We start from the raw sequence: 246,065 nt of genomic DNA on the forward strand, positions 1-246,065 counted from the left end.
TCTCATTTGTCAAGAGATGATACAATCCAGTGGAATGAAATGTGTATCCATACAGATGGCTTTTGCTTCTACTAATTTATCTTTTATAAAACCCTAGTAAAACTTAAAAAATCATATTTCATTTCAGTATCTTATTTTTTAAAAAACCAACATTTTGGTAGAGGGCGAATTTATATAATTAAAAACTTTAAAACAATATGGCACATATTATTTTCTCACAGAGCAACAGATATTGTATATGTTTCATCTTGTTAAAAATAACAAAAATCATCTGAAAATCAGCATAATACTTCATTTATTTATTGTATAAGTTTGGCAAACAGCACAAAAATCCAGCAACATTTTAAACATGTAAAAAAGTCAAATGCTAAACAGTACTTTTTTTTTTTTTACATAATTAGAAATAATGAATACACATTTAAGATTCTGCAAAGCTAGCAAAATGAAGGTGCCTGGCTTCTGAACATATACCACAAAAACACACATAAAAAACCAATATAATTTATCTTTACAAAAATTACAGCCAAGCAATAGAAAAGAAGGATGTTAATGAAGATACCAACACGTATATTTACTACATATATCTTATACATTGAAATGCTACATCTTGTACCCTGAAATGCCATGTGTAGAGAGCCAAGCAGAGTAAATTTAGGCTCATCACTGAGGTTAAGAATTATTTGAGAAGAATTTAATTCTTATATGTAACACACTCAGAACTTTCTATAGAGCAATTGCTAGATCATAACAATGTATTCTACTACATTCCCTATCTGAGAAGTTGAGTCTTCTTTGTTGGCAGTATAAAATTTCTGACCAGTATCAAAATTCTGGTAAAACACAAATTGAAGGCATTTTCTAGTGTATGCAAATGTTATAAGGGGCTTCAATGAATGTGGAAGAAGATCTTAGATTTTTCACACTAAGTCTCTGCTGAGCCTTGTCAAACCAAACAGCTCAACTATAAGGCAAGAGAAAAACAACCCCCTATAACAGATTAGTGAATCTATAAGGAAAATAAAGGAATTCAATCTTAGGGAAAAATTCCCTACATTAATAGATCTGAAACAGTTGGCACTGAAACAAACATCTAGAAATTAACTAACATCTTGACATTCAGTCATTGGTTCAGAAGCCTGACAAATAATCTGTTGGTATATATTATTAAAAAATTAACTTTTTGGAATCAGCACCAGTCCCCAAAACCTCAAATTATAATATTTAATCATCATTAAAATACATCCTTTTTGTGCTATATTAACACAACTATAATTAGGTTAAAGAAAGCTGAATTTACTCAACTTACTGTATATTTTTATGTATACTGGATAGCAACTTAAATTTCTTTTATTTACTTGTGCTTCTGTTTTGGGGCACTTTGATTGAAGAGAAATTCATTTCACAGGATTACATCTTGCTAAAGCATTCTTTAGCATTGGTCCAAATTTGAATTCCCTAGAAACGAAAATAAGTTTAAAATGTGATTCTGGAAGGAAATCTGAAAACCTAAATATTTGGCTTAGTGGAATGCTAAGTTTTGCTTTTTAGAATAACTAACAAGCCCAGCAAGTATGACACTATTTCAGAAAATGGCTAATATAAGCGAATGTCTAATGCTTCTGAAAAGAGTAAGAGAATCTCTTGTATGAGCTTATCTTTAAAATGGAGAAAGAACAGGACAATTTGTTGGAAAATTGAGTTTTCAAGGTTCATATCATAAACTCATTTACTCATGTCACATACTCATATAATGTCTATTTGTAAACTAAACAAGTTTTCAGTTTTTCAATGTAATATTTGAAACAAAAACTTCATTAGTCTAACAATATAAATTGAGTTATTAAATTATTGGTCTAATAACTAAAGTTTTGATAAAAAAGTCATTATGTACTAAATTATCAAATCCCTCTTAGCAGGTCTAGCAGTCTACTTAGCGCAAAGCTATAGATGGCCTAATATGCTTAGACAAAAACACATGTTTGTAAAGATGTAACACTAAAACCTAAGGAAGTGGCAGAAATAAAGGCATTTTTTCAATAAACAAGGTACATATTCTCCAATAATAGCTAAGTTATGAGAAAGGAAAATTTTCTTTAATATTTAAGCATTAAAATGTATAAATATTTATCGAGGCTCTAAACAATTAAAAAAAAATCAAGAATCTTTTTAGTTTCCTTTCTCCCTGATGGGATACACAAAGCAGATAAATAAAAAACAAAAATCCTTTAAAATGTCTCTGATCGATCAGCTGGGTAAAGTATATTTAAATGGAAGGTTCAGTGTTAGAAAGGATAAGGTCTTATGTACTGTCATAGTAAGGTGTTCATGAGACATCAAATGAAAAAGCAAAAACTACACACTGGCACACAAAATGCAGTCCTGTTCTTGTAGGGAGGAGAAAAGTGTCTATTTTCTAAATGACTATATATACAAAAAGTCTGAAAGGATACACATGAAGGTGTAACACCTGCGAGCTTTTAAAAAGGGATTTTGGGGAAGAGAGGGAGAATTTTAACTTAATACAGTTCTGGATTATTTGAAATTTTAGCAATGAGTATATTTGTTATTTTTATATTAGTAACTAATTTTTAAAATCTACAAAGATAAAGCAGCATAAAGAGGCTTTAGCCTATTTGATTCAAAAATTTAGACAATTCACTATCAAAAAGGTTGAGGAAAAAATAATACAGAAGTGCTATTTGCTTTTTAAAATGCCAACTTTTTCATTTTGGTTTATAACTACTATAATTTAGTCATCTGATTATATCTAATTAACACTTTGATTATATTCAATTAATACTTTGAATAGCTGACATTATAACAAAGCATGATATAGTTTAAAAGTTAATATATATGTAAATTATACAAAATATAGACATCCATATTTATCCAAGAAAAACTGAGATGTTACTCTTAATTTCTGGCACTTAAGTATCTAAAGAAAAGCACACTGTAGATTTTCAAATAGAAAAATCCACTCTACTTACGCAAGAAAATAAAACATGATGAAATTTTATACTATTGTTCTTAGGAAATAAGGTGAAAATACACTCTTATCAAATTCTTGTTTACTACAGTTTTTATCTTAGGGCACATGAGCAAACACACAAGATAACCCAATAGTATATCCAAATACATCTACTATAAATATCTTTTTAAAATCAGAGATTAAATTTCTAGCACCCTCAACCATTCTACCCTAGACAAAGTGGAGGGGAAAGTCCTTTGAGCCATAATATAAAAGGTTTTGCATGTTTCTTTGGAAAAGAAGTCAATGAGAGATCACAAAGAGTTTATTCAGTCTTTCATAGGAAAAGGAAAAACAAAAACAAAACACTAACTCTAAAAACCTTTCTTATCTGATCTTTCAGAATTCCTGAGGTTAAAAGAGTTAGATTAGAAAAAGGACTAGAAATGTCCCGCACCCAAAAGCAGGCAAGAAGGAGCTGACAGGATGACAGCAACAGAGACAGAGATGCTACCAAACTACAACATACTCAACACCTTTAGCACCAGCAGACTAACCAGGCATGATTTTAACTTCTTTAAAGTGACCCCAAAGATCCACATATAATGTAACTTATAATTCACTGAGGCACAAATATGAATTTACCCAAGTCAAAAGGAGCACACTTAACTACTGAGTGGGTCTGGTGTTTACGTCTCAAAATATCTTTGTTTTCTACTGCAAATGTTGGTGATACAAATGAAGGTGAAGGAAAAGTGATGGCTCTTAGCCAAAAGCAAAACTTTTGGATAAATTAAAGCATAAGAATTATATATGTATTTATAGGAGTATGATTTTTCTCTCTAAGAAGGTCTTCACAAATACAGGAATTCATCTTATTATATGATTTACTGAGGTAATGCATGTGAAACTGCTTGACAAGTTAGGACTTGCTAGACAAGTGGAAAGCACTGTTACTAGTAGTCACATCAGCAGGTCTCAACGGTTAAGGGATGTTTTCTATTTATTTTTACTTATTACTTTTTTTATATTTATTTGTTTATCTATTTTATTTCTTTCCAGCAATTAGGACAATGATAGAATACTTTTTTTAAAGGGGCAGTGTCTTACTCTGTCACTCAGGCTAGAGAGCAGTAGTGCAATCATAGCTGACAGTAACACTGAATTCCTGGGCTCAAGTGATTCTCCCATCTCAGCCTTCCAAGTAGCTAGGACTATAGATGCACGCCACCACACCTGGCTAATTTTTTTGTTTTTTTTTGTAGAGATGGGTCTTGCTATCTTGCCCAGGCTAGTCTCAAACTCCTGCCTCCACCTCCCATATTTTGTTCTTAAAGCAACATTTTAGAAAGACTTCCACCAGTTTCAAATCTTTTTTTAAAACTAGAATAAGCTTTAATGTTCATATCTTTCATTATAGATTATCAGCAACATGAAGAATTTACTTTACCAACAAACCACAGCATAACCATATTTTCCCCAAATAATGTTTAAGTTATTTTCCATATGTTAGGGATGCTCTGTTCCTATCTAAGAACATCACATAGTCCAAATGATGTTGTTGGCATAGATTGTCAAATACAAGTTATAAATGAGGGATACAAATTTGGAACTTTAGATGAGTGGAGATTCAGTAATTGACATTTTGGTTGTAATACTTCTTTCAAAAGTAAGTAAAGAAATTGGGAAATGTTTTAGAATGGAAGAGAATGAAAAGGAAAATGAAAAACTTTTTGGTCCAAATAAGAGAGTTCAAAAAATTTGTAAGCACTCTGAGTATACCTGCTATCTTCATTGAAACCAAAGCCTACCTTTTTGCACATACTGATCTGCATGACTGCATAGCTTATGAGGGCCTCCTTTAAATCACGGTTCTTTTGTTCTTTGAAGCGTTCAATATCAGCCCAAGCATTTTTCACAAATTCTCTGAAATAAAAGGTATAGTCTTTATTATAAAATTAAATTAACTATATATTATAAATTTAAGCAACCGTTCTTGTTTGAGTTCATTTTTAATTGTCAATATAGAATAAAAAGGTACTGCTTATATAAGACAGTTCTGTTTTTTTCTTTTCCTGAAAATTATAGTGAGGAGAAAAGCAAAGTGTCATACATTCTTCTACATTTTAATAATCAACATTTTGCCACAAGGATTCTACCTTTGAATTATTCCTATAAACCAGATGTAGATGACTCCCAGATCTAGCTCATAAGCCTAACAGATGCCAAAATGAAGTGTTTTCCTGGGATCACTGGGAAACACACACTCTTTTGACAAGATAGATGACAAATCACATTTACCATGTTCTTGCTTTAAATGACGAGAGTTTTAAAAATTCTGAAAGGGGGCCGGGCGCTGTGGCTCACGCCTGTAATCCTAGCTCTTGGGAGGCCGAGGCGGGCGGATTGCTCAAGGTCAGGAGTTCAAAACCAGCCTGAGCAAGAGCGAGACCCCGTCTCTACTATAAATAGAAAGAAATTAATTGGCCAACTGATATATATATATAAAAAAATTAGCCGGGCATGGTGGCACATGCCTGTAGTCCCAGCTACCCGGGAGGCTGAGGCAGAAGGATCACTCGAGCCCAGGAGTTTGAGGTTGCTGTGAGCTAGGCTGACGCCACGGCACTCACTCTAGCCTGGGCAACAAAGCGAGACTCTGTCTCAAAAAAAAAAAAAAAAAAAAAAAAAAAAAAAAAAAATTCTGAAAGGCATTTGTTTCTTAAAACTCTATTCATGAAAGTTTACTTTGCCTTATTTGGTGCCAGTGGTTCTAAAAATTAACAAAACAACCTCAAAACCAAGAACACACTCTTGGTCTACTCACTGTCAGATGAAAACAACAATAAGGAAAATGAGCTAAATAGTGATAGGAGGTCACTGATAAATGAATTTATAGAAATATACATTCCAAGTTCTATACAAGGCACTGGGACATTAAGATGCAAAAGACACAGTCACTGACTTTGAAGGGCTATTAGCCAGGAAAGAGTCCTATAGAACAACCAATCACCTAACACACAACTGCCATGCTGTAGTGGGATGAACTGAGTGCTGTGATGGCCTGAGAGGATAAGGGGGGCTTCATAATGAAGTTAACACTTGAGCTGGGTGCTGAAGGATGGACTGGCTTTTGTTAAATGAAGGAGAAGAACAGAGGAAATGTGCAAAGGATAGAAATCATGAAAAGAGCAGGAAAACAATATCACAAAGCTGAAACTCTACCTTTTCTTCCTTTCCTCCACACTAAAATAATTGTTTCTATGATTTTTGATAACTCAAATTTCTTAGGATTGCAATCACTGCATTTTACAGGAACAGGCTATCCAGGAATGTGCTAATGAAGCTGGGAATTGTTATAAATAAATAAAAATAATCCACTATGTAGTCTGCAAGTCTAACCCTGTTAAACATTTTAGCACTTTTACCTGCCTTCCAGATTTTTAGACTTTAGCTGTTGCTCTCCTTCATTTATTTGTTCTTCTAGCACCTTTATTCTGGCCTCTCTCTGTTCTGGAGTTTCTTGACCGAAAAGCTTGGTAGTCATTCCCTTCAAAGAGAATGTTCTCACGGTCTAAAAGGAAATATATAAACAGATGAATGCATGAACAAAATGTGCCATATACATACAGTAGAATGTTACTCTTCCCTAAAAAGGAAGGAAATTCTGGTATATGCTACAACATGGATGAAGCTTGAGGACATTATACTAAGTGAAATAATCCAGTAACAAAAAGACAAATACTATATGATTCCACTTATATGAGGTACTAGGAGTAGTTAAAATCAATGACAGAAAGTAGAATAGTGATTGCCAGGAGCTAGGGAGAGGGGAGGATGGGTAGTTGTTTAGTGGGAACAGAGTTTGAGTTCTAGAGACTGGATGCTCAATATTGTGAATGTACTTAATATAGTCAGCCCTCCATATCTGAAGGTTCCACATCCATGGATTCAACCAATCACAGATCAAAAATATTTGGGAAAATAAATAACAATAAAATAAAAAATAATATAAATTTTAAAAGTGCAGTATATCAACTATTAACATAGCATTTATATTGTATTAGGTACTATAAGTCTGTGTCCCAACCCCCCTGTTACATACAAATACTACACCATTTTATATAAGGGACTTGAGCATCTATGGATTTTGGTATCCACAGGGGTCCTGGGAACAATCTCCAGTGGATATTAATGGATGACTGTACTATGAACTGTACACTTGAAAATGGTAAATTTTATTCATGTACATTTTACCAGACATACACAAAAAGGAAACAGAGCTCAGACAAAACCACCACAAGGCTCACAATTAGAGTATACCTAATATGATTCTAACACTGGAATAATATGGAATAGTCAAAAAAGGAAAAATTCTAACTGAATTTCTTTATCAACTAGAAAACTTCCAGGTGAAATATTAGACAAGGTTTTTCTTATCTTGTATGAGTGGTCATATTTTTAAAAATTACTCTATGATATAAAAAATAGATAAAATTCAACAGACCAAAGAGTCATATTTAAAATCTGCAGAATTCACACTGAAACTTGGGTATATATGAATAAAACAGGATGCTTATACCCAAGCATTGCAAGGCAGCCTCAAGTTTCACCCTCTAACATTTCCTCCCTATTTGCAGTTTACTGAGGGAAATACTTTCCCTTTCATATGTAGGAGTAGAAAACCAAGCTCCCTGAAAATGGTCTTGGAACTTCCCCTGAATTTTAAAAATAAATCAAGGACCTAGTCTAATCATGTCTCATGGTCACAGGTTTTCCCTCCACATATATCTATGATTTTTCATAAATGTAGCAAGTGAATAATCTATGTGAAAAGCACTTTAAAGGCCGGGCGCTGTGGCTCACGCCTGTAATCCTAGCTCTTGGGAGGCCGAGGCGGGCGGATTGCTCAAGGTCAGGAGTTCAAAACCAGCCTGAGCAAGAGCGAGACCCCGTCTCTACTATAAATAGAAAGAAATTAATTGGCCAACTGATATATATATAAAAAAATTAGCCGGGCATGGTGGCGCATGCCTGTAGTCCCAGCTACCCGGGAGGCTGAGGCAGAAGGATCACTTGAGCCCAGGAGTTTGAGGTTGCTGTGAGCCAGGCTGACGCCACGGCACTCACTCTAGCCTGGGCAACAAAGCGAGACTCTGTCTCAAAAAAAAAAAAAGCACTTTAAAACTATAGTGCTTGTTAACTATGAAGTGACTGATAAATGGTGACACAGTCTCTGCTTTACTATTACCAGAGTGTCTCCCTCACCATGACAGCTAATTTATTTCAGTGAAATAGTTGGACAGCAGTAGAAAGCTGAGCATAAAAATGACCTAAGTCTAATGCAATCAGATAGGCAATTTTCTTCACAAGTACTCACTAAGCATTAAAGAATAAAGTGTATAAAAAGCCCTTTGTTAGGAGAGATGCACTGATTCTAACTGGGTAAGGTTTTTCTCTCTCTGTTTTTTTTTTGGTTTTATTTTGTGTTTTTTTGAGACAGGATCTTGTTCTTTTGCCAGGGCTAGAGTGCAGTGGTGTCATTCTAGCCACTGGAACCTTCACCTCCTGGGCTCAAGCAATCTTCCTGCCTCAGTCTCTCAACTAGCTGGGACTACAGGCTTGTGCTATCACAGTTGGCTAATTTTCTATTTTTTGCAGAGACAGGGTCTCACTATGTTGCCTAGGCTGGTCTAAAACTCCTGGCCTCAAGCAATTCACCCACCTCAGTCTCCAAAAGTACTAATATTACAGGTGTGAACCACCATTCCTGGCTAGATTTTTAAAGGAAACTAAAATTTCTATAATATAACATACCTTATAAAATTAAACATAACAAATATCATTATTTTAATCTCAAAGAATAATGTTTTTTCACTTGGACCGTAGAAATTGGATGATACTTGTTAAAGACAACAATGTCAGCAAAATTTCTTACAGTATATTATATAGCACATGGTTTTAATGGCTTACATCTTTTTATATCAAGATAACAACCAAAGAATTATAAAGCCATTCACAAATTATTCCCCTGTAAAAAGAACAGACATAATGAATATTATTACTATAACTGCAACTGATTCCACATAAAGCCTGCTACGATAATACCAGAGACCTAAAGAAAAATACTCACCCCAGTTGCCAGTTCCTCACACTGCTGCTTCTTGGATGCTAAGTCCTGAGCAGCCATCTCCAAATCATACTGCATAAGTTCATGTTTCCTGCACACAGCCCTAGGGATGAAAAAATGAGCTGACATTTAACTTTTCTAGCCTCTCTTTATACATGTCAAGACATTTTTTCAGGGGTAGAGAAAAGGCATTCACAATGTCTTACTAGAGCCAAAACTTGTGTGCCCAGAATTTTCAAGTTTAAAATGTAGTAGCCTAACATTAAAATTAAATCTAGCAGAACCTAAGCATAAAAACTTTATATAATTAAAACAAAAAGGTTATGTTTTATATAGTTGCTACATTTCTTTCAATAAACATATTATCACATACATATGAAATGTTTTCTCATGTAACATAAGAACTAATGCTATAATCTTACATAGTAACTGAGTATTCTTAAAAAGGGTAATATTTCAAAGTTTACGTCTTTGTTATTTAGAAATGTCTATTAGTTTTTATTATCATAAAAGTAATCTGTGTTCACTATAAAAAAAGAAAATAAAAAGAAAGTTTCAAGAACCCTCTCTTGGCCAGGCGCGGTGGCTCATGCCTGTAATCCTAGCACTCTGGGAGGCCGAGGCGGGTGGATTGTTCAAGGTCAGGAGTTCAAAACCAGCCTGAGCAAGACCCCGTCTCTACTAAAAATAGAAAGAAATTAATTGGACAACTAAAAATATATATACAAAAAAGAAAAAAAAATTAGCCGGGCATGGTAGCACATGCCTGTAGTCCCAGCTACTCGGGAGGCTGAGACAGAAGGATCGCCTGAGCCCAGGAGTTTGAGGTTGCTGTGAGCTAGGCTGACGCCATGGCACTCACTCTAGCCTGGGCAACAAAGTGAGACTCTGTCTCAAAAAAACAAAAACAAAAACAAAAACAAACAAACAAAAAAAAAAGAACTCTCTCTTTCTGCCAATCCTACTATCCAGACATAATCCATGTGTCTAGATAGTGCATATCCTTCCAGAATTTAGCTGGGCATTTATAAATACACATATCCACACACCCCAAATGGTTCTACATCTTTTCTCACTTAGCTATATACCATGGACATCTTTCCATGTTAACACACATTAATCATTTTTTATAGTTTTTAAGAGCTGCACAGAGTTCCACTGTATTCACCAACTGTGCTTGGTGACTTGAAAATACCCTGATGAAATTTCCTACTACTCAAAGGTCTAGAAGGAAAAAAGCTAACAACGTGCAGATTTTTTCACACTAGTTACTGGACAGCTAAAGGAATACTGCTCTTCTGTTTTCCAAACTGAATTCTAATACTGCTTTCACAAGTGACAGGAAAACTGACAAAATGCCACCTGTTCTGGGAAAATGATTGATTTTTCTAAATTGATCAGAAAAATACATATTAACTTTTTCTTAATCAAATAGGACTATCTAGCAGAGAATTCTATTTGGCCCTGTAGGAGATGCCATAAAAACAGAATACAAAGTCCTTAACAACCTACTTATAAAACATGCAGACGTGGCAAAAAATTACAGAAAAAAAATGGTAATATACAACCTACGGACAGATATTGAGATACACACTAAATCTGTATTTGGCTTCCAATCTTCAAACTGGAAAAAGCAGAAAGAACAACAGACAGACCTGATGCCTGAAACTGGCAGGTTTTATCAATATAACATTTAAAGGGTAGTCCTCATCTTAAATTTTTATGCCTAGCAATATGCAACACAGAGGTATACAAGGAGACTTCATTCAATATCTGAGAGGATGGATTCACTTAAAAAAACACCTTACTATCTATTTTACAGTGGTATATGAAGAGAGTGGTGATCAGCCACCTGGCTGCATATGGAACTTTTATTATACTTACCGCAGTGCTTCTGCATAAAAAAGATACTCCTTTAACTGATCTGCATAATGTTCTTCATCTTCCAAAATATCATCAATAGAAGATGCATACCTATTTAAAAAACACTGCATAAATAGAGTGCTTTCATTGGTTCACAAACATTCTAAAGAAGTGCTATTCAAAGTGTAGTCCACTGATAATTTGCTATGCAGCAGAGATAAAGCACAGAAAGTGAAAATCAGCATTTAGAATCATTTATAGCAATTTGTAATTACATGATGATTTTACTGAATTTTACCAAAATGTTTCAGTTAGCAATAGCTTAGAAATAAAAAAGAAAACAAAGAAAAATATGGTCCTTCTTATAGGTAGCTTAAGAAGCACTATAAAACTATAGTATCTTTTATTCAAAGATATTATAAAAAGGCTACTAAATCTGCAGAAGAGGTAAGTTAGGTATAATCAGTACACACATGTTCTTGGTAACAACTAGTTATAGTAATGCCAAAAATCTACAAAGGAAAGTAGAGTAAATAAAGATTACAGAATATTTTAGAAGCTTATTTTATAGTAATTCTTAACAGCAACCTCTGCTTTGAGACACCCTGTCATTCCAGTCTCATTCCTACACCTGAATCTTCACGTATACAGAGATGTGATGGTGCTCTGCATCTCTCCACCTCCATGAAATTTTCCCAGACTATATTAGTCTTTATCCACCATCCTACTTCTGATCTCTTATCAACAATTTAGAACTTAAATTTTATCAAAATAACGTCTTGTGCTTTGGTTTTACTTCTCTGATCGCATTGTAAATTCCATAAGGACACGCATATGTACTACTTCTGTGTGGTATAATAGGTGTCTTCTTTCAAATTAATTCTGATTCCTCAGCATGAAAATTAAAAAAATATATATTTATGTCTCTGAGCCTGCTTCATCCATACAAGTAAACAAAATTTACTAAAGTTGTAAGATCAAATAAATAAAACTACAGTAAGATTCATTTGAAAAGCAATGTGCTTTCTTACAGAACTTATAAAAGTAGTCAAAGTACACATTCTATAATTACAAACTTATGTTTATTAAAGAATTTCTTATAAGTGACTAAAAAAATGTCTTGAGAATTACTCGTAAGAGAAGGAAAATCTGCCTTTAGTTCTTTAAGTCCGTGATTCTGAAAGAGTTAATGTTAAGAAAATAAGCAAAAATAGAGGAGCCACAAGGGGCTGGTGGTCTGAAGATAAGAAACACAGTACAGGGATAAACTGGCACATCTTTAGGTAGAGAAGTACAAATGATAAGGATTTTTATTTTTATTAGAGAGAAGGTCTCTCTCTGTTACCCAAGCCGGAGTGCAGCGGTGTGACCAAAGCTCCCTGTGGCCTTGAAATCCTCGGCTCAAGCAGTCCTCCTGTGTCAGTCTCTCACGTAGCTGGGACTATAGGCACACACCACCACGCCTGGATAGTTTTCCCTACTTTTTTAGAGACAGAGTCTTTTTTTCTTTTTTGAGACAGTCTCACTTTGTTGCCCAGGCTAGAGTGAGTGCCGTGGCATCAGCCTAGCTCACAGCAACCTCAAACTCCTGGGCTCAAGCAATCCTGCTGTCTCAGCCTCCCGAGTAGCTGGGACTACAGGCATGCGCCACCATGCCTGGCTAATTTTTTTCTATGTATATTAGTTGGCCAATTAATTTCTTTCCATTTACAGTAGAGGACGGGGTCTCACTCTTGCTCAGGCTGGTTTTGAACTCCTGACCTTGAGCAATCCACCCACCTCAGCCTCCCAGAGAGCTAGGATTATAGGCGTGAGCCACCGCGCCTGGCCTAGAGACAGAGTCTTGCTATGTTGCCCAGGCTGGCCTCAAACTCCTGGCCTCAAATAATCCTCCCACTTCAGCCTCTAAGTCACTGAGATTATAGGTGTGAGCCACCGCAACTGGCTATAATAAAGATGTTTGAATATAAGTACTGAGAGTAATTTTATTTAACACTTTAATAAACTGAAAGACTGATAATCCTAAATTCTTACAACTACTGATGTGCTAAATCAAGTGAATGCAAGAAGACTTAAGGTTAAACAAATTGTTTGAAAAAACAGCCAGTTAGCCTGAATATGGCCTAAAGAAAAGTAATATTTAGAAGAAACAAATATTTTTTCTCCTCCAGCTTTATTAAGGTATAACTGAGAAATAAAAATTGTATATATTTACAGTATGCAACATGGTGTTTTGATATATGCATATATTATGAAATGAATAATAACATACCTATCACCTGACATACTTATTTTTTTGTGGTGAGAGTATTTAAGATCTATTTTTTGGGCAGGGCACAGTGGCTCACACCTATAATCCTAACACTCTGGGAGGCAGAGGTGGTAGGAACGCTTGAGCTCAGGAGCAGCCTGAGCAAGAGTGAGACCCCACCTCTACCAAAAATAAGAAAAATTAGCTGGGGGTGGTGGCACATGCCTGTAGTCCCAGCTACTCAGGAGGCTGAGGCAGGAGGATCACTTGAGCCCAGGAGTTTGAGGTTGCTGTGAGCTAGGCTGATGCCACGGCACTCTAGCCTGGACAATAGAGCGAGAGACTGTCTCAAAAAAAATCTATTTTTTGTCTTTTTATTATTGAATTGTAGGAATTCTTTATACTTACACTTTTATCTTTCTATATATCTTTATATTTATACTTATACTATGGTTAGAAATGTTTGCTCCCAGTCTGTGGCTTACCTCTTCATTATCTTAATGGTGTCTTTTTCGTTAATAGTAAAATATACATAATATAAAATTTACCTTTTAAACAATTTTTAGGTGTACAGTTCAATGGCATTAAGTACATTCACAATGTTGTACAACCATTACCGCCATCCATCTCCAGAATTTTCTCATCTTCTCCAACTGAAACTCTGTATCCCATTTAACATTAACTCCCCATTCTTCTTCCCTCACCCAATGGTATCTCTTTTGAGAAACAAAAATTTTTTAATTTTGCTAAAGACCAATGTATTATTTAAAAAATTTTTTTCTTTTCAGATCCTCTTTAAGAAATCTTTGCTTATCCCAAGGTTGTGGCAATGGTCTCCTATGTTTTCTACTAAAAGCTATTAATTTCAACTTTTACAATTATGTACATGATACAAATTGAATTAATTTTTATATAAAATGTGAGATATGGCTCAAAAGTTCATTTTTTTCTCACATAGATATCCAGTTACTCAGCACCATTTGTTGAAACTGGACTATAGAAGTGTAGGTCCTATTTCTGAACACTACTCTGTTCCATTGATCTTTATGCTAATATCGCTCACTATCTTTATAACTATAGCTTTCCAGTAAATCTTAAAAGTAGGTAATATATTCCAGCTTTGTTCTTTGTCAAGATCCTTTGAATTTCCATATAAATTTACAATCAGCTTATTAATTTCCATTAAAAAGTCAGTGGACTTTTGATTGGGACTCTAATTTGGGGAGAATGAACATCTTAATAATATCAAGTGTTCCAATCCATGAACATGGTTTATCTTGCCACTTATTTATGTCATTTTAAATTTCTTTTAGTAATGTTTCATAGGATTTTCAGTGTAGAGGTCTTTTAAATCTTTTATTAAATTAATACCTAAGTATTATGTTTTGATGCTACTGTAAATAGTATTGTCAAAATTTTTATTTTCCATTTTTTGTTACTAATATGTAAAAATAATTGATTTTTAGATATTAATCTTGTATACTGCAACCTCATTAAATTCAATTGTCAGTTTTACAATATTTCTAGTTGATTCCTTATGATTTTCTATGTAAAAGATCTTGTCAAATGCAGATAAAGACAGTTTTGCTTCTTACTAATATTTATGCCTCTTATTTAGTTTTCTTGCCTTACTGCACTGAATAGGATTCTCCAATACAATGTTTACTAGAAGTAGTAAGAGCGAACTTGTCTTGCTCTTGACCTTAGGAGAAAGCATTAATATTTCACTATTGAGTACAATATTAGCTGTAAATTTTAGGCTGCAAAAATTCCCTTTTGTTCCTAGTTTGATGAAAATTTTTACTAAAAATGGGTGTTAAAATTCATCAAATGCTTGCTTTTTCTACATATATTGAAATGAACATGCAGGTTTTCACCTTTATTCTGTTAATATATGAATTAGACTGATTTTCGAATGTTAAACTAACCCTGCATTCCTAATATAAATTTAAGTCAGATCTGTACACACAAAACATACTATATAAATGCCAGTAACTTGATAAAAACAGAAGAACACAAGAGTCACTAACACTTTGCCATGGGACGTCACCTCAGGCTTCACATTAAGTTCTCTAGGTACTTACACATCCATATGATGACCAGCACTCTGCAGTCCATCACCCATTTCTTTTTCTATGGCACTCCATTCACTAGGAAGAAAAAGATAAAACTAAAAGCATTATGAATTAGAGCTATGGAATATTATTATTATTTTTAGAAACAGGGTCTCACTCTGTCACACAGGCTGCAGTGCAGTGGCACAATCATAGCTCACTGCAGCCTTTAACTCCTGGGCTCAATCAAAGTGATCCTCCTGCCTTAGCAACCACCAGAGCTGGGTTTATTTGTTTTTTTCTGTAGAGACAGGGTCTTGCTATATTGCCCAGGCTGGTCTTGAACTCCTGACCTCAATGATCCTCCTGCCTCAGCTTCCCAAAGTGCTGGGATTACAGGTGTGAGCCACAGTGCCGAGCTTGGAATATTAAATGGACTCTTCTCAAGATTCTTTTCTAGCTAGCTTTTAAATAATGTACTCATATTTGGATTTATTTTCTGTGATTCAAATTTGCTGTTTTCCCCTTAAGTTTAACAACTAAATGTAAGTAAGTTGATACCTGTTGTTGCTAAGTGTAAGATAAGTATAATACAAAACAGCTTCTGCTTATAGATAACACTCTCAGCTAGGATGTCTATTTAAATCAATTGCAGAGCTTTTAAAAAAAAAATATGGAAGCTGGCCCTACTCTTGATCTACTTAGTCAGAATCTGTGGGGATAGAGCTAAGGCATGTATATTTTTAAATAATCTATGGATGGTTCTGATGAACACAACTGACTACATGCTGCTGTTCTAACAGCTAACAGAAAAAGACAATTGTACAAAAACAGTACAGGAGCCAGTAAAATTTTAATAATAATTTGCACGTTGCATGAGAAAGCCTACTAGAAATATAGATCATTTTGTTGTCATTTCTGTGAAATGCTTCTCAAAAAATTGTTAGTGGAAATTACATATGCTTATTATAGTAAACTGAGAAAATAAATCCATAATTCCAAATACAATGACATGACATAATTTGATATATCTCCTTCTAGATTTGCTCAATTGCAGCTGAGATCATATGATATATGCAATTTTATATCATGCTTTTTTAAATAGGATTTTCCCATATTATTAAAATAATTTGTTCTAAATATCATTTTATATGGCAACTTATAATCTTTTTAACCATTTTCCTGGCCATACAGGTTGTTGCCAATTTTTCTATCTTCAATTGGAACGTATCGTAAGAGAAAAAAATTAAAAACAGTAGTTATATTCTCTTAATATATGACTTTTTGTTTTTTTGGGTTTTTTTCTTCTTTTTTTTGGAGACAGTGTCTCTCTGTTGCCCTGGGTAGAGTGCAGTGGCATCAGCCTAGTTCATAGCAACCTCAAACTCCTGGGCTCAAGCTATCCTTCTGCCTCAGCCTCCCCAGTAGCTGGGACTATAAGCACACGCCACCACACCCGGCTAATTTTTCTATTTTTTAGTAGAGACAGGGTCTTGGTCTTGCTCAGGCTGGTCTCAAACTCCCAAGCTCAAGCAATCCTCCTGCGCTCGGCCTTAAAATGTGATTTTTATAAACTGTTCTTGAAATAGATCATATGCTTACAGTACTAGAATAAAAAATACCTCATGTGGTTTCTAATGTCATGTAAGCAAAACATAAATCACCTATATAAAACTGTATAGTTATGATTAGAAGACAAAATAGGTAAGGCTCCTTCCAATAATTTTATTTCATTATATGTTTACTCTCAAAATAGTAGCAGCAGTTAACCTTTTTTTAGTGCTTTGCTATTTACAAAATGGCTTTCTAGCATCTCTAGCTCAAAAGCCACATTTTTGAACCTACAAGGCAATTCTGCTTTTATGCACCTCTCTCATTTCAAATCCAACATATCTAAAGCCCAGTTCTTCACATGGGAAATAAAATTCTGGTGTTCTGGCAGATTACAAACATAACTAACCAAATGTATGATACAGTGAACACAGTTAATGTAACTGTAGATCATGTTAATATAATTACCGACAATATGACCCACAGGTCCTTCACTCATCTAATTTTTGAGCATTTTATTATGTGTACCATCTCAAGATCAACATAAGACGACTCATATTCTTACTAGCTTCTTAAATTCCTGATCCAACTTTCCAACTGCTTAATAGAAATATTTAATTCAAATGCAATCTATCCACAACAGAACCCTTTAACTCATCCCTCAAACCTGCTATTTCACCTACAATCTCTATCACAATCCTCCTAGTAACTCTGCCCTCAAATTAAATCTTGGTATTCTTAGGCTGGGTGCAGTGGCTCACATCTATAATCCTAGCACTTTGGGAGGCTGAGGCAGGAGAGTCACTTGAGGCCAGGAGTTTGAGACCAGCCTGAGCAACATAGCAAGACCCTGACTCTACAAAAAATAGATAAATTAGCCAGGTGTGGTAGCATGTGCCTATAGTCCTAGCTACTTGGGAGCCAGGATGATTGCCTGAGCCCAGGAATTTGAGGTTGCAGTGAGCTATAATGATGTGATTACACTCTATCCTAGGCAATAGAGACCCTGACTCAACTCAAAAAAAAAAAAAAATTCTTGGTATTCTTAGTATTCTTAGCCACCTACCATAGTAGCAGGAGCTCAGTAACTGTGTGCTGAATGACTGAAAGAAGCCATTGGTAAGTCTTACCATTTATGCCTCATTAATAGTCTTCACTGGCAATTGCTCTGGTCTACCAGATTGATTAAATGACCTCAACTATCTATGGTCTCCCTGATTCACTTTTTGTGATGTTTTTAGATGCAAAGCGGTTTTCTATTAATTTACTGAGTTGGCAAAGAAGACAGATCTGTACAATATTTATCATGTTACATTAATGCAAATAAGTTTTCTTTAAAATTTGATTCAACCAATTGACTTTTTGTCTACTTGCCTCTTAAATTAATAGAATTTCATTTGCTGATTATAATTAATGTGCTACCTTTGACAGTGTTTGCTTTACACTAATTTTCCCCCCATGTCTCCTATGGGATAATGATTTATGTTAATTTTTAAATGAGCAATGTTCCCAAGCTTAATTGGAGTTCCAATTTGGGTAATATTCTAAAAATCAGAACTGACTCATGTGCATAAATCTAAAAGCAATTAAAGGTAAGTCAAACAGCATGTGGTAGACTTCAAAAAGTTTAATATTATTTGCCTTTCTTCTCATTATACTATTCCTTTATGTTTGGCCATATATTTTCATATATCCCTAATCTTAGCAATGAGTTTACATTTTTACAATATCAATAAGCTTCTCTTCATTAGAAAATGTCATATAATCCTGATCTGTCCCAACCTACATTTAATTTTAATGTATTGATCAAACAAAGACATATGGATAACCTATTACTCTACAAATGAATTTAATAAGTTTGGGTCCAAACTTGACATCTAATATTCAAATGAATTTCAGATGAATCAAAAATGTATGAAACTGAGGAGAAGTAGGGATATATAAAACCACAAAAATGTATAAGAAATGAGAAAATTTTTTATAATCCAAGGTGGCGGAAGGCCTTGCTAAGATATATACAAAAATCACAGACTATTATTATTAAAAGGAAAAAACCTAATCATTTATATGCAATTGAATTTAATAAACAGAATATTCTGTATGTCAAAGCCACCATAAGAAAAGTCAAAAGACACATGACAAACTGAAAAAAAATTTGCAATTCATTTCACAAAGACCTAATTTTACTAAAAGATAAAGCACTCCTGCAAATCAATAAGCAGCAAGCTATCCGCTCTACAGATAAAAAGGCAAAAAGATACAGAGAATTCATGAAATAGGGGGAAAAAATGGCTATTAATCATAAGAAAATGTTTGACTTTATTCATAATTAGAGAAATACAAATTACAACTACAGGTGCTCCCTGACTTATGATGGGATCACATTTCCAATAAACCCATCATAAGTGGAACCATTGTAAATCCAGGACCATCTGTACAATGAGAAACCACTCTTCACCATACGACCAACCGGTAAAGGTAAGTTTACTAATACAGTGTTTGGGCAAAGGTGTGGGGAAACAGGTATTAACACTTTGCTGGTGGGAATTTAACATCTTCAGTACAGGGTAATATAGTTTCTATATCTATCAAAACTATAACTGTAACTATCCTTAGACTCAGTAATTTCACTCTTAGAATTTTATCCTACATATATACTCATATATGTGTGAAATGACATGAATATATATTGCAGCTTTGAATGCAATTACAAAAGACTGGAAATAATTACCAAGACTGATTAAATACATCATGATATTTCTGTTCAATAAAACCCAATACAGTTATTATATTTACTGATAACACTATATCTTGGAGAACAGTTCTTTAAGTGAAAAAAGCAAGCTAAAGCAAATGAACAAAAAAATGCATACAACATGCTCCTTTTTTGTGTTAAAAAATGGAAAAACGCATTTGTTTGTATGCTAATATATTATGTTTATAGTACTATATGTCACTAGAAGGATATACTAGAAACTAAGAAAATGATATTAGTTGTCTTAGGCAGAAGACTTGGGTAGTTGGCTGACAGGGGGAAAGAGACTTTTCATTGAATAGCTTTTGTTCTTTTTGAATTTTGTTCTATTTGAATGCATTAACTTTTTAAAAATGTAAAATGAACCATATTTTTAAATTAATTCAATCAAAAAACTTATAATGGAACATTTGCAAGGACATTTTTCTTATAAAAAGATCTGGATAATAACTTTTAAAACATCACAACCAAAATACTGAACACATGAAAATTCACAAAAGAAAACTATTTAAAAATAATTAAAATATGCAAGTTATATACACAAATATTCTAATTATCATTAAAATTATCCCAAGACTGAAAAAAACTCACCTTGCAAAAATCTTTTTTTTTTAGAGTCTCGCTTTGTTGCCCAGGCTAGAGTGAGTGCCGTGGCGTCACGCCTAGCTCACAGCAACCTCAAACTCCTGGCTCAAGCAATCCTCCTGCCTCAGCCTCCCGAGTAGCTGAGACTACAGGCATTCGCCACCATGCCCGGCTAATTTTTTATATATTAGTTGGCCGATTAATTTCTTTCTATTTATAGTAGAGACGGGGGTCTCGCTCTTGCTCGCTCAGGCTGGTTTCGAACTCCTGACCTCGAGCAATCCGCCCGCCTCGGCCTCCCAGAGAGCTAGGATTACAGGCGTGAGCCACCGCGCCCGGCGGCAAAAATCTTTATAAATTATAAAACAATAAAAAGAAATAAGAGAAAGAGAAAATCACTAATTCTCTATGACAATAATTTCCAGGGGAATCTTCCTAGGCATTCTGCTTCAATCAGAGTAGTTTCATTTTATTTGCTCAATATATGGAATTTCCTCCCTGTTTCTTATTTAAAGGAAGGCTTTAAAACGAAAAGCAGATACCTGAAAGCAGGAAAACCACTACTATGGAACATCATTTTAAAAAAATAGTTTTCTCTCCAGACTTATAAATTTCCAAGAATTACTGCTTTTAGTAATTACTGCTTTGTTCATAAATTTCCAAGAATTACTGCTTTTAGGCAAAGAGCTAACTAGAGCTAACTGTTATTTATTTTAAAAGTTTGTATAATGCTTACCTGAAAACTCGCCCATAATTCCCATGCACTTTATATACACCATAGAGTCTATCTGCTACTCTCTGAAATAAACAGTTAACAGAAATTGCTATTAGGTAAAAATTATACACAGATTACTTAAAAAAATTTCCAACCCCATCAACAAAACAAAGAAACAAAGAAACAAGATAAACAAAACAACACAAAAATGCTTAGTACAATAAACTTGGAAAATATGTAAAAGAAAAAAAAAGTTAATCTCCAATAACCCCATCCCTCCCAAAAAAACAAAACTAGTACTCTGATCGTATTTATTATATCGTATGCTTCCATACATCTTTTTATGCATAGTTTTTAATTATTGTTTTAAAATTTACCTTAGCAAGAGTATGTTTATATAGCAGATCAATATTACCTTTAATAAATACCGTTTAAAATAGTTGCATGAAATTCCACTGAGTAGTGTATAAAATACACAAGCATTCCTTGTTGGATAACTTTGTTGGATATTTAGTTATTCCTAATTTTTTAGTATCATAATGTAATAAGCATATCTAAAAGTAAGGCTTCTTCCTTCAGATTGACTCCTTATGTAAAGTCCCCAAATTGGAATTTACAAAGGGAAAGAATCCAAGCATTTTCAATTCTACTGATATATAGTTTTACATTTAAATGCTGCATATATACAATATACTTCTATGCTACTTGTCAAGAGATAACTTTTTCTAACATATTAAATATTTTAATAACAGAATTACCATTTAGATCACTGAGATGAAATGTCTACTGCCAAGCCATTCACACAAATTTTACAAAAATTACAACAAAATACCACATACAGTAATTAATTTGCTTTACTTTCCCCCAAAGTTCATATGGCTATGAACTGGAAGACCAAAAGCTAACCCCACATAAAACCCTAAAAAAATTTCCGATATACAGTTTCTAAATGTAAGCTCTGAGAATAAATTACTTCCCTGATTCCTCAAACATGAGTAACTTGAGGAATTAGGCATTAACCCTACAGTGCGTCTTAACCCTTTCAAGACTTCAGCTTAAAGTGAAAGAATTATCTCTGGAAATACCTGGAACAGGTCTCAGAAGATCATAAAATGTTTTCCACCTAGCCTTGGTCTGCTCTGAGGGAACACACACCCACTAAAGTAGGGGCAGCACACTACAGGCCTGCTGCTTGTTTTTGTAAATACAGTCTTACCAGAGCACTGTCATGCTCATTCACGTTAGTACTGTCTATCCGTCACAGCAGAGCTGAATAGATGTGACAGGGACCACAGAGGCAACAAAGCTGGAACATTTATTATCTAGCCTTCAGAAAAAGTTTGCCGGACCCTACACTGGACTCAGCTTTCAGGACAAAGCTCATAACCCTATTTCTGCTTGAAACTCTTCAGGGTTATCACCAGACCTCTAAACTAATTTCTCTAGGATGTCACTTCTCAGTTTTTTGAGTATTCTATAGAGTGTTAAATTTTAAGTGGTTCCCTCATCAAGTTAGTTTGGAAAACACTGAGGTATTATAATAAAGTTTAACAGGCTTTTTTTCTGTAGACTTTTTGAAAGATGGGGGTCTTGCTATGTTGTCCAGGCTGGCCTGGGACTCCTAGGATCAAGCAATTCTCCCACCTCAGCCTCCTGAGTATCCAGGACTACAGGTACACAGAACCATGCCCAGCTTTCTACAGGACTTAAGTAAGAATTAAGTAAGAAATGTATGATATGTTTGAGTAGCATGGATGATACAGAGTGGTAATGAATGTTAGAGATCAGTATAACTTTCCATTTGTTTTAGCTTACTAAACATAAATAATCTCATCCGAGTCTTGTAACTGTGAGTAAATCACCCATTAATATAGTGAAAATGTATTCAGTACCTACTATGTGCAAGGCAGACATTATTCTCATTTTCTAGCGAAGAAAACAAACTCTGAAAGGTTACTGGATTTGTCTGATGGACCCAGTAATGGCAGAGACAAGCCCCAAACTCAGCTCTTGTTACTCTAAGGCCACCTGCCCTTTCTGGTCGCTCTGTTTTGACTTCTTAAATATTTAACTCTTTAACCTACCTGTAACTTACTAGAATTTTTTATCTTTTCTAGTTTCAAAAGAATTCTCGACAGAAAAGATAGTCAAATAATTCTACATAGTCTTCATCTGTTAACAATTCATCGTGTCTCCAACAGTGTCCAAGCCATCTTCCAGTCCTGACACTCTGTATGTTATGCAAAGGCCCTTCCTGTGGTGCTTTCTGTGGTATTTGCAGGCCTCAGTCAACATGGGGCTTGAACTTTCCATTTTTACTTCACATCGTTCCCGTTACTGTCCATGACTAACTGAATGGACTTTCTCCCAGTTTCACAGTGCTTTAAAACATAAGCTAATCAGAAGTCATTATGTGTTTTTCACTGGCATTTTTCTCACTTACACAGTCAGAATTTCAATGGGACTCACAGATCGAGTGCTGCATTTCCTTTGAAGACCTCAAGGTGTCTTCTATGTCAATAAAGTTTCTGAAGCCTATTTTCAAAAAGCTTAGGATAGGCCGGGCGTGGTGGCTCACGCCTGTAATCCTAGCACTCTGGGAGGCCAAGGCGGGTGGATTGCTCGAGGTCAGGAGTTCGAAACCAGCCTGAGCAAGAGCGAGACCCCGTCTCTACTATAAATAGAAAGAAATTAATTGGCCAACTAATATATATAGAAAAAATTAGCCGGGCATGGCGGCGCATGCCTGTAGTCCCAGCTACTCGGGAGGCTGAGGCAGCAGGATTGCTTGAGCCCAGGAGTTTGAGGTTGCTGTGAGCTAGGCTGACGCCACGGCACTCACTCTAGCCTGGGCAACAAAGCGAGACTCTGTCTCAAAAAAAAAAAAAAAAAAAAAGCTTAGGATAAACATCTATACTACCCAGAATTCTCTTACTTGGCTATTACAAACTCTTTGATGACAAGGTCATTTTTTTAGATAATTTATCTATCTCTTTCCCCACAACAGCAGTGGTAAAAGGGTCACCTTCTTTAAAGTTACTTGTTACATATATATTACCAACCAGTTCCCTCTTGTTGGTTACAATTAAATGCAAGAAACAATTTACTGCTTTTTCAGATCTTTTTAAACATAAAACTGTGAGCATATATATTATTCATTCATTCAATAAATATTCAAGTGAGTACCTACTATGTGTCAGGCACTATTGCAGGGTTTTAGAAGTAAGAAAACGAAGTACTCGCACTTATGGAACTCACATATACTAGCAGGGGAGATAACTAACAAATGAGTACACAATACAATGTCAGAGAGTATTGCTACAAAAACAATATCAATAATGGGAAATGATGGAAAATGATAAACAATGACATCTTATTTTATGTAAAATGCCCAGAAAAGATCTCTCTGAAGAGGCACTTGAGCCAAAAACTGAAAGTAAGAACACACCAAGAGAGGATTTTGAAGGTGAGGAGTGAGTAAAAAATGGTACAGGCATAGGAAAGAGCAAATAAAAGTCCCAGGGCAGAAACAAGTTTGGCATGGTTGAGAATAGTTAGAAGGATAACAGAGCTAAAGTGGAGTGGGCACAGAGCAAAAAAGAATGTAAAAAGAGTGTGTGAGAGAATCTTTTTAAATTTTGCTTTAACATATGGTTTTGTCATCATCTTTAAAGGTTAAGTATTAATTACATTTTAAAATATGCTTTCAGCACAAAAGCAAACATAATCACTCCCATGCCTTGTTTTGTGATAGCTTTCTTATTTTATAAAAGCAATCACCATCTCTTCTTTCAGTCTGAGTACAGTATAGTCTCACGATGACAATCCCTTCTGCCTCCTTTTTTTCTATTTATTTTCTTTTAATTAAAATAGAGACGTGGTCTCACTAAGTTGCTCAGCCTGGACTCAAACTCCTGAGCTCAAGCAATCCTGCTGGCTCAGCCTCCCAAGTAGCTGGGATTACAGGTGTCTGCCACCACACCACGTTCTTTCTCCTTCAGATCTCTAGATCTCATTTAGATTCATTCCCTTTGCTTCATGGATTTTCTGAGTGTTTAACTGCATACTTTGTTTAATTCTCCATTCTATGTGAGATTCCTAATAAATCTGATTCTGCCCAGGTATTTCTGTTTTGTCCCTCCTTCTAAGCATGAAAGACTATTTGAGAATCTTTCAATATTTTGAGTTAGTCATGTAACTGCTTAATATTAATAATTTATCTCTGTCTACTCTTGACTCCTCAACTGTTACCTTCCTGCTAAATGATGCATTCTAATTCTACAGTGTTCCTCTTCCCTTTGGTTGAAGGCCTTTAAGAAGGGACATAGCTTTCATAATCAGCCAGACTTCTAAATTAAACAGATTCTCCAAGTGTTCTGGCATAGAAGACAAAGCAGTGTGAATTGCTCTTCCAGCATTCTGGGGTGTCTCTGCACCCCCCCTTCCCCACTTTCCACAAGAACTGTTGCCTAATTTATCTGGGTGATTTCAAGGCAACCACAGGCCTAGAAATTTAACATCATTAAACTATAGCTCTTTCCAATACCCAGATCTTGACTCTAGCCTAATAATTCTCACAGGTGCCTTTTCTTTTCCTACAAAGTATTATATCTCAAAATTTATTTAAGGAGCCCAATAATATTCTGAACAGTAAAACTAGAATTTGGGTCAATATGAGGATCTTCAGAAGAATTTTCTTCCTTTATTCTATTTTTCTATCCTATCAAGGAAATCTTTAAACATACAAAAAGTATACAGAACAAAAGGATGTATCTCTATTTCCTAACACCCAGATTCAAAAGTTATATGGCCAATCTAGTTTCATCTACAATTGCCCCCACTTTTCATTCCTCATCAGTGGACTCTTTTATTAAAGCAAATCCCAAACAATATATCTCATTTCAAGAGGATTCCAATCAGCATAAAATGTAATCTTGGACTTAGTAACCCAGTCTCTTTTGCAGCCTTTAGCACAGGCAAGTTCTAAGGTTCCCTCAACATTACCCCAAAGGACCAGAGTGGGTTACCAACTTTTCCCAGGTACATTAATTTACTGAAAAGTACTTTTCTCCAAGTCTATATGGCTAAGGACAATGATTACTCCTCAATTTCTAGTTCATTTTTCATGGCAGACTATTATCCCAAATTAATTTAGTAGAACTTAAGAGCACAGATACAAGATGGCCTAACATCCATAAACTATTTCACAGACCTTAAAAAAAAAATTGAAAGAATATTATACGCAGATATAAAATCCTACACTTATTTACATTTCAAGACTGAAATGGTTGGCCTTTTGGTAAGATTCAAAACAACTATGCTATTACATAATAACCATGGAAAACAATATGCTAAAATTCTTCGAGTTGTTTATGACAGAAAATATTTCACTTTTTCAAAAAAAAAATACAGTTTGGATGATGAACATACTAAATTTGAATGTAAAAATCAGTTATTCTCATAAATACCACCCATTACTTAAACACATATAATGAGAAGCACTTCCTTATAAATGTGTGTCAAAAAGCTCTTGGGAAACACTTACAGCTCTGACTCGAAGAAGATGGGATATGACAGACTGTAGTTCATCACTGTAGTGTTTTAGTTCAGTAAATCTCCTAAAACAGGAAGTAAAACATCATTTTTCTCATGAAAACAAGCAGTTAAAAACTCAAAGACAAAACAGTCGTTTCTGAGAATAATAAAATTGATTCTATTTAACCATATGCTGGCCTTAAACATTTATACAACAATATAAATTTTAAAAATTATAAAATACTTTTTTTTGCTATCTTAAAAGCCAAAATGTTATATACTTCATAAGGTATATCATGTGGCAGAGATAGAAAAAATAATCTGTTGGTATAAAAAATTATTTTGGAAAAAAAAGAGGAAAAAATTTATAGTGCTAAAAAAATTTTATGGTATAACTGTAAACTCAGTCTAACCTCAATCTTAATTCTGCTCAGTAATCTTGTTTCTCTAATCTGTTAACTGCCATTCTCCATGAAGACCAAAAACTTCTAATATAACACCTGTCGCTCTCCAAACAACCAATCTTCATAGATAAAACAGAAGCCATCACACAGGAGTAACCCCCACCTGAAACTCCTGCCAAGTAATTTGCAAACTTCCCCATATATACACAATTTTCTTCCCTCCCTCTAGGATTTCTTCACATCCAGCTACACTTCATTTTTCTATTTCCTAACTCCCTCTCTCTACAAGCTTCTTCTCACCAGCATACCAATTAACTCAGGTCTCTCTGAGATTAATACACACACACACTCCCTTGACATGTCTCACTATTAACACCTTCTCAATACTCACCCCTTTTGCAGCCAAGCTTTCTCAAGCCATCATCTCCCTAACAATAACCACTGCTTCCCTTTCCACTCACTGTGTACTCTTTCAGAATCCAGCTTCTGCCTCCAGCACTATATTGTATGTATATAGTGGAAAAATATTCCTGACAAAGTCATCAACTATTCTCATGTTGCTAAAATCTAATGATACATTTTAGTTTCCCTCTTACTTGATCTTCCTGGGAGTGTAAGAGCTGACATCACCCTGCTCAAAAATGTGCTCCTTTGCCAGTATTATTTTCTCATGGTACTCTCTGGTCACTGCTGAAGTTTCTTTTGCAGTACTTCCTTCTTTTGCAGTACTTCCCCATCTCTTACATCTCCCAACTGTGGTGTGCAAAGAATTCCTGAAATGTTTGTTGAAAACACTACTAAGGGTCTGGTCTCTCAGTACGAGAGGAGTGTGAATAACCACAACAACTATATACAGAGGCCCTAGTGGGCTCAGGAATCTGAATTTATATTTATGATAACAAGCTCACCCAGAGGATGCTCATAATCTTCAGGTTATACTTTGAAAATACCCTAAAAGTGTTTGCATTCTTCAGGGTTCAGTGCTAAATCTTTAGCCATCTTCCAATCAGTCTTCCAATATATATTCTTTATGTGACTTATCATTCACAAAGTTTCACAATTATGATCTATATGCTACTGAATTCCAAATTTCTACCATTAGCCAAAAATTATCTTCTAAACTGCAGAGCTATGAAGCTAACTGATTTAGCAGACATTAGTACTTGCTTTTATATCCAAAGCTCAGCCTACCTTCCACTACCCCTCAAAATTTCTTTCCTCTGTGTTTCCTAACACTCTAAAGAATGAAATCTGAGTGCCATTTGTATTTTCTTCTCCTCTCCTTCACCCCATACACTCTACTAATCACCTAGTCTATTGATTCTACCTTCTAAATATTGCCCCAATCCATTCACTTTTCTCTGGTGTCTGCCAATGCTCTAAATTCAGATTAGGATCATTACTTCTCACCTGGAATTCTCATAGCATCCTGACTAGCCTCCTGCCCACTCCCACACCACTCTAATCTACTGTCCATTCTGCTTCCATGATCTTCTTAAAGTCCAAATCTACATCACACTCCTGCTTGTAAGCAGGTTTCTTTCTGCTGCAAAGGTTATCCACTGATCCTGAGTCAAAGTCCAAACTACTAAATGTGGCTTATAAAACTTTTCAGACCCCATATATGCAATAATGGTAGGTCATCTAAATAAAGAGGCAGCTAGCAAGGTTGAGGCATCAAATCACTAGATAAAATACTTAACCTCTACCATTCTTACTCCTCTAAAGGCAGTATTTTTCACCTAAGAAAATAATTCAGGGATAAAAGGGCTGCCAAGATTGACTTGCAATTAAATGAAGTGCACATCCACGTTTGATCATCCTTTTTATATCCTGGATGGAAGGTGGAAAACGTACTCTTCAATTTTGCCTGCATTTTTTAGGATAAAACTCTGGAGGGATATAAACCTAAAAAGTAATAAAGTCTTAACCTTTGGGGAGAGGGAATGTGAATGGATAAACAGGGACAGGAGTGAGACTTTTCACTGTATAGCTTTTCTGTATCTATCAATCTACATATATATCTGGTTAACCATGAGAATATGTTACCTCGTTAAAAATTTTTATTAAGTACAATTAAATTTTTAAAAATATATATTACCGCAGGTAACTATGACCTGCTTTCTTTAAGAAGAGCCAATCAGAATTGAGCCGGTATAATTTTCCCTTAGAAGGTAAGATTTGAATTTGAGTTTCAAGAGGGAAGTAGTTCGTTAAACTCTATCCTTGATCAGATTTTCTTGTGCTGGAGGCCAGGAGCCAGAAATTCTACAAGATTAGGTCTTCTGGAGCTTCTCCGGCTTGATCAGATCCCCTAAGGACCTTTCTTTTCCAGCTTCCCAACTATGGAGCTCGCATGACTATAAAATTCTTAGTTGTCATATATGGTTATGAAAAAGTTATAAGAACATAAATAGTAAGCCTTAGAAGATTTAAATTAGGCAAACCAGAGGTTTCTGGAGTTGAAGAGATTCTGACATCTTTGGTCATAGAAAGTATAAAGCACACGATAATTTGCTATCTGATCAACAGAGGGGTACTATCTCCTCTGAAAGGCTGGGGGATAGGGAGTGGTGACAATACAGAAACAATTCCCAGCTGACCACATCACCAGGAAGTCAGGGCTAAAAGATTCTAAACACTTAGCTGACCTGGACAAAATGCCTATCTTTGGAAAAAATCAGTTACTGGGAAATCAGAAGACTTAAAGGTGAAGTTTGAAAAATCCATCAAGCTTTATAATGTGTATTTAAGAAATGAAGGAATGAATTTTGTTTGCCCAAGTCAAAATCTAGTAATGTCTGCATATTAAAATGAGGAATTTAGGCCAGGTACAGTGTCTCATGCCTGTAATCCTAGCACTCTGGGAGGCTGAGGCCAGAGGATCGCTTGAGCTCAGGAGTTCGAGACTAACCTGAACAAAAAAGCAAGACCACGTCTTTACTAAAAATAGAAAAATTAGCCAGGTGTCTTGGTGTGCATCTGTAGTCTCATCTACTTGGGAGGCTGAAGCAGGAGGATCTGTTGACAATGCCACTGTACTCTAGCCAGGGAAACAGAGCAAGACTCTTGTCTCCAAAAAAACAAAGAGGTATCATACCCTAAATAATTACATATTCTCATAAAGAGAGATTAAATACTAAAAATCATATATAATAATGTAAAAATGCTGTAGTTTCACACAAAAGGAGAGTTTAAAAAGACAGTCCAAACTAGTGAGATGGAGATATAAAACTTCCCTCCCGAAACACTAAATATCTAAAATTCCTATGAGGCATGTAAAAATAAACATGCAAATGCAGATTCTGATAAGACTAAGTTTGAGGTTGTCTATATCTAATATATCCCATGGCCTCAACCAATTTTATTTTCTATTGTCCTAACAACATTCCTATTACCACTATAGGCTCCATGTTTCCCTTAATTTTTCAGATTCTACTTTTACTTATTTTAGTCATTTTCACTAAACCTCGACAGGTTCCTCGCTTAATCAAATCCCATCAATTATTCAAGACTCATGTTAAAAATAAACTCTTACCAAGGCCTTTTCTGAATGCTTCTCTCCAATTTGAAAGTTCAATGGCACAAACACAGTTTGGGAGCTGTTATCTACTTCATATGGCTTTCACATTTTCATATAGCTGTAGTTTTCTCTACCCTACTACATTGAAAGTATTTCAAGCCATACAGACTCTCTTATGCTTCTTTACAACTTATACAACCAACTATTACCTAAGATAAAGCCCTGAAAGAAAAGAAACTCAATGAATCTGGTATTCTGAGTGACTGTCAGAGATAATAAATGTATCAGTCCACTTCCCACCTCCTCCTCTTCTTTCATTTTCTACACTTCCAGTTCTTGCTTCCCTGCCTGTAAGAGTTGTTAATATGGTGCACCTTGAGCTCCCTGAAATAAACTTATTTTGTATATAACTTCTTCTCTCTACCCATACATCCTGACCCCAAACTCAGCATAAGAAAGGTATATATGGCTGGCCAAGGTGGCTCATGCCTGTAATCCTAGCACTTTGGGAGGCCAAGGTAGGAAGACTGCTTGAGGCCAGAAGCTCAAGACCAGCCAAGGCAACAGAGAAAGACCTGTTCTCTACAAAAAATTTTTTAAAAAAAGAAGAAGAAGGTGATATAACCTGATAGTTTGGAAACTCAAGGAATAACCCAAGCAAATCATAATCTTAATAATCTGTGTGGCCTCGCTTTTTTTTAAAAGAAGAAAACTATGATTTTATACATGAATTAACTGAAGTCATATGCATTTTTTTTTTTTTTTGGCCAAGAAAAACTGGCAATTAAAGCCACAGTAGATGAAACTTCTACTATGTAAGGTAGCACAGCACATGAGTGATTTGTATTGTTTATTTCCACTAGAAACAGATTTAAAAATAACTATGGTAAATAATGTTACTTATATAAACTGGTCAGTTTACCACCTAGATTTTGTCTTATTAGGTTTAGTTTATTTGCAACTACAATATAAGGAGCTCAATAAATGGAGATAAACCTTGGGCACATCTCTTTTAAGAAAAACATTCAGCTAATGCAATATAAAAAGCATTTACAGGCCGGGCATGGTGGCTTACACCTGTAATCCTGGCACTCTGGGAGGCCAAGGCAGGAGGATCACTTGAGCTCAGGAGTTCGAGACCAGCTTGAGCAAGAGTGAGACCCCATCTCCACTAAAAATAGAAAAAATTAGCTTGGCGTGGTGGCATGCACCTGTAGTCCCAGCTACCTGGGAGGCTGAGGCAGGAGGATCACTTGAGCCCAGGAATTTAAGGTTACTGTGAGCAAGGCTGACACCATGGCACTCTAGCCTGGGCACAGAGCGAGACTCTGTCTCAGGAAAAAAAAAAAACAACACGGAAACAACAACAAAAAAAGAGCATGTACAGAGCACCTAAGGCCACATAAAAGTAGCAGATTTCAGGTCTTCCTCCTCACTGCTCTGAATAGTCTAATTTAGGGAAAGATAAACATGAATGAATCAAGTATTAGAAGAATCATTTTGGTTATCCCTCTGAGAAAACCTTTCTGGTTTTCTGAATTTTAGGAAATGATAGGGTAAAACTATTTTAGAGATGTGAATTATTTGAATAATGATATGAATAATAATCTATTGGGCCAGCCAGACTTAGAACAGAGATTTATATATTAAGAATCTGTTATAATAATGAACAATGTACACAATTCTCTTATCTAGAATACAAGACAAGCAAATTCTACTACTAAATATACACTTTAACAAGAACATAAGAGCAAAAACCTGCCTTGGTAATATTATTGGTCATATGATATTTAAAATTCTATATACAGTATGATGGTAAATAAAATTTAGCAATTCAGAAAACCTGGTTAGGTCAGAAAAGAAAAAACATTCAATTGACAAAATATTTTTCATTAAGGTAAAAAATATTCAATAGAAAATGATGAAAAAATGTTAATACTAAAGTAGTAATAAAAATAGTTCCTGAGACAGAAAAAGGAGAAATATTTAAAAATGAAAATTTAAATTTAAATTAAAAGAAATAAAAGAAAAAAAATAGTTCCTACATGATTCTATAATGAAGGAACTGCCACCAACCAAGGTCATGAACTTAGCTTGTTAAGTCTTCCACTTTGTAAAGTTATTATTTGTGTGAATGTGACTTATAATTCTTGTTCTTCATTTAGAGAACACCTCTCATGCATATTATAATAACACTTATAAACTAAAACTCAATGGAATTTTTTATTTATATTAAGTAAAAGAAGCTAATCTGAAAGGCTATGTACTGTATGATAAGACATTCTGAAAAAGAAAAAACTATGAAGACAGTAAACAGATCAGTAGTTGCCAGGGGTTAGGGAAAGAGAGGGATGAATAGGTAGAGCACAGAGGATTTTTAGGAAAGTAAAACTCTCCTATCTGATATACTATAATGGTGGACACATGTCATTATCCATTTGTCCAAACCTATAGAATGTCCCACATCAAGAGTGAACCCTAAGGTGAACGATGGACTTTGGGTAATAATGCTGTGTCAATGTGGGTTTATCAACTGTAACAAATATAGCATTCTGGTGTGGGATGTTGATAGTGGGGAGGGCTGTGTGCATGGGGAGACGGTATATGGGAACGTTGTGCTTTTGTACTTTCTGCTCTATTTTGCAAAAACTACTAAACCTAAAATTACTCTAAAAAATAAAGTATATTTTAAAAAGATAAAAAAACCCTCAATGGTTACCATCACAATCTCCAAACTGTCAAAATTTGAAAATATTCATTTATATTTTATATTCAAAATTTATATTAAAAATCAGAGGCATTACTGTTAATATGTTATGGTTTATAAATCAGGCATGAAAGTCATCAAAATATGCAAACCTGGCCTTTGATAAGAATTTACACTGCACAGGAGTTAATGCTGAAGGACTCACTAGAAAAATTCTAACAGATCTTATAAATGTGGTCTCCCAAAACAGAAAAGCCTCATCTGCTTAAGCACTTACCTAACTGAAAATCTCCTCTAGTGGAACCAAACTGCCAGGGAAAGGTCCATATGATTAAGAGCCTGAATTATTCACCAAATTTAGAGACCTCAGCAAAACCAAATCTTAAACATCTAGGCCCCATCCTAAGGACAGTCATTTCTGAACACCAGTTTCCACTGACATAGAAATACTCTCACAAACATCTGCTGACATTAACAAAGTCAAGTACCTACCATATAAATATATTTCCATGATCTTATTATGCTAATATACATATATCTTTTCTTTTGAGACAGAGTCTCACTCTGTTGCTCCACATAGAGTGCCGTGGCATCAGCCTAGCTCACAGTAACCTCAAACTCCTGGGATCAAGTGATTCTCCTGCCTCAGCCTCCCAAGTACCTGGGACTACAGGCACATGCCACCATGCCCAGCTAATTTTTTCTATTTTTAATAGAAAAAATTCTATTATTTCTATTTCACTCTTGCTCAGGCTGGTCTTTAACTCCTGAGCTTGAGTGACCCTCCTGCCTCAGCCTCCCAGAGTGCTAGGATTATAGGTGTGAGCCACAATGCATAGCTCATATGCATTTATCTATCAAGTTTTCTTGGTATACAAAGTAGACAAATTATTAAATATATATATAATTTTATCTTGAACTCTGCATATTTGACAAGCAAAGTCTTAAAAGAAAACTATATAAAATCAAAATTACTTTTCTCATTTTTCTGATATCTTCAACAACATTACTAAATCCTCCTAGAAAAAAGCAGTGGTTTAAATTTCTAAAACTTCAGTTACTCACAACTTTAAATCCAATTAAGTTACCAAATTTCAAGATCAGTTTTAGACTTTAAAACTCTTTCACTAAATGTGAATTACTATTTTAAATATTTAGCAAATAAAGTGCATACATTCAGAAATGAAAAATTAAATAGATTGAGAGGCATCATTCAAAACAACATTGTAACTATTATTAAAACAAAACCTTACTTGTCTGGGTTTTTCACTCTGAATGTTGCATTAAGCGCTTTTAACCTGGAGTCTGCCTGGAAAAAATAATTTGTTCACTTAATACAATTACATTTCAGGGTATAAAATTCAAACAATTTTACTTTCCCTTTAGAATTACGATGCTCAAGTACAGTTTTCTTCATATTAATTGTTGTAAACACATTAAACATGCCTTAAAAAACAGCTTAGTAGTTATTTTTGAAAGTTCTACAAAAACATATTATATATTAGACTGAATACACAGCATTCACCAATACCAAAGTAAAACAACTGTAAACAACAACCAATACACTAACAGGCATATAGGTCTGTATTATTAGAATTCCAAATAGGTCATTTGAAAAAAGTAGTTTACCTTTTCTCTGAGCCAAAAAAAGCAATGATCCATATATATAAACTAAATAAAACTACTGTTTTAGGGCCTGTGCACTACTGAGGGTAGTTCTCAGTTGGAATCCAAAACCAACGTATGTTGGTTTTTCTTACTTCCATAATCTTTATTTAAAAAAAAAAAGAAAAATATGGAAACACATGTATTAAAGTAATACTGTACTAAATGAAACAAGCTAGACAGCATCAATTATCTCTACCAGAAAATGTTATAAGACAACACAACTTTTTAACTATCTTTACTTATTCCTATATAATGGCTCTCAAAGGAGGGACAGAGGGATAGATACTAAATCATAATAAATAATAATTGCATAAAATATATACTTAACATATCCAAATCCTACCCTAAATTCTCATTAAAAAAAAAAAGACTACCAAGTAACTTTTCTAACCTAGGTACAAGAACTATAGGGCTCATAAAAAGGTAGCTCAATCAGGAATCAATTTCAAAATGGAGTTTGGCTTGCAAAACCCCAATCAGCTTGAAAATTTTACATTACTCTAGCTTCTGATCCACAATTACAAATATTTTCAGCTAATAAAACAAAAACAACAAAAATATTACTAGGGCTTCCCAGATTTCTTGTTTAAGAAAATAAAAACAAATGTAACAGGCGGGGCGCGGTGGCTCACGCCTGTAATCCTAGCTCTCTGGGAGGCCGAGGCGGGCGGATTGCTCAAGGTCAGGAGTTCGAAACCAGCCTGAGCAAGAGCGAGACCCCGTCTCTACTATAAATAGAAAGAAACTAATTGGCCAACTAATATATACAAAAAATTAGCCGGTCATGGTGGCGCATGCCTGTAGTCCCAGCTACTCGGGAGGCTGAGACAGAAGGATCGCTTGAGCCCAGGAGTTTGAGGTTGCTGTGAGCTAGGCTGACGCCACGGCACTCACTCTAGCCTGGGCAACAAAGTGAGACTCTGTCTCAAAAAAAAAAAAAAAAAAAAAAAACAAAAACAAAAACAAATGTAACAAATGCTACTCCACACTCAGCCTCCTACACCTATAGATCAAAAAAGATTCAAAGAACTATCTAAAGAATATCTTTAAAAGCTTAATTTATCACTGATTTCAGGGAATTATCTCATTTCTAAAATCAGTATTTCACCAATTCTTGACCTTTCTTACATCTCAAGGACAAGTAAGCTTAATACATACTAAAGTCTTTACAAAATAAAAGCACCTATGAATTTAAGGTATATGTTAAAAATTACTAAACACCAAAGGATCTTGTAAGTGTTAATGACTTTAGTCACATACAAGTGTGCTTCTTTTTAAATGTACATTTTTTTTTTGGAGACGGAATCTTGCTTTTTCACCCCTGCTAGAGTGTAGTGACATCATCACAGCTCACTGCAACCTCAAACTACTGGGCTCAAGTGATCCTCCTGCCTAAGCCAACACCACACCCAGCTAATTTTTCTATTTTTTGTAGAGACTGGGTTTCACTCTTGCTCAGGCTGGTCTCCAGCTCCTGGCCTCAAGCAATCCTCCCATCTCAGCCTCCCAGAGTGCTAGGATTATAGGTGTGAGCCACTGCACAGGCCATAAATGTGCTTATTTACATGAGGATGACATTACATGAAAACCATAAGAAGAAAACTTTCATTTGTATCTTTTCTTTGTTTTTAATTTTAAAATTTTTAATTTATGCTAATCTTCTCTGTATCCTTCCAATTTTAGTATATGTGCTGCTGAAGCAAGCACTCATTTGTATCTTTTCTTGCATATCACACTTTTTAATACCACCAATTAATTTTAACACCTTCAATTTACCAATTTAGAAGTCATTAAATATAAAAGGTCACCACTCTAACCTTTGCTTACCAAACATTCTGCCAGATCAGATCTATCGCCACACCCAACTCTCAAGATTCTATAAAAGGGAAGCTGCCTAAAAAGTCACCAAACCAGAAACTTCTCCCACAAACTAGATCTCTGAAAACCTACCGGGACTATTCCAAATCTGACAGTTTACCATCTACCTAGTCAGATTCCCCATTCAACATCTAAAGATGCCCCTTAATCCTGCAGTTCCCAACCCACAGGCCTTGGACTGACACAGGTCCACACAGAGGAGGTGAGCAGCGGGCAAGCAAGCAAAGCTTCACCTGTATTTACAGCTGCTCCACATCACTCATATCACAGCATAAGCTCCGCCTCCTGTCAGTTCAGTAGCAGCAGCATTAGATTCTCATAGGAGTTTGGACCCTACTGTAAACTGCGCATTCGAGGGATCTAGGTTGTGCACTCTTTATGAAAATCTAATACCTGATGATCTGAGGTGGTGATGCTAGCACTAGGAAGCGGCTGCAAATACACATTATCATTAGCAGAAAGGTTTCACTGCACACAGACCATCATAAATCAGTATCACAACCCTATCAGTGACTGGCAAGTGACAATGTAATAACAAAAATAAAGTGCACAATAAAGGTAATGTGCTTGAATCATCTCAAAACCATATCCCCCCACCTCCACCATTGGTGGAAAAATTGTCTTCCACGAAACCAGTCCCTGGTGCAAAAAGGTTGGGGACCACTGCCTTAATTCAACATTGTTTTTTACTATCCTATTTCTTAAAACAGCATTATCTGAAATCATCTTGTTTACTTGATTCTTGGCTGCCCACTAAGAATATGAGAGCCATAAAAAAGCACAATGTGAATGGCGGCCCTGGAGTTGTACGAAGGCTGCTATGGCAACACTTCTATCTGCTTTGTCCTATGGGCCTTTCTTCTCAAGGAACATTCCTCTTTCTTGGCATCCACTCCAGCTTTATCATTCATTTCTCAGCTCAAATATTATCTGTTAAAGAGAGGGTGACCATGTGGCCTGGTTTGCCCAGCACAGCCCTAGTTTATGACTATTGTCCTAGTCTTATTATTAATAGTGCTCCTTTTTCCTCTCAAAAGAGTTCCCATTTGTACAATAACTTTATGGTCACCCAACTCAAAGCAATCCCGGAAAAATAATCCCTGCTATTCTTAACAATGATGATACTTTATTTCCTTTATACCACTTATCACTATTTTAAAGTATTTTATTTTTATTTAGATGCTAATTTAATTTCTCTAACCATTAAATATAAGCCCACAAGAACATGGAACTTATAAGTATTTGCAGTTCATTCACTACTGTATCCTAACACTTAGAAGAGAACCTCACACTCTGTAGGGACCCAGTATCTGGAATCTCTACATCCTTCTCTCAGAATTCCTGTGCAATAAAGAGATTAGCGGAGATTCTAGGGGTCTAGACCTTGGCTCTGGCAATCCCTGATCCAAAGAACAGACAGGGTTCCAGATTCTTCTGAATCAGCCTAAATTCATTTAAGGCTTGGGTATTTGGAATGATGTTTATTTTTATGACTGAGTTAATTACGTTAAAACATTACTTTATACTAAAGCAACTAGTTCATAGTTTGTTATTCTAGGATAAACACTTTGATCTCTTTTCAGACTGAATTAAGTAACATGAGTATTTATGTAAATATTAAAAAAAGAACGAATGCCAATAATCAGCAATGATTAACAAATTGGTTATTCATGCTTATGTTAAATAGAACAAGATAAAAAGAAACTACATTTGGAATTATCTTGCTGGGTGTAGTAATCACTCTAAAAAGATGTAAGAAAATATTAATCTAGTAGGCCAAAATTAAAGATTAAATGTGCCTTAGACAAGGAAAATTAAAGTAAGCTGATGATATTTCAATTTGAGAACTATCCAAGATCCAAGATCAAATATTCTTACAAAATATGAAATATGAATATTTCAGCTGGGCACAGTGGCACACACCTGTAGTCTCAGCTACTCAGGAGGCTGAGAAGGGAGGATCACTTGAGCACAGGAGTTTGAGTCCAGCCTGAGCAACACAGTGAGAACCTATCTCCAAAGAAAATTTGGTCTGATTCAGAATGATCTAATTTTCACAGAAATATAGCTTTCAACACTTCCTTTACCAATCATCTTTGCCCACATCAATTACATAATTAATATGCAAAAAGAGAGATAACATGAGATGGTAATTAGAAAGAGCTTTGAGTTAAACAGGTGTAGACTTGGATTCAGCCTCCATCACTTGTAATTATGCGACCTTGGGTAAGTCACTTCTAGAGCTCCTTGTCTAAAAAAAATGGGAATATTGACTAACTTCAAAGGTACTGAGGTAACATTCAGCAAAATAAAATACAGTATAATTATAGTATAGTGCTTAGCCTATAGTAAGAATGTATGATGGTGATTATTCAGATAAGAAACTTACTGCTTTATATTCTAAAAAAGTCCTTTTTTTTTTTTACCGTTTTTAGTAATATTTCTCAAATTATCTTCCTAAAAGTTTTCTCTATCATTTTAGGGCAGTATTTGTCAAGTTTTAGACTAATAGGAATCAGTATGTCTGGGATGAATTCAGTATTCTGAACAAATGATGCCAACACAATTGAGATGCATTCGGTCCACTGATGACACACTTAACTGAGAGAACACAAAAGCATAATTCTACTCTTTCTTGAGGCCTACAGGTAACCACTATAAACAACAAATAATGAACCCGGCCTCAAGCCAAATGCACCTATACTGCAGCGTCTCTCATACCATTGCTACCTCCTTTTTTACTATCAGGCAGAGCTGTCGATTGTCACTACTGTCACAGCATATCTGTCTCCAGTAGTACCCACTTTTGGAACTTTAAAATTTTCTACTAAATACGTAACAGAGAGTCAAGTTTGTCCAAATAACTGTAATAAAACTCCATGGATCTTATCTGAGAATAGCAAAGTATTTCTTTAAGTATAGCAGTAAGCCACATTACATCCATTTGAACATCTCAGAAGTCAATTTTACTTAAATCCCAACTTTGCAACTGTGATCAGGTTAGTTGTAACTGCCAAATACATGACCTCCAGGTAAGTGAAATGTGACACTATATATAAATACACACATACATATATTTTTATATAAATGTGCGTGTGGACAACCTCATGTGTGTATGTATGTGTGCTTGTACATATGTATGTGAAGTTGTCCAAAAAGGTCCCATTTCCTTGATAGAAGGACTTAAAACAAGAAACAGCCACAACAAAATAAGGGCTACAGAGAGACACATGGGTTTCTGAAATCTCTCCATTTACTTTTATTCCTGGTCCACATCATGAAAGTCTGATGTTTTGAATTATTAATACTGTACATTAAGCATTACCTTTCAAATACTTTATAAAAGTGAAACCCAAAGTTTTTACCATAAGGCTACCCAAATGTGAAACATTTTATCTAAACACTTAAATAGCACCTACGTGTAAGATTGAAGGCACTCTATAAACAGCATATTCTATTAGGTCATTAAATATGAAATGTCTGATTTTGAATCAAAAGTTTATTACATCTCAAACAAGAAGCAGTACGATTAATCAAAGTATGTGCCTAAACTATCAACACAGTTTTGCCATCTTAGTAGCTTGTTTATGCCAGCAGCAAAGAAGCCTAAAGAGCAAATGGTGATGAAATCTCCAAAGGTGTTTTCCAGCTTGTTGAGAATTGAATATTTTTCCGTGTAAGAAGTGGTTCAAAGCCTGGAAAAAGTGGCAGTCAGTTGGTGCATCCACTGAATACAGTGGATGACAGAGAGTTTCCAAGTCCAGCTTCTATAATTTGAGCAGCATTGTTTTTTGCAACATATGGTCTTGCAAGAGGATTGGCCTGTCTCTATCGATCAACCTCGGCTGCTTAATCGCAAGCATCCTCATCATTTCATCCAACTGGCTGCAGTAGACATCCACTGTAACTGACTGACCAGGTTTCATGAAGCTGAATACCAGGGCTGGACCACACCGAACAGACACCATTAGCTTTTTTGGATGAATATTTGGTTTTAGACTATGTTTCAGAACTTAATCTTTATTCTAACTATTGTGCTGAACACTTGAGACTGTCAAAAAGAACCCATTTTTCATTACACGTAACCATACGGTATAGAAATGGTTCCCCTGTATGTGGTGACAGCAAAGAAAGGCAAGCTTTTTAGACGATTTCTCTTCTGATGCAGATTTAATTCATGTGGAACCCATCTACCCAGCTTCTTTACCTTGTCCATTTGTTGCAAATGGTCCAGTATTAGAATAGTATTGTCAAACCTTACTGCTAATTCACAGGTAGGTTGAGATGGATTTGCTTCCACTACAGCTTTCAGCTCATCATTATCCACCTTGGTCTCAGGCCACACATGTGGCTTATTTTCCAAATTAAAATCACCAGAATGGAACTTCTCAAGACATCAACATATTGTGCATTCATTAGCCACATTCTTCCTAAACACTTCATTGCTATTTCAAGCTGTGCTGCATTGGTTCCATGACAGAACTCATATTCAAAAATAACACAAATTTTAGACTTATCCATCGTTTCATAAAAATTACTCTAAAAAAAAATTTGAAAGATAATCACAAGCCAAAACATGAGTTTGCAAGAATGAGGATGTACCTTCACAATTAAAAAAAATAATAAGAAGAAATTTCAAAGTGAAATGTCAAGAAATATTAACTGTCAAACTTAGTACTTAAAGAAATTTAAGACATTTCATACTTCATAACCTAATATGATGGAGAAACTCAAGTATTCTCAGAGTCACCAAAGTTATGGCCAAAACTGGGTTCAAGGACAAACAATTGATAACTAGTGACTAATGACTAAATCAATGACTAAAAAGTTTTTATTTTCTATTATATAAACAAAATTCACCAGAACAATTATATTTTAGCTTTATCTTGTTCTTATTATTTGCTTCTAAAATATCTGGAACTATTTCTCAGAAAATCCTATCAAAACATAAATCAGTTTTATAAAATTTCAAGTTATTTCAAATCTATCCCTAAACTAAAATGCCATTCTTCCCTCTGAACGCCATAAAGCAATGAACTACAGTCAAGAAAATTTTAATTTTTTTATGTATATCTTCCAAAAAATTATTTATAAATTAGAATCAGTTTATGAGAGAATTACTTTACTAAATTTGCTTTGCAGAACAAAAATGTTCTCTTTCTAGTTTACTTTGTGCTAAATTTCAAATACCTACATACCAATGCATAAAGCTCTAGGTGTTTTTACTGTAAAGATATTTTGTTCCTCTTGTCTAGATATATTAAACCTTTAGCACTGTATTATCATGTGAGTCATTTATCAATTTATGTTACATTTGTCTACTTACCTATTCTGTTTACACCAGAGATGAAAACTTTAAAAAGTTTGCAATAATTATGTCATATTTCTTGGTAGCCAGCTCACTACCATCATGCTCTTCAATTTTCAGATAACAATCTCATTCCCAAACACTAATCCTAAAGACTAAATTTGAAAAGCTGTACAAAAACTAAATAAGCCAGTATCACTAACAGATGAAACAAATGATTTCAATATGACTCCTGTGCCCATTTGGAACTGGCCACCATGTCTCAACAGACAGAAGCAGCATGACCAAGGGCTTTTTAGTCTACTAAAACTGGCTAACCCAAGCCTGACTCTTCAGAAGTGTCCTTCATATCTGATACAGAGTGAGCAATTGCTGGGGCAAGGATATGAGTGGAAAGGTCAGGTCAGAAGGAAGAAAAAAAGATGCAAAGCATAATATGAGTATGCTGTGGAAATAATCAACAGCTTGTATTTAAATTACTGTCTCAAAATGCTCTTTCCCAGTAGAATAAATCAGTAAATTTGCTTGTTATACTCTTGCTAGTAATTAAAAGTGAATTACAGTCTCACTATCAACCAAGGTAAAATTTGAATTACACATATCACAAGTTAAATGCAGTGTTTCTTTGAAAACCACACTAATGACATTAGATGTAAAGCCAATTTTCAACATTCACTCATTCAGTAAATACCAAGTACCCACTAAGTGCATGGCACCATGCTGGGCAGTGGAAAGGGGCACGGCAAATTATTTCACACAAATATTCTTACCTTTAACTGAAACCCAGTTTCATTCACAGTCTCCTTCCAGTTACCTTCCTAAAAATTGAAGTTAATTTTAGAAATCATCAGTGTAAAGCAAAACAATCCATAAAGAATATTCCAAGTTAAATAAATTACATACCTATCATTCAGTTCTTATTTCAGGGGAGACAGAGGAGAGAGGTTAAAAAAAAATTCTTTTCACTTCAAAACTAAACATATACTCCAGATTCCAAAAGATTACTAAAAAATGGACCCAAGATTTTATAGATCAGTTCAAAAAACTGAAGACTAATTTTGACATCATTTAAGTGATACCAAAATGTACTATCTTTAGTATCTTTAAGTGTAAATTTGTTAACCAGAAGAGTGATATAATCCAATAATTTGAAATCAGGACAAAAATACAATAAATTGAATATAAATTAACAAAAAGATCCTTAAGATAAGCATTCTACAGTTAAAAAAAAATCAAGTCAAATGAATATTTTAAAAAGACCGAATAAAAGAAAAATACCTGTGTTAAAAACAAATAGAAGATTTTATCTCTACACAGGATGGGATGTGAAGCAATCCTCAATAGAAAGTTTTCTAAACCAATCCGTCGTCTCTCCACAAAATCTGGATCCATGTTGTCAGCAGAGAGTTTATGCCAAACAAATTCTGCCTAGGAAACAAAATAACCATTAAGAATAGTCTCAATGCTTAACATTTCTAAACTACTACTATCATTTTACTTCTTACCCGCTTTTCTGGCAAAGGTGGCACAACAATATGTGGATAGTAAACTAAAAGGTAGTTTCTCAACAACTCAAATTCACTATATCGTCTCCACAATGAGTCTGTTAGGACACTCTGACCGTCAGTATGTTCAATAGACCTGAAAGGAATAGAAGAACATTTATTTTATTATTATTATTATTTTATTATTTTTTGGAGACAGAGTCTCACTCTTGTTGCCCAGGCTAGAGTGCGGTGGCATCAGCCTAGCTCACAGCAACCTCAAACTCCTGGACTCAAGTGATCCTCCTGCCTCAGCCTCCCGAGTAGCTGGGACTACAGGCATGCACCACCATGCCCAGCTAATTTTTTCTATATATTTTTAGTTGGCCAATTAATTTCTTTCCATTTTTAGCAGAAGCGGGGTCTTGTTGTTGTTCAGGCTGGTCTTGAACTCCTGAGCTCAAATGATCCGCCTGCCTCGGCCTCCCAGAGTGCTAGGATTATTGGCGTGATCCACCGCGCCTGGCCTTTATTTTTTAAAACTAAAAATACATACACATAATCACAACCTCCTTTAAAATTTATAACTCTATTTACTGAATGCTTACGAACCAGGTACTGAGTAAAGAACTTTTCACGTATTTTCTTACTGAATCCTTACCACAACCCTGTGAAGCAGAGATTTATTACTACCTTTTTACAGATGAGGAAGCAAATGTACAGTATATGCTCTGCCACAATCACAAAGATCTGTGTCGAGCAGATCCATCAGATCCATCTGACTGAAAAGTCCTCACTCCTAACTGCTTTCCTTCCCTTATAGGAAACCTATTTGAATTCAAGAGAAATAGATGTATTAGGAACATTCTAAAAGCCTCAATGTATAATAATTGATATTACAATATGATAAAATCTGGTTTAGCTAGTGCTTCATTAAATAAAAAGTATTTTTAACTTTACTTCTGCCACGAGAAAATGACTTCCATGACAAAGAGGAAGACACCACAGAACCTCAATTCAGGTTATAAATAAAGCACATTAATCCAAGTATCAGGAAATAACCCACAAGAGCAAAACATTAATTAGCTCTGAAAGAGTGAGAAAGAGGGGTCATAAAAATTCATCGCTAGTCTTACTGTTAATTATAAAGACCTGGCAGGCAATACCATGTCTCATCCATATAAAAGTTCAACTTACGGTTGGGGAAAAGTTAAGGTAAAATCATATATGGGATATTTAAAACTATCTTGACTATTTAAGATTTCTTGTTAGCATAAGCACTGTTTAAAAGCATCAGTCTTCTAAACGTTAGTAGGACCTTCCTATTTTCTAATTGTTTGTTTGACAATAACTTATTTGCCCTCTATATACAACCATGGTGTGCATCTGTACATTAGGACATAAAGATATAGAAGCTAAATCAGTCTTAGAATAAAACCAAGTCTTCAGAAAGTATTTATATCATGTCATGCTTAGCACAACAGATATGTTTTTATTATTTATATATTAAGTTTGCCAGTAAATTTACTCATTGCATATTAATAAGAAGGAAACAAAATACGAAATACAAAATGTCAAAATGGCTCCCATGGCAAAAATATAGGAATTAAATCATAATTTGTGGCCAGGTGGGGTGGCTCACACCTGTAATCCTAGCATTCTGGGAGGCCAAGGTGGAAGGATTGCTTGAGGTCAGGAGTTTGAGACCAGCCTGACCAAGAGCAAGACCTCGTCTCTACTAAACATAGAAAAATTAGCCAAGCATGGTGGTGCATGTCTGTAGGCCCAGCTACTCGTGAGGCTGAGCCAGGAGTTTGAGGTTGCTGTGAACTAGGCTGACGCCACAGAACTCTAGCCCAGACAACAGAGTGAGACTCTGTCCCAACAACAACAACAAAAAAAATCATAATTCGTTTTAAAAAGTTGACCAAAACATTAGCTATGACTAATACTACTCCAATCCAGACTCCCAACTTCAACTGAAAAAATATCTGTGTTAATCTTAAATTTCAAATTATTCAAAATCACTACCAACAAAACCCTTATCTTGCTAATGAGTAAATAAAGCCAATAAGCAGTATTCTTGCAAGGCTGGTAGAAGACCTGCTTAAGTGTTTTGTTTTTAAAAAACCATTAAGGCAGGATGTAGTCATTAGAAACTGACTAAAAGCACACAGAAGACTTTCACTGGACCTCAAAACCACCCCATTTTCTAATTACTCAACAAACATTGAGTAGCACATAATTGGTTTTACATGCAACACTTAAGCCCCACAATAAAGCAAATATTATCATTAACTTTGTTTTATAAGTTAGAAGAATTAAGTAATGACATCATATTGCCTCTCAAAAGCCATCAAGACATTCCAACCTATTCTAAAAAAGACATGTTTTTATACGTATTTTAAAAGAGTTCGTAATCTATGAACAGGAACACACACAAAAAAAATCTCTTGGGGAATTAAAAACCAATGACTTTAGCCTTATTCAATCTTAGTCTACCAAACTAAAAACCAATGACTTTAGCCTTATTCAGTCTTAGTCTACTAAACTATAACACTATAGTAAGAGGATCAAACTAAAAATATCATTTTTAATTTTAAACTTAGAATTTATTTAGAAAGCTATGGCCGGGCGCCGTGGCTCACGCCTGTAATCCTAGCACTCTGAAAGGCCGAGGCGGGTGGATTGCTCCAGGTCAGGAGTTTGAAACCAGCCTGAGCAAGAGCGAGACCCCATCTCTACTATAAATAGAAAGAAATCAATTGGCCAACTAATATATATAGAAAATATTAGCCAGGCATGGTGGCGCATGCCTGTAGTCCCAGCTACTCAGGAGGCTGAGGCAGCAGGATTGCTTGAGCCCAAGAGTTTGAGGTTGCTGTGAGCTAGGCTGATGCCACAGCACTCACTCTAGCCTGGGCAATAAAGCGAGACTCTGTCACAAAAAAAAAAAAAAAAATTTATTTAGAAAGCTAGAGCTAACACTAATTTCTAAAGTGTTATTTTTTAAATGCCTAATTTTAAAAATAAAAACCCTCTCATGTGACTATAGACAATTGCTAAATGGGCTTTCTACTTTTATCCAAAGGGAAGGCAGGTAAGCTACATGAGAAAACTTCAACTTTTAGTTACTATGAAGGCTCAATAATATTCATATTGCCTGTGTAACACTGAATTACAGAAAGAATACTACATGATTAAATGAAGAAATCTGATGGTTGTGGTTGCTGAAGGTCAGTAAACCTTAGGAATACTCACATACTCACACAATTAGTATTTCTCAAATTCAATGTCTATATCATATTGGATAGGCAGGAATTTCTTTAGAGAAAATACAAATCATAAAGAGAAAACAGATAAATCTGACTATCTTAAAATTTAAAGCCTTTGTACTTTAAAAGATAATCAAAATCATGGTCCATGGCCCCTATGTATCAAAAACACCTGGAGCTTTATATAAAAATGGCCTAATTCCAAAAAGAACCACCTTATCTCCCTCTTCCCAAAGTCCCTATTGTATCTAAATTTTTCTTGTTTTTAGAAGATTCTTTTCTTTCTTGTTTTTTTTCTTTTGGTGGAAATAGGAAAACTATACTTATAAAGAAGGTTTTCAGAATTGTCTCGAGACAACCTTCACCAAGAATTTATCTTTCATTTTGGGTGGAACCACAGACCTGGAAAAAGACTTGAAAAGTTATGGTTAAGCATTTAAGGTAAGCTCAGAGACTTTCAGTAAAGCCTATGAAAATGGTGGGTTAAAAACTTTTTTCAGGCTGGGCGCAGTGGTTCACGCCTGTAACCCTAGCACTCTGGGAAGCTGAGGCAGGAGGATCACTCAAGGTCAGGAGTTCGAAACCAGCCTGAGCAAGAGCGAGACCCCGTCTCTACTATAAATAGAAATAAATTAATTGGCCAACTAAAAATATATATAGAAAAAATTAGCTGGGCATGGTGGCACATGCCTGTAGTCTCAGCTACTCGGGAGGCTGAGGCAGAAGGATTGCTTGAGCCCAGGAGTTTGAGGTTGCTTTGAGTTAGGCTGACGCCACAGCACTCTAGCCTGGGCCACAGAGTGAGATTCTGACTCAAAAGAAACAAAACAAAACAAAACAAAACAACCAACTTTTTTTCTTGAAAGAGTATTAATATTAAAACATGGTTAACACTTAATCAAATGGGTTTGATAGTTCTATTATTTCATTGATTATCAAAAATTCTTTCATATCTGTTTTAATTTGAAAGTATTTTTGCTCAGTCTCTGCAAACAGAAAAGAAATAAGACAGTCTTTATACAAACTGTTTATAATTGGCAACAAGAAATTCAGTCGTCCCTTTCCCTTCTCTAGGCAAAACAAATCTAATTCCTTTAACTTTTTCCTTATGAGGTTAAAAGACAATTTTTCTGGTGAGTTTGATTTCCTACTCCATATTTACTTCGTGTTTTCTATTTTATCCCAAGTTCTAAAGCACAAATCTCAATTTTTCTTTCTGTTAATTTCTCTGTAACTCCCATCTGTCCTAAGATGACCCAGGCCATATTCTCTACTCCTAGAATTCTCTGTTAAGCATCTCCATCTACTTAAGTTTACTTCACACAATCCCAGGAACCCAGTATTCTTTTGCAAAACTGCACAGGGATTCTAAAACCAAGAACACCACTAAAGCATGTGTCAAGTAACATCCCACATCCCAAAAGTATTCCACTAACCTTCCCTCTCCTCTCAAAACAAATACATTAAAATACAGCTAGAGTTACCAAGACTACCACAGCAAAAGACAGCTGTTTAACCAGTTAATAAGTAAAGAAACAAAATCAATCCATCCGTAAAAAAGACAATGCCCTATAAAAAATTCTGTTACACAACAGAGTTTGCATCAATAGCTATTAGAAAAAGCTTTCTATCTAAACCTTTCTATCTAAACCTAGCTGCAATTTTCATCACCCACCTTGTTTCAATGAGGTAAGCAGTATATGTTTCTTGCATGTTCATGGCATTTCTTCCAGTTCGCTTTTCTGCTTCTGAAACACTGATTTCTATCTTCTTCAATCCAAAATTATTTTCTGTCATCTGGATAAAAACAAACAAATAACAAAAACAACCTTTTATAATAGATGGTAATGAAAAAAACCCAAGCTATTTAAATAAAACCCATTATTGTACATATTTCAAGATAATTTCTTATATTTCTTTTTTTTTCCTCTCTCTTTTTTTTTTTGAGACAGAGTCTCAACTCTGTTGCCCAGGCTAAAGTGCAGTGGCATCAGCCTAGCTCACAGCAACCTCAGACTCCTGAGCTCAAGCGATCCTCCTGCCTCAGCCTTCCAAGTAGCAGGGACTATAGGCATGTGCCACCATGCCCAGCTAATTTTTTCTATTTTTAGTAGAGCTCAGGCTGGTCTGGAACTTCTGAGCTCAAACAATCCTCCAGCCTCGGCCTCCCAGAGTGCTAGGATTACAGCCGTGAGCCACCACGCCTGGCCCCTTTTTCTTTCTTTTTGAGACAGAGTCTTGCTTTGTCACCCTGGCTAGAGTACAATGGCATCATCATAGCTCGCTGCAATCTCCAACTCCTGGGCTCAAGCAACCCTGCTGCCTCAGCCTCCCGAGTAGCTGGGACTATTGGCATGCACCACCATGCCCTGCTAATTTTTCCTATTTTTAGTAGAAACGGGGTCTCACTCTTGCTCAGGCTGGTCTTGAACTCTTGAGCTCAAGTGATCCGCCCACCTCAGCCTCCCGGAATGCTAAGATTACAGGTATGAGCCACTGCACCCAGCCAATTGCTTATATTTCTTGAATGCTAGGGGTTGCTAACTGACAGCAGCAAATAATAGTCTCTCTTTATCAACACCAACTTTTCCAGAGTTATTTTAACAGGTACATTTGATTATTAAAATTTAGACATTTCACATAAGTGACCAAGAATAAATCTATGTAGAAATGCATATGAAAAAAATCTTAAAAACACATTCTATGCAAAGATGATCCTCAACATTGATATCTAATTTTTGGCTTAACCAAAATCAAATCTCTCTCTCAAAACTAAGATTTTCAACAGGCAGCTTAATTAAAAAGAAAAAAATCAGGAGTCATCTTATGTTCAACTTTACATTTGCCTAAACTTTTTTGCAGTGATTAATAAGCTTCTTCCTTGAAAGAGCAGCGGGGTTTAAGAGCAGGCTTCTTTCTTTTCCCTGTGACTAGAACATCCCCAGGTCTATACCAAAGGACCAAAAAGAACAATACACACACCACTGGTGGTTCATAGGCTGTATGTTTGGGAAGCGCACCAATGAGGAAAAGTCTTAAACAGACCCAAAGTAATTCTAAGTCTAAACGAGGAAGAGAAAGTGAGACCATGTGATAACTGCTGTGCTTGGCTTTTTTTCTCCCTTGCTCATGGTCAAAATTCAGAGGTGAGTTTTAATTTAAAACACTGTATTATATTATAACTGGGACAGTTTATGAAGGAGAGATATAAAAAGAAACACGGATGCAGCAAAAGGTACAAGAAAAAGCTATGGTAATGACCATGGTTATACACAGAAAATTAAACCCAAGCACTATGAGGCCAGAAAGAGACATGTGACAGTGCAAAACACTGAATCAGTGATGAGAAAAGATGACACACTTAGGAGCTCTCCCAAAATATACAGGAAAAATGCAGAAGAAGGTAAAACTGCTAAAAGAAGACAAAGGACAAAGCACTAAGAGCCAACCCAATGGGACGGATTGTTACTAACCAGGAAAAACAAGTCACTCAGTCCTCAAACAAGGCATTTTTATAAAGTCTAAGTTGTTATACTTTAAGCATAAGATAAGTAGAAGGAAATCATTCAACAAAAAGAAAGCTTGAGAAATTATATAAGCACAAACTACTAACATCAGGATTACAAAGCCCCCATTGGTTAAGATATACATACAGGCCGGCGCGGTGGCTCACGCCTGTAATCCTAGCTCTCTGGGAGGCCGAGCGAGGCGGGCGGATTGCTCAAGGTCAGGAGTTCAAAACCAGCCTGAGCAAGAGCAAGACCCCGTCTCTACTATAAATAGAAAGAAATTAATTGGCCAACTGACATATATATAAAATTAGCCGGGCATGGTGGCACATGCCTGTAGTCCCAGCTACTCGGGAGGCTGAGGCAGTAGGATCGCTTGAGCCCAGGAGTTTGAGGTTGCTGTGAGCTAGACTGACGCCACGGGACTCACTCTAGCCTGGACAACAAAGCAAGACTCTGTCTCAAAAAAAAAAAAAAAAAAAAAAAAAAAAAAAAAAGATATACATACATATATATATGAGATACCTTTTGGCCCACAGCCAAGCATTTTGATTTACCACCATATGTTCCAGTAAAAAATTCCCTGAATTCTAAAAGCACACACTGATGAAGCAAATTATCTCTTCAGCCAAAGAGATAAGGCACAGGAGTTATAAATTTACCCTGTCATACCATCCAGTTACAAAGAAGGAAAAAAAAAATAAAAGCATAAAATCAGCTATCATAAAAGCTAAAGAATGCAAACGGGCACACGACAATACTACCAGTAAGGTTGACAGATGATATAAAATTGCTTATACTGGGCCAGGTGAGGTGGCTCATGCATGTAACCTGAGTACTTTGGGTGGCTGAGGCTGCAGGTTTGCCTGAGACCAGAAGTTCAAGACCAACTTGGGCAACTTAGGGAGATCCTGTTTCTACAAAAAGTTAAAAATTATCCAGGTATGGTAGCGCATGCCTGTAGTCCTAGCTACTTGGGAGGCTGAGGCAGGAGGATCCCTTGAGGCCAGGAGTTTAAGTCTAGCCTGGGTAATATGGCAAGACTCCATCTCTAAAAAAATAAAAAATAAAAAAGTTAAATATAAATTTACCATATGGCCCAGTAATTGCACTCCTACAAATCTACCCTAGAAAAACAAAAACATTGGGTGGTTATAACCACCCAAAGACTTGCATGGGAATGTTAAAAGCAGCACTATCACAATAGCTACCAGCTCAAAACAAGCCTAACATCCATCAAATGATGAATAGATAAAATGTGACATATCCATACAATCAAATATTACTCAGCAACAAAAAGGAACTACTAATGTGTGGTATAACACAGATGAACCTCAAAAACATTATACTAAGTATAAGAAGCCAGACTCAAATGATAACAGATTGTAACAGACTGAATGACTCCACTTATATGACATACCCAACATGACAAATTTATATAGAAAGCAGACAATAGTTGCCTAGGGTTGAGGACAAAAAGTGGATTAACTACCAAGGGGAAGAAGGGAATTTTTTAGGATGATGGAAATGTCCTAAAATTGGATGGTAGTAATGGTTGCACAACTCTGTAAATTTACTAAAAAATCATTAAATTATACATTTACAATGGGTGAATTTTATGGTATATAAATTAAGCCTCAATAATGTTGTTAAAAAACAAAATAAAATCCATGAATCCCTATTACCATAAGTAAGTGATTTGATGGGGAACAAGATATTTTAACAGTTTCAAAGCACATCCCCACAAAATTCATTGCCAAGGGAAAAAGAATAACTTTATATTGGAGAAGCCTGACAGATACCAGTGATCAAAGTGATCAAAATACTGGGGTAAATCAAAATCATGTGCAAAGTGAAAAAATGCAATTAGAACAGCATCACATCAGTGGCAAATTCTGCCGAAGATGCATAAACTGAATCTAATCATAAGGAAACATCAGGCAAATCCATTCTGGGGGAAGTTCTACAAAATAACTGGTCTCCAATCTTCAAGAGGGTGAAGGTCACAAAAGTAAAAACTGAGAAACTCTTCCAGCTTGGAGGAGACTAAAGAGACAATACAATGAAGTGCAAAAGGAGAGTCTGGACTGGACCCGTTTGCTCTGAAGAACACTATTGGTACAACTGGTAAAACTTAAACAGAGACTGAGGATTAGATAGTAGTCATTTATCGATGTTATTTTACTGACTTTGCTGGTAGTATTGTGGTAATATAGGATAATGTCCTTGCTTCTCAAAATACACACTTAAAGTTTTTGGGTATGAGATAAGAAAACATCATGTTGGCAACTTATTCTCAAGTAGTTCAGGAAATAGGTCATTGAACTGTACTTATAAATTTCTATTTCTAAATTTTATTTCTATAAATATGTGATTATTTCAAAATGTTAAAAAATGGTCACAATGTTACATAAATAATTTTTGTCTCTGTTATGTTTGGGGAAGAAAAAAGCAAAGATAGATGCCTTCCATATCATTATAGAGAACAAAACCAAAGAAATTATGCTCTATAAAGGAAAACCTAAAAACAAACCAAAATAAGACAGTATAAAATATAACAGAATAAAGTCAATTAAAAATGCTAAATAAATGCAAATGTTTTAAATTCTCTAAGTTAAATAAGAGAAAGACTTATATTACAAGGCATAAAAATTAGAAAAATGGACCAGTACACAAATCAGGCGAACTGAAATTAAAAGAAACCACTATGGCATCAGTCCAAGCAGAGAACGGTAATCAGGAAAAAATGTTTAAAATTACAAAAGTCTCAGATCAATTCTCCCTCAGATTAGCATCCAGCTTGCCAGAATTTGAATCCCATCTCCACCACAGATTAGATGTATAACTCAGGGCAAGTAACTGCACCACAGTTTCCTCAAATGTAAAATGAGGATAACAGTACCTGCAATTAATTGAATGTTTATGTCCCCCCAAAATTCATATGTTAAAATCCACACTCAAGGTGATGGTATTAGGAGGTAGGCTTTTGGGAGGTGATTAGGTCATGAGGGTAGATCCCTCATCATGAGTGGGATGAACGCCCTTATGAAAGAGACCTCACGGAGCTCCTTTCTTCCTTCTGCCATGTGAGGACCCAGTGAAAAGGCAGACTACAATGAGCCAAGAAGCAGGCCTTCAACAGTCACCAAATTCACCAGTGCCTTCATCTTAGACTTCCCAGCCTCCAGGACCGTGAGCAACAAATTTCTACTGTTTATAAGTCACCCAGACTATGGTATTATATACTTTGTTATAGAAGCCTGAATGGACAATACCTAATTCACAAAGTCATTGGGAATATTAAATAAGTTAATGTGTGTAAAGAGTTTTAAAAATTGCCTGGTACATAGCAAGAGCTCAAGTATTACTTATCACCCATTATTGTAGGTTTAAGATTTTCTGATGATAAAAACACATGCTTAATGTACAAAAATTGAAAGGTGGGAAAAAAATAAATAAAATCATTTATATCCCACAACCCAGAGTTAACTACTGTCAATATAATGGTGTACTTTCTTACAATTTTTCTAGGTGTGATGCTTCTTTGTTACTAAAATAAGTCAGAGAGCTAAAAATTAATAACCACCTATTGAATTTAGTTTCTTTCGGGGCTATGTATACACTGATCAGAGGTAGCTGGTTCTAGGTTAACAATGATGGCCAGGCACAGTGGTCATGCCTGTAATCCTACCACTCTGGGAGGCTGACACAAGACTGAAACAGGATCCGCACTTTTCACGCTCGTCTTCAGAAGATTTGCTTCATCAGCTCGGAATGGAAAACGGTTCTGGCAAACAAATCTATGTTCAGGCCCAGGCAACTGGGTATTTCCACGGAGTAGGTAGCAGAAGTTTTGAAATAATAATTATTTTAAGAATTATTTCAGCCGGGCACGGTGGCTCACGCCTGTAATCCTACCTCTCTGGGAGGCCAAGGCAGGCGGATAGCTCGAGGGCAGGAGTTCGAAACTAACCTGAGCAAGAGCGAGACCCCGTCTCTGCTATAAAATAGAAAGAAATTAATTGGCCAACTAATATATATAGAAAAAATGAGCCAGGCATGGTGGCACATGCCTGTAGTCCCAGCTACTCAGGAGGCTGAGGCAGCAGGATTGCTTGAGCCCAAGAGTTTGAGGTTGCTGTGAGCTAGGCTGATGCCTCGGCACTCACTGTAGCCTGGGCAACAAAGTGAGCCTCTGTCTCAAAAAAAAAAAAAAAAAAAAATTATTTCACCATCTTTAAAGGACTGCAGCACTTTTACCAGCATTTTAAGATAATTGGTTTCATCAGCTCAGAACCTAAAATGATTCTGGCAGACAAATCTATGTTGAGGCCCACCTAACTGAATATTTCCAAGAAGTCAGAACTAGAGCCTTTAAAATAACCATTCTTTTAAGAATTATCTCATCATCAATTCACCATTATTTCAAGAACAGTAGCCCTTTTCATCATTATTTCCAGAATCATTTGTTGGAGCTGGCTTTTGTGAGAGGTGGAAAGTGCAAATCCTGTGTCAGTCTTTCATTCGAATTGATTGCACTCAATTCGAAGGGGGGGGGGGCTCTCCCTTCATGACTTAATCACCTCCCAAAGGTCCCACCACCAAACATCATCATCTTGGGGATTAGGTTTCAACATATGAATTCTGGGGTAAGAAACATTTCATTCACTCCATAGCAATAACTAAGAAAAATAGAGTTATAATACATGACCTATTCTCTTGTGCTTTTTTTCCCTATAAAAATACTTTAAAAATAGCACAGTTATTCAGAAAACATCAATTTTTCTTTAAAATAAAATAATATGTAATTTGAATAGGCTTCCAAACTGAGTAACAACACATTCATAGTTTATGAAATTAATTTGGCGGGTTGTGACCAACATTTCTTTTTAATGAAAAAGAGAAAAGTATCAGAGGGTCTTGCGTGAAGTCATGATTAAGTACTGTTTCCCAAAACACTTATATATGTAATTACATATACATACGTATGCCAATTATGATGTAAAAGTGTAAATATTTTGTACTGTGAATCACCTTCAAAAACAATCTGAAAGCCACTGAGGTAGAAAATGACTTTATTTATTTATTTCTTTTTTGAGACAGAGTCAGACTCTTTTGCCCAAGCTAGAGTGCCGTGACATCAGCCTAGCTCACAGCAACCTCAAAACTTCTGGGCTCAAGTGATGTTCCTGCTTCAGCCTCTCGTGTGCACACCACCACACCCTGCTAATTATTTCTGTTTTTTGTGGTTTTTTTCTGAGACAGAGTCTCACTTTGTTGCCCAGGCTAGAGTGAGTGGCATGGCATCAGCCTAGCTCACAGCAACCTCACACTCATGGGCTCAAGCGATCCTCATGCCTCAGCCTCTCGAGTAGCTGGGACTACAGGCATGTGCCACCATGCCCGGCTAATTTTTTTTTCTATATATATATTGGTTGGCTAATTAATTTCTTTCTGTTTTTAGTAGAGACGGGGTCTCGCTCAGGCTGGTTTCGAACTCCTGACCTTGATCAATCCACCCGCGTCAGCCTCCCAGAGTGCTACGATTACAGGCATGAGCCACCGTGCCTGGCCTATTTCTGTTTTTTAGTAGTGATCTCACTCTTACTCAGGCTGGTCTCAAACTCCTGAGCTCAAGCAATCCTCCCACCTCAGCTAAAAAAAATTCTTGTGCATGACTTTATCATTTGCTGCTAAACTGATAATTCTGTAACTATGCCTATAAATTTTCTTTTTTTAATGCTATCCTCACCCACGGAATGCCCTAAACCTTACTCATAATTCTGGTCTACTCCACTTAGTTTCTCTGCTGCCCATCAGTGAAAGTGTTCATTGTGCAATGGAATTTTTAACCACCAGTTGCTCAAGCACTCTTTGACCCATCAGCATTCCCAGGCCTGGAGTATTCCCCCTTCAAAATCACTTATGAATTCCTCAGGTAATGGTTTTTCTCTGGCAAATACTATAAGTCCCTACCCCTGTTAACTGCCAACTCAATGGACTCTTTCAGCCTAAAGAAGTATTCTTTCCTCCATTCCCTTGCTATTTCCTCTCCCTTCTGCTAGGACTAATTACTACTTTCTTAGAGACTGGATTCCCCTCTCATTTTTTCCATTTTCCAAATTATTTTAAACAGAACTGACTATAGCTTTAAAAAAATGAATGCACTCTTTCTCACAGGGAAAAAGTACAAAAGAAAAAGACAAGGGACTTCTAATTGGACAATGGAAAAGAAGAGGATTCAAAAATCACAGAAAGAAAAACAAGAGACTATATAAAACAAGAGCTTACAGATTCCTGATGAGGTAGTGCTGTTTCCACTACCTCTTGGGTAGTAATCAGTACAAATTATTCTCCCTCCTAAATTTTGCAGAGTTAAAAATAAGGCTGATTTTGCCATGTCTGAACATGATTTGCATAGATATTTTGTAGTAAAAAATTGTTTGCTAAATCAACACATCTTTTATACCTTTTGTTCCTTCTCAAAATTACAACTTAATCTTAACTAAAACTTTAAAATACAGTATTGGAACAATTTCCAAGACTATCTTAAACTTTTTTTTTTTCAATGAAGCAGAATGGCTTAACGGAAAGAACACTGATTTCAATACCAGGTGGACCTGGACTCGAATCCCAGCCAGCACGTGTGACCTTGGCCAGATTACTTCTCTCTGAGCCTCTGACTCCCATCTTTACCTATCTGTTGGAAGTAATTTTGAGAATTAAATGAAAAGTAGCGCCCCACTGTGCATAGCATACACAAATCTAACTTAACTTTCTGCCCGGACCACAGTCCTCTATCAATACAGAAGCAATGAAGCTACAAAGCTATTACAATTCTCAGCTGGAGATGGACTGAGTGGAAGGGAGGACAAAAAGAGGGGTAAGGAATTAAATGACCCTTTGTCTGGTTTTCTTTTTGAGGGAGACAAGAGAGAGGAGCAGGAGTGTACTGAATGTATGTGTGTTTAAATTCCTAGTGATTCTGAAATACCTGCCCAAATGGCTTGCGTCTCTTTATGAATCACTAGATTAGGGAGTTGTTTTAGGAAACCTCATAACTTTTGGTCATTAACTGATGGCCTCTTATAACACATATTTACAAACATTTTCCAAAAACATCAGGTAATAGTATATAACTACAAATTCTATGTATAGATAGCATCTCTGGGTTTTCAAGTATCTTAAACTAAACATACATAGGGTTTTTTTAAAATCAATGAGGCATTATAATCACTTTTAAATTAACATAAGTGGATTTTATATTCTAGTTTTGACTTCATTAATCAAATACATAATGGCTCTCACAAAATTACCAAAATTTAATCATCACATTCAAAATTAAAGTTCTCATGCTTATTTCAGCAGCACAAGTCCTAACACTGCAACAATACAGAGAAGATAAGCATGGTTCAAACAAAAAAAGGGAAAAAACTTAAAGTCTTCATGACACAGCCAACAAAAGATGAGTCTTACATTTTGAAACAATCTAGAGCCACCTGAACACAAAAAGAGAGGGATACCACAGACTGGCAAATATTTTAAAGTCTAAAAATATTAAGTATTGGTAAAGATATAGAACATCAGGCACTTCTGATGAGGGTATAAACTGGTATAGCTACCTTGGAAAAACAATTTGGCACCATTCACTAGGGTTGACCACATTATTACCTTACAATCCTGCAACTGTACTCCTAAATTTATATTAGACTCTTGGACATATGCAAAAGAAGTTCATGGTAGTATAATAGTAACTTTTTAAAATAGTAAAAATGGGCCAGGTACAGTGGCTCACACCTGTAATTCTAGTATTTTGGGAAGCCACGGATAAGGGTAGGAGTTTGAGACCAGCCTGAGCCTTGTAAAGACCCCATCTCTACAAAAAATAGAAAAAATTAGGCAGGCATGGTGTCAGTAGTCCCAGCTAATCAGGAGGCTAAGGCAGGAGGATCACTTAAGCCTAGGAGTTTGAGGCTGCAGTGAACTATGATCGCACCACTGCACTCTATCCAGGGTGACAGAGCAGGACTCTGTCTCAAAAAAAAAAAAAAAAAGAATAAGTGAAATGGAAACTTAAAGTTAAAACTCAACAAAAGGAAAACAAACAACCCAATTTATAAAACAGGCAAAGATCTTAATAGATACGAAAGAAGATACAAAGATATACAGATAGCAAATATTCATATGAAAAGATGCTCCATATCATTTGTCATCAGGGAAATGCACATTAAAGCAATATACCAGCTGGGCGCTGTGGCTCACACCTGTAATCCTAGCACTCTGGGAGGCCAAGGCGGGAGGATCGCTCTCAAGGTCAGGAGTTCGAAACTAGCCTGAGCAAGAGCAAGACCCTCATCTCCACTAAAAATAGAAAGAAATTAGCTGAACAACTAAAAATATATAGAAAAAATTAGCTGGGCATGGTGGCGCATGCCTGTAGTCCCAGCTACTCAGGAGGCTGAGGCAGGAAGATCACTTGAGCCCAGGAGTTTGAGGTTGCTCTGAGCGAGGCTGACGCCATGGCACTGTAGCCCAGGCAACAGAGTGAGACTCTGTCTCAAAAAAAAAGATACCACTGGCCGGGCGCTGTGGCTCACGCCTGTAATCCTAGCTCTTGGGAGGCCGAGGCGGGCGGATTGCTCGAGGTCAGGAGTTCAAAACCAGCCTGAGCGAGACCCCGTCTCTACTATAAATAGAAATAAATTAATTGGCCAACTGATATATATATATAAAAAATTAGCCGGGCATGGTGGCGCATGCCTGTAGTCCCAGCTACCCGGGAGGCTGAGGCAGAAGGATCACTCGAGCCCAGGAGTTTGAGGTTGCTGTGAGCTAGGCTGACGCCACGGCACTCACTCTAGCCCGGGCAACAAAGCGAGACTCTGTCTCAAAAAAAAAAAAAAAAAAAAAAAAAAAAAAAAGATACCACTACACACCACTGATAACATCAAATGCTGGTTGAGGATGAGGAACAACAAGAACTCTCATTCACTGCAGGTGGCAAGGCAAAATGGTACAGCCACTTTGGAAGACAGTGTGGCAGTTTCTTACAAAACTAAACATACTTTCACCATATGATCCAGAAATTATACTTCTTGGTATTTGCCAAAAGAGTTGAAAACTTACATCCACATGAAAATCTGTACATGGATATTCCTAGCAGCATTATTCATAATTGCCAAAACTTGGAAATGACCCAGATGTCCTTCAGTGGGTTAAGGGATAAACTGTAGTACATCCAGACATTGGAAAATTACTGAGTATTAAAAAGAAATGAGCTGTCACACTGTGAAAGGACATGGAGGAACCTTAAAACATATTACCAAGAGAAAGAAGCCAATCTCAAACGACTACACATTGTATGATTCTAACTATATGATATTCTGGAAAGGGCAAAACTATGGAGACAGTAAAAAGATGAGTGCTGCCAAGGATTAAAGGGGAGGGAAGGATGACTAAGTAGAACACAGAGGAATTTCAGCACAGTGAAAAATACTTTGTATGATATTATAATGGTGGATATATGTCATCATACATGTCCAACACCAAGAGTGAACCCTAATGGACTTCGGGTGATAACAATGTGTCAATGTAGGCATCATTTATAACAAATGTACCCCTCTGGTAGGAGACATTGATAATGACAGAGAGCCCAGAGTATACAGGATATTTCTCTGTACCTTCCTTTCAATTTTGCTGTGAACCTAAAATTGCTCTAAAAAAATTAAGTTTTTAGGCCGGGCGCGGTGGCTCACGCCTGTAATCCTAGCTCTCTGGGAGGCCGAGGCGGGCGGATTGCTCGAGGTCAGGAGTTTGAAACCAGCCTGAGTAAGAGCGAGACCCCGTCTCTACTATAAATAGAAAGAAATTAATTGGCCAACTAATATATATACAAAAAATTAGCCGGGCATGGTGGCGCATGCCTGTAGTCCCAGCTACTTGGGAGGCTGAGGCAGGAGGATTGCTTGAGCCAGGAGTTTGAGGTTGCTGTGAGCTAGGCTGACGCCACGGCACTCACTCTAGCCTGGGCAACAAAGCGAGACTCTGTCTCAAAAAAAAAAAAAAAAATTAAGTTTTTAACTTATAAAAAAAAAACCTTCAAAGTAAACCCAAAAAAGTCTTCATTCTGCCCTATTTACCTTGATATTTTACTACATAGCGAAAATCCTCAACTCCTGTGTTGAAGCCCCTGGTTAGCTGATCTCTAAACTTAAGGTCAAGAGTCTTTCTAGCTCCATTCAGCAAACAACTTGCACTTTTCTTTATCCATATAGCATAAGGATGGGCAAGTTAATACTACTGAATTTTGCTCCTATCACCTGTTCCAGAAAAAAAAAAAAAAAGGAGCAAAATGACTGGAGGAACAATACACACAGAGGGAGACTTTGGGCAGGTGGTCCAACCTGGAACACTACACTGAGTTTGTGAAATGCTTCCATTTAACCTGGTCTACAAACCTTGCATTATACACAAAAACACTTTAAAATCAAAGCACTTACGAATATAAGATGATGCATTTTTCTCCTTCTCCTCAAGCAAATGAAAATCCTAATTACCAAAGGGGCTTCACGAAGTAAGTACAAAGGATACACAAAGCCTCCAATAAGGAACATGGCACTTCTCCCCAAATAAGAAAATGACAGCCAAATAAAGAGTTTTTAAAAATGGTTTTTCATTTGAACCTGTCACTTTCTTCAATTTCCTGATGGCAGCACCAGGCCAAGCATCCCATTGTCCCAGACTTGTTCCTCATTCTAGCCCCCCATCTCTTCGTTGTCAAACGCTGCTACCTCCCCACCCGACGGTATCCCCTTTAAAACATCTCCCCAGCAAACCCCCTTGCTGCCAGAAACATCAGCGTTCCTCTTCTGCTCCAGCTCTCCCACTTACGCGACCTCTGAAAACTGCCCCTCCTGCAGCCTCGCGGGTCAGGGCCCGCACCCCCGCGCCCGCGGGACCGCTCCCACGCCTCCCACCCACTCCCCGGCCGCCGCCCTCTCGCCCTAGCCTGGGCCAACCGCAGCGCTTGGCGCTCGCCCCCCGACCCGGGACCCGCTTTCTCCACTGAGCCTCCAGCCACCCCCATTCCCACTGCACCTGCGGCCCCCGCCTTTCCTCCTCGCTCCCCTCGCACCACTGGGCCTCCCCGGCCAAGCGCACCGGCCCCCGCCAGCCAGCGCAGGCCAGCTCCGCCCGGCCCGGCCCGCTAGGCCCGACACAGGCCCCGAGGGCTCTGCTGCCACTTCTCCTCACCGTGTCGACCCCAGAACCCGCGTCCCGGGCCCCCTCCGCTTCCTCACCGACCGCAGCCTCCAGCCCAGAGTTGGGGAGGCCCAGCGGCTCAATGGGCGCAGGCTGCAGCTGCCGCTCAGGGTCCACAGGCGCCGGCTCCATGGCTGCAGATCGGCGCGACGAACCCAGTGCGCCTGCGCCGCCGGGCCGCGCCGCCCCGCCCCTCCACCCCGCCCACCCCCCCGCCTGAGCTCGGCTGGTCCCCGCGCCAGCCGCGGCCGCGGAGACCTAGAGGCTCCGGGAGCGGGAACTGAGGTTTGGGGGAAAGGCGGCTCTGCGGAGGAACTAGTCAGCAACTCCTAAGCCCGGAGACCCAGAAACCTGGGAGAATTGGTGGAGGGAAAGACGAAGAGAAAGGCAAGGGGAAGGTGAACACCCAGAAGTAGGTATGGGAACTATTCAGGTTGATCATCTAAAAAAAATTGAAACTCCAAAGAAATTGTAGACTCCCTCTACGCCTCTGCTTTGCCTGCCATTATTGGTTCCATTTTCTCTCGGAAATATCAGAGCTGCATAAATGATTAACTTTCAGCAGGTTGAGTAACACATTTAGCAAAAAGTAACACATGCAAGGTTTTCAGGAAAGTGAAGCATTTGGTTGAAGCAGGGCTTGAGTTCTTTTGTAAATGTTTCATGAAGCCCTGGATCTCTGATAATTTTCTACAAACCGGCTTCCTTGACAACTTTCACCATGGTAACCTGATGGGAAATGCTCAATGCCTGTAACAGGCTGTGGTACCTTGAAGTTTTTTCTATGCAAAGTCTGGTCTCAATTTTGCAAGGACAGAAATTGATCTTTCTGCCCACTGAGCTATTTCAAGTTGTGACGTACAATTTCCTCTTCCTGGAATGCTGTCTGGTCAGGGAGCAAATTTCCATTCATCCCTAAAACTCAACTAACTCAGTTACCCATCTCCAAGTGCTAGTATCACTTTGTTCATAAATCTATTATGAGCTTTCTCATATAATTTTATAATTATTTATTTATGTGTCCATCTTCCCCAGCTAGACTTTGGACTCTTTTATGGCAAGGACTCTATCTTTTTTTCCCCTCTCTCTCTACTAAACCTAGGACATTTACTCACTGGTTAAAGGCTTTTTATCAGTTTATCAGGGACTATTCATGCCAGGCAAACTCTCAGAAACATTTTTAAATCAGAAAATTATTTTATTTTGTCACAGGAGAGATATGTTTCCAGGAACTGATCTGCATCCATTATCCTGTGCCCTTTTCCCAGTTTTGAGGTACACAGGAAACTAGATCTTAAAGCCATTAGGATAATTGCAATGGGCAGATGACTTGAGTGTCTCACCTTGCAGTGAGTGAGAACAAGGAAAAGGACTGGGTACTTTAAAAAGCAGTTACTGGTTGGGCATAGTGGTTCATGCCTGTAATCCTAGCACTCTGGAAGGCAAGGTCAGGAGTTCAAGATTAGCCTGAGCAAGAATGAGACCCCGTCTCTACTGAAAATAGAAAGAAATTAACTGACAACTAAAAATATATACAAAAAATTAGCCAGGCATGGTGGCGCATTCCTGTAGTCGCAGCTATTCGGGAGGCTGAGGCAGAAGGATTGCTTAAGGCCAGGAGTTTGAGGTTGCTGTGAAGTAGCCCGATGCCATGGCACTCTAGCCCAGGCAACAGAGCAAGACTTTGTCTCAAAAAAAAAAAAAAAAAAAAATCAATTACTGAGGGAGGCCTCAGTACTGTCAGCTGTTACTAAAAAAAAGAAAAATACTAAAACAAACCAAGTGGGCTGTTTCCTATTCATTCACAGCTCTCTTTTTGCAGAGGAAAAAATCTTTCAAGACTGCTTTTGATAGCTATTTTAAGTTGTTCAGCTGGCTTTAACTTTGCCCCTATATCTTCTTAAGAGGTAGACTTAAACTAAATTTGAAAAATCAAAAGAGTGCTTGAAGATTTTAAAATGAAGGTAAAAATGATCAGATGATTATTTCTCCCTATTTTATATACATACAATACATCTTCATTGTGCGGAAATTGGAAAATAGTTACATATTTAAAAAAAGCCATAGATATACTCACAACCCAAAGGTAAGTACTGTTAACATTTATCATATATCCCTTCAACTATTATATATATATATTTCATATGTACACATAATAAAATGTGATTATACTATTATGCTATTTTATAATTTATTTTATTTAATACATTAAGAACCTTTTTATGTGAAAAAAAATTCTTACAGAATCTGCTTAATGGCTACATAGAGTTCTATTATAAAAAATTAATTTATTTAATCCTATAATCCTGCAGTTATAATTTAATTACAGGATTTAATTTTACAAACAGCTCTGCAGTGACTATCCCTCTACATGTGAATATTGCCAGAACCAAAATGGAATAATTGTGTTTAAAAAAAAAGTTATTGACAGAGCTGGGGAAGGCTATGAAAAAGAAAGTTCTCATGCATAATGCCTGATAACAAAAATATCACAAAAGACTCTGGAAAAACTGCAGTCTTACCCAAACCTTGTAAGGCCATCACAATCTTACACAAAAAATACTTCTTTGAGGACATCTGCCCAGCAACTGCCTGTCCAATGTCAGACTGTCATAATCCTTATTATTGATCCTTGTAGCCAAGGATAATTATCTCAAAAATGAAGTAATCCTAATTTTCTAGAAAATTATTATTTGTATTCACTAGACAATATGCCTTACTCTTGAGGCTGCCTATAAGCTAATAACATTTTTTTGATAGAGAAGGAACTAGTGTTTATGTAAAAAGCCAAGAGTGGGAGGGGAGATGGTGCCTTGACATTTTTATTTTCTTGTTTTTTCTTCTTTTCTTTTTTCTTCCTTCCTCCCTCCCTCCCTTCCTTTCCTTTCCCTCTCTCTCTCTCTTTCTTTCTTTCCTTTCTTTCTGGAGTGGGAGGGGAGGTAGTGCCTTGACATTTTTATTTTATTTTTTTCTTTTCTTCCCTCCCTCACTCCCTCCCTTCCTTCCAACAGAGTCTCATTCTGTCACCCTAGCTAGAGTACAGTGGCATCATCATGGCTCACTACAATCTAAAACTCCTGGGCTCGAGTGATCCTCCTGCTTCAGCCTTCTGAGTAGCTGGAATTATTGTCGCACACTGCCACATCCAGCTAATTTTTTCTGTTTTTAGTAGAGATAGGGTCTTGCTCTCACTCAGGCTGGTCTCGAACTCCTGGCCTCAAGCAGTCCTCCCACCTTGGCCTCCCAAAGTGCTAGGATTACAGGCATGAGCCACATTGTAGGGTCTGTCTTGACATTTTTAATAGGTCCATCTTTTGGACACCCTAGCCAATGGTTAGCATCATAGCTGCAGTTTTTTATATGTATGGTACTTTACATGTGTTTTCATGCAATGCCCCAGGAAGACAGGCATTATTTTCCCATTTCACAGAGGAAGAAGTAGGCTCAGGTAATATTTGACAAGGTCGCACAGCCATTAAATAAGGGAAAAACCTGAGATTCAAACCCAGATTTGTAGGATACCCCAAACCCAAGCAAGCTATTGGGCCATGCTGCTTTTCTGCATGAGGGAGAGGAAGAAGAGAGATTCTTCTAGCAAAGAGGCAAATAACTGGCAGAACCAAGGATTTATTCCTTACCTGAACACTCAGAAAGAGAAGCACATTTCCTTGGAGTATGAAGACAAAGTCAATCCAGTCTGCCTGAAATTTGGGAAAGCCCAAGGCTAACTCCATGGAAATTATGGATATAACTGTTTCCCCTTCTTCTAATTCAGAAATGGATAGGATACTCCATCGTACCCCCAACTGGAGGAGAGCCTGCAGTTACTTGCTCTAGAGTGAATGAGAAAAGTCTCAGGAGCAGGGGTGACTAGCCAGGCAGAAGGAACTTCCGCCACTTGTATATGAAAATTAAGTTTTTACATTTCCATTTGTTGTTAATTTACCAAATATTTATTGAGCTTCTGCATTAGTCTGGGAACACCATGAAACACCTGTTGTCTGCTTCTCGTCGTCCAAGTTCTATTCTTCTCCCTCCACACCCCAGGATTTTCCTCCCAGTGTATGGCTGGCCACCCAGGAACTGTGAAGGCCACCTTTTCCCCCTTCCTCTGAAACTATCTCCTTTCTCTCCCTCCTTTACCAGCAACCAAACCCAACCCCACCCAATCTTTCCTTTGAGTGTCAGGGTGAATGCCATTTGCCCTTGTCCACAGCACAAGATGTAATTTGCTGCCTTCCTATTATCTCCATATTCTTTTGGGGCAAATTCCCCATTGTGTGAGGCCTTGATTCCAGAGCAATTGTTACTATATGTCTCTGCTGCACCCTCCAGTCACAGGAGTTGAGGAGCTCAGATCCTTCTTTCACTACCTTTGGGAAAAATATTCCAACTCAGCAACTCAGACCCTTAAACTCCCAGGAGTTTGAATCTTAGGTCAGACAGTATGCTGGAGGTTGGGCCAGTGGCAGTGCTAGGGCCACATTTTTTCCTAAGTCGTGAATTTCCTGTGGGTTCTGTGCCAAGTCTCTGGAGCTACCTCGATTCTGCAACTTTCTGCAGAATTACCAGCCTTAATTCTGTGAACTGATATCCTTATATTTCTCTATTTGCTTCACATGACTACAGTTGGTCTCTGTTCTATGCAACCCAGAGCGTAACTGATGCAGTGAAACTTCCATCTATTCACCTAAACATGCAATAAGCATATTAAACATCTACCATGTCCCTGGCAATCTCAATGTCTGCCTAAGTGATTATGCAAACTGACTGGTGGCTGTATGCCTTTGTTTGGAGAAGACTAGAATATACACCCAGAATTAGCAGAACCACATTCTAAACTGCTTGAGAAACTTCTCCCAAAGTCCTACAGCTAGCCACTAGAATTTTCAGCAGCTAAAAATCATTAAAGCCATTGCAAGATAGAAATATTTCTCCCCTGCCAGATACTTAAATACACTTTGATAGAGGCTCTCTGAGGCATATAGTGGTTTATGGCTAGGAAACTTAAACCAGGTACGTTGGAAGGAAGCAAAGATTGGCCAAGGTATTTAGGACAAGTGCATCTTGTAGCACCTCTCAACTAATATTGTACCTATGAGTAATAACAACTTACCTGTAAGGGCACTTTGCAAACTCAGAAAAGCCTGGCAACTGAGGTTCTAGAAATGGAGAGTTTTCTTTGGTATTAAGAAGCTATCAGACCACCTGATTTTTGTTTAAAAACTAGGATTGCCTAAAAGTTACTAAGCATTTGGGCATTTTGTTTTGGGGATTCTTTTAGGAGTTCATCAAAGGAGGTCATAATTATTCCCAATTCCTCGACCTTCACTAGTAACCAACCCCAACTCCATCCAATCTCTCAAAATTCCTGCTATGCTCTGAATGTGCATGTCCCCCACCCATATCCCTGCCCCAATTACATGTTGAAATCCTAACCCTCAAGGTGATAGTATAAAGAGGTTTGTTCTTTATGAGCTACCCAGTGTATGGTATTTTGTTACAGCTGCCTGGACATACTAAGGCAATCTCTAAACATATATGTAGAGAATCTGAGAATGATAAAACATTCATCCTTGAGAGAAACAGACAATAGGTTATAGCATTGGTGTCAGAACAAAATCTCATTCAATTATGTTTCTTTATACTGAATGAAACTAGCAAGTAGTAGGGGAGATCTATATATGCATATATATTCACTCTTTTAAGGGTACCTAAGATTTGTTTTAATCAGGTATGGTAAGACAAGACACACAGATAAAGAAATGACTGTCATGACAGGATAAGTTTTTTATACTCTCAGATCCTTAGAAACAGGTGGCACCTCATGCCACGAAGGGGTTCAGGAGGGCACACAGGGAAACACCAGGGTCAGTCAGGGGACAGAAAGATAGAGGGGGAAACATGAACAAGAGACTTTACTGTGGTCTCCACGGGAAAGAACAGGCAAGGCAGGGTAAAATTAATATGGAAATGTAAAGGACCTAGCATAACCAAAACAACTTTGAAAAAGAAAAACAAAGTTGCAGTACTTACACTACCTGACTTTAAGGTTTTATTATTAAACCTTAAAATAAAGCTACCATAATTAAGACTGTGTAGTTTTGTCATAAAGATAGTCATATAGATCTATGTAACAAAACAGAGTCCATAGCAGAGCCACACATGAATAAATTTTAGACAAAGGTGAAAAGGCAATTCAACAGAAAAATGATAGTCTTTTAAACAAATGGCACTGGAAGAATTGGATATCCATTTGCAAAAACAGAGAAAAAAAACCAAACACCTTGATATATACTTAGTACTAATTCAAACAAAACTTAACTCAAAATATAGACCTAAATGGAAGAACTAAAAGTATAAAACTTTTAGGATAAAACACAGAGGAAAATAATAGTGGCCTTTGGTTAGGAAAGCTCTTAGATATGACACCAAAAGCATGATCCATAAAAGAAAAATTTGATAAACTGAACTTCATCAAAATTAAGAACATCTATCATTCAAAAGATACTGTTAAAAGAATGAAAAGAGAAGCTACAGACTCAGAGAAATTATTTACAAAGCATATAAGAAAACAATATATGAAAAAGATTTGAACAGATATTTCACCAACTTATAAAGATGGCATATAAGCACATGAAAAGATGTTCTTCATCAATAATCACTGGAGTTATGCAAATTAACACCATAATGACATACCACTATACACCCATTCATATAGTAAAAATTAAAAAGACTGACCATACTATGGTTGCCAATGATATGAAGCACCTGGAACTCTCATGCACTGCTAGTGGGAATGTAAAATTGTACTTTTTTTTTTTTTTAATAGGGTCTCACTCCGTCACCCAGGCTGAGGTGCAGTGGCACAATCATAGCTCACTCCAGCCTCTAACTCCTAGGCTCAAGAAATCCTCCTGCCTCAACCTCCTAAATAGCTGGGACTACAGGTGTGCACTACCACAACTAGCTACTTTTTCTATTTTTTGTAGAGATAAGCTCTCCCTATGTTGTTCAGACTGGTCTTAAACTCCTGGTCTCAAACTCCTGGCTTCAAGCAATGGTCCTGCCTTAGCCTCCCAAAGCGCTGGAATTACAGGCACAAGCCACTATGCCCAGCTATATTTCAATAATCCTTAAAATGGCTCAATAGTCAAAAGAAATACATGGGCACTCAAATGGTTCAAACAAAACAAAAATCCTTGGTTTCATTTTATATTCTTGCTCTATCTCCAGTATATTTAAAAGTTAAACATTTTGATTTTTTTAAAACTCTCATTAAATTTACTCTGTGAGTTGAAGATTTCCTGAAGATAAGGATTTAAAGAGAAAACCAATGACCCTCCTAGATGAACAAAGCTATAACCCTCTGATTATAAACTTTCCATTTCTCTCCATGAAACAGACAAAGGCATCATTGTTCTCTAGTTTTATTATTTTTTAATTTTCCCAACACATGAACTATAACTCATTTTGAGATTTTCAGTGCATTTCACAGCAAAAATGAACAAGGGAATCATTAAAATGGTTGTACACAAACCAACCCTTTTTCTTATAATTTACAATTTGTTGAAAAAAATTTTTTTGCTGTTTTCATCCTATTAACCTCTCTAACAAAACACAATTTATCAGAGCACAAAGCTTGAAACTTCTTATGATGATGCAACAGACACAGCCATCTACAATGGCTGATGAATAACAGGTATATGTTACACACACTGATTGGAAGACCATGTCGGGAGAAACAGAGTAAGGCACCACTTTTGGAAAATTAAGGTAGCTTGCAGTAACAAGTGTTGAGCACCATAAGTAGGTGCTCAATAAATACTTGAATGAATGATGAAAGCCATAATTAGCACTATTCTTTTAATTGCCAGCAATTCTTCAACCTCAATAAAATATTTATTTAAAAAGATTTATACCTGAATACAACTTCCTGATATCTTTTTATTTCATACTTTCTTTAGCATTTAAGTTTCCTTGAAAAGAAAACCATATCTTACATGCACTCGGTTACATATATACCTTCTGAATTACTGACAAATATGAATAGTCATTAGTTTTAATTTTTGAATGAACAGAGGTAAGATAAAGCATACTTATCCAGAGGGATAACACATAATACTGGATTGAACCTAGAGGTGAAAAAAGATAAGGAAAAAAGTAACAGTTTTATTTTTTAATATTTGCTATTTTCTGTAATGCCTTAGTTCTTGAGAAAGGCCAAAATCTCATCATATTGACATGAATAATTTTTAAAAATTGTCTCTCAAGCGTAATATTTAATAAAACTAGGTATTGAAAAATGTTCTGAAATTTTTCAAGTCAATGTTGTTTTCAAGTATATTAAAATGCTCAGAAGAAAAAATTCTCCATGGTTATAATTCTAATCAATTTATAAATATACTTTTTAAAAGAGAGTTCCAACAGAGGTGGATAATGGATAAGTTCCTCAGACACAGGCACAAAGTCTTTTTGGAGAAATAGAATGCCTTGTTACCACAACCTGGTTGATTTTTTTTTTTTTAACACTGATTTCAGGCACAATGGCTGAATCCACTTCTGGGTCATCTTCCTCTTCTTCTTGGTTGGTTTGTAAGAGTAGTGAATACTTCAGTTACGAACAGAAAGCAAAACACAAACTCTGAAACAGAGACATCACTTTTCACTATAAAGAAATCAAAGTCACTGAGTTCTCACTGTTGTGTATAACTGCTGCCCCTGTGCAAAAATAGGGGATTCAAACTTAGCTTTAGGAGCAAGAACTAGATAAAAGATTAATCATCTAATAATTCAGATAAAAGATTTTAAGATGGTATTGCTCACATCACATGAACAGGTTGGTGAGAGGTCCATCGTGTTTCTTTAACACTTTGGTCTTGTTGTAGTATCATAGTGCCCTAGTAGGTACATTCATGTTTAGCTAGTTTCAGTCTGCGCAATCAGGAAGCAGGTCACTCAGTGCAGTAACTCCATTGTGGGAGGATTTACGGTAAAACAGAGAAGAATCTCATTTGGTTGAGTCCTAAATAGCACATGTCACTCTGCTGGTTGTGCTGTTGGAATTATTTTCCAAAGGGGTTTGTGATAAATCCAGCCATCTCCCTGAAACAAGTAGAAAAATAAATTAAAGAACTATTCCTCTAATATTTTCAAAATCAGTAACCCAAACCAGAAGCAACACCTTCACTGAAATGGAATTCTACTTTCACACTTAAAAAAGAGAGTTTTTGTGAAGGAATAAAATCTCTGTGCTTAAGACATCAAACGATGCTTGTCGTTTAGCTAGGATTAGGTAAGAAGGTCTGATATAGGGGGACCTGGTTTGTGACCCACGAACATCTTATTTTGTAGAAGTCATTTTTAGCAATTCTGCCCAATTTTGCCAAGATGCTACAGACTAAGCCTCACTCATAGACTTATGGGCAGCGGGTGAATCACATAGAAATGGTCATGAAGGTACCGGCTGTTCTCCCTATCTCTACTGGTGTCTCTAATATCTAAGTGCTGTTTTTTAGTTCTTTTCAGACTTTACCACTATTAGTTTCTCCTAGTTCCTATAATAGATAGGATACCACAAGGAGACAAAGCAAGAGTCAAAGAGAAAACCAAAGACAGGAGAAGAGCACAGTAAGGAAAAAAAGAACTGTGGCAAAAGTAAAAAGCAGCATCCTGGGGCTGGAACTTGGTAGTTAAGGTCTGGAGAGCAAAGACTGGATGGAGTTCAGTATTTATAGGACTAGGCAAAGTTAGTCAGATTTGAACCTCTGTCCTTAACTCTCTTGTCTCTTTCAATTTATTTATATTTAAAATTTTCTTTAAATATTTATTATACCTTGTTCGAAAAGTGATTTGAAGCCAGCAATTATTTGACTCACTGTGATGAGGACTTTCGCCTTCACCAAACTATCAGGTTCCTTTGAACTGTCTTTTTGAGCAGGCTTTGGCCTTGGCCTGCTGGGTCCAATTTTAGCAAAGAATCCTGACCAGCCAGTTTATTGAGAATCCCACAACTCTGATATCCAATTAACCTTCTCTCCCCCAACCCTTAATAACTAACCAAGTTCCTCTTAGTAATTTTTCATCCACTTCCTCAGTTTACCAATTGGCTACAAATCCCCACTTGTTACCACTGTATTCAGAATGAGTTCAATCTCTCTCCTCTACTGCAACATTCCTAAATAAAGTGTTCCTTCACATAAGAATAATTTCTTGGCCAGGTATGGTGACATACTCCTATAATCCTAGCACTATGGGAAGTTCTGACAGGAGGATTGCTTGAAGAGTTTGAGAGCAGCCTGAGGAAGAGCAAGACCCCATCTCTACTAAAAATAGAAAAATCAGCTGGGTGTGGTAGTGTGGGCCTGTATTTCCCAGCCACTCGGGAGGCTGAGGCAGGAAGGAGAGTCTCTTGAGCCTAGAAGTTTGACGCTGCAGTGAGCTAAGATGACGCCACTGCACTCTACCGAGGGTGACAGAATGAGACTCTGGCTTGAAAAAAAAAATAGGAAATTGAGCCTCACTTGCTGTATAATAAAATAATAATTTATTCTTTATATTTATTCTTTATTTAAAAGAATTTCTATTTAACAATAGCAACCACCAGGTTGTTCATATTAAATCACCTGGTCAATAATTCTCAACACTTAAGCTGTTTTTTGAAAAACATGCCAGCTAACTACATTATAGAATATTAGATTTAGGAGTTAAAGTATGCCATCAACAGATGAGGAAGCTTAGGTTAGAAGTGGTAAATAAACTATCCAAGGTAAGAGCTGGGGCTCAAACTTAGTACATCTGACTCCAGTGTGGTCCACTATACCATAAAAGCCATCCTGCTTATATATATTACAAGAAGCAATCTTAAACATTCACTTAGGAGGATATAACCAACAGATCCTAATGGATATGTATAATAACAAACAGGAGGAAATGGAAGATGTATATAATTTAAGTGTCAGTGACAAATGGTCAGGAAAAGGAGGTGGGTGTCATTAAACAATACCAGGAACACTTTCAGTTAGTTCATTTATACTTCCTCAGGTTACTTTACATCCCTTTTTTTTTTTTACACTAAAAGTGACTCTAGGGCCGGGCGTGGTGGCTCACGCCTGTAATCCTAGCACTTTGGGAGGCTGAGGCGGGCAGATAGCTCAAGGTCAGGAGTTCGAAACCAGCCTGAGCAAGAGCAAGACCCCGTCTCTACCAAAAAATAGAAAAAAATTAACTGACCAACTAAAAATATATATACAAAAAATCAGCCAAGCATGGTGGCGCATGCCTGTAGTCCCAGCTACTCGGGAAGCTGAGGCAATAGGATTGCTTGAGCCCAGGAGATTGAGGTTGCTGTGAGCTAGGCTGATGCCATGGCACTCACTCTAGCCTGGGCAACAAAGTGAGACTCTGTCTCAAAAGATAAAATAAAATAAAAATAAAAGTGACTCTATTCTTTATTCCTCCATCTAACTAATGACAACTCTAACTGGTCTATAATCGGAAAGCAATAATGAAAGTACCAAACAAATGAGCCCTTGTTACTCAAACAATATTTATGAAACATTTATTATGTGCTCAGCACTTTGTTTAGGACAAGTAGGGGAGATAAAATTGACTTTTCAATAACATGATTCTTTTTTTTTTTTTGAGACAGAGTCTCACTTTGTTGCCCAGGCTACAGTGAGTGCCGTGGCATCAGCCTAGCTCACAGCAACCTCAAACTCCTGGACTCAAGCAATCCTACTGCCTCAGCCTCCTGAGGAGCTGGGAATACAGGCATGTGCCACCATGCCCGACCAATTTTTTGTATATATATTAGTTGGCCAATTAATTTCTTTCTATTTATAGTAGAGACGGGGTCTCGCTCTTGCTCAGGCTGGTTTTGAACTCTTGACCTCAAGCAATCCACCCGCCTCGGCCTCCCAGAGTGCTAAGAATACAGGCGTGAGCCACCGCGCCCAGCCAATAACATGATTCTTTTTAGCAAAAAGCCATACAGAATGACAGTACCGCCAAATTTATTATGAACTTGGCTGCCACCCTTATACCCTGCAGTTCTTCTCATATATGACGGCACACATCATGGTCCAGCCACACACAGGACACAACTTGGCTGCCCCATAGCCTTAGGGAATTTATATCATGACACAACTCAAACCACTGTGCCACAGCACACCATTCAGGAAATTCTGCTTACATCTTACCACCCAAATGTGCCCAAATCTGGGTGTGCATCTCCAATCTATTGTTCCATCAGGCAGTTACTTAAGACCATCTAGGTTGAAAGAAATTCACTATTTTATTGGTCAATCACCATATCATGCTACCACTTTCTTCATCGGTGTGTCTAACATCACAAAGTGTGATAAAAAAAAATTAAGAGGTAGGTTCTTTTTTTTTTTTTTTTTTTTTTTTTTTTTTGAGACAGAGTCTCGCTTTGTTGCCTAGGCTAGAGTGAGTGCCGTGGCGTCAGCCTGGCTCACAGCAACCTCAAACTCCTGGGCTCAAGCAATCCTTCTGTCTCAGCCTCCCAAGTAGCTGGGACTACAGGCATGAGCCACCATGCCCGGCTCATTTTTTCTATATATATTAGTTGGCCAATTAGTTTCTTTCTATTTATAGTAGAGACGGGGTCTCGCTCTTGCTCAGGCTGGTTTCGAACTCCCGACCTCGAGCAATCCGCCCGCCTCGGCCTCCCAGAGAGCTAGGATTAAAGAGGTAGGTTCTTAGTATCAATCATATAAAGAATAAATGAGGGCCGGGCGTGGTGGCTCACGCCTATAATCCTGGCACTCTGGGAGGCAGAGGATTGATCAAGGTCAGGAGTTCAAAACCAGCCTGAGCAAGAGACCCTATCTCTACTAAAAAAATAGAAAGAAATTAATTGGCCAATTAAAAAAAAAATTAGCCGGGCATGGTGGCGCATGCCTGTGGTCCCGGCTGCTAGGGAGGCTGAGGCAGAAGGATTGCTTAAGTCCAGGAGTTTGAGGCTACCATGAGCTAGGCTGATACCATGGCACTCTAGCCCTGGCAACAGAGTGAGACTCTGTCTCAAAAATAATAATAATAATAATAATTAAAATTAAAGAAAGAAATAAAAAAAATTTTAAAAAAAGAATAAATGAGAAGTAGAAAGTTTACATGTCATGTCAGTAGCAAAAATCAGGGTCACTATCCTGTAAAATCCCATCGATTTTACAAATATAGCTACCTGCACTCAGCCCTCTGAGTTCATTTTAAATGATATATAGAGGTCCTCACTTAGAAACTCTCCTCTCTAGAACTGTTCCTGGTAAATCTGCTTTCTAAATAAGCTTGGGGAAAAAAAAATCCAAGGTTGGCAGAATATGATTCTGAACAGTAATTATAAACATTAATTTTTTCATATAAAAGTATAGAGATGTAAAATAATTTCCCTTTGTTATTCCCTTCCATTAAATAGTTGGAATTTATATTAGATACCCAAAGATTACTATAGGTTCTTTTTTTTTCCCCAGGCAGGGTCATGTTCTGTTGCCCTAGCCACTAGTGTCATCATAACTCACTGCAACCTCAAACTTCTGGGTTCAAACAATCTTCCTGCTTCAGCCTCCAAAGTAGCTGGGACTACAAGTGTGAGCCACAATGCCCAGATAATTTTTCTATTTTTTGTAGAGATGAGGTCTTGCTCTTGCTCAGGCTGGCCTCAAACGATACTCCCTCCCGCCTCAGCCTCCCAGAGTGCTAAGATTACAGGGATGAGCCATTGCATCTGGCCTAAACTATGGATTCTTAAGGCAATAAATCTGCAAAAATCACATCAGATTACTTTTTTCCAATTCCTTTCTGATGGGCTAATATTAAAATTCAATGGGTTTCCTTAGTCTTGGCTATAGATAAGAAAATTTTTTTAATATCAGCTCTGGTTCTACTCTGAGTTCTACCAGAAAGTAATAAACTATAAAAAAATTTTTTTAAATCTTTAAATTTAGAAAAAACTTCAGAAGTCATTTAGTTCAACTGCAAAAATTGGTGCATCAAACTATTCTATGTATGTCATGGTCTTTCACATACTCACACACTGATGGGAACTACATAAGATGTACTTATTAAATAATGTCTTTGATTGTTATAACATAAAAAAAAGTGATTGTTATAACATATGTTAATCCCAAAATATACTTCCTCGTAGTTTGGGCCTATGTTAAATGTATGTTAATCCCAAAATATAAAAATAAAAAAAATTTTGATTGTTATAACATATGTTAATCCCAAAATATACTTCCTGGTAGCTTGGGCCTATCTCTCAGCTATTTGAACAGATAAAAAATTTCCATGTGATAAGCCTACAAATTTTTTAAGAAACTTATAATAAATGGCCTCAATTTTCTGTTTTTCAAGCTAAACACCACCACTTCTAGCCACTTCACTAACCTCTGTACAGCCAATTAAGTTTTTCATATCTCTCTTAAAATGTGGTCCCCCGTAAGTGAACAAAGAGTTTCAGATGTGGTACAAAAGGCAGTAAATGGTAAACTACATTTTCTATTATTGTGATTGAAGGTTATATTAGCATTTTCATTTGTGGCCAATTTAAATCCCCAAATATATTTCATCTGAACTGCTGGTAAACCATTGTACTTTGACAAATTATGAAAAGTACGTGAGAAAGTTCATGGTTAAGCTGGACTACTTTTAAAAGTAAAGATATATAAATGATAGCAATTCAACAAAGCCTAGTAAGCCAAAGTTCTCATTAAGTAGATGATAGTTTTAAGCTGAACACATGGATGACATACCTCTTTAATAAAATATTTGGTTTTCCAGGGTGTGCCTGTTTCAGTACGATGTCGTTCTTCAGTCCTCTGGCGTTCTTCCAGGGTACGTTTATGCTCTGTGGCCTTATCAATCTCAGATTCCCTTAGAGAGTCCGTCACATTTTTCCACAATCTCCTGAATTCCAAAAACCTCATATTTTACATTCTTAAAAAAAGATAACTAAATAGAATTTACACACTTAAAATTACAGTAAATTTTAAAAATTACATTTTCTAAATCAGAACTATAATTTCATGCCTATGAATTACAAGAACACTGATACTATGCTGCAGATATTTATGTCCAGCATGCCATTGCTTCTGCTTCTTTTTAAATTAAAATTAATTTGTCACTCTGGGAGGCCAAGACAGACAGATTGCTTGAGTTCAAGAGTTCAAAACCAGCATGAGCAAGAGCAAGACCTCGTCTCTACTATAAATAGAAAGAAATTAATTGGCCAACTAATATATATAGAAAAAATGAGCCGGGCATGGTGGCGCATGCCTGTAGTCCCAGCTACTTGGGAGGTTGAGGCAGTAGGATTGCTTGAGCCCAGGAGTTTGAGGTTGCTGTGAGCTAGGCTGAGGCCACAGCACTCACTCTAGCCTGGGCAACAAAGTGAAACTCTGTCTCAAAAAAAAAAAAAAAAAAAAAGAGGCCGGGCGTGGTGGCTCACGCCTGTAATCCTAGCACTTTGGGAGGCCGAGGCGGGCGGATTGCTCAAGGTCAGGAGTTTGAAACCAGCCTGAGCGAGACCCCGTCTCTACCAAAAATAGAAATAAATTAATTGACCAACTAAAAATATATATACAAAAAATTAGCCGGGCATGGTGGTGCATGCCTGTAGTCCCAGGTACTCGGGAGGCTGAGGTAGTAGGATCACTGAGCCCCGGAGACTGAGGTTGCTGTGAGCCAGGCTGACGCCACGGCACTCACTCTAGCCTGGGCAACAAAGTGAGACTCTGTCTCAAAAAAAAAAAAAGAAATTAATTTGTATCTTTCCAAGTTATAAAAGATAGATTTTTATTTTTAGGAAACCTAGGAATTAATAGGTAAAAAGAGAAATACATTTTTCAAAAGTTGAAATGTAAGTGAGATCACCTGTGCTTCTAGAGCTGATGAAATAATAGAGACCAGATTTACTTTCTTGCCTCAATCAACTGGGAAACGAGACAAAATAGAATGAAACAATGGTTTTCAGATATTGAGCAAAAGGCAATGCAGGACAGTGATACTTGAGAAAAGCAAACAGATGAGGGGAGTTTTGAGTGCTCTAACTCACTGCCTAGACAGCTTACAGGGCATGGCACAGAGAAGGGGAAGCTTAACAAACCTCAAACAAAAGAAAACTGCCAAGACAATTCTTTGGAAAGAAAAGTTTGCTGGACAACTGAATATACACATGCAAAATGATGAACTCAGATGCTCACTTCACACCATACCCAGAAATTAACTCATAAATGGATCATAAACTTAAATGTAAAAGCTAAAATAATAAAACTTTTACAAAAAGATATAGGAGAAAAACTTTGAGACTTTGGGTTAGGCAAAGATTTCTTAGACAACACCAAAACCACAATCCATAAAAGAAAACACTGATAATCCCACCTCCTCAAAATTAAAAACCTTTTATAATACAAAAACACCATTTAGAAAAAGAAAAGAAGAGCAACAGACTATAAGAAAATATTTGTAAGACACATACCCAACAAAAGATTTATGTCCAGAATTTACAAAGAACTTCTATAAACCAGTAAGAAGAAAAATGATACAATAAAAAAAAAAATTGGGTAAAAGATATAAAAACAGGCCGGGCGCGGTGGCTCACGCCTGTAATCCTAGCTCTTGGGAGGCCGAGGCGGGCGGATTGCTCAAGGTCAGGAGTTCAAAACCAGCCTGAGCAAGAGTGAGACCCCGTCTCTACTATAAATAGAAAGAAATTAATTGGCCAACTGATATATATATAAAAAATTAGCCGGGCATGGTGGCGCATGCCTGTAGTCCCAGCTACTTGGGAGGCTGAGGCAGAAGGATCGCTCGAGCCTAGGAGTTTGAGGTTGCTGTGAGCTAGGCTGACGCCACGGCACTCACTCTAGCCTGGGCAACAAAGCGAGACTCTGTCAAAAAAAAAAAAAAAAAAAAAAAGATATAAAAACAAAGTTCACCAAAGAAGATAGACAAATAGCTAATAAGCACATTAAAACATGCTTAACATCATTAATCCTTAGGGAAAGATATCAAAAACACAAGGAGATATCAAAAACACAATATTACTTCACACCAACTAGAATTGAGTAAAATAAGTAAGACAGAATAGCAAATGTTGAGCATGTGAAGAAATTGGAACACTAATACTTTGTTGGTGGGAATGTAAAATGGTGCAGCTATTATGGAAAATAGTTTGACATATTTTAAAAAAGTTAAACATAAAACCGCCATATAACCCAGCAATTCCATTCCTAGATTTGTTACCCAAGAAAAATGAAAAGATGTATCCACACAAGGATTTGAAGGACAATGTTCACAGCAGTATTATTCAACATAGCCCAAAACTGGAAATGTCCACCAACTGGTGAATGGATAGGCAAAATGTGATATATTCATACAATACCATTCAGCAATAAAAATGAATGAACAACTGATATATGCTACTTGATGGATGAACCTCAAAAACATTATGATAAGGAAAGAAGACAGGCATAAGAGATCACATACTGTATGATCTGTGTATGAAATGTCCAGAAAGGGCAAATTTACAGACACAGAAAGTACAATAATTTATAGAGACAGAAAGTTCCCTGGGCTGGGGTGGGAATGACAATCAACTGTAAATGAGCATGAGGGATTCTATGATAGAATGAAAAGATTCTAAAACTGATTTATGATAATAATTGCACCAACTCAGGAAAGTTACTAAAAATCTTTGAACTGTACACTTAAAACAGGTGAATTTTATGATATAAAAAATATACCTTGATATAAAATATACCAAGTTTTTTTAAGTGGCAATTTTAATATCAAAGCAGAATTTAAAGAAAGGACTACTACCAGGGATAAAGAGGAGCATTTCATAATGATCAAAGGTCAATACATCAAGACACAACAATCCTAAATGTGTATGCTTCTAATAAAAGAGCTTTTAATAAAATGAAGTAAAAACTTATGAAACTGCAAGGTGAAATATTTAGTTATTAATGTAATTGGTATTTTTAATAACCAATCTCAAGTGAACTCAATTGATAGATTATATATACAAAAAAATCACTAAGGATACATAGGACTAGAAAAATACTGTCAATTCACTTCACTTAATTGTTGACATTTATAGAACACTCTTGCCTACCATCAACAGAATTTACTTTTTTTTTTTTTTAAGAGATAAGGTCTTGCTATCACCTGGGCTAGAACACAGTAGCCTGATCATAGCTTACTGCAACCTCAAATTTCCTGGCTTAAGTGACTCTCCTGTCTCAGCCTCCTGAGGAGCCGGGATCATAAATGCCTGCCACCACAACCAGCTAATTTTTCTATTTTTTGTAGAGACAGGATCTCGCTATGTTGCCCAGGCTGGTCTCAAACTCCTGGGTTCCAGAGATCCTCCTGCTTCAGCCTCACAAAGTTCTGGGATTACAGGTGTGAACTACTGTGCCTGGCCCAACAGAATATATATTCTTGTCAACTACACAGGAAACATTTACCAAGACAGAACATATTTAGGGCCATAAAAAATTTAAATAAATTTAAAGGATTAATACCATACAAAGTACATTCTTTGACCAAAATGAAATTAAGTTAGAAATGAATAATGGAAAGATATCTGGAAAATCTCCAAATATTTGGTAATTATCAACACATTTCTAAATAACTTCATGAGTTAAAACCAAAAACTAATCACACGGGAAAGTAGAAAATATTGTGAAATGAAAACATATCAAAAATTGTGGGATATTAATAAAACAGTCCTAAAAGGGAAATACATAGCATTAAATGTTTAGGAAGCTAGATACAGTGGCTCACACCTCTAATCTCAACACTTTGGGAGGCCAAGGTGGGAGGAATGCTTGAAGCCAGAAGTTCAAGACCAGCCTAGGCAACATAGCGAAACCCAGTTTCTATAAAAAATTTAAAAACCAGCCAGGCATGGTGTTGTGCACCTGTAGTCCCAACTAGTTGGGAGGCTGAGGTGTTAAGATTGCTTGAGCTAGGAATTCAAGGTTACAGTGAACTATGATCTGGCCACTGTATTCCAGCTGGATGACAGAGTGAGACCTTGTCTCTCTAAAAAGATAAATAAACAAAAATAAAGTATATAAAGAAAATCTGGCCTCACACATAGTTAGGAAAAAAAATAATATTTTAACAGATTTTCACATAATTCAACTATTCCATACTATATCAAAACTTGGCAAGTGGTAGATTTTTAAAGGTTAGTTGGAATATAGGAAAGTAAGAAATGTCAATTTTTCAATTAATTTACATGAAAACTGATTGTTCTAACTTGAATCCTGAATGGATGATTTACTCATGCATGGTTTTATTATCTCATGCATTAGTCATATGAAAAATACTGGTTCACATATACTGCCTGTGCCCTCCCCCTCCTCCTCAAGTCAGAGCTTCAAGTGTGACCATCCCCCCAGACGGTGCACATCTCACTCATTATGTATGTATTAACATTTGTTAATATGCTGAAATAAAGAAAAGAAAAATACTAGTTCATTGAGTTATGCCGATCTTCCAGATATTGACAAATTTCAATTTTTCATATTTTAAAAAAATCACATTCATTAATATTACCACAATTTCATCAGGAAACTCTTTAATTGGGAAGCTTTCAAATTCATGGTGGCAGTTATACATTTTTCAAAATTCTGATTTGCCTTGTAGTTCAAATTTTATTATTAGAAACAAATATTATCAATTGTTTTTCTTGAAGTGTCACATTCACCTTTCATTTACAAGAAAAATGTCTGCCCATTATTGAAATTAGAATATCCATAGTATGTCTGTTAATCATTCTTTTAAGTAAAAAGAGTGTTTCATGAGAAAGAATGATTAGTTCCACTTGTGACTCAAACAATTGAACAAGTGCTTTTTCTCCAGATAATCACTACACTTCTTTAGTATCCAGCACAAGTGTTTTATAGATGTGCCCAATCTGTCATACAGAATACTAAAACGACATATCCTCAGAGGTCCATATTTAATAAAACTAATAATCTATACAGCTTTTTAAAAGGATACTAAATGTGAGTACATGGCAGTGAAGAACACAATGACTACTAGCACAGTTTGGTGCCACTACCCTGATTAGTCTAAGGCTACCCACCATTGCTTTGGCACCATCAATGTAAGTGCCAACAGAGTAAAACATGCAAATAACATCTTAGTATTATTATGAAAACATTTTAACCTTGAAGACCCCCTGAAAGGGTCTCAGAGATCTCTTTTCCAGAGGCAATCACTGTCAACACATTTTAGAGACTGTACCTTATCAATACATATAGGTTTATTGTACTTATTTTTAAAGGCCTATGACACACATTGCCAAAATACTCTCTAGGAACATTATACTGATTTAACTTCTAACCAGGAGTATGACAATGCCTTTTCATTTTCTTGGTGGGCATTTAAGATTTTTCTATTTTTGTGAACTACCTCTTTATATCCTTTGCCTATTTTTTTATTGGGGTGCCTGCCTTCTGTTAATAATTTGTAACAAGACTGGGTGCGGTGGCTCACACCTGTAATCCTAGGTGGGCGGATTGCTTGAGGTCAGGAGTTCAAAACCAGCCTGAGCAAGAGCAAGACCCCATCTCTACTAAAAATAGAAACAAATTAATTGCACAACTAATATATATAGAAAAAATTAGCCGGGCATGGTGGTGCGTGCCTGTAGTCCCAGCTACTTGGGAGGCTGAGGCAGAAGGATCACTTGAGCCCAGGAGTTTGAGGTTGCTGTGAGCTAGGCTGACGCCATAGCACTAACTCTAGCCTGGGCAACAAAGTGAGACTCTGTCTCAAAAAACAATAATAATAATAATTTGTAACAGCTTTCATGATAAGGATAGAAATCCTTTGCTATGTTTTTAAATGTTTTTAATATTTCTGCTCAGTTTACAATGTTTGATTTTTCCTAAAATGTGACTGTATATTATATAATCTCATAGCTGATAAGGGGTTTAAGGGCATCAGACCAGACCAACCCTTTCAATTTATAGATGAGGAAGCTAATACAAACTGGCAAAGTGAATTGCCCATGGTCACAAAGGCTTAGATTAAGACCCAGAGTTTCTGACACTTTCCTCAATGCATGGAAGGATGACATACCTGGATTCAAATGGATCCTGCTTCTCCAGAGGTCTTACTCTCTTCTTTGTCACTGCCAATTTAGTCAAATCCACATACTTCGTCTCTCCATTGCTGTAAGTGAACTCAAGAACACTATTCCATTCCCCTTGCACTCTGCATACCACAGTGTTGGTGAAGTTGTGCTTTACTTCAGCTGTAACCCTAGAAGAACATGGAAAATAAATATATGCTCTAATAAGTGATACCAGGTTTGTTTCTTAGGATGAAAAACCCAAGGACATACTCTGTGAATCCTATTTAAATTAGTTACACAGTTCACTTCAGTATGTCAGATCATAGTCAGATTCTTGGTAAATCTCGTAACAGCTTCCTTGAAAATTTTTTCAAATAATATAAATTTTAATCTTTACAAAGAATACTAGGAATCAAATTAGAGACTTCATTATCACAAATGATCAAAGTGTGATTTTTAAAATGCCTGTTACCAGCCCGTTAAAGTGGCTCACGCCTGTTATCCTACCACTCTGGGAAGCTGAGGCAGGTGGATGGATTCTTTGAGCTCAGGAGATTAAGACCAGCCTGAGCAAAGGCAAGACCCCGACTCTACTAAAAAAAAAGAAAGAAATTAGCTGGACAACTAAAAATATACAGAAAACATTAGCCGGGCATGCTGGCACATGCCTGTAGTCCCAGCTACTTGGGAGGCTGAGGCAGGATTGTTTGAGCCCAGGAGTTTGAGGTTGCTGTGAGCCAGGCTGATGCCACAGCACTCTAGCCAGGGCAACAGAATGAGACTTTGTCTCAAAAAAAAAAAAAACAAAAAACAAAAAACTAAACAAATAAATAAAATGCCTGCTATCAATAAAACTATCATAAAAATAGAAATATCAAAAATATTAATCTTCTTTTTTATTATAGTCTAAAAATGTTATAACATTATAATCTATTTAACTTGGTTTTTTACTAGTTAGTTCTATTTATTGTAAAATTTGGAGTCCTTATATTTTAAGGACATATAACAGATATGTCAATTCTGTATTAAACTACATAAGCCTAATTTAAAATTAAATATAGAAACCAGAAAAACCAATGAGAAGTAGAAAAATACGAAAGAATGTATTAAAAAATTTAAAATTCTCTACCAAAATAGAAAAATACAAACATTATCATTATCACCACAGAGCTCAGAGAAACTCAAATACTACTGTTGCTGAAGTTTAATGAAGAGTTATCCGGCTGCTTATCAACAGACAGCTGCACTGATGTAGCTCAAATATACCAAAAGGAACAGGCTGGAACAGGAACAGGCCTAATTATTTTTAATGAAGTATTTTATGCTCACTGTAGGACACGATAACAGGGTCAGATTAGATAGAGGTTCAGAACTCAGGGAATGGTGTTCAAAGGTTATGGTCTAATCAGTGTGCCAGAGATTATGGCACAGAGGTTCAGGTGACAGTTCAGGAATCCTAAGTAGCATTTGTCAGGTATAAGCTAAGGGAATGAAAAGGATAAAAGAGAATTCAGGGAGTCCACAATTTTTAGTCAGGAGAGTAAAAGGTTTGCAAACTCAGAGCTCAATGTAGAGATGTAAGGAGCCCAATAAGCAATTGATTTATGAGCCAGATGTTAGAGATGAAGGTGTACAAGGGTTTGGAATACAAAAGCAAACTACACATTCAAAATCAAAAGTCAGGAGTAATTGTAGCTCACTGGACATATAGAACACCATGACTATAAGTAGGCTTGATTGCAGTAGGGGTGAGAACTCTGGGTTCTACTTCAAAGCATATGAACTTAAATAATTGCCCTGCTAAGCTCTCTGGCCAGAATGAATATTTCTCATGATGGCAGTCCACATTTCTTCTCTGATCTCACTTGTCAACCTCTTTCCCTTCCTTAAAAATTTATCTCTATCACACAAGACATGAGGAGATGACACTAAACACTTACCTCATCCTTTCTCCATCCACATACACCCAGAACTATATGCTGAGAACTCAGGAATGACAACGTGTTCCTCATTTGATCCTTCTTTTACTGCCACAGAACAATCTCAAGTTATGATCTCCTGCAAATCTTTCTACTCAACAAATAACAACCCTACAGCCCTGCTCATGATTGCTGGGTTATACAGGGTCCCAACTGCTTAGAGCAGCTGCTCAGCAAGAGCAGCATGAAGAGAACTGGGGCAGGAGACAGGAATCACACATAAAAGGGGTGAGCCATAAGGAACTTGCAAAGGAACACAAGGAAGAAGGGCCTCTCCTCACTTTGCTTATAACAATTCACAACAGTCTATTGGGGAGCTGGCAAACTTCTTCTATAAAGGACCAGAAATTTAACATCAGGATTCTTAACCAGACTGTCTCTGTCACAACTACTTAACTTTGTCACTATAGTATGAAACCAGCCAGAGATGAGTAAATGAATTGACATAGCAGTGTTCCAAAAAAATTCATTTACAAAAACATGTGTCACTAATGGCCTGAGCTACATGCTTCCATTGTATGGACCGTATGATCACATAGTAATGTTATTACTGGCTTTCCATGTCCCCAACTAAGCTCTTTAAGAAGCATGGAATGGGTCTCATCTCTATATCTCCAGTTAGTACTTAGGAGAATAACTGATCAATTGCAGGCGCTTAATAAATGTTGCTTGAATTGAATGAGAAAACTAAGCTTTAAAGAGCTTAAATAAATTAATATCACTACCTACAATGAGTAAGTGTGAGCAAAAGCAAACACAAGAGAATGCCAGTGTGTGTAGGGAGGGCAAGTTAACATTTGTTGAACACTTAACCTATACTGGGCATTTTACATAAATTAACTTTGTCAAGCCTTTCGACTATCCCATTTCTACAGATGAAGAAACTGAGGCTCAAAAATATAGTGGCAGGGCATGCCTATAGTCCTAGCTACTTGGGAGGCTAAGACAAGAGGATCACTTGAACCTAGGAGTTTGAGGTTGCACTGAGCTATGATAACATCACCGCACTCTAACTGGGGTGACAGAATGGGACTCTGACTCCAAAACAAAACAAAATTTAGGTAAAGTACCCCAAATCACATAGCTAGTAAATAGTATAGTCAGGATTTGAACACAAATCTAATGCACTCCAAAATCCAAGTTCTTGCCAATACTTCTAGGTACAAATTTCCTTAAAACAATTTGACCTCAGGTCTGACAGTACCCATTTTTCCCCCCACTAAAAGCAGTCATTCAGGAAGATGACATCACGATCAATTTGTAGCTATGACATAGAGATAAAAATTAGATAGTTTAGAAAAATATTTTACAGGAGAGAGGGAAACTGGGGAAATAACCCAAAGAAATGAAGCTCTACTCAGAGCCAACTCTGTCATTCTGTTTCCATGCAGCAGCACGGACTTCCTGACAAAACAGAAAGTAAAAAGGCTGAGTTTAGGAATTTAGGAAGTAAAAGCTGTACCAAATGTTAAAGCTGTCAAAGCTGTACTTTGAAAACCACTATAGGAAAGGTGTATTAAAAAGTTATGCCGGCCGGGCGCTGTGGCTCACGCCTGTAATCCTAGCTCTTGGGAGGCCGAGGCGGGCGGATTGCTCAAGGTCAGGAGTTCAAAACCAGCCTGAGCAAGAGCGAGACCCCATCTCTACTATAAACAGAAAGAAATTAATTGGCCAACTGATATATATATATATATATATATATATAAAAAATTAGCCGGGCATAGTTGCGCATGCCTGTAGTCCCAGCTACTCGGGAGGCTGAGGCAGAAGGATCACTCGAGCCCAGGAGTTTGAGGTTGCTGTGAGCTAGGCTGACGCCACGGCACTCACTCTAGCCTGGACAACAAAGTGAGACTCTGTCTCAAAAAAAAAAAAAAAAAAGTTATGCCAATGATTAACAGGAGGCAAAAGAAGTTATAGTAAGTGATTCCTAATCTTAGCAAAATTCTCATAGACTTGATAATTCTTTAAAAACAGTCTAGTAAAAGGAGAGAGAACATGGTTTTTAAATCAGATAGACCAGTCCTGCTGAGGGCCTTAAAGAATCTCAATTTCATCATCTATCATTATAAAACCAATACTTCTCCCTCATAGACAGATTTTAGACAATGTTTATTAAAAAAAAACAAAAACCTCCTTACTTGTTTTACATAAATTTTTCTATGTGGCCACCATAGGAAACAAAAAGTTAAAGCTGTGATCAAAGTGATGTATCCTCTTTCTCTAAGCTCTGTGTCTCAGAGCAACTATTTCTCCATCTCTCCTGACTACAATAATTGGGTTATTAGTTTGTCTTTCAATTGTGTAAACATATTTGGGACTATCATTGATTGAGATGATGAAAATACTTCAAATAAATTATACTCATCATCTAACCATTGCTTTTAATGAGTATCTTTATGAACCAAGAATGGTTTTAAAAAGTAATTTTACCAAATAGTTAATTATATTCTATAAAAAAATTATAAAAACCCTGCTAACCAGGAGTTTGAGGTTGCTGTGAGCTAGGCTGACGCCACAGCACTCACTCTAACCTGGGCAACAAATCAAGACTCTGTCTCAAAAAAAAAACAAAAAACAAAAAACCTGCTGAAACCAAAGTTAGATGTTCAAATATAAGACATTAAATAACTCCCTCTCACAGGTTAAGTAAGACATTGGCCATGGTTGCTATCTAGATGCTAATATCTTAACATTCACTATGAAGGCAAGTTCTCAAAATTCAAGTTAAATTCTGGTTCCTTTATGGCTGAGGAAATTGACAGGCCTTCTTAAAATTATAAATATTAAAACTATTTCTAACATAGAAATTTAAGATTTCAACAAAGCACTTGCCCAGGCCTTTGAGCAGGTCAGAATTTTCTCTTTGACAAAAATTCTGCCTCTCTCCACATCTCAGGCTTATGGAAATAAGATGGTGCTATACCTGGGTGAGAATGTAAGTTAAAATTTTATTTTTAAAGGACAAAAACAGGTTTTTTGAACAAATTCACAATAGCTAAAGCATGTAGAACTTTTGTCGATAAATCACAAAGAATATACAATATGCTGTCCTTAAGATACTTAACAAAGAGCCAAATCTTAAATTTGTTATGCCACTGATCTCTCAAGTGAAAATAATTAATAACTGGTAAAACATCTGCTTTCTCACTTTCTAAAAACTTAACAAGTCAGCCTTTTAAATTTTCTAGATCCTGTCTCTATAGCTATTTGTGATAACAGAAAACCACTAGATATATTAACTTAGCTTCAAATAGAAAGGATTTTATTGATACAAAGTTGAGAATTTAGCTTTGAGTTTCATTGATGGTATATATAAGAAATACATGAAGGGTAATTGTGTTTTATGCAGAACTACTGAAGAAGACATTGTCTATTATGTTACTTAATTCCACTATGTAAGGATATATGCAATAAATCCCTTTAGCATTTAGTGCCAGGAAAATAGTTTGTCCCTCTTGAAAGAGTGATATGCTTCTTTATCAGACAAAGAGAAGGAAGTATGTTGAGCATCAAGTTTCTTGTTTTACTTTAACAGATGAGTCAGAACTAATTTTTTCCCCTTCCAATGTGCCTTGAAGGGAAAAAAGAACTACTTTTTTTTTCAGTTATAGCAATCACCTAATCCTAGCTTCACAGTATTGTTTTCCTTTTCCATCTTTATAGTTATTATGACAGACTTTATTTTTAACTGTTTATTATTATACAAGAGATTTTCCTAAAAGTCTTCCTAAATGCTTTCCAAAAGTAGTATCCTGAATCCTAATACTAGACTGAAAGCTTCTTGAAGACAAATACACTCTTTGTTTTTATTTCTCTGTATCTCCAGTATGCAGAAAAGTATGTATATACACACACACACATAATTATCATAAAATCTTGATGGTATTATACTACACACAAACTATATACATAAGCATCCTAAAGTGAGTGTGGAAAATGAGACCAGGAGAAGGAAAGGGAATGGAGAAGAGTTAAGTAGGCTCACTTGACTGCATCAGAAATAGATGTGGAAAACGAGGAAGTAAGGGAAGACAGCTGAAATATAATATATTTATACCAAAGGCAGACAGCAGATAATGTGTCTGCTCCAATTGCAGATAGCAGTAAAAAAAAAAAAACTAGCCTATGTCTGAGGAAGGAGGCATGGCCATTAAATAATGGCATGCAAGATCTTAGTTATAATAGTCTATAAAATCAAAGAAGAAAAGGTGCTGAGAACAGGAAAGTCTGTTTCTAATATCAATCTCCTAAATGAGAAATTAGGTGAAACCACTGGTATTAAGGAAGATCAGAATGGAAAAAAAGAGGGAACTCTGGAATAGCCAAAATGACCCTTTAAGAGTTAGGCAAAGAATATGTATATGATTGCAAATGTGGGTGGGGAAGGGGGGGTGGGACAGATACCACAGATACCAGAATAGTGTTATACCTCCAAGTGACAAGAAAACCCAATTAGTGTGGTAGACTTGCAGATAGGTAAAAAGTAGGAAGTAGTAAAGAAGTCAACTTAAGTAAGAAATGTACAGAAATGAGATGGTGAATATAATCATTGATCATTAACAAAAATGAGGATATCTACCTGAAATTATTAGGAGTGTTAAAAAATATGAAAACTAGGTATCGAAAGCCAGAAAGGCTTTGGAATGCTTGTTTTTGGATGATGCCTCTAGATACGTAGCTGCCAAGATAAGAGAAACCCAAATCACATGGGAATGTCACAAGTAGGTCTTCTGGATGACAGCCCCACCTGACCCCTGGCCTACAGCAAGATCAGCTACCATACCACGTGAGTGAACTTATCTTGGGTGTCCAGTCAGGTTGAGCCCTTAGATGAATGAAGTGCCAGTCAGTATCTGCTACAGACGCATGAAAGATGCCACATGAGAATCACCCAGCAGAGCCTAGCCAATCCATAGAATTGTGACAGATAATTGTTTTAAGCACTAAGTTTTAGAGAGGTCTATTACCAGTAGTAGATAACCAGGACATCAACCAAAGTTATCTTGGATGCCCCTTCACTCCTCCACATTCTGTCAGTTACTCATTCATTCATTCATTGAGATAGAGTCTTGCTCTGTTGCCTAGGCTGTCAGCCTAGCTCACAGCAACCTCCAACTCCTGGGCTCAAGCAATCCTCCTGCCTCAGCCTCCCGAGTAGCTGTGACTACAGGCATGCACCACCATGCCCGGCTAATTTTTTCTATATATTTTTAGTTGGCCAATTAATTTGTTTCTATTTTTAGTAGAGATGGGGTCTCGCTCTTGCTCAGGCTGGTTTCGGAACTCTTGACCTCAAGCGATCCGCCCACCTCCCAGAGTGCTAGGATTACAGGCGTGAGCCACTGTGCCCGGCCACAATTTTTTTTTTCTATGTTTAGTAGAGATGAGGTCTCACTCTTGCTCACGCTGATCTTGAACTCCTGACCTCAAGAGATCTACCTGCCTTGACCTCCCAAAGTACTAAGATTACAGACATGAGCCACCGTGCCTGGGCTCAGTTTCTCCTTTAAAAAAAGAAAGAAAAAAAAGATGGGGCCTCGCTATGTTGCCTAGGCTGGTTGTGAACTTCTGAGCTCCAGCAGTCCTCTCACCTCAGTCTCCCAAGGAGCTGGGATTACAGGTACGGGGCACTATGCCTGGCTGTCAACTACTCCTTTAAGTGTGTGAACTGTAAACCCCTAACTAGTCTCCCAACTCCTAATCCAACCTCACCATCCACCCCCTTCCCATTCTTTATCTGCCACTGAAGAGGGACTTGAAAACCAAGAGAAAATTTCTATGCAGGATATTTGCAGGAAGCAACTATCTAATGTCATGTAATAGTAAGACTTGGGGGGTGAATTATGATTCTCCACATTTAGGTAGTCCTAGAAAAATGATAAATTCTTAGCATTTATATTTATTATTATTTAAAGCAAGATAAAGCACTGCCTCAAGAATAAAGTTTGGATATTTTACATTTGGGGAAAAAATAAACCTGAGCTCAAAACTATAACCTGAGCTCTTATAAAAGGATATTTGTATAAATGTGATTAATTTATCAAGTATTTGAAAAATAATTAAGGCTTAAAAATTAATTAGAATAGCTATGTTGTTGAACTGTTACAAAAGAAGAAAATTCTGAACATGCAAGAGAGGTAATACTATGTGTATTAAATGTGGAATAAGGCTTTACCTGAAGAATATCAGAAAATCCTTATGTATAAATACAAATGAATATGTGCAGGCAAGCCTTTAGTAGCCTATTTCCTTCTTAGCAGAGATTTAATATTGGAAAGGAAATCTTTGAATTGTAATGAATAAAGGAGTTTCCACTGACAGCTCAACATTAGCTCAACACATGATAATGCATCTGGATGGAATAAATGTGGGAAACCCTTAAAAAGGATCTTCTCTCTTCATTGACCCAAGAAAGTTCACAGAGGAGAGAAATCTTATGATGAATACTAATGATTATGAAAAATTCTACAGTCATCATTTGCCCCTTATACATGGGAGAACTCACACTGGAGAAAAATCCTATAGAAAAGCCTTTATTAAACACTCATATCTTAAACAGCATAAGAGAAAACTTACTGGAAAAAAGCCGTATGAAGGCAAACACATGAGGCAACTCTCCATAATCATTCATTCCTTAAACAACATGAAACAATTCATACTGGCCAGAAACTATACAAATGTGATCTATGTGGCTATTAGTCAATATCTGACCCTTAGATAACATAAGAGAATTCACACTGGGGGAAAAAACCCTGTAAATATAGTAAGTGTGACCATGCAGTTTGGGTGATCTGGGCTAGTGCTGACGAGACTAACAAGCCAACAAAGGAGTATAATACCTGGCCAATTTCTAGATGAAATTAGAACAAAGCTACCATTTGATATTGGTACCTAACGATACCTAAAGCCTTCAATCATTGTGCTTCTTAAACTTTTTAAAATATAGAATTGGATATATTTCCATCCTAACCTGCAGCAATAGATACCTTCACTGAGGTCCAGATCCAAATCTGAATCCCTTATAGGCAAAACTGGGCCAGAGACTATATTTGTTAGAAATTCTATTCTACATCTCATTACCTACATCATCAAGAATTTTTTTAATGAAAGTAGATATTTTAATAATGTTACTGCTGTTAAAAACAGATCATGATTTTCAGTATGCCTTAAAAGATGAAATATAATAAACAAAAAATAAACAGGAATAAGACCCAACTTCAACCACATAAAACAAAGCAGAAAAATAAGGAGCTATGATACAAGGTCAAAGTGGAAGAATAAGAGCCAGATATCATTAAAATGTTCTTACCGGTGCAGTTTGCCACCATAAAATGGCTTAGTATGAAAAGTGATGCTAGCTGAATATCCAGTTTTTGCACAGTTAACGCTGACTTTGCCACCCAGTTCTACCCAAGGAACAGTCAAAATTGATCGGGCATATGCACAAGGTAGAGAAAATGTATACTCTTCTCCATGTTCCAGTAGACTCAGGATACCTGAATTTGAAAACATGAGGGTGGTTAACATCCTTTTAAGAAACAGACAATTATAAAATAATCTGTATTATATTTTTTCCTGTCTAGTAAATAAATATTATGATTTTGCCTAATCTTCATTTAACTTTGGATGAAACTGATTTCATTTACAATTATATTTGACATTTCCTGATAATATTGAATCAGGGTTACGTTCACTATGATTTTACTGTCCCTTTGTGGTTCATGGGTCCAGTAAATGTTACAGTACAAACAGAGTTCTCTCTAATGTTCCTAAAAACAAAATAAAGCCTTTAGACAGAGTTTAAGGCCATGCTATATTATATCATGTCAGATCATTAGTTAGTACTAGTAACTTTAGCAGTTTAGGAATAACTACTAATAGATGTCCAATGTTATAAAGGCATAGACATTATAATCTCAGTATGATGGACAAAGTATTCCATGTACTATTCTATTCCATGTATATTAAGAAAAAGAAAAAGAAGTCTATTATAAAAACTATAGTCATAATAATTTTGTTTACCAAATTCTGAAATATTTAGATTGAAACTACAGGATATATTAGTGTTGGTTTTCAAACAAATATTATTCTAATGGAGCTCGTTGCATATTAAGTGATGCTATATTAAAGATGGTTTAAAAACATATACAAAAAGGGGATTACATTAATGCATAATTGCTCTATACTAGATAATTAAGAAACACTAAGGATACCTGAGCTACATTACTAACCTTCTGAGCTCATTGCCTGTGTCACCATCAGACCAAATACTGAATTGGATACGTACTACCAGTCTGAACTTTTACGGCATCTCTCTCTTAATAAATGCTCATTAAATACTCCGTTCTTTTTTTTTATCCCCTTCCGCTCTCCCCTCTCCCAAGTCCTCTGTTCTTAATGTTCACAAATATGAACATGAGTTATGACAAATATATTTTAATACAGTTAATTTTTAGAATAAGCAAATAGACAAAATGAGATCCTAAAGTAGACAACACAAAGCAACATCAACTATTTTTTGTATTGTCCTTAATATTCTTCATGAAGAGCAAAAATAAATCAAGAATTACTGAGCCTCTGGATTCACAAAAGGTCACAGAAAAAAAAATTACTGAGCCATTTCATAAGAGACATGGTTCTGACTATAATATATTTATATATAATGTGAGCTCTCAGAAGACAGCCAATATACTGGGATGTATTTTAAATGTTACTAATAACTGTTGATTGATTCTAAGTTAGAAAAGATACTGTATTTTTATTACTCTTGTAAACACATGTGTTTTTTTGTTTTCCTTAGAGACAGTGTCTCACTCTGTTGTCCAGGCTGAAGTGCAATGGCATCATCATAGCTAACTTCAGCCTCCAACTCCTGGGCTCAAGCAATCCTCCTGCCTCAGCCACCCAAGTAGGTAGGATTATAGGTGCACGCCAACACGCCTGGCGTGCACCTATAATAATAAAAATTTGGAAACAACCTCAATGTCCAAATGGTTAAATAAAAGATGGCAAATGCATTTCATAGATTATGCAGTCATTAAAATATTTTATCAATAACCTGGGAAAATGAATATATTTAGTAAAAAAAGGATATAAAACTTTATATATATAATTAATCCTAATTTTATAAAACTAAAAGTATGAACATATATAACACACACAGAAAAGACATAAATTACTAAGTAAAATTATCTACCTCTGCATGGAGGGATTAGAGATGCTTTTATTTTCTCCTTTATACCTTTCTAGTTTTCTAAATTTTCAACAAATTTTAAAATCAGAAAAAAATAATTTAAAAAGAGAATTTACATTAGTTCATAGATATACTCCTCTGCTCACAGAAAGCATTCTGGAACACACTGGGAATTGGAACAAGAAAGTAGTCCTCATAGCATTTCAAACTTACAATTAATATTTATCTAGGTTCCCAAAATTTAAGATTATAGTTTGATATTAAAAATCGGAGAACAATTTTGCTACTTACCTTCTCCAACCATTGTCACGCCTATCGACATGCCTAAGAACTTGCTCTTAGTCCAGACATGCGCATTTACACACATCTTCCTCTCTGCACATTCTGCATAAAATCCTGAGACTGGAGGATGATGGGAAACCTGCTCAGCAACAAATCTGACTGTGTAACAGTCTGATCCCACCTGGTTCAAAGACTCCTCTGATAGAGGAGCATGATTTGTGACTGCCTGGGTGGAAGAGCTGCTAATAACACTGGATGCTACCTCGCTTTTTGGCATCCTCCAGGAACAGTGAAACGTTTCTCCAATGATAGGATTGTATGGTTTCTTAGCAATGGCTCCCTTGCGGCCTTCATGAAATGAGGTAAGGTAGTACTCAACAAAGCGAATCATTCTGTCCTCAGCTGTGGCTCCATTAGTGATGGCTATAAATAGGTCTGGATGAGACATAAAATCTGCGTACATTTCCAGCAAGGAACGTTTCTCTAGGATAAATGTAGGAAGCACCACCTAAAATAACAACAACAACAACCAATCAACCAAAGAGGGAACATTTAATCCTAGTGTATATCTGTAGACAACTATACTTATCTCTCAGAAAACATTTCATTCTAGATGAGTATTAAAAACAAAGTCACAAAGAAAAAGTATTTGATCTCATTAACAAATAAGCATGCTTAAAAAGAAATGAAAGCCTACCCTAGTGGTTAAGATTAAACACAAATTCAATAGGGTCAAGTAGAAGGAATTTTTTTTTAAAAAGCCCTCAAACTCATAGACTGGATAAAAGTATCATCAGGAAAATGGTATTAAGAGTCAAAGTAAGGACAGGCGAGATGGCTCATGCCTGTAATCCCAGCATTCTGGGAGGCCGAGGCAGGAAGATTGTTTGAGTTTAGGATTTGAGACCAGCCTGACCAAGAACTAGACCCCATTTCTACTAAAAATAGAAAAAATTAGCCTGGCGTAGTTGAGTGCACCTGTACTCCTAGCTATTTGGGAGGCTGAGGCAGGAGGATCACTTGAACCTAGGAGTTTTAGGTTGCAGTGAGCTATGATAATGCCATTGCACTTTAGCCTGGGTGACAGAGCAAGACTCTGTTTACAAAAAAAAAAAGTCAAAGTAAATGTTAGCTATGCCTAGTCTCCTTTCCTAAGTTAAAAATAAATTATGGATGAATGATCAAGACATGAGACTCTTCTAAGAACAGACTGAAGAGATCACAGACCAAAGGAAAATTTGTAATGTATATTTAATTTTAAGTACAAGACAAGTATTTCCAAGAAGAGAAATTTTGATACCTAAAACCAGGTAAGTGTAAGGAAGATTAAATATTTTACGTAAAGCAGAGTTAGACACTGCAAAATATTAATAGTTTACTGTTTGAGAAAGCAGACTGGCAGTATGTTTCAAGAGCCCTAAGGTGTTCATACCCATTAGCCTAGTACTTTTATCCAGGAACCTAGCCTTAGGAAACAAATAATATGAATAAAGGAAAAGGAATGTGAAAAAATAATTAAAACAACCTACATTTTATTTTTTTTTAATTTTACATTTTATTTTTTGACTTTTTTCCCCCCCCATGGCAAGGCAAAAGGTAGAAATCAACCTACATTTTAAACTACGGTCCTACCTACTTAAATATGGAAATTTCACTTAATGGACTATTATGGGCACTTAAAAGATGGTTCTGAATATGACACAACATAAAAGGCTTTGGATGATGCAGGTTCAGATGGTGAATTGAACACATGCATCTTAATTCACTTCTAATGAAATTCCATTAAAATTATTAAAAATTTCAAATAAAGACAAACCCAGAAATTCCAGGAAAGTAGACAGAAGCAATAAAATTTTGGGAGCTGTTATATAGAAAGCTGAATCTTAAGCGATAGTTTACACTGTGTACAAATTCCTGAAGGCTCATGATCTGGGGGTTTAGAGGGATCCTAAAATAAGAACAACTGAGTGAAATCTGTATGCAAAGCAATTAGATGCCTAAATCTCCTCCCCAACTCCACACTGTTAGTAACTGCCCCTCCTGCACATCAAAGTCTAGAGGTTTAGTCTCTGGGGAGAGAAACAAAGTGGTTTATTCTCTAGATTGGAGAACATCAGGGATTTCTAAGAGAATGGATACCATAATGATAAAAAGAGTATTAAATAACCCCCATATAAATTAAGTTTTTGCTACTGACACCCTCTTCCACTCAGTCCTCTTTTCTTCTTCAACTCCTAGTTACTTTACTCACCAAGTAGGAGATGAGAAAAATTTCCTTCAGGGAAATCTGACTAACACTGGAAGAAAAACCTAATGATTTTGACACCAAGTTCCCCAACAAATGGCCCAACCAGATCACTGGACAATAAAAGACATAGGCCCCACCCACATGCTCAAAATTTAAAATCAGGTTTTTAGTTTCTCTAAACTTAATTATGAGCGGAAATCCAAGAAATACCATATCTCTGAGAAAACTTCTAATTAGGAATATAAAGATTTAAAAAAAGAAATAGACTTGGAGGAAACAGAAACCTGATAGGAGGAAAAGAAATCTTTTAAAAAATCTTAAAAACTCTTCAGAGAGTTGAGAAGATATACATACAGGGATGAAACAGGGATCCTTTTTCTTAAATCAGAAAATTAAAAAACATGATAGAAAAAATTAAAATTTGAAAAGAGTTAGAAGCTAAAGGTGAGGAAATCTCTCAAAATATAGGAGAGAAAAAGACAGGGAAAGAAAGATAAAAAAAAAGAAGAGAGAAAAATAGAAGACAAAGTCCAATGACTATCTCTAAGGGTTTCAGAGAAAACAGAAAAAAATGGAAGAGAGGAAAACAATCAATGAAATAATTCAAGAAATTTTCAGAGAACTGAAAAACATGAGTTATGATACTGAAAAGACCTGCCACATTTTACAATGGATGAAAAGAAACCTACACCAAGATATGTCACAATACCAAGCTGTGACAAAGAGACAACTGCCAACAATTTCAGAGAGAAAAACAAAACAGGTCACAAACACAAGATGAGGAATCCCAATGACTTCAATCTTTTTACCAGAATCCTGTAACAAGGGGGCAATATACTAAAGGAAATTATTTACAAGTTACAAATTCTATCCAAACTAGTAATCAAACATGAGAGCAAAACAAATACATTTCAGACACACACTTTTACATTTGCTTTCCACAGCACTTTCTTAGAAATTAGAGGACGTGCTCCAACAAAATGAGAGGCAACCAAGAAAGAATGGAATACAGTAAACAGATCTAGCACAGAAGAATGGTGAAGGAAATCCTGGTCCAGATTAGAGTGATGTGAGTCAGAAGACAGACATACTGAAGACTGTCATCTACATATCTCCATTGTGTCTTTTCAAATCTGAGGACAGAAAGCCTTGGTGAAATTGTTCCCAATATATCTGTATTTGACTTGTGTTGACCATCTGCTGATGAATTTCTTAGTTTGCTTAGAAGCAAAAAATACTGAGCAGCTCACTCCCCCTGCCCATATTCCTGCTGGATATCCAGTGGCTGGCTCACACCAAATGCTCTGAGAGATATATATCTCACAGGACTCACTCACAACTTTGCCTTTTGATTTCTTCAGAAAGAGATCTTCTAAACTTTCTCAATAATTTATAAAGCACCGGACAGGCACAGTGGCTCAAGCCTTTAATCCTGGTAATTTGGGAGGCTGAGGCGGGAGGATGGTTTGAGGACAGAAGTTCGAGACCAGCCTGGGCAACATAGTGAGACCCTGTCTCTACAAAAAGTTTTTTAAAAATTAGCTGGGCATTACAGGGCAAAAATTACAGGGCATGGTGGCATGCACCTGTAGTGTCAGCTACTCACGAGGCTGAGGCAAGAAGATCACTTTAGCGCAGGAGTTTGAGGTTGCAGTGAGCTATGATGATGCCACTGCACTTTAGCCTGAGAAACAGAGCAAGACTTCGTCTCAAAAAAAAAAAAAAAAAAAAGGAAGCAGCAGTAGCGGCAGAATCCAGAGACCCAAATGTTTAGTTTATCTTCTGGGAGCTGCCTTTTATGAATAGCAATACAGTCCTTTCCTTATATTAAGTTTGCATTGGCTATTCACTTTTTCCTAAACTAAACATTGTTATAGGCTACAAATATAGGTAGTAAAACTATATAGAAAAGTAGAGGGATGATTAATACAAAAGTCAAGTATGTTGTTACATCTAGGAAAAAGGAGGGGACTACAACATGAGGGGCACTCACAGCTTCTAAGTACTGGCAATCTTCTACAATTCAATGTCAGAGGTAGGTACATGGGTATCCATTGACTTTTGTCCTTTGACTGTTTATATGTATTCTACTTAGTCTTCTGTGTATATAATACATCTATCAAAAGATATATTAACTGAAAAAGGAAATAAAACTGCATATAAACTATGATTACATGATGTAAGATTAGACAGAAATACCAAAGTGAGAGTGTGTTATGTTAGGGTGGTACAATGATAGATTTTTTTTCTTTTATTTTCTAAAATTTTCTGTGAAGTGTTTAATTATACTACCTTCATAATATTATTTAAAAAGAAACAAAATGAACAGTGGGGAAAATGTATACTACTTATTCATAGCATGAAGGCTAGAACCATGGTTATTTTCTTTGTTGCTATCCTAGCACCTAGCACAGTATCTAGAATTTAGAATATAACAGAGGCTCACTAAATCAGTTAAGTCAGTGTTACTGTAAGAGGTAGTTATAACTGCAGTTTGATCATCAGATTCTTTAACATTGCTTGAAAATCATCATATCTTTAAATGTGTGAATATTCAAATTTGTAGTTGGTTAATACTAGTGTGTGTGTGTGTGTGTGTGTGTGTGTGTAACATAGCTTTTTAATTAACAAGGTACAAAAATGGGGAAAAGTATATTATACACAGTTATTTATGCCAAGAGAGAACTTTATCATGTGGATTACTATTATAGCACATTCTTATCAAATGTTCTTATGCCTCATAAACCCCTGCACTATTCTTAGGCCTTATAAACCTAATCTATTTAGGGACTACAGACACCATACTAAAACCAAACAACCTCTCATAAGACTACTGCCAATAGCAGAAAGTTTTTTCTAAACCACTAATATGAAAATATTTCTAGAACAGAAATTATTCTCAGGTGAAGTATTGAAGTTAGATGAAAGAGGAAAGGTTAATGGGTTTCTTTATTAATTCCTAAAATGTCTGCTTCTTAGTAGGCTTTTAATTCAATCCATTTATTATTAAAGCCTCCTTTAAAACACAGTAAGTCCAAGTAGAGAAAGAAATGTGCTTTTGATTTTTAAATGCTTCAAAGTGAATGCTAAAGGCAAAATGCTTTCTATTTTAAAATACATTATTAGTGTTTCCAATTCACTAGAAACAATCTTTTAACTTATACTTTTACTACCTTCAATGGCATCAAACATCTCAATTTGAAATCTACCTTCTCTCAAGTCAATTTTGAAATTCCATTCTACTGCAAAACTGTGTCAATAGTAATTCAAAGTAAATAATCTCACAGTAATAAATATTTGATATATATAGGTCCTGAATCTGATGTGTTCATTTTTTTTTTTTTTTTTTTTTTTTTTGAGACAGAGAGTCTCACTCTGTTGCCCAGGCTAGAGTGAGTGGTGAGTGCTGTGGTGTCAGACTAGCTCACAGCAACCTCAAACTCCTTGGCTCAAGCAATCCTACTGCCTCAGCCTCCCAAGTAGCTGGGACTACAGGCATGCGCCACCATGCCCAGCTAATTTTTTCTATATATATTAGTTGGCCAATTAATTTGTTTCTATTTTTAGTAGAGGCTCTCGCTTTGCTCAGGCTGGTTGGTTTCGAACTCCTGCCCTCAAGCTATCCGCCCGCCTCGGCCTCCCAGAGTGCTAGGATTACAGGCGTGAGCCACCGTGCCTGGCCTGATTTGTTCTTTAAATTGTCATGGATTAATTATCAAAACAAATTAAGGCACACTAGTAAGATAAATTGGGAACAAAGAAGACTGGCCTAAAATTTAAAACTATAGATCAATGCTTCTCGAACTTTAATGTAAATATGAATCACTTGGAGATCTTATTAAAATGCAGATTCTGTTCCACTAAGTCGGGGACTGGGGTCTTAGATTCTACATTTCTAAAAAGTCCCCAGGGGATGGTGATGCTACTGGTCTTCAGAATACACTTAAAGTAGCAAAGCTATAGGCCAACAGTCTGCAAACTATAGTCTTTGAGCCAAATATGGCCTCCTGTTTTGATAAATGAAGTTTTGTTGAAATGCAGCCATGCCCAACCCAGCATACTGTCTATGGCTACTTTCATACTAAAGAGTCAGAGTTGAGTAGCTACAATAGAAACAAATATTTCCCCCTAGATGGAAATATTTACTATCTGGCCCTTTACAGAAAAAGTCTGCTGACTCCTGTTATAGGTAATATCCCAATTGTACTCTCCACACATGGGAAGTAAGAGTAAAGTGGAAGTGTCAATGCCTTTCATAGTTTTGTAGGACTATGTATTTTTCTTTACATTTTCTAGTACAGTATACCAATGGATCCCTTTTATTTTGTACAGAAACACAAAGACTGTAAGTCTTTATTTGCCAGGCAACTTCCTGCAATGCAAGTAAACCATTACATTTTTTATGAAAATAAGAAATGCTGATCAAGAGACTAAGAAACCAAATCATAAAGAATAAAAACCCCTGGCCGGGCGCTGTGGCTCACGCCTGTAATCCTAGCTCTTGGGAGGCCGAGGCGGGCGGATTGCTCAAGGTCAGGAGTTCAAAACCAGCCTGAGCAAGAGCGAGACCCCGTCTCTACTATAAATAGAAAGAAATTAATTGGCCAACTGATATATATATAAAAAAAAAAAAAAATTAGCCGGGCATGGTGGTGCATGCCTGTAGTCCCAGCTACCCGGGAGGCTGAGGCAGAAGGATCACTGGAGCCCAGGAGTTTGAGGTTGCTGTGAGCTAGGCTGACGCCACGGCACTCACTCTAGCCTGGGCAACAAAGCGAGACTCTGTCTCAAAAAAAAAAAAAAAAAAAAGAATAAAAAGCCCTGACAACATTAACAAGTACAGGTATAGTCCTGACCTAACACTCTCCATAGTCAGATTATCCCATTACTTACTCTCGTTAAATCCATGCCCAGCTTGAGCTGTGACAAAAGATGTAGGATAACACTGCGTTGCTCTTCTACAGCTCCCAAGTCATCCTCCTTGTTGTCACATGTGTCTTCTATCTCATCATCCGCATTTATTTCTTCAGGTTCCTTGATGTAGTAAATGAAAGCAAAAATTTGATGTCATAATTACTTATTAACATCCATTGAGAATAACAGTATAAACATCAGATTTGAAGACATTTATGTTGGACCTAAATGAATCTGAATATGGCCAGAGATCTTTCCGAAAATTTAACTTCCATCATTTGGCCATCAAATAAATTTCCTTCAAAGAACCAGTTATTGGGCCAGGCGCAGTGGCTCACACCTGTAATCCTAGCACTCTGGGAGGCCGAGGCGGGCGGATTGCTCAAGGTCAGGAGTTCAAAACCAACCTGAGCAAGAGCGAGACCCCATCTCTACTATAAATAGAAAGAAATTAATTGGCCAACTAAACATATATAGAAAAAGTTAGCTGGGCATCATGGAGTATGCCTGTAGTCCCAGCTTCTCGGGAGGCTGAGGCAGTAGGATCGCTTGAGCCCAGGAGTTTGAGGTTGCTGTGAGCTAGGCTGACGCCATGGCACTCTAGCCTGGGCAACAGAGTGAGACTCTGTCTCAAAAAAAAAAAAAAAAAAAAAAAAGAGCCAGTTATTGCTGATATTGAACATATTGTGGTTTTGCCATACGTATCACATATAAAATACATTTTTTAAGGGAAAAACAGGATTTTTCAAAAGGAATAAAGAATGTCTAATCTGAATCTCAGGCCTTGCAGCCTTTGACTGCCCTGCCTGAAGATACCACCTATAATTAAAGTTCAAGATATTTTGAGGAATAAATATTTGCCTTTTCTGAAGCTAAAACTATAAAAGTAAATTTTTAAATTTACTGAATATGTCAAGTCTAACTATTGTAACCTACATTTTACTATTCACTCATTCTTGAAGTTGCCAGGAAGAAAACTTTGTGTTAAAGAGAATACAGGTATGGAAAACCTTGCACTTGCTCATGTAGTCATAATACCACAAAATCTCCCTGTATAGCTCTTTAGTCAACCAATCAATAAAACAAACCTATGTAAAACCAAAAATGTTTGCTTTCATCTTAATAGGCTCCTAGCTCCTAATAACTCTTTAAGAGAAACTTAATTTCATATCTATCATTATTTATTTAGTTTTTTTTATTTAAACCACATGAGAACAGTCCATTTGAATCTATCACTATTTAAACAACAAATAACAGTTTCAAATCACTTTCCATGTTTATATGTGGGGAGTATACCATCCCTCCCAATGGAATGGCTTGTTAGAATCTTTGTGCAAGAGAATTTTATATAAGTATTTTATCTTTTGGTATTCTATTCAATTTTGAGTTATGAGGATTTAAAAAAAAAGAAATGATTGTGTTAATATCTCTGCCTTTGATTTTCTCCTCGAACATCAAATCCTATCAAACAAGAAGCCCACCTGCTCTGTGTAGCTAGACAAAGAAAACCAATTCTGATCAAGTACAAAATCAAGAACTTAGGCTGGGCGCGGTGGCTCACGCCTGTAATCGTAGCTCTCTGGGAGGCCGAGGCGAGTGGATTGCTCAAGGTCAGGAGTTCAAAACCAACCTGAGCAAGAGCGAGACCCCGTCTCTACTATAAATAGAAAGAAATTAATTGGCCAACTGATATATATATAAAAAATTAGCCGGGCATGGTGGCGCATGCCTGTAGTCCCAGCTACTCGGGAGGCTGAGGCAGAAGGATTGCTCGAGCCCAGGAGTTTGAGGTTGCTGTGAGCTAGGCTGACACCACGGCACTCACTCTAGCCTAGACAACAAAGCGAGACTCTGTCTCAAAAAAAAAAAAAAGAACTTGATATTCTAAAATTATTAAAAACAAAATATAAAATAGGCCAGGCATGATGGCTCATGCCTATAACCCTAGCACTCTGGGAGGCCAAGGCAGGAGGACTCCTTGAACTTAGGAGTTCAAGACCAGCATAAGCAAGAGCAAGACTCCACCTATAGTAAAAACAAAAAAATTAGCCAGGCATCATGGCACATGCCTGTACTAAGGAGGCTGAGGCAGGAGGATTGCTTAAGCCCAGGAATTTGAGGTTGTAGTGAGGTATGATGATGCCACTGCACTCCATCCAGGGCAACAGAGCAAGACTCTGTCTCAAAAAAAATTAAAAAAAAAAAAATAATTAATATATATATATATATATATATATATATATATATAAAATAACAAAGTTAAAGGATAATGGGTTGCTGGTCTTCCTTTTGCCTTTATCTTTCTCCTTTTTCCTTCTCCTTTATATCAAGGAAATCTATACCAGTTCACATTCTGATAAACCAATTAAAGGCCTAGTTCATTTTCTTACATTCAGATCACACAGACAACTAATGCTTGTATATATCAGAATTACTTCTGTTTTTATGTCCTTAAGAAGAGATCCCAAAGGCTTTCTTGATTCCCCTTTCCAATGGCTAGTAAGTCTGTCAGAAATATTTCCTGCTATAGAACCTAAATCAGCTGTACAGTATAGTTTCAGTATACTTGTTATGTCTACTCATTATAAAACAGAGAAAAGCTGATCATCCTCTTCTCTGTATGTAGATACCAAACGTAATAATTACATGAAATTAAATGTTTAGAAAAAACTCTGCTAGGTACTGATAAATAATGTTCAGGCCGGGGGCGGTGGCTCACGTCTGTAATCCTAGCACTCTGGGAGGCCGAGGCGGGTGGATTGCTCGAGGTCAGGAGTTCGAAACCAGCCTGAGCAAGAGCAAGACCCCGTCTCTACTATAAATAGAAAGAAATTAATTGGCCAACTAATATGTATAGAAAAAATTAGCCGGGCATGGTGGCGCATCCCTATAGTCCCAGCTACTCAGGAGGCTGAGGCAGCAGGATCGCTTGAGCCCAAGAGTTTGAAGTTGCTGTGAGGTAGGCTGCCGCCATGGCACTCACTCTAGCCTGGGCAACAAAGTGAGACTCTGTCTCAAAAAAAAAAAATAAATAAATAATGTTCAGTCCTCTGAAAAGGTACCATTACATCTGAAGTCAAAGCCTAGGATACAGATTAATAATACAAATACAGCTTTAACATTTATTTTTAATTATTATGGGTACATAATAGTTGTAGCAAATATAAGTTTTTTGTGGTTTTTTTTGAGACAGGGTCTCGCTCTGTTGTCTGGGATAGAGTGCAGTGGCATCAATGACAGCTCACTGCAACCTCACACTCCTGAGTTCAAGCAGTCCTCTTGTCTCAGCCTCCCAATTAGCTGGGACTACAGGTGCATGCCACCACACCCAGCTAATTTTTCTACTTTTTTGTAGAGATGGGTCTTGCTCTTGCTCAGGTTGGTCTTTAACCTGACCTGAAGTGATCCTCCCACTTTAGTTTCCCAAAGTGCTAGGGTTATCATGCCCGGCTGCAAATATAGCCGTAACACTATATATAGTTCATACTTTAGAACTTCTTCCAGTGAAAATAATATTAAGGAAATAAAACTTGGCTGCACACAGTGGCTCACTGTGCCTGTAATTCTAGCACTCTGGGAGGCTAAGGCGGGAGGATCATTTGAGCTCAGGAGTTTGAGACCAGCCTGAGCAAGAGCGAGACCCCGTCTCTACTAAAAAAAATAGAAAGAAGTTAGTTGGACAACTAAAAATATATAGAAAAAATTATCTGGGCATGGTGGCGCATGCCTGTAGTCCCAGTTACCAGGGAGGCTGAGGCAGGAGGATCACCTGATCTCAGGAGTTTGAGGTTGCTGTGAGCTAGGCTGACACCACAGCACTCTAGCTGGGACAACAGAGTGAGATTCTGTCTCAAAAAAAAAAAAAAAAAAAGGAAATAAAACTTAACCTGGTAGAAAAGCTATTTAAAAGAATACAGTTTTGTTGTTTTTATAAAAATAGTTAAATCACTTATTATTAATAGAATTTAAAGAGAAATTATATTAACAAGTAGATACTAATTCTAAATCTTGGTGTCAATGAAAGAATTTAGAAGCTCTGCTTTCTTTTTGAAACACCTCTTATTAGTCATCATGTCTTTCTTAAAGAAAAGCTTGTGGTAAAAATATACTATTTAAATTTAGGAGGGATGGTGAAGATAAAAAATTTAACAAAATTCAAATTAAAAATTAAATTACATTAAAGTAGAAAAATAAATTCAAATAAACATGCTCAAATGTATAAAATCCTAACAAACCCAGAATGGTTAGCAAATACAGCATCAAAAGCTGATGAATTTCTAGGAATTCATACTATTTAGAGGTTGCATGGTAAAGGGAAACCATGACATTCCACAAAACTCATACTAATCCCACTTTTGTCTTTCTAATTTCTGACTTAGGGCATGGAGGAACTATGGGCTTCATTCTAGTCTCACAGGGATTTATCTTTTCCCTCACCTGGCAGCAAAATGTCCACTACTATCATAGAGGTCTCTAGCTTGCATTAACATGTTTCAAAGAAGGCAGCTAAGAAACTTTTGGAAAATTCAGGTCTATTCTGGTGTACTTGAGTGGAGTCTAACGTACTGAAATTTTAAATATCTATGTGCTTAATTGTTTTCCACTTAAACTAGGTGATGAACTTGGTCTACTCATCATTTCACAAGATTTGGAAATACAGCAATCATCTCCCCCATAACCCTGTGCCCCATCTCTAACATATGCCTCTATCCTGACTTCCCACATATTCTGTGTTCTCTTTTAGAAGAGTGAAGATGTTGGAGTATCTGACTTTTAATTTATCATTTTTCCCTTACAAATTATATTTCTAGCCCTGATTTCTCTCCAAAGCTTTGGCTCCATTATCTTAATTGCTTTTTATATACATCATAATCATATATCCTCCTCTCATGTTAAATTTAACATTAACTATACTAAACCTTTTCTCTCAAAGGTTCTTTCTTCCTAATTTTCCTAGCTTTGTGAATGCCACCACAATCTTTTCTAGTCATTTAGGTTCAAAAACTTGGGAGTCATCTTTAATCCAACCCTATATCCAGTGAATCACAAGTCCAATTGAGTTTTCATTTGTTTTTTTCCCCTGTCTTTTACCACTGAATGATTTTTCATTTGAAATGTACTTACCTATTAATTTGTTTTCATTTCTACTTCCATAGCCTTCTATTCACAGGTTTTTTGTTTGTTTGTTTGTTTGTTTTTGAGACAGGATCTTGCTCTGTCACTCAGGCTACAGAGCAGTGGCATCATCATAGCTCACTGAAACCTCAAACTCCTGGGCTCAAGCAATCCTTCTGCCTCAGCCTCTTGAATAGCTGGGCTTTACAGGTGTGTACTACCACACCCAGCTAATTTTTCTATTTTTTATAGAGATGGAGGTCTTGCTATGTTGATCAGGGTGGTCTCAAACTCCTGGGGACAAGCAATCCTCCCATCTCTGCTGCCATTACAGGTATGAGGCACCATGCCCAGCCCTATTCACATTTTAATTCTAAGTCATTTCATATACCAATCTCCTTAAACATATTATATCTTTCCCTATGCTCATGGCACTGTTGTCATTAAGACTAAATTCTTCTGCAAAATTTTTATGTTCTTTGGGGGTACAATTTACACAGTATTCTATGGAGTGGTGCTCCAGGGAGTATCTATGGAATACAGAGAGTGCAACATGAATAGTGCCAGATGCTCTGGTTAATTCATTTTAGCATAACATAATAATCTTACGAAGTATTATTAGCCTGAATTTACAGATGAGGACATTGAAGCTGAGAGTGGTTAACTGGCTGACATGTTGGCAAATGGTACATCCTAGGTTCCCAACCACCAGACAAGCTTTCTCCTCAATAAATATATATGCCTTAGTATCCCTGCTCATGTTACTCCTCTACCTTAAGACCCCCCCCCAATTACTCTTCCTCCTCTCTTCAAATCCTGTCTCCTTTCAAAGCCCAATTCCAATACCACTTTCTCTTCAAAGCATTTCTCATCCACTCAACTCAGTCTTCCTATTCTCTGAATGTCCACATCCCAATAGCCTAAACCATATCAATTAAGAAAAATATATTGCTTTATATTATTATCTTATTGTTTCAGTACATATGTTTGTGACTCCAAACAGAGTGTAAGTCTCTTCAGTGGAAGCACTGTGTCTTACATTTTTTGCTTCTCTTGCAATCCCTAACATTGGACTTGCCATATACTAGATAACTTAATAAACACTTGCTGTTTGTCTATAAAAATGAGCAAGTCAAAAAGCTAGTAATATATGAAAAAAACAGTAAACAAGATAATAAAGTGCTGTTTATAATAACAAAAAATAAACAACCTAGATACTCAACCATAGAGACATTAACTCAATAGCCTATTTTAACCTTTAAAACTTTAATTACATGGGCCAGAACAACATAGAAAAATACTTATGAGAGTATCAAGTAAAAATAGCTTAAAATAAAACTATTCATATAATTATGGCCATAAAAATAATAGACATTAACACAAAAGGCAAAAAAACAGTAAAATTTGCTACAGTGGCAGATCTGTAATACTGTTCAGCTTCTATGAAATTTGGAATGAATAATGATTTATAACAATGTTAAACCCTGGCATCATGTGCTATTTTAAATAGAGTAATACTTAAAACAACTGGTTTGGTAAAATGCTTACTATCAAAAAGACTTAATAACAAACTTTTAAGCTTATAAACTTAATAGTAAACAATGTTAAATTAAGATAATGGGGTAAGAAATGTAAGAGGTAAACACTGTACAAATCTTATTAGATAAGTTACTTTTTAGAATAAGAAAAATATGCAAATGTCAATTTTTAAAATATATTCTTATCAAGCAAAAGTAAACCAAAACTAAAAAGGGCACATAATTTAACCTAGAAAATACCACATGTACAAGAGACATCTTCCAAAACAAATGCAGTTTAAAGTAGAACAACAAAGTTTAGAATCTGCAAGACTGTTGCTTTGGTGTTAACTTGCATGCTCTGATAATGAAAAGATAACTGATCCTTTTCAGTGATTCCTAATTTTTTACATCAAAACCATATTTTCATATTACCTTACCCTTGCTAATAGTCCAGATTCTGCAACAGACTGCTCTTCTGGGACTGCCACTGGCTTACTCTGCTCAGTTGTGAAGGGCTGGTCAGCTTCATTTTTATAGTGATTTGATAAAGGTATCTTTGGTTCTAACCACTCGATTGTCGTTCCTGATGAAGTAAGAGAAAACTTTCGCTGAAACTTGCTCATAATCTGGAAAGTTCAGCAGATGTGGATTTTATTAAACAATTTTGTTTTCAGCCTACAAGACTAAAAGCAATTCAACCTGTAAAGAGACCCTGCAAGACAGCCACTTGTATCTCATTAGCATGAGCACCATGATTGGATATTTAACAACTGAGCAACTTGCGACTTGCAATCAGATACTATTTAAAAGAAATCAACTCTTACTAGAACTGAATTCACTTCTTGGGCAAGTCTGTGAATCCTGAAGTGTACTCCCAACCTAACAGTTGATTTGCTGTCCTCTTTGTATGAACCCTATCCCTCTAATCAAAAAGTATGCAAATTAGGCTTTAGAGGGTTCACAACTACAGTAGGAGTCTGGGACTGTAAAACAGTACAATCTGCTTCAATTTAGGATTAAAGCTTATTCTCAGCAGCAATCTTCTAAACAATCAAAATAATCCCCTGGATCTATCAAGAGCTGCACATATATGTCCTTCTTTTTTTGCAATCACAAAAAAGCACCATGTAACTTTAAAACTGAAAGACTCTTCTACTGAATAAATAATAACTGACCTAGCGAAGACAGTGGTCACATTTGCAAACCTGTCATCTTCTCAGTTAATGATTCAAATGTCTCTTGTTACCCTCAACTAGTTTAACAAAGTGGATTCTATGCCTAATCAATAATGGAAAATGTTCCATTTGATTTCAAAGGCTGATCTAGGTTTCACAGAAGCTTGGTTATAAAGGGCTATCATAAAGGATACTCAGACTACTACAGCAGAAATTTAAAAGAGTAATGAATTTACTCAGTCTATAACAAAATCCCAGATTTCACTGTAGGAATAAATTAAAAAGTGCCAGGCTACCAGAGCACCTTCCCTTGTTCAGTCTTATTTGGTACTGGGGAAATTCATGACTGGGAGAATGTCTTGGATATGGGTAAGTTCATGGGTACTGTTTTAAAATTTCAAAGAAATGAAAATATTTTGTTCCTACATCAAAATGTTTATTTTTAATATCAACATCCAGATTTCAGACAGGCTCAGTGGCTCACTCCTGTAAGCCTAGCACTCTAGGAGGCTTAGGCAGGAGGATTGCTTAAGGACAGGAGTTTGAGGTTGCAATAAGCTATGATGACACCACTGCACTCTAGCACAGGGGGGTGACAGAGCGAGACTGCCTAAAAAAAAAAAAATCCAGATTTCCTTACTTCCAAAAATAAAATGCACACAAACATTAAATTTAACAGATCTGTTTTAAGTGATTGCTCATCTGACTGGAAATCATAACAAAACTCTTTTCAAACCCATCATGAGTCTCAGGTCCCCTCTAAATCTGTGATCTCTAATCAGCGTTTGGATAACAGACATTAAGACCTTATTAAAGACTAATTTGAATTTAGGTTTCATTTTATTTTTTTGTCATCTCAAAACTTGAGTGGGAAAGCAATTCAGTTTTTCTTTCCACAGTTACATTTTCATTCTCAAGTGACTTAAAGAATAAATTTCTACAGACCTAATCTGGGAAATATAGCTATTTACACTGAGAAATACCAATGACAGTAATTCAGTTCTCCCAAAAACCCACAGATCTGTGCTCCAAAAAATAATGATACAATAGAACAACTTTCACTTTAAACACTTTTGTAAAGTTTACAATGTGCTTCACTTTTGTAATTAAAAAATGCAAATTTATACTATGCATGCTTCCTTAATCATGAAGCAAACATTTAAGAATAAGACTGTTTAATTTAAACCATATAAATGAAATTTCTAAGAATTTTAAAAATTACATAGTAGTTAATCAAGTGTTTTTTGAGCATCTAATATCTAGCACTGTGCTACTTGATGTACTTTCAAAAACTAAGTAGTATAAACTGGAAACAAACTGTTTCATTTTACTAACAAAATTATTATTACCAACACTAGAATTAACCCAAATTTCATAGCTCAGAGTAACTCTATTTTCCTATTTAACATAGGAAAATAATTAAGTAAACCAAAGTACATCTGTCTCCTCAAAGGAATATAATGCAGCTAATAAAAATTGTGTTTAAATTGTCCATATAAGGGGGGGGAAGGGTATTTATTGAAACCTTAAAATCTGTACCCCCATAATAGGCCAAAATAAAAAAGAAAGAAAGAAAGAAAGAAAGAAAGAAAGAAAGAAAGAAAGAAAGAAAGAAAGAAAGAAAGAAAGAAAGAAAATTGTCCATATAATCAGAAAATATTTTTGATAGGGTAAAATAAACAAAAATTAAGAATATAAAAGAAAAAACTGTGGGGGGGGAGCACACTAATAACATATTAACAGAGGTGCTTTCTGGTTGGTAGGACAATGCATGCTTTTGTTTCTTCTTTCAACTCTATGGTATTTTCTAAATTTTCTATAATGGGTGTGTTGCTTTATCACAGGAGAAAATTTATATTGGACTACTTACAATTCCTACATGGCACCAACAAAAGTCTGTAAAACACAATCAGGCTCTTCTCTTTGGAATAGCCTCTTTTCTACCTCTCACTCTTAAACTAATTGGTCTTCATAGCTTTTCTAGAAAGCTTTCCCAGACCTTTTCCTAGGCAGGCATATATTCTCCCATAGTACTTTGTTCCTATTGTTAGTAGCACCTTACATGTTATTTTATAGTTATTATTTATTTACGTTTCCTCCTCAAGTGAGCTATGAGTTCTTTAAGGAGAACATATATAACTTATTATCCTCTTTCAATATTGTCCTGATCTATATCCATAACAGCCAATGAAAATAGTTTATTGGCTTAAAATGTTGAATTTGGGCACAGATGAGGATGAGATCCATACCATATCCATCTAAGGGAAACTTTTTCCTGAGCAAAGACTCATAGATCTTGCTAAAATATCTTTCTTTTATAAGTAAGGGACGTCAGCTGCATAAGAGAAAAATGAATTGTTGCAAAATACTAAATTACTACCATTAATACAATGTGGTAATCTTATGAATCTGATTTATAGAAAGATTCATTTTTGTACTCCCATACAACATTCTTTTCCCCAGTACAATGTCAACAAATAGGCATTCTCCATTACTAGATACACACATTATTTTTTAAACTGAAAAGTGACTGATTGTTATGTATATTTGTATATTTATACACACACACATATGGAATAATGATGAATAGCAGACTAAACTGACTCTCAAAACATAATCCCAACATTTCTACTCTGGTCAATTGGATAGATAGATGGATAGTGATGCCACTAATTTTAACAGAAATCCAAGAGATGTGGGTTTTGAGTTCAGTTTTTGACATGTTCAGTTTGAAGTATCTAAGGAAACATTCAATGATATTAGATATGAGTCCTAAAATCATTTTAGAATCAAAAAAGGACATAATTAGAAAGAATTTGTGCATTAATGTGATTATTAAACCAAGAGGCTCACTGGTTTTCTATTTTTTTTTTTTTTTTTAACTAAGATTTTTCAGAAGTTAGAGTTACAACATATGCAGTCCTTTCCATGTTTTGGCCCTCATGTTAAGTCCTACCTTTAATCTATGACTCACCTGAAGGCAATGAGCCCTTCTGATGTGACGCATGCTGCAACTGGAGAATATGAAAGCAGTCATTTAAGCAGTTCATAGTTGCCATGGAAGTAGCTTTGAGCATTAAGAGATCCTGGTCCAAGGAACTAAGATGGCCAGAAGTAGGAAGGCATTCGATTCGTCTAATTAAGTCTCTTTGTTGTCCTTCAGCATGAGACATCATCTAAGAAAAACAACAATTCTGTGGGTCCCACTCATGATTTCTACATACATACAGTTGTGATTTTAATTATCATTTCAGCTTCTGGAGGCATTTTAAAAGACATATTAGGCTTAGAAATCTATCTTAAGTTTGGCTATTTTCAATTAGTGAGCATTTAATGGGGCTTATCAACTGAGCAAAAGACTGTGACCTTAGGCAGCTACAATTTTTCTCTAGAAGCAACAAAGCTCAAAAGATTTGCCACTTTTTATTAACAGTATTAAACAGTATTATATTCATAAAAGTCATCATTAATAAACATTCCAAAACATCTTTTAACAGCAGCATTAAATATTTCATTCTAAAGTAAAATTAATTTCCAGTGTAGGCTCTCAACCACTTTATTTTCACATCTCTTATCAGGCTCAATTTGAACCTACATTGAGAACAGGATGGTTTACCTGCTTCTCTTTCCTAACCTAACTTCCTGGTCCTGTCAGGCTGATTTTGGAGCAAATACTGGATATAAGCTTTTCAGGTTAAAATAATTTAATATACTCTGATTTGTTTAGGATCCCTGTCTACTTTTCCTAACAGAGCCAATGGAATAACAGTCATTGATGATCTACCCAATTTTTTAGATGAAAACTGTATGTATGATGCTTAATTACTTTCAGTTGTGAGCAGAAGGGTCTTAAATTGCCCATCCTTTGAACATTAGTTAAACTCACATAGAAACTAGCAAGGCTGGTGCGGTGGCTCATGCCTATAATCCTAGCACTCCAGAAGGCTGAACTGGGTAGACTGCTTGAGCTCAGGAGTTCAAGACCAGCCTGAGCGACAGCGAGACCCCCATCTCTACTAAAAATAGAAAAAAATTAGCCAGGCATGGTAGCAAGCACCCGTAGTCCCAGCTACTCAGGAGGCTGAGATAGGAGGATTGCTTGAGCCCAGTAGTTTGAGGTTGCTGTGAATTAGACTGATGCCACAGCACACTAGCCTGAGTGGCTTTCTGTCTCAAAAAAAAAAAAAAAAAAGAAAGAAAGGAAAGAGAGAAAGAAAGAAAGAAAGAAAGAAAGAAAGAAAGAAAGAAAGAAAGAAACAAACAAACAAACAAACAAACTATAGTGGACAGACTTAGCTTTCAGAGGCTCTGTTGCAGGTGATTTTTAATACAGTTCATCAGAGGGCTAGTGAAAGAGAGATGCAAAATGATCCCACCAAGCAAATGAAGTATATCATACATAAAACAGCCCCTGAAAATATGTACCATAGATAAGGAACATTTACCTTTCCCAGAAAAAAAAAGGTTTTAAAAGAGAAGTGTGGATATGAAGGTATATATAGATGCGTATGTGTACTTTGTATTTGTGTACCCCAAAGGAATACATAATATATGATTCCAGTTTTAGAAATTTCAAAAATAGGCAAAACATGCCTATTGGGTTAGAAGTCAGGATACAGAGGAAGGGTGTGGTGACGGAGAGGCATAAAATTATCTTCTAGGTTATTGGTAACATTTAATTTCTTGATCCAGGAGAAATTACATAAAGAAGTACACTTAGGATTTGTGTGCTTTTTTATGTGTTATAAGCCCATAAAAGTTTAATAAAGGAAAAAATCTTACCTAAGATATTTACAGAGTAATCAGAAATCACAATGTAACACTTGAAAAGATAAAGTGTGTTTCTTTGTGCAAAAGGCCCCAAAAAAGCCACCTGCTAGCACTGATGCTACAAATGAAGAGGTCTATGAAAGTGATATTCTTGGCTAGAAAAAATAAACTTTATAATTATAGTATAAATGTTAAAATTTAGTAATGGCTTTCTCCAAAACAAAATAAATGAGTTGATCACATATATTCAAAGAAATGGAAAAGTGATTTGTGAAACTGTTTAGTGATTGTTCCTGACACTATAAAACCAGTTCCTTGGCTGGGCGCAGTGGCTCAAGCCTGTAATCCTAGCACTCTGGGTGGCCGAGGTGGGAGGATCGTTTGAGGCCAGGACTTCTCAGTTCTTGCCTGAGCAAGAGTAAGAACCCGACTCTACTAAAAAATAGAAAAAAATTAGACGGGCAACTAAAAATGAAAAAATTAGCTGGGTGTGGGGGCACATGCCTGTAGTCCCAGCTACTTGGGAGGCTGAGACAGGAGGACTGCTTGAGCCCAGGAGTTTGAGGTTGCTGTGAGCTAGGCTGATGCCACCACGGCACTCTAGGGCAACAGAACAAGATTCTGTCTCAAAAAAACAAAAACAAAAAACATTTCCTTAAGAAAAAGAAAACTTCAGGAAATCTGAAAACTTGGTCAACCAATGTTTTGTAGCTAAGATATGGCAATTATGGTAACAGTAGTGGATCATTCAGGTAGCATCTAGTTTGTTTAAAAATCAGATTAGAACCATGATTTTAATCACTTGTGTTTTAAATTGTCTATCTTACTTACTGGACTGGTCATTTGAGCCCAGGAGCTCAGACACAGTACCAGCACGAAACATGCACTGAAAATGGAGGGAACTGATAAGCAGCGCTAGTAATAAACAGTAAATATTAAAATAGATAATTTTAATTAGGTAAAACTTTTGTAATATGTGTTCAAGCACAATATGACACTATTCCCAAGAGTCAATTGCTTTTGCCAACTGTTCCTTAATCTAACTAGATTTACCCATGGACTTTGACTAAAATGTCCCTTTCAAACTCACTGTGAATTATACCTGTGCATCGCAACCTCCTGGAGCTGGTTAATTATAGAATAGTAATTCTCAAAGTGTGCTCTGCAGACTTCTCAGGATTCCTTTCGGAGGGTCTTTTAAGTCAAAATAATTTCATAATAATTCTAAAAAGTTATTTGCCTTTTTCACTGTAATGACATTTGTGTTGATGGTACAAAAGCAATAGTGGGTAAAACTCCTAGGATGTTAGTGAGAACAACCCTACTAGTGGTCACGGTATTCTTCACCTGCCACGAACACACAGAAGAAAAACAGCCAGTTTTATTTAAGAATGTCCTTGAAAAAGCAGCAAGAATAATTAGGTTTACTGTATCTTGACTCTTGAGTACATGTTCTTTAAAATTCTCTAAGAGAAAAATGGAAGTACACACAAAGCACTTCTGCTTCATACTGAAGTACAGACCTTGCCTAGAGGAAAAACACTTGTGTGACTGAGCTGCAAGCTGAACTGCCCCATTTTTTTCACAGATTACCATTCTGATGTGAAAGAATGACTGACAGAAACTATGCATATTCAGGGTTAGGAGTATGTGGTAGACATTTTCTAAAAATTGAACAAAATGGGCCTATCACTTCAAAAAAAAAAACAAAACAAAACAAAACAACTGACAATATGACAGTATTTGTTACCAATATAAAATTTGAGCTTTAACTTTGGGAGGCCGGGGCAGGAGGATCACTTGAGGCCAGGATTCGAGAGCAACCTGGGCAATATAGAGAGACCCCAACTCTACAAAGAAAAAAAAATTAGCTAGGCGTGTAGTGCGCACTTGTATAGCCCTAGCCAGTCCTAGCCACTTGAGAGGCTGAGACAAGAACACCTGAGTCCAGGAATTTGAAGCTACAAGAGTGAGCTATGATCGCACCACTGCACTCCAGCCTGAGTAACAGAGTGAGACCCAGAGTCACCAAAAAAGTCACCAAAAAAGAAAAAAAATTAAGCTTTAAAATGAAAATGACAATTTTGGAAAGCCTTTATCTGCCACCATAGGTTTGACAGCTTTCTAACACTAAAAGCCTTTTCTGATGAGATTCAGAGAATGTTAATAAACATGAATTTTAGATACTGTATAATAAAATGAATTAATATGTGTAAGACCTGCATAACTCTATGAACTAATATCTCCCAAATGACTAACAAACTCATGGTGTTACAAAATCATGTAGAGGTTAAAGACCCATTCAAAGTGAAGGACCAACCAATGGATTTTCATGTAACGAAATACAAAAAAGTTCACTGATAAGTATTTGGATCTCACATTGCACTTAACATTTAGGAAACTACCAGTTGTCAAGTTTTAGTGCAGTATCAAAGAACAGCCATAATTATCTGACAAGGCTATTAAAATGTTCCTCTTTCTTCTGAGCACGTATCTGTGTGAGGCCAAATTTTCATCATACATTTCAACCAAAACAACATATTGTAATAAATTGAATAATACACAGAAGCAGATATGAGCAACATGCTGCATTCTATGAAGCCTGACATTGAAGAGATTGCAAAAATGTAAAGACAATCCACTCTTTTCAATAATTATTCTGGAAAAGATCATTTATGATAAAAACATTTATGTTAACATGTAATAGGTTTACTAATTTTTATTTTATTGAATATTTTATAAAATACTTAATTTTAATTTCTTAGTTTTCATTTATAATAAGGTAAATATCAATAAACTTAACCCATATAAAACAAAAGCTCTTTGAAGTCCTCAATAATTTCTAAAAGTCCTCAATAATTTCTAATGAAAGGGGTCCCACGACCAGAAATTTTGAGAACTGCTACCAGACTGACTTTGAGAACCATAAGTCAGTCTGGTATCAAAAATTTTCTCAATATCTTGGAAGAGAAACAGGGTTTGTACAGTCTCAAAGTATCTCCCCAAAGATATATATTAACTACAAAGGGAATATAGCAACTTTACAGTGGATAAATCCAGTAGAGGGCACCTTAACCACCTTACTAGGCCAGCATCACTAGTAATAAGACATAGTGACATCATAAACTACTTGATATGATGTACTGAGGATACAACATCTTCCCAAAAATGTATAATCTCATTCAAACCATGAGAAAGCATCAGACAAACCCAAATTTAGGAGCATTAAAAATAATAAATGATCTGGCCAGACGTGGTGGCTCACATCTGTAATCCTAGCACTCTGGGAGGAAGAGGTAGAAGGATCTCGCTTGAGCTCAGGAGTTCGAAACCAGCCTGAGCAAGAGCGAGAAGCAGCCTCTACTAAAAACAGAAAAATTAGCCAGGTGTCGTGGTGCCTGCCTATAGTCCCAGCTACTCAGGAGGCCAAGGCAGAAGGATGCCTTGAGCCCAGGAGTTTGAGGTTGCTGTGAGCTAGGCTTATGCCATAGCACTCTAGCTAGCCCAGGCAACAGAACCAGACTCTATCTCAATCAATCAGTCAACAAAATAATCTATAATTTTCATAAATGTCAAGTCATGAAAGGCAAAGAAAGACTGAAGAACAATTACAGACTGGAGGAGACTAACTAGAAATAATTAAATGCAATGTAGGTTCTTGAACACGATCCAAAACCAGAAAAAGAACATTAATGGAAAAGCTGCTGAAATTTGAATAATGACTATAGTTACTAGTATTTTTTCAATACAACTTCCTGATTTTGATAATCATATACTCTGGTTATATAAGATCATGGAAAACTGGGTGAGGGATACAGAGAAACCCTGTGCTGTTTTTCCAACTTTTCTGTAAATTTTAAATTAGTTCAAAATAAGAAGCTTTCTAAAAGTTTTCTCAGCTAGTGAAAACTGTTAATTATGGTTTTAGCTTAACACAAATATTTTTAGTCTTTGGCCTCAATAAAAACTGCTTTGGAAAGGCTTAGAAATTTTCCCAAAGGCTTTTACTTATTCATAAACTGCTTGTCACTCCCACAAGGAAATACATTTAAGCCACAAATTGAAACCAGATTCTTAATCAGGTGGCATGATAAACAAGACTAGGAAACAATATGCCCCCCAGGGACTAGATTATGATGATTTTAAATAATCAGCAATAAGCTAAATTTTAAAGGGAAAAGTGGTTCTGAAGTATTTTTTTAATATTTGTCTGGGCAACAAAAAAATGGTCTAAACACTCCAAAAGGATTCTCAGAAATAGAATTATTCCATTGGAACACAGAAATATTCCTAATGTAGTCATAATCTTATAGTTTGACATAATATGGCCTGAAATGCAAAAATACGAACATAGTAAAGACACAGACACACAGCTAAGACATTTTTTTAATGCACACGTGAGAGGGGTGGCAGTAGCACAGGGACTGCTAAACAACAGTCACCACCCAAACCTTAGAATTATTACTAGAGCCATAATTCAAGGAGACACTGCCATTGAACTGGTCAATTCTGTAAATTAATACCTGTCCTTCCCAAAGAGGTAGCTATGAAAATTTGGAGGCACACTTGCTCTATACACAAGAGCCAGAGTTACAGTAAATATTAATATGCTATATATGAAAAGTATATTTAAAAAACACAGGCTTGGCGCGCTGGCTCACACCTGTAATCCTAGCACTCTGGGAGGCCGAGGCGGGCGGATTGCTCAAGATCAGGAGTTCGAAATCAGCCTGAGCAAAAGTGAAACCCCGTCTCTACTATTAATAGAAAGAAATTAATTGGCCAACTAATATATATACAGAAAAAAATAGCCGGGCACAGTGGCACATGCCTGTAGTCCCAGCTACTCGGGAGGCTGAGGCAGGAGGATTGCCTGAGCCAAGGAGTTTGAGGTTGCTGTGACCTAGGCTGACGCCACGGCACTCACTCTAGCTTGGGCAACAAAGCGAGACTTTGTCTCAAAAAAAAAACCCATAAAAACACAGAACATGAGAATAAGAATATTGTAAGAAATTACTGATGGACCAGTGAGAACACCAAAATACTCATTAGAGATGGAAAAAAAAGAAAAGGTTGATCAAAGCCTTCACAACTGAAGAGAAGCTTACAGAGATATGACAATGGTCTCAGTACATCAGGTCACAAAAACTCAAGTACAACCAAACAGAAGGCCTCTACAGAGGATAGAGTCTCAAACACAAAAAGATCCCTTTTTCCTGAAAAATGTGTTGTAATACATGACAACTTCAACTATATGCTTTTTGCTTGTTTATAATTTTTAACTAAAAGCTACTGGCATACAGTGTACAACCATACATATCACAAGTGTATGGGCTTAATCAATTTTCATAAACCAAACACACCCAGACTTAAAAACAGAAAATTACCAGCATCCCAGAAGCCTCCTTTGAACTCCCATCACTAGCCATGATTGAAGAGTTCCAAGAATTTCATGGCTGCTTTGTTTTTTTAAGGGTTAAGGAACATGGCAAGGCGTGGTGGCTCATACCTGTATCCTAGCACTCTGGGAGGCCGAGGTGGGCAGATAACTCAAGGTTAGGAGTTCGAAACCAGCCTGAGCAAGAGTGAGACTCCGTCTCTACTAAAACTAGAAAGATTAATTGGCCAGATTTAGTTTGAGGCCAGATTTAGTTTGAGTTTGAGGTTGCTGTGAGCTAGGCTGACGCCATGGCACTGTAGCCTGGGCAACATAGTCACAAGGAAGGGAGGGAGGGAGGGAGGGACACACTTATGACACAAGGCTGCCCCTAAATGTTTTTACTTATTCTACCCTTTGTATCTTAACCACTTTCAATGTTTCCTTTTAGATTAAGATATAAGCACCTTGGTTTCTTTTTTCTTTTCTTTTTTTTTTTTTGAGACAGAGTCTCTCTTTGTTGCCTGGGCTAGAGTGCTATGGCATCAGCCTAGCTCACAGCAACCTCAGTCACCTGGGGGCAAGCGATCCTCCTGCCTCAGCCTCCCGAGTAGCTGGGACTACAGGCATGTGCCACCATGCCCGGCTAATTTTTTCTATATATATTAGTTGGCCAATTAATTTCTTTCTATTTATAGTAGAGACGGGGTCTCGCTCTTGCTCAGGCTGGTTTCAAACTCCTGACCTCGAGCAATCCGCCCACCCCGGCCTCCCAGAGTGCTAGGATTACAGGCGTGAGCCACCGCTCCCGGCGAGCACCTTGGTTTCCTTAAAAGACAAACACTGACATTTATCTACAAATTGAATATCATTACCATGGCCATTAAAAGTATACTGTTGGCCGGGCGCTGTGGCTCACGCCTGTAATCCTAGCTCTTGGGAGGCCGAGGCGGGTGGATTGCTCAAGGTCAGGAGTTCAAAACCAGCCTGAGCAAGAGCGAGACCCCGTCTCTACTATAAATAGAAAGAAATTAATTGGCCAACTGATATATATATAAAAAATTAGCCGGGCATGGTGGCGCATGCCTGTAGTCCCAGCTACTCGGGAGGATGAGGCAGGAGGATCGCTTGAGCCCAGGAGTTTGAGGTTGCTGTGAGCTAGGCTGACGCCACAGCACTCACTCTAGCCTGGACAACAAAGTGAGACTCTGTCTCAAAAAAAAAAAAAAAAAAAAAAAAAAGTATACTGTTAACTATAACTTGTGTATAAACAGGACTAGAAAGTGAATCAAGAGCTATTGTCTGTATATCTCAAGCATGCTTACTTTATCTCTCTAAACCTCAATTTCTTCATCTATAAACACAATCCAAAATAACTGGATAGGCCGGGTGCTGTGGCTCACGCCTATAATCCTAAATTAATTGGCCAACTACTATATATAGAAAAAATTAGCCGGGCATGGTGGCACATGCCTGTAGTCCCAGTTGCTCAGCAGGCTGAGGCAGCAGGATTGCTTGAGCCCAGGAGTTTGAGGTTGCTGTGAGCTAGGCTGACGCCACGGTACTCGCTCTAGCCTGGGCAACAAAGTGAGACTCTGTCTCAAAAAAATAAATAAATAAAAATAAAAATAACTGGATAGGGGATACAGTCTCCCTAGCCTCATGCCTTAATTCATTTGGGTGTCATGTTTTATATTTTCACCAATCCACTACATAGATATCTATGAATTCTACCAAATTAAACTCAGTAAACAATGCTTGGAATATTTAGAACTTAAACTATATCCTCTGTTAACTAGCATTATTCACTAGACATTAAAAGAGAAGAAGAGAGAAATGGTGATATAAGGCAACATCAAGGATTTAACTATTCTATTTTTGTGTAGCTTTGAAATTTTCTATATATATCAATTTTTTAAAAATCACTTATTTGGTTATATAGCTTTCCCACTAGGCTTAATAACCATTTTGATAATAAATTTTACATCAAAGAAATCTATACTTTTACTTGTGAACTGAAAGATGGAAACAGACTTTTGAAAACTGACAGTGGTACCTAGTTGACAGACATAATGAAACTTAGGAAACTATACATTGTCGGTGAATCTTTATGATTTAAAAAGTATCGCAGTATACTAGAAGGGAAACAATGAGGGACGCCAAAGACACACACAATACTTAGAAAATCTTAGTGACAAAACCAAGCATGTAAGATATCACTTTGTGCATTTTAACTTGACTTCAATTTATACTTACTTCTCTGACTTCCACAAGATGGTCTGGAGGTAAGTGAGCTCTTTTGCTCACTGATTGCAGTTTGGAATGTCCAACATTAAAAAAAGAAATAGCATTCTGACTTGGTCTCCTCTGGGATATAGGAGAATTACCACTAGATGCAAGTGAGAAGCTTCGTGACTTCAGGGGAGGATTATTCTGTTCGACAAAGAAAATCATTCTTTTTTTAAAATTTAGGTTCCCTAACCATCAAACTATTAAACACTGAGGCTTACACACAGTTTTTAAAATTAAATTAACTTCCGAATTGATTATAAGAGCATTTCTGATGATGAGATTTGAGATAATCAAAGTTTAAGTATTGACACATTCCAACGTAAACTAATAATATATTTAGAAAAATAATTTCATGTTTTGTGCTGTAGAAAAAATTTCACATTTTACAATTAGAATAACAAAAACCTGGTAATTTCAGTTTCTTAAATACCATGATTAAAGCAAAATATGTACTCAGCAATATGCACTATAATACACTTCCTAATGTAACATGCAAGTATTTGTTAGAACAAACTAGTACTTTTTGATCACTGCCACTGACTATGAGAAAAAGCTATTGTGCTGGATTTCCTGTAGACTAGTCTATATATAGGCCTAAATTACAAATAATTTTTAGAAATTTACTTGGGGAAAACCACCAGGAAGAATGAAAAAATAGTAAAAGTTAGCACCTATGTATAAAATCCTTTAAATATGCTGCCCAAATATTACTTTTTAGATATCTCTAACCTCAGATTTCAAGTACTCAGACTCCCTTTTTCACCTTAAAAAATAAAAAACAGTCCAAAGAATATATACAAATGACTGACCAATTATGCACATGAAAAGATGTTCCACATGTAAAGACTCTACTTCACATCCACTAAGATGGCCATAATAACTTATTTAAAAAAAAGGACAATAACAAGTGTTGGCAATGATAAAGAGAAACTGGAACCCTCATACATTATTGACAGGAATGTATAATGGTGTGGCCACTTTGGAAAACAGTTTGGCAACTCCTCAAAAAATTAAACATAAAACTATCATATGACATAGCAATTTGACTCCGAGATATATACCCTAGATAACTTGAGATGTTCACACAAAAAATATCAAACACAAATGTTCATGGCAGCATTACTCATAATATCTATAAAATGGAAACAAGCTAAATGTCCATCAACTAATAAATGGATAAAAAAGTAGTATATCTATATAATGGAATATTATTCAGCCTTTAAAAAGGAAAAATCTTGATACATGCAACAACAGGGATGAACCCTGAAAAAATTATGCTAAATCAAAGAAGCCATACACAAGACACCATATGGTTTCATTTATATTCCATATTAAATGCTCAGAATAGACAAATCCATAGAAATGGAAAATTGATTAGTATTCTCCAGGGGCTTGGGAAGGGGAGAACAGGGAGTGACTGCTGGTGGGTATGGGTTTGAGCATAGGGGTTAATGAAAATGTTCTGGAATTAAACAGTTGCAATGGTTGTACAATCTTATAAATACATTAAAAATCATATGGCCGGGCACGGTGGCTCACGCCTATAATCCTAGCTCTCTGGGAGGCTGAGGCGGTTGGATCGTTTGAGCTCAGGAGTTCGAAACCAACCTGAGCAAGAGTGAGACGCCGTCTCTACTATAAATAGAAAGAAATTAATTGGCCAACTAATATATATAGAAAAAATTAGCCGGGCATGTTGGCGCATGCCTGTAGTCCCAGCTACTTGGGAGGCTGAGGCAGCAGGATTGCTTGAGCCCAGGAGTTTGAGGTTGCTGTGAGCTAGGCTGACGCCACGGCACTCACTCTAGCCTGGGCAACAAAGTGAGACTCTGTCTCAGAAAAAAAAAAAAAATCATAAAATTATAGACTTTAAAAAAGGTGACTTTTTTTTTTTTTTTTTTTTTTGAGACAGAGTCTCACTTTGTTGCCCGGGCTAGAGTGAGTGCCGTGGCGTCAGCCTAGCTCACAGCAACCTCAATCTCCTGGGCTCGAGTGATCCTTCTGCCTCAGCCTCCCGGGTAGCTGGGACTACAGGCATGCGCCACCATGCCCGGCTAATTTTTTATATATATATCAGTTGGCCAATTAATTCCTTTCTATTTATAGTAGAGACGGGGTCTCGCTCAGGCTGGTTTTGAACTCCTGACCTTGAGCAATCCGCCCGCCTCGGCCTCCCAAGAGCTAGGATTACAGGCGTGAGCCACAGCGCCCGGCCAAAAAAGGTGACTTTTATGGTAAGTGGATTCTCAATTTTAAAATTTAAAAAACAAAAATAAAATTTAAAAATTCCTCTCTCACTTTGTACATTAATATCATATAGAAATCCACATACCTTTCCAATAGCTTCAGTGTGATGTTGTGTACATATCTGAAGTCTGCTAACCCAATGTTGTCGCTCTTTAGCATCTGTGGCTGATAAAAAGAATGTAAAAGTTATTTTATATTTATTTATTTTAGAATACAATTAATTGTGTAGGGCATGAAGAATAGATCACTGGCCCTACCCTCACGAGAGCAAATGTCCCTGACCTGAAGGCAGGAAAGAGGACAAAGCATCAACTTTGTCAGGGAACACAGTAGCTGCATGTAGATATTTCTTAAAAGGATAAATTACACGCAGCAAGGTGAGGATATGAGACTGACATGTCTGATGTTTCTCATAAAAATATGTTCTTAAAGAAATAACTGATAATAACTGACATATAATCAACATTTTCAGGTCTGTAGGAGCATGTTCAGTTAGGATTAATATTATACTCTGTGTATTTATTAAATAAAAAACAAAAACTTCTACACAAATTAAATTTCTCTAAACAAAAGTTAGACTTTAATGAATATGGACATTTTAATAAATCCCAATAATGTACACTAGTCACTGGAAACTGCAAAAAGGGCATACAAACCAAACCAAGTAAATGGGCAAAATACATCTCCATGACAGTCATAAAAAATATCATTTAAAGAAGTCTGTGTTTTTAGATTTTCAGTAACCAGAGTTTATCCTACACAAATTTTTTAGAGGGGCCAATCTGAAACAGACTTGCTCATTGGTCTTTTTGAAAAAAGTTATTCATTAAAACAAAATAGATTTGAAAACAGTCCCAAGATTTAGGATATTGTATCTACACCATTGATGATAGTAGTTTCTATTTCCAAAACCAAAATAAAAGTAGGTAAGTACACCAACTTCTCAAAGCAAGAAGAAAATCACAGTATTAATTCTCATATCTCCATCATACCTCTGAGTTTATACTGTTCCCCACTGGCAGCATTTACAGTGAAAGTGTGAGAGTCCTCATCACTGGGTGATATCACGGCTCCTGCAAGCTGCAAAGTACCTCTAGGTTTTTGATTTCTAGACTGTTCATTCACAAAGTACTCCAATAGCCCAGCTTCATTGTTTAAAACAAAAAACCTGTAATGATTTAAAAAATGTAATTTTTAAACATTTTTCCCTAGACAAACTAAAGCTAAGCAAAATTTAATAACTTTTATCAGGGGTCCTCAAACTTTTCAAATGGGGGGCCAGTTCACTGTCCCTCAGACCGTTAGAGAGTGTGCACTGTGGGCCAGGACGTGCCAGCTGCTAAGCAGGACAGGCAGTGGCAGCAAAAATACCCAGAGAGCCAGATAAATGTGCTAGGTGGCCCACATGTGGCCAGTGGGCCGTAGTTTGAGGACGCCTGACTTATACACTTCAAGTTTTTGCTATTAAAAAAATAAAGCTTAAAAGCATTTCAAAAGTACTTGGAAACACTAGACTGTCCTGGCAGTAAAGATGATGGAAAAATTGAATGAGTTTAATAAAAGACACAAAATCTTCAGGTGAGGCATTTAATTAAGTGGCATGCGGTTCATGCACAAAAGGAAGCAAAGGTACAGTATCTTTTCACAGGAAGATTTATATACAGAATTCATTAACAGCAGGGGTAAACTGCCCAAAGATAAATGGTACTGAGAACTTGTATTTAAAATTCACTGGAAATAAATTAAAACATGAGCCCTGAGGTTAATTCAATGCTAGGTAAGATATGAATCTGATTTAAGATTTAATTAGTAGGCCGGGTGTGGTGGCTTACGCCTATAATCCTAGCACTCTGGGAGGCCAAGGCAGGAGGATCACTCAAGGTCAGGAGTTCGAAACCAGCCTGAGCAAGAGCAAGACCCCGTCTCTACTAAAAACAGAAATAAATTAATTGGCCAACTAAAAATATATAGAAAAAATTAGCTGGGCATGGTGGCATATACTTGTAGTCTCCGCTACCTGGGAGGCTGAGGCAGGAGGATCGCCTGAGCCCAAGAGTTTAGGGTTGCTGTGAGCTAGGATGACGCCACAGCACTCTAGCCCAGGCAACACAGTGAGACTCTGTCTCAAAAAAAATAAAAAATAAAAAAATAAATCAAAGAACACAGTAAGACACAAGGCTGCCCCTAAATGTTTTTACTTATTCTACCCCTTGTATCTTAGCCACTTTCAATGTTTCCTTTTCCTCCACCCTAGATTAAGATATAAGCATCTGGATTTCCTTAAAAGACAAACACTGACATTTATCTACAAATTGAATATCATTATCATGAACATTAAAAGTATACTGTTTTATGAATAGGGTCTTTTGTAATTATAACTTGTTTATAAACAGGACTAGAAAGTGAATCAAGAACTATTGTCTGTATATCTCAAGCATGCTTACTTTATCTCTCTAAACCTCAATTTCTTCATCTACAAACGCAATCCAAAATAACTGGATAGAGGATACAGTCTCCCTAGCCTCATGCCTTAATTCATTTGGGTGTCATGTTTTATATTTTCACCAATCCACTACATAGATATCTATGAGCTCTACCAAATTTAACTCAGTAAACAATGCTTGGAATATTTAGAACTTAACAAACTATATCCTTTGTTAACTAGCATTATTCACTACACATTAAAAGAGAAGAGAGAAATGGTGATATAAGGCAACATCAAGGATTTAACTATTCTATTTTTGTGTAGCTTGGAAATTTTCTATATATATCAAAAGAAACACCCAAGGCAGGTGAACAAGTGATTTTAATCCTCAGGGTAACTTCTGAGGCAGTTAGAGGCTGCCACTTGGACAGATGTCAACTCTTTCCACCCTCTAAGTACAAAGGCACCAAAGTTTTAGAAAATGTGGTAAATACTTCTCTAAAAGGTTTCCCAGCCATGTTTGTCTGAAGTAATATCAGAATATAAAATTATCAGCCCTTGTTTTCTGATCTCTTAGGAGAGATAGATGTGGCATAAATAATCACACTTACCTGTACTGCCATCCAGTGACAAGGTTGGTGTACTTCATTAAATAACCATAGACATTTTCCATGTGGTCACTGTTTCAAAAAGAACAGAAAGAGCCAAAGTCAGTGAAAATTAAAAGAAATCCCAGGAAGATAACCACGCACTTTGGAAAGTAGATATAGACACATATATTTTCTATAAATGCCTCAAATTTCTTCTGAAATAAAATTTATAAGTTAACAGAGACATTCAATCCCCAAAATTCCATATCTATAGGATTTTATTTTACCAGATTTTTTCAAAACAAGCATAATATACCATAAATCATTATATATTATAAACTCCAAATATAAAATCATTATGCAAATATAAAATTGCATAAATATAAAAGAAATGTGCTATAAGTATATTATATCATAAATAAAAGCATATTATATATAATTCTTTCAATACTTAAACAATAGAAACCAGTTTTATGACATGAGAATAAACCAAAAAAGGCCTCTAGATTAAATAGTGCCTCCTCACCAGGGCACATAAGAAGCCAATCTGGGCCGGGCGCGGTGGCTCACGCCTGTAATCCTAGCACTCTGGGAGGCCGAGGCGGGCGGATTGCTCGAGGTCAGGAGTTCGAAACCAGCCTGAGCAAGAGCGAGACCCCGTCTCTACTATAAATAGAAAGAAATTAATTGGCCAACTGATATATATATATAAAAAAATTAGCTGGGCATGGTGGCACATGCCTGTAGTCCCAGCTACTCGGGAGGCTGAGGCAGAAGGATCGCTCGAGCCCAGGAGTTTGAGGTTGCTGTGAGCCAGGCTGACGCCACGGCACTCACTCTAGCCTGGACAACAAAGCGAGACTCTGTCTCAAAAAAAAAAGAAGCCAATCTGTCATGTCTCTGATTCCTTGGTTTCTAAAATGAATATCCTGCTTTTGATGAGTGTGACAGCTCACTCCCACCCCATCCCAAATAGGATGAGGCAAAGTGCTCATTACAAGTCTTGCCACTGGAAAGACTTTATTCCGGACCTGTATCATTAGCCTTACTACAACTGAGTTTCTTTACTTCCTGTCCCCTTTTTTCATTTATTACAGGTATGTTCTGTTCAAGTGGTTCGTAGGAAATGCAGTATCTCACTGATATTTCTTTTCTAATATATTTTTTTTTTTTTGAGACAGAGTCTCACTCTGTTGCCCAGGCTAGAGTGAGTGCCGTGGCGTCAGCCTAGCTCACAGCAACCTCAAACTCCTGGCTCAAGCAATCCTCCTGCCTCAGCCTCCCAAGTAGCTGGGACTACAGGCATTTGCCACCATGCCCGGCTAATTTTTTGTATATATTAGTTGGCCAATTAATTTCTTTCTATTTATAGTAGAGACGGGGTCTCGCTCTTGCTCAGGCTGGTTTCAAACTCCTGACCTCGAGCAATCCGCCCGCCTCGGCCTCCCAGAGAGCTAGGATTACAGGCGTGAGCCACCTCGCCCGGCCTCTTTTCTAATATTTTAAGGTTCCTTTTACTTACGAAAAGACAGCAAAGCTAAACTTACACTGCTGTATTGTTCTTATATGTAGGCTTCAGTTTTTCGTTTTGTCATTTAAATTAAGAATTCCTGGCCAGACGGTGGCTCACGCCTGTAATCCTAACTCTCTGGGAGGCTGAGGCAAGCAGATTGCTCAAGGTCAGGAGTTCGAAACCAACCTGAGCAAGAGCGAGACCCCATCTCTATTGTAAATAGAAAGAAATTAATTGGCCAACTAATATATATAGAAAAAATTAGCCAGGCATGGTGGCACATGCCTGTAGTCCCAGCTACTCGGGAGGCTGAGGCAGCAGGATTGCTTGAGCTCAGGAGTTTGAGGTTGCTGTGAGCTAGGCTGACATCATGGCACTCACTCTAGCCTGGGCAACAAAGCGAGACTCTGTCTCAAAAAAGAATTGATCCTAGCCAGGTTACAGTGGCTCATGCCTGTAATCCTAGCACTGTGGGAGGCCAAGGCAGGAAGATTGCTTGAGCTCAGGAGTTTTGAGACCAGCTTGAGCAAGAGCAAGACCCCGTCTTTCCCAAAAATAGAAAAATAAGCCAGGCCTCGTGGCGAGAGCCTGTAGGCCCAGCTACTTGGGAGGCTGAGGCAAGATGATCACTTGAGCCCAGAAGTTTGAGGTTTTGCAAACATGACACCACTGCACTCTACCCAGGTTGACAGAGTGAGACTCTGTCTCAAAAAACACAACGAAACAAAATTTTGATCCCATGACTGAATATACATTATTTAATTTTTTTCTGCATTTTTCTTTTATTGCATGGTTAGCAAGCAAACTGTTTATTAAGTGAAGTTGTTCAAGTCCTTTTGGTTTCATTAGGCCACTGATCTCAGGAAGACAAAGGTTGTCAATTTCTAGAATGCTAACCCAAAGTTCTGATAATCAAATATATTATGTTGTGTTCAAACTATAGCACCAGTTAAATTCTCATTTCAGTATTTCCTAAAGCTCACAAATAGAGGATTTGTGAGGATTCTTCTCCAGAAACAAAGCCTCTTGAGTTTTTGATACAGTTCCTATAGGCCCAGCCTCAGGTCGCAACCAAATCATTTCTTTCAGTGCCTATGGTACTTGGAAAAATAGAGAAGAACTTTTCTTGTCTTTCTCTTACATCTTTCCCAAGCTTAAGGTTTTTGTTGTTCTTTTGAGAGACAGTCTCACTTTGTCGCCTGGGCTAGAGTGCCATGGCATCAGCCTAGCTCACAGCAACCTCAAACTCCTGGACTCAGGTGATCCCCCTGCCTCAGCCTTCAGAGCTGCTGAGATTACAGGTGTTCACCATGATGCCTAGCTAATTTTTCTATTTTTAGTAGAGACAGGGTCTTGTTCTTGCTCACCTGGTCTCGAATTCCTGACCTTAAGCGATCCTTCCACCTAGGCCTCACAGAGTGCTAGGATTACAGGGGTGAGCCACCCCGCCCAGCCCAGGCTTAAGTCTTAAACAGTCCTTTGGGACCATAGGAATCCCAATGCCCCTGAACTCTGCCCTGAAGAATTCCTCCTCTGCTTTAGGTATTTAACACACAGCTCAGCTTCTCTGAATAGCTCTTACCTAAAAAACTTATTCTTTGTCCATTCTGTCCTACAGCTCTAAAATCTGAATATTTATTTACATTCTGCATCAGCCCACAAAAGGCCTGAGGTGGCACACAACCTAAATTAAATACTTTTTCAAAGTACCAAGATAGTTCATAATTCATCATTTTGAGAATTCCTCCTTTATCTAGGTTCTCTATACCAAGCCTTCATTACTATTAATAGATAAGTGTCAAGTCACAGCCATTAACATATACTAAAACATCACAACTCAATTATAGTTCAGTCCTCTGGTTCTAAAACTATACATATGTTTCAAATGCATGTGAATTGTGACAAAAAACTTTCTTATATACTATTTATATACTTGAGAAAAACAACAAAATTTTCTTTTCAAAGCCATCAAAGAAAATGCATCATCTCCTTTACTTTTATTCAGTCACTATTCTCATATTAAAAAAGGTATTTCTCATTTTGCTCATATCTGTTACTTATATCAGTTATTTAATAACTACCAATGAATTTTTAAAAGCAGATGATTTCAGTAGCATCATTCAGTAAAAAAAGGCAAAGTGTGGCCAGGCGTAGTGGCTCACGCCTGTAATCCTAGCTCTCTGGGAGGCCGAGGTGGGCGGATCGTTTGAGCTTAGGAGTTCGAAACTAACCTGAGCAAGAGCGAGACCCCGTCTCTACTATAAATAGAAAGAAATTAATTGGCCAACTAATATATATAGAAAAAATTAGCCGGGCATGGTGGCGCATGCCTGTAGTCCCAGCTACTCGGGAGGCTGAGGCAGTAGGATCGCTTGAGCTCAGGAGTTTGAGGTTGCTGTGAGCTAGGCTGACGCCACGGCACTCACTCTAGGCTGGGCAATAAAGTGAGACTCTGTCTCAAAAAAAAAAAAAAAAAAAAAGGCAAAGTGGGCCAGACACAGTGGCTCACACCTGTAATACTAGTAACTTGGGGAGGCCAAGGTAGGAAGAATGCTTGAGGCCAGGAGTTTGAGACCAGCCTGGGCAACAGCAAGACCTCAACTCTATAAAAAAGTTTTAGGCCGGGCACCATGGCTCATGCCTGTAATCCTAGCACTCTGGGAGGCCAAGGTGGGTAGATCATTTGAGCTCAGGAGTTCGACCAGTCTAAGCAAGACCAAGATCCCATCTCTACTAAAAAAAAAAAAAAAAAAAAAAATAGAAAGAAATTAGCTGGACAACTAAAAACATATAGAAAAAAATTAACTGGGCATAGTGGCACATGCCTGTAGTCCCAGCTCCTTGGGAAGCTGAGGCAAAATTGCTTGAGCCCAGGAGTTTGAGGTTGCTGTGAGCTAGGCTGACACCATGGCACTCACTCTAACCCAGGCAACAGAGTGAGACTGTCTTAAAAAAAAAAGTTTTAAAAATTAGTCAAGTTTGGTAGCATGTGCCTATAGTCCCAGCAACTCAGAAGGCTGAGGCAGGAGGATATCACTTGAGCCCAGGAGTTTGAGGTTGTAGTGAGCTATTATGATGCCACTGCACTCTAGCATGGGCAATAGAGAAAGAACCTGTTCCCACCACTCCCCCCCAAAAAACCCAAGGAATATCTTCATATTTCATAATATTGTAATGCTTTGTGTTCAATTTTCTAATGTTATTAGTATTTTGTTGATTCACATATTTAAAAAGAGTTAACTTTATGAAAAAATTATAAGAGGGATAATGAATGACGTGGATTTGATAGTATTATAGCATAAAGCCAGTCTCAAAAGAACTAGAAACTTAAATAAGCAAGTATAGACTGCTGGCCTGTTTTTACCATATAAAACAGGTGTCTCCAGGTTATAAGAACTAACTTAAGAACATCCTATTCTTTGGAACAGCTGACTGCATCCCTCATCCTTTTCCACATATCGAAAGAATTAGCCACAACTCAATGCAACCAGCTGATGTGGAGCAACTGTGCCACCTGGTGGTCAGCATAAAGAGCTTTGTGACTGAGCATCTTTTGTTCATGAGTTACCATGTAGTACCTCTAACCCTCATGCTTTACTTCCATTTAAAATGTGTGAATGTCGGCTGGGCGCCGGTGGGTCACGCCTGTAATCCTAGCACTCTGGGAGGCCAAGGAGGGAGGATTGCTCGAGGTCAGGAGTTCGAAACCAGCCTGAGCAAGAACGAGACCCCGTTTCTACTATAAATAGAAAGAAATTAATTGGCCAACTAATATATATACAAAAAATTAGCCGGGCATGGTGGTGCATGCCTGTAGTCCCAGCTACTCGGGAGGTTGAGGCAGTAGGATCGCTTGAGCCCAGGAGTTTGAGGTTGCTGTGAGCTAGGACGCCACGGCACTCACTCTAGCCTGGGCAACAAAATGAGACTCTGTCTCCCCAAAAAAAAAAAAAAAACATGGTCAAAACGGTAAATTTTGTTGAGTCTATTTTACCACAATGTAAAAAACTGACAATTTGATTGTATCCTGTCTGATATTTGTGTTCTCTCAACTGGTCCTGAACTTAGGATATTATTTATTAGCCTCTTGAAAACCCAGTAACATATATTACAGAGTAGAATATAAAATTCTTTTGAATTTTAAAGATAATATAGAAAGCTTCCAAGAATGGTATGAGTCATGGGCTGCTTTAAACCACAAACTAGATCTGAGGGTATTGTCTTATGCTTTTAGAGATATTTCACAAAGTTTGAGAAACAGAACTATAAAATGTTTGCCTATGCCCATCAAAAAAAAGAAAGATCTTATACATAATTTGATTTTTGCAGACAACTAACCCACCACTTGGCCACAAAGCCTGAATGAAGATAAGATGGAAGAAACTCTTCCATGGAAAAGTAGAAAGTCATCTCTAACATCTCCACAAAGTTAGGAAGCTGTTAACTACAATGAAAAGAGCATTGGTTTAACAGCAGATAGATAAAGGTTTGAATTCCACAGTGACCTTAAAACACCTGAACCTAAGTTTCCTCATCTATAAATGGTGGTAAGTATATCTATCTTGCAGATTTATCATAGAGAAAGAATAAGAGATAATATATTCCAACCCCTATATATTTAAAGTATATTGCAACATGGTAAGCGCTCAACAAATATTGGTTCTCTCCCACCCCAAGAAGTCAATGCCTCTGCAGGCAAAGGGCTCATTTTCTAGATCAGTGGTCTCTCTATACCTTGTTAGCCTGACACTTTCAAATAAGAACAGGACCTAAAAAGCCCAGAGATTTCCACTACTTTTATTTTTAAAAAATAACTATTTTATTTTTTCAGTAGATATTTGTCAGCAACTATAAAGGGTCTGAGGGTTACCCTACAAATGAGCCTGCCATAGTTTCACAGATGCTGGCAGAAGACACGAAACTACTGAGTCAAAGGCAAAGACTCACAGCAACAGCAGTAGATAGATCATCAGCCCAATCACACAGGGCAACTCAGAGGAGCTGGTGATGCCTACATATGTAGTGGGTCATGTTACAAGAAAGGAACTTCAAGTTTAGGGAACCCAAATATTATAATAAACACAGTCTGCCTGGCCTGTGAAAGGGAGATATTATCTTTATCATACGGGACAGTAAATAAACCTGACCTTGGCTCAGTAGGGAGATACTATCTTTAACTTTGAAGAGATACAAGAAATTGAGGGAAGTCCTTGCCTCTGTCTAATATAAACTCACCCAGACATTAGGTAAAATGATAAAAACAGATTTTTTTTCTTTATACTGTATTTTTTTTTATTTCGGCATATTATGGGGGTACAGATTTTAAGGTTTCAATAAATGCCCATTTCCCCCTGTAAAAACAGATTTTATTCAGTAACTACTCACAGTAGGGGAAAGAGCTGAGCCTTGGTTCAAGAGAGAGATACTATAACTTCCAAAGCTGTCTGCTATACAAACATTCTTAAAAAAATATTATGGAACAAACAGCAGCCAGCACCTCTGCTAATAAAACATGCAGGAATGGCTGGGCATGGTGGCTCACGCCTGTAATACTAGCACTCTGGGAGGCTGAGGCAGGCTCAAGGTCAGGAGTTCAAAACAGCCTGAGCAAGAGCTAGACCCCCGTCTCTACTAAAAAACAGAAAGAAATTAATTGGCCAACTAACAATATATACCAAAAAAAAAAAAAAATTAGCCGGGTATGGTGGTGCATGCCTGTGGTCCCAGCTACTCAGAGGCTGAGGCAAAAGGATCACTTGAGCCTAGGAGTTTGAGGTTGCTGTGAGCTAGGTTGATGCCACGGCACTCTAGCCCAGGCAACAGAGTGAGACTCTGTCAGAAAAAAAAGAAGAGGAAAGGAAAGAGGAAAGGAAAGAAAGAGGAAAGGAAAGAAAGAGGAAAGGAAAGAAAGAGGAAAGGAGAGGGAAGGAAAGAGGAAAGGAGAGGAAAGGAAAGAGGAAAGGAAAGAGGAAAGGAAAGAGGAAAGGAAAGAGGAAAGGAAAGAGGAAAGGAGAGGAAAGGAGAGGAAAGGAGAGGAAAGGAGAGGAAAGGAGAGGAAAGGAGAGGAAAGGAGAGGAAAGGAGAGGAAAGGAGAGGAAAGGAGAGGAAAGGAGAGGAAAGGAAAGGAAAGGAAAGGAAAGGAAAGGAAAGGAAAGGAAAGGAAAGGAAAGGAAAGGAAAGGAAAGGAAAGGAAAGGAAAGATGCAGGAATATGAGAGAGCCATGAAGAATTGTCTCTCAACACGTATTACAAGCATATTCCAGTGAAAAGTCTCTTATCCAATGTTGTGCTCCAGCCATCTGTTCTCCTCTTCAGAGGTAAGACCTGCAGAACTCTTGGCATATAACAACTCCATCCAAACCCCTGCAGTAAGAGACTTCACCAAAACTCTCCAATGGCTTCTACCAACATAAGGCCGCGTCCTGGGGAGACCCCAGCCTCCCACTAAAATGCCTGCCTGAGAAAGCTCAATGCTGCCAGGAGAATTTACTGGGTGCTCAAGCCAACACCTGACCATAGGCCCCTAACATGCCTTAGAGCTGTCATCCCCAATGCCCCTGGCCATGGACTGGTACCAACCTGTGGCCTGTTAGAAACTGGACCACACAGCAGGAGGTGAGTGGCCGGCAAGTAAGCAAAGCTTCATCTGTATTTACAGCCACTCCCCATCTTTTGTATAACCCACATAAACTCTGCCTCCTGTCAGATCAGCAGTGGCATTAGATTCTCAGGAACACGAACCCTACTGTAAACTGCACATGCGAGGGATCTAGGCTGTGTGCTCCTTATGAGAATCTAATGCCTGATGATCTGAGGTGGAGCTGAGGAGGTGATGCTAGTGCTGCAGCGCAACTGCAGATACAAATTACCATTAGCAGAGAGGTTTGACTGCACAATAAATGAAATGCGCTTGAATCATCCTGAAACCATCCCTACCGCACCAACAATCTGTGGAAAAATTGTCTTCCATGAAACCCGCCCCTGATGCCAAAAAGGCTGGGGACTGCTGCCTTAGAGTATTTATTAAAAAGGGCTTACAATCATGACTATACATCTCTTAAAACTCAGAAGTGTCTTTCTCAAGGATCTGAAAACTATTCTTTTGAAATATAATCATCAGGAAGGATAGGGCCTCTATTTCCCAATCTCTACAAGAGGATAGAATCCTAACTTCAGTAACCACCAGCCAGCAAACACAGCTGGGCTAATCACATTTACACTGACCAGCCATCTATAATTTTCACTTCTCTGACTCTATCGAGCTCCTGCTCTTCCTTCTCCCACATACTCCCTTCCAAACACCCAATTGCCTCTGCACAAACTGGAATGGAGCTCGGCTCTTTCCCCTGCTGTCAGTGTTACTGAATAAAGTCTGTTTTCACCACTTTGCCTAATGTCTGGCTGAGTTTATATTAAAGGCAAGGAATTCCCTCAATTTCTTGTGTATCTCTTTAAAGATACTCTATGAATTTAATAAAAAAATAAAAAAAAATAAAGATACTCTATGTACCACAAGCATATAAAACACACACATATTTTGGTTTTTAAACAAATGGTTCCAATTATAAATACTGTTCTACACCTTGTTCTTCTTAAGGCTTCTTAAGAAACAGTTTTCCTTTCATGAGTACACTTGAAATAAAAAAAATAAATAAATAAAAAATAAAAGAAACAGTTTTCTTAAGGATGGTTTCATTTCAACACATAAGGATCTAACTCATCTTTAACATGTGCACAGCAATCCACTGTATAGCAGTTATATATTTAACCAGTCCTTACTGATGGACATTTGTTTCCAGGCTTTTGTTATTACAAACAATGCTGTAACAAACCTAGTTGTACAGATTTTTGTGTACATTTGCTAAAAGTGAATTGCTAGGTGAAAGGTATACACGTTTTTAGTTTTTACAGATGTTGCTAACCTACTTTCCAAAGAGGGTGGCACTAATTTAACTCTCACCCTTCATTTTAAAAGAGACCTGTTTCCTCACACCAGCATTGTTTGCCAACAAAACAGGGTGTAGTTTTTACCTACCAAAAAAAAACTTTTAGACATTACTAGTAGGGTTTTCAACATCCCATATGTTCAAAATTAAGTTTCTAAAATTTAAGTGTGAGGCAGTATTACTAGAATGAGTTCCTAAGCAGGACAGAGGATCTAGTTCTGACTTTCTCACTGACTGGCTCCATGAGTGACCTTGGCCAAATCATTTAATATTTCTGGGCCTTGGTTTTCTCTTGTGTTAATTAGATGCCCCTTTCCTAAACACAACCCTTTTACACACAACCTAAAATGTGTGTATAAAGCTGTCAAAATTCTAAAGGTTTTCTTAAATAGAAAACTGTTATCTCAAAAGTTAAGTCTGAAAATAAGAGCAACATATTTCACATTAAAAATTTTTAGAGAAAAGTAGAAAACATTTTTCTAGTAAAATATCTCAATGGCATAATATTTACTTATGCCCCACATACTTTTAAAACATCCTTCCAGTAGTCATTTCAACGAGACCAAGACACCACAGACAAAGGGCAGATCACTAAAATTCCCACTGCCACCTTCCTCATCTGAATGTCTATTTTACCTTTGCATATACCTCTCTGGCTCTAAACCATACTTAGTTCCAAAATACATTTACAGTAACACTTAATTTTTGTTTATAATAGCATAATGCAAGAAATGAATACAAAGAATGCCTTATTCCTTTGGACCAAATCCTTCTAAATTCAAAGTAAAAAGAAAAAGTAGAAAAGCATTTCCTTTCCCCCATATTTGAATAAACAGGAAAAAAAGGGGTAAGACCACATAAGAAGCACTAGACAATGTTCATTTTCACACATTTATTATCTGACTAAAGAGTTAATTCGTCTATTGAAAATTTCATATTTATGCTGTAAGTAACAACATATTCCAACATACAAATTTTTTCTTAAAATGCCTATAAATACCAATTATTGGCCGGGCACGGTGGCTCACACCTGTAATCCCAGCACTCTGGAAGGCTGACGCAGGTGGATTGCTCAAGGTCAGGAGTTCAAAACCACTCTGAGCAAGAGCGAGACCCCGTCTCTACTATAAATAGAAAGAAATTAATTGGCCAACTAATATATATAGAAGAAATTAGCCAGGCATAGTGGTGCATGCCTGTAGTCCCAGCTACTCGGGAGGCTGAGGCAGTAGGATTGCTTGAGCCCAGGAGTTTGAGGTTGCTGTGAGCTAGGCTGATGCCACGGCATTCACTCTAGCCTGGGCAACAAAGCGAGACTCTGTCTCAAAAAAAAAAACAAAAAAAAAAAACAAATTATTTAAAAAAACACAGAAAATACAAAAGGCTCATTTTATTATTTAAATAAAAGAAATAAATCTCTGAAGCTTTCTTTTTAAGAGGACAGGGTCTTACTGCTTCCCAGGCTGCATCCAAACTCCAAGGCTCAAGCGATCCTCCCACCTCAGCCTCTTGAGTTGGATTTTTTTTTTTGAAACAGAGTCTCGCTTTGTTGCCCAGGCATAGTGGTGGCACATGCCTATAGTCCCAGCTACTTGGGAGGCTGAGGCAGGAGGATCGCTTAAGCCCAGGAGTTTGAGGTTACTGCTAGGCTGACGCCATGGCACTCTAGCCTGGGCAACAGAGCAAGACTCTATCTCAAAAAAAAAAAAAATTATTTTTAAATTGTCTATCCCTTCTTTTTACTAACATCTACAAACATATTTCAGATAGGGAAAATAAAAACTAGGGTACAGAAATATATATTCAACTTCCCTTTAACCCCTGCAGAGAACAAAAGCAAACACTGATGACTTTTTCTTCAAATCAACCTCAAGACAAGAGATGAAACCTCTAAGACAGTAAATATTAGGTTATATTTAGGACGATCTCCCTTTCCCGTTTGCAAACATGTGCTTTTCCTTGTAACAGTATTTACAGTGAAAGATACCAGGCCTGACCACACAAATTATTTCTATACTACACATCTGCAGACTTCTACCTATTTATTGAAAGAATAACTATTTGCTAATGAGGAAAAGAGATGTGCCTGTTTGTTAATAATGGTTAACCAGTGTAGAGCTCAAAATAAGAAAAAGCAGGCCCATCACACACCCTGGTTTGTCTTCCAGTTCCTCTTTTGTATAGTTCTCTTGTGCCCATTTTAATAAACAGGTGGCATATTTGCAGATTTGTATATTTCCCTGGAAACTGACATGAAGAATATAAAAATAATGGAAGCATGCATATTTTATAAACCATGAACATTCACTGTGAAAAAGGAAGGAAAGATCCAGAATTAAGAAATCTATCTTCGCTATTAATGGTAAAGAAAGCCCACACCATATGAATATAAATTATTCTGGAAAGAAGAAAATTTAAGGCTAATCTAATAAATTCAATTCTTTTTTTTTTTTTTTGAGACAGAGTCTCGCTTTATTGCCCAGGCTAGAGTGAGTGCCATGGCATCAGCCTAGCTCACAGCAACCTCAAACTCCTGGGCTCAAGCAATCCTACTGCCTCAGCCTCCCAAGTAGCTGGGACTACAGGCATGCGCCACCATGCCCGGCTAATTTTTTTTCTGTATATATTAGTTGGCCAATTAATTTCTTTCTATTTATAGTAGAGACGGGGTCTCGCTCTTGCTCAGGTTGGTTTCGAACTCCTGAACTCAAACGATCCGCCCGGCTCGGCCTCCCAGAGAGCTAGGATTACAGGCGTGAGCCACCGCGCCCGGCCAAATTCAATTCTTAACTTTAATTTTTTAAAAGGTTGTCATGACTTATTTTGCAAATACAGCTGTAGCACTTCCTTTTCCTGATTCTTTTGATAATCCTCCCAAACTAAGCCTTGGAGTTCCTACTTTCATGGTTCTGGGTGTGCACACTGACTTGGAAATTAACTGAATGCATTATACATAGAAGCTCAAAAATTTACTTCATGGCCGGGCGCGGTGGCTCACGCCTGTAATCCTAGCTCTCTGGGAGGCCAAGGCGGGCGGATTGCTTGAGGTCAGGAGTTCAAAACCAGCCTGAGCAAGAGCTTGAGACCCCGTCTCTACTATAAATAGAAAGAAATTAATTGGCCAACTAATATATATAGAGAAAATTAGCCGGGCATGGTGGCGCATGCCTGTAGTCCCAGCTACTCAGGAGGCTGAGGCAGTAGGATCGCTTGAGCCCAGGACTTTGAGGTTGCTGTGAGCTAGGCTGACGCCACGCCACGGCTCTCACTCTAGCCAGGGCAACAAAGCGAAACTCTGTCTCAAAAAAAAAAAAAAAAAAAAAATTTACTTCATGAGTTAGAACACTATGAAACCAACCACATACTAAAGTATTATAGTTATCAATAATTATTCATTCCTTTAGAGAGCTTATATACTTTTAATACCACTATGCAAATAATACCTAGAAATTAAAAAAGTTCATCCACTTACTAGCTATGTAACCTTGGCCAACTCATATTAACTTAGGTTTTCTTCACTGCAAAATAGGGATAATGATGCCCCATCTTCTTCCAAGAGTTATGAAGATTAAATGTGACAACAGAAGTGAAAACATTCTGATACTATATAGACAATTATCTACTTTTCCAATACGTGTATCTCTAAGGGATGACTAGATATGACACTTAAACATTCTGGCAACTTAAGCGGAACATACCTACAACCAAATATATAATTTGATTCTCAAAATCTGTTTCTCCTCTAGGCTTTTCAGAATTTCAAATCTAGACAACTAGTGTCACTCTTTATTTGCTTTCCTCACTACCACCCTCCATCCGTTCACCAAGTTCTGTCAATCTTCCTTTAATGGTTTCCTTCTTTTCTCTTTATTATCTTATCTCTAGGTCATTGCAACTGATCTCCTAGTAGCTGCCTCTCTGATTCTGCAGCAATCAAATCAAATTTGTTTGATTGGAGCCAGACATGGTAATTTGAATCTGTAATCCCAGCTACTCAGGAGGCTGAGGTGGGAGGATCGCTTGAGGCCAGGGGTTCAAGACCAGCCTGCGTGAAATAGTGAGACTCCGTCTCAAAAAAAAATTTTTTTTTGTTGTTTGATCAAATCCAATAAGTCTCAACCGCTCTGCTTTGGAAACAAATTTCCAATTGCATAATAGTTAAATCTATCTCAATAGTAGATGACAATCTTGAGTGCATTATATTAACAACTGTCTAGGCACTTTCTGAAATGGCTCCCAATGATCCCTACCTGCTCGTATTCAACCCTTGTGTAGGACTTGCTTAATGAATAGTAAAAAGTGATGTGACTTCACTTCAGTGCGTAGGTTACAAAAGACAGTGATGTCTCTCTAGCTAAAGTTATAAGATGCTGTGTGGAGGAACTCATGTGACCAGGAACCAAAGGAGGCCTCCAGCCATCAGTTCATGAGCAACTGAGGTCTTTGTCCAATGGGTCAAAGAACTGAATTGTGCCAAGAGTCTCATGAATGAGCTAAGAAGTAGATCCTTCCCAGTCAAGCCCTGAGAAAGATCCAGCGCCAGAAGACTCAGTTAAGCTACACTGAGATTCCTGACACACAGGTAGTATGAAATAATAAATGTTGCGGTTTTAATATATTAAATGTGGGGATAATTTGTAATGCAGTAATATATAACACAATAGCTCACATCATATTTCAAAATAAATTCCAGGTTAGGCATGGTGGCTCACATCTGTAACCCTAGAACTCTGGAAGGTCAAAGCAGGATGATCACTTGAGGTTAGGAGTTCAAGATCAGCCTGAGAAAGAGTGAGACCCCTTTTCTACAAAAAAAAAAAACAGAAAATTAGCTGGGCTCTACAAAAAAAACAGAAAATTAGTGGCAAGAGCCTATAGTCTCAGCTACTTTGGAGACTGAGGCAGAAGGATTGCTTAAGCCTAGGAGTTTGAGGCTGTAGTGAGCTATGATGACACCACTGCACTCTAGCCCAGATGACAAAGCAAGGCTCTGTCTCAAAAATAAATAAATAAATTCCAGTTAGATTAAAAAATTAAATACAAAACTACCAACTCATTTTAAAACTGCATGAAAATAAGGATTTATAAAAATAACTTTATAATTAGAAGGAAAATGAAAAAACAAGAAAGAGCAAGAATTCTGAAATAAAATTTTTCTATACATCAGAAAAAAATGTATTAAATTAAAATACAAGACTAGGAAAATCTTTATAGCAAGAAGAGCAAAGAATTTAATCATACAAAATTAAGATATATTACATGTAGTTACATGTTTATTAAAAAACTAACAAACTGTTCTGGAACTATAGTCAAGAAACCAATAAATGTGCCTTCAGGGTGGAAACTAAGTGGCTAGAGAAAGAAGGAAAGAGAAATATTTCACTGTACATACATACTTCTTTTACCTATTCAAAAAAAAATCAACAAAATATTTTTAAAGTAATATCAATTAATATATATTTTAAAAAGAGATCTCAAGCATTTTAACAAGAAAATTATTAAGACCCAATGGGAAAACAAATAAAATGTGCAAGCAAATATTTCACAAAAGAAAAAAATACAGCTAATCATTTAGAAAAATAAACTCAAACTGAACCAGAGAACTAAATGTAAGCACTAAAATATAAAACTCTTTTTTTGCTTTGTTTTGTTTTTGAAACAGAGTCTCACTTTCTTGCCCAGGCTAGAGTGAGTGCTATGGCGTCAGCCTAGCTCACAGCAACCTCAAACTCCTGGGCTCAAGCGATCCTCCTGCCTCAGCCTCTGGAGTAGCTGGGACTACAGGCATGCACCACCATGCCCGGCTAATTTTCTGTATATATATTTTTAGTTGGTCAATTAATTTCTTTCTATTTTTGGTAGAGAAGGGGTCTCGCTCAGGCTGGTTTCAAACTCCTGACCTCCAGCAATCCGCCCGCCTTGGCCTCCCAGAGTGCTAGGATTACAGGCGTGAGCCACCACGCCTGGCCTAAAATATAAAACTCTTTAGACAAAAACATAGACATAAATCTTTGTCGCCTTGGACCTGGCAAAGGTTTCTTAGATGGGACACAAAAGTATAAGCAACAAAAGAAAAAACTGATTGGACTTCATGAAAATTAAAAACTTTTTTGCTACAAACAAAAGCATCAAAAAAGTGAAAAGATGGCCGGGCATGCTAGCTCATGCCTGTAATCCTAGCACTCTGGAGGCCAAGGTGGGTAGATAATTTGAGCTCAGGTGTTCAAGACCGGCCTGAGCAAGAGCAAGACCCTTTCTCTACTAAAAAAACAGAAAGAAATTAGCTGGACAACTAAAAAAAAATTTATATATATATTAGCTGGGCATGGTGGCACATGCCTATAGTCCCAGCTACTCAGGAGGCTGAGGCAGGAGGATCACTTCAGCCCAGGAGTTTGAGGTTGCTATGAGCTAGGCTGACACCATGGCACTGTAGCCCGGGTAACAGAGTGAGACTCTGTCTCAAAAAAAACAAACAAAAAAGAAAGAAAGAAAGAAAGTGAAAAGACAATCCATAGTATGGGAAAAAATATTTACAAATCATTTATTTGATAAGAGAATTATATCCAAAATATATAAAGAACTCTTACAACTCAGTAAATAAAGATAAATAACCCAATTCAAAAATGAGCAAAGGGGCCAGGCAAGGTGGCTCACACTTGTGTAATCCTAGCACTCTGGGAGGCTGAGGTAGGAGGATTGCTTGAAGCCAGGAGATCAAGACCAGCCTGAGCCAGAGTGAAACCTCGTCTCTACAAAAAATAATCAGCCAGAAAAATTAGCCAGGTGTAAAATGATGCACACCTGTAGTCCCAGCTACTCAGGAGGCTAAGGCAGGAGGATCCCTTAAGCCTAGGAGTTTAAGGTTGCAGTGAGCTTATGATGATGCCACGGCATTCTAGCCCCAGCAACAGAGTAAGAGTCTGTCTCAAAAAAAAAAAAAAAAAAGCAAAGGATTTAATAAACATTTCTCCAAAGAGATGATATATAAATGGCCAGTAAGCAGTAAGTACATGAAAAGATTCTCAACATCATTAGTCATCAGAGGAATGCAAATCAAAAACCACAATGAGATAACATTTCACACCAAATATGGGACAGCTGAAACCAAAAAGATGGACAATAACAAGTGATGGTGAGGATGTGGAGAAATTGCAACCCTTCAACATTACTGGTGAGAATGTAAAATGTTGCCTCTACTTTGTAAAACTGTTTGGCAGTTCCTCAAAAAGTTAAACATAAAGTTATTAATATTATATCACCCAGTAATTCCATTTCTAAGTATATACCCCCAAAAATGAAAATATATGTCCATACAAAAACTTGAATACAAATGTTCATAGCATTATTCACGATAGCCACAAAATGGAAACAACCCACATGTCCATTACCTGATGAATGGATAAATAAAATGTGGTATATTCATATAATAGAATATTATTTGGCCATAAAAAGGAAAAAAGTAATGATATATACAATATTAATGAACCTTGAAAACATTATGTTAATTTAATTTCTAAGTCTGCAAAGCCAAAGCCAAGGTTCTGAACCACAAGGTTTTCACTAAATTTGAACCACTCTCTAAGACATAACCTGAAATCTCCATTTCAAGTAGTAAATTGCAGCAGAGATTAAAGGTACTGATATGGGATATCTAATAGAAATGTTCAGATGGGCATTTGGATATATGGCTCTGGAGTTCCGAAAAGAAGTTTCCTGACTTGAGAACCTATTAGCTCAGGCTCTAGAAGAGAATGAGACAAAAGCACAGAGCCTGAGAAGACAGTGAAGTATCACACCAGCCTTTACAGAAAAGAGCCAACCACTGAAACTGAGAATACTAGTAGTTAAGGGGAAACCAAGAGAAAGCAGTGTCTGTCAACACTGTATGTCCTGAAAAAATTTATTTAAAAAAAGGAAAAACAAAAATAAAGAGAAAGCAGTGTCAAAAAAGTTGACAAAAGAATTAACAGCATATACTTATAGATAAATCAACTGGATTAAGAATCTATCAAGGCCGGGCGCAGTGGCTCACGCCTGTAATCCTAGCACTCTGGGAGGCAGAGGAGGGTGGACTGCTCGAGGTCAGGAGTTCCAAACCAGCCTGAGCGAGACCCTGTCTCTACCATAAATACAAAGAAATTAATTGGCCAACTAACATATATAGAAAAAAATTAGCCAGGCACGGTGGCACATTCCTGTAGTCCCAGCTACTTGGGAGGCTGAGGCAGTAGGATTGCTTGAGCCCAGGAGATTGAGATTGCTGTGAGCTAGGCCGACTCCACGGCACTCACTCTAGCCTGGGCAACAAAGTGAGACTCTGTTTCAAAAAAAAAAAAAAAAGAATCTATCAATATCCATTGTTTTTCACTCATATCCTTGGTGAGGACAAAGCCAACTGCTATGGTTGGGCAATAATAAAAAGTAAGGAAATGGAGGCAGTGCATGTAAACTGCTTTCAAGAAAAAAGGATTATGTTGGGTTTTGTCATTACTGTTTTGTTTTTAAAGGTCTAGAGACTTTGGCTGGTATGGTGACTAATGCCTATCATCCCAGAGCTTTGAGAGGGCAAGGTGAGGATTGCTTGAGGCCAGAAGTTCAAGACCAGCCTGGGTAATATACTGAGGCCCTGTCTCTACAAAAAAATTTTTTTTAATTAGCTGGGTGTGGTGTCACATGCCTGTAGGGAAGCTATGGCAGGAGTATTGCTTGATCTCAGAAGTTTGAGGCTGCAGTGAGCTATGATCCTGCCACTGCACTCCAGCCTGGGCAACAAAATGAGACTTTGTCTCAAAAAAAAAAAAAAAAAATCAAGAGACTGAGCCTCATAGGAAGAAGCCAAGAAGAGGGAGATACACAGGGCAATAGGGGAAATTGGCCTGATCAATGTCCTAGAGGACAAACGGATAAATTAGAGAGAGAACTAGGTTGCAGGATTAACCTTACACAAACCACATTAAAAATCAAAATATATGTCAAGATGTTAATGTAGTAATGTCTTATTTACCTTCATCTTTGGGGAAGAGTTCTACATAACTGAATTTTCCAAACACTTGAATTTTTTTTTTTTTTTAATTTTAGTTATTCCCTTTGAACTTGTCCACCACTGTAATCACACAGTTCTCTGCCTTTGTAAAAGAGTACGCTTTCCTGGATTACTTGAGGTTATTGTGACTATGATTACTGTACTAGGAAGTAATATAGCTGAGTCTGCATGTTAATTTTTCAAATCTTTGAATGCCCTACTGTTGTGAGCTGCCATTTCCTCTGTTACATTTCCCCTGATAACCTTTTTCATTTGTGCTTCCAAGAGATTCCAGTTTGAAAATTATATAATCATTAAATACCCTAAATAAGGGATCACTGGGCTCTGAATGAAAGCACGGAAGTGCATGATTTATGACAACTTTCCCCAGTGCTAAGAAGTCTGTTTTCACTTTTCAATTTGAGACTAGGTTTCAAAGAGCTGAGGATATTAGAAGACTGATCTCTGACTACCTGGAATTTTACTTTATCTTGCTTCTATAAATTATATCAAAATATCCCTGCCAAGTAACTGATAATCTTATATGGTTACTCTAATACCACACACACACACACACACACAAAAAGATAATGCTGATTCCAAAAGTGAGCCTAGACATCTCACAGAAACCAAATATACTTTCCTGTCCTACAGGAATACTAGCAATAAAAAGTTATAATCTTCTACACTTTGTTTCACATATATGAATATTATTCATGATAAATATATATCCTTCACAAAATCTTGGCTATAATCCCTTCCAAGTTTCACGTAAATTTCACAAGTACAAACAGTGCAAGGGCTAAAAAGGACTACAATTAGGCACAGAGTCAACTAAAACTTAAAAATTCATCCCTTTACTTCCAATACCACAGGATGTCCTTATTTCATTCATTCTTAAGATTCTGAATAGTTATTACCGCCCCTATACTTTACATATCCAAAAACAAAAACAAAACTTTTGTTGCTTCTCCAGGACTGCCTTCTTGTCCCTTAAGTTTTTCATTCATATTAATGGAAATCAACAAATGTAGATTATCTTGTCAAGACAGAGAGCACTGCAGTGGCTTCATAAACTCAAACTGAAACATCCGAGGGGCGCCGTGGCTCACGCCAGTAATTCTAGCACTCTGGGAGGCTGAGGGTGGATCGTTTGAGCTCAGGAGTTTGAGACCAGCCTGAGCAAGAGCGAGACCCCGTCTCTACTAAAATAGAAAGAAATTAGCTAGACAACTAAAAATATATAGAAAAAATTAGCCGGGCATAGTGGCGCATGCCTGTAGCCCGAGATACTCAGGAGGCTGAGGCAGAGGATCGCTTGAACCCAGGAGTTTGAGGTTGCTGTGAGCTAGGCTGATGCCACAGCACTCTAGCCCAGGCAACAGAGACTGTGTCAAAAAAAAAAAAAAAAAAAAACTGAAACATCTCCAAGCTCAGGTTTACTACAGTATAAGAGGCAATAGTAGGCAATAGTATCTGTACCTTTGCCCTGCTATTCAAATTACTTACTTACATCCCCATTTCTAAGTCACAAACACCCTGAGGGCAAGAATCTTTACTGATTCAGTTTCTCCTATCTCTCCACGAATAAGTGTTGAGCACCTCGCATTTGCTAGCTTCTGGAGAGAGCTGAGTTAAACAGCTCCTGCCCTCATAGTCTATCAGAGAAGACAGGCTTGTAAACAAATTATGAAACTACAACACAGGCAAAAACAGAAGTGACTACAGAATTAAATCAGAGGAAGAACTAACTCTCCAACTGTAGAGGAAGTTCAGGGATACCTTTCTTGTATTCCCTCAATAAATACCTGTTGAATGAACAAATGAATGAATTAAATGTTGGGTAGGGTCCCAGGTTCAAGTGAGATGTATCAGTTGCTTCTGCAAGCCAGTGGATAAACTTTACCTTTCAACAACTGCAGGAATGCAGTCTCCAGAGACTCACCCCTAGCTCAACCCCAAGAAATCACCTTGGAGAAAATACCTTACCTGTACTGCCAGCCTTTTGCGCCGCCACCGCGGCCACTGCTGCTGCTGCTGCTGCTGATTCCGGCCCTACAGCTGCTGTTGCTGCTGTTCTTGTTGTTCGGGGTCACAGCTGTGGCCAGGCCCTCCAGCTTTCCTTCGCTTTCGGAGACTTTCATTGTTGACACTGGTTCACCCCCCTGCATCTTAACTCCAAAGTCCATTTGCCCTTCTTGGGCGGGAGAGAACAACTCTGTAGCTTTGTAGGTGATTTTTTTTTTTTTAAGATTTGATCTGAATGTGATCCCAGTTGCTAAATCAGACGGCGGCTGGAGTGGGAAACGTCAAATGGTCCAAGAAAGAAATGCATTCCCACTGAAGTTAAACTTTTAAGAGGGCAGGGGTAGCGAGAAGGACAGGTATCGTTTAGATATAGGTTTCGCCTTCCTGGCAAAAGGAAGGAGGAAAAATCATCCGGTTAGAGGGCTTGGTGACATCTCAAAGGAGAAGCAGAAGAAGCGTGGGGAGGTCGTACATTCTCTAACCAGGAGGGCTGGGCGAAGGACGGAGGACCACGGACAGGGAACCCGCGGCCGGACCTCGGGGCTGAGGTACTGACCCGCCGCGTTCCCTCTTCTTTTCCTCCCGCTGATGCTCAGGGGGAGGGTCGCGTCCAGCCCGCTCAGCGGTTCCCGCCGCAGCCCCCGAGACAGAGCCAGGGCCGGCGCACGCAACCCGGGAGAAGGATCGGGGAAGGAGGCCGCCGGGGGCGGGACGCCGGCTCCCAGGGCCGCCTCTCCTTGGGCCAGAGGCGAGCCGCTCGGGGCGACTTCCTCCAGCGCCCCCGGCCCTGGGCCCTCGACTGGGTTCCCAGGAGCAGGCTCTCTTCCTCTCTCCAGACTCAAGAGTGAATGCCAGGCCCGCGGCCGCCGCCCCACCCACAGCTACACAGCGGGTCACCCACCGCCTGTTCTTTCCCCACCTTCCCTTCCGGAGTAGCGTGAGCTCACTTCCCCCAAGCCGAAGCGCCTGGCGCCATCTTGGATTAGGGCAGGTGGGCCCTGAAGCGGGCGGAGCCTTCGAGGGTGGCGGTAACCGGCTGGTAACCCGGCGGCAGACGAGGAAAGAAAGGGAGCGGGAGGCGGGGCGGGAGCTCGAAGAACAGGGATGGCGCCGGAGGGAGAGACAAAGGAGCGAGCTGCCCGAGATAGTGCCCTTGGGGTGTGTGACTTCCGGCAGTTCCTAACCAGGTCCTTGCTTTCCATTTTAGGGCCCATTCCACGCATTTTAGGAAGTAAGCTTAGAATAATAAGAAACTATAAAAGCAAAACACACCTCTTCGTTTTAGTCACTTTACCAAAAAAATACATGACACTGGAGTAAGGCAAAGCATTGTTATAAATGAAAAAGAAGCTGTCATGGACATTAGAGAGCTCTCAAAATCAGAGCTAGGTACTCTTTCTAACCTCAAACTTTCACCCTGCCTTAGACCTTGGTTTTGCATTTGTAAAATAAGTGTGGTTGCCTAGGAGATTTCTCAAGTCCCTTCTAATTGTAAATTCTACTTTCTAAAAACATGACATGTGAATTGAATGTATACTCTATGCAAAACATTAGGACATGACAAGGAAGTATTACTCAAAACTGAAAAAGTAAACAAAGTAGTGAAATAAATACAGACATACATATAATTAAGGCTATGAAGAAAATAAAAGGGGATAACATAGAAAATAAATGGGATGTGTGGAGAATCTACTTTAGGAAAACAATCTAGAAGAGCCATATAAGAGGAAATGACATTTAAAGTGAGACATGAAGAAAGATGAAGGAGCTAAGGAAAAGCAATTTTTACTTATTCTAGTGTTCAGGTTCATAAAACAATTCCCCAAAGTATGGTGCTTTGGCATGCTGAGTACTTTGAACTAAAGGATGTTGGACGAACTCAGAAGCAGTCTCAGAACCTCCTGTCTCTCACACCTCATTCTCCCCTGCAGCGAGCCATAGAAACCTGAATTCCTCTTTCTCAGGGTGAGTCATAGAAACCCTTTTTTCCCAATGTCAGGTATAAAAACTAGAATTATTACTCTAACTTCCCCCTGCCTTTCCATCTGGGAGCTGGCTATAAAGTTCCCTGACCTAATAGTAGGTCATAAGACCAACATTCCAGAGGGGCCTTGCCTCAGACTGGGAGGAAGGAATGCTTCAAGAGTCTAAGAAGAATGAACAGACAGGCCTTCCTAGTATCCCCACCTCAGCCTACCAGCATTAGATTTCCCTTTGTTGGCTGCACGAGTAGCACTCCAGGAGGCCAAGGTGGGAGGATCACTTGAGCTCAGGAATTTGAGACCAGTCTGAGCAAGAGTGAGACCCTATCTCTACTAAAAATAGAAAAATCAGCCAGGCATGGTGGCATGCACCTGTAGTCCCAGCTACTCTGAGGCTGAGGCAGGAGGATTGCTTGAGCCCGGGAGTTTGTCAGCCTAGTTGCTGTGAACTAGGCTGACACGATGGCACTCAACTCAGGACAACGGAGTGAGACTCTGTCTCAAAAGAAAAAAAAAAAAGGAACAAAGAGCCTTGGCCTCCCCAAAGTACTGGTATGACAGGCATGAGCCACCATGCCCAGCCTGAAAATATTATTCTATTACAAGAAGTTTACATGATGCTGGATTCAGAGCCAAGGGAATTGGTTGGATAGATGTTTTGTTTTTTAAAGCAAAAACCTTTCCAAAGCTATTTTTCTTGGACTAAAATAAAAATATAAAGCCAAAACTTTGTTGTTGTTGTTGTTGTTGTGCAATGGAGTCTGAATCTGATTTGAATTAGAAAGATAAAGAAAGGCACATTTCTGAATGCCTTCAAAGAAGGACATGCCCCTCATCTTTGTGGAGAGTTTCAGGTGCCTTTCCTGGCAGTCCAGCTGGGTGACAGATCAGTGTATCCTTCCCCATGGAGAGAAGCTGCATAGCATCAAGGTCAAGATCATAGGCTCTAGTGTCAGACTGACATGCAGATTCCACTCCATGTGACCAAGTTACCTAACCTCTTTGTGCCTATGTTTCCTCACCTACAAAATCAGAGTCATTATGTTCCCCCCAAATTCATATGATGAAGCCCTACCTTCCAATGTGATGGTGTATGGAGATGGGGACTTTGTAAATAATTAGGTTTAGATGAGGTCCTGATGATTGGATTAGTGCCCTTATAGAGACACTAAGAGACATAAGAGAGCGAGCATGCAGTCCCCTACCCCGTCTCTCTGCCACGTGAGGACACATTAACAAAGTGGTTATCTGCAACCTAGGGAGAGAGGCCTCTCCAGAAATTGACTATGCTGACTTCCTGATCTTGGACTTCTAGCCTCCAGACTGTGAGAAAATAAATTGCTGTTATTTAAGCCACCTAGTCTATGGTATTTTGTTATGGCAGCCAGAACTAACTAAGACAATCTCCCTTTCTGAGTGGTTATTAGCAATAAATGAAATGACTCACGTCATTAAAAGCATTTAGTCTCATGCCTGACACATAATATGGTAAGTGCTTAGCAACTGTTAGCCATTGTTATTAGAAGGGTAGGGTTTAGGCTGGGCATGGTGGCTCATGCCTGTAATCCTAGCACTCAGGGAGGCTGACACAGGACAATTGCATGAGGCCAGGAGTTCAAGACCAGCCTGAGCAAGCAAAATGCCATCTCTACAAAAATATAAAAATTAGCCGGGCGAGGCCGGGTGCTGTGGCTCACGCCTGTAATCCTAGCTCTCTGGGAGGCCGAGACGGGTGGATTGCTCAAGGTCAGGAGTTCAAAACCAGCCTGAGCAAGAGCAAGACCTCGTCTCTACTATAAATAGAAAGAAATTAATTGGCCAACTAATACATATAGAAAAAATTAGCCGGGCATGGTGGCACATGCCTGTAGTCCCAGCTATTTGGGAGGCTGAAGCAGAATGATCGCTTGAGCCCAGGAGTTTGAGGTTGCTGTGAGCTAGGCTGACGCCACGGCACTCACTCTAGCCTGGGCAACAAGTGAGACTCTGTCTCAAAAAAAAAATTAGCCGGGCGTGGTGGTGTATGCCTGTAATCCCAGCTACTCAGGAGGCTGAGGCATGAGGATCGCTTGAGCCCAGGAGTTTTGAGGTTGCAGTGAGCTATGATGAAACCACTCTAGCCTGGGCAACAGAGTGAAACTCTGTCTCAAAAAAGAAAAAAAATGAAGAAGAAGAAGGGTGGGGTTTACCTGCCAAGTAAAATGCATGTGTTTGGTGAGGGCACCCTTCTACAGGTGAGTTCTGAAGACACACCACCCAACATCTTTCTGAAGACATTCAACATATTTCTGTGGGAGAATGCCAGCTTTGTCTGCCATATAAAATGGAGTATTCTATCAGTACCCTGATCAAGAGAGACCTGTCAGGGTATCTCTGTGAATGTAGAGGCCTAGGAATGTTACCTGGAACCACAAGCTTATGGGTGTCAGTCAGTTCAGGTGCCTAGGGCCATCCCTTCTTCAACGTCATCTCCTCCTAGAGGCCTTCCCTGACCACTGTATACAGAGCAGCAGTCCCTCCCCTCTCTCTCTCCCTTTTGTCCTGCTTTAGTTTTCTTCTAGCATGTTGACATCAGAAGCTTTGTTGTACACTGCCTCCTTACTAGAATGTAAGCTCCCTGAGGAAAGAGTGGATTCTTTTTTTCCACTTCAGTATCCTCAATATTTGCACATTGCTTGATACATTTGTTAAATGAGTGAATGAATTTACTACAGTGGTAAAGAACATGAACTTTGGAATTAGCCTTCAAAATCCTGGCTCTATCACTTAGTGTGTGGGCAAGTTACTTACCTTGGTGAGCCTCAGTTTTCTCATCTGTAAAATGGAAATAGGATGAAATAACAAAACGTGTAGACAGTGTTTAGCACAGTGCCTTGTGTCTAGGAAACACTGAACAAATGGTGGCTATTTTTATTTTCTCTTTCTAACCCTGATGTGCAGGGAAGTGAAGGGTGATTTGTTTCCCAGAGGTATGGGAGATCTGCTTTTTTTTGAGAGCTGCGGCAGCTGCAATGAAGACGAGGACAGACCACAGAGAAACTGGGGACAAGGGTATGGGGGAATAGTACTGATCCATGAGAGAGCAACAACCAGGAAAAAAAAAAAAAATATATATATATATATATATGTTCCCACTGTCTATGAGAATAAGGCTGTGAACTCACAATTTTTTTTAAAAAAAAAGGAGGAGTGGAAAAATTCTGAGAAGACAAAATGTTCACACTCACAATAGATGTTATGACTTTGGTGAAACAAAGTTTCAATTAATCCGGAGTCCCTCTACCCCCATGGCTCACCCCTGCCTCCCATTTAGGCAGAAATCCTGTAGCAATTTCGCACTGTAATGGGGCGATTCAGCTAAAGCGCTCCAAGAGAGTAGTATTTTGCTGCTCCCCTGCCAAGCTCAAAGCTTGTTGTGGGAGTAAAAAAATAGACACAGTTGGTGCTTTTATTTGAGAAGAGGAAGGAAGGATGGGGAAGGAAGAAAAGGAGTAGATGTTTTGCTCAAATTTTTACAAAATGAAATGTTTTCCTCCCGTTGTTTGCTTTTCCCAACACCTTTCTCCTGAATCCCTAGTGAACTTAAAAATATTTTGCTTAAGGCTAGGTGCGGGAGTTCACGCCATGAGTCCTTGTACTTTTGGAGGCCGTCAAGAGGATCACTTGAGACCAGGAGATCACTTCGAGACCAGGCTGAGCAAGAGCGAGACGTGTGTCTACAAAAAATACAAAAAATTGCTGGGTGTGGTAGTGAGCACCTGTAGTCCCAGTTATATGGGAGGCTGAAGTAAGAGGATCCCTTGAGGAGTTTCAGGTTTCTGTAAGCTATGATAATGCCACTGCACTCTACACTCTAGCCCAAACAACAGAGCTCTTAAAACTGCATTTTAAAATGAGAACACATGACCCTTCAATGTGATGTGTTTATCTTGTTCATTTTTAGACTCATTTGGCTAATGCAGGTTGTATTTTGCTCACAGAACCCCATAAACATGCACATTCAACTGAAGTCACATGACCTTTCCAGCATAAGTGGCGAATGCCAGTGGTTGCCATGGGAAAGGAGAGAAAGAAAAGGCAACTGATGCTTATTAGCATACAATCTCAGGGGTATGGATTCTGGGGAGCACTCCTGTGGAACAGCTTCCCAAATGGCATGTGAATGTATTGTTCCATGAAACGAGTCAGCTGACAGGAGAACATTGATTTACTTGAGAAGACATGTGCCGATATCTCTTGAAAACACTACATCCCCTCCCAAGAAAAGCAAATACCATGGTGGCACTTTTCAATATATGTTCCATGTAATATTGTGGACATTAAGAGGTGTTATTTGATTTAAAATCTTTCCTGCTGTGATTAGTTACATTAGATACACTGATTTTTTTTTTTTTTTTGAGACCGAATTTCACTGTGTTGGCCCAGCTAAAGTGCAGTGGCGTCATCATAGCTCACAGCAACCTCAAACTCCTGGCCTCAAGCAATCATCCTGCCTCAGTCTCCCAAGTAGCTGAGACTATAGGTGCTGAGACTACAGGTGCGAACCACCACGCCCAGCTATTTTTTTTATTTTTTGTAGAGATGGGGTCTTGCTCTTGCTCAGGCTGGTCTCTAAATGATTTTTTTAAAGTTAGACTTGTTCCTTTATTGCAAAACTTCTCGGAGGATTAAATATGCAAATGTGCATCATGACTCTTCATAAGTGAGATCGGGGAATGTGCCCATAAAACCCCTGGCAGGGATGGAGTTGCACCTTGGAAGGCTAGAAACAATGAAAAGATGTTATTTCTCATATGTAATTCCAAATAAAAATAGCACCAACCTGTGAAAAATTAAAGGGAGCCCAAAAAATTTCTGATTTCTCCCATGAGAGACTGTTTTGAAATGTCATATGTCAAACTTAAGGTATTTGGAAGGAGTGTGCTTTACGGATGTGCTGAGCAGCCCATATTAGGGTTAAAGAATTCACCCTCCCCCAGCTTCCATCCAAACCTCCTGTAAAGCCCACCGCTCTCCCCTTTTCTCTTGTGGACGCCTTTTTTGGCCTCCACCCATCTGCACCCAGATGCTCACGAGGCTTCCTGTGTCTCTCTCGGCTCCAGACCTAACAGTGCCTATTCTGCTCCTTGGATAGAGAAATGCCTTCCTGCCTGGGGCTTTAGGAACCCACTGCTATTCTACTCTGGTACAACTGAACTTACTTCGATTTGTTTTGCATTTGTGAGAGGAGATAAGGGATGGTGGCATGGTGGAAAATTTGCAGTAGGAAGGGAACTAGGGGTACCAGCCATTGAGGAAGGCTCAAGGCAAACGGGAATTGAATAGGTTGGCCACTTGGTTGGTGGGTTGCCTGTAAGGTAGCTTGTCTCTGATTAACAGTCTTCCTTATCTTAAAACATTACAAACCTTTAGACAAAGCTTCATTTCTTTAACCAATTACTTTGCAAAAATAACAGGAAAATACCTATTCCCACAATTTTCCCGGTAACAGTTAAAGATTAACCCTATGAGTTCTCTCACTAACATGTACCCTGCAGGAGTTCTGTCTTGCACAACTTCGGAAAAGAGCTTAATGGAGGGAAAAGAGGTGTAAATCTCTCTCTTGCAAAATGTTTTGTTTTTGTTTTTGTTTTGTTTTTGAGAAATTGCTTTTACATATTTCCTGAGTAAACAGCAGAAGACTGAGCTCTGGGCCTCAACTATATCTTAAGGACAAAGTCACTCCTATGATAATCCCTTCTCCAAGGAAAGGCAGGAAACCAACTCCTGACCTCTGACATCCTTGCAGTGTTTTTGTTATCTACCTGCTGCGCTTCTGTTGTCAACTGACTTTACAGCCATCACTATTTTTTTCTCTTTATCTCCCTTAAAATCAGTGAGCCACTTGGCCTCATGCTGGCACCCCCTTTTTCTCCTTGGGATGCCACACCATCTCCCTGCTGTCTTCCCCCACTTCCCTTCTCTCTTTCTCTTTCACTCTCTTTCTCTCTTTTTTGTCTCTCTCTGCCTCCTCTAAAAGGATAAAATAAACTTTTTTTACTTTTATATCTTAATCTCTGCATAAGAAATCTTTCTCTACCTGTGCCATGAGCACCCACCAGCCTTTCCACCCTAACATTGAGTATTTGATGGTTTTCCCTGGGACTCTCTTTTTGTCTTTCTATTCCCCAGGATGCTGAATATCTTCTCTTATGGGTGCTATGCTTAATGTCTCTGTTTCATGTGGAGCTATGTTTGCATTCACATGAAATGTCAAATTTTGATAACACAAGAACAGGAATTACAGTATCTCTTTCATATAAGAACTTCTCTCTCCCTGCCCCCATGCCAAGGCTGTGAGCTCCTCCAGGGCAGATCACTAGATCTATGTGCTGTGAACTAAAGTCACATCTTAAGGCTCCCCCCAGCAAGCTGACTGAATGGAAGTCCTCTTGGCCAATGGGATACCCTAAAATAAGTTGCCAGCCAGGAGAAGGGAGATCAGACACGCCTCATCATGTCCCCTCCCTTCTTGGAGATATCCTTTGTAACTCATTAATAGGCCTAAGACTATGAAAGACAAACCTGCAGGTCCTCAATTTATACAACAAATACATCCCCAGTACCTTGTCTCTGATTAACAGTCTTCCTTATCTTAAAACATTACAAACCTTTAGACAAAGCTTCATTTCTTTAACCAATTACTTACAAGTCAAAGAGTCTTTAAACCCACCTATAACCTATAAGCCCCCTCACCCTTAGAGATGCCCTGCCTTTCTGGGTCAGATTAATGTATGCCTTCCATTTACTGATTTATGACTTTACCTGTAACTCCTGTCTCCCTGAAATATATAAAACCAAATTGTAATTCAACCATAGCAGGTCCACTTGCTCAAGGCTTCTAGGGCTTGGCTCCAGGCCATGGTTCTCAAATTTGGCTCAGGATAAACCTCTCTAAATCATTTTATAGAGTTTGGCTTCTTTTCCATTGACGGTGCTATGTTAGCACTCTCATATAGCCTGGTGCAGAGTGGGCCTCTGTCAATGTTTGTGGAATGAAGGGATGGTGGGATCTTTCAGAGAGAAAATATGCCTTTCCCATCTCTGGCCTGGTGTCTCCCCCCAGCATTGGGGCAGGACTCTGCATTCACCGTGCCCTCAGCTATGTGTCATTTTCTAGGCTGGCCCTGAATATATTGAGCCCAAACTATCAACAAAGCTATGGTTTCTCCCTTTCTAGGGGAGTTTAGGATACAGAAAGATCCCCATCTTCTTGAACTGAAATGAGGTCTGCCCAGAAGAAAAAGATAAGATGGTCTCAGAATTTCAAAACCCATAAATGTTATTTTTTATTTCTTCTCTGAAAATCTTCTCTGTGGTCATTAATTGAATAAATATTTATTGTACCTGGATTACATGCCAGGTGCTCTGCTAGGTGCAAAGGATACAACTGTAAACAAGACACGGTCTCTGCTCACAAAGTCTACGGATAGAGCCCAGAAGTCAGATATTAAACAAGAAATTAAAAATAAAAGGGAAAAGTGTCAAGAGACATGTAGTGTGGAGCCTATGGAGAAAGGAGTGGGTGAGGGGGAGATTGTTTACCTGATGTAGTGAACAGGGAAGCCCTTCTTCAGAAAAATGATATCTAAGCTGATAACTGAAAGGATGGCTAAAGGCAGAGCAAGGCAATGTTCTGCGTAGAGGGAACAACATGTCCAAAGTGTTAGATGGAAAGGCTAGTAGATGCTCATGGCGCAGGTGGAGAAAGATTTCTCTGCGGAGATTAAGATATATAAAAGTAAAACAAAGTTTATTTTATCTTCTCAGAAGGATAGAGAGAATGAGAGAGTGAAGAGAGAGAGAAAGAAAGAGAAAGAAACGGGGAGAAAGAGAGAGAAGGGAAGGGGGGGAAGAGAGCAGGGAGATGGCGTGGCATCCCAAAGAAAGACAAGGGAGATGCCAGCAGCGAGGCCAGTGGCTCACTGATTTTAAAGGGGACAAAGAGAAAATAGTGATGGCTGTCAGTTGATAACAAAAGTTGCAAGAATGTCAAAGTCCAAAAGTTAGTTTCCTGCCTTCCTTGGAGAATGGATTATCATAGGAGATATGACTCTGTCCTATGGAGGCTGTAGCTCATTCTTCTGCTGTTTACTCAGGAACTCTGTAAAAGCAGATTCTCAGAAAAGAATTCTGAAAGGAAGAGATTTACATCTCTTTTCCATTTATTCAGCTCTTTTCAGAAGTTGTGTAAGACAGAACTCCTGTAAGGTACCTGTTAGTTGTTGAGGTCAGCTAAAATAAGGTTCTGGTTGTAGAAGAAAGCAAAGCAATCCACTTGTAACTGAATGCATATTCTGCCAGCCGCATGTTGTAACATTTTACTGTACCCAGACTAACTGACGCTATCTGCTTCTGTAAACAGCTTGCTTAGATAGTTCTCCGGTGCAGGCGCTCAAGGCTCCTGCCATCTGGAGAGAACATGATAAAGTGTAGAAAACAATACCCTCACTTATGTGCCTCTAGTTACGTAGGCCCTGACCCCATTATGTGCCTCTAGTCACGTAGCCCCCAACCCAAAATAGTATAAAAGATTTCTGCCGTCATGGCCTGGGGCTGTTCTCTGCCATTGCAATTGCAGTTGCCTCTGGAAAGACAGGAACAGTCGCTGGCCAGCTAATACAGGCTCGCAAACTCAATTTAATTTGGACTCGGTGGTCTTTTCTTGCACTCAGGACCATAACATTAGTGAGAGAACTCAAAGGATTGATCTTTAACTGCTACTGGGGAAATTGTAGGCTTAGGTATTTTCCTGTTATTTTTTGCAAGGCCGCCCCTTTCACAAAGATAAGAGAGAAACAGTATAAGGGGCACTTAAAGAAGAGTAGGGTGGTCACAGCACAGAATTCAAAAGATGGGTTCAGGAAAGTAGCCAATGGTTAGATGCCAGGGCAAGAAATTGTACTTTTTTTCTAAGTGCAAGAGGAGCCATTGAATGATTCTAAGTAAATTCTAATTCTTGTATATCAAACAGCCCTAATCTCGTCATGGGAAATGATTACATTACAAGATTTAGGTTGAATTAGGTTCTCGAGAAGACTTACTTTTCTTTTCACATTGCTGAATTTCGAGTAGAACCATGATATCTGGTTCTGCTGCCAGGTCTTGCAAATCATAAGATAAAAACAGAAAGTTCCAGTAAGAAAATCTTCCTCCTTGGATCACTGTAAGAGAGCTAAGGATTTCTTCAGGGCCTGTATTCTCGATTGCCTGACTTCTCCTTTGACCAGAAAGGAGCACATGGATTCTCTCCTGGTTGATTCTTTCTTCTCCTACCACTGCTACAGCATTTGAAGTGGAATTAGACCACCATACTCCCTTGTGAAAAGTTGCTCAATACAATGGACACAGTGTAAAGGGACATTCTGCTCTTTCCTTCCATCTTTTGAGGTGATTTTGGCTTCCTTGTAAGCTCGTAAATTCCTTTTATGGTAATTAAGGTTGTTCATGTCTCAGGGAGCACAGCCCTTTCACCTGCAACGAAGACTGTTTCAGCTCTTCTGAGCCATTCCTAATGTTTTAGAATTTGACTGAGCAGATCTTAAATCAGTTTTTTTGCGTGTTCTACAAAGAGAATAGATGAAGGCATTTCATGCAGCCCGCAGCCTAATAGTGTCAGTTCATCTCAGAGAAGCATGACAGAGAGACAGTGTCCTTAGCCATGCCCTATGTCTGATTCTACTGCTTTCAATCCTGGAGAGCTTCAGGAAACATTTCCTTGTTGGTTTTGGCAATTTAAATTATCCTTTGCAAATGCAGTACTTGCATACCAAGTTGCTAATTGCTTGGAACCTCTGGCCTGGCTGCCAGAAGCCAAGTTCAGCTAGTCCTCTGATTTCCAGCCTTTAGTCTTCCCTAAACCTTAGCTCTCCGTGCTTCAATGACCCTTTCTTATGGTATCACACTCTTAGTTTTGCTCAGCTTTTTTCTTTTCTTTTTTTTTTTTGAGACAGAATCTCACTCTGTTGCCAGGGCTAGAGTGCCATGGCGTCAGCCTAGCTCACAGCAGTCTCAAACTCCTAGGCTCAAGTGATCCTCCTGCCTCAGCCTCCCGAGTGGCTGGGACTACAGGCATGTGCCACCATGCCTGGCTAATTTTTTCTATATATTTTTAGTTGGTCGATTAATTTCTTTCTATTTTTAGTAGAGATGGGGTCTTGCTCTTGCTCAGGCTGGTCCCAAACTCCTGACCTCGAGCGATCCACCCGCCTCGGCCTCCTAGAGTGCTAGGATTACAGACGTGAGCCACCGTGCCCGGCCTGTGCCCAGGTTTTAATTGAGAACCAAGAAATCAAATGTAGTATAGGCGTTGCTAGTTGAATAAAATACAAAGTTAATATCACAATCATAGTTGCCATATCTCTTGCTATTAAGACATTCTGTGATGATCTTCTAAAGTGTGGAGGAGAACAATTTTTGGCCTTTTTAGTCAACAAGAGTCACAGATACAAATACTGAACAGGCCAGGTAAACAAATGCAGTGGGCTGGGGGGGCCTGTAGGTTAGGGGCGAGTGCAGGCCCCTTCTGAAGAAGGGACCATTGCTTCATTCCCACAGACTGTTGCCAGGAAGGCCTGGTGAAGACAGATCTTGTTTTCTAAGAGAAGCCAGAAATCTGGGTGTTAATCTGAAAGCTCCTCAAGTTTTAAATGGTCACCACTATTTCAAAAGAATATTAAGTATTTGTAGGGACCAAAAAAAAAAAAAAACTATTTGTGAACCAGATTCAAACCATGGATGAGTGCTAGTCTGGAATCTCTGGTCTAGAGTCTGTTCTAATTGCAAAATCTGTAACCAGAGGAAAATGCATCATATTTCTGAGAGGGACTGGTAACATCTACATGTAAACCTTAGAAGTGTCTTTATAGTTGGGTACTTTTAGAAGAGGGTTTCATGATGAAAACCTTCCCATTCCTATTCTCCCAAACACATGTAGGGGCAAAGAGAGGTGAAAATAGCAGGTGTATTTTCCTAGGGCTGTTATGACAAAGTACCACAGACTGGGAGGCTCAAGCAACAGAAATTTATTTTCACACAATTGTGGAGCTAGAAGTCCAAGATCAAGGTGTTGGCAGGGTTGGTTTCTTCTGAGGCCTCTCTCCTTGGCTTATAGATGACCATCTTCTCCCTGTGTCTTCACATAGTCTTCCCTCTGCACCTGCCTGGGCCCTAATTTCCTCTTCTTATAAGGTGTCAAAAGACAAAATTATAACAAATTTAGTTATAGATCTAATAGCTTTAATTTGCAATTCATAAATCAGGGCAGCCTCCATTTCACAAAATAGAATAAAGCTGGGCATGGTGGCTCACTCCTGTAATCCTAGCACTCTGGGAGGCAGAGGCAAGAGGATCACTTGACATCAGGAGTTCGAGACCAGCCTGAGCCAGAGCAAGACTCCCCCCTCTACTAAAAATAGAAAAATTAGCTGGGCAATGTGGTGTGCACCTGTAGTCCAGCTACTTGGAAGGTCGAGGCAACAGGATCACTTGAGCCCAGGAGTTTGAAGTTGCTGTGATCCAGGCTGATGCCACAGCACTCTAGCCCAGGCAACAGAACAAGACTCTGTCTCAAAAAAAACCAAAACAACAACAACAACAATAAAAAAATAGAATGAGAGCTCCCACTGGGCAGTGTCAGAACAGCAGGTTTTGTAAGTTGGGAACAAGGTAACAGAACTGATTGGTTAACATCAGATTACTTCAGGTTACTTTTTTGTAAAGGTTAAAGCATCATGCTGACTCAGATAGACTAGAATCTCCTGTTTTCAGGAAAAGTCTGTTTTGAGGCCTATCTGCTTCCTCAAAGTTTCAGTTTGATCATGTGACATTTAGCATGACTGACTCCATTTTGGTTTAATCTGGTCTGTTGAGGCCTAGTACAGGGGCTCAGTTCAAAACAATGCCTCCCCCCTATAATTTTTGTTTAACAAGGGCCACCATTCTTATTGGATTAGAGCCCACCCTAATGACCTATTTTATTTTATTTATTTATTTTTTTTAGAGTATCCAGAAACAGTAAAAATGACTTATTTTAACTTAATTACTTGTTTTAAAGACTCTATCCAAATAAAGTCACATTCTGAAGCATGGGCAACATTATCTCTTTCTTGAAACATTTGCAGAGCTGACATGGAATGAAGTTGGCAGAAATATTATAGAGGGATGTCATCCTTTGTAGAATGCTAGAATAGATGGCTCAGGCTCCTTCCAGTTCAGAGGCTGAACTTATCCCTCTGGCATGTCACAGGGACCCTCTGTGTCTTAGTTTCAACATATGAATTTTGGAGGGACACAGTTTGACCCATAACAGCAGGTTGTCCATCTTCATATAGCATCTCCAAGAACAGCATGCACTCTTTCCGTTCCTCTCGTTTAACAGAACTAGGTAGCCTGGCAACAAGTATTTATTAATGTCCATATGTACCCAAACCTGTGGATGAATCCAAAGAAAAAGAGCTACAGAAACAGATTGTCAGAGCAGAAAAAGGGCTTTGAGATCAGAGTTCTGCTTAGAGATCATTTTATAATAAGGAAACTAAGACACAGAGGGTCCGTGTGACATGTCAGAGGGATAAGTTCAGCCTCTGAACTGGAAAGGGCCTCAGCCACCTATCCTAGCATTCTATAAGAAATGCCTTAACTCTGTAATGTTCTTGCCAAATGGTGTCACTTCATTCCATGTCCGCCTGTCAAGTCTGCAAATGTTTCAAGAAAGAGATAATGTTCCCATAAATATTTTTGTCTTTTAATCCTCAATTCTAGGTAAAATCCTCGATTCCTTCAACTATTCTTTTTAAAACATGATTGCAAGTCCTTTCACTGTCCTATACACACCTCTATGTCTTTTCTTTCTTTCTTTTCTTTTTTTTTTTTTTTTTAAGGCAGGGTCTCACTCTGTCACCCAGGCTGGAGTGCAGTGGCACAATCATAGCTCACTGCAGCCTTAAACTCCTGGACTCCAGTGATCCTCCTGCCTCAGTCTCCCTAGTAGCTAGGACTACAGGGACATGCCATCATGTCTGGCTAATTTTTTTTTTCCTTTCTTTCTTTCCTTTTTTTTTTAGAGACAAGGTCTCACTATGTTGCTCAGGCTGGTCTTGAACTCTTGGCCTCAAGTAATCCTCCTGCCTTAGTCTCCTAAAGTGCTCATATTACAGGCATGAGCCATGCCTAGCCATATGTTTGCTCTCTTAATGGTGTGCCTATCTTTCAATAAGAACTGGATTGTTGCAAAAAAAAAAAAAATGGTGTGCCTAGCATAGGAAATCTTCAGATGTGGCCAGACTGGCATAAAGTGGCTCAGATCAGTCACCTCTCTTACTCTCAACATCATTATGCTTCTGTAAGTATGGCCTGTAATCATCTCAGCACATCTCTGTCCTCACACATTAACCTAGTCGTAAGTCCTTTGCACGTGTGCTCTGAAAAGCCCACTTCGTGCCTGTGCACTATACTTGCCTTTTATTTCCTGTTAACTTTTATCTTGCAGGATTCTCCCCATTACTCTGGCCTGTCAGGCTCTTTTTGGATTCTGATACTGACATCCTCTCTATTTGCTGTCTCCTTTGGCTTCCTGTCAGCTGCAGAGTCCTCAGCTTGTCATTGTACTCAGCCAAGTCATGGGCAAAATGTTGACCAACAGCCTGTGTAAAGTCTTGCCTCTGGGTTCCCATGGATCCAATCAATGAGAACACTAAGGTGGGTGGATTGGTTCTGTTCTCACCCAGCTGACATTTCTCCACCTAATTTGAAAGGATGTAATAAAAGATTTGGCTGAACTCCTGTGGCTACAGCATTTCCCTTACCCTACCATCCAGTGGCCTAGATTTTAAAAGATCACCCAACAAGTTAGTGGCTGAGCTGAATCGCTGTGATCTCTGCTGTCCAAGATCTCCCAGTCTATTTGGAGACATGAGAAATATCCACCTGATATACAGTCAAGAGCACTGGTTCTAAGGAAGTTTTCTATTAAAAAAAAAAAAAAAAAAAAAAAGCACTGGGCTCTGGGATACGAGAAGAGAGGGCTTTAGAGTGACCAGTTGGTGATCCAAACTTAAGAACAGAGCTGCAGGTGAATTAAAACCTCCTTAGCTGAATCTGCTTGGAGTATGACATCTCCTTTCCATGATTTTTCTCTTCTGAAAATTGCAGAAAGTATATTTTCTTTAAGTATGGGCTGATAATCATTTCAAACAGTTTTACTCAGACTCCATGAAATCTCCTTCCCAGAAAGGTTGTTATAGTTGGCACGGACTGGCTTTAAGGCAGATCTGGCAGGAGACTGGGCGAGATGGCTATTATAGTTCCTATGGCCACATTCCTTTAGCAGTGAGGGCCAAGAAGAAAGGCATTTGTTTCACGTATCCGTGAAGAAGTTTCTTACATTAGTGCTGCTTGGTGAAGGAGATTCCAGCCATATCTTCCCACCTGTGCCTGTGACATGCTTTCATATTACTTGTGTATAGCCTAAGAAGGGAGGAAAAGAGAAGTTGAAAATGGATCTACCACTATGGTTTTAAGACTTTTCTTATGAATTCTCTCTTCTCTCAAGTAAAGGGATTTTCTTTTTTTACATGACTAGTGAAGAATACTAAACATCTTGTTAGCCATGCCAAGAAGATGGTCATCTAGCATTTTAAAGACCATTTTAAGAAGTCATCTTTTAGTCCCTGCTACTTGGGAGGCTGAGGCAGGAGGATTGCTTGAGGCCAGGAGTTCAAAGCTGCAGTGAGCTGTGATCATGCCTGTCAATAGCCACTGTACTCCAGCCTGGCAACAGAGTAAGACCCCCTTGCGAAAAAAATAAAATAAAAACAAAAAGTCATCTTTTGGCTGGGTGTGGTGGCTCACGCCTATAATCCTAGCACTCTGGGAGGCCGAGGCAGGTGGATTGCTCCACGTTAGCAGTTCGAGACCAGCCTGAACAAGAGTAAGACCCCGTCTCTACTAAAAATAGAAAAATTAGCTGGGCAATGTGGTGTACACCTGTAGTCCCATCTACTTGGGAGCCCGAGGCAACAGGATCACTTGAGCCCAGGAGTTTGAGGTTGCTGTGAGCTAAGCTGACACCACGGCACTCTAGCCTGGGTAACAGAGTGAGACTGTCTCAAAAAAAAAAAAGAAGTCATCTTTTTTCAAAAGCAATTTATTGAGCATCTATAAAAGCATGTTCATAGTTTATAATTAAAAAACTAGAAAAAAAAACTAAATATTCATTCGTAGGCTAATGTGTTACTTCTGTAATAGCTTCTATACTATTGAAATTTTTGATAACAAAAATGTGTTCATATTACTTGTGCCAAGTTATTGCTGTAGCTGTCTAAGTAGTCCCCCCCAACTGTTGTTTTTGCCTTTTATAATCGTTCTCACTGCTTTCTCAGTGATCTATTAAAATGCAAATATGATGGCGGCATTTCTAGGCCTAAAGCTTTTTATGGTTTGTTCCTCATTGTTTATTCATCACCTTCCAGGCTCCTCAGTGTGAGCAACAGCCCTTCGGTATCTGTCCCTGCTCTCCTTTGCAGCCTCATCTCCCACGCCAGGGAATCTGCTTTCCAACCACACATTGCTTTCTCCATCCTCAACCTGTCAGCTTCTTTCCAGCTACATGGCTTTGCACTTGCCTTGCTCTCTGCTTTCAGTACCTTCTTCCTCTTCTTCTAAAATCAAACTCAAGCATTACTGTCCCTCTCCACCCCCAGCAGAGTTAAGCCCACCCTAATATATTCCAGCAGCCCCTCTGGGCTCTGCTCACCTGCATGAACCTGTCTGTATTCATGCCTAATCCACCTGTCAGCCCACTAGGACATGTGTTCTTTGGAGCTGAGAGGTGTATTCATCTCTGTATGCCCCACTCAAGCAAGGACCCTATTGGAGGTTAAATGTTGAAGGAATAAATAAATTAATAAATGAATCTATGTACAATTTTTCTAATGCTTATGTCTACTAGTTCCTTCTGTTTGCTTTAGCCTGTACTCAATCCTTTAAACCATATTTCACACATATAAAAATTTGGGGCTGGCAGAACAGAGATCCCATGCAAAATGTTCACTCTTAGGCTCAAACCCTCCTAGGGATGGCCTAGCCCTGTGCATAGTAGTAAAACCCATCTGTGATCCTCAGCTCCAGGAGGTCTTCTGCCTTGGAGGACTTCGGCTGGGATATCCTATGTCTTTGGGGGATTGGAACCATCTCGGGATTTGATCCCATACTCAGTCCACTTCGCTCTTCTCATTTTTTTTTTTTTTTTTTTTTTTTGAGACAGAGTCTTGCTTTGTTGCCCAGGCTAGAGTGAGTGCCATCACCAGTGAGTGTCAGCCTAGCTCACAGCAACCTCAAACTTCTGGGCTCAAGCGATCCTGCTGCCTCAGCCTCCTGAGTAGCTAAGACTGCAGGCATGCGCCACCATGCCCAGTTAGTTTTTTCTATATATATTAGTTAGCCAATTAATTTCTTTCTATTTATAGTAGAGACAGGGTCTCGCTCTTGCTCAGGCTTGTTTCGAATTCCTGACCTCAAGCGATCCGCCCACCTCGGCCTCCCAGAGTGCTAGGATTACAGGCGTGAGCCACCGCGCCCGGCCTTCTCATTTGGTTTTACCCCTGGCTGGCACAGGTCTCTATTGTATAAATCTGTTGCCAAAACAATTTCGAAATATGAAAATATTACAAATCGTGAAAATGATTTCCTCTAGGATGCTTTATCTGCAAATGGATGTGAATTTGCCTCGGGAGTAATTGCACAAGCTCATCAAAGCCCTGACCACTCTGTGAACCCCAGCACTTCTCATTCAGTCCCTATAGTGCTTCCCATTAGTCCTCTACAGCCCAGCTGGAAACAAAGCCCCAGAGCAGGTAGGCTTCTTTAGTCTATAATTGATACATAGAAAAGAAGATATATAACATGCATGTAAGTTTTGGAACATAGCAGTGTTTCTTGTCTTTCTATACCTATCACCTAGAAAAATTCATAGTACAATAAATATAATATATGTGAATAAATGAATGATTTTTCTATAAATAAGTGAGCCAGAAAGACCAGCATCTGCCAGATAAAACATCCATCAGTTGTCAGACAGCTTAAGGTGTCATTCCAAGGTGAACTGAACTTCCCTTCTAAATGCATAAGAACCAAATGTTATTCTACTTTCCAAACTGATTCTTTCCCTTCTGGTCTACCTTTCAGTTTAGCAGTGTGGCTCTTTCACAGGGGTATGTAGTGGAGACAACACGGTGTGGTGGAAAGACCACAGACTAGAGTCAAATGACTCTAAAATGGCTTCACCAATTTATAGTTGCATGAACTTGGGCAAACTACACAACATCCCAAAGACTCAGTTCTCTTATCTATTAAATGGAGATAATAATACCCACCTGCTGGAGTTATAGGGAATGAAAATGAAATAACATCTGATGTTAGTTACTTTCTCACATTATTACAGATAAAGAAACCGATTCTAAATACTTCTAGATAGAATTAATCCGAGCCCTGCTATTGACGACATACAGAAAGGTTGCTTAAAAGCTGCATTTGCAAAGGGTTGCCATCTACCTGCAGGTGTCTGCTCTCCTCTTGAACTCACGTTCCCTTTCAGCGGCATCTCTCCTTGATTGCTTTATAATGCTTTTTACCTTCTGTGGCAGCTAATTCCTACACATGGCTTCCTGGAGTTTTGTCTTTCACATATTTTTGCTGAGTCACTTTCGTTTTCAGCTTTGATTTAATCCTAGAGACAAATCAATAAGTAACTATGACTCTCTCCCAGAAAGAAAAAAATAAAAGGGTGAAAAGAAAAAGGAACGCTTTGTGGGTAGTTCTAGCAGTTCTATTTGGTCTGTACACGCAGTCCTGACTTCTGGAATAGCCTCTGTATTCTGAGGTGTATTTACAAAGCCAGACTTTTAAAACTCACAATGCCAGTTCCCACAGAAATGAGGTTACCTTCGGTCATTGGGTCCTCAGGGCAGTCCATGAGTCTGTCTAATCCAGAATGTTGCCAGTCTGATGCTTGGGGTGTATTGTTCTGCTCTTGCCAGTAACTCTTCAACCCTGATTCTGAAAGCGAGAAAGGGAACTTTGTGTTCCAACGCCCGGTGCCAGGGACACAGCTCTAGCCTGCTCCCTGCTTGGCGGGGCCGTGGCTAGGGTTAGGGCTGTGCCAGGAAGGGCGCAGGGGAGAAGGGCAGATAATCCTGGGCAGCAGGACCAGGACTTCAACTCTCTGTCTCAGGACATGTCTCCAGTCCTGTCACTCCCCACATTCCCAATAAGGACTAATAGGAATAGTTACGACATTTTTCATCCTTAGTGTCTTGCTAGTCTCATTTGGAACTCATAACAACACACTCAGGTTAGTCATTGTTATAATTTTCATTTAACAGGCAAGAAAAATGAGGCTCAGAAATTAATAATTTTTCTAAGGCCAGTTGGGGGAATGGGTGTGAAAATACACTCAACTGTCACCTGATCATGGATGTGTTTCATGAGGTCACCTCCCACATTTGCTAGTTCATACAGTTGTTTCCAGGCAATATAACTTTGTTAATAAATAAACAGTCATCCCTCAGCATCGATGGGCATTGGTTTGAGGACCCTCCTCCCTGGTGGATACCCAAATTCATGGATCTGCAAGTTCCTAATATAAAATGGCATAGTATTTGCATAACTAACCTACACACATCTCCCATATTCTTTAAATCACCTCTAGATTATTTATACCACCTTTTTTTTTTTGAGACAGGGTCTTGCTCTGTGTCCTTAGCTAGAGTGTAATAGTGTTGGCCTAGCTCACAGCAATCTCAAACTCCTGGGCTCAAGCAATCCTCCTGCCTCAGCCTCCCAAGTAGCTGGGACTACAGGCCCACACCACCGCGCCCGGCTAATTTTTCTATTTTTTGCAGAGATGGGGTCTTGCTGTTGCTCAGGCTGCTCTTGAATTCCCAGCCTCAAGCAATCCTCCCACCTTGGCCTTCCAAAGTGCTAGGATTACAGTCATGAACCACCCTGCCTAGCCTTAGTTATAATACCTAATATAATGTAAATAGTTGTTATACTGTATTGTTTTTAAATTTGTATTATTTTTTATTGTCATATTGTTATTTTTATTATTTGGGTTTTATTTTTTGAAGACTCTATTTTTAATCTGCAGTCGTTTGAATTTGTGGATACATATAGAATGCCAAGAGTATTTATTTATTTAATGAACACTTCATAGTGCTTCTAGGTGCCAGGCAACTAGAGTGTTACTAATGTTAGACCATTTAATATGGCTCATTTATAAGTCAAGGTTTGATTTCTTTTCTTTCAAAAATTTTAAACCTGTGCCCCAATCTCTGTGGAATCATCTTGGAAATGGACGGTGACTTTAATGTCCCCTACAGTACTTGTTTAGTCAGATATACTTGAGCTTAGTCAAGTGATCTCTGGCTCTTGTATTTCTGGTATCTGATGAGTTGCTTTCAAGAGTCAGATTCTTTGCCAAATAGTTTACATGTGATGTCAGCCTTTATATTTGCAAACCCAGCAGGTCTTTCCACCATAGCCTTTCTTGTTTGAAGACAAAAATATAAACTGTCTCTAGCCAAACCTAAAGTGTGAGCCAGTGGAATCTGTCTCTGAATGAACCCTCTATTCTGAGTCCAGCAGTTCTGTGCTTGTTAGCGCCTAGAGAGTATTTGACCAGCCTCTCGAGGCAGTGTAGCCTAGTGGTTACCAGGCTGGGCTCTGCAAGAGGACCTCTCCTGGCTTTGAATCCTGGCTCTCCCGCTTTCTACTGTGTGATCTTTGGCAAGTTACTTGCCTGTCTGTGCCTCAGTTTTCTCACCTGTTAAATGAGGGTGGTAGTAGAGCAGACAGACACAATGTCTTGCTGGTATTGGTGTCCCCAGCTCTTAGCACAGTACCTGGCCCCAAGTAGGCAGAAAATGTATGTTGAACCAGATTGAACGAGCTCTCCAGAGATATGCCTCTTGAGGATGGGCCCTGCGTGCTCTGGATTTGGGCAGCTTCCTTGGTTTACAAACCTCTAGACCTAAATGGGACTTTTTTCTTTTTCTTTTTCTTTTCTTTTTTCTTTTTTGAGCTGACATGCTCAATAGCCCCAGACTTGAGGAAGCTCAGGTGCCCAGATGTTAAAGTCTTCTTTGGCTTACATTACGGTAACAAAGACACTAATATATGTTGATTTTATTTTACTAGAGTCATTACAATGAAAAAACAGCCAGTTTATCCCGCCTATCCCCTTTTGCTCTGTGGTACCTTCACCCTTCCTTGTGCTCAATTACAAAAGCAAATGGATATTATACTTTTATTTTACTTTTTTAATTTCAGCATATTACAGGGGTACTAATGTTTAGGTTACATATATTGCCTTTGCCCCACCCAAGTCAGAACTTCAAGCATGTCCATCCCCCAGACAGTGTGCACCACACCCATTAGGTGTGAATATACCCATCCCCTCCGCCCCCTCCCACCTGCCCAACACCCGATGAATGTTACAAAAATATGGAACGCTTCAGGAATTTACATGCCATCCTCGTGGGGGGGGCCATGCTAATCTCCTCTGTATCGTTCCACTTTAAGTATATGTGCAGCCGAAGCGAGCACAGCAAATGGATATTATCTTGGAGGTGGAAAGTAAAAAGGATTGATGGGTGAGAATTTAGAAATAACATCCTAACTTTGGAACATAATCAGTCTGGGACCATTGATTCCATTTCATTTTTATTTCCTGATTTAGAGAGTGGTGGAAGTCTGGAGTGTTTATTGTTTTGGGAGAGTCTTAAAAGGATCATTTGACTTGGTTTCTTATGCAAACTCTGCTCACCTGCTTAGGTGTGGCCCAGGCAGAATGCATTCTGGAGACCTTGTGCTTGAGAGAGTTGTTCTTAGGGCTGAAACCCAGTCTAATCTACAGCCCTAAATGGAGGCACCTCGTGGTCACCATCTTTTTCCTTTAAAGAGGTATTTAGAGTTTGGACATTGAGGAGACTGGGAGCTTTTTTTTTTTTTTTTATGATGATGATAAAAGCAGGAGGCTGGCACAGATAACTTCTTGAATCCTCTTTTAGCTCTTAAAAAAGTTATTGAACACCTTCTATTAGCCAAGTGCCAAGCTAAATGCTTTTATGTACATTATCTCATTTAGTTCTCACAACAGTCTTAGGGAGGAGGTATTATTACCTTATTGTGCAGATAAGGAGAGCTTAGACTCCAAAAGGTTAAGTGATTTGCCAAGGTTACATAGTTCCCAGGCAGTTAAACCTCACTCATTCAATAAGTATTTATTGGCGGGGCGTGGTGGCTCATGCCTGTAATCCCGACACTTAGGGAGGTTCGGGCAGGAAGATTGCTGAAGCCCAGGAGTTTGAGGTTACAGCGAGCTATGATCACGCCACTGCAACTCTAGCCCAGGTGACAGAGCAAGACCTTGTATCAAAAACAAAAAAGCATTTATTTAGCCCCTGGCATGTGCTAGGCACTGGAATAAGCTCTGGCAATACTGACATGAATGAGAAGTGGCCAGGCACTCAAGCGTTCACAGTCTAAAGACAAAGATGGACCTCTAAACAATTCCACAATCTGGTGTGGCCACTGTGAGAAAAGGACAGCCTGAGAGAATGGGTAAGAGCACCCCGGAGGGCAGGACCCCCTAAATGAAGCTTAGAGGACCAGTGAGCACTAAGTTGTGGGAGGGATGGAGAGAGCAGGAGAGAGCATCCCAGCAGGGGAGACAGGTCAGCACAGGCAAAGGCCTGGCGCTGATAGCAGCACTGTGAGCTGTGGTGATAGCAGCACAGTCTGCAGTGGTCAAGGACGCAGAATCAGCACAGGTGGGGGACGAGGCTGGCCTGGTCCGCAGGGGCCACGTCGTGACAGACCTTGTAGTCATGCTTCTCCTAAGATCCACACGCTCTTCCCCTTGAAGCCTGTGCTCTATCAAGAAGAGAGTCGGGCCGGCGCGGTGGCTCATCCATATAATTCTAGCACTCTGGGAGGCTGAGGAGGGAGGATCACTCAAGGTCAGGAAAACCAGCCTGACCAAGAGCAAGACTCGTCTCTCCTAAAAATAGAAAGAAATTAATTGGCCAACTAAATATATATAGAAAAAACAGGCCGGGCGCGGTGGCTCACGCCTGTAATCCTAGCTCTCTGGGAGGCCGAGGCGGGCGGATTGCTCAAGGTCAGGAGTTCAAAACCAGCCTGAGCAAGAGTGAGACCCCGTCTCTACTATAAATAGAAAGAAAATTAATTGGCCAACTAATACATACAGAAAAAATTAGCCAGGCATGGTGGCGCATGCCTGTAGTCCCAGCTACTCAGGAGGCTGAGGCAGTAGGATCGCTTGAGCCCAGGAGTCTGAGGTTGCTGTGAGCTAGGCTGCCGCCATGGCACTCACTCTAGCCTGGGCAACAAAGTGAGACTCTGTCTCAAAAAAAAAAAAAAAATATATATATATATAAAAAAATATATATATAGAAAAAATGAGCCGGGCATGGTGGCGCATGCCTGTAGTCCCAGCTACTCAGGAGGCTGAGGCAGGAGAATTGCTTGAGCCCAGGAGTTTGAGGTTGCTGTGAGCTAGACTGACGCCACGGTACTCTAGCCTGGGCAACAGAGTGAGACTTTGTCTCAAAAAAAAAAAAAAAAAAAAGAGAGTCAATGACAATCCAAAGATTGCATGGAATAGTTATTCTTATGTGAAAGTTTAAAGCAGGTAAACTTCTAGGGAGGGAAGAGGACATGTTGCAATCCAAAGAATTATTTTCCCTCTAATAGGCCCCTGGGCCATCTCCTAGAGGAGCAAGTATCTGCCTAGACCAGCAGTTGAAGAGCTAGAACAACACAGCGTGTGATCCTTGGGGATCCCTCTGAAGCCCACCCCTGTGGCCAGGCTGTGATGCAGCAGTTGTTAACTCTAGCCTCCCAAGAGCCCCCACCCTCCCACTCTGGCTCTGTCTCTGCCTCTATTCTCTCCTCCTCCCCCAACTATCTGTGCAGCTCTGCCCTCTGTCTTTGCTCTTCCTTCTCAAACCTTGCCTAGGGTGCCTTTTTTTTTTTTTTAGGGACAGGGTCTCGCTGTCTTCCAGGGTAGAGTGCAGTGGCGTCATGATAGCTCAATGCAGCCTCAAACTTCTGGGCTCAAGTGATCCTCCTGCCTCAGCCTCCCAAGAGGCTGGGACTACAGGCATGCACCACCATGTCCTGCTAATTCTTTTATTTTAGGTACAGATAGGGTCTCCTCTTGCTCTCAGGCTGGTCTCAACCTCCTGGCCTCAAGCAATCCTCCCGCCTCAGCCTCCCAGAGTGCTAGGATTACAGGCGAGAGCCACAGCGCGTGGTCCCACCTCTGCCTTTGGACATGCTGTTCCCTCTTCCTCACCCCATTCAGCTGTCTGGTAGTGTCCTACTAGGCCTTTCATACTGGATGGAAGAGGACCCTCTGGATGTTGCTCTAGCCCTGTCACCCCTTCTCCAGGGCTAACTTTCACCCTCTCCCTCCTCAGTACCTCTACCTTGCCTTGTACCTGTCACTGTCATCACATCTATCACAGAGCATTGCTCCCCTATATGCCTGGCTCCCCTAATGGGCTGATCTTGAGGGCAGAGGTCTGGGCCATCTCATGGAAGCACAGTAAATGCATGTTGAGTGAAGGCCGACCAGCCTCAAACCCCGGACCTGCTGAGATGACTGCATGTCAGAGAAGAAGAGCTGACCATGACCCTTGTCTTCCACATTCCACTCCCCACTATATAACATAAATGAGAAAGTAAGCTTTCCCATTGCCCCAGTATCCTCTACGTCTCAGCACCAGTGCCGCACAACGTGAATTGTAGGGATGTGTGTAGGTAATTTATTTGTGCAGCACTTAACAATAACAACCTAAAAGAATCCTTTAATCCTCTTCTAGAAAATGTAAATGCACCCAATATTTAAAAAAGAATCTGGTCAAAGAAGTTTGGGAAAGTCTGAAAACAATATGCCCCTCTTAGAAAGACGTGTGTATATTGGCATATTGGAGGCCCAGAAGTCTGGTGATAGGGAAACTGTTCGGCTTTGTTGCACCCGGTGCTTCCAAAGCACAGCTGGACACCGTTGAGGACACACCAGCATTGAGGAACTAACAGTAAATCCGAAGTCAGAAGACCCAAGTTCTCATTTCCCCTCTGCCCTGATGCAAATGCATGATCCTGCACCAGGCACTTCCCCTTTTGAAGCCTGAGATTCCTCATTTGTAAATTGAAGGAACTGAAAATACAAATCTAAAATGTCATGGCTGGATTAGATTATTTCTAATGGCCCTTCTAATCTCCACTTTCTATCCTGCTGCAACAGATGAGCAGCTCTGGCTTTCCTGCCTTTGCTGGGGCTAAAAGGCTGGCACGATGGGTACTTAGCGTGGTCTCGACTCTGCCCGGCCCCGCCTGGGAGCAGCTGGGGAGGGGCTTGGATGTTCTCTTACTGCAGCTGTTTCCCTCAGATGGCCAGGCCAGAGGGGAATTATCTGGCAATCTGAGCTGAGTGTGCCAACTCCAGGATGACTTTTCACATCATAAAAATCAGCCATTCACTTTTCTTCTCCTTCTTTGCAAGAGATGCACCATTGCAAGAATCATTGCCCAAATGTCCAAAGAAATGATAGATTTGACAGTAAAGTAAAACTCTGGGTGAAGGAAGACTGGTGGGTAGGAGAAATTTGACGGTGACATCATCCACAACCATGAAAACCCCAAGGACCTGCCAGGAGACCAGATTCCCGAGAATGCAGTGACAAAAGTGAGGCCCGAAGTCCCCTGGTCCTGAGAGAAAATACTGCCAGGCCCATTCCCTTTAAAGTGCATCTGTGGAAAGGACAGTCCATCTGGCTGAACTCATTTGGAATCATTTGATGTTTTGGGCTGCATAAAAAAACAAAAAGAAAAAAAAAAGGAAAGACTTTAGAATCATGCAATTCACATGGATGGGTCAGGCAATTAATATTCCCACTGATGGAGGCCCTTATTAGCATGACATCAAGTTCAGAACAGAAAGTCCTCACTTTCTATTCCACGGGGCAGCCCCTGAATGCCCACAGTGTAAGACCCACATCACACATAAGCAGAGTGGTGGCTCCCTCTGAATACCGGCTCAGCAAAGTCAGAAATACCAGTTTTCAGATCATCTGTAGCCAGGATTTTTATTCCACCCACTCCAGCATCCTTCCTTCTTTCCTCTCCTCCATCCTGAAACACTACAGGGCATCCTTATGTTTCAGATTTTTTTTTTTTTTTTTTTGAGACAGAGTCTCACTCTGTTGCCTGGGCTAGAGTGCTGTGGTGTCAGCCTAGCTCACAGCAACCTTAAACTCCTGGGCTCAAGCAATCCTTCTGCCTCAGCCTCCTGAATAGCTGGGGCTACAGGCATGTGCCACCATGCCTGGCTATTTTTTCTATATATATTAGTTGTCCAATTAATTTCTTTCTATTTATAGTAGAGATGGGGTCTCACTCAGGCTGGTTTCAAACTCCTGACCTCAAGCAATCCGCCCGCCTCGGCCTCCCAGACAGCTAGGATTACAGGCATGAGCCACTGCGCCTGGCCTTGAAAGTATTTTAAATCCTCCCTAAGGGTGGTGAAATGGTTACACTCTGAGAAGAGGAGGAGAGCTGAGAGCCCTGTGTCCTAACTGAGGGAGTATGCCACTCATCCCTGCTGCTCCGGGCCAGCGAGCAACTCTGTACAGAATGGCACCATTCGAGTTGCTATTTCTCTCTCGGTTGGTTTCATTTTGTACTGTTTGGACTAAAACTGAATTTGTGTAAGCCAAATGTATATGTGCATGACATCCATTCAGTGAATACATAGAAAAACATCTCCACTCTTCCTGCTAATGGAAGTCACCTCCAGGGTGAGGACAGACATTGGGTGTGCTGGGACAGAAAGATGGGCAAACAGGACGTCGACCTTCTCTCCAATGTTTTTATTTCCATTTTTTTTTAACAAGGAAAACGCATTCACACGTTTCTCGTGAACCATGAAAAGATTCCTAACTACAAGCTGCTCACCATCTGTCAGGGGGAGACAGGCATGACAATAAACAGCAGTGAGATGGGATAACAAGTGACAGCAGTGTGCTATGGGAGGCCACAAGGCAGGGGAGCAATCCAGTTTTCCCTGCAGCTTAATCTTTCCCCTGTCCTTTTGTCCTGTGCTCAGGGAAGCGCAGCTGGTTGAAGCCTTGCTTGTCCTGGCTGAGGGAGACCTGGATAGAACTGGGCAGGTTGGCTTGTCTTGCCAGGTCCCTCTGGCGCCCAGGGAAGGGCACCTCTCCTGGTATGCAGGCTAGATGGAAGGCCTAGATACCTCAGAGGAGGAATCTGCATAGTTTCCCAATCTGCCGCATTCCCTCTGCCATTGCAGGGATCTTGCTAAGGGTGAGCAGGGACCTTGGACCCTTGCATTGTGCTGGCTTGCCAGGGGACTCACCTTTGGCAGTGCCTTCCCCTCCTCTTTGTCCTTTGCGAGGTGGTGGCATGGACAAGAATTATTATTTCCACATAATGGCCTGGGAAATAGGCACAGAAGTCTGGAGCAGAGATGGGAACCCCAAACCAAGGTGCCCCCCAGTCCAAGGTCTTGTCCATCTAACTGCCTCTTCTCTTCTCACTGATGAATGAACACTAGAGCAGAACCCTGAATACAGAGCAACAGGTCCACAGGAAGCCCATTATTTGAATATTCAGATCATTTCTCTGACACAGGCTATAGCATGAGCTTTATTACCTGGTGGGAAAACCCTACAACTTTTTTTCTGGGATTAGGGTACTTTCAATTGAAGGCTGTGCCTGGTGTGGTTAGAAAAAAATTACAAGCTCTAGAATGAGAAGGAATCCACCACGTTTTACCTGTGAGATACTAGACAGGTTACTTGACCTCTCTGAACCTCAGCTCTTCATCTGTTGAATGGGAAAAACACCACCTGCCTCCTGGACTGTGAGGAAGAACAGAAGCCAGGTGCCTGGCCAGCAGGGCCCTCAGCACACATTAGTCCCCATCCCAATTCAGTGGTCCTTCCCCACTGTCTGTGCAATGTCTGGTAGGTTTAGCCAGTTGGCCCAGTGGGGACAAGAAGACTCACAAGTCATTTGCAATATCTGTACCTGTTGGGGTGGGGATCTTCACTCAAAATTTCTCTTTTTGGGCCAATTTCAGCCTGTGAGAACATGGGGTGGAAAAAAGAAAGAAAAAAACCCTTGAGGACATCACTTCTTTTTTTTTTTTTTTTGTTTTTTTTTTATAAAATTTTATATACTTTATTCTCTTAACCACTAGACCACCAGGGAAGGACATCACTTCTATTGCTCCCCCCTCCCACTCCCCCTGAGTTTGGCCAGGGTTGTGGACATCCTGAACTCATCATTTCTTTGGATACATTTGAAGAAAGGACATGATGCTCTGGTCGGTGCCTGACATTGGCAGTGGCCACGCTGCCTGGTTTTTCACAGACCTCCTGGGAGAAAGCGCTTGATGAGGTAGGACATTGGTTGTTAAAGTCTTCAGGCCTCCGGCTCAGCCATAAGGAGAGAGGAGGGTACACAACAGCATTCATAATAAATGGTTTTTCTCTGGGGTTCATTCTGGAGCCTGCTATCCCTGAAGATCTTTATTTTTAAATAGGCTGAATCTTCATACCAGAATTCAATTAAAGTTGGCTGAAGGGGAAATTGAGAATTTTATGAGGATATGTATAGGGCTAGCTCATGGGATCCAAAGACAGGAATACAGCAAAGCTGCAGAAGGGGCCAGAACAGGGAGCCACAAAACCACTGCGACATCTCCGTGCCCTGCTGCTGGTTCTTGTTCCCTCCCTCTCCCTGCCCAGACAGAATGAGACTGTTGAACTCTCCCAAGAGAGCGAGGGTTATGGTTCCAACCAGTTCTGAGTCAGGGCTGTCTGGGTCACAAATAAATTTAGTTTACTATTCCTCACTCCACCGCAATTAAATTGGCTCCATCCAGATAATCCAGGATAATCTCCCATCTCAAGATCCTTAAACTGATCACATCTGTAAAGTCCCTTTTGCATGTAAAATAACGTATTCAAGTATCCAGGATTAGCATGTGGACATTTGGGGGACCATTGTTTTGCCCACCACAGGAACCATGTCTGTCTCATCGACCACGATGTCCCCACACCTAGCACAGTGCTTGCCGCAGATAAAGTGCTTAAGAAACAAGGCCGGGCACTGTGGCTCACGCCTGTAATCCTAGCTCTTGGGAGGCCAAGGCGGGCGGATTGCTCAAGGTCAGGAGTTCAAAACCAGCCTGAGCAAGAGCGAGACCCCGTCTCTACTATAAATAGAAAGAAATTAATTGGCCAACTGATATATATATATAAAATTAGCCGGGCATGGTGGTGCATGCCTGTAGTCCCAGCTACTCGGGAGGCTGAGGCAGAAGGATCACTCGAGCCCAGGAGTTTGAGGTTGCTGTGAGCTAGGCTGAGGCCACGGCACTCACTCTAGCCTGGACAACAAAGCGAGACTCTGTCTCAAAAAAAAAAAAAAAAAAAGTGCTTAAGAAACATTTACTAAATTGATGATTTTATTCTCTGATTTTATTTATTTTCATTTTAATTTTTGGTTGCTCTAGCTCAAGATAAAATGGGACCAGAGGGAACAACTGTATGGTTGAGCAAATTGCTTCTCCCATCATCCCTGAATTTAAAAATGGACAGCCTTTGATACCAGAGTTTGTTATCCAGGGTTGAGTGGAACTCTAGGTTGTAAATAAATTCTTAAAAGTGCAGACTAACTACCTGCAACCTACAGTGGTGAGGTCTTCAAAACTCTAAGTTTTAAATAAACTACAAACAACCCAATTAAAAAATGGGCAAAGGACTTAAATATATTTCTCCAAAGAAGATAGACAAATGACCAATGAACACATGAAAAGATGCTCAGTGTCATTAGTCATTAGGAAAATACAAATCATTCTACTGGGGCTTCACTTAAAAAAAAGAAAAAAAAAAGAAAGGAAAAAAAAAAAAGGAAAATACAAATCAAAACTACAGTATGATACCACTTCACATCTACTAGGATGGCTTTAATTTTTAAAAAGTAACAAGTGTTGGTAAGGATGTGGAGACATTGGAACCCTCCTCATACTTTTTGCTTGTGGGAATTAAAAATGGTGCAGCCACTGCAGAAAACAGTTTGACAGTTTTTCAAAAAGTGAAACAGAGTTACCATATGACCCATCAATTCCACTGCTAGGTGTATACCTAAATTAATTGAAATCTGATATTTGTACCCCAATGTTCATAGCAGCACTATTCACAATAGCCAAAAAGTGGACACAGGCCGGGCGCGGTGGCTCACGCCTGTAATCCTAGCTCTCTGGGAGGCCGAGGCGGGTGGATTGCTCAAGGTCAGGAGTTCAAAACCAGCCTGAGCAAGAGCGAGACCCCGTCTCTACTATAAATAGAAAGAAACTAATTGGCCAACTGATATATATATAAAAAAAATTAGCCGGGCATGGTGGCGCATGCCTGTAGTCCCAGCTACTCGGGAGGCTGAGACAGAAGGATCGCTCGAGCCCAGGAGTTTGAGGTTGCTGTGAGCTAGGCTGACGCCATGGCACTCACACTAGCCTGGGCAACAAAGCGAGACTCTGTCTCAAAAAAAAAAAAAAAAAAAAAAAAGTGGACACAACTCATGTGTCTTTCAACAGATAAATGGATAAATAAAACGTGATATGTAATACAATGGAATATGATAGACACAAAAATAAATGAAGTTCTGACACATGCTATGTCAGATGAATCTTGAAAACATTATGTTAAGTGAAAGAAGTCAGACACAAACAACAAATGTTATATGATTCCACTGATATGAAATATCTAGAATAGGCAAGTTCATAGAGATAGAAAGTAGAGTAGAGGTCAGCAGGGCATTCGAGGTGGGGAGAATGGGGAGTTGTTGCTCAATGATTAGGTACAGAGTTTCTGGTTGGGGAGATGAAAAGGTGTGGAAATAGTGGTAATGGTTGCACAACATGCTGAATGTAATTAATGCCACTGAATTGTACATTTAGAAATGGTTGAAATGGCAAATTTTAAAATGTATATTTTATAACAATTTTTTTAAGTAGTAAAAAATAAATAAATGAAGGCCGGAAGCAATGGCTCATGCCTGTAATCCTAGCATTCTGGAAGGTTGAGGTGGGAGGATAGCTTGAGCTCAGGAGTTTGAGACCAGCCTAAGCAAGACCCCATCTCTACTAAATATAGAGAAAAGAAGCCACGCGTGGTAGGGCACGCCTGTAGTCCCAACTACTTGGGAGGCTGAGGCAGGAGGATTGCTTGAGCCCAGGAGTTTGATCTCGCTATGAGCTAGGCTGACGCTAAAGCATGGCACTCTAGCCTAGGCTACAGAGCAAGACTCTGACTCAGTAAATGAATGAATGAATGAATGAATTAACCATGAACCTTTTGCCAGGGAAAGTAGAACTTCCAGAGAATCAACACTGCCACAAGGTGAAAAGCGTAGGTCCTGTTAATCACAAGATTTATGAAGGACAAAATGTTTAATTACAGGGGCCTGCTGGAGACAAACACTCCGAGGCCTTTGTAGTATAACACAGGAACAGCTAAACCAGCTTTATTAAATCTCATCAGCCTTTGGGAAGACCTGGGACTGATACACGTAAAATTGTTTCACAAGCTACTAATTTTAGGGTTTAATGAAACAAAGAAGGAAAGAAAAACATTGGGAGACATTATATCTTCCATCTGCCTGGGATTTGAGATAAGCAGGAACAGAGTGTCCTTGTAACCGTGAGAAATATTAGAGAACACAAAGGGAAAAACAAACTCCAAGCTAGATTCGGAATTCACTGCTTGCTAAAGAATTGTGGCAAATAATAAAATGTAGTATTTCCAGGAGGAATTTTTGGTTATGTGGGGGAAAAGGCTTATAAATAAGTAAGATGATCCCATAAGTTTGTATGCTATATAAAATGTCTTTTGTAATAAAATAAAAACTACTCTGGTAATGGAGATGTCTAAATGCCTCTTTTGGGCTATTTAGCATCGAGCTGCCAGGAGGCAAGAGGCTGGATGGAATGAGCTTTGAATGGACTCTGATGAGGGAACTCATATAGAGAACCCGAGGCAATGGCTGGTCAACTGAGCACATGCACCCGTGGCCCTGGCACTTCGGTCGTTAGGGTCCTAATCCCTAATGTGGCAACAGGATATACTGTCTGTGTGCATGTGTATGGGGCTGGGGTGAGGGGTAGTGACTTGACAGAAGACATGGGTAAAGGCTGCTTTTTCTAGTTCTAGGAAATAGGTCCAGCTGCCTGCAAGGTCATAGCCAATGGCAATATCCTTGTGTTGGTCGTGCCTCTGAATTACCTCTGGGCTGTATGCATGGAGCTGATGGCTCGTGTGCAGCCCGGAGCCTTTGACATCTCCCTCACCAAGGTATAGTGATTTGCTCTTGCTAAGCGTGTGCTACATGAGATTGCAACCTTATTTGATGAGGTATGTTTTGGGGATCAGGAGGAGAGTGCTGCTTTATCAATCCTAAATCAACACTGACCTTTTTCCAAGGATGGTTAAGTAAATCTCCAAGCCAGTTTGTATGTACTGGGTAAATGCACGTCTTTGAACTCCTCCATGGGATTAGTGGAGAAATTCCATTGAGAAATAAAAGCAATAGCTCTCAGTGGGGCAAAAGCATTCCTGGAATCAGCTGGAGTGAAACTCTTCCTGGCCAGGCAAGGTGGCTCATGCCTGTAATCCTAGCACTCTGGGAGGCCGAGTTGGGAATATATCTTGAGTTCAGGAGTTCAAGACTAGCCTGAGCGAGAGCGAGACCTGTCTCTACTAAAAATGGGGGGAAAAAGTTAGCTGGGAGTGGTGGTGCGTGTGCCTGAAGTCCTGGCTACTCAGGAGGCTGAGGCAGGAGGATCGCTTGAGTCCAGGAGTTTGAGGTTGCTGTGAGCTAGGCTAACACCATGGCACTCACCAGGACAACAGGGTGAGACTCTGTCTCAAAAAAAAAAGAAAAAGAAACTCTTCCTGGCCCCATGCTGGCATTCCTATGCCCATGCCCAGCTGGTTTATCAAGCCGAGCCACTGCTGCAGGCCTTACACCCCAGCCTCCTTGGCTAAGAAAGAATTCAGGAGCTGCCCTGAAAGTTAAGGCCTTGGGCACCTGGCTCAGATGAGCATTTTGGTCACAGATAAGATCCTGGGCTCATGTGGAGTCTTTTCTAGAATCCAGAATGCCCCCAACAGGCTGGACTAAGGGAGAAGATCATTTCTAGAAGGTACTAGCCTTTTGCAGCAGGCATCATAAAGCAAGGGTATCTTGCTCGTTTTTCTTCCAACACTCAAGAACTGTTTATTGAACACCTACTATGTGGCAGGAAATGTTCTTGGCTCTGAGATACATCAATGTACTAAATCATTCTAGTGGGGATGAATGAGTCCCATAAAAATTCTCACAAATTCTTTGTTTCTGCCTGCCGTGTTCCTGTTATCTCTTCTAGTGGTAATCTGGGGACAGCCAGGGGACGAAGCTCATCACACACTTACTTTGAGTTTGAACAGCTCGTTTTGACTGATGTGCTTAGGTTTGGGGCTTAAAATGGCCAGCATTCTACAAGCCTGTGAGCCAACCAACACTCCCAGATTTTTCTGATCACTCACCCTGCATTTTGCACAGCTGAACCAAGCACTTCCCTCTGCATGGAGTCTTCCTTTCCACACCCGTGAGCCCCCGATTTGAGAGTCTGGTGGATCAGTGTAGAGTGAAGACATAGACCCTAGGGAGTGGAGTTTGGTTAATTTCTAGATTCTTGCCTGAACAATTATTTATGAAGTACTCACTCTGTGCCAAACACGTTCTAGGTAGGAAGGATGTAGGGGTGAACATAAAGGGACAAAATGCCTGTCTTCATAGAACTGATGTGCTATTCAGGGTGGAGGAAGGAGGAAAAGTAAACAATGATGCTCATCAAAGTCTTCTACAAATGGCACTTTTCAAATTCTGATATGCTTAGAGAGCTTATTAAAACAGATTGCTAGGCTCCAAGCCCAGAAACTGATTCAGTAAGTCTGAGGTTGGCCAGAGAGTTTGTATTTCTAACAAAATCTAACAAAAGTGTAGCTTGCATAAATCATAGAACTCCAAGCTCCCAATTACCTGTGAGTTGAAAGATTTAGTACCTTGCTTGCCCTTTAAAGTGTGGTTCCTAAGACTCCCAGGTGATTCTTACAAAAAGCACTGCCAAAAGCATGGAGAGAAGGGAATTCCTGATTCCTCCCCCAAAAGGGCAAAAGGGGAGGTTCTCAGATAATGGGAGTAAAAAACAATTTTTTTTTGAGACAGAGTCTCACTCTGTTGTCCAGGCTAGAGTGCCGCCGTGTCAGCCTAGCTCACAGCAACCTCAAACTCCTGGGCTCAAGCCATCCTCCTGCCTCAGCCTCCCGAGTAGCTGGGACTACAGGCATGTGTCACAATGCCTGGCTAATTTTTTCTATATATTTTAGTTGGTCAATTATTTCTTTCTATTTTTAGTAGAGATGGGGTCTTGCTCTTGCTCAGGCTGGTTTCGAACTCCTGACCTTGAGTGATCTGCCTGCCTCAGCCTCCCAGAGTGCTAGGCTTACAGGCATGAGCCACCGTGCCCAGCCAAAAGATTTTTTTTAAGACAGAGTCTCACTTTGTTGCCCAATCTAGAATTCCATGGCATCAGCCTAGCTCACAGCAACCTCAAACTCCTGGGCTCAAGTGATCCTCCTGCCTCAGCCTCCTGAGTAGCTGGGACTACAGGCGCTCACCACCACGCTTGGCTAATATTTGTTTCTATTTTTAGTTGTCCAGCTAAGTTTTTCTATTTTCAGTAGAGATGTGGTCTCGCTCTTGCTTAGGCTGGTCTCAAACTCCTGCCCCCAAGTGATCCTTGTGCTTCGGCCTCTCAGAGTGCTGGGATTATAGGTGTGAGCCACCGCGTGTGGCCACGAAAAGATATTAATCAATAGAAGATTGATAAAAACATAAGACAACCTTTACTTAAATATGGAGAAACGACCATGTGTTGCTATTTTTAAACTTATAGGGAATTAAATAATGATGAGAAACAATTTTTTTCAGATTTAATGAAGTATTTTTAATGGCATTTGGTATTGTGAAGTAGAGTTCTTACACTAGAGGCAAGAGCATAAATAGTAAATCTTTTCTGGGGTGTAATATGCATAAGAAGCTTTTAAAATAATGCTTTAAGTTCAGTAATTCCTCTTTAGCAAACTAATCATGGATGTGCATAAATTTTTTCACTTTTGGAAAATTAAGCCTTCTGCCTGCCGCTCACACTGTTTGAGTAGCTCATTTTGAGATAACTGTAGATTCACATGCAGTTGCAAGAATAATGCAGGGAGATGCTGTGTACCCTTTGACTTGTGTCAAAGGACAAAACTACAACAAATTTAAAGATCTTAATTGACTTTATCTGTGATTCTAGAATCAGGCAATGCTTCGTTCTACAAAATAGAAGTGTTCCAATGAGCTGAGCAGAGGAGCTTGGCCCTATAGACAGAAAAGGGCTGAGGAATGTGGAAACAGAAAACAAAATGCAGCTTAGTGGTCTCAAAGCTGCCTTCCCTGCAGAGGGAAGATGAGAGGACCTCCCCACCACACCGGCCACAATTAGCCTGTTTGGGGACCTGGCACTCTCTCTCTCTCTCCTGATCTCTCACAAGTCCAGACGAACAACCTAGTTTCAGCTTGGAGAGGTGGAACCCACCATGAGCAACCCCGCTCTTGTCTGGCCTGCTGGGCCCCGTGCAAGAGCTCAGCCCAAACCAACGTCCTCCTGTCATTTGTACCCAACATTAGTTTCCCCCACTGGTACCATCTTACAAATCTGTAATACAGCATCTCAACCAGGATATTGACATTGATATAACCCACCAATTTTACTCAGATTTCCTGTTTTACTTGTCCCCATTTGTGTGTGTTTTTCTGTATATGGGCCTGTGTGTATCTAGTTCTCTGTAATTTTATCACATGTGTAGGTTTGTGTATCCGCCGCCACCACAGGCAAGATAAGGAGTAACTCCGTCACCACAACGATATGTCATTTTGCCCTTTAATAACCACACCTAACTCCTGATGGCATAAATATTAGCTATAAGGATGTTTCTTGTGTTAATCTTTTTAATAATCAAAGAAAGAAATAACCTCAATATTCACTAATAGGATATTAATTGTGTAAATTATGTTATATCCATAAAATAAAATAAAAACCATTAAGTAAGTTTTGTAGCAGGCTATCAGGGTAGAAGACTTCAGGTTTCATGTCACTGGTACTGGCAAGACTGATTTCAAACAGATTCACAATGGCTTCCATGTCATTCTAATGGGTCTAGGGTCACTTGATAAAGGTGCTGCTATGCACATGCTTGAAGCTCAATGAGTTGTTTTCTTTAAAATCTTTGTAGCCAGAGGTGAATATGTCTCTGCTTTTATCCTCCTCCTCATCTATGGATTTGAATGAGAGAAGCAAAGTAGGAAAAGGTGATAGAGAACCCCAAGCAGTCACACCCACTTCACTGATGGGAACTCTAATCCTCAAAATATCCTTATGTTGAGAAGAAATTCACTTTCTGTGGGTAAAGGCTGAACTTTGAAGGCCACAGAGCAGAGGGCCTTCACTTTCCAATGACAACCCTTAGACTTCTGTTCTTAAGGGAAAAATATCCCTATTTCCTTTATGTAAATGTTCATTCTAGGCCAGAAATGGTGGCTCAGGCCTGTAATCCTAGTACTCTGGGAGGCCAAGGCAGGAGGATTTCTTGAGGTCAAGAGTTCGAGACCAGCCTGAGCAAGAACAAGACCCTGTCTCTACTAAAAAAAAATAGAAAAATTAGTTGGGCGTCATGGTGGGCATCTGTAGTCCCAGCTACTCAAGAGGCTGAGGCAGGAAGATCCCTTGAACCCGAGAATTTGAGGTTACTGTGAACTACAATGATGCCACCACACTCTACCCAGGGTGACAGAGCAAGACTCTGTCTCTAAAAAAAAAAAAAATGTTCATTCTAGGATGCCAGTTTGCAGGCCCCCATTATCCTGATCATTCTGCCTCGTTTGCCACCTTCCTTTTTTATTTTTTTCTTAAATTAGAGGCAGGGGTCTCACAGTGGCTGTGAGAGGAAAGTGCTATGTCTCCTGGTGGGAAACAGGAAACACAGACCAAGAGGAAGGGTAAGAATTAGGACCGAAGGTGTAGTTTAAAGGGTCATTAGCCCAGATGGAGGAGGTGGTGGCTAGTCCATTGAGGAATGGGGAAAGCTCCCATTTGGGGAGTGTGTAAGATGCTCAGGATGTATCAGATGTTTTCCCAGCATTAATGTAATCTAATCTTCACCACAAGGTTGTAAGGTCGAAATTTAGTGCCCTCAGGAGGAGGGTGAGGCTGATAAAGATTAAGTAACTTGCCTGGGGCTACCCAGCTACTGAGTGGAAGGGCTGGGATTCCAACTCCAAGGAATTCCCAGGGAGTGTGCTGAACTTATTCCCAAACCAGTGGTGTCAAGTATGAATCACTGAGGGGCGGCAGTGCATGATGGCTTCCCAGGTGGTCTGGAGACTGTTTGCAGACTTAATGCTTAGGCAATGGAAAAGTCTACTGTTTGTTGGGAGGCTGCATAGCACAAAGTACAATGGTTAGGAACATTCGCATTAGAGAGAACTGACTTCACACCATAGCTCTGCCTCTTGCTTGTTGTATGTTCATGGGCAAATTTCTCCACCTCTTTAACTCTTAGTTCCTTCATCTATAAACTGGTATTAATAGTACCAAATCTGCAGTGCTGTTACAACTAAACGAGATCATCTATAGTGAAGTGCATTTATGTATGACAAGTATAGTATGAATGTAGTATACATTCAACAAAGAGTAGGTATTTCTGTGAAAATTGTTCGTTTGTCCCGGGCACTTGACCTCAAGCCTTTTTTAAAAGTGGGGAATAGGTGTGGTGGCATTGTAATGTGTCACCTTGCCTAGGTTTCCCAAAATTCCCTTCCTTGTGTGTTTCCAGCTAGGATGGTCCACAAAGAGATTCTTGTGGGGGATTTGGAGGGCAGAAGTGGAGCAATGGCCATTTTGTAGCCACACACTGACATCTGCCTGCTGGCTCACCGTGCCTGAGCCAACAGCCAGGCCAGCAACTGCCCCACCTCCCCGGGCTCCTGCTTCAGCGTCTCTGACTCTGGGCCAGGTGAGTAGCTCCCAGGATGAAGGGTTCCAGCTTATGCTGGACATCCACACCATCAAGGTCAGAGGCCACAGGACTGACGTGGCTTCATTCCACGCCTGGGGCTCAGGCCTGTGCTTGTCCTCTCCCACCTGACACCCAGCTTGCTCCCCAGTTGCCCACCCTGTGGACTGTATGTCTCTTAGTTAGGCTGCCAGATTTAGCAAATAAAAATATGAGCGCCCAAATTTTTAGTGTAAGTGTGTTTATCAGAAATTCAAATTTGATTAGGCATCTGCGCATCTTTCCCCCTGTTTCCTAAATCTGACAAACCAGAGTGGGAGAATAAATACCTAGAGAAAGATAAGATTGCAGGGCAGAACCCAGGTGAGGATGGTGACTGAATTTATGGTAACGATTAACAGCCAGCTGAGTGATTTTCTTGCCGCCCGGGTGCAAGTAAACGAAGGCAGACACTTGGGTTTATCTAGAGTTGGTACTTTTCCAGGTAAGATGCACAAGAGAGTTTAGGGCAAGGGTTTGCAAACTTGAGTTTGCAACATTATCAAACTTGTTATTTTTCTTTTTCTTTAGAAACAGGGTCTTGCTCTGTCATCCAAGCTAGAGTACCCAGTGGCCCAAACATAGCTCACTGCAACCTTGACCTCCAGGACTCAAGTGATCCTCCCTCCTTAGACTCCAGTAGCTGGGACTGCAGGCACACACCACCATGCCCGGCTAACTTTTTTATTTTCTGTAGAGATGGGGTCTCACTGTGTTGCTTAGGGTGGTCTTGAATGCCTGGACTCAAGCGATCCTCCTGCCCTGGCCTCCCAAAGTGCTGGCATTACGCCGCACACCACTGTGCCTGGCAGGCTTGTTAAACACAGACGGCAGGGTCCCACCCCTAGGGTTGTGATTCAGTAGGCGTGGGGGGGGGGGCAAGAATTTGCATTTCCATCCAGTACAGCTGGCCCAGGGACGACACTTGGAGTCCCCATGGAGCAGGCTGAAATGGGGGACCCTGGGATCTGAAGTAAATAAGGGGAGAGAGGAAGGATGGAAGGAGGACGGCCACAGTGGCTGTGAGGAGGGGAGTGCACATTCTTTGCCTTCCCCGTGAGCAGAGGACTGTGACGGTGCCCCCAGAGGGCTTTGGTTGTTCTAATTCTCCCATCTTCCTTTTCTTTCTATGTCCTAATTGTGGACTGTTCCTGTTCTCTAATACTGGCATCTGCCTCCCTTTTAACCAGGGAATTTTCAAGAACTCTGGTGTCATGAAACTGGTGTCCAGTCTGATCTGTGAAAAGCCGGGCATCAAACAGGCTCACTGAAAGTGTGACATTGACACACAGGCGTGGAAGCGAAGGTACTGAGGCCGCGACTGGGCATCACCACTTAGAGGAGGCATCCAAATTATCCCTGCCTCGTCTTCCTGCCGAGAAAGATGCTAGGAGCAGAAGGAGGGCACATCAGGGATGCTGAGGGGAAGGAGGAAGGAAGCCAAGCTCCTGTTCCAGTGAAGCTCTTCCGGAGCCTTGGCATTTAGCCAAGCCCTGGCTAAATCTTTGGTTATTCTATGGAACAACTCGTTTTATCCAGCTCTCCACAGAATATATATGGCCTTACGTGGAAAGCATGTAGACTTTGTTAAGTGTATGCCATATGTTAAGTGCTGGACTGGTTACCTTACATATGAAATAAATATACAAAATATGCAACACATTCTCTTTATGTATACGTGTATAATTTTTATTTTCATGCTCTTATGTATCTTCTAAATTTTCTAAAATAAGTATGATTTTCTTTTATTTATTTTTTAACTTTATTTTGAAATCATTTCAGATTTACAGGAGAGTTACAAAGATAGTACAGGCAATTCTTGTACTACTCTTTACCCAGACATCTTACATAACCATAGTATATTTATCAAAAGTAAGAAATTAACCCTGGTACAATACTATTAACTAAACTACAGACAGACTTTATTTTGGATTTCATCAGTTTTTTTCATTAATATTCTTTTTCTGTTCCAAGATCCAATCCAGGATAGCACCTTGCATTTAGTGAATTTCTTTTATAATTAAAAAACTTTTTTTTAAAGGCACAAGTCTTCTCTCCTCAGTGCATTCCTTGTTGTTTTAGGAAGAGAATAAAGAGGGAAGTGTCTTTTATTGAACATGGAGAATAGGTACTAGATGGAGAAAGACATATTTCTTTTTTTAGTCCCAGAAGGGAGGTAGGAGGAATTTTAAATAACTATCATAAAAAATCCTCATAAAGACTAATAACATAAAAAAATACTCATAGCCATATGGTAGGTGGGAAAAGAAAAGGATAAAAAGCTTGGTTTCATGATGTAAAACTATGCAGATATTTTTTGGAAATAAATATATTTTTAGAATTATGGATCACTTTTGACACAAAAACATATCTCCACGTATGTTAATTTTTTGAGAAAGATTTTTAAAAAGCATGTGGGAAATTAAGCAGGAAGAAGAGAGTGGGAAAGGGGTGTGTGTGTGTGAGAGAGACAGACAGACAGACAGAGACAAAGACAAAGCCAGAGGGGGAGACAGAAAATCTTAGAAACCTAGGATGCAAGAAAAAGTAATCTTCCTGTGCCATGTTCAGGCACCAGATTTCTAAATGGAACTCCATTAAGGGATGGTTTGGTTAGGTAAGAATCAGCAAAGAAGGGAGCAAATACTAACAAGAAAAAGCTTACCTGGGTAACACCCCTTCCAGAGACCTGGTTGAAGAGAGGAAGGGAAATGGAGTGGGGGTGACATGGGGACATGAAGGGGACACAGAGAATGCATGAAGAGAAAAGCAAAACCCAAACAAAGAAAACTGCACAGAGATAAGAATTACAAATATATTAACACGAAGATTAGGGAAGCGCAGGGGCTGCCTGCCCAGGAGAGCCATCCCAGAGGCACAGAGCGATCCAGGAGGCGATGAGGTATCAGGAACGAGGGAGGAGATGAATAATAATCTTATGATAATCTTATCATTGAGACTGTGTGTTCCGGGGTGTCTGATAACACCTCACATACTCATCGTCCCAGCCACAAGTGCACTGCAGGGAGCATGAGCCTCCCCAGCTGTGTGCGCGTGTGTGTGCAGGTGTGGCGTTTTTTACTGTCTGCTTCTTGCATGTCTCATTGACAAAGGCCCGGAAAGATCGTGAGAGCCATCGGCACCGCCACCACCTACTTCTCTATCAGCACCATTGGAAGAACAGACAATGACAATGAAAGCTATCGTGTGCCAGACACTGTGCCAGGTGTGTTCCTCTTATTATCCCAATCAGTCCTTCCCACAGCCGCACGAGATTGGTGTCATCCCCCTTTGTTCAGATGAGAGGATTCGCCAGTGATGGCATGGGAAGCAGGTGTCCTCTGCCCTCCCTCCTGCCTTTTCAACACTAACAGTCCAGGCCTCAACTCTGTCTTAGCTGCTGGTAAAGTCCTATTTCTAAAATCAGGAAGGGAAGCACAGGGAAGGGGGGGCTGGAAAGCCAGGAAAAGTGAGAAAGGAGGCAGGAGAAGAAGTGGAGATCATTAATTTCATCTCTTAATTTACTTTGATTTCCCACTTGCTTCTCTAGGGTGTAAAAACAAGGATCAAGGGAAGATTTTTTGTTTTTTTTTAATACAGTCTTGCTCTGTTGCCCGGGCTAGAGTGCCATGGCATCAGCCTAGCTTCATAGCAACGTCAGACTCCTGGGCTTAAGGGATCCTCCTGCCTCAGCCTCCCAAGTAGCTGGGACTACAAGTGCATGCCACCATGCCTAGCTAACTTTTTCTATTTTTTGTACAGATAGGGTCTCAATATACTGCCCAGGCTGGTCTTAAAGTACTGGGGTCAAGCAATCCTCCCACCTTGGCTTCCCACAATGCTAGGATTACAGGCATGAGCCACTGGGCCAGTCCACTAAGGGAAGATCTTTAAGGAACTGTTGCAAACCCCTTTTCTTGAAATCCTATAGAAGAAGGTTATGATACAGCGGACCTGAAGGTAAGCAGTGTGGGGAATGGTGGTGGATCAGGGTTGGGTTCAAGGTGCTCCAGGAAAAGGGGAGGGTGCAGGAGTTCAAGACCAGCCTGGGGATGGCTGGGCACGGTGGCTCACACCTGTAATCCTAGCATTCTGGGAGACCGGGGAGGGAGGATTGCTCTCAAGGTCAAGAGTTTGAGACCAGCCTAAGCAGGAGTGAGACCCCGTCTCTACTATAAATAGAAAGAAATTAATTGGCCAACTAAAAAATATATAGAAAAAATTAGCCAGGCATGGTGACACATGCCTGTAGCACCAGCTACTTGGGAGGCTGAAGCAGGAGGATCACTTGAGCCCAGGAGTTTGAGGTTGCTGTGAGCTAGGCTGACACCACGGCACTCACTCTAGCCTGGGCAACAAGTGACACTCTGTCTTAAAAAAAAAAAAAAAAAAGAATCAATTCATTATCCTCATCAAATAATTGGAGAGCAGAATCTAATAATGTAAGGGAACAGGCTTTCCCCATATAGGACAGTTGACGGCAAATCCTGCTGGAGGGGCAGGGAGGCGTGACCCCTTTCCTCACTCATCATGAGGGTCACCGCTGACACTCCTTTAACAAAAGACAGGTTAACAAGAGAAGAGCATAACAAATGTATTTGACACGGGACGCCACGTAAAACGAAGACGCAATGACCCAGGAAGCGCTAATTTTATGCTTAGATTCGATGAAGAATGGACAGCCATGTACAAATGGGGTAAGATCTAATGGTAACAGACTGAGGGGGGACTCAGCAAGGCCTGTCCAGTCAGATTCTTTTGCACTCTCTGTGTAGTACTCCTTTCTCCCTGGTGTAGGGAAAGATCCCTCTGGAAAAGGGTTTTATCCCCTACTGTGTCAGATGAGGTAGGTCAGAGAATTTCTTTCTTTTTTGGGGGGGGGGGATTATATTTTTACTACTACTGCTAGAAAATTATTTTAAATTGTCAATAGGCTATAATCCATGAATAATCAGTATTAAAATTTTAAAATATTCATAAAACTGGGCTGAAAACATCCCCCCAGACCTAGCAGGCAGTAAGGAAACTGGTCAATATACTGTAAAACCTGAACATTCAGTTCTTTAATAATTTACAACATGTTTTAGCTCTCTTTTAATAACAAAGAAAAACAGTAGGAATGTCTTGTATTCTTCTGGCCTGTTTGATGTATTAAAGTGCTTTCACGAAACTAACACTATGGTGCCGATTCAATATAAAAGCTTGGAAAGATGTTCCTTCTTTTCTTCATAAAGTTAATGTTCATTTTCCATATTTGTATTTGCTCCAAGATTAAGCTTTGGATCTGAGAAGTCCTTGAGTAAGTGTCTCAGAAATAGAAAGCCCGGACCTTCAAGGCTTCTATCATTTGGCCAAAATTCTTGGAGCCTCTCTTTTGTGCGAGACACTGTAGCCAGTGCCCCTGCTGTGAGAGGGCTACCAGCTGGCCAGAGAAGGCTCCAAATGGGAGTTTTAAACAAACTGCCTAAAATGTAGCGGCTGTACACTTATACTACCACAGCAAGAAGGATTAGGGTCGGTCCATAAATGCAAAGTTCCCCTTCCCGTCTGGGCAGTGTGCCCCGAGAAGCCCTGGGTGGGGTGGGTCTAGAACTTGCGCTCCCGCTCCCGACCAGAGGAGGCAGCCCAAGAGAGGTGGCCCGCGCGCCCCCGAAGGGTGGTTGGGCAGATAGGGCGGAAAGCCCGCGGGGCTGTGGGCCTCCCGGCGGGTCGGGGATCCCTACCCAGCGCATTGAGAATGGCCAGCTCCTACACAGAAAGGCTGGGGGAGGGTAGAACAACATTTCTAGGTTTTCTGGCTTGCTTTGTAGGAGAGGGGTTCTATTTCTATGACCCACCTTGAGCAAGAAAAATATTTTTTTATTTTTTTTTAGAGCGCAGGCTGGAGTCCAGTGGCTGTTCACAGGCACAGCAGTCACAGTTTATTGCAGCCTTATTTCTAGGTTCAACCAATCCTCCCCCATCAGCCTCCCACGTAGCTGGGACTATAGGCACAAGCCCCATACAGGACTACTTTTAAAACTTTTTTGTAGAGATGGGGTCTTCCTCTGTTGCCCTGGTTAGGGTACAGTGGTGTCATCATAGCTCACTGCAACCTCAAACTCCTGGGCTCAAGTGATCCCAGGAGTTTGTAATTCCAAAGTGCTAGGATTACAGGCGTTAGCTGCAGGGCTCAGCCTGAACATATCTTTGAATGGAAGCGTTAGATACATAGATTTAAGTTTTTTTCTGATAGTGACATTGATTCACCTAGGAAAGGACAGTGGAATGGCACACAATGAAACACTTCTGATCAGCAAGACCTTCCCTTGGGCAGGGGTTGTTATTAGCAACACAGCTCTGTTCTGTAAACTGTAGGCTGGGCAGGCAAGCTGTGCTGAGGCATGCATACCTCATTCTTTTTGGCTACCTCACTTGTATTAAATTTGCATATTCTCAGCCAAATACATCAAAACCTTCTTGTATCACACTCATTAACACTCATGATGCCAGTGTAGACTCTGGGTTAAAAAAAAAAAAAACAAGACACCCATGAGCGTGAGCACATGGGAAACCTCTTCCCATCCACCTGTATAGCACTCTTGAAAGGTCACTAGGAGAGACCGAATGTAGGAGAAAAGCCAGATGTTCAGATATTGTGATTTATCAGATAAGGCAGTATCAGAAAGATGAGTCACTAATGTCTCCATTGAAATTGACTGTCAGTGGCACAGAATGTTAAACTGATATTGATTCTAAGATATAATGTCCGTAGGCAGATAAACATATCTATCCATATAAAATGGGAAAGGTATTGGTCATATACACAGAAGGTCAGATCACATATTTGGATTCCTCACTGTTCAATTTATTTTGAACATTAAAAAAAATGAACTTCCGCTGGAACACCAACAAAGCTGATTTAAATAAACGCCATCTAAGTAAACTTACTGGAGAGGTTGTGAACAAAAGACTAATTTACATAATAACACACCCTAGATAAGCTATAGTCTGTGAACATACTGAAAGGTAATATAAACAAGGTAAAATGTGAAATGTAGATAGCTTTATCTTCAGTATGCTGGGCAAATAATATTGGATTTATTTAACTATTTGAAGTAATTTATTGCATATGGTCCTAGCTACTTTTATCAAATATTTAAAACTTTAAAAAATCCTAATATTTTTATTGGAAACTTCCCACAAATATCTCAGTTCAACAATTAGGTCACATGGGCTGTGTTCGATTAATTTCACGAAGTGCTTGGCTCCATGTCACCAGCCCTAAGTGCACATGGGAAAGGCACGTCCTTGGGACAGTCTGTCATACTATATTTAGGTTATGAGGAGGACTCACACTCCACGACCATAGCCACGGTCTATTGGATGCTGCTGTGTAACGTCAGGTCCTGGAATGTGCCAGGGTTGGTCAGGCAGTGACACTCCTGGCCGGGTGCGGTGGCTCCCACCTGTTATCCTAGCACTCTGGGAGGCCAACGTGGGTATATTCGTTGAGCTCAGAAGTTCAAGACCACCCTGAGCAAGAGGGAGACCCTGTTTCTCCTCAATATAGAAAAAAATTAGCCTTGCAACTAAAAATAGAAACAAAAAATTAGACCAGTGGGGATGCTCGCAACTGTAGTCCCAGGTACTTGGGAGGCTGAGGCAGGAGGATCACCCAGGAGTTTGAGGTTGCTGTGAGATAGGCTAACACCATGGCACTCTAGCCAGGGTGACAGAGTGAGACCTTGTCTCAAAAAAAAAAGAAAGAAACTCCTGGCCTGCAGCATAGAACAAATTATCTAGATTTGTAGTCTGCTTTTTCCTGCTTAACTATTAATATTTCAGGACTATTCCCTGCAGCTTTACATAAGTAGGACAACTTTATTCACATTTAAGAAAAAACTGAATTATATTTAATAATAAATACATCTTCCCCAAGGATAGTGCATGACTGCGTTTGTGTTCCTCATGCAGATTTTAAAAAATTGATGGTGTTGGCCGGGTGCAGTGACTCCCACCTGTAATCCCAGCACTCTGGGAGGCCAAGGTGGGAGGATCACTTGAGATAAGGAGTCCAGACTAGCCTCAGCAAAAGTGAGACTCCATCTCTACTAAAAAAGTAGAAAGAAATTAGCTGGGCAGCTAAAAATAGAAAAAATTAGCTGAACATGGTGGTGGGTGCCTCTAGTCTCAGCTACTCATGAGGCTGAGGCAGGAAGATCCCTTGAGCTTAGGAGTTTGAGGTGAGCTAAATTGATGCGACAGCACTGTAGTCAGGGCAACAGGGCGAGACTCTGTCTCAACAAATAAATAAAATGAATTAAAAAAATTGATGATGTTAAGTAAAGACAAGATGCAAATTAGTTTCCATTTTTACTAAAGTTGCATTTTTCTAAGGAATGTATTACACTTAAAGTTCAATACCATAAATAAAGATTAATTCTTAAATCTTCTAGTTTACTTATTAAAAATGTAAACATAAAGAAAATAATTCACTACTCCCTCCCCAACCCTGACCCAATGTATAAAAAAAAAAATTCTTCCTTTCAGGCAAGTTCTTTCTTCAGAATGAGCAGCACAGACTTGATTAAATAAAATATGTCAGTCCCCCTAGGCTGCAAAGACATGTCAGGAATGACTAGTGCCCACTGGGACACGGGTCTGTGGGGCTGTGACTCAAGCCGATCTCCTCCTGTGGAGACTACTCAGCTGCCCTCAGAGACCAGCTCTTCTCTGTCCATGCAGCGTCCACGGACACGGACAGCAGCGAGGCATCGAGCACACGACGCTGGGATGAACACCACACGCAAGAAGGCAGACTCCAGGAGGCGGATCAGAGCCGGCAGCCACCTAGCAGTTCTGGATGAGTGTCAGTCATAGGGTGCTGAGCTGGAAGGATTCTGAGAAATCATCTAGTCCTTTTATAGATGGCCTCAATCACCAAGTCTTCTAATATTGAAGAGAACGTTGATAAAAGCTTATGGAATATTCTGATTTACTTATTTATCTTCCTAAAACTATTTAAATCCAATAAAATTATGTTTCAATTTCAAATATCGGTAAACTCTAAGCCCACATAGGCTGAAAACTAATTTTAAGCATAATTTATACCATTTTCAGAATGTCTATTTGGTCTTAAGAAAAATAAGTATCCTATAGGAAAAATGTAAGAGTTACTCATTTTAAGAAATAAGTAAGGAAAAAGGATGTGTTCAAGGAGAATATTAGAGGGATCTACATTAGGACTAGTAACTGTTTGCCAGGGGATATATGGTCCCCTATTTTTAAATATCTACCCATTCATCCATATCACCCCAGGCTTGCTTCAGAAACAGGAGAACACTCTATGAGCTTTGGACACTACAGGTATATTTTAATTTACCCATGAGCTATTCTCATAGGTAAACTATTTCCCAAAACAATTCACATAAGGAAAATATTTTTACAGCAATCGAGAGACGAGGCCAACTTGACCTTATTTTAGGATGAGTTATATTTTTTAATATTTTGAACAGTAAAGATGGGTCTTTAGAGACCAATCAAGGTTCAAGTCTAACTTGCTTAAAAGGTAAGAAGAACAGGGCTGGTCTTCAGCTACAGAATGAACAGAATGATAATATCAAAGGCTCTCAAAGAGCAGCCTGCTCTTTGAGCACTATACAGTATGGAACATTAATTTTCTTAAAAGACATTGTCTTGTTCTGTCATCCAGGCTGGAGAGTAGTGGCACAAACGTAGCTCACTGTAACCTTGAACTCCTGGGCTCTAGTGATCCTTTCACCTTAGCCTCCTTAGTGGGTGGGACAACAGGCATATCCCATCATGTCCGGATAATTTTTTTTTTTAAGAAATGGGGTCTCACTGTGTTGCCCACGCTGGTCTTGGACTCCTGGTCACAAGTGATCCTCCTGCCTCCCAAAGTGCTGGGATTACAGGTGGGAGCCACTGCACCTGGCCTGGAACAGTATTTTAAAAAGTTATTTCACTGCATGTGATCCAATTAACCCATGGAGAACTTCTATTCTTCCCCAATGGAATCAACTTGTATTTGTTACAAATGTAACTTTATTAGGACACAAATCCTATAAAAAGCCAATTTAGCTGAGAACAGTGCTTCTCAAAGTGCGGTCCCTGGACCAACAACATCAGCATCACTTGGGAACTTGTGAAAAATGCAAATGATCAGGTCCCAACCCAGAACTTCTGAATCAGAAACTCGGGAGGTGAGGCCCAGCAATCTGGGCTTTAACATGATTCTGACGCATGCTAAAGTTTGAGAATCTCTGACCTAGAACTGCAATGTCCAGTGTGGTGGCCACTAGCTTTATTTGCTATTAAAATGAAATAAAATTAAAAATTTAGTTCCTGAATCACACTATCCACATTTTACATGCACAACAGTCACATGTGGCTAATGACTATTGTATCGGACAGTGCAAATTATAGAACCTTCCATTACCCCAGAAAGTTCTATTCAACACGTTCTGGTCTAGAGTATTAGGTCTTACCTGGAGTAAGGAAAGGAGCCTGGTGTCACTAATAACATAGGCATGTCCCTTTATCTCCTGATTCTCAATTTGGCCCAAAGAGCAGCTCTGGAATACCTCCAGACTGACATGTTCACCTGCAGTCTTGACCTGGCCAGCATGAAGCTGATCGTCCTGTCAAACCACTTCTGCCTGCTGCACGTGGTTCCCCTCACAGGTGACTAACTGTGGCTTTCAGGGGCCTCCCTGGGGAAGGAGCCAGGGAAGCCCTGAGGAGTGATTATGTGTTCCTCTCGCTTCTCTCTCCTCCTAGGGGACAGGATGTAGCACCAAGGGAAGAAACTTACGTGAAACAAAATCTATCAAGACGTACAGAGTTCTGGATGAGGATATAGATTGAAGAAGGGTGTGTGAGAGCTGTCTGATGGGGTCACCTGAGAGACTTTCCCCAAAAGCCCAACTAAATGGTCTCCGGTAGAGGATGGTGCTTTATGTTCTTAGCTTGGCTTTACTCAGGCAAGCTTAAGAAGTCAAAAAAGAATAGAACACAATTCCACATTTCTCTCTCCTCTGCCTCCTTCCTTTTTTGTTTTTTCCTTCTTGTTCTCTTCTATTTTTGATTTCTCCTCTGCCTTCTTCTAAAAACAGAGAGCAAATATTGACCTGCCACTTTTAATTCTCCAATCTCAGAAGCCCTCTGGGGTGGACAAGAACTGAGGCAGTAGGAAAACCAAGAGGCAGCAATCCCAGGGCCTGGGGAAGAGAAACGGTGCTCTCGGGGTCAGGGGAGTCTGAGGCCAGACCCAGGCAGGCAGATAGCTCCTGTTCACGTTGGAGTTGGCGTTTGCGTTGGTGTTGGCGTTGGTACCAGCGCTGGTACGGTTGTCCAGGTTAACCCTCTTGGGCAGGTCAGAGGGGCAGAGAGAAGTTCCTCAGATATTGAGTTGAGGTTCAGGGAAGGACCCAGTGTCAGAGCTGCTGGGGCCCTGGACAGATAATCAGGACTGGGGCTCAGATATGAGGGAAAACAGCAATCTCATGAAGAGAAATGAATTATAAGAGGGGGCTCGGTCACAGGAAGAAAGTGGAAATCATTGATCAGAACTGGAATATTAAGAGCTGAGCCCGCATAAAGAGTCCAGGGCCCCAGCTGGGGGCAAAGGAGACTTTTGGGCAGGGAGAAAGAGAGGTTTCTGAGGATGACAGCTATAATAGCATGTCATCCTTTGCTGTCCATGAAAAATGGTATGGTCTTCCCAGAGCATATAAATTCAAATTCTTAGCTGGAATAATTCCACCTTTAAAAGATTATCTACAAAAAAATGACCCAAAGGGGGAAAAATGCACAAAAGTGTTTCTATAAGTTCATTTCATCACGGAAGGCAATTGGAAGCAACTCAAAGAAGTACCACTGGTTAAGCACATGTAGGTAACTTTCACATAGTAGTCATTGAAAATGTTAAACTGCACTGCTGCATGGAAGAGCTTATAAAAATTAACATTGAATAATATTTTCCATGAAATGGTCCAAGCACACTAGAAAATGTATACAAAATGTATATATCTATAAGAAAAAAAGAATAATTATTAAAAAAAAAGAAAAAATGTATATGTCTACCTTGATAAGGACCAGCAGAAGATGCTAATTTTTTTTTTTTTTAAGTCTCTTGGCTTGCTTGGAAAAAGATGCCAACTTTTGTATAATTGGTGATGCTTTCAGTTTTGTGAGATATGCTTCCTATGAAGATATTAATTCAAAGTTAAAACTTTAATGTTAATTATAACAAAAATACATAAAAGTACATGAAACATATTTAGTTTAATGAATTATTATAAAGCAAAATGCCTTTCTCATCATGACTCATGGCAAGAGCTGGAACCTTGGCAGCCACTAGAAGTTGTCCACCTCTCCCCTCTATAAGAGGAACTGCTCTGCCCAGTACTCCTTTTTTATGATACTTTTAATGGTCTTACTTCCTTACTCCTACTATAAAACTTAATAGTTGTATCATCCAAGTATGTATCCTTAAACACTATAGCATGGTTTTATTCTTTATATATCTTTAATGTTTCTTTTCACCTATGGGTAACTTGTCCATTAAAAAATTTTTTTCTCTTGCATTTCATTTGTTGATAAAAAGCCAAACACTTCTTTTGTTCCTGTAGAGTTTTCCATGTTCTAGATATTTGCTGATTGCATTTCTTTTTTTTTTCTTTCTTTTATGAGATATAGACACTTCTTAGAAGTCAATGCTGATTGCATTTCTATAGTGTAGTTCAACATATCCCTTTGTCTGCCATATTTCCTGTAAATTGACAGTTGGATCTAGAAGCCAGATCAGATGCACATTCAATTTTCCTTTGGCAAGACAACTTCATAGGCTGTTTCCCTTCTTCATCAAAAAGCATATATAGATTGTCTATTTTTTTTCTTTTGTGATATTAGCAACCATTGAGTAGCATTGCCTGGATTCATCAATTTATTAGGTGTTACAAAATGATAATATTCCAATTTATTCATCCCTTATTTGCTTATCTGTTAGAATACTTCTGAAAAGAGAGAAACTTCCTCCTCATCTACTGTTAGGCTACCCCGTGGTATAGTTCATACAGGAAAGGCAGGCAGGTGAATGCTTGATTCTTTCCTCTTTTTTTTAAACCAGTTTTCAAGATAAATTTATTTCCTATCATCCTTTGAGGGTGACTCATTAGGTTGGATTTTTTTAAGGTAGTTATGAACTCTTAGATTTGAACATACTCATTGGTTTCAATTAATTGCAATTATCCTTCTTGAAGCTCAAATACTGTACTCTTAGCCAGTCTCTGTGAGTTGGCTCCATAGTCTTTGGGCTTTCTTGCGGTCTGGAATGATGAAATAGATGTTCTAGGTTCCTCTTGTGTATTTTGTGCCCCAGACCTGGAATCAGCTATTTTCCCAAGAAGTCCTGGTTTCTTATAGTTGGAAATGCAATTGGTGTTTCTGTGCACTAGGAATGCTCATTGCTACTGGGATGATTATTGTTTCTAGGTCTCCTCTGTAGACAGAGCTGGGAAACATATTTATCTTTTTAAAGGTAAAATACCTTATGAGTTTATCCTGATATTTCTGATTGAAATTCAGAACCAATGGTATTTACTTCTTCAATATAAATGTTGTAACATAAAATACAAGGTTAGCACACAATTTGTTACAAAATTTAAATTAAAACAAACAGCTAGGTTTAACCCATAGTTAAACTCATAGTTCTTAGCCTTCTTTCTGTTTCCAACAAACATGAGGCTTAACTACTCTCTGCCCTCTGCATCAGTGGCTGATTCTATTGGAGACTCCCACCCTGCGTATATCGGACTATGTGATGGGACACGTGTAGCTTGAAAAATCTTCTTAGATGATTCTAACTACCTCCTTCACTTCCCACCCACACCCCACTGAGAAAGTCTTTCTCTCATCCAGGCTTCCACCTGGTGGGAGCAGAATTTAATCACCTGGGGCCTCTCCTGGCCTGTTGGGACCTGCCTCTGCCTTGGTTTTCTTTGCCCTGCAGCGAGCGCCTGCTGGGGGTTAGTGCAGGGTCATTCATGTGGTTCTTCAGGTGATGGCTGGCCGTGTGTCACAGAGCAGCACACAGTGACCAGGCTGATGGAAGCAACCCAGATAATGGAGGACGTCGATGGGGATGTCCTTGTGTTCCCAGAACTGGCTCAGGTATCACGGCAGGGAAGGAATCCACAGCAGTCTCAACTACAGGCTCTCTCTGTCCACTGGCAGAACGTGGGGAGGGCTGGGAGGTGGTGGGTAAGAAGGGAACCTATTGTCAGACTCAGGTCTCTGACTGGGCGGAGCCTCTCTCATCCTCCATCCCAGGAAGCAGCTGGAGAACTCCCTGCCATGCCCAGAGGAGAGCTGGCCCAGGAAAGAGGGGACTGAGACTTCAGGCAACCATAGGGCTGGGAAGGGAACCCCAGTCTCAGGCCTAGACATTGCTGCCTGCCTAAAGTCATGTAGGGGGCCCTGAGGACTCTCCATGAGAAATTAATTGGCCCTTATCCAAAACAGACAAGCAAAATCTCCCACACTGGCCCATGCAGTGCCAGAAATACAACCAACCAACCAAAGACTAGTTTGCAGAGTTAAAGCACAGCTGAATCAAACTTGCAGACACACCTAGGAAAGTTAGCTCCTGGCGCCTGCCTAACCACACCTCAGTGTGCATGGCTTTGGCCCCTGATGGGAAGGTGCCCGGAACACTAGAAGTATTTCAAGAAGCCCCTGTGGCTGCCTGTCTGGTACCTGACGGAGGAAGATCACTACCAGCAGGGCGGAAGGAGCATGAGAAGGAGGACTACCTACACAGGAAATGGCAGCCCAAGCGTCGGGGGCTGTTCTCGAACAGTCCCTCCTCCCAGTCCTCCTTGGCCACGGCATCCTCGATGTCTTCATCCTCCTTCCCCGCCGTGGTCTGAGAATCTGCCAGCCTTCTGCGACCCTGCTGCTGTTGTCCCCACTGCCCAACCCCTCCATCCTTTTGCATCACTCCTCCACCTTAGGGGAACAGGGGGATCCATGGGACTAGGACCCTAAAGGCCGCGCTGTCCTCGCCTGCCAGAGAGTAGGCCCGTCCTAGGAATCAGAACAGGAACCACCTGCAGAGGACCCCAGAGACTTCGCTGGATGTCTTGGTCTCTGCACTGGCCAGGGAGGCAGCTGCCCTTCCCTTGAGCTGAAGTGAGCCGTGAGGGTCCTGCCTCTCTCGGTCATGTTTTAGCCATGTTTTAGTCCAACCCTTTGGACTTGAGGGTTGCACATGTTTTGTGGGCATTTCCACATGAAGCCTACTCAAATCCTCACTGGAGAAGTCAGGGTCGAAATGAAGCCTTCAGAGCCCGACTCAGGGCTTTACATCCTGGGGTGCGGCTGCAAGAGGTCACGAATGGGAAGGGCTGTGTCCTGCCCTCCCAGGGCTGTAGCAGTACAGGCCTGGTGACAGGGCCAGGGGCTGTTTGGCACTCCAGGCCTGGCAGCAGCGCCTCTAGGTGCACTGAGAAACTTCTGACTCGCCCCTCCTTCACCCCTCAGATGTGGAGATGGGAATCACAGGCAACAGCAGGGGTACTCCGAGAAGGGGGATGGGATCCGTGGGCAGCAATCCCCTGCCCCTCCAGGCCCCTCCCCTTGCCTCTGGGTAGCACTGCTTTTTATGGGGTGGGGCAAAATTACCAAAAAAGAAAACCCAAACTGAAAATGAAACAAAACAAAATCACCACCAACAAAAACATTCTGTTCTCTATCCCCTCAAAAAATGAAAACCAGAAAAAGACCCTGTATAGGTTACATTTTTATAAAGCCAAACAAAGCCCACCTCTGATGATGAGATGAAGGTTTAGGACAGGGGTCCTCAACCTTTTTAAACACGGGGCCAGTTCATTGTCCCTCAGACCACTGGAGAGTGCACACTGTGGGCCTGGGACCAGTCGGCTGCTAAGCAGGACAGGCAGCCGCGGCAAAAACACCCGGCAGGCCAGATAAATGTCCTCAGCGGGCCGCATGTGGCCGGCAGGCTGTAGTTTGAGGACATCTGGTTTAGGGTGTAGAATCAACTCCAATGCCTTTCAGGAAAGGACTTGTCACCTTCTCAGACTGAGGCTGTCCAGACCTTGCTGGCTGGCTCTCAGGACAGCACAAGGTCCTGGCCTTTGATGTCAGGGGCTGATGTCAGGGAGGGGTTTGGTTTTAGGGCTCAGATAGCCCTGCGGTTGCTCATCTGGAGATTGCAAGCACTCAGTCTCACTCTCTGAGGGCCCCCGCAGGCTTTGCTCTGTGTGCTGGGTGGGCAGGGTAGGACAGCAGGGGTCCCTGTAATGAAGGGTCACAGGACATAGAGGCTTAGTGCTCGTTTGGGATATAGGGAAGGAAAAGATGAATTGAACAGAAGGAGATGTAAGGTTAGTCCAGAGGATGGGACTGAGGATTGTGGGGGTTAAACAGTAGCTCACAGCCCCCATGGGCCATGATTGACCCTTTCCTGTTTTCTAACCTCGACCCATATTTCGTCACCCCATACCCTTTTTAGATTTAAAAGATGGGGTCCCACTGACAAGGGACAGAGCCAGAAGGCCATGGGGTCAGGAGTCCCCTCACCTGAGAAAGATACTTTAGCTGAGAGGCACTGACTAGGTCCCAGGGACCTGGGGCGGGCTCCACCACCAAAATGCTGACATAGAGCAAACCCAGAAGCAAAGGCAACCCCTACAGCAGCTGGGTAGTGCCAAGACCTGGAGATCTGAGCTTAAATCCTCATCAAGAGAAAGAGTAGGCAGTGGAAGGACAAGCAGGTCTAATGATGGGGTGAACCCATGTGTCCAAGCCCAGGACCTTTCTAGGCTATGGCTGCCAGGTCCTCCAGGGTGGCTTGGAAGCCAGTCGTGGGCTGCCCTCTACAGGCTGGTCAGCCTCCCTGCAGCTGAGCTCCATCCAGGACTTCAAAAGGGCTGAGGAGCCCAGGGGCAGGGGCGGGAGGGAAGCTTTAGTTGGGGAGCCCAGTGCAGCACCCTGCATCTTCCCTCTGCTGAAGGGGGACAGTGTGGGCACGCCTGGACTTCCAGGACCTATAGGTGAGAGGGACAGATGGTTCCTCGAGTTCAGGGGAAGGGGAAATATTTCTCTCAGGTGCTTGCAGGGCTGAGCTACCTGGGTCCACTGAAGAGGCTGCAGGAAAGGCACGGGGAGAGCAAATGAAGGCTGGCCGAGGGTTGGTGGAGCCCACAAGAGAGTGGCCATGGGACTCCTGCAGAAGCCAGGACCGGCTTACCCTTCAGGGGCCCGCTGCTCTTCCCGACAGGTCTCTGAGAGCCAGTCTGTAATACTCAGGGCCCAGCAGCCCCAGGTGCCACCCACAGATCCACCTGGGGGGCTGTGGGAGAGCCAGGGCAGGCTCGGTGTCCCTGTGCCCAGAAGGAAGGGCAGGCGGGAGACAGAAGTGAAGGAAAGGCTGAGTTCCGGTCCCCATGAACCTGAGAGTCCCCACTCCAGAGAGTCCGAAGCAGGAAACACTCCCGTGCAGGGAAAGCCTGAAGGCACAAAGGGAAGGAAAGTGAGTCACACAGCAAGAACACACCCAGGACTGTTTCAGAGAAGGGAAGGATGTGGATCAAAAAGCAAACAAACAACAAAAAACACACCTTTTTATATAAGATTTCACATTTAATTTGGTCATAAATTCATAAATACGTGAATATTTCATATCTCATTGCCTCCTTCATATTGCTTAACAGTACCAGCAGATTCCAGTAGGGACTTCCCATGGAACAGTGGCACCAAACAGTACCCAACACTCAGGAAAAACCATGTTAAGTGCCTCTCATGTGTCATGTACTATTTGGCCCGGATCTTAAACCAAACCAAACCAACCAACAAACAAAAAAACCCCGAACAATTTCATGTTGTCACAAAGGTTATTTTAAAAGAATAATCATGACAAACAATGATAAGGCTAATACTCTACATATATCTTCAAGGAAGTCCTCAGAGAAAGGGGCAAGGGACCAAGACAGTTCTCCTACAGTACCTATTCACTTATGAACATCTACCTATAAATAAATAAATAAATATTCATATGCCTATAAAATTGTCAAGTTTAAAAGACCAGCCATTTAGAAACTGTCAGTCATCCAAGCCCAGTGGGTTCAAAGCCAAGGGAGAATTGGAGCCCAAACATTGAGAACTTACACAGTGAAGATTTTTCTTCTTCTTTTTCCCTTGTATTTCTTACAATACTTGGACATAAGTAAATGCTCACATATTAACACGGATTGATCTTACAATATAATACCAGTACAATACAATATAATATAATATTATAATATTATGCAATACAATACAATACCAGTAAAAAGTGGGATGAAAAAATGTGAACAGAAAAAGAATGACATCCTGAACAATACATTTTCAATACACCCCAAAAAATAAAAGCATATAAAACAAAGAATCATGGTATCATGTTTCAGTCTGAAATGTCATTCTTGACATGCTCATGGCCAAAGAATGACCAGATGCACCAAAGTAAGGCAAGCGAGAGCAAGATACAGGTTTACAGAGCATGAAACACACGCCACAGACGATGACCACAGACCCACTGCCGCACCAAAGGGTGAGCAAAAGGAAGGGGCCAAAAAGGCCTGGTTATGGTCTACAACTTGTTTTATAGTGCCTGGACTGGGAATTCCCTATGGCCCAGACATTACCATGGAACCACTTTGAGTGGACATTTGGGAGTTGCATAACCTGAGTCTTATTTTTTTTTTTTTATACTCCCAAGCTTCATGTTGTCCTTTTGGCTCCAAAATTTACTACTGTTCTCCTCCTTTTGATCTTCCTTTTGTTCCCCAGTGCCAATGACCTGAGTCTTAGATTACACATGTGGGTTGTTCTAGGTCAATCTCTGGGCGCTATGATACTTATGCTGTTTGGCCCATGGGCTAGAGAGTCACCCACAATCTTTTGCAGCTGGTGCGCTAAACTGATTGGCAGATTTGTAGGGTATTCCCTCCTCCCCCAGGTATGGCAGTTGTTGGGGAGAGGATTAGGGAGGGGCAGCACCAAGATGGGAGCCTGGGGCCCACCCTTGTTCTTCTTCTCAGGTGGGCGATTGCACCAAGGTAACAGCACTCACTTTTGTCCCTAAGAGACCTGGAATCCCTCGCTATCTACCTAACATTTGTACTCCAAATCCACTGAAAAAGTTCTAGGATGTGTCATCCACTGGATGATAGTACATGTCAGAGTTTCTTTAGGTATCAGTCATGTGAAATTTTTGCCTATTTCCTAAAGGCTGACGTCCAGTTGTGATTTTTTTCTAGGAAAAAAAGGTAAACTAGGGAAGCTCTGGAGTCCTACAGAGACTCTTTCACACTCAGGACATAGCAGAGCCTGCCTCACCGTCTAGATAGATGAACTTCCCGGAGCCCACCAGGTGGTCCTCAATGGTCTCCTTTGCGTGCCTTTCTCCCAGACTGTCCAGGGCCTCCAGCAGGGTGTGCACCGAGGCTGCACGCCCCTTCTTGCTGACCCATCTCACCAGCATTCTGTACAAAGTGTCTTCTGGGCTGCAGGCGCTGGCACTGGCCACGTGGATGTCGTTGTCTGTCAGGCCCATCAGTCTCATGAGGGGATTCCAGGACTTACAGGGCACGACTTCTGGAAAGTAGTCGAAGAACAGCCTCAGAGCTAGGTGGAGAAAAGCCATGGAGACAGTCAGGGGAGTTGGAACTCAGGTCAGAAACGGCAGAGGATCCTGTATCAGGCCTAGAACCCAAGGGTAGAACCTACTGGGCTCTCCTGCAGGGGGACCTGCTGCTCCAGTGTCCTGACCTGCTCCCCATCCACAGAGAACCAGCCCACATTTCCAGGGCCCCATCTGCACCCAAGGTGCTGTGGGCGGGAGTCAAGGTCACCAGAGAATGCTGCCCTAGGGCAGGGCTGGTAGCCCCCCTTGGGAGGAGGGAGGGATGTTGTGGAGGCAGAAAACAATGTGGGGTACAAGCCAGAGGGAGGGACAAAGAATGGATGCAGTGTGGGCTCAGACAAGGGAAACTGCTTGGGCTGTGCTTGTCATGGGAGCAGGTCCCAGGGCAGCCCGGCCTGTATCTGTGGAAAGCTCAGGGCCTATGCTAGGAGAGTCTTTGGTTCACACCTAGCTCAGCCTCACTCTCTAGCACTGGGGCAGGGCCAGATGGGGCAACAGACTCTGAGCAAGAAGTGAACCTTAAAATGGAGCAACCCCACCCAGCTCAAGCCTATGCAGGGATTAAGTAAGATGTGTGTGCAACATGCTAATACCACCATCCTTAGGGACAGAGGGTGGCCAGGAATATGAGGCTGTGTTTTATTTTTTTCTTTTTCTTGAGACGGGTCTCACTCTTGTTGCCTGAGCTAGAGTGCAGTGGTGGCATCATAGCTTACTGCAACCTCAAACTCCTGGGCTCAAGTGATCCTTGTGTCTCAGCCTCACAAGTAGCTGGGACTACAGGCATGCGCCACCACGCCCAGCTACAGGCTGTGTTTTCTAATAGCCTCATTTAAAGAAAATAAAAATGATATTATCCCCATAATATGCCGAAATAAAAAAATAAAATAAAAAAAAATAAAAGAGACATAAAAGATTTTTTAAAAAATAGAATAAAAGAGACTGTGTAACAGAAACTCTCAAAAAAATGATATTATTTTAATGTAAGGTACTGACTCAATATATATATAATATAATTTTAATATGCAATATCAGTGAGATATTTTCCTTTTTTTTCTTTTGCATTAAGTCTTTGAAATCCTGCCTGTGGTTTACACTACAGCTCAGCAAACTGGGTCTCAGTATCTCCTGGGGCCAGTGGGTGCTCTGCAGGACAGTGTAGTCTCTCAGGAGGCCACTGGGGAGCTGAATCAGGTCCTGAACAAGGGAGGAGGTAAGAGGTAGATGACAGTGTGGACAGAGTTGTTAGGGTTGTTGTCTCGTTAGGGTGCAGAGAGGGTAGGGTAGAGAGGAAGAGAAGAAGAGATGTGAGAGAGGCATTTAGGGTTCAATGACAATAGCATAGGATCCCTTGCTTCTGGCATTGAATGTTCTGGAAGAGCCCTATCAGCTATGGGGATGGCAGTTAGGACACTGTCCCTGTTCCCTGTCCTCCTTCTGCATCACCAGGAACAAAACACTTACTGTCAATGGGGTCAGCACCATTTGCTGGAACCAGCAGCTTCCTTCTCTGAGACCCTTCAGCTTCTATGTGGTCCTGTAACACACAGTGGGAAATGATCTTGGTCAGAGTCAGGAATCTTGGATTCCAGTGCAGCCCTCACAGCCAGCTGGCTATGAAACCTACAGCATGTGACTTTCAGAACAATGTTCTGCCATCAAGACAAGGAAGGAAACAATGTGGATTCTTGGAAGAGGCCAACACAGTGATCCTTATTTTAGATAGGACTGTACACTTAAAAAACCCCAAGGTTTAAATAGCAATAATTAAAAATGAATATGTCCAGATGAATGTTAAAACACGTCTCAGAAATAAATTAGAAAATGGAATTACAAAAGGTCCAAAACATTAATACAAAAACCAACTTTGACAAGGAATAGGAATTTTGTCTGAAAAAAAAAAACCAAAAATCTTGACTAAGTCATAATAAAACACTTGACCTCAAATACTACCTTCTTTGATAAGAAAACTATTGAATATTGAAAATCTCTTAATTCTTCCTAATACCTTTTATATTATTAAGGTAATATTAAAAAAAAAAGTCAAGGGATCTTTTGGAGGTGTTGGAGAAAATCTTACAAAATAATTCTATATTTTAGACAAGAAAATCCAAAGGTAAGGAGCAACAACTGTTCAAGATGGGAAGGAATCAGTGAAATAACTCCAGAAATATGAAGAATCAAAGCAAAAGGACACCCCCAAAAGGGAACCAGCTCTCTAGCAATGGATACCAACCAAAATCAGAACACTAAAATGACAGATGAAGAATTTCGAACGTGGATTATAAGGAAAGTCAATAAAATGCAGGAATAAATAGAAACTCAACATAAAGAAACCACGAAAAGAATGCAGGAAATGAATAAAAATTAAAGAAATTGAAATATTAAAGAAAAATCAAATAGAACTTCTGGACAGAAAAATTTATTCAAGGAATTACAGAACACAGTGGAAAGCCTTAAGAACAGTTTAGACCAAGCTGAAGAAAGAATCTCAGAGACTGAAGATAACACCTTTTGATTAAACAAGTCAGTCGCAGAGATAGAGCAGAAAAATAAGAGAAAAGAGCAAGGCCTACAAAAAATATGGGATTATGTGAAGAGGGCTAACATAAGGAGAATCATAGGCATCCCTGATGGTGAAGAAGAAAATACATAAGAGTTGGATAATCTATTTGAGGGAATAATTGAGGAAAAATTTCCTGGCCTTGCTAGAAATCTAGATATCTAGGTACAAGAAGCTCAAAGGACTCCTGGGAGATTCATCACAAAGAAGAAAACACCATGACACATAGTCATCAGACTGGCCAAAATAAACACAAAAGAGGCTCTCCCATGAGCCATAAGGTGAAAACAGCAGGTAACCTACAAAGGAAAACCCATCAGACTAACTTTAGACTTCTCAAATGAGACTTTAAAAGCTAGAAGGGATGGGGGCCCCATTTTCAGTATTCTCAAACGGAATAATGCCCAGCTTAGATTTTTTTCCCTGCAAACCTAAGCTTCTCATATGAAGGAGAATTAGTTGCATATCTTCTTTTTATGTATATATACAGGCAGTCCCTGGGTTATGGATGAGATATGTTCTCTCTTTTTTTTTTTTTTTTTTTTTTTTGAGACAGAGTCTCACACTGTTGCCCAGGCTAGAGTGCCATGACATCAGCCTAGCTCACAGCAACCTTACACTTCTGGGCTCAAGCAATACTATTGCATCAGCCTCCCAAGTAGCTGGGACTACAGGCATGCCCCATCTAATTTTTTTCTATATATTTTTAGTTGTCCAGCTAATTTCTTTCTATTTTTTTAGTAGTGACAGGGTCTCACTCTTGCTCAGGCTGGTCTCAAACTCCTGAGATCAAACAGATCCACCCACCTCAGCCTCCCAGAGTGCTAAGATTACAGGCGTGAGCCACCATGCCCATCCAGATGAGATATGTTCTTGAGAATGTCTTTAGGTTGGATTTGTATGTGATTTGGATCCCTGATGAACAGTACATGTATGGTAATAATGATAATAACAATACGATAGTGGCTCATATGTGGTAATAATAATACAGTGTAATACTATAGTAATAATATTAATAATACCCCTGTACTGTAATATTAATAAGTTACGGAAACTATTGTGCTTTTTTAATTCCTAGGCTAATACGAATTTTACTCTTATTTTGAGCTTCTAACCAAATCAATAATAACCTTTCCACTTCAATAATTAATCCACTACGCTGCTTAGTAATAATTGATGCTTTCATAGTAGCACTATCTTTCTCATGTTCCCTTATTCTCACTTTATCTTTTATAATTGTTCCAATAGTCAAGCAACTAAAGCCTGATGCTTTCCCAATGAAAGAGGTTGTCCAGCCTTTCTCTAAGTGCTTGATTATTTCTGCTTTCATTTCCATTGTAATCACCTTTTTTTTTTTTTTTTTTTTTGAGACAGAGTCTCACTTTGTTGCCCAGGCTAGAGTGAGTGCCGTGGCGTCAGCCTAGCTCACAGCAACCTCAAACTCCTGGGCTCGAGTGATCCTTCTGCCTCAGCCTCCCGGGTAGCTGGAACTACAGGCATGCGCCACCATGCCCGGCTAATTTTTTATATATATATCAGTTGGCCAATTAATTTCTTTGTATTTATAGTAGAGACGGGGTCTCACTCTTGCTCAGGCTGGTTTTGAACTCCTGACCTTGAGCAATCCGCCCGCCTCGGCCTCCCAAGAGCTAGGATTACAGGCGTGAGCCACAGCGCCCGGCCCGTAATCACCTTTCTTTTTACTTCAGGCTCACCTGGACTTGCGGTGGACTTTCACTTTGGAGGCATGGTCATGAGGGTAAACACAGACTCAAAAAATCAAATTAAAAAGTTAAGATGAAAGAGATGGTATGTGCCAGCAACCACATAAACAATGAGACTAGCTGGGCGCGGTGGCTCACGCCTGTAACTTTAACACTCTGTGAGGCTGAGGTGGGTGGATCGTTTGAGCTCAGGGGTTCGAGACCACCCTGAGCAAGAGCGAGATCCTGTCTCTACTAAAAAATAGAAAGAAATTAGCTGGACAACTAAAAATATATAGACAAAATTAGCCGGGCATGGTGGCGCATGCCTGTAGTCCCAGCTACTCAGGAGTCTGAGGCAGGAGGATTGCTTGAGTCTAGGAGTTTGAGGTTGCTGTGAGCTAGGCTGACGCCATGGCACTCTGGCTGGGGCAATAGGCCGAGACTCTGTCTCAAAAAAAAAAAAAGAAAAAGAAAAAAGAAACCTTGACCAGAAGACTCACTGATATCCTCAAAAGACACAAGTACACTGTTACCACACACACAAAAAAAACCAATGAGACTAGCTGCTTTTGTAAAGATGCTGCACCAACAAACTGTTTGTGCCATGTGGGTTTGTTTATATGTGTGGAAGAAACGAGTTCCTGAATTATTAATCTAATTATTTAATTATAAATTATCCTTATGGGGAGCCTTGGGGGCCCATCTGTAAGTATGGACTTCTGTAAGTCAGGCTATCTATACCCCGGGGACTGTTGTGTATATATATTTTCTTTTCTGTGGACTTGCATAGAAAAATAATACTTTCTCTTTATTTAAAAAGAACATGGTATAGATGCAAGGAAGGAACAGAAAGAAACCACCTGGGTGGAAGAGATCATTGTCCATATACACATTTGACATGTGGCAAAGGAGGCTCCAAAGGCAGAGAGAAATAGAAGAGTCAGTTGCTCAGTGGGCATGGGGAGGAGACAGAAACTCAGAACAATTCGTCACTGCATATTGGATGAAAAAACAAATTCCATTTATATTAATCTGTGGTATTAATAAAAAGTAAATCACTAAAAAAATAAAACTGTAAGAAACTAGATAATCTCATGTTGGACAGAAACAATTCCAAAGCTTAAGAAAAATGAAAAATTAAAAGTATATACTGATTTAGGCCGGGCGCGGTGGCTCACGCCTGTAATCCTAGCACTTTGGGAGGCCGAGGCGGGCGGATCGCTCAAGGTCAGGAGTTCGAAACCAGCCTGAGCGAGACCCCGTCTCTACCAAAAATAGAAAGAAATTAATTGACCAACTAAAAATATATATACAAAAAATTAGCCGGGCATGGTGGCGCATGCCTGTAGTCCCAGCTACTCGGGAGGCTGAGGCAGTAGGATCGCTGAGCCCAGGAGATTGAGGTTGCTGTGAGCCAGGCTGACGCCACGGCACTCACTCTAGCCTGGGCAACAAAGTGAGACTCTGTCTCAAAAAAAAAAAAAAAAAAAAAAAAGTATATACTGATTTAACTATTCAATATCATATCAAAACTGATACATTGATATGAACAATAACTGGATGTGTGTGGATGTAATAAAAAAGCACTTCTAGGCCCGATGCGTTGGTGCACGCCTATAATCCTAGCACTTTGGGAGGCCAAGGTGGGAGGATTACATGAACTGGGGAGTTTGAGATCAGCTTGAGAAAGAGTGAATCTCTATAAAAAAGAGAAAAATTAGCCAGGCATAGTGGCTAATAGTCTGTAGTCCAAGCTACTCAGCAGGCGGAGGCAGGAGGATTGCTTGAGCCCAGGAGTTTGAGGTTGCAGTGAGCTATCAACCACTGCACACTAGTCTGGGTGACAGAGCAAGACCATGCCCCAGAGGAAAAAAAAAAAAAAGTCAAAGAAAAAAAGAAATAAAATAAAACGCACTTCTACACATTGACTCAGAAATTCTACTTCTTCTTGGAAGCCTCTCTATAAACAGGATCAGAAATCTGGAAAAAGATTTATTTTCAAATATGTTCAATGTAATAATACTTTTAGAGTAAATTTAACACTCCTGCCGTTACAAGCTAGGGCTCCCTAAGGTCTGTTAGGAGCAAATGGCAGAGATCACGCAGCCCTTATTCAGTAATCAACAACCCCCCGGCACCCACTCTGTGCCTGCGTGGCACTAGGCTCTGGGGACACAGCCAGAACAGGACAGGGACTTAGAAGAAGGTCCCACAGAGTGGGGCGGTCACCACTCGGGCGTGGCTGCTCCAGCTCGTGCAGCTCCAGCCCCTGCAGTCCCTCTGTTAGGTAGATAGTTAGGATCTCCAGCTCTTCTCAGACAGGGGCTCCCTGCTTTGGTGCTGTCTTGAGCAACGGCTCCACCTGGGAAGAAGGATAAGGGAGGGGCACTTCATTTTTGTGTTGCCCTCCCTTAATCCTATCCTGAGCAACGGCTCCTGCTGGGGAAGGAGGGAATGCTTTATCAATCTAGGAAGTCCCCAGCCTGGGCATGATAGGATTCAGAAAGTGACCTAGAGTAACCTACGGGTAATCAATATGCCATTAGCTTGAAACTTCATTGCGGTCCACGCCTCCCAGGTGGGCTTTCTTAGCAGGAGCTTGTCTATGCAGATGGAATTTTGAGAATACCCGTTTATTGGTTATTTGGTAACATCCTTCACCTCCCAAGAGCCCACCTCTAGGCTTGGCTAATAAAAGAAAAAGATACAAAGAGGTCAGGAAAAAATGAGTGGGTCAGTCAGTGAGGGAGTGAGTTGGTCTGTCTCTCTACGGACCCATTTTATTCTACAATAAGCAGCTGCTCTTGTGAAACTGCTCCCTGCCTGAGGTTACTCTCTCATACTGGACTTCTGGTGATTTTTCCAAGAAAGGAGTCAGAGGACTGGGATGATAGTCTTGGACTTGACACTTTGATGTGTCTGGTTGTTCTTTGGCCAAGAGCACACCGAGAACAAAGGGCAGACTCCCACCCTGACATCCTGGGTGGTGCCAAAACCCAGGATTCTGACACCTCCATCCCCTGCAGTCCCTCTGTCCCCTACAGTCCCTCCACTCCCTCAAGCTCCGCTTTCCCCTGGGCCAGGAGAGCCGAGGACCCACCCTCGTCCTCTGTCTACAAAGTCCTGGGACAGCAGTAAGACTAGGATGCGGCACGGCCGACCTCACTCACCGGATGCTCTGCCTCCCTTGGGGACAGTATGGTGACACCTCTGAGATCTGCTGGCTCTGGGCTTTCCATTTTCTGCTCAAAGACTGGGGTGGACTGACGAGAGTAAAGAGGTAAAGAGCAGACACGGGGCTCCACACCCAGGGCTCCCTTCAGGTCCCCCAGGGCACTGCTGCTCCTAACATCCCCACCCCTTCCAGTGGGGTCACCCTGGTGGGCAGAAGCTGAGCACATCCAACATTTGCTGCTGGCACCACACCCCTCGTGCTGTGTTAAGGCGGGTCACCCCCATTGCCAAGGTGAAGAGCTATGGGCTGGGGGTGTCAGCCAGGTGGCAGGAAGGACAGGGCTACAGCATAGCCTGCAGGGTGCTCTAAGTAGCCATGTGCCCTGCACGGTCAGCCAGAACCCCCAGGCCACAGCAGAGAGCCAGGACAGCCTTACAGGACAACGAGGATGCGACCACCCAGGGCTCTGTGTGGGCAGGAAGCAGTTCCTGAGCACCCAGTACTCCCAGGTCCTGGAGAAAATAACTCACTCTGCCCACGAACTTGGGGTCCTGGTCACAACCTGGAAGAGAAGGGAGTCCCCTTAGCAAGCAGGGAGGGTCCCATGCAACAGCCCCCTCCCTGAGGACAGTGCCTGGCCAGGCGTGAGCTGGGGGTTGAGACACTGGACAGGCAGCCTGGGCCTGGGGACAGAGATGGGGCCTTTCCAACTCTGGGGCACCCTCAGGAGGGAGGAGGTAAAGGAAACAGAGTTAATACAAACACATGTAAAATGTGTTTGGTTCTAAAGCCGTGGAAACCCCCTGAGAACTTCCGGTGCTGGCCCTGAGCCCCCGTGGAGCCGACTCCCTCTCTGCCCTGGCTGGGCCCTGAACACGGGGGCAGGGGAGCTGGCCCTGCCCTGCCGACTTGGGAGGTGAGGGCACCGCTGGCCCCGAGAGAGGGACTGATGAGATCCTGGTCCTGGGGGTGCAGGTGAGGGGGAGATGGAGTGACCACCACAGGGGTTTGGGAAACAGGAAGAGGGTGTTTCCGCCTATGGAGCAGAGTACGGGGAGGGCCCCCTCCCTCAGCCAACACCTACCTGAGCAGTTTCTCTTCCTGCAAAGTGTCACCACCAAGACCACCAGCAGCAAGACAGCCACAGCCCCGAATACGATCTGCATCCTGAGGAGCCCATGGCCTGAAGACGGGAGGGGAGAAGTGGAATTCCTGGCCTAGGTCGCTGGCTCTCCAGGAGCTGGGGCTTCGCCAGATGCCTTAGTACCTGATCCTCTGTGGACGCACACAAGGTCACTCCAGGGGGTGCAAGGCCTGTCCTCGACCATCCCATCAGGGCACCTGGGTACACACAGGGAGGAGAGGTGGGATTCCATGAGGGAAGACCGGCCAGATGGGACAAAAGAGGAGCCAACCCCCCCTGCCCCACCCACTGCCACTGAGCAGGTGACAGAGGAAATATGGGCTCCTCATGTTGCTGGGGGCCCTGCTGTCCCTTCTGAGTCTGGGGTGGGATCTGAGCATATGAACTTCAGCCCCTCGGGCTCCCTGCTCGGGGGTCAGGGCTGTGGCCTCCAGCAACCTTCTCTGCTGGGAACGTGCGGCGCTTCTCTGCTCTGCAGGGGAGGCCGGGAGTTAGCAGGAACCTCGCTCCAAGGGAGGTCAGAAGACCTCGTGGTCACAAGCTGAGCCACGTCCTCCAACTCTTGCTACCACTGAGCTCCCGTTCCCACCTGTCTGCCCATCCCCCCTTGTCACATGAACACAGGGGGTCAGAGAAATCATCGCTATCAGCCTTTAGGACCCCAAATAGGGAAAAGGCAGGTTTTGAGGGCCAGGGTGAGGACAGCTGCATTGGCTCAGGTCCTCATGGGAATCTAGAAGGAGCTACACCCGTGGGTTTATTATGACCTCTGTGGCCACGGGCTCATTTGTCATGGTCCCTGCTTGGATAAGAAAATTATTAAAAATTGCATTTTAGCACTCAAATTTGTTCAAGGATAATTATTAATACATCTCAGGGTGGATTTTTCACAGTTTTGATTTCAAAATACAATATTTGATGGGCCACTAAGAATATCATGGGCCCTAAGTCGTGGCCTCCTGTGCCCAGAGGGACACGCACTGGGGAGGTGTGGGAAGGGGCTGCTGCAGGGATCAGGGTGGGGACAGGCAGATGGCCCAGGAGGGGTCACCACAGGCTCAGGATACCCCACAGGGTCAGGGATGCCCCATGGGGTGGAGGCCCCATGGGACCCAGGGGAAAGGAGGGGGTACAAGGAAAATTGCGTCTTCTGGGCTCCTTTGAGCTGCAGGGCCCCCTGCCTCTCATGTCTCACCTAGCACGGCATTTCTGGCAGAACTCAGGGGAATCTTCTACTCGGAACGTGCCTGGTTTGCACTGACACTCTCTGTTTCTGGTCGTGGTGCAGTTACTTCTTGGCTCTTCATCTGGAGACAAAAGGAAAAGTCTTTGGGGATATGTTTCCTTGGCATGTCCCTCAACCCTTCCTCACTACTCCGACTCCCTCCCATTCAGCTCAACTCAGGTCATCAAGGAGTTCTGAAGGCCAGTTTCTGCATCAACCCACTCGGGGTACACAGAGGACAGCCACCCTTCAGCTGTCACTAATAGAGTCGTACAACAAGGACCAACATTCATTATCTATTATACCAGATTGGGAAAAAAATCATTTAGATAACATGGTAAGTAGCAACGGAGGCACAGGGTGAACAAGTAAGACCCTGGCAGAAGACCCCATGGGTGACTTCCCCAAAGCCTGGCCCTGCTGGCGAGGAGGGAGGGGCCTGAGGACATGGGCTGAGAGAGGCACCTGCCAGGAGCACAGAGCCGGGGGTCGAGAGGGAGAGCCTGGGCCAGGCCAGACCCATGTCACAGCTGAAACCCAGCCCTTTCCCCTTGGCCACGCCTTCTCCATGCTGTCAGGATACTCCCTGCCCTCGCAACTGGTTTTTAAAAAGATTTCCTTACCAGGTGGCATGCATTATAAAAACAATTTATGTTTTATTTATTTAATGACTCAAAGATATAATCATAGAATAATAGGGTTTGCTGAAGACCAAGTTGGACTGGAGCCCAGGTCTCCTGATTCCATTTATGCTACCGCTTTATGCCATGACCCTGCATTCCATCCTCGGGCACAGGGTCCACATATTCTTTTTTTTTTTGAGACAGAGTCTCGCTTTGTTGCCCAGGCTAGAGTGAGTGCCGTGGCGTCAGCCTAGCTCACAGCAACCTCAAACTCCTGGGCTCCAGTGATCCTTCTGCCTCAGCCTCCCGGGTAGCTGGGACTACAGGCATGCACCACCATGCCCGGCTAATTTTTTATATATATATCAGTTGACCAATTAATTTCTTTCTATTTATAGTAGAGACGGGGTCTCACTCTTGCTCAGGCTGGTTTTGAACTCCTGACCTTGAGCAATCCGCCCGCCTCGGCCTCCCAAGAGCTAGGATCACAGGCGTGAGCCACAGCGCCCGGCCAGGGTCCACATATTCTGTACCTGCATTACAAACTGTACAGGGTAAGCAGGAAGAGAGTGCATTCCAGTGAGTAGTGTAGTCTACTCCACAGCTGCAGAGGTGACAATCTCTACTATCTTCTGATATATGGGTTCCTGGGAGGGGAGAGAAAAAGCTGATGAATGAATCTTCACAGGATTCTCAGAGACTGGGGAACTCTTTTTTCAGCCATTAGTGGAATCCAAACAGAGAAATCCACTGTACCTGGCTTGGTCAGTTCATCAATTCTGAATTTGTTACATACCTTAGACCAGCACTACTGACAGAAATATAATACAAGCCACAAATTAAATTTGAATTCACACTTACCACATTAAAAAAGTGAAAGAGGTAAATTAATTTTAATAATGCATTTTTACTTAATATACCCAAAATAATATCACTTAAATGTATAATCAATGTAAAACATGGAGATATAATATTTTACATTTTCATAGTATGTTTTCAAAGCATAGTACGTATTTCTCACTCAAAGCATATCTCAATGTGAGGTAGCATATTTCAAATGATGAACAGTCCCATGGACCTACTGACTACTTCTTCTGGACAGCATCATCCTAGACCCTAGAAACTCACACAAGAAAGTCCTAATACCTGTCCTCAATGAGCTCCCAGTTAGTGGAAGATATAAACAGGCGTAGAAGTAATATGATAATGGAAAAAGCCTTCAAAATTACAGCTCATGTCATCAGCCATGGAAAGAATATGGAAGGAAAAATGGATCCTACCTCTAGAGAGTCAAAGAATGACCCAAAGAAATGGAAGCCAGAGCCACCCTGGATGCGAGAGGCATTTTGAAATTGGAAAGTGTGAGTCCCCCAACTTTGTTTTTCTTTTATAAGATTGTTTTGGTTGATCTAGTTCCTTTCATTAATAAATTTCCTCTGACTTTGAGGATGGGCTCTTCCAGTTTTGAAATAACACTATTGGGATATTGATAAGCATTGCATCTGTGTATCACTTTGTTTACTTTGTCATCTTCACACTATTAAGTCTTCTAATCCATAAACACAGAATGTCTTCCTGTTTATTTAGTTTTTTTTTCATTTCTTTCAGCAATGTTTTTTAGTTTTCAGTGTAAAAGTTTTTCAGTAGCAAAGAACAATCCAAAAACGAAATTAAGAAAACAATTTCATTCACAGTGGCTCAAAAAGAATAAAATATTTAGGAATAAATTTAACAAGGAGGCACAAGACTTTTGAAAAAAGACTTGTCTACACATATAAGAAAACAGTCTTTAAGCAGGCTAAATTCAAAGAGAACCAGACCAAGACACATTATAGTCAAATGGATAAAAGCCAAACACAAACAGAAAATCTTGAAAGCAGCAAGTACTCAGTATGTACTAGAGAACCTCAACTGATTTCTCATCAGAAACTATACTGGCCCTGACACCGTGAATAATGTATTTAAAGTGTTGAAAAAGAAACCCTTCAACCAATAATTCTATATCCAGCAAAACTATCCTTCGAGAATGAGGGAGAAATTAAGACATTCCCTGATAGACAAAAACCAATGGAGTACATTACTAGCAGACTTGCCCTGTGAAATGTTAAAGGGAGTCCTTCAGGCTGAAATGAAATGACATTATGTAGTAGCTCAAAGCCATATGAAGAAATAAAGGACACTGGAAAAGGTAACATCATAGGTAAATATAAATGCCAGTATGCCATAGTCTACTTGGGCTGCTATAAAAAAAATAACAACAGGCTGAGTGGCTCCAACAATAGACATTTATTTCTCAAAGTTCTAGAGGCAGCCACTATCTTGCTGTGTGCTCACATGAACTTTTCTTTTTGCACACATGGCGGGGGGAGAGAGAGGGAGGGGCCGTGCACGCAAGTTGTCTGGTATCTCTTATTTATTTATTTGGTATCTCTTCTTAAAAGGGCACAAACCATCATGAGGGCTCTACCTTCATGGCCTCATCTAAACCTAATTACTTCCCAATGACACCATCTCCATATACGATCACATTGGGTGGAAAGGCTTCAACATACGAATTTTGGGAGACAAGATTCAGTCCACAGCACATTATTATAGTACCTTTGGTTTGTAAATGCTGTTTTTTCTTTACCTACATGGTTTTTCTTTTTTTTTTTTTTAACTCTCATACCTGAGCCAGTTTATAGATCTTTTTTTTACCTATATGGTTTAAAAAGCAAATGCATAAAACAACATAAAACAATGCATATAAATCTATGTTGATGAGCACACGATGTACAAGGATGTGTCTATGAAAACAACAATACAAAGAGGAGAATTGTTTCTTTTATAGCCAGGATTCACAGGTCTAGGAATCAAGGGGTGCAAAAGGGAGTGGCACCCCTCACTGTTATCGTCAGTAGCCTTCTAGCAAAATGTTTGCTTCCTGTTCCTGCAACTTTATGCTTTGCTGGCCTCAAGGGCTTAGTTCCCGAGTTTCATCAGGAGACACAACAATGATTTCATCTATTATATCAATGACTTGGAGTTAGGACTCCTACCTGGCCACTATGGGTTCCTCATGTTTCTGAATCAACAGGCAAAAAGTTACTTACTGGGGCAATTGATCCTGACTACCAAGGGAGACATCAGACTGCTATTCCATAGTGGAGATAAGAAGAGTATGCTGTAATACAGGAGATTCCTTAGGACAGCAGTCCCCAACCTTTTTGGCACCAAGGACCGCTTTTATGGAAAACAATTTTTCCACGGACTGGGGTAGGGGTATGGGGTTTGGGATTATTTTGCAGCTGCTCCCCAGCACTAGCATCACCGCCTCAGCTCTACCTCAGATCATCAGGCACTAGATTCTCATAAGGAGCTTGCAACTTAGGTCCCTCACATGCGCAGTGTACAGTAGGGTTCGAGCTCCTATGAGAACCTAATGCCGCTGTTGATCTGACAGGAGGCGGAGCTTAGGCGGTGCTGCGAGTGACAGGGAGTGGCTGCAAATACAGATGAAGCTTTGCTCTCAGCTCGGGTCCTAAAAGGCCAGCACTGGTCTGAGGCCTGGGGGCTGGGGACCGCAGCCTTGGGGCATCTCTGAGTGTCACCATGCCCTGTGATTAAAGCCAATGGAAATCTACAGCAACCCTGGGTCACCCTATCAGACAGAGAGCCACAACCAGCTGAGGTGCTTGGTGAGGACAAAAGGAATACAGAATGGGTAGTGAAAGAAGGTAGTTAAAAATACCAGCCAATATCAGCTATAACTGTTAATACATGACCAGTTACTAAAACAAAGACTATAATTGTTATTTCTTCCTGATTTTGTTATGCTTATGTTTTTGTATATAGATATGTTAAGCAAATATCTGTTTTCTTCCCTCTCTTATCCCTTTATACAACATAGAATGCATTGACATTACATTATAGTATTAAGTGTTGTTAATTTACATCATAGTATTTAAGTTACGGGATAGAAAGGAAAAGAGTAAACAACATTCAAAGACTTTGCATTCTCTTCTGGAGAAAGGATTAGTGTTTTTGGTTGTATACAGAATAGTTGTATCATGGTAGGCAGAAGGGTGATCTTGTTATTGCCTTTATTTGGATATTAAGTATAGTCTAACTGAAGTTCCAGACCAGCCTGAGCAAGGGCAAGACTCAGTCTGTACAAAAAATAGAAAAATTAGCTTGGTGTGGTGGCACGTGTCTGTAGTCCCAGTTACTCAGGAGGCTGAGGCAGGAGGATCACTTAAACCTAGGAGTTGGAGGCTGCAGTGAGCTATGATAACAACACTGCACTCTATCAGGGGCAACAGAGACTCTGTCCCCCCCAAAATAAGGAGTGAAGAAAATCTAACAGAAATAACATACAAATGGTATCTGCCTCATGAACAGATTCTCAACCTCATTCACCCTAACAGAAACAGAAATTAGAGGAGATTCTGTGTCTGGATCCTTGGCATGTGGTGCCCACTCTTGGGGGAGGAAGCTTCTCCTTGTTCCGGGACACAAGTTCCACGGACAGTTCCTTCCCAGCCCCTTTGCTGACCTGTCCCCTGGACTGGCGCCTCCATGTTCCGGTCCTTGTGCCCCCTCTCTTCAGTATCTATAGTTTCCTTCTAGAGGATCCCCACAAGACTGAGGCTTCAAGAATCACCTATGTGCTGGGATCCCCAAATGTGTACTGCTGGCCTGCCACACACTGTCTCCTCGGAGGCTCGATTCACCCCGAGCAGTTGGGTTTGGTGCCTCACTCGTCCTCACCGCCTGCATTACAATCCAGCCTCAAATGCCGACAGTTCACCCCAAATACATCCAGAGTCCTTCCTACTCCTTCAGCTCCCTTGTCTCAAGCAGCAATAGGCACGTTGACAGTTCAATGTGTGCGTCTGCTCTGGCCTGGGCTCTTTCTTCTCCAGGATCTGACCTGTGACAAGCCCTGCTATACAAGGAGGGTTTGAAATCCTGGAAGGGAGGGGCAGCCTTTCCTGTGGTGCCCAGTAATGAAATGCAAACTTGTAAATGGTCTGTAGAAATCACAGGATGCTACTCTTGCCAGCTCCAGAAGCCCTGGTGCAGTGGATGATCTATTTCCACCTCACACGTGTGCAGAAAGAAGGAAACAATTGTGAGACAAATACGACAGTCAAGCAGCCCTGACAGGCACGGCTGCCTCCCCCAGGGCTCAGCTGACCCTATGGAGCTGAGACGGCCACCATGTAGCATGCCCAGGGGAGCACTCCCATCCCCCACCCAGACAAGGCCCTCCACCTGCGTCCTCGCTTGCCCTCCTTCAATCCAGGAGTAAGGACTAAAAGTACAAATTGGATCCTGACAGCCCTCTACTGAAAACTTCCCATCAAAGTTAATCACTTGCAAAATAAAACCCACGTTCCTTCACGTGCAACCTGCCCCTTCTTGTCCCCTGACCTCTCTGCGCTCCACTCACCCCAGCGGCCTCCTCCCAGCCCCTGCCTCCTGTTGCACTCGATGCTATGGGGGCACTCTCAGAAGCTCTCTTCCAGGCTTTTTGCACTGCTGGTCTCTCCCACTTTGGGATGCCAGCCCACTGTCACCATCCCCAGGAGGACTCACAAGCCCGTCTCTGCCCTACTCAATGATCCCTTAAGGTTCCTGCCAGCCTCTCTGAACACATTCATTCCATCCCAGCAGGAAGGCTCCAGGAGCACAGGGCCCCTGCCATCCACTTGCACAGTGCCTGACTCACAGAAGGCATCCAATAAATCCCTGTGGAATAAAGAACCAGGAGTTCAGGAAGCAGAAACCTGGAAGCTCATGGCGACAGAAGAGGAGAAGTGAGAATTGGAAAATGTACCTGGTGGACACAAACCCTCCTCAGGGTTGTGCCTCCATCGCTGGGGGGCAGGTATCTGCTGAGGAACCCTGTTCTGCTTGGTGGTGGCAGAGTCAGCCGGGACCTGTGGGGTCAAAGCAGGGATGGACATAAGTGGGTTCCAGACTCTCACCCCTCCCAGAAGAATACAGAAACCATATGTGATATTCTCAACTAGAGATAGCATCCATTAATATTTTGTCTCATGTAGTTCCACTATTTGACCATATATATGAATAGTCTCCCTCTCTCAGACATATACACACAGACACACACATTTTTACACATGAGGGTTACACTATGTGCAAATTTTTTAAAAATTGGGATCTAGGATCAAATATTAAATAATGAACTTCTAATTTTAAAAAAGGTGCCTGACATACAAACCAATGGAATAATATAGAGGAGCCCAGAAATGAATGCTCACATATAGTCATATATTGCTTAATGACAGGAATGTGCTATGAGAAATGAGTCGTTAGGCAATTTTGTCTTTGTGCTAACATCATAGAGCACACTTACACAACCCTAGAAGGTATAGCCTACTACACGCCTAGGCAATATGGTATAGCCTGTTTCTCTTAGGCTACAAATTGCAGCACGTTACTGTCCTGAATACTGTAGGCAATGACATTATGACACAATGGTAAGCATATGGGTATCTAAACATATATAGACATAGAAAAGGTACAGTAAAATTATGGCATTATAATCATATAAGGCCACCGTTATGTATGTGGTCCACCATTGACCAAAACATGTTGTTATGTGGTACATGACTGTATATGGTCGAATGATTTCTGACAAAGGTGCAAAGGCCATTTAATAGGGAAAGGACAATCCTTTCAAAAAATCATTTTGGGAAATCTGGATATCGACTCATAAGAAAACAATAAGCTTGTACCCTTACCTTACATATATATAAAAATTAACTCAAAATGGATCAAAAAATCTAACATAACAGTGAAAAATATAAAACTTTTAGAAGAAAACATAGAAGCAATTCTTCATGACCTTGGATTTGGCAATGATTTCTTGAATATGACATTAAAAACATAGGTAACAGGCCAGGCACGGTGGCTCATGCCTGTAATCCTAGCACTCTGGGAGGCCGAGGACAGCGGATCACTCGAGGTCAGGAGTTCCAAACCAGCCTGAGCAAGAGCGAGACCCCGTCTCTACTATAATGGAAAGAAATTAATTGGCCAACTAAAAATATATACAAAAAATTAGCCGGGCATGGTGGCGCATGCCTGTAGTCCCAGCTACTTGGGAGGCCGAGGCAATAGTATTGCTTGAGCCCAGGAGTTTGAGGTTGCTGTGAGCCAGGCTGACGCCACGGCACTCACTCTAGCCTGGGCAACAAAGCGAGACTCTGTCTCAAAAAAAAAAACATAAGTAACATAAGAAAAAAATAGATAAATTGGACTATGTAAAAATTTAAAAATTCTGTGCATCAAATGACAATCAACAGAGTGAGAGGGCAACCTATAGAATGGGAAAAACATTTGCAGGTTATATAATTGATAAGGGTTTAATATCTAGAATATATAAAGAACTTCATATTTCATCAATCACAACAACAAAAAGAACAAAAAGCAAACAACCTGGTTAAAAAATGAGGAAAGGACTTGAATAGACAAGCTTCCAAATGACCAGTGAGTCAATGAAGAAAATTAAATGGGAAATTTTTAAATATCTTAAGAAAATCAAAATGGAAACACAACATACCAAAACTTACAGGATACAACAAAAGCAGTTTCAAGAGAAAACTGCAATAAATGCCTATATCAAAAAAAAGAATGAAGATCTCAAATAAACTACTTAATGTTATGCCTCAAGGATATAAAAAAGAAGACAAACTAAGCCCAAAGTTAGCAGAAGGAAAAAAACAATAAAGATCAGGACAAAAATAAATAAAATAGAGACTTGAAAAAAAACAATACAAAAGATCAAATAAACTACAAGTTGGTTTTTTTAAAAAACATCAAAATACTTCCTCCTCTACGCTTTATAAACTGTTCTATAAGTGTTGTAAGGCAAGCTTCTTACCACTTGGTTTAAGTGTCCCAGATTGCTATCTGTACTTTCTCTTATTATGTGATAATGTACTTTTTGATTTGATTTCATTTTTGACAGTCTTAATTTTTTTTGTGAAATCTTTCAGATATTCTACAAATAAGATCATATTATTTGGAAACAGAGATTATTTTACTTCTTCCTTTACAATTCAGATGCCTTTATTTCTTTTTCTTGCCTAATTGATTTGGCTAGAACTTCTCGTATCATGTTGAGTGGAAGTGGCATAAGTGGGTATCTTTATCTTGTTCTTGATCTTAGAAGAAAAGCTTTCATTCTTTCACCATTGAGTATGATGTTAGCTGTGGGGTTTTCTAATATGGCTTTTACTTACTATGTTGTAGTAGTTTCCTTCTATTCCTAGTTTGTTGCATATTTTAATCATGAAAGGGCTTTAAATGTCATCAAATGCTTTTCCTGCATTATTTCAGATGATCATGCATGTTTCCCCCCTTTATTCTATTAATGTGGTGTATTACTTACATTGCTCGATTTTCATTTGTTGAATCATCCCTGCATTCCAGAAATAAATCACACTTGCCCATGGTGTTTGATTCATTCAATGTACTGTTGAATTCTCTGTGTTAGGATTTTGTTGAGAATTTTTGCATCAGTTGGGGGTATTAATCTGTAGCTTTTTTTTCTTGTAGCGTCTTTGGGTTTGGTATCAGAGCAATGTTGGCCTCACAGAAAGAGTTAAGAAAGGTTCCCTCCTCTTCAATTTTGTGAAGGAATTTGATAAGTATTGGTATTAGGTCTTCTTTAAAAGTTTGTTAGATCAGTTCATAAGCAGTAATAAAGTGAAAAAAAGAAAAAAAAAAAATAAAAGTTTGTTAGAATTCACTAGCAAAGCTATCAGGTTCAGGGATATTTTTTTTGGTCTGGAGATTTGTGATTACTGATTCTACCTTCTTAGCAGTTCTGGGCCTATTTAGATTTTCTATTTCTTTGAGATTCAGTATTGGTAGGTTTTGTGTTTCTAGGAATTTGTCCATTTCATTCAGGTTATCCAATTCCAATTTACTGGCATGCAGTTGCTCATAGTATTATCTTGGGCTCCCTTTTATTTTTGTAGAGTCAGTGGGAATGTCCCTTCTTTCATTTCCCATTTCAATAATTAGAGTTTTCCTTTTTTTTTCATAACCAATCTAGTTGAAGGTCTATCAATTTACTTGTTTTTGAAGAAGCAATGTTGGTTTTTGTTCATTTTCTATATTATTTTTCTATTCTCCATTTTATTTATCTCTGTTTTAATAATTATTTCCTTTATAATGCTAACTCTGGGTTTAGTTCACTCTTCTCTTTCTAGCTCCTAAAGTTGTAAAGTTAGCTTGTTTATTTGAGATCTTTCTTATTTTGTAATGAAAACATTTCTGGCTATAAATTTTATAAGTGGAATCAGATAGTATTGGTACTTTTCTATGTGGTTTCCATCACTCGACACAGCTATTTTGAAATTCACTCATTATCACATGCATCAATATTTCATTCCTTTTAATTACTAGTTGTATTGTGGAATTAGTATTATAACATTAATGTAAAATGTAAGAGACTTGGAATAATGTATGTCCAATCATCACCAACCCACATTCTTTTTCTATAATTGTCTTAGGCATGTACATATGTTACAAACCCACAAACACTGTTATGGTATTTGATAATGTATATTTTCAACAAATAAAGAGAAAATAGTTCTTTAACTGTGCCTTCATATTTTCTAATGATATTCCTCCCTTCCTTAAGATTTATATTTCCATTTTGTGTCATCTCTATTCAGACTGAAATCGTCATTTAGCCTTTTGTGTCCTGCAGGTCTGCTGCCAATGACATACTCATACTGTCATTCAGATTCCTAATTCATTTTTCTTTCTTTTTTTTTTTGGAGACAGAGTCTCACTGTGTTCCCCCAGCTAGAGTGCCGTGGGGTCAGCCTAGCTCACAACAACCTCAAACTCCTGGGCTCAAGGGATCCTCCTGCCTCAGCCTCCCCCACAGCTGGGATACAGGTGCTCACCACTACACCCAACTAATTTTTATATTTTTTGTAGATATGGGGTCTCCAACTCCTGAGCTCAAGCAGTCCTCCCTCCTTGGCCTCCCAGAGTGCCAGGATTTCAGGCGTGAGCCACTGTGCCTGGCCCGGATTCCTAATTCTTAAAGCCATTTTATGCCCATTTACTCTTTCTTTTTTGTTAATGACCTCAGACAACTCTCAGATTAGGAAAACTAGAATCCACCCTGAGTCTCTTTTCCTCTTCTTACCAAATCCATCATATCACCTGTCTGTTTTACCATAACCATTGCCCTCAGATCCATATTGGCTGCCACTCCCCCCTTCAGGATGATTCCACGTGACCACTCAACCTAACCACCAAAGCTGCAGTGAGCTATGATGATGCCACCACACTCTAGCCCAGGCAAGAGTGATAGCTTGTCTCAAAACCAAAACAAAAACAGCTACAAAATTAACCCAAGCAATCTCTTCTTTCTTCTCTAGATCACCCATGCACTTAGAAGCTGCCCTGGATAATCAAAGTTACTACACAGTCTGGTTGTTGTGAGAATTAAGTGTGTTAATATGTATATAAAGTGCTGAGAACAGAGCACTTTAAGTGCACGTGCTGATTAGCACAATCACAGCTCTCGATGCTATTGTAATCACGCCACATTCTCCAGACCAACAATAACACAGCCGGGGCCTTGCAAGTGCACAGGCAGAGTCACATATGGAGGAAAGACATCCCCACAGGCCTCACAGTTGCTCTGGAAGTGGGGAGAGTCGGGGAAGAGCAGGGGAGGGGAGGGTGGTGGCATCTTGTGCTTCCTGAAAATTATTTAGGTCTCCCATGTTACCTCCTCCACCAGACTGCAGGCCCTCAGGAAGCAAAATCCACACAGGGCTCTTTTGTCCTCCCCCAACCCCAGACACAGACTTTCCCAGAGCAAAGGGCTCATCGCCTACTTCATGGGTGGGTAACTGCCCCCCAAGACACATGAGGTGAGCCTAGTGGTGGCCTCAGCTCACCACCGAAGAACAGGCTCCAGGCTGCAGCACAGGGAGGGGACGCAGACAGGAGCTCCCAGAGGCTGAGTGCAGGGCAGAGACCCTGAGAAGCAGCCGCATAGAGGACTCTGGAGCCCTGCAGAGGGCACGCCCAGGGTCTGCAGAGACCTTATGTCCGAGAGGAAGCCGCCAGGTGAGGGGAGACTATCAGACATCAGCGGGTGGGCCATGATCCAGGCCCACCCAGGGCTGGGAATTGCTCATGTTCCTGATCCCATGGTGGGCACACCTCATGATGGGGGTGCTGGGACAGTTACCATCAGAAGGGACCCGCTGTACCCTTAGTACTGTACTAAATTAGTCCCTGAATGAGGCCGCTGAAGATAAGATAGAAAGTTAAAAGTTAAAATCAGGTGATCAGACTGATCTCAATACCCAGTACACTTTAAAAGAATAACACAACTAGTCTCAGGTGAGGTGGCTCATGCCACCTTACAGAATCCTAGCACTTTGGGAAGCTGAGGTGGGAAGACTGCTTGAGGCCAGGAGCTCAAGACCAGCCTGAGCAAGAGGCAGAGCCCTGAGCAAGAGGCAGAGCCTGTCTCTACTAAAAACAGAAAAAATTAGCTGGGCGTCGGGGCATGCACTTGTAGTCCCAGATACTTGGGAGGCTGAGGCAGGAGCCCGGGAGTTGGAGGTTGCAGCAAGTTATGATGACGCAACTGCACTCCGGCTAGAGTGCGACCTTGTCTCAAAAACAGAACAAAATTCAATACCCAAGAAAGTAAAATTCACAAGGGGGTTGGGAGGAAGAAAGGGACAGAGAGAGGGATGGAGAGAGGAAGGGACAGAGGGGGAAAATGGTAAGAGGGAAGGCAGACAACCAGGCGGTGGCTCCTCGTGGCTCCCAGGGCAGCTTCCCGCTGGGCCAGGCCCTCCCTCCTTCCCGGAATCCACCCCCAGGCCGCCCAGAGCGCGTTCTTCTCCCTCGCGGCCCGGGTAGGTCCTGCGGGTTGCTGGAAGCCCGCTCTTCCCCTGACTCTGGTACAGGTCCGTCCTGCCGCGACTCACCCAGCCACAGGTGCCCGGACCAGACGGCCCGGCCCGTCTTTGTGCCCCAGTCCCCCCGCCCCTGCTAGCACCAGGCGCGCTCTCCTCGCGCATCGGACCGCGGCGGGAACTCACCTTCAGCAGGACTCCTCCGAGGAGCACGGTCTTGACCCAGAGCAGAGCCCTGGCTCCCGGGGCGCGACTGCGTCTCGGGGCGCGCCGGGCGGGGGCCGGGGCCATGGCGGCAGGAGCGCGGTCCGCGGCCGAGGTCGAGCCGCGCAGCAGAACCGCGGCGCGCGGGGGCCCGGCGGCGCGCCTGAGCGAGGCTCGCCTCAATAAAACGAAAGACGAACAAACAGAAAAGAAAAAGAAAACCCTCTGCGAATCTGGCAGGCGGACCGGCGCGCGGGCCGCGTGGAGCTTCTCCCGCGCGAAGTCAGAGTGTCTGCCGCACTCGGACGGCACGGGGAGAATAAAATGTCCTCTGGCAGCACCTCCTGCACGAGCGGGGGAGAGGACACAGGAACCAACACGCGGAGCCGCTGGGCGTGGGGTGCGTCTCCGCGCCCGGCCCGGGCGGGGACAGTCAGGCGCCGAAACGGGGGCGGGGTGATCTGGGGGTGGGGTGGGGGTGTCGCCTCCCAGGACGGCGGCCTCCGCTGTGAACCGGGTAGTCAGTCGGGATTCCAGGTGGGCCTTGATCCCGCCCTATTCTCAGGGCACCTGTCCCTCCTGTCCTCAAACCCGAACTTCCCCCCTCCTGACTCAGGACTCTGCGCCCCTCAGCTTCTCCCTCCCACCCGCACGGGCCTCATCAACCTGTGCGCGGCCGCACTGCACCCAGCTCCTTCGCAGGGAAGCTTCCTGGGCAGGGGCTCGGCCCTAGCAGCTGAGCAGCCAGGTGCTGGCATCGAGCAGGTGCTTGATGAACGATGGGTGGACGGGATGAAGGACACAGAGGCGGTGACCGCGGGTCACTGAAAGACTGTCACATCCTTGCCCAATCATCACCTTGCAAGGGAATCATTCCTCTTTTGGTCTCCAGTTTCAACGTCAGTTAAATGTCATCTGCCCTGGACTGCTCCTGATGTCAGGCAAGACAAAGGATCCAAATCCAGCCTTTCTTTTGGATATTCCTTCCCTCTTAGATTCTTGAAAGCCCTTGGGAGGCAGGACCATGGGAGACAACTGAGCACAGGAAACTGAATGGACCTTGGTGAGGAATCTCACCCACAGTAGAACCTCTTTCAAAATTGGAGTCAATCCTTTCAAACCTTGCCACTGCTTTATCAACTAAGTTTATGCAATGTTTAAAACTTCTTTGTTGTCATTTCTACGATGTTCATAGCATCTTCACGAAAAGTAGGCTCCATCTCAAAAAATCACTTTCCTTGTTCATCCATAGGAAGCAATTCCTCATTGTTCAAGTTTTATCATGAGATTGCAGCAATTCAGTCACATCTTCGGGCTCTACTTCTAATTTTACTTCTCTCGTGATTTCTCCACATCTATAGTTACTTTCTTCGCTGAAGTCTTGAACTCCTTAAAGTCATCCATATGTCTGAGCAAACAGCTTCCCTTCACCTCCCAAACATACTGGGATCCAGGAAAATCAATGTGTCCAAGCCATGTTAATGTAGTCCAAATACTCTATCTTATAGATACGTAACCCTAATCCTGTTTTATCTTGGTAACTCTCTGGTGCTTCATGGCAACAGGGCCTGGATTTTGTAATCTGAGGATACCATTCCTGTTGTGGCAATGCCATACTGTGACCAGGCTCAGAGACACATGTCTAAGTCACCCTGGACTGCCCCATCTCCCTTGTTCGTAACGACCAAATAGTTAGCAAATCCTGTTTATCCTACTCCTCAGGGTTCTCTGCGTCTTCCTCTACTTTCTTTCTTTCTTTTTTTTTTTTCCTTCTTTTTTTTGAGACAAAGTCTCACTCTGTTCTCTGGGCTTGAGTGCTGTGGCATCAGACCAGCTCACAGCAACCTCAAACTCCTGGGCTCAAGTAATCCTCCTGCCTCAGTCTCCCAAGTAGCTGGGACTACAAGTGTGCACCACCACATCTGGCCTGGCTAATTTTTTCTATTTTTAGTAGAGACGGGGTCTCACTCTTGCTCGGGCTGGTCTCGAACTCAAGCGATCCTCCCACCTCGGCCTCCCAGAGTTCTAAGATTATAGGTGTGAGCCACCACGCTTGACCTTCTACTTTCTATTATTAATGTATCTGTCAATATCTAGGTTGGGCCTGGATATCTGCGTGCTGTTCCCACCCATGTCCCCCATTGTCCACATCCTTCCCCTCTTCCTCATGGAGGAAAGGATGGTGGGAGGCAGCCTGTCCAGTGACAGGAACAAACATGGCCAGTGGCCCTCAGAGGATTAGGCAGGGTCTGCCAGTGGGAGATTCCGTGGTACTGGGCTTTGTATTCCACAGAGTGTGTGAGGATTTGATGCCACAATGTATGTACAAATACTTTGTTTCAAAAGCTCTATCAAGAATCTGTTACAGGACCCCCAGGTATGTGAATTGCTACAATGGAAGTCAAAGGGGAAAAAAAAAATCACAGGAAAGAGTATGAAGGCATCACAAGAAAAAAACAGATTTCATAAAAACACAATGATTCTGGTTCTTTTTTTTTTTTTTTTTTGAGACAGAGTCTCACTTTGTTGCCCAGGCTACAGTGAGTGCCGTGGCATCAGCCTCGCTCATAGCAACCTCAAACTCCTGGGCTCAAGCCATCCTCCTGCCTCAGCCTCCCATATAGCTAGGACTCCAGGCATGTGCCACCATGCCCGGCTAATTTTTTTTTCTATATATATTAGTTGGCCAATTAACTTCTTTCTATTTATAGTAGAGATGGGGGTCTCGCTCTTGCTCAGGCTGGTTTTGAACTCCTGACCTTGAGCAATCAGCCAGTGTTGGCCTCCCAGAGTGCTAGGATTACAGGCGAGTGAGCCACCGAACCCGGCCAATGATTCTGACTCTTCATAGTCATTCCCAAGAAAAGTTGCTAATGAAGGCGGATCCAAAATAACATCTAAGAACTTTGAGAAAAATACCACCAAACCTGTGAAGCAGTTCAAGAATAGGCATGAATGACCTCCTTCCTCTTGGCCGGCAATTTAGTTTTAGGATATTCCTTTGGCCAGGGGGTCCGTTCAGTCAGCCAGTGTCGGGGAGCCTTAAGATTTTACTTTAGTTCACAATGGGGTGACTTCAAAAAGAAGAAGAAAGAACTGAAGCAGAGCAGGCAACTCAGTGATGAAACCAACTATGACGTTGTTTGAGCAAAGCAGATTTGGGAGATTTTAAGAAGAAAAAACTGTGACAAAGTTAATGAGTGACTTGCAGAAGTTGATCTGAGGGAAAATTAAAACCATTGCATTTGAACATGATTCAACCCATGTAATCCAGTGTTACACTGCATATGGTAATGAAAAACACAGAAAATAGGCTTTTGAAGAATTGTGAGATGATTTTGTTGAATTAAGTAAAGCCAAATATTCCAGAAACATGGTTAAGAAATTTCTCATGGGCCGGGCGCGGTGGCTCACGCCTGTAATCCTAGCACTCTGGGAGGCCGAGGCGGGAGGATTGCTCGAGGTCAGGAGTTCGAACCAGCCTGAGCAAGAGTGAGACCCCATCTCTACTATAAATAGAAATAAATTAATTGGCCAACTAATATATATAAAAAAAATTAGCCGGGCATGGTGGCACATGCTTGTAGTCCCAGCTACTCAGGAGGCTGAGGCAGCAGGATTGCTTGAGCCCAGGAGTTTGAGGTTGCTGTGAGCTAGGCTGACGCCATGGCACTCACTCTAGCCTGGGCAACAAAGTGAAACTCTGTCTCAAAAAAAAAAAAAAAGAAAGAAAGAAAGAAATTTCATTTCTCATGTATGGAAGTAAACCACAGATTGCAGAGATAATCAGAAGTCTTAAAGGCCACATGAGGAAGGTGTTGCGGCATGCAGAAGTCTTGGCCACCGTGGAGTATGCGTACGATGACAAAGCCATTTTAGAGCAGAGGAACATGCTGACAGATGAGCTGGATGGGAACACATTTTGGCTTTATAAGACAGCAGATCACTCAACTCTGGACAAAGTGTTAGAGGTACAGACAAAAAAATCAGAGCTTATTATGGATGAAATGAAACAGATTCTAACTCCAATGGCCCAAAAGGAAACTGTGATGAAGCACTCATTGGTGCATAAAGTATTCTTGGACTCTTTTTTACCTATGCGCCTCCCAAACTCATATCAGAAATGGCTGAAGCCATCTGGGAAGCGGTGGTATACCTGGCATGCACACACAATGGCACCAGAGTGGCCATGCATGCCCACGGACAGGAAACCGATTGTGAAAACAATGAAGACTTATGTTGAAAAAGTGGCTAATAGCCAATAGTCCCATTTGGTTTTACTGGCGGCGTTTGATTGTATTGATGATACTAAGCTTGTGAAGCAGATAATCACATGGGAAATTATCAGTTCCTTGCCTAACATAGTAAATGATAAATATGGAAGGAAGCTCCTATTGCATTTACTAAGCCCCAGAGATCCTGCACATACAGTAAGAGAAATCATTGAAGTTCTGCAAAAAGGAGCTGGAAATGCACACAGTAAAAAAAATCCAGAGATCTGCAGATGCTCTGAGAATCCATTTCTCTAGCTTTGCTAAGCTACCTGCAAGGGTATGCCCAGGAAGTGTTGCTAGATAAGTCTGTGTGTGTGTGTGCCTGTGTCGGGTTTCCGACATTCTGGAATCTGCGACTAGAGAGGTTCAGCCTACCATGAATGCCATAGGCAGCTTGGCAGCAGCAGAACTACCACCTGGTGACACATTGCAGGACATCCTGCAGGACATCTAGTTCTGAAGTGGTTAATAGAGCAAGATAAAAAGATGAAAGGGAATGGAAGGGAAGGTTGTTTTGCAAAAACACTTGTAGAGGATGTTGATATGAAGGACCTGAAGTCCTGGGCTAGTGTAAATCAAGGTGTCATTATTCTTTCTAGCCTTCTCCAGAGTTCTGACTAAGAAGTTGCTCACAAAGTCAAAGCTGGACTAAAAAGCCCGATTCCCACTCTGGAAAAAAAAAAAAAACATAAACAAAACACCAGCAAAGGAATAGAAGCTCTACTTGAAAAACTGAGTGCATATGTGGAAAAAGTTAAACGAAAGATGAAATATTTTTTCCTGTTTCCTGTTCTGTTTTGCCAATGCAGAAAAGGACGGCTGGGGTTCACCTTACCAGTATATTGGGTGCTCTCTACATGTGTTTCTTCTTTTGTAAGAAGAAATATTTATAAAATTATTTCTAAAAGTGGTCTTTTAAAAAAAAATCCAAGCTATCTCCTGTACCATAGTAGGTAGTCAGTAAATCAGAGCATGAAGCAGTAATGTGGAAGGCTTAGCAATCATATACAATGGGGCCAACACATATAAAGTGTAGTTGAATGAGTTGATTTGGGGAGAAGACAGCTTCTGTGAGCAGCAGCCTCAGAAGGCTTCCTGGAGGAGGTGGGACTTAGAAGGCTATCCTGAAAAAGGAAGGTAGGATGTGGAGAAGAAGACTAAGGGGAGTCTTTGGTGACAGCAGCAAGATGGAAGTTGAACTGAACTTCAGGAAGCCTTAAGGCTTTGATGGGTACAGGGAGGGAGACCCTGCAACCAGAGCAGGAGCTTATGGATTAGGTTCCGTGTTAGATTTTGTTTGAAAGCCATGTGGCAAAGGTAAGCTCATGAGGGAAATGTGCTAAATGAATTAGGGGATCACAGTGGATTGCAGTATTTCTCTGTTTGGGGACATTTCAAGTAAATAGCTCCTTGGGATGAGACTTTCCTTCTCAGGACTGTCCCTAAAATAGTCAAATAGGGTTTGAGTAAGAAGGAAGAAGATGAAAATTTGTTATATGCAGAAGTTTGAATTTTAGTGCAGGTGGGATGTTTGCATTTTAAATCTATGGTTGGCTTTTAGCTACAAAGCTTAGGAGGACTGGTAGCTCAATCAGGCTCATGTAACCATGCTTATGAATATCTGTCTGCTTTCAATATAGAGACTTGGTCCTTTCTGTAGATAGTCTGATGTAACAGGACACCACCTTAGGTCTGTCACTGCAGTTACACCACTGGAGAATTGGCCAGAGAATTGGCTTTTCCTGTCCAGACTATAGAATCCCAGGACTATTTCCAACCTACAAGCTACTGAGTCTCCCCTGTGTGGTGTATTGAACCCTTCCCAAAGAACAAAGGAGCTGATGCCTGTAGCTAACTCTTTTAGCATGGATTCTCCTCCCAACTAACACCCAACTGAGTGTAGGGTGTGGGTGGGAGAGCTGGGGGACCCGGGATAAGGTGGGGAGGGGAAATGGGGAAAAGGCAACACTAGAGCTTGCTTTTGTTTGACTAATACATTGTGATTTGTGTTCTCCATATAAAGAGTCCATGGTGGGGGGGTGGGGGGGTGGGGCAGGACCTGCTATTTGTTCCATCGTTGAAGCTAATGCAATAAAATAACATATACATTATAAAAAAGAATCCATTACAGTATATTTCAGATTTTTTTCCACTTTTTTTATTTCGGCATATTATGGGGGTACAGATTTTAAGGTTTCAATAAATGCCCTTTCCCCCCTCCCCCCACAAGTCTGAGTTTCCAGCATGACCATCCCCCAGATGGTGCACATCTCACTCATTATGTATATATATACCCGCCCCCTCCCCCCTCCCACCTGCCCGATACCCTATTTCTGTAGTACCTGTGTGTCCACTTAGATGCTGCTCAGTTAATACCAGTTTGCTGGTGAGTATATGTGGTGCTTGTTTTTCCATTCTTGGGATACTTCACTTAGTAGTATGGGTTCCAGCTCTAACCAGGAAAATATAAGATGTGCTATATCACCGTTGTTTCTTAGAGCTGAATAGTACTCGATGGTATACATATACCACATTTTATTAATCCATTCTTGAATTGATGGGCACTTGGGCTGTTTCCACAGCCTTGCAATTATGAATTGTGCTGCTATAAACATTCGAGTGCAGGTGTCTTTTTTGTAGAGTGTCATTGGATCTCTTGGGTAGATGCCCAGTAATGGAATTGCTGGATCAAATGGTAGATTCACTCATATCGCTTTAAGGTATCTCCATATTGCTTTCCACAGAGGTTGAACTAGTTTGCAGTCCCACCAGCAGTGTAGGAGTGTTCCTCTCTCTCCACATCCACACCAGCATTTGTTATTTGGAGACTTTTTGATAAAGGCCATTCTCACTGGAGTTAAGTGATATCTCATTGTGGTTTTGATTTGCATTTCCCTGATGATTAGAGATGTTGAGCATTTTTTCATATGTTTGTTGGCCATTCTTCTGTCTTCTTTAGAAAAATTTCTGGGTTCAAGTCCTTTGCCCACTTTTTAATAGGGTTATTTGATTTTTTTCTTGCTGATTTTCGTGAGTTCTAAGTATATTGTAGTTATCAGTCCCTTATCAGATGCGTAGGATGCAAAAATTTTCTCCCATTCTGTAGGTTGTTTGTTTACTTTCATGACTGTTTCTTTGGCTGTGCAGAAGCTTTTTAGTTTGATCATGTCCCATTTATTTATTTTTGTTGCTGCTGTGATTGCCTTTGGAGACTTCTTCATAAACTCTTTGCCTAGGCCGATGTCTAGGAGAGTGTTTTCAACATTTTCCTCTAGAATTCTAATAGTTTCATACCTTAGGTTTAAGTCTATTATCCAGCGTGAGTTGATTTTTGTGAGAGGTGAAAGGTGTGGGTCCTGCTTTAGCCTTCTACAAGTGGCTATCCAGTTTTCCCAGCACCATTTATTGAAAAGGGATTCTTTTCCCCAGCATATGTTTTTGTCTGCTTTGTCAAAGATTAGATGGCTATATGAGGATGGTTTTATATCAGGATTTTCAGACTGTTCCACTGGTCAATATTCCTATTTTTGTGCCAATACAAGATTGTTTTAATTACTACAGCTTTGTAGTATAGTTTGATATCTGGCATATTAATACCTCCCATTTTGTTTTTGTTGCCTAGAATTGCTCTTGATATTCAGGGTCTTCTTTGGTTCCATACGAACCATAAAATTATTTTTTCCATATCTGTGAAGAACGCTGATTGGATTTTAATAGGTATTGCATTGAATCTGTAGATCAGTTTGGGTAGTATAGACATTTTAATGATGTTGAGTCTGCCAATCCACGAGCATGGAATGGATTTCTATCTGTTTACATCCTCTGCTATTTCCTTCCTCAGTGTTTCATAGTTCTCCCTGTAGAGGTCTTTTACCTCCTTGGTTAAGTATACTCCTAGGTACTTTAATTTCTTTGTTGCTATTGTGAAGAGATTTGAGTCTTTGATTTGGTTCTCAATTTGATTATTGTTGGCGTATATGAATGCCTGTGATTTCTGTGTATTGATTTTGTAGCCTGAGACTTTACTAAATTCATTGATTAGTTCCAGGAGTTTCTTGGTTGAATCTTTGGGTTTTTCTAAATATAATATCATGTCATCAGCAAACAGTGAAAGTTTGATCTCTTCTGCCCCTATTTGGATACCTTTAATTCCACTTTCCTGTCTGATTGCTGTAGCCAGGACTTCCGGCACTATGTTGAATAGAAGTGGAGATAGTGGGCAACCTTGTCTGGTTCCAGTTCTAAGTGGGAATACTTTCAATTTTTCCCCACTGAGTATGATGTTGGCTATGGGTCTGTCATATGTGGCTTGTATCATTTTTAGGTATGTTCCTTCTATGCCTATTTTATTAAGTGTTTGTATCATGAAAGGGTGTTGAATTTTGTCAAAAGATTTTTCTGCATCTATTGAAAGAATCATGTGGTCTTTGGTTTTGCTTCTGTTTATGTGGTGAATTGCCTTTATAGATTTACGTATGTTGAACCATCCCTGCATCCCTGGGATGAAGCCCACTTGGTCATGATGAATTATTTTTTTGATAAGTGTCTGGATTCGGTTAGCTAAGATTTTGTTGAAAATTTTTGCATCTATATTCATTAGAGATATTGGCCTGTAGTTTTCTTTATTTGTTGCATCCTTTCCTGGTTTTGGTATCAGAGTAATATTCGCTTCATAAAAGGTGTCGGGGAGGTTTCCGTTCTTCTCCATGTTGTGGAATAGTTTCTGCAAGATAGGTACTAGTTCTTCTTTGTAAGTGTGATAAAATTCGGGAGTGAAACCATCTGGACCAGGACTTTTCTTTTTAGGGAGATTTTTTTTTTTTTTTTTTGCTTTTTAGAACATGAAGAATGGTATAGGGAGATTTTTAATTGCTGTTTCTATTTCAGCTGTTGAGATTGGTCTGTTCAGGGAATCTATTTCTTCCTGGTTGAGCCTAGGGAGGCTGTGTGTTTCTAGAAATTTGTCCATTTCCTCCACATTTTCCAGTTTGTGTGCATAAAGATTTTTGTAGTACTCATAAATTATATCTTGTATCTCTTTGGGATCAGTTGTGATATCTCCTTTTTTGTTCCTGATGGAGCTTATTAGAGATTTCTCTTTTCTGCTTTTCGTTAGCTTAGCCAGTGGCGTGTCAATTTTGTTTATTTTTTCAAAGAACCAACTTTTTGTTTCATTAATCTCCTGAATAGCTTCCCTGTTTTCAATTTCGTTTAGTTCTGATTTGATCTTGTTGATTTCACTTCTTCTGCTGGGTTTGGGGCTGGTCTGTTCTTCTTTTTCGAGCTCTTCTAGTCATTTCATTAGATTGTCTATTTGTGATCTTTTTGACTTTTGGTTATAGGCATTTATGGAGATAAACTTTCCTCTCAGAACTACTTTAGCTGTGTCCCAGAGGATTTGATAACTTGTCTCTCCATTGTCATTTTCTTCATAGAATTTTTAAATTTCCATCTTGATTTCTTCATTTATGAAGTAATCATTTAGTAGGAGGTTGTTTAATTTCCACGTTTTTGTGTAGAAATGTGAGTTTCTGTTACAGTTGATTTCTACTTTTATTCCACTGTGATCTGAGAAGATACATGGTATGATTTCTATTTTTTTAAATTTCTTGAGGTTTACTTTGTGTCCTAGGATATGGTCAATCTTAGAGAATGTCCCGTGAGCTGATGAGAAGAACGTATATTCAGTGGATTTTGGGTAGAATGTCCTGTAAATGTCAGTCAGACCCAATTGTTCTAGAGTTTTGTTTAAGTCCATTATTTCTTTATTAATTTTCTGTTTGGAGGATCTGTCTTGTGCCGTCAGTGGGGTGTTGAAATCTCCGGTAATTATGGAGTTGCAATTAATCCATTTGCTTAGCTCCAGTAAGATTTGCTTTATGAATCTGGGTGCACCTAAGTTGGGTGCATATATATTTAAAATTGTTATCTCTTCTTGTTGAAGTGTGCCCTTCACTATTATATAATGACACTCTTTGTCTTTCACTAGTTTTGTTGGTTTAAAAACTAAATCATCTGAAATTAGAACTGCCACGCCAGCCTTCTTTTGGTTTCCACTTGCTTGGAATACTGATCTCCACCCTTTTATTTTTAGTCTATATGCATCTTTGCAGGTTAGATGTGTTTCCTGAAGACAGCATATACTTGGCCTGTATTTTCTTATCCATTCAGCCAGCCTATGTCTCTTGAGTGGAGCGTTTAAGCCATTCACATTTATTGAGAGAACTGATAGGTAAGGTAGATTACTGTTCATTCTGTTGGGTTGGATGTTGTTGCTTTGATTTCTCTCTTGTAATATCTGGCCTTTAATCTTTGGGTTTTGGTTGTTTTTATATTCGTGAGTTTTTATTATGATGTTCCATGCATAACACTGTTTTGAGTACTTCTTGTAGGGCTGGTCTTGTCTTGGTGAATTCTCTGAGACTTTGCTTGTCTGAGAATGTCTTTATTTCTCCTTCATAATATGAAGCTTAGTTTTGCAGGGAATAAGATTCTAGGCTGGGCATTGTTTTGTTTCAAAAGAGTGAGAATGGGGCCCCAGTCTCTCCTTGCTTGTAAAGTCTCATTAGAGAAGTCTGGTGTTATTAGAATTGGCTTTCCCTTGTATGTTACTTGCTTCTTTTGTCTTACAGCTCTTAGAAGGGCCTCTTTAGTTGATATTTTGGTCAGTCTGATGACTGCATGTCGTGACATCTTCCTGTTTGCATTGAATCTCCCAGGGGTCCTTTGAGCTTCTTGAACTTGTATATCGAGATTTTTAGCAAGGCCTGGGACATTTTCCTCTATTATATCTTCAAATAGCTTGTCCAACCCTTGAGTGTTGTCTTCTTCCCCTTCTGGTAACCCTATGAGCCTCACATTAGGTTTCTTCACATAATCCCACATCTCTTGTAGGCTTTGCTCTTTTCTCTTGTTTCTCTGCTCTATCTCTGTGACTGATTTATTTAATTGGAGGGTGTTATCTTCAATCTCTGAGATTCTTTCTTCTGTTTGATCTATCCTGTTCTTGAACTTTCCACTGTATTTTGTAGTTCCCTGAATTGATTCTTTATTTCCAGGAGTTCAGTTAAACTTTTCTTCATTGTGTCAATTTCTTTAGTGAACTTTTGTTCCAGGTCCTAGAGGCTTTTTGTGGTTTCTTTGTGTTGGTTATTGAGTTGTTCTTGCAGGTCATTGAATTTTCTGATGATCCACATTCGAAATTCCTCTTCTATCATTTTGGTTGCCTGATTTTGATTGGTGTCTGTTTCTAGGGGACTGGTGCTCCTCTTTGGGGGTGTGTTTTCCCTTTGGTTCTTTACATTTCCGGAGTTCCTTCGCTGATTTCTTCCCATGTCAATCAGTTGTTGTTTTTTTCCTTTAGGTTTTTGTTTGGTTATTCATACATCTTGTTTAGTTTCTGAGCCAGTAGGTGGTGTCTGTGGGTGAGATTTGACCACTCCCTGTATAATGAGTCAGTAGGTGCCTTGAAAAGGCTGTGCAGGATGTCCTCCCTGTCAGTAGGTGGCACTTGCTTGGAGGAACAGACTACGCTGTTGTTTTTGTGTCCTGTTATCAGCTCTTGTTCCTGTAGAGAGACACTCTAGTGCCTCAGGTGGTCGGTGGGGCCCTGGGACTTCCAGGTGTGTCCTTTTCTCCCCCTCAGTGAGGGCTGGTCTGGGAGAGAGTCTGGGCAGAGCTGGGTTGGGTAAGCCTGCCCTCAGACACCACCAATGTCATTAGCAGGGGTCAAAGTTCTGTTCTCTGCTTCCAGGCAAAGCTGTCAGGGAGGGGCTGGAATGGCCCCGCTCAGTCAGAGAGTCTGCATGTGGGGGTTGGGCTGTCTGTGACTCGCAGTCTGGAGCAGGCCTCGCTTCTTTCCACCGACCCCAACTCTGCAGCTACTCCTGGGCCTCTGCCAGCAGGCCAGACCACACGCCACCAGGCCTCTCCTGGCTGTGCTGCCGGCAGGGAGGTTCCCTGCACAAGAAAGCCACCTGGGCTGGGCGCAGAGCCTCCCTTTGTAGGGAGGGTTGTCCTCTAGGATGCTGATCTGCCCCTGAAGGCACACACACCTCAGTAGGCTGTTCACGTATATCGCTTCTGGGCCCTGGGCAATGCGAGACCTCGATGCACAGGATCTGGTCTGCACGTCTGAGCTCTGGCTCCCAGAGTTCAAACTATATCCCCACCAGGGAGAGGAGTGCCAGTCCCAATTCACCCACAGGGAGCCCAAGCTGGGTCTATGTCTCTCAACCTCAGGGTCTGTCCTGTTCTCCTGGGATCACCGTGCCAGCAGCACCTGGGATGGCTGGCGGGTAGGGAGCTCACAATCTGAGTTCCCCTTAGTCAGCTGTAGGGCCCCAAAAGGGAAGGTCCCATTCCCTGTAGGTTCCTCAGGCTGGTGGCTGTATTGTCTCTCTGGGCAGCCACAGGTAGGGTCGGGGGAGAGGAGGAGGAGGCAATATGGCACCTGCCGAGGGGCTCGGGTCTGTGCACACGGAGGTGTCCCGAGGGAGTTGGGAGCCTGATGCTGCGTCCGCTACTGGCTTACCGCTCACTGGCAGTGGCCGTCTCTGGGCTGGTGTCCGTGGGTCTCTCCACCCTCTGGGGAGCCCACCAGCAGTCTGAGATGGAGAGGAGGGGAAACAGCCTATCCACCTACCCTTCCCGCTGGTCTCCAGGCTGCTTCAGCGGTCCCAGCTTCTAGTTCTCCTCTGCGACCTCTTCCTGTGGAGTCTCCCGTGGTCTCAGGTACTCCTCCTTCCGACCCTTGTTCGATGTAGGCTCGTCTTCTTGCTTCTTTCTTCTAATTTCTGCTAAAATCTGTCTTTTCTGCAGAGACACTCTGTCTGGCGGTGTTTCTCATCCGCCATCTTGATTCCCTGTCTATATTTCAGATTTAAGGATGCAAAATAAAAAGAAAGGTAAAAGAACCCTTATTATGAAATACTTCTCCATTGAAAGGAAAAATCTATTAGCTAGTGAGACTGGCTCAAAGGTCGGGCAGTGACCCTCATCTAGTGTCACCAAAACACACTAAATGGGTGGGTCTGGTGCCCTCTGTGCTGGGCAGATGTGTGTGGGTTCAACACGTGCAGGAGGCGGACAGCTGGTAGACCTATGGTAGAACGTTATGGTGATTCAGCAGGGAGATAAAAAGGAAAGCTGAGAAATAACAGACTCATAATGAGAGATAGTAAAACCTGAATATAAGGAGTCAAAGAAAAGGGGCAAAGATGACTCTGGATGACAGTCACCTGGGGACTAAGGTGGGTACAATGTCACTTACTACTATTGCAGCAAATCTATTCAGGAAATGTACTAAAAAGACCACTACTTGTCCAATCTCAAGATGTTGGGAGTTGTCAATAAAACTCAAAAAAAGTTTATAAACATTTAGTGACATTCCTTATAGTGGGCATTTTACATCCAGGCAGTGAAGTGGTGGGCACCCAGGCTATCTTCTTCACTACCTGGATCAATTGTTGGCCTCCCTGATCCTCAGTTTTCCTATTGTAAAATGGGCATGGTAATATATATTAGACATGCTTAATGTTTTAGAGTGAGTTCAGGAGTAGCTCCTGGCATATACTGATGCAGAAAATGTTGGGCGCCGGGACGCAGCCACTTGCCGCCTCCCTGTAGCTCCGCATCTCCGCGGGCCAGCACTGCACGAGGCCAGTTGGAGGGCGCGCTGCTGGGGCCGGGGCAGAGAGACACCCGGGCCCGTGTGCTGCTGGGACCCCAGGCCCACATGCTGCTGCCTGTTTCCAGCCATGCTGCTTGCGTGATCCTGATTGGGTAATTTTTGAATCCCACTGTTTTTGATTGGATGTTAAAGCTTGTTGGTGATTGGATGTTAAAGCTTGATGTTGATTGGATTGGATGCTTTTTGAGCCCTACCAAGGGTATAAAAGCAGGAGGAGAACAAGGAAGTGGGGCAGAAGGGTCAGAAGATCGGAAGACGCAAAGAGAGCTATAACACTAGGTGTGCTGAGCCTGCTGTGGAAGAATAAAGGCTCCAACTTCGTGTGCCGCTCGGTTCTTTCCCCGGTCAAGAGCTGTAACACTAGCTGTACACATTGCCGCAGTAATACTGGGCTGTTAAAAGTTCTAGCTATCTTTTCTGAATGCTGTGCCTACATTCCCAGAAGGAGTTCTGATTGTCATTGCGTAGCCTCGTCTTTTCTGTCACACTGGTTTATTGCAGGGGCACCAAGAGGTTGATGGAAGCAGTAACCACACAGGTCCAGATCCCTACTGGAATACAGGGTGGATTCCGAGACATCTTTTGAACTGTCTACCCACTAGGGTGATTGTACTGCCTTCCTTCCTATTCTCTCCTGCCCTCCCTCCTTTTCTTCTATTCTATTTTTCCTTTTAAGCTGTAAATTTTTTTAGACACACCAAAAGATCTGAAAAAATCATACAGCATGCTTTAATGTCTTAATCACCTTCCCTAAGAAATGAAATAAAATAATTACAAATGCCGTTGACAAACCCACAAACATGCCAATCCTCTTTCCCTCCCTGTAGCAAATGCTTATCCCGTGATTACGCTCCAGTTTCAAGAGAAGCACAGGAATGGTTCCTTGATCAAAGGTGGCAGCACGAGGAAGGAGAGTACATTACACATCTTTAACACCTTATCATTGTTTATATTATGATATAGTAAAGGCTGCACTCCCTGGTCTGATGTTTAAGGCCCTCCCATGGTCTGATCTCTACCAGCCCCTCTGACTATACCTTTTACTTTCCTTTTACATGAAGACCCTCCCCTCAACTGCCCAGCAAGCTGGTGCAGTTAGTATTTCTGGCTCATCCCATTACATGGCCTTGTTGCTACATTCCTTTATAACCCAGGCCTCACTCTCGAAGTGACCATCCTCTTTTATTTTCTCCATTTTCCTTATTGCAATTATCTTAGGCTACATTCCTTGCTCCCTTTCATCCCAAAGGTTTCTCCACCCTTGCAAATATAGCAGCTATTACTTCTACCCCTCATGTGGCACAAGCATTCACTACTTTTTATTTGTATCTTCCTTTGGCTGACTGCATATGTTCTGATTCACAACTTTGTGCAAGTGATAACTTTCTTCTTCTTCTTTCTTCTCCTTCCTCCTTCTTCCTCATTCCTTCTTCCTTCTTCCTCCTCCTCCTCCTCCTCCTTCTTCTTCTTCTTTTTACATCAAATGTCTCTTTATTTTCCACGTTGTGTCTTGTATACATTGTCTAACACAAAGAGCTTGCTCAGTAATTGTTTGTAGGTATTGATTCATCTTATGGCAACACAAGCTTGGCCTTATACATTTTTTCTTTTCCTGGGATTATTTGATCTTCCCAAATGGCCATGTTATTTCTAATTATTGTGGTATTGATGAAGGTGGCCGGGGTGCTGGTGGGGTGGGGGAGATGGCAGGTAGGGCACTAGCTCTTTCTGGGACAAGCCAGATAATCATCTTCCTTCATATTTGTTTCTGACAGTCTGACTCATATCTTTTCTCTGGTTTCTTTTTTAGGCTATTTGAATGTGAGCTATGCAAAAAGTGAGAACGGTAGTCTTTTATTTCCAATGTTCTCTAACTTGTCTTCTCCTGTTTGAGAAATGTTTTTGATCATTATCTGACGAACATTGAATCTACCAGTGCCAGGTAGCCTGGCAGCCCAAAGGATGGCTACCCAGAGCCTTTCCCTCTTGGGCACATCTGACTTGAGTCAGGTGGAAAATCCCTTTCAATCCTCACCCTCTACATGTAAATGACAATCACGGTGCTACCACAGGTAGCAACTGAGGGCCTTGGAAAGTCCAGAGTTGGCTTTGTTGGCAAAGAGTTGGCTTTGTTGTTGCCACCTTCTGATCAGGTATCTTACATGCAAGGCCACAGCCTGAGGACCTGCTGTCCAGGCCTCTGTGTGTAGCAGGGCAGCTCCATCCTTACAGTCAAAAGGGGCCAAAGCCCAGAACCCTCTGTGACACTATGGGTGTGTTTTGCTTAGGAATATTCAAAGTGTTAATGCAGAAAGGCATGAAGGCAAAGGTATAAAGTCTATGCTGTAGATTTAGGGGAACCAACTTCTAATGGGTGCCTAATATTTACCAGACATGGATATAGATGCTTTACATTCATTGTCTTATTTAATCCTTACAACAGTTCAGTGTGGAGGCATTAGCAGCCAGTTATTGCAGATGAGGAAAGCTGAGGCCCTGAAAGGCAATGCAATGTGCTCAGGCAAGGTCCCTCCTTACCTCTAAATGACACAGCTGCACTTTGAACCTCTCGTGTCTGCTTCCAAATTAACCCCTCCGCATGTGTCCTCCCCGGGACAGTGTCAGGCAATGGCCTGTAAGGGCTCCCTTGCTTTAGTTCTCTGAGTTGCCGAAACTATTCCCACCCTAGCAACCATTTTGACCTACCTGGTCACCTATAATCAGATTATAGAAACATTTATGTACGAAAATGTTACTCGAGACATTATTTAAGATGTCAAAAACATCAAAACAAATAAAATATCTCCTACTAGATTCTGAATAAGAAAACACTGGTACATTCACTTGGTGTAATATTAGAGATTAATTAAAAGAAATGTAGCAAAATGATTAATTACAGGGAGAAATGTTCAAAATATGATAGGTGGAAAAATGAAATTGTTAATAGCATTTACGTGAGGTGGTTTTAAAACAGGTATACAAATCCTTTAATATTCTCCCTTCAAGAAACATAGCTGAATGTGGACCACAATTGATGACTCACCTGTAACGAGCAGGGTGCAGTAAAAGTGACAGTATGTGCACTTTTAGAGTAGATTGTAAAAGGTATCATCGTGGCTTCCTCTTTTTCTCAGCCCTACCATGAGGACACTCAAGCAGTCCTCTGGAGAAGTCCCTGTGGTGAGGAACTGAGGTCTCCTGCCCACCACCACCAAGAAGCTGAGGTTTCTGTAATAGCCATGTGATTGGGCCATCTGAGGAAGAAACCCGATTATTCAGCAATAAAGGAATGAATTTATTCAAGGTTACCAT

At 40.0% G+C, this 246,065-nt stretch overlaps 3 protein-coding genes, 1 long non-coding RNA gene, 1 other non-coding gene and 1 pseudogene across 9 annotated transcripts; 1 reads left to right on the forward strand and 5 right to left on the reverse strand.

The window, feature by feature from the left end:
• Positions 1-277: 277 nt before the first annotated feature.
• On the reverse strand, positions 278-61,587 carry SNX4 (sorting nexin 4). Of its 2 annotated transcripts, none has more exons than XM_076002354.1 (14): positions 61,417-61,587; positions 48,330-48,451; positions 43,401-43,536; positions 43,174-43,323; positions 42,666-42,713; positions 34,295-34,350; positions 26,418-26,490; positions 20,894-20,955; positions 15,297-15,362; positions 10,983-11,072; positions 9,102-9,201; positions 6,397-6,542; positions 4,780-4,894; positions 278-1,455 (listed from the first exon to the last, which is right to left on the reverse strand). In XM_076002354.1, the coding sequence occupies exons 1-14, from the start codon at positions 61,555-61,557 to the stop codon at positions 1,408-1,410; spliced, it is 1,353 nt and encodes a 450-aa protein (XP_075858469.1). In that variant the 5' UTR covers positions 61,558-61,587; the 3' UTR covers positions 278-1,407. The 2 variants fall into 2 exon arrangements, with proteins under 2 accessions (XP_075858469.1, XP_075858473.1); XM_076002358.1 differs by having other exon boundaries at positions 61,464-61,566.
• A 7,252-nt stretch (positions 61,588-68,839) lies between these two features.
• OSBPL11 (oxysterol binding protein like 11) lies at positions 68,840-148,190 on the reverse strand. 3 transcript variants are annotated; one of them, XR_012918984.1, is made up of 14 exons: positions 147,147-148,190; positions 126,695-126,763; positions 124,651-124,826; positions 123,744-123,823; positions 121,376-121,552; positions 111,947-112,148; positions 108,235-108,380; positions 101,142-101,282; positions 94,010-94,508; positions 91,835-92,021; positions 82,549-82,731; positions 76,200-76,353; positions 70,252-70,530; positions 68,840-70,146 (listed from the first exon to the last, which is right to left on the reverse strand). XR_012918984.1 is itself a non-coding variant. In XM_012780422.2 (13 exons), the coding sequence occupies exons 1-13, from the start codon at positions 147,344-147,346 to the stop codon at positions 70,465-70,467; spliced, it is 2,280 nt and encodes a 759-aa protein (XP_012635876.1). In that variant the 5' UTR covers positions 147,347-148,190; the 3' UTR covers positions 68,840-70,464. The 3 variants fall into 3 exon arrangements, 2 of the variants coding, with proteins under 2 accessions (XP_012635876.1, XP_075858498.1); XM_012780422.2 differs by having other exon boundaries at positions 68,840-70,530; XM_076002383.1 differs by lacking the exon at positions 121,376-121,552 and having other exon boundaries at positions 68,840-70,530.
• A 12,017-nt stretch (positions 148,191-160,207) lies between these two features.
• Positions 160,208-167,437, reverse strand: LOC105879850 (uncharacterized). Of its 2 annotated transcripts, XR_012918985.1 has the most exons (3): positions 167,147-167,419; positions 160,653-163,672; positions 160,208-160,388 (listed from the first exon to the last, which is right to left on the reverse strand). It is a non-coding gene; the product is annotated as an uncharacterized LOC105879850 (long non-coding RNA). The 2 variants fall into 2 exon arrangements; XR_001157907.3 differs by having other exon boundaries at positions 160,208-163,672; positions 167,147-167,437.
• Positions 167,438-169,702: 2,265 nt separating this feature from the next.
• On the reverse strand, positions 169,703-169,810 carry LOC142874959 (U6 spliceosomal RNA). Its single transcript, XR_012922547.1, has one exon. It is a non-coding gene; the product is annotated as a U6 spliceosomal RNA (small nuclear RNA).
• Positions 169,811-205,522: 35,712 nt separating this feature from the next.
• LOC105879846 (tumor necrosis factor receptor superfamily member 10B-like) lies at positions 205,523-229,546 on the reverse strand. Its single transcript, XM_012780421.3, has 11 exons — positions 229,436-229,546; positions 228,771-229,343; positions 222,485-222,587; positions 217,197-217,310; positions 216,011-216,122; positions 214,939-215,012; positions 214,756-214,854; positions 214,202-214,233; positions 213,667-213,759; positions 207,692-207,764; positions 205,523-206,208 (listed from the first exon to the last, which is right to left on the reverse strand). The coding sequence occupies exons 1-11, from the start codon at positions 229,544-229,546 to the stop codon at positions 205,895-205,897; spliced, it is 1,698 nt and encodes a 565-aa protein (XP_012635875.2). The 3' UTR covers positions 205,523-205,894.
• A 21-nt stretch (positions 229,547-229,567) lies between these two features.
• Positions 229,568-244,572, forward strand: LOC105879753 (pumilio homolog 3-like; annotated as a pseudogene).
• The last annotated feature ends 1,493 nt before the right edge of the window (positions 244,573-246,065 follow it).

This window comes from Microcebus murinus, chromosome 1, assembly GCF_040939455.1.
Source record: "Microcebus murinus isolate Inina chromosome 1, M.murinus_Inina_mat1.0, whole genome shotgun sequence".
NCBI lineage: Eukaryota > Metazoa > Chordata > Mammalia > Primates > Cheirogaleidae > Microcebus > Microcebus murinus.

What these genes read in the sequence shown, in the direction of transcription:
- SNX4 (XM_076002354.1), bottom strand. Translation starts at nt 61,557, where the DNA reads ATGGAGCCGGCGCCTGTGGACCCTGAGCGGCAGCTGCAGCCTGCGCCC. An exon ending in AAACTGGGTTTCAGTTAAAG is followed by an intron (nt 34,351 to 42,665) that starts GTAAGAATATTT and finishes TATTTTTTCCAG; the next exon opens with GCAGACTCCAGGTTAAAAGC. An exon ending in AATTATGGGCGAGTTTTCAG is followed by an intron (nt 15,363 to 20,893) that starts GTAAGCATTATA and finishes TTTTCTTCCTAG; the next exon opens with TGAATGGAGTGCCATAGAAA.
- OSBPL11 (XM_012780422.2), bottom strand. Translation starts at nt 147,346, where the DNA reads ATGGACTTTGGAGTTAAGATGCAGGGGGGTGAACCAGTGTCAACAATG. An exon ending in TGGGCATGGATTTAACGAGA is followed by an intron (nt 94,509 to 101,141) that starts GTAAGTAATGGG and finishes TTGTTATTTTAG; the next exon opens with GTGGTGCTTCCTACATTTAT. An exon ending in CAGGATCCATTTGAATCCAG is followed by an intron (nt 76,354 to 82,548) that starts GTATGTCATCCT and finishes TTTGGAATTCAG; the next exon opens with GAGATTGTGGAAAAATGTGA.
- LOC105879846 (XM_012780421.3), bottom strand. Translation starts at nt 229,546, where the DNA reads ATGCCAGCACCTGGCTGCTCAGCTGCTAGGGCCGAGCCCCTGCCCAGG. An exon ending in TCGGAGGAGTCCTGCTGAAG is followed by an intron (nt 222,588 to 228,770) that starts GTGAGTTCCCGC and finishes TTGACCCCACAG; the next exon opens with GTCCCGGCTGACTCTGCCAC. An exon ending in TGGTGCTGACCCCATTGACA is followed by an intron (nt 206,209 to 207,691) that starts GTAAGTGTTTTG and finishes TTCTCCACCTAG; the next exon opens with CTCTGAGGCTGTTCTTCGAC.